At 46.1% G+C, this 288,358-nt stretch overlaps 1 protein-coding gene across 2 annotated transcripts; it reads left to right on the top strand.

Annotated features, from left to right (window-relative positions):
- The first annotated feature begins 77,112 nt into the window (after nt 1–77,112).
- PDGFRB (platelet derived growth factor receptor beta) lies at nt 77,113–273,430 on the top strand. Of its 2 annotated transcripts, XR_012250914.1 has the most exons (24): nt 77,113–77,683; nt 182,601–182,661; nt 183,155–183,442; nt 184,267–184,533; nt 187,283–187,413; nt 190,309–190,474; nt 192,406–192,595; nt 195,819–195,934; nt 198,077–198,200; nt 199,262–199,482; nt 203,182–203,276; nt 210,354–210,486; nt 230,968–231,072; nt 231,155–231,265; nt 234,548–234,701; nt 236,323–236,486; nt 237,271–237,389; nt 237,630–237,752; nt 244,947–245,058; nt 254,397–254,496; nt 258,495–258,600; nt 258,747–258,976; nt 266,975–271,162; nt 271,249–273,430. XR_012250914.1 is itself a non-coding variant. In XM_073649784.1 (23 exons), the coding sequence occupies exons 2-23, from the start codon at nt 182,640–182,642 to the stop codon at nt 267,069–267,071; spliced, it is 3,174 nt and encodes a 1,057-aa protein (XP_073505885.1). In that variant the 5' UTR covers nt 77,113–77,683; nt 182,601–182,639; the 3' UTR covers nt 267,072–273,430. The 2 variants fall into 2 exon arrangements, 1 of the variants encoding a protein (XP_073505885.1); XM_073649784.1 differs by having other exon boundaries at nt 266,975–273,430.
- Nucleotides 273,431–288,358: the final 14,928 nt, after the last annotated feature.

Below are 288,358 nucleotides of genomic sequence, written 5' to 3'. Positions count from 1 at the left end.
TGAGTATAGATGGCGCTGTGCGGCCTCCTGCTGTCTCTGGGGGGGGCGCCGTGCGGCCTCCTGCTGTGTATAGATGGCTACGTGCGGTCTCCCGCTGAGTATAGATGGCGCTGTGCGGCCTCCTGCTGTCTCTGGGGGGAGCGCCGTGCGGCATCTATACTCAGCAGGAGGCCGCACGTAGCCATCTATACACGTATACTCAGCAGGAGGCCGCACGTAGCCATCTATACACAGCGGGAGGCCGCACGGCGCCATCTATACACAGCGGGAGGCCGCACGGCGCCATCTATACACAGCGGGAGGCCGCACGGCGCCATCTATGCACAGCGGGAGGCCGCACGGCGCCATCTATACACAGCGGGAGGCCGCACAGCGCCATCTATACACAGCGGGAGTCTCAGTGCTTTGCAAGAGCAGTCAATAAATTCTGCTTGAATAATTCTGAGCACCATAAAGTCTGGTTCGCTTCTAACCTGCTGTCTTCATTTTCAGCTTGCTGAATTCTAACTCATTTACTGTCATTCGAGACGATGCCTTTGCTGGTCTCTTTCACCTTGAATACCTGTAAGTGCTCCACTTAATGTCATATCTTTGATTCTGTTCTTCTTCATCTACTGGCATGTGCAATTGTATGAGCAAGTATTCATATGAATTTATGACCTACTTACACCTTCGAGGACCTTAAATTTTATTCAATCAAATTTTTTTCCAGTTTAAAACTATGGGACATATATGTGCCTTGGTCCTCAAAGGGTTTTTAAAGGGGCTGCAAACATAAATACGAAAAAAATAATTCAATTAGTGCTTTTTGTGTTCATTTAATTTTTATTTGAAGTCCATTTTTTTTATATACTTTGAAATTAAGCCCTACCCCATGGAATGAAGCCCTACCTACATGACATCTGAGAGCTACATGGATCCCGCTTGTGAGGTGCCTGTCCGTCACTACTATTCAGTTTTAGGGTCCACTCACTAAGCCATATATTCTCTCATGCAAGAGAATAGGGCCAATTATGCTAATGACACTCGGCTCAAACTCAGAGCTTCAACTGAGTGTGATCCGATTCTCTCGCAGCACAGATATGGAGAAGATGGAGAACTTACTTTCTCCATCTTCTCCTTAGTCTCTGTGAGTGTTCATCGGACTGCACTTGGATGACATCCGAGTGCAGTCTAATGTTTTACGTGCACCCATAGACTTGTATGGGTGCACATGGTCCGAATATCGAATGAGATTATTTTCTCATGCCAATAATCGCACTGTCCCATAGTATAACATAGGGCCGAGTCCTATCCGATAAAACATCACATAGCATTCGGCCGTGTTATACGACAGTGTGAGCGAGCCCTTAGAGTCAAGGAATATTTACATGCAGATGATGATATTACTCTCCAAGTGTATATTTTTTTAGGCGAGTTCATAGTAAATGCTTTGCATTTTTGACATGTGATCAACTAAAGAACAAGAAAGATTTAGGACCTCCCCTAAAGAGAAACGGAAAATAGTTTGGAGGACTTGCATGTCCTTTTTTATTTATTATGAGAAAATCATAAAAGATCCCGTTTTTTCACCATGCTGTGACTTTCTGCTGAGGGAGAGGGAGAGAGCTGCCCTATTCAGAGTCTGTAATAAGACCTGCTGACAAAAGTGTTCAAGATACAGTCTAATGTGAATTAACAATGAAAAAAAGTTAATTTCACAAATGGCTTGTATTTTTTTTAATACAAACCTTTTTGTGTTTACAGCTCCTTTAAAGGGAATCTGTCATCAGGTTTTTGCCACCTAATCTGAGAGCAGCATAATGTAGGGTTAGAGGCACTGATTCCAGTAATGTGTAACTTACTGGGCTGCTTAGTGTTGTTTTGATAAAATCATTGATTTGTCAGAAGGTAATTATCACTAGATGACTAGTAAGTTCTGTAGGACCCCACCCCCATCACTGATCAGTAGATTTCTGTGTACACTGAGCATGGGCAGAAAGCTGCCAATCAGTGGTGTGGGCGGGGCTATACAGAGCGCAGCATTCAGAGAGCTGCTAGATCTGCAGCAGATAAAACGGTGATTTTCTCAAAATGACAACAAGCAGCTGAAAAAGTGACACATCGCTGGAATCAGGGTATCTGCCCCAATATTGTGCTGCTCTCAGATGGGGCAGCACAATTAATATTGTGCCAAATTAATTTCCCGTGAACTATCACATGATCTATCACAGGGGATCATGTGACATGTCACGTGATAAATCAGGTGTGGGGGGGCGGCCGCGCCTTCTAAACTGCCCGGCGCCCTTGCTACTCTTAATCCACCCCTGGTTACGAGCTCTTGCTCTCATCACTAGTGGTAACATTTCAGGAGAAAAAACAATTCAGACTTTTTTTATGCCAGTCATCAAAAGAAATTTGATAAACTTATTCTGAAGGTTATATGAGTTTAAAAAGGATAATAAATATTTGTATATTGTAATTTGTTGTGCATTTTCTATATACAGTATAAGAGATTTTCTGGCAAGGTATCTATCAGCTTTGCTTATATTTCTAATGCTAATACAGACAGCAGCTTTAACCCAAAAATTATCCCTATGTACGTAGAGTTTAGAATGTAACTGCTGAAACGTCTCTTCTTTTGCTTTTTTATTTGCTTTGTTACTTTCCTTATTACTTGTTTGCAAAGCGCAGTGGACAGGGTCTAACTAGAGTCCTATAGTCTTCAGGGCAAGTTTTGGACCTGGGCCTCCCCTTGCCAGCTGTGATGCTACTAGAGTTTATATATGTTCAACCTCTCGAAAAAAATAATGAAAACACAAATATTTATATTTATTTATTTGTCTCAATATATTATTAATGCCCCCTCTATGTATCTATGTATTAATAATTGCTGCTTTGTGTCTCAGTATATGAATAATACCCCCTTTCTGTGCCTCCAAAATATTAATAATGCCCCCTCTGTGACTCCGCATAGCAATAATGCCCATCTGTGGCTCCATATTTTAATAATAATGACCGCTTCGTGCCTCCATATATTAATCCCTCTACGACCTTAGACGTATAGGTACGTCCAAGGTCGTCTGCCCCTCTTTGCTGCATCTTTCCCACATGTCTCCTTAGGAGACTATTGAAGCAAGTAAAAAGTAAAAAAAAAATGTTTAAAACATATAAAAAAAAGAAAAAAATATATAAAAGTTCAAATCACCCCCTTTCAAATTAAAACAATAAAAAAAGTACACGTTTGGTATTACCACGTTTACAGATGTCCGATTTATCAAAATATAAAGTAAATTAATCCGATCGGTAAACGGCGTAACGAGAAAAAAATCGAAAAGCTAGAATTACGTTTTTTGGTCACTGCAGCGCTGCAATAAAATGCAATAACGAGCGATCAAAACACTGTATCTATCCCGAAATGATATCAATAAAATCATCAGCTCAGCGCCAAAAATAAGCCCTCACCTGGCCCCAGATCCCAAAAAATAGAGGGTCTTGGAAAATGGCGCCATATTTTCTTTCCCTATAAACTTTGGATTTTTTTTATCACATAAATAAAAAAGAACCTATACATGTTTGGTGTCTGCGAACTCGTAATGACCTGTAGAATCATAATGGTAGGTCTGTCTTAACATATAGTGAACATTGTAAAAAAAAACAGTGGAATTACATTTTTTTTGCAATTTCACTGTACTTGAAATTTTTTTCCTGTTTTCCAGTACAAAATATGGTAAAATCAATGATGTCATTCAAAAGTAATACTCGTCCCACAAAAACAAGCCCTCAAACAGCCATATTTAGGCCAAAAATAAAAAAGTTATGGCTCTGGGAAGAAGAGGAGTAAAGAACGCAAACGCCAAAACGGAAAATCCCAAGGTCGTGAAGGGGTTAATTACCCCCTTTGTGCCACCATGTATTGATAAATGTCTCCCCTGTGCCTCCATATATCAATAACGCCCCTTCTATTTCATCATATATTAATAATGCCCTCTTTTTGACCTCCATTAATAAATACTCTTATCATATATTAATAATTTTCCCCTTCTGTGCCACCTTATATTAATTCAACTCTAATAAGAGTGTGATTAGCATAATCTGCCCGATTCTCTTGGATTCACCTAGCCTAATAGTAATGTCCCTCTTTGAATGGTTTCATACCTGTTTGTGTCAGACTGGGTTGGCAGAGGCCCACCAGTAACATTGATTCTTGGGGCCCACTGTTCAGCTAAATGCAAAGATAACCTCACCCTAGTGCCCAAATGTACTTTTGCTTCTATGTAATATTAACATGGCTAGCTTGTATAATGATTGATCACATTATATCTTTTTCTGCAAATTGTGAATCAAGTGTAATACAACTACTGATTAGCACTCTCACAGGGGCCTACCAGAGGATTCTCCTGTTCTCCTGTGGGCCAGTCCAAAGCCTACCTCTACCTAAGACCTCTTTCACATGTGCATGTTTAAACTCATACGTGAATAAATGGTACCGGTATTATCAGTGTTTTCCATCAGTGCGTGTATTTCTACCATCAATGTGTAATCAGAGTGTCCATTTCTACCATCAGTGTGTCATCGGTGTCCATTTCTACCATCAGTGTGTCCATTTCTACCATCAGTGTGTAATCAGTGTGTCCATTTCTACCATCAGTGTGACATCAGTGTGTCCATTTCTACCATCAGTGTGTCCATTTCTACCATTAGTGTGTAATCAGAGTGTCCATTTCTACCATGAGTGTGTCATCGGTGTCCATTTCTACCATCAGTGTGTCCATTTCTACCATCAGTGTGTAATCAGTGTGTCCATTTCTACCATCAGTGTGTAATCAGTGTGTCCATTTCTACCATCAGTGTGTCCATTTCTACCATTAGTGTGTAATCAGAGTGTCCATTTCTACCATCAGTGTGTCATCGGTGTCCATTTCTACCATCAGTGTGTCCATTTCTACCATCAGTGTGTAATCAGCGTGTCCATTTCTACCATTAGTGTGTAATCAGCGTGTTCATTTCTACCATCAGTGTGTCCATTTCTACCATTAGTGTGTAATCAGCGTGTTCATTTCTACCATCAGTGTGTTCATTTCTACCATTAGTGTGTAATCAGTGTGTCCATTTCTACCATCAGTGTGTCCATTTCTACCATTAGTGTGTAATCAGCGTGTCCATTTCGCCCATTAGTGTGTAATCAGCGTGTCCATTTCTACCATCAATGTGTAATCAGTGTGTCCATTTCTACCATCAGTGTGTCATCGATGTCCATTTCTACAATCAGTGTGTCCATTTCTACCATCAATGTGTAATCAGAGTGTCCATTTCTACCATCAATGAGTAATCAGAGTGTCCATTTCTACCATCAGTGTCTCCATTTCTACCATCAGTGTGTCATGGGAGTCCATTTCTACCATCAGTGTGTTCATTTCTACCATCAATGTGTCATCAGTGTGTCATCAGTGTTTTTCACGGACTGATAAATAAATGGATAAGCTTCTACTATACTTTTAATGTTAAACACAGACAATACAATGATGCCATCCACGTGCTTCACGTGTTTTCGCAGACCCATTGTCACATACTGGCCCCTTTCATTAGGGATATTAGAAAAAAACGGACATGTGAACAGCTCCATAGATTAAAATGGGTACATGTTATATCCATGAAAAAAACGTATACAATATGTACATGTGAATGAGGCCTAAAGCATCTTGTGACTTACTAGAGCAAGTGGTGGGGCAGGGAGCCAATGGTCCTGAGTTGAGAATAATGTCTGCATGTGTTCCAGATGAACCCCTTCTCCTATAGCCTGCGTGCTACACTACTGATTGTGGAATATGTTGGCACTATATAAATTGAGATCATTATTACTGTATATTATTTTTTGTACTGGTGATCTTTGTGGTTGTGGCTCTCCCAGAATTAAATATAACTAATGGGTTAATATAATTTAAGGGTTTTTTGTAGCTTGCCAGTAGGGATAAAAGAATCGATCTACGGAGAGTCGAGTTCAAGTCGAATTCCCTGAAATTTGTGATTTCACTGGAATTCGAATATTTTGAAATTCGATTTGCGGTTCACAAAAAAAAAAGAAAGAAAACTTGTCCAACACTATTTTTCCACACTGCTGAGAGAGGGTTCTCTTTTCTTCATGTAGAGTTTAAGCTCTTATGGTCATCGACGTCCTCTCTCTCCTGTAGAGAGTAATCTCTTATGGTCTGTGGGGTCCACTCTCTCTCTCCTGTATAGTGTAATCTCTTATGGTCTGTGGGGTCTACTCTCTCTCTCCTGTATAGTGTAAGCTCTTATGGTCTGTGGGGTCCACTCTCTCTCTCCTGTAGAGTGTAACCTCTTATCATCAGCGGGGTCCTCTGTCTCCTGTATAGTGTAAGCTCTTATGGTCAGTGGGGTCCTCTGTCTCCTGTATAGTGTAAGCTCTTATGGTCAGTGGGGTCCTCTCTCTCCTGTAGCTCGGAAGTTCTTATGATCAGTGGGGTCATCTCTCTCTCTTCTGTAGAGTGTAAGCTCTTATGTTCAGCAGGGTCTTCTCTCTCTCCTGTAGAGTGTAAGCTCTTATGGTCAGTAGGGTCATCTCTTTCTCCTGTGGAGTGTAAGCTCTTATGGTCAGCAGGGTTCTCTCTCTCCTGTAGAGTGCAAGCTCTTATGTTAAGCAGGGTGCTCTCTCTCTCCTGTAGAGTGTAACCTCTTATGGTCAGTGACGCGCCCCCTGGGCCTGTGTTGTGCAGGGGATACCCGGAGCCGGATCGCTGGGGGTTGTAGTCTCAGTGTGGCGGTGACCCGGTCCGTGCCCAGGGCGGTCAAACCAGTGGCAGTCTATTGTTTTTGTAATTGTCTGACTACGCCACCCGTGGATTGCGGTCAGTGGGGACTGCCGCTGCACTGCAGACCGCTGAGGCTGATGTTATATGCGCAGCCAAGAATGGGATGACTCCCCACGGGAGAAGTATTGCCTCAGGGCAGCTAATGTGGATGATGGGAGTGATGGTGTGAGCGTCCCAGTAGTAATGGTGTTGGTGCGGCAAGGAATCACAGAGACGTGTGGTGCAGTTCAGGGTCTTTACTGATGGTATAAAGCAGACCCTCCCGAGAGTACTGGTTAGCAGTAGGGGCCTGGTCAGTCTGTGAGCAAGCAGGATCTCCCCTGGCCAGGTGGAGTTGTAGGCCTCTCCGACTATCTGCACTCTTTCCTGGCTACCTTGCTCTATGCGGGTAGAAGTAGCCCACGTCCCTGAGTATACCGTGTGGTGCTCACCCGTATGGCCGGTGACTTGGGGCCTTCCGTCAGCCTTCGCTTCACGGTGGTGGTGCTGGTCCCTTGCTTGTGACCGTGCCTTCGAGTTTCTAAGGCCAGAGGACATGGAATCCCCTGCCGGTTGGATTCTGCTGCTGGACCTGGATGTCCCCACAGCCTCGGACTCCGTGTCCGGGTTAGTGTCTTCAGCCAAGGCGAGCTTTCTAGCTTCCAGCCTCTGGCACTCGCTCCTGCTCCTACAGAGCTCCTAGTTCTTCCTTTCCCTGTGTCTGGAACTGAACTCCAGGCTCTGACTAACTTAATCCCGCCCCAGACCCAGTTTATAAGGGCAGATTCCTCCCCTCCCAGGTCTGGGCGGGCAGTGTTGCATGCTTAGGGCTCCTGACCAGAGAAACCTCCCACTTGCTCTCAGACATAATGTTATGCACACGCCCGGGCTAAGCGGCGTGTGCGTGGGATTGGTAGTGATTCCACTGGACCGTGCCGGAGAGTGAATGCCTGGAGGGGCGTGACTAAGTATTCACCCGATCCGACCAGGGTCGCACGACGGCATACGACGCCAGTGCACCAAGGAGGAACCGAGCAGAGGGACCAGGTGCTACTCCAGGACAGACCCCGGACACGGCTGTTGACCCACACAGGGGAATACAGGAACAGGCTGGTAGGCTGGCACACAGACTGGAGGGTATAGGCAGGCACGACTGGTATGCAGGCAGGCGGGTATGCAGGCAGGGGGGTAAAGGCAAGCACAGCTAGAGTGCAGACAGGGAGGCACTAGCAGGTAGGAACACAGGCGGGATAGGACCCAGTACACACCGGGACTCAGGAACAATACAGGCAGAGGGTTACAGGCAAGCACAGCTAGAGTGCAGACAAGGCTGAGCAGGGAGGACAGGGCTCTGTTCACACGGAACAGACAGGAAGGGAAAGACAGAGCCAGATACTCACACAGTACTTGCAGAGACAACAAGCAGGAGTTAGGTACGGGTTCAGACTCTGCAGAAAAAGGAAGGGAACGGACATAGAGGCAAAACAGGTAAAGGACAGGAGAGAGTTCAGACTGGAACTGAGTGTACGGAGGAGACCGACACTGCAGAGGGATACAGGAGCGGGTCTGGGAATACGGCCCCCAGAGAGGCGGAACGAACAGGCAAGGAGCGTGTTCAGACAGGACAGACCAGACGCAGGAGCGGGTCTAGGAAATCGGCCACTAGAAGGCGGAACGAACAGGCAAGGAGCGTGTTCAGACAGGACAGACCAGACACAGGAGCGGGTCTAGGAAATCGGCCACTAGAAGGCGAGAGGAACAGGCTAGGAGCGTGTTCAGACAGGACAGACAAGAGAACACAGAAAGGAGTCAGTTCAGACACGGGAGCTGATACCGCAAAGCAGGAGACATACAGGACTCAGTTCAGACACGGGAGCTGATACCGCAAAGCAGGAGACATACAGGACACAGTTCAGACACGGGAGCTGATACCGCAAAGCAGGAGACATACAGGACTCAGTTCAGACACGGGAGCTGATACCGCAAAGCAGGAGACATACAGGACACAGTTCAGACACGGGAGCTGATACCGCAAAGCAGGAGACATACAGGACTCAGTTCAGACACGGGAACTGATACAAAAAGCAGGAGACAAGAGACGGGACCTGGCACCTTCAGAGTGCAAGCACACACTGAAGGAAACACTATGCTCAGGCAGGGATAGAAGGGAGCTGCCGAGCTATATACCAAGTGACAGACAGCAATAGGCTGAGGACGCACAAGGGGTGTGACCCACAGCAGGTACAAAAGGCAGGAAGTGATCGGGCGCCGCCCTTAAGCAGCAGAAACAGACACAAACAGACAGCATGGAGGGAAGCCAGAGAGACATTCTGGACAGGAGATCAAGTGCGCCCTCTTGCACAGTGGGAGATGGACCACCATGCAAGGACGCCGCCAGGTATGTTACAGTACCTCCCCCCTTACGCCCCCTCTTCTTCAGGCCTGCCAGAATCTTCCGCAGGGAATTCGAGGACCAGTCGTTCACTGGGTTGGAGGGGGACAGAGACTTAAGGGTAATCTCTGCTTCGAGGTACATCTTGTCAAGCTCACAGGAAGAAATAGACGGGTTATCAGGTACATAATGAGGAAAAGTCACTGTCTCTTTGTTATCTGGTGGTATCCCGGAGGATTCAGGAAACAACTGGAGGTCCTCCGCCGGGTCAGAAGAATGCAGAGGCTCAGAGAAAACAACTGCTTCAGAGTACACTAGGTCGGACTCACTGGAGGAAGCAGGCGAGGTATCGGGTACCGAGTATAGGAAAGTCTCTGTCCATTCACCACCAGGTGGCACCCCGAAGGGTTCTGGAGACAGCTGGCGGTCCTCCGCCTGGTCAGAGGGGTGTAGAGACTCACGGGTAACCTCTGCTTCAGAGTACACTAGGTCGGACTCACTGGACGAAGCAAGCGAGGTATCAGATCCAGGATATAGGAAAGTCTCTGTCCATTCACCACCAGGTGGCACCCCGAAGGATTCTGAACACAACTGGAGGTCCTCTGCCTGGTCGGAGGGGTGTAGAGACTCAGGAGTAACCTCTGCTTCAGAGTACACTAGGTCGGACTCACTGGAGGAAGCAGGCGAGGTATCGGGTACCGAGTATAGGAAAGTCTCTGTCCATTCACCACCAGGTGGCACCCCGAAGGGTTCTGGAGACAGCTGGCGGTCCTCCGCCTGGTCAGAGGGGTGTAGAGACTCACGGGTAACCTCTGCTTCAGAGTACACTAGGTCGGACTCACTGGACGAAGCAAGCGAGGTATCAGATCCAGGATATAGGAAAGTCTCTGTCCATTCACCACCAGGTGGCACCCCGAAGGATTCTGAACACAACTGGAGGTCCTCCGCCTGGTCGGAGGGGTGTAGAGACTCAGGAGTAACCTCTGCTTCGGAGTACACTAAGTTGGACTCACTGGACGAAGCGAGCGAGGTATCAGGTACAGAGTATAGGAAAGTCTCTGTCCTTTCGCTACCAGGTAGCACCCCGAAGGGTTCAGGAGACAACTGGAGATCCTCCGCCTGGTCGGAGGGGTGTAGAGACTCGGAGGTAACTACCACTTTGGGGTACCCATTGTCAGGCTCACAGGACGAAGCGGACAAAGTATTGAGTACCGGGTGTAGAGAAGTCTCTCTCCATTTGTCATCGAGTGGTATCCCGGAGGGTTCAGGAGGCAACAGGGGATCCTCCGCCAGGTAGTAGAGGTGCACAGACTCTGAGGTAACCACAGCTTTGGAGCATCCTTGGACATGCACACCGGTTAAAGAGAAAGAAGCATCTGATGCCGGGTGCAGGAAGTTCTCCTGTGTGGAGTCTGGATGGGCAGAAGTCTCTTCGGCCAGGAGAACTGGTGCACTACCCACGCACATTACCCATTGGGGTTTCTCCGGGATACAGGGAGATGAAGCTTCAGTAGGGACTTCAAGGTTGGGGTCAGGAGGTCTCAGGGAGGACAGACCCTGGCGTGACGGCTTGCCTCTAAGTCTAGCACGTCTGGGCTGCCTCTTGAGGTTGAGAGAAGTATTCCGGAAAGCGTAGTCACCCTGTGAGGATTCTGGGTGGGCAGTAGTCTCATTGGGCTGGAGGACTATTGCGCTACCCACACACATTACCCGTCGGGGCTGCTCCGGGATATTGGGAAGTGAAGCTTCAGCAGGGGCTTCAGAGTTAGGGTCCTCGAAGACCATACGAAAGGCCACCAGGAAGGCCTGCAGGTCAAGGATGACAGGATCCCATGCTTCCCATAGGGGGGTGACCCATTTCAAGGCATCACCCGCTAGGTAGTCAATCATAAAGGCCACTTTAGCCCAATCGGAAGGAAAATAGAGAGGGTAGGCCTTAAAGTGTAGCATGCATTGCTCCACAAATGCACGACACTGTCTTGGATCCCCATAGTAACGTGGCGGATCCGCAGGAACGAGGGCTGATAGATCCATCTGGACGGGTGCGTAACTCGCCTGGAACTCAGCTAAAGGGGGGAAAAAATTTATTTATTTTATTTTAATGCATGTATTCACTGGAAAAACTTCTCAAAGAGCGAAGGCCGTGGGGCTCAACGGGAACCATGGCCTGAGCATGCTGTTATGCACACGCCCGGGCTAAGCGGCGTGTGCGTGGGATTGGTAGTGATTCCACTGGACCGTGCCGGAGAGTGAATGCCTGGAGGGGCGTGACTAAGTATTCACCCGATCCGACCAGGGTCGCACGACGGCATACGACGCCAGTGCACCAAGGAGGAACCGAGCAGAGGGACCAGGTGCTACTCCAGGACAGACCCCGGACACGGCTGTTGACCCACACAGGGGAATACAGGAACAGGCTGGTAGGCTGGCACACAGACTGGAGGGTATAGGCAGGCACGACTGGTATGCAGGCAGGCGGGTATGCAGGCAGGGGGGTAAAGGCAAGCACAGCTAGAGTGCAGACAGGGAGGCACTAGCAGGTAGGAACACAGGCGGGATAGGACCCAGTACACACCGGGACTCAGGAACAATACAGGCAGAGGGTTACAGGCAAGCACAGCTAGAGTGCAGACAAGGCTGAGCAGGGAGGACAGGGCTCTGTTCACACGGAACAGACAGGAAGGGAAAGACAGAGCCAGATACTCACACAGTACTTGCAGAGACAACAAGCAGGAGTTAGGTACGGGTTCAGACTCTGCAGAAAAAGGAAGGGAACGGACATAGAGGCAAAACAGGTAAAGGACAGGAGAGAGTTCAGACTGGAACTGAGTGTACGGAGGAGACCGACACTGCAGAGGGATACAGGAGCGGGTCTGGGAATACGGCCCCCAGAGAGGCGGAACGAACAGGCAAGGAGCGTGTTCAGACAGGACAGACCAGACGCAGGAGCGGGTCTAGGAAATCGGCCACTAGAAGGCGGAACGAACAGGCAAGGAGCGTGTTCAGACAGGACAGACCAGACACAGGAGCGGGTCTAGGAAATCGGCCACTAGAAGGCGAGAGGAACAGGCTAGGAGCGTGTTCAGACAGGACAGACAAGAGAACACAGAAAGGAGTCAGTTCAGACACGGGAGCTGATACCGCAAAGCAGGAGACATACAGGACTCAGTTCAGACACGGGAGCTGATACCGCAAAGCAGGAGACATACAGGACACAGTTCAGACACGGGAGTTGATACCGCAAAGCAGGAGACATACAGGACTCAGTTCAGACACGGGAGCTGATACCGCAAAGCAGGAGACATACAGGACACAGTTCAGACACGGGAGCTGATACCGCAAAGCAGGAGACATACAGGACTCAGTTCAGACACGGGAACTGATACAAAAAGCAGGAGACAAGAGACGGGACCTGGCACCTTCAGAGTGCAAGCACACACTGAAGGAAACACTATGCTCAGGCAGGGATAGAAGGGAGCTGCCGAGCTATATACCAAGTGACAGACAGCAATAGGCTGAGGACGCACAAGGGGTGTGACCCACAGCAGGTACAAAAGGCAGGAAGTGATCGGGCGCCGCCCTTAAGCAGCAGAAACAGACACAAACAGACAGCATGGAGGGAAGCCAGAGAGACATTCTGGACAGGAGATCAAGTGCGCCCTCTTGCACAGTGGGAGATGGACCACCATGCAAGGACGCCGCCAGGTATGTTACACATAATATCTCTATTACTGTGGTAACCAGACCCCTGGGGTGCCACATTCCCCCCTAGTAAATTTTAGTACTCCGGGACTAAACACATTTTTTAAAGAAACATAAATGCAGGGTATAACAATAATACAATAACATATTTACAAGTAGCTTTAGTTCTTTAAAGGTCACGGTGTGTCCGCAACCGGATGTCCATATCACCCAAGGTGAAGCTTTAAGCGAAGTAGGGGACCTGTCCAAAGCAAACCCCTTGCGTTGGCCCTGGGCGTGGCTGCAAGGCTGGAGCTAGCTACTTTGGGCCGCAAGTAGGCCACGCCAGACAGGTTTTCTCTTCCGCGGCCGTCTTCGCAAGAGGCACCAAAGTGCAACTATCTACAAGATTGTTCCGGTTATCTAGTGTCCATAACCTGTTAGTCCAAATAAATCTGCAGGGTAACTGAGAAACATAATTAACAACAGGCAACAAACATAAACCATAAACATTTTCAAGAAACAGGTAAATTCACAGTGCATTAGTTATATTCTCCAGCGAGCGGGCATCTGACCTCTAGTGACTCTAGTGGACCTACGGAGCTCACTAACTGGTCCTGCACTACAGGGTGTAGGAGGTGTTATGGGTAAGCTGGGCAGCTGTCTGCGTACTCTTTGGCTCACTAGGGGCACGGCAGGCTCACTACTAGCAGAGGGTTGATTCTCCTGTGCTGCTGGTGTGGGTTCTTCTGCCTCCTGGGCCGGCTGCTCTTCCAGCTCTACCTGGTCTTCTGTAGGCACTTGAGGGGCTGGCTGGAGAAAGGTGAGGACGGGCACCACAATAGCATTGTTTACTTGCGTCCAGGACCGGGGAAAGTCTCCGAGTATGGTGCTGATCATTTCCTCCTTTTCCTCTACGGGTTGAGGGTCTTCCTGATCTTCATCCGTGCTTTGCAACTTCTTGGGGCACTTTTTCAGGTGGTCTCTGGAGACAGTGGCTGTGGTCTCTCCTCCATCCTTGCTGATGACGTACACCTTTGGATTATTGTGGCTTGAGGGCAGTACGGTGTACGGGTCCTTTTCCCACTGGTCGTCCAACTTATGGAGCCGCCGTTTTCTTTTTAAGACCTGCTCTCCAGGTACCAGGGGAACAGCGGGAGCACGTTGGTTATAAGTCCTCTCCTGCCTTTCTCTTGATTGACAGAGACTTCGCTCGACGCTCTCCTGTACTTTCCGGTACTGCTGCTGCCGTTCTGTATCCCAATCTGTCTCTGGCGAGGTGTCCTCGGGTATCAGGACTCCCATATCCAGGTCAACAGGCAGCTTACCAGGTCTTGCTCGCATTAGGTAAGCCGGAGTACAGTTGGTGTAACCTACCGGGATGTGGTTATACAGGTCCACCAGATCGGGCAATTTCTCAGGCCACAGACTGCGTTCTTCCAGGGGCAATGTTTTTAGCAGATCTATCACCACCTGGTTCATCTTCTCGCAGAGTCCATTGGTTTGGGGGTGATAGGGCGTTGTTCTTATCTTCTTGCAGCCATACAGGTTGCAGAACTCCTGGAAGACCTCCGCTTCCAAGGCTGGTCCTTGGTCTGTCAGCACTTTGTCCGGGTACCCGTGTGGGCGGCAGAAGTGCAGCTGGAAGGCTCTGGCTGCTGTCTGAGCCGTCAGGTCTTTGACAGGGACCACCACCAGGAACCGGGAGTAGTGATCCACGATGGTTAGGGCGTAGACATACCCGCTTCTGCTTGGAGCCAGTTTAACATGGTCCAGAGCGACCAGTTCCAGCGGCTGCCTGGTGATGATGGGCTGCAGGGGAGTCCTCTGGCTGGCACGGTCCCTTCTTCTTAGATTGCACGGGCCACAGTCTCTACACCACCTCTCAATGGCTCCTCTCATGCGTATCCAGTAGAACCGTACACGCAGCAGGAACTCCAGCTTCTTCCATCCGCAGTGCCCTGCCCCATTGTGGTAGGCCTCCAGCACCATAGCCACGTCCCGTCTCGGTACCACCACCTGCCAGATCAGCTCATGTGTCCGGGAATTGACCATTCTGCGGCACAACTTCTCCTTGTAGAGGAACAGTCTGCTCTTCTCCGTCCACAGTTGCTTGGTCTCTTCCGGAGCATCTGGGTCTAGGCGGGCGTCAGCCTGGGTCAGCATCTCCTTCACCAGACGGACTGCGGGGTCACTGTCTTGCGTCTCCGCCCAGTTGTAGTGGGGTAAGGGGTTGAACGTAGCGCATCGCTGGCCCCTTACACGGTGGGAATACTGGGTAATCCCATGACGGTGAAACGCAGGGAGTTCGATCTCTTCCAATTCTTCTGGATCCTCCCCTTCGTCCGGTAGGTTTGGCATTCTGGACAGGGCGTCCGCGTTGATATTGGAGCGTCCTGCCCTGTATTTGATCGTGAACTCAAAATTGGACAGGCGGGCCATTCATCTCTGCTCCAGGGCACCCAGTCTTGCAGTGTCCAGGTGTGTCAACGGGTTGTTGTCCGTGTACACGGTGAACCTGGAAGAGGCAAGGTAATGCTTGAAACGTTCGGTTACAGCCCACACCACTGCCAGGAACTCTAGCTTGAACGAGCTGTAATTCTCAGGGTTTCTTTCCGTGGGTCGCAGTTTTCGGCTGGCGTAAGCAATTACCCGTTCTCTCCCCTGCTGGATCTGGGACAGTACGGCTCCTAGCCCGATGTTGCTTGCGTCCGTGTAGAGGATAAAGGGCTGGCTGTAATCAGGGTACGCCAGGATTTCATCCCCCGTGAGGGCCATCTTCAGCTGGCGGAAGGACTCCTCTTCCAGCTTTTCCCATTTGAAGGGTGGCTTCTGGTTTTTGGCCTTCCTGGACTGGCCTATCAGGAGGTCCTGCATAGGAGCTGCCTTCTTGGTAAAACCGGGAATGAATCTTCGGTAGTAGCCTACCAACCCGAGGAACTGCCGCACTTCCTTTATGCTGGATGGTCTTGGCCAGTCCTTAATCACGGTGATCTTGTCAGGGTCGGGGGCTACTCCATCAGCACTCACCACGTGTCCCAGGTACTGTACCTTTGGCTTCAGTAGATGACACTTTGAGGGTTTTACCTTTAGGCCATAGTTTGCCAGGGCTTCAAACACTTCTGCCAGGTGTTCCAGATGGTCCTCATAGGTCTTGGAATAGACGATGACATCGTCCAGGTATAATAGGACCGTCTCGAAGTTCCGGTGTCCCAGACAGCATTCCATCAACCGTTGGAAGGTTCCTGGTGCGTTGCAGAGCCCGAACGGCATACAGTTAAATTCGCTGAGTCCCATCGGGGTGGTGAATGCGGTCTTCTCCCGGTCCGCTAGTGAGATCCAAAGTAGAGAAGAAGTTAGCAGATTTTAATGCAGCTAAGGACTCTTCTATCCTTGGTAACGGGTACGCATCCTTGTGTGTGATACGGTTGACCTTCCTGTAGTCTACACACATTCTCATGGTGTTGTCTTTCTTTTTCACTAAGACTAGTGGAGCTGCCCAGGGGCTACAGCTGTCCCTAATTACCCCAGCCTCCTTCATGTCTTTTAGCATCCCCTTGGCGTGTTGATAGTGTGCAGGGGGTACGGGTCAGTATCTCTCCTTTATGGGAGGATGGTCTCCCATGGGGATGTGATGTTCTACCCCCTTTACTCGCCCAAAGTCTAGCGGGTGTTTACTAAACACTCTCTCGTACTCTTGAACCACCCGATAGACTCCCTGTTTTTGGTGTGAGGGAGTGGAGTCAGTATCCAAATGCAGTTGCTGACACCAGTCCTCCATTGGTTTCTTAGAGCCGTTACCTTCCTCTGGTTGAGATGGAGGCAAGGGTTCCACGGCCTGTACAGAATTCTGGTTTATGGTGAACAATTTGGCTAGCGTGGCATACCGGGGCAGGTACACTTTTCTCTCCCCGATATTGATGATGCGGACGGGCACCCTCCCATGGCATACATCGACCACCCCCCGTGCTGTCAAAATGGTGGGCCTACTGTCTGAGTAGACGGGTTCTACCATTGCTTGGTAGTCTCTACCTCTTAGACCAATAGCTGCCCGGCACCAAATCATCATCTCACTTTTTGGGGGCATGGCAATAGGGAACGGGTCACACATTCTCACGCTACCTATCTCACCACCAGATAGTTCCACTTGTTGCCGCTTCATCAGTGCCCGGATCTCTTTTTGGAGCACACGCTGCTGGCTGGAACTGGCTTTCTTGGCAACCTGCTGCAAAATAAGAATCACCTCTGCAAGACAGTTTTCAATTACGTTAGTACCTAGGGTGATTTTTGGGTGACTCTTGCGACGGTCAATGTCCACAATGATAAGTCCTTGTGCCGGCAGTTCAACTTTACCGACCTTGATGGTCACTTCCTTAAATCCTATCTGCGGCACGGGCTGACCATTGCTGGCTATAATGCTCAGGTCGTCATCTGGGTAGCGGGTTATGTCCGAGTCATTCCAGTACCGCTTGAAGAGCACGTACGGGATGGTGGTGACCTGTGACCCGGTGTCTAGTAGGGCACTCATAGGAATGCCATCCAGTACCACAGGCAAGACCGGACGTCCCCCTACGTATTTGTCACGCCAGTTTGATGGGCCTGATGATCTTAAGCCTGGGGGTTGGCCCTCTACCCCAGGTTGTGCCGGTTTAAATGACAGTACCTTGCCATATGTCCAGGTTGATTGCAGCGGCGGCAGATGGGTCGTCCGTCCTCGTTGTATCTGTCGCTGGGTCTTCCTCTGGCCGGTGGGGTCCTCCTCAGTCGGCGCCACGGGACGTCCTCCGGTCCGGATGCCAGCTGGATCTTTTCTGGAGAAGAGACCTGTAAAGACTGCACAGTTCTGGTTAGCGCGGCAACACTCTTAGTCAGCTCTTGGACCTGATGGTGCAGGTTTGTTGCCGGGTTATTGTTCAAAGCCTGCGCATCAGCTCCCACAGGCCCTGCAGACAAGGCGCCGTCTCCTGGTGATAAGCGATAGCAGGGCGCCTGTGGTCACAGCGCCACCTGGTGCCGGTTCTCGGAGCACCCGGATGGCTCTGTCCTTGAACTGTGCAAAATCCAGGTCAGGGTCCTGTAAGGCCATTGCCCGCAACTGGGTTCAATGGGCATTGCACAGTAGACCCTCTATAAATTGTTCGGTCAACAGCTTGTCTTCGTTTCCCACGCTGTCAGGGTCTGCCTGCTTAATGGCTCTCAGGGCCTCTTGTAGGTTTAGAGCATAGTCTCTTATACTCTCATGTGCCCGTTGTTTGCACCCATAAAATCTTAGTTTTATCTCGGCTGAGGTGCGGGTGTCAAACGTGTCTTTCAGCCGGGCTAGTATCTCTCTGACAGTCCTCTTCTTCCCAGGTGACCAGGACTTTACCTCCCTTTGGGCTGCCCCGATTAACTGGGCCACCAGAATGCTCACTTTTTGCTCTTCTGTGAGGGGGTATACCTGGAAGAGGCTATCAAGTCTTTCCCTAAAGTCACTCAGGGTATGTGACTCTCCTGAGTACTGGGGTAGCCAGGTTGCCCCCGGGATATAGGGCATGGTGAATGGCATGACTGCTGCAGCGGTTGCGCTGGCGGTGGCTGTGGCAGTGGAGCTCCCCTCGGTGTCCGACATCCTCCTTCCCCCCTAGTGGACCGTGGCCTACCTTGTGATGCTCTTCTTCCGTAGGCCGCGGCTCCGCAGTCGATCGTCGGGGTTGAGGACCTGGCGTCGCGCTCCAATGACATCAGCGTCTCTCTTCCTTCCTTCCAGGACCTTACGCAGCGTCAGTGTGTGGGGCGGAGCTTCAGATCTCGCGCGCTTTCGGCGTCCACGCCCCTCTTCTTCCTGCGCGGCGTCCCGAAGATGGCGTCCGAAGGCGGGAAGCAGCTGCGGATGGCGGGAAGAAGGTAGAAGACGGCGGGAAACGGTCCAAGATAGTGTCTGATGGCGGGAATCGGCTCCGGATGGCGGGAAACGACTCCGGACGGCGGGAAACTTCACCACAGGTAAGTTCAAAAGTCTTTTTCAGGCACGCAGTACCCGGTGGTTGCGGGCACGAAATCCTGCCGACTACGCCAAAGTTGACGCGCCCCCTGGGCCTGTGTTGTGTAGGAGATACCCGGAGCCGGATCGCTGGGGGTTGTAGTCTCAGTGTGGCGGTGACCCGGTCCGTGCCCAGGGCGGTCAAACCAGTGGCAGTCTATTGTTATTGTAATTGTCCAACTACGCCACCCGTGGATTGCGGTCAGTGGGGACCGCCGCTGCGCTGCAGACCGCTGAGGCTGATGTTATATGCGCAGCCAAGAATGGGATGACTCCCCACGGGAGAAGTATTGCCTCAGGGCAGCTAATGTGGATGATGGGAGTGATGGTGTGAGCGTCCCAGTAGTAATGGTGCTGGTGCGGCAAGGAATCACAGAGACGTGTGGTGCAGTTCAGGGTCTTTACTGATGGTATAATGCAGACCCTCCCGGGAGTACTGGTTAGCAGTAGGGGCCTGGTCAGTCTGTGAGCAAGCAGGATCTCCCCTGGCCAGGTGGAGTTGTAGGCCTCTCCGACTATCTGCACTCTTTCCTGGCTACCTTGCTCTATGCGGGTAGAAGTAGCCCGCGTCCCTGAGTATACCGTGTGGTGCTCACCCGTATGGCCGGTGACTTGGGGCCTTCCGTCAGCCTTCGCTTCACGATGGCGGTGCTGGTCCCTTGCTTGTGACCGTGCCTTCGGGTTTCTAAGGCCAGAGGACATGGAATCCCCTGCTGGTTGGATTCTGCTGCTGGACCTGGATGTCCCCACAGCCTCGGACTCCGTGTCCGGGTTAGTGTCTTCAGCCAAGGCGAGCTTTCTAGCTTCCAGCCTCTGGCATTCACTCCTGCTCCTACAGAGCTCCTAGTTCTTCCTTTCCCTGTGTCTGGAACTGAACTCCAGGCTCTGACTAACTTAATCCGGCCCCAGACCCAGTTTATAAGGGCAGATTCCTCCCCTCCCAGGTCTGGGCGGGCAGTGTTGCATGCTTAGGGCTCCTGACCAGAGAAACCTCCCACTTGCTCTCAGACATAATATCTCTATTACTGTGGTAACCAGACCCCTGGGGTGCCACAGTCAGCAGGGTCCTCTGTCTCCTGTATAGTGTAAGCTCTTATGGTCAGCGGGGTCTTCTCTCCTGTAGCACGGAAGTTCTTATGATCAGTGGGGTCGTCTCTCTCTCTCTCTCTTCTGTAGAGTGTAAGCTCTTATGTTCAGCAGGGTTTTCTCTCTCTCTCCTGTAGCGTGTAAGTTCTTATGATTAGTGGGGTCATCTCTCTCTCTTCTGTAGAGTGTAAGGACTTATGTTCAGCAGGGTCTTCTCTCTCTCCTGTAGAATGTAAGCTCTTGTGGTCAGCGGGGTCATCTCTCTCTCCTGTAGAGTGTAATCTCTTATGGTCAGCAGGGTTCTCTCTCTCTCTCTCCTGTAAAGCATAAGCTCTTATGTTAAGCAGGGTCTTCTCTCTCTCCTGTAGAGTGTAATCTCTTATGGTCAGCAAGGTTCATTCTTTCCTGTAGAGTGTAAGCTCTTATGATCAGCAGGGTCCTCTCTCTCATGTAGAGTGTAAACTCTTATGGTCAGCTGTGTCTTCTTTCTCTTGTGTAGAGTGTAAGCTCTTATGATTTGATGGGTCCTCTCTCTCTCCTGTAGAGTGTAAGCCCTTATGATCAGTGGGATCTTTTCTCTTTCACCTGCAAATTGGAAGCTGCTATGGTCATCGGGGTCCTCTCCCTCTCTCTCTCTCTCTCTCCCACATGTGTATTTTCTGAGCAATTACAAGCTTTTCGGTATTGAAATCCATATGAATTTATTCACTGCTTACCAAATTTTGAGGGAAAATTTAGTGAAGTTGGTGATTTTGAATTTCAAAAGATCCGCTCATCTCTTTTTGCTAGGAATTGTGGACGTAGTATTTTACATTATTAATTAATTATTATTACTATTATTTTAAATGTGTGAATGTAAATATAGAAGTTTGTGAACCCAAAACCTCATCCTATGAATCTACGGACCTCTCTGCCTTAGGTCTTCAGCCTTTTTCCACATCTGTCCTGTTCTGTGTCACTGTCCTCTTTCACCTTCTTTATAGGCTCAAGGTTATGTCTGGGATCCTTCTCTCTAATCTCGCTTTAGAGGAATCTTGTTCTCCGGCTTTCTGCATTCCATATGTGCTTCTTATCTCTCCCACACTTCTTGTCTCCTAAAATGAAAAAATGCATGGCCTCAAAGGATGCTGCTGCCACTCTCCTGCCAAGGGTTAACTGGTTTCCCCATTAAATGAATCCAGATGTGCCATGAGTAGTGGTGAGAGCGGATGTCACTGTTGTTCTTATTCAGTGTGAAGTTTGCTGCAGAATTAAAAAAAAGACGTGGTTCTCATAGAAGTTTCTCATGGAAAAAGGTCAGAATTGTAGCACTTATAGGTTCCATGTCCACTGCTTTGGGAATCTGCGTTATGGGAAAATACATTATTTGTAATGTATCCTCACACTTAACCCATAATTTTAACCTGATTTTACCAAAGTTGAAACTCGTGGTTTAATTGTTTCCAGAACTCTGTCGTTGGCCACAAATAGGATATCCAAAGGGGATATTTCATGAAGTCCCTGTGCCCGATGCAACATCTGTAGAGGAGCACCCACCTTCCAAGTGCCATGCAACTAACTGGTATGTTCTCATACAGCAGAAAGGTACTTGAGTCCTAAATACCAGGTGACAATGGTACCTTCTATAGCTGTCACCTGGCTTTCATCTAGGTCTCTGAGATCAATGAATGTAGAAATGAGAGAATAAATTCACAGGACCCTAGTTTAGCTGACGAGTCTATATTCCGTACCCCTACGAAACCCCTTCTACCTGCCAGTATCTGTGGCTCCTCTCTTTTGATTAGCCGACCTCTTTTGATTAGCCGGCCTGGTGTATGTAGGCTTGCTATGTAACAGTCTGGACGGCTGTGATCAAGGGTCGCATCTGCACCACCATGCTACAGACAGTGGGGATCCTGGCTGGGTGTGTGTGCTGTTACACCATACACCATTGCAAACTACATGCTGCCACTTGCCATGGCAGGCCAAGACACAATGAAGTAGAGATGAATGAGGGAGACCAGAGTCCAAAAATAAACTTTTCTTTACTGAAAAAAGTGATGAGAAGTATATACATCAGATAGCAGGCATGACACTTATAGAATACATTTTCTGCACAATCCACAGGCAGGAATTTCACGGTTACACGTGGTGCATTACTTCTGTTGCATGTTACTTTAGACCAGAAAACCATTATGGGATTCTCCATCTTCCCTTTGTGTGAGGACCTCACTGGCTGAGGTGCATCACTACGACTCCTCACTACTATTTTCAAAGTCCATTTGATGTGAGCTACGTGCTCTTTGCCAAGCCATTGCATCTTCAGTTCCTCATAGGAGAACTCATGTCTCAGTCTGGCCATCTTCTCCTCTATGACCCTCAGATTTGGCTACACTTACACTTCTTATGTGGTATAGATAATGTTTGCTGTAGGGCCCACTTGCCTGAGATAAGTAATCATTCTACCCTTCAATCCTTATTTCCTTCAGAACAGGCTATCCGATTATGGTCTCCCTTCTTTGCATACAACACCTATAAAACAATGCAGGTCTGCGAACTAGGACCATAGGTTTTTTCCTTCTCAATACTTTTCCCTATCTACTTTACAACAGGAAACTGCATCCATGCCCACTCCTCCCATCCTGTGTTGACTTCAATAGTTAACCCCATCTACAGCTAACTAAGTGCAGTATACCACACAAAAAAGATAAAACAACATTTAAAACATGGCAATGCATTATATCACTTTAAAACTTTCAATGGGGTGTTAACAGCTTCTTCACTCCTTTACAGCTAATCAAAAGTGGAGCTGGAGATGGTAGTTGGCGGTTCATAGGACTCTCATCCAGTGGCCACGGAATACTAACCTGGGACAATGACCAGGGTCTGACTCCTGAGAATCAATTTGCTGACCTGTGCATGAATGGCAAATTGTACATATTTATGTTGCTTATATAGCGCCAACATATACAGACGTTGTCATTACTGTCCCCAGTGGGAATCATAATTTTCAGTATGTCTCTTTAGTATGTTTAGACCCGTTACCTTCCAGTGTTGTAAGCTCGTGGTCTCATGGCTAGGCGTCATTTCTAGGACCCGTCTCCAGAAGGCCACTCTGTCTCTCTGTCACTTATGCTCAGGATCTCGCTATCCCTTTCGTTCGGTCTCCTCTCATTTAGGGTCACCCAAAAATGCGGCACTGTTCACCCTGGACCTTCAGGTCTGCTCACTAAGCACTCCAGGCCCTATCTGTCTTCCTAGCAGGAAGCAGTCACTTTCCCTTACGCTATTCCCTCTCACTGTGGGCTAGTCCCAAACATTTAACTCTAATCGTTACTACAGTCAAACTACAAATATCTAACGCACATCACAATTCTCATTACATATCATTAACACTTATAACATTTTCCACAACATTTCACATTACACCACATAACACATTTCAAAGCACTGAAACTTGTCTCTTCAAGGGGCAGCATGTCCATATCCTTACAATCCTAGAAAAAAATATCAAAACGTGCAGCTTTTTTCCCCCAGTAAAACGACGAACACGATGACGGACATTTGACATCATGTGACTGATCCGTCACTGCGGTCAATTTTGTTTTTCTATTCCTGTTACAGGACACTGGAGATGCAAACAGATGTGACATTAGCTTTGCCTTAGAATACAATAATGGCCAATCACAATTTCTGTGTTACTTTTTGTCCACCCACCGTTTGAGGACTTGTTACAGGTTGTCAATAGATTTGAGACATGGGAAGTTTTCTCACCATGGCCCCAAAATTTCAATATTTTATTCACTGAGCCAGTTAGTTATTACTTTTGACTTGTGGCAATTAATAATGGATAGTTGGGAGAAATTGATCTTGGAGGATGTTTAGATGTCATTAGTTTTTAATGGCAGTGTTCTTAGGCAAAATTGTGAGTGAGCCCCCTCCATGGATGAAAAGCCCCCACACATGAATGGTCTCAGGATGCTTTATTGCTGACACGACACAGGACTCATGGTAGTGCTCATCTTTTCTTCTCCGGACAATCATTCTTCCAGATGCCCCAAACAGTCTGAAGGGTGCTTTATTAGACAAAATAGTTTTGCAGGGAGTACAGAGATTGAACAGCAGAGGACTAAGGTAAAGTTATTTTCTCTGATCAAAACCCCTTTAGACTGTTTGAAACATCTAGAAGAATGATTGTCCAGTTATTAAAAGTTGAGCGCTTCCATGAGTCCTGTGTCATGTCAACAGTAAAGTCTCCTGAGACCATTCATGTGTGGGGTTATTTTTCATCCATGAAGTGAGCTCACTCACAATTTTGCCTAAGAGCTCTGCCATGGATAAAGAATATCACCTAAACATCTTTTAAGAGCAAGTTCTTCTCCCAACAATCCAGAAGCAATTTGGTGATGAACAATGCTTTTTCGAGCTTGATGGAGACCATGTCACAAGGGCAAAAGTGAAAACTGAGTGGCTCGGTGAACAAAACAATGAAATTTTGGGTCCTTGGCCAGGAAACTTCTCTGATCTCAATTCGATTAGATTCGGAACCTGTGATCAATCCTCAAAAAGCGTGAGGACAAACAAAAACACAGAAATTGTGATAAACTCCAAGCACTGATCAGAGAAGAATGGACTGTCATCAGTCAGAATTTGGATCAAAAGCTGATAAACAACTGTACAATTTTTTTTTTTCATATACCACCAACTAGAAAGAACTGATCAATTTGCACAACCCCCTATCCAGGTCATAAGTCTCTGGCTGGGGACAGGAGATGCGCAAATTTCCTTACCCTAGGGGATCCCAGGTTCGCCATATGATTAGCCAGGCTGGCAAGAAATTACCTGTGCATCACACGGATGATGTCTTGCAAGGAGGCGAATCAAACGAGTCAGGGAACCTGGAAGCTCAGGAAATTTGTGTATCTCCTATCAATGGCCACAGACTACTGTCCTGGACCTTGGACAAGGATTATGCGAAGCAATTGAATTAAACAGTTCAACTAAGAGAAGAAAGGACCCTGCTCACAAGAGCTTGCAATCTATTAGAAAATAAGGGGAATACAAAAAATAAAAATGTGCTTGTATTGTATGGCCCAGCCATCATTTATAATGAATAAAGATATTAATTCAAAGCTTACTTACAGAGTGGGGTCTAACAAATAAATAAAAAAAGAAAGAAAATTTTGAAAAAATAAAAAATAAATAATATATATATATATATATATATATATATATATAATATACAATATATATATATTATATATAAATATAAAAATTTGAATCACCCCCTTTTCCCAAGTTATCAATAAAGAAATGTAAAAAATATACATGTTTGGTATCTATATACACTGCTCAAAAAAATAAAGGGAACACTTAAATAACAGAATATAACTCCAAGTAAATCAAACTTCTGTGAAATCAAACTGTCCACTTAGGAAGCAACACTGATTGACAATCAATTTCACATGCTGTTGTGCAAATGGAATAGACAATAGTTGGAAATTATTGCCAGTTATCAAGACACCCTCAATAAAGGAGTGGTTCTGCAGGTGGGGACCACAGACCACATCTCAGTACCAATGCTTTCTGGCTGATGTTTTGGTCACTTTTGAATGTCGGTTGTGCTTTCACACTCGTGGTAGCATGAGACGGACTCTACAACCCACAGAAGTTGCTCAGGTAGTGCAGCTCATCCAGGATGGCACATCAATGCGAGCTGTGGCAAGAAGGTTTGCTGTGTCTGTCAACGTAGTGTCCAGAGGCTGGAGGCACTACCAGGTGACAGGCCAGCACACCAGGAGACGTGGAGGGGGCCGTAGGAGGGCAACAACCCAGCAGCAGGACCGCTACCTCCACCTTTGTGCAAGGAGGAACAGGAGGAGCACTGCCAGAGCCCTGCAAAATGGCCTCCAGAAGGCCACAAATGTGCATGTGTCTGCACAAACGGTTAGAAACTGACTCCATGAGGGAGTTATGAGGGCCCGACATCCACAGATGGGGGTTGTGCTCACAGCCCAACACCGTGCAGGACGCTTGGCATTTGCCACAGAACACCAGGATTGGCAAAGTCGCAACTGGCGCCCTGTGCTCTTCACAGATGAAAGCAGGTTCACACTGAGCACATGTGACAGACGTGACAGAGTCTGGAGACGCCATGGAGAGTGATCTGCTGCCTGCAACTGTGGCGCCCCTGAGGGTTCGACCGCCACAGGAATGCTGCACTTCTTCAATGGAGAGTGGTGTTCCTCCTCTGAGGTAAGGCCAGTGTTATGGTAGTGATCTAGCCTTTTGCATCCAACACTACATTTCCACCAGAGGGAGCTAGTATGCACTAGGTTCTGCTCCCCTTGTTACAGGGAGACTGGGGAACACAAAGTGGTAGGAACCAGTTAGTGGGTGTGGGTGGAGGAACAGTTAGTTAGTTACACTTCTAATTTCATATTTAATAGAATGCCATCTTTGATCTTGGTCCAGGTTGTTCGTTGGACCTTTGGTTATTCTGTGGTCCATCAGTCTAGCCTTTGCTAGTCTGTCGGCTGTCACTGTGCTGTCAAAATACTGTGTGTAATGTGACTTCCCTCCGGGAGCGCAGATCCTGTGTGGGCCTGCACCGGCATGGGACACAGCCCTCGTACCCTGATCTTGGGACGAGAGGGAGGTTGCAGGTGTAGGAATGTCTCAACCCGGCCGAGGACCAGGATCAAGAAGGCCCGGGAGCTTTAGTGTGTGGCTCCCTAGCAAATAGGTCCCGGGGAGGATGCAGACGGAGCGGAGCACTCCACCTGTCCTCGCCTACCTGATCTATTCAGAGGGATTCCGGCTGCAAGAGGGGTACTGGCCCCCGACACCCGACCTTGTACTCTACGTCCAGGACAGGATCCCACCGGGCGTCGGATGAGAGGAATTGCCACCCGAGCCCTACACCTGAGAGGAGCTCAGAGGGAGACCCGGCCTATCCACACACGCACAGACGGGAAAGGGTGAAGTCTGTAGTGCAGGAACACTCTGGTGTAGGGTCGCTACCGAACACTGGACTTCCTCGGAGGTAGTCGGACCCCCGTTCCTGGTGGCCGCAGGACTCCGCGAGGAGCAGGGAGTCGCCTTCCCGCTAATATCTCTGAGTGAGTAAAGGCTTGAAAGTTCACCCCTATGGCCTCTGGACTGTTCATTACGCGCCATACCACGCGACGCGGTGCCCGTACTCCCCGCGCTATTACTACCCCCCTTTCATCCTGTCCTGCCTGCCCTGGGGCCTTGCTCCGCCTGTGGGGAGCAGTGAGAACTTTAGCCGCCATGACACCAGGCCTCAGCGGACTGTAGCGGCGCTGGTGGCCCTTCACCAGACACCACAGGTGGCGTAGTCGTTAATCAGCCACTCAACCCGGAAGAGCCCACACCATCTCTTTCTAATGTGACGGCCCTGAGCACGGGTCGGGCCCGGGCCACGGCTGCATCCCATCTCTTCAACGCAGGGCCCGACACCGAGTCCCCCAACACCCAGGGTAAAACACGGGCTTTCTGAGTAGAGGCGTCACACAACATCCTTCAACATGACCAGTTTGGCAGTGGGTCAGTAATGGTGTGGGGTGGCATTTCTATGGAGGGACGCACAGCCCTCCATGTGCTCGCCAGAGGTAGCCTAACTGCCATTAGGTACCGAGATGAGATCCTCAGACCCCTTGTGAGACTATATGCTGGCCCTGGGTTCCTCCTAATGCAGGACAATGCCAGCCCTCATGTGGCTGGAGTGTGTCAGCAGTTCCTGCAAGATGAAGGCATTGAAGCTATGGACTGGGCCGCCCATTCCCCAGACCTGAATCCGATTGAGCACATCTGGGGCATCATGTCTCGCTCCATCCACCAACGCCACGTTGCACCACAGACTGTCCAGGAGTTGGCGGATGCTTTAGTCCAGGTCTGGGAGGAGATCCCACAGGAGACCATCCGTAACCTCATCAGGAGCATTCCCAGGCGTTGTAGGGAGGTCATACAGGCACGTGGAGGCCACACACAATACTGAGCCTAATTTGACTTGTTTTAAGGACATTACATCAAAGTTGGATCAGCCTGTAGTGTGTTTTTCCACTTTAATTTTGGGGGTGACTCCAAATCCAGGCCTCCATTGGTTAATAAATTTGATTTCCATTGATGATTTTTGTGTGATTTTGTTGTCAGCGCATTCAACTTTGTACAGAACAAAGTATTCAATGAGAATATTTCATTCATTCAGATCTAGGATGTGTTATTTGAGTGTTCCCTTTATTTTTTTGAGCAGTGTATTTAAAAAAAGTCTCATCTATGAAAATATCAAATTCATTTTTGGCTGCTGTCACTCCACAAAAAAATGCAATAAGAAGCGATATAAGTGTCATGCATACCCCAAAAAAGAATAAAAACGTTACCAAGCATAAAATGAGCCCTCACACAGATCCATTGTCCGAAAAATAAAAATGTTACATATATGGGTCTTGGAAATTAACAAGTTCACTTTTTTTATTGTGGAATGAGCGTCGAAAAAAACAAAAGCCCAATAATAATTGAGGAGTTGTGTTGTTTTTTTTCTTGCAAATTCACTTCATTTGGAATTTTTTTTCCCATTTTCCTGTAAACCGCATGATAAAATAGATAGTGTTATTCAAAAGTACAACTAGTCCCACAAAAAAACAAAACCTCAACTGGCTTTGCCAGCGAGAAAATAGAAAAGTTAAACCTCTTATAAGAAGGAGAGGGAAAAATGAAAGAGCAAAAATGAAAAATTGTTAGGTCCTTGAGGAGTTAATGCAAAATCTCAGCTTAAAAATAAGATAATTTAATGAATTCTTATTAATACACAATGCACTATTTTGGTAATATAAAAGCTGTGAGGGAAAACTTCCTAAAGTATGAGAATCCAAACATACTGGAGATTTTTTTTTTCCCTGGCAGGACACATATGTGAGCAATGCACATTAACAGCTAACCAGATGATGGACATGAGCCGTTGAGGTGATTGATTGTAGAGTCATTTGAAGCCTAACATTTCCAAGTTGTCAGTGAATTATTTCCAATAGTGTTTGTGTAAAATGAACTGAGGTCAGGACTGTACAGGTCACTGCTCCCATATCTCACCACTCAACTAGTATTCACACTACCATTTTTCTTGGAATTACTCTGGTTTTATTTTTTCAGAAATGGGTCTAAGAGGTAATGTTTCTCTGTGTGGAGATTGACAAGCCAAGCCTGGCATGTCAGAGTGAGGAGACTTATAAGCCACAATGCTCCTCTGGGAAATTAGATATGAAAATTGTCTCTTCAGAGAGGAAGAGGACTAGAACTCTAACATCACCTATTCTTCCAATAAGTGGCTCTAGAGTTCTAGTCCTCTTCCTCCCTGAAGGGATAATTTGCATTTTTGCAGAAAAAAACATTTTGGATACATTCCTACTGGATCTAAAAGCAGTGTTTTGCTTGACTGCATTATTTTCACAAAAATTTCCGCAGCAGTATTTACCGCAGGACACGGATCTGCGGATTATGTCCCCTAACCACTGAAATCAGTAGAGAAAAGATTGAATTCAAGGCATTTATAGTGGTTGAGCACCTCCGGGGTGTTGCCTAAAGTAAAAAAAAAAATGTTATACTTGCCCAGTGGGCCCGCTCCGTTGCTCTGCTCTGAGTCCTGTGTCTTCTGCCGGTCTGAGAGGTAAGAATAGTGTTTTTTCTAGTGTTTCCTTACAGTGTTTGACCCCAGGATATATATATATATATGTATATACTGTATATATATAAATATATATATATATATACATATATTTTTTTTTTATTATATCCTCGCAGAGGTCTAAGATAATAATCACAGCTGTTACTTACCTCCCGCAGGTCTTTCGTTGCCTCTCCAGCACTAATCTGGTTTTTGTTTACTGGCTGCAGCAGTGACGTCAAAACTACATCATCACTGCAGCCAATCACTGGACATCATGGCGTGTACATCGCCAGAGCTGCTAAGCCCTTTGAATGGCTGCAGCAGTCACGTGTGCTTGTTATTTTAGACCTCTGCCTGTAATGAAAAAAAAAATATTCTTTTATTAATGTTCCTAATAAAATCATGACATTATAGCTTGTAAAAAGGTAATTTTGTCAGTGGAGGAACATGGGGAAAGGCAGTTTAGGTGGCTGGAATTAGTAGCAAGAGGGAGGAAATATTAAGGATCCAGTTATTTTTGGCCCCGAGTACACAACAATATTCTTTTTCAGTATGTTAGCACTGTATTTAAGGAGGAATAGCAATTAATTTATTTTAAACCAAACTAGCCATACGAAGCCATGTTTTTTGTGGGACAAGTTGTATTTTCTAAAGGTACCATATACTATGTTAAAAAAGATAGGGTCTGATTCATCAAGACCAGCGTTGTTCTTTCCGGTCTTCATGAGGGGGCGTGCTGGAGTGAGACGCTTGTTACGTGGTGCGGGGCAGTAGCTGTGAGCGAGGTACTCGTCTCTTACACCTCAGTATGTTACATGAAGGTGTAGGTCCTGGCTGGGTGTGCATTACACCCTTGCAGGCCACATGTAACCGATGTTGGTTGGTCAGGAGGACCAGATGTTTGACAGTTCAATGAGGAAGACCACCACTTCAAAATAAACCTTTTACTGAACATTAACTTGGGAAGGGCTATATACAGTAGATAGCGGGGACATATCTTCTCAAATGTTTCCTTCTGCATGCGTAATATTTTCCTCACACTAATTCAACCCTTTCTCTTCTCTCTCTTTACTTGTTCTCTGTCTTCACCATTCCTCACTACTTCCCCATAGCCTAGTTCGACACTAAAGTTCAGCTAACAAGAGTTACTCAAGCCACAGTTCCGCATCTTCTCTCCCCTCTGGTGGATTATGGTGCCAGTATGGCTGGTACTTATCTTCCCCTCTACTGATGTTCTAAGACTCCCGCCTGGGGCACTCTCTTTGTCTCGAGTACTCTGTCCTGTCTAGGCCTGTTACCTTTAGGAGTTATAAACTCTGGGCCATACTGCTAGGCGTCCTCTCCCAGGACCCATCTCCTGTAATTCCCACTGTCTCTCTGTCACTCTTACTTGTTTCTGCTCCAGATCACGCTATCTCTTTCTTTTGGTCTCCTCTCACTACTAAGGACACCCATGAAATGCTCCACTGCTCACGCTTGACCTTAGGTCTGTTCTCTATGCACTCTGGGCCCTTTTTGATGTCCCAACAGAAGACTATCTCTTTCCCTTCACTTTAGCTCCTCCCACTCTGTGCTAGTCCCAAACATTAACTCTTGCTTTTCCTTTATTCAAGCAGCACACCTTATCAACATTACTAATGTAAGTCACAATTCACATTATACATCACAATAACGACGGGGGAACGTCGGCAGTATGTCCATCTCCTTACACGCTCCTGAATCATTAATAGGTGCATGCCTCTTCATTAATATGGAGCATCAGGTTAGTGGTATGCGCCTCCATGCACCACGTCAGAAATCTCACTCCTGTCAGGTACTGGAATGAGATTTCTGGTGTATGAAATGCCACAGCTTGTCATGAATTAGACAAGCTGTGGCATTCCACTTCTACTGCACTCCCGCTCTGCCTATTTTGACAGGAGAAACTGGCGTGAAAACACCAAAAGTCGCAACATTTTGGCACAATTCCAAGTTGCGCCTAAATTTTGCATTTTTTTTTTTTAAAGCTTTTACGTCAGAAATCTGTTGTAAAAGCTTTGATGAATCGGACCCATTATTTTTTGGGAGAAGTATGTGAAAAAAAACATGAATTCTGTTTTGCATTTACTGTGCAGTATGAGTGATGTGTTAAATTTTATTATACCTTCAGTAAATGGATATGTATGATTATTATGGCAATGCCAAATTTAAGTTATTATTTTGGTTTCACCTACTTTTGCACATAAAGGACATATTAAAAAAGAAAATATTTTGTTTTTGTGTTTCCATATTCTGAGAGCCATATTTTTTTTTACTTTTCCATAAAAGGAGCTGTATTTGGATTTTTTTTTTATTGGCAAAATGAATCTGTCATGTAAAATAATGTAAAATTAACCTGCAGATATGGGGTTAATCTGCAGTTTAATAACATTTTGACACCATGCAGTGCCGGCACTGAGATCCCCGCTGCCAGGAGGAAACAAATTTTATCCCGCTTCCCCCGGCAATGTTTGGCTACCAGTAATTGGGAAGGCACTGACTGACAGTTCGCTCATCATTAGAGTCGACTGTCAGTCAGCGCCGGAGGCATTTTTACAACTGCTGCTCTCTATACACAGAGCAGTTACTGAACTGGTGCCACACCTATGACTGGAAGCCAAAAGCTGCCAGGGGAATAAAGTTAGTTTCCTCCTGGCAGCGGGGCTCTCAGACGCATAGTGTCAGAACACTATTAAGTTGCAGATTAAACCAATATCTGCAAGGTTAATAGCATTATTTTATATGACAGGTTCCCTTCAAGCTGAGGTTTTCATTGGTACCATTTTAGGGTACATTAGATTTTTTTTATCACTTATTATTACACTTTTTGGGAGGCAGGTGAATGAAAAACAGCAATTTGGGACTTTTTTTTTCACTGCACTGTGTAAGATATCTTTATAAGTGGTGTAGTTGCATATATAGAAATATCAATTATGAGTGAATTAAGAATTATTTTTATTAATTCATTTTTTTAAAAAACGTTGAAATGGCCATTATATAGATTTTTTCATTTAGTTACCAATTTGTTAATGTTTTTATTACTACTACTTTATAGCATTTGACCTAACATTGTTGCCTCAATAACAAATGGAAGCCACAGTGAACATGTGGTAACCTCTACGTATTCTATCTTGCTAGGGCTTGTTCCATGACTGGTGACTAAACCATTCTGAATGTGTTTTTCACCCCCTTATACTGTGTATATATATATTTTATAGATACTCTACAAAGTGAGTAATAATGTAGGAAAAACCACATCCCCCAAATTCCCCGGTGACGAGATCGCTGGATGTGATCACATTGTACAGGTCAACGGTAGAACAACTATTCCGTACACTCGCCCCCAGACAACTTGCTACTAGCAGATACGTTAAGATTTCTTAAAAATTTTCTACTATTTTCTCTACAGAAATGTTTACCAAGATGAAGATATAGATTCTGAAGTTAATGATTCACTCACAGCTGGCATGATACTACTTAGTACCCGGGAAATTATTTAAAGGGGTTTTCAGGGACTTTTACATTGATGACCTATCCTTGTGATACTTCATCAATATCTAATGGCACTCCCACCACTCAGCTGTTTCCAATGCTGGCCGAATGAGCTCAGTTGCCAAGCTGCACTGCACAGCTTTGTCAAGGATATAATGGCCGCGGTCGGGTACTGCACATCCGCCCCCTATTGATTCAAATAGGTGGTGGATGTGGAGTACATGGCCACTGTGACAAAACAGCTTCTTATCTTAATCAGCCAGACATCTAGATTTGTTAAGCCAAGAGAAAATACACTATTGTGCTTGTGTTGACTTGTTAATGTATGTGTTTCTTTGGCTGATCAAGAAGGACAGTGGCTCAGTGTTTGGCAAAAATGATGTTTGTTACTATGCTAATTGCATATTGTACAAAACCAGCTAGTTTATTTACAAGAGCAGGGGGATTAGCTCAAACAATGACACCTGAACCCTGCACCTGCCCCCGACCTGTGACTGATGACCTTAGCAACATATGTAAATATAAAAAGGGTTTTCTATCATGCTGCAAAGAAAATCAAAGAGAATCAAAGATCAGACAGACTCTTCAGGACATCAGCTTGGTAGCATGTCTTGATCCAGAGAGGCACAGATTTGTATTCCACAGGATTCTAGCTTAAGAGTACAAAGCCCTGACTGGAAGGGCACGGATCTGCTCCATTGACCATCAGAAAACCCATGGATATATTTGGGGAGACCAGTTTGGGACGATGAAGTCACCTGGCCCCATGGACATGTTGTTTGAGGTTGCCTGTGGGACCCTCCGGTCGCCTGGAACCCATGAAGACATTCGGAGAAGCCAGATTGGGACCAGCCAGTCATCTGGCCCCATGGAAACTCTCGGAAAGGCCAGGGTGGGGCCCTCAGGTCTCCTGGCCTTGTACCTCGATGGACTCTCAACTTCCTAAGTTTTCTGCTACCTCCTCTCTCTGGGGGCCCGCCAGAAGTGGGGGGCCATTGATTGAGGTAGTTGGCCATGGAAGTCCCAAAGTGGCAGTTGTTCTATCCCCGGTGGGCCATCGGAAGGGTGAGATTGTGTATTGTTGAACCATCTTGGGTATTTGCTGGGACTGTTCTGATTTTATTGTCTGTTTGGTGGTTCAATAACATATTGCCTCACTGTTGTACCCTCACCTTGTGTTGTCTGAGTAGTATTACGCCTTCAGAAAACCCCAGGTCTTCACAGCCACTATATTGTTGACAGAGCTGTGCTGTGCAGCTCTGCAACTGAGCACTTTCATCTGGCTCCTGGAACAGCTGATCGCTGAGGGTGCTGTTTGTCACACCCCAAATGATCAGATAGGATAAAAAGAAAAAGATTTGTAGCCAGCTTTCCCAATGCGGTTCAAATATGCTAGGAGCACGGAAATCCGTTCTGACAAACGTGAAGTATCCAAGAGAAGAAAAAGGGTTGTTTCCAGCTCCAGATCAGATTACAAATTAGACTTGTAATAAAAAAATAGTTAAAACCAAAATTCCATGACACAGAATAAACTCATAATGATCACACTTACATTATAAGATACAGCAGCTATGCATTTCAGACGCTAACAAGCGTCCTTTGTCTGAGCTGATCCGACAGGATAGGCCATCAATGTAAAAGTCCCAGTCAATCCTCGTTTGTGTATATTGTCAGACACCATTGATGGCCAATCAGTAGAGATGAGTGAATTGAATTTGCTATGAATTTCCTCCCAAAATTTGGATTTGCCAGAATTCCATTTTTTGAGACCCAATTCGTGAACATTAAAGAAAAATGATTGCCAGCTGATTTTTCCATTTTGCTGGGTCATGAGAGCTGGAAAGGGGTTAAAAAATGCATAATCTCCTCTCCTTGACCCTCATCATACTTCTCCGATTGGCTCCTCTGTCTTCTCTCTTCTGTCTTGTCAATGATATCCATTGCGCCGAACTTAATACCAAAGAGCCTAGCGAATAATGTTAGTAGCAGAAGCCCGAAAACAGAAAATATAATAGAGAGAACAGAGGAGCCGATTGGAGAATAGGCGATATCTAAGGACGGGTGATTTTTTTATTTGTTTGATTTCTCCTAGCTTACTTTATTCTCACCAAATTTATTCAAGGTGAATCTTCCAGCTGAATTCGAGTGAATATGATGACTTTGAATTTTATGAGATTTATTTATCACTACTAATCCGTAAAGTGTGTCTTGACAAGCAATTAAGCAAAGTCTTTTTCTAAGGGGTTATCTGACAGGTCATTTTTTTTTACTAATGGCTCAAAAAAAAAACCCAAAAGAACCACTACTCACCTCACCAATCCATTTCAGCACCTATTCTGATGTCTTCTTCCAGTCTCTACCTCTTGGTTCCATCTTGATGAACAGGAAGTGTTTGGAAATTCTGATCAGCCAATCATTTCCTGAGATGTGTCTCTGCTACCATCAATCATTGGCTGAGCAGCATTTCCTAAGAGTTCCTGTATGTCAAGAGAGGACCAGGAAGAAGAGACCATCTGAGGACATCATCCACTTCAGTAAGGGAGCTGGGGAAATAGGGATGGCAATTATCACTTCTTTTATATTTTTTTTTACCTATTCTGAGCCATAGGTTAAAAATGCTTATTGGATATAGAGTCTCTCTCATCCCATCCCACACACAGTGAAGATTTCATGGTATTTTCACTAGTTCGGTGAATCTGTTTTTGGACAACAAAGCTTTATTTTACAGATACCCATAAAAGTTTTATTTTACATTGAAATAGGACATCTGACACCACTATATACAGTGCCAGCCTGGAGGTTAACTATTAGCAACTTAAGGTACCAGGTATATAATCTTACAACATATGCTGATGTACAATCTAAACATCACATCCGCACATGTTTCAGTAACCATAGAAATATATGACTAAAATATCTAAAAACATTAAAGCAGAAAACTTGTTGAAACACAAAATTTGGGTCAGTCTCAAAACTTTTGTCCATAACTGTTCATTTGTCCATTTAGTTACATTAGACCCCTTTCTAATTGGTGTATTGTAACTTTCGTGGTTGTATATTTCGATAAATTGCACAATAGGTATGCAATGATGTTTCTGCTTAAGCTTGGTGATTCAAATAGAATAAAATAAACTCTAAAGAAGTTTGCTTTCCGTACAGTCCAGAGAGTATGTGGAAAGTCGTGGCAGTTCTTGCTGCCACTCACACTCACTATAAGGTTGGTGAAGAGATATACCTCTAAACTCTCATACTGAGAAGCACATTCAGAAGCTAAGATTTAGGGTTTGTGGCTCCTTCTTCATCACATGCTTGATAATTAGCTATATATCTTCATATCGTCCCATTCCCATAAGCTAAGAAGGAGACATAAATAATTACAGGGGATACAAGGATGAAGGATTTACTTTGGGAATAGGAGCTATTAGTTAATAGATGTCCTATGAGTGATGAGCAGTCCATGGAGTAATGTTTCCCAACTTCCCAGGCAGAAAGATTCACTTTACAATTAGTGCATGTCATCAAGTTCAGCAATTCTTGGCGTGGAATGGATAAAATCACATTGGGGACATAGTAACTAAAATTACACTATACTTGATGATTTTTAGAGAATGACATTCAATAAGTCTATGACTTATTGAATGCCATTGAACCACAAAGGAGGGACTATTAGGTGCATGGAATTCTGTGTGCCTCTTTCCGGTGTGGCAGGTGTAACTGATCCATGTTAGCAGTGGTTCCTCAAGACGCACCCGTGGTAAAATGGTTGTCATGTCCTAGAAGGAAGACAGGGAGTAAGGGTTAAAAAAAATAGTGCTCATAGTCACCAATTAGAAAAAGTGGCATGCCAAGTGGTTGTAGCATTAGGGTCATCTATATTGGTTATTTCTGCACTTAGAGTGTTTGGGTCCCTTGTGGCACCCTGTTGTTCACAGGTACCACAGGACCCAAAAGGGTGCATGGACGGACTTCTCCACAAGAGGCCCTCATTACAAACAAACACCTCCACCCTTCCACCTCTTACCACCAGAGGGAGCCCGTTAGGGATATATATATATATGGAGGGTGGAGTTAGGCAGTCAGTCAGTCAGAGTGAGAGAGTTCAGAGAGTGTGCTGCCACTGAGAGCAGTGAAGACGCAGCACGTCTGCTGCTGTATTGAGGGCCCCGAGTGTAGCCGAAGGAAAAGAGGAGAGGAGAGAGGAGTTGAGGGGGCAGAGGAGCATCATAGGCTCACCCCCGAGTACACAAACCGACCACCGGGTCCGCGCCTACAGGGTCCTTTATACCCAGTAGGGATCACTGGCATACCAGGAGGACTACAAGTCCCTGGCCGACCTGAAGCTAAACCCATTACAGGACCAGGAACCACGAAGGCCCTGGCGCCCAGGGATAGTGGTTGCCAGCGGAAGGTCCTACTACCAAGCGACAGGTGAAGAGAGCAACACGACACAGAAGCTAGGCCCAGTTGCAGACTGGCCAGGAGCTTAGAGAGAGGGAGACACGGACAAGGAGGCCTTATACCCGCTCACTGGGGAGAAGTCCTGAAGTGCACCCTTCCTACCAAGTACTCTGGACCGTACCTGATATCCGCATCAGTAAAGGTATTGAAGCGAAACCCCTGTCTCTGTCAGTTACTCCTGCTGCGCCATCCCGACTGCACTACAAGCCCCAGCATCACCACCCACCATCAAACTCTACACTGCCCTGAGGCCCGTTCCACCTGTGGGGAGCTGTTCCATCCTAGCTGCCTATCAACTGCCTCAGAGGTCTGCAGCAGCGCTGGTACAAATTACCAGAAACCACAGGTGGCGTCACGATCAAACTACAAATCCCATGTAAACTATCCCCTTTTTGTTGACTGCCCAGGGCCAGGGACCGGGCCAGCCACTGTGACATATTCCCCCCAGCATCCATAGGCCCGGACACCGAGTACCCCACTGCCCTGGGGGCGCGTCATCTCTGGCGTCACGAACAGGATTTTGTGCCCGTTGCCACCAGGTACTGTGTGCCGTATTGAACTGTGTTTTAACTGTGGTGAACATCGCCGCCATTACCGCGCCGCCGCGCGGGAAGAAGAGGGGTGTAACCGCGGGAACCGTGACTGTTGGAAGCGCGCGAAACTCAAGCCCCGCCTCGTGCTCTAACACAGCACCAGGAAGCGTCAGGTCCTGGAAGGAGACCATCGTCTGCGGAGCTGCGACCTACCCGAAAAAGAAACAGGAGGTAGCTTACGGTTCACTAGGGGGGCGCAACCATGGCCGACGACCAGCAAAACGCCGGAGCACCGGTTAACGCTCCTGATGCTCAACTCACGCCCGGCGCTGCTCAAGTCAGAGCGGCCGCCCCACCAGCAGGGGTCGTGACTCCGTTAATACCCATGGCCCTGCCGTATATCACTGGAGCAAAATGGCTTCCCCAGTATGATGGCAAACCAGACACCCTATCTGGATTCAAGAGAAAGATATGCGGTGTATTGGACATGTATTCAATGACTGGTAAGCAGAGAGCCGCTGTTGTGCTGGGACAATTGACTGGTGCCGCAGAGCGGGAAGTTGAAACCTGGCCAGCCGCAGACCAGAAATCAGTATCCATTATCTTTAAGAGACTGCAAACTGTTTTTGAAAACCGCACTGAGACAGATCTCCGGATGAGGTTCTACCACTGTACCCAGAAACCTGAGGACAGTATCCGGGACTATGCCTGGCGCTTACAGGAAGCCCTGCGGGCCCTGAAACAGGTTAGTCCAGCCAGCATACAAGATGAGAATAAAATGCTGACAGAACAATTCAGCCGGGGGTTGAGGTCCCAGGAGGAGAGCAGAACCGTATGGTGGTGGGCCTTAGATCATCCAAATGCCACCTTTGACACCCTGAAGGACATAGCTATTAAGGGCCTTCAGCCCCTGGAAACATCAGGGACAACTATCCAGCATTACCAGGGTGGGGCCACCCCAGTGCCCGCAGCACCCACTGCTCCTTCATTAACGGCTGAAACAAAGATGCAAACAGTGCCCCCTAGCGAGCTGGACAGCCTGCGCTCTGAAGTGCGTCAGCTAAGTAAAACCCTGGCCACTGTCCTGAGCACCCTGCAGCTACAGACGGAACCCGAGCCGGAAGGAAGGATCCTACTCGCCGACAGTCCTGAGGATTTCCCCTGGATGAGGAGAAGAAGGAGGACAACGCCACCCCGTAGGAGGACAATGCCACCCACAGGGAGGACCAACGACCAACGTCGCCCTCCAGGAGATTTCATCTGCTACCGTTGCCACAAGGCAGGCCACACCGCGCGGAACTGTCCTTTAAACGGGCAAACCCTGGGGCCGAGGGCCGACACCCAGGAGTAACTCAACCAGGCCCATCAAGCTGGTACGACCGGTTCATAGGAGGAAGGCCTTTCCTGTCCATCATGCTGGACGGCATAGCAACACCTGCGTTACTGGACACCGGCTCACAGGTAACCATCATACCTGATGTCCTCTACAAAAGGTACTGGTCCATAGATGAACTCCACCCGCCAGCCCCGAACCTCTCTGTGTATGCCTCTAACGGCCTTCCTCTTAACCTAGTAGGGGTTAAGGACGTGACAGTGAAGGTGGGGAGAGTGGAACTAACGGACCAAGGACTAATCGTTATAGAATCTAACCCTGGTGATACCAATCCGTATATGATACTTGGTACAAATATTGTTGGTAACTGTTTGGAAGAAGTGTTGTTTTTACTCCAACAGATTGCTGACACTGCCAAACCAGGGCAGAGAAAGGTGCTCCAGAGAGAGATTCAAGCCCTCCTGTACCAGCAACAGGTAAAGCTAACAGGTGGTGAGATTGGTAATGTACGGGTGACAGACCCAATACCCATTGTGATTCCCCCAATGAGTGAGATGCTGATTTGGTGTAGGGCAGCAATATGTCTCAAGGGACAGAACTACCAGGCGGTAGTGGAGCCCATTAGCTCAGAGCACAGACCTACACTCTTAACTGCTAGAGGGGTAGTTGATGTACACAATGGGAGGGTACCCATACGTCTCCTAAATTGTGGGGAGGAGGAAGTTAAATTGCCAAGATACGCCACTGTTGCCAGATTGTATACTGTGGATAATGATGCCATACACACAGTGGAATCCTTGACCCCACCAGATACAGTGGAGGACAATGACTCCGAAGCTCAGCTGGAGGATTGGTGTCAACAGCTCCATGTTGGAACTGACGCCACTCCTATCCATCAAAAACACGGTGTCTACAGAGTGGTTCAGGAATATGAACAAGTGTTTAGTAAACACTCACTTGATTTTGGAAGGGTTAAAGGGGTACAACACCACATACCCACCGGTAACCATCCACCCATTAAAGAGCGTTCCAGACCCGTACCACCAGCACATTACCGAAAAGCCAAGGAAATGTTGCATGACATGAAAAAGGCAGGGGTAATAAGGGATAGCTGTAGCCCCTGGGCAGCTCCCCTGGTCCTGGTCAGGAAAAAGGACGGTAGCATGAGGATGTGTGTAGATTATAGACAAATTAATTGAATAACACATAAAGATGCATACACTTTGCCCCATATAGAGGAATCCCTGGCTGCACTAAAATCTGCCAATTACTTCTCTACATTGGATCTCACTAGCGGGTACTGGCAAGTCTCTGTTGCTGAGGAAGACCGAGAGAAGACAGTGTGGCGCCCCTGAGGGTTCAGTCGCCACAGAGGTACTGCACCTCACCCAGAGGTGTGGTGTCTCCCTTCTCTCAGGTAGGATGGGAGTGCTGCACGGAACCCCAAAACACCTGCATCCAACACTACACTGCTCCAGGCCTGCTGGAGGGGCAAGACGCAATGTATGTTTCTGCTGAGCCCTGACCCTGGCTGGAGTGGGGGGAACCCAAAGGTAGGGGGAACCAGTAGTGGGTGTGGGAGGAGGAAGTAGTCAGAGGGAACACTTTAGTAGGAGTATAAATAGGGAAGCCATCTTAGGGTGGCAGGTCAGTTCTAGGGAGCAGTTCAGAAGAACAGCTCAGGACAGTTCAGAAGAACAGTCCGGGAGCAGAGTCTCATTAGGAGATCTGCTCCACAAGTAGGGCCAGGTCAGAAGGCCCCTGAGGGGAGCAGGGAGTAGGCTCCGTTTTACAGAAAGGATCCCAGGGGGTACGGCGCGTGCAGGACGGCATCCGTACGCCCCGCATCTGTCAGAAGACAGAGGGATCGCTGCGGCATTCTAATCCCCAGGAGAGTCAAGTAGGTCCCGGATCCGACGTACAGGAAGGACTTCAGAGCACCCGAGCGGGATTGAGAGTGGGCAGCGCAGAGCAGGAGGGAGAAGGACCAGAGTAAAGACGGTCAAGATAGGAACACGAGAAAGTGGGGTTCTGCCAGGTATTCCCACGGTGCCTGAGGAAGGATTGAACCCCTGCCTGGTGAACGCAGCGCGACGCGGGAGGCCTTTACCTGTATAATGCACCTGTGAAGTGTCTAAAGAACTGTGAGTAAAATCTTGGATGACTGCACTGCACTGCCTCCGTCCATTCCTTCATCGGCGCCATTGTTCCCCCTGCACTACAACGCCCAGCGCAACCCACTTTCTACTACTTCACTTCCCTGAGGCCTGCTCCATCTGTGGGGAGCGTCCCATCACGAGCTGCCCTAACATCTGCCTCAGAGGACTGTTGCAGCGCTGGTGATCCTCACCAGACACCACAGGTGGGGTCACGAACTTTCCCAAATTCCCCCATATATTCATATTCCCCTTTTGAGTGACCGCCCTGGGCCACAGACTGGGCCAGCCACCGTGATATCCCCCGGCTGTCGGAGGCCCGGCTGCCGAGTACCCCACGGCCCTGGGGGCGCGTCATCTTCTAGCGTCACGAACAGGATGCGTGACCAGCCTGTACCGGCGGGTGAAGTGTGCCTGAAGAGTTGGGTTATGTTACTGAATGTGGCGCCCGCCCCAGAAGAACGGGCGCCATTGTGTACGTGATCAAAGACAACAGTATGGAACCTCCCATCGTGGGCCGGGTCCCAGAATAGCGCCAAAAGCATACCCTGCCCCTTGCAACAGTGACTGTCCGCATAGATGTGTCTGTCAAGGCAGGAAGGCCGTCACAGGGAGTGACCGACAGCAAATCGCCATGGGACCGCCCCCAAAAGAAGAGAGGAGGAGGAGAAAAGGAATGGAGACAGGGTGCGGTCTCAACCTGTCTAGCCAGACCGCACCCGGCAGTCCAGCCTTCGCCTCTGGCCTGCCACAGCATCCAGTCACCCCCCTCAGCATAGAGGGAGAAGTGGAAAAGTTGTCCCCGGAGGACGTGGAGTTCCTCCAGAGCGAGGTTCTCGAGCTGGGCCAGCAGGTAGAGCAAGTCCAGCAGGCAGCGGTCGCAAGATGGAAAAGCGAGCTGCTGGAAAAGTTAGCGGCACGGCGGAAAGTAACACCGGACGCCAGCAGCCGCACACCAGCCTCGGCGGAGCCTGCGGAGAACCAGGAGGCCGTGTGGAGTACAGGAGCAGGTAGGGGAGAATCCCCAGTCCCGGGCGCTGCCAGCGCCGACCTGCCCCTGGGCCTCTTCCCCCAGCCCATACCGTATGCTGCCGTACCCTGGCTGGAACAGCCGTACAGCCCAGAACCTCCACCCCCGGGCACTGAAACAGAGGGTCCCCCATATAGTGCCCCCCCGGAACCTCTAATTCCGGGCGCTGAAGCTGCGGGCCTGCTGATGGAAGCCCTCCCGCCACCTCCGCCTCCGGCACCAGAGTGGATCTAGGGCGCGCCGGCCTTTGACCCGCGATAGCGCCGCTCACAGGCAGTAACTGCAACGCAAGGTAATTACAAAAACCCTTATGGGCCCCGGGGAGATACATTGGGGGGATAATAAAAAGTAATGGACATCTTCTTTAAGATTCCTCATACTTCCCCTCAGAGAAAATAACCACACAAACACTGAGTGAATTGCATGAAATGGCCACTGCAGCTTCTTTATTAAATTACATTTTAACAACACAAGTAACATAAAATCTCATTAAATAACAATGTACATCATTGTACACAATAACTGCCATAACCATGGGAAGGTATCTTTGGAAGTAAGCTAGATAGTACTCACCTTTCTCCTATTCAGCAGTTTATGCTGTCAACATGAGCCAAACCATTGAGCTCAGTGATTGGCTGCAGCGGTGGGGTGTGCTGCAGCCAAAAAACAGAGAGAGGAGCAGCGGTGGGGAGCCAGGGAGGGTGAGTACAATCTGGTTTTGTTATTGTCCACTTTTCCAAAAATGTAAAAACCCTTTAAACTTAGGAGGCACCTGTCTGGGCCTTGTTCTCCTGTCCTTGGGCCTCACTGTAGGAAAGTGAGAAATGTCTTCGGCACAGAATAGTCATATAAAGAACATTTAAAAAAAATTTGTAAGATGATGAAAGTTACAGCCATTATTTTAGAGTCAAGTCTACAAGTCCGTATTTTACTGAACTTGGATATCGCTATAAAAAATGTCCATAAAATATAATAGAATAAAGTTAATGCTCTTCTGGAGTGATTTTTCATATCTTTGTCTTTCTGGCTCTGTAGCCGGTGTCTGCATTCTTTCCTAACTGATCATCTGACATAAAGTCCAAAAATGAAGTAAAATCGCAGGAGTATAGGGATGAATTTCCTCCAGATCTGTTCTAACGATCTAAAACTTCTGGAAAAACCCATGTTTCAAAATGTTCTTTTATGATAGAAAAAAAAAACTCTGTCTTTAAAGTAAATCTACAGAGAAATGTTCTTTTATGTAATAGCTCTGGCTGGTTTATGCTGACATACATGTATGTATCAGGATTCCAATCTTTTTCATCATTCCAAGAAGTTACATGGGCAGCTCACAATAAATATCCACATAGACCATTCCAGATAAAACTCATGGGATTTTCCCCTTAGGAGCTGCTAAATTAACATGGATTCCAACAGATTTTTTACCTTCTTTTTAGGGTATGTGCACAGCACGTCTTTTAAACTTGGGCGTACTGGTCTAGTTTTGCAAAGCAGTAGATGCTTCAGGAAAACTCCGGGGGCATTTTTTCCACCTTTTGGGTCATTTTTTATTTGTGATGGCTTGACCGCCTGCATTTTTCTTTTTACTAGTATGTATTAAATAGTAAGCAGTTTTCAAGGTAAAGCCTCCCGAAGAATGGTCGGATCACGTCTTTTAACTCGCTTGGTGTCTTTGGAAAGCGGAAGCGCTTAAAAGAAGCTCAATAGACTAAATATATAAACAGTAAGTCGTCTTTACACTACAATTCACTACAACGTTTATTCTTTTCAACGTTCATTTAGCGCTTTATCAGTTGGGTTACGGAGCCGACCCACCTGAAAAAGACATTGTGAGCTACTTTTCCCAAATACAGCAGTCAAATCACAGTTTCCATACAAGGCAACCAGCACATTTAAGGGCGTAGACTTATTACAGATATTTATGGTATATCCAGAATGAGAGTGTGGCGCCCCTGAGGGTTTGACCACCACAGGGATGCTGCACCTCTGTAATGGGGTGTAGTGTTCCTCCTTTGAGGTAAGAACAGTGCGATGGTCAGGACCCTCCCTCCACATCCAACACCACACTTCTCCCACCAGAGGGGACTAGTAGGCACCAGGTGCTGCCCCTACTGGAAGTTGGGAGACTGGGGAACCAAGAGATAGGGGAACCAATTAGTGGGTGAGGGTGGAGGATTCACATTTTAGTGACACTTTACATTTCATATTTAATACACAGCCATCTTGGTTCTGGGTTCTTTGATCGTGATCTCCCTCCCTGAGCGTGGATCCTGTGTGGACCTGCAGAGGATGGAGACACGGCCCTCGTATCCGGGCCTTGAGTCGAGGGGCAGGTTGCAGATAATGTATGTCTCAGCCCTGTCAAGGACCATGACCAAGAAGGCCCGGAGCTTAGGAGTGTAGCTCCACCGCAAATGGATCCCAGGGAGGATGCAGACGGAGCGGTGTACGCCACCTGTCCTCACCAACCTGATCTATTCAGAGGGATTCCGGCTGCAAGAGGGGTACCGGCCCCCAACACCTGACCTTGCTACTCTATGTCCTGGTCAGGGAAGCCCGGTAGGCCCTGAGGATCCCACCGGGTAACGGAAGGAGCGGAGCTGCTACCCGTACCCTGTTTCTGAGTGAAGTTCAGAGGGCGACCCGGCCTATCTACACACACACAGACAGGAAAGTACCCGGTCTGAAGTCTAGGAACACTCTGGTGCGGGGTCCTGATCGAACACTGGACTTACTCGGAGGTTGTCGGACCCCCCCCCTCCGTCTCTAGTGACCGCAGAACTCCGCGAGGAGCAGGGAGAAGCCTTTCAACTGCAATCTCCACCGTGAGTAAAAACCCTGGAAGTTAACCCCTATGGCCTCCGGACTCTTTATTCTGCATTACACCGCACTACGCAGCACCAGACCTCCTATACTACAACCCCCTCCATCCTGTCTCTCTGCCCTGAGGCCCTTCTCCGCCTGTGGGGAGTAGTACCAACGACGGCTGCCATAACATCCTGCCTCAGCGGACTGCAGTAGCGCTGGTGGCCTTCACCAGGTGCCACAGGTGGCGTAGTCGAGATCAGCCACTCAACCCGGATAAGCCCGTACCATCCTTTTTAATGTGACAGCCCTGGGCACGGAGCGGGTCCAGGCCACGGCTGCACCCCATCGACAACATAGGACCCGTAGGATCCATCCCATAGGATGGACCCATAGGATCCATCTCCCAGGGTAGGGCTTACAGCGTCACACAAGAGCCCCTTGGACCCTGTTCCAATTGGCGCCATAGCTACTGTAACAGGAGGGATGGCCACAGAATCACTCTCTCTACTTCTATGAAAGGTCCAAAAGCATCCAAGGCCACCTCTCCAGTCATAGCAGTTTCCAAAAGAGGATGAAAAAAAAGAAAGGAAAAAAAAATCAAGTTTCTCTTTCTGGATCTGGGCAATTTTTGTTTTTGAGCGGTTGTGCCATAACTTTTTATTTAGGCATCAACATAGTTGCATTACGACTTGTTACGGTAATTGTGGAATGAGTTGTAGATTTGAATGAACGAGTACATTTTACCAAATAATTAGAGTTGGTGAGAATCGATTTACAAGCCCTATAAATAGTCGGTGACCCTGAGAACTGCCTCCGACTTACTGGCATAAGCGGCTCTCTTGATTAGCCGGACTGGGCAAAAATCACCAATGTGGCGTGACGCACATGTGATGTCGTGTCAGACTGGCAAAATAAAAGAAGTCAGGTAAGAGGTGGTTTTCAAGACTCCTATCCATGGACCACAAATTACTGATGGGGCCAATGGACAGGGTCAAACGAAATTATTCGAACCAACTCTGCATATAATGTTCTTAAAAAAGGGAGAAAAATTCCGAGTTGAGTGAAATGGTGAAAATATAAATCATAATTTCGCCATGTTTTGTTTGTATTGTTTTTACAACATTCTTTATTTGGTAAAAAATTACCCGGCAACATGATTCTTCAGGTCAATATAAAAACCTCAAAACCAAACTTGTATAGTTTTTTTCTTCTATATAATAGTGGTTCAAAAAAATTCTGAGCTTTATAGAAAACGAAAAAAAAAACTGTTCTCATTATTTTGAGACCCATAACTTTTTTTTAACTCTTCCGTCAATGGACCTTTTGTGAGGAATTTTTTTTGTGTGGCGAGTTGACATTTTTATACATGCCATTTTGGGATACATACAACATTTGAATTATTTTTTCGTGTAGTGCATTTTTTGTGTGAGCTGCTGTGAACGAAAAATAGCAATTTTGGCTTTTCGATTTTTTTCTCTTTACTTCATTTGCTGTATGCATTAACCTCTTAACGACCAATGACGTGTATACACATCATAGACCGCCTCCCCCTCTTTAGTGCGGGCTCCGGCAATGAGCCCGCACCTTTTCCAGCACATGACAGCTTATCTGATCAGCTGTCATGTGCCCCTAACAGCCATTAGTGGAATTGTGATCCACCCGCGGCTGTTAACTAGTTAAATGCCGCTGTCAATCTCTGACAGCAGCATTTAACTCGCGCAAACTGGATGCATGCCTTAGCTCCACCCATTCCCATCACATGATCGCGGGGCGCTGATGGGTTGGCATAACAACCCGAAGTCTGTAGGAGACCCCTGTGGTTGTCATTGCCGAACTGCTATGAACGCCACCCAGTGGGTGGCGCTCATAGCAGATGAGCATTTTTGTTAAACATAGCAGGACTGCAGCCTTATTATGTGTAACAGAAGCGATCAGAAGATCGCAGCCTCTATTCTCCCATGGAGACTATTGAAGGAAATAAAAAGTAAAAAAAATTTTTAAAAAAAATTAAAAAAATATAAAAGTTCAAATCATCCCCCTTTTGCCCCATTCAAAATAAAACAATTAAAAAAAAATCAAAAATACACATATTTGGTATAGCCGCGCTCAGAATCACCCGATCTATCAAAATATAAAAAGAATTAATCCCATCGGTAAACGGCATAAAGGGGAAAAAAATCAAAACGGCAGAATTATGTTTTTTAGATCACCTCAACATTGCAATAAAATGCAATAACGGGTGATCAAAACATCGGATCTACCCCAAAATAGTATCAATAAAAATGTCAGCTCAGCGTGCAAAAAGTAAGTCCTCACCCGGCCCCAGATCACGAAAAATGGAAACGCTACGGGTCTAGGAAAATGGGGCCATTTTTTTTTTTACAAACTTTGGATTTTTTTTCACCACTTAACCACTTTGCGCCAGAGCCTGTTTTTGCCTTCGTGACCAGGCCAATTTTTTCAATTCTGACCACTGTCACTTTATGAGGTAATTACTCTGGAACGCTTCAACAGATTCCCGTGATTCTGAGACTGTTTTTTCGTAACATATTTTACTTCATGATAGTGGTAAAATTTCTTCGATATCACTTGCGTTTATTTGTGAAAAAATCAGAAATTTGGCGAAAATTTTGACAATTTTGCAATTTTCAAGCTTTGAATTTCCATGCCCTTAAATCAGAGAGATATGTCACACAAAATAGTTAATAAATAACATTGCCCACATGTCTACTTTACATCAGCTCAATTTTAGAACCAAAATTTTTTTTTGTTAGGAAGCTATAAGGGTTAAAAGTTGACCAGCGATTTCTCATTTTTCCAACAAAATTTACAAAAACATTTTTTTAGGGACCACATCTTATTTGAAGTGACTTTGAGGGGCCTTTATGACAGAAAATACCCAAAAGTGACACCATTCTAAAAACTTCACCCCTCAAGGTGCTCAAAACCACATTCAAGAAGTTTATTAACCCTTCAGGTGTTTCACGGGAATTTTTGGAATGTGGAAGAAAACAATGACCATTTAACTTTTTTTCACAAAAATGTTACTTTAGACCCAATTTTACTATTTTCACAAGGGTAACAGGCAAAATGGACTACACAATTTGTAGTGCAATTTCTCATGAGTGCGCTGATACCCCATATGTGAGGGAAAACCACTGTTTGGACGCACTGCAGGGTTCGGAAGGGAAGGAGCGCCATTAGACTTTTTGAATGTAAAATTTGTTTGAATAATTAGTGGACACCATGTTGCGCTTGGAGAGCTCCTGATGTGCCTAAACAGTGGAACCCCCCCACAAGTGACACCATTTTGGAAACTAGACCCCTTAGGGAACTTATCTAGATGTGTGGTGAGCACCTTGCACCCCCAGGTGCTTCACAGAAGTTTATAATATTGAGCTGTAAAAATAAAATTTTCACATTTTTCCCACAAAAAATGTTTTTCATCCCCTAATTTTGCATTATCATAAGGGTAATAGGATAAATTGCACCATGAAATTTGTTGTGCAATTTCTCCTGAGTACGCCGATACCCCATATGTGGGGGAAAACCACTGCTTTGGTGTATGGCAGGGTTCGGAAGAGAAAGGAGCGCTATGTTGGCTGGGATAGGTTGCAGACACCATGTCACAATTGAAGAGTCGCTGACATGCCGAAACAGCAGAAACCCCCACAAGTGACCCCATTTTGTAAACTACACCTCTCAAGGAATTCATCTAGGGAAGTAGTGAGCATTTTTAAATTTTTAAATTTATACCATTGGGCAGTGAAGAAAACATAATTATATTTTTTACCACAAAAAAATGTTTTACCCTCAGATTTTACATTTTCACACAGGGCAATGGGTAAAAATGGTGCCGAAATGTGTCACACAATTTCTTCTAATAGTGGCAATACCCCATATGTGGCTGTATCATACCGCTTAGCCATACAGCGAGATTTGGGAGGGACGGAGCGCTATTTGACAATTGGAGAACAAATTATTGTAGAATAGGCATTTGGATTTGGGAGCACAACATTTTCTTAATTTCTTTTGGGGGGCAAGGGCCATTTCACTTTTCCAGAGCCTTTCTGCTACCAGTAACTTGGAAGTCCCTTATATTTTTAACAGATAACAGACCTGAGTGGGGACTAGCTTTTTTTGAGGACTGAGTTGAAGCTTTTATTGTGAACATTTTACGTAACATTTATCCGGCGCTCTATGCTGAGCACTTACATCGGGGTTTCCATCTAAATTTCCAAGTGATGTAAAAAAAAAAAAAGTGTGGAATTGCACTTTTTTTGCAATTTCACCTCACTTGGATTTTTTTTTTAACATTTTGCAGTACACGATATAGTAAAACCAATGGTGTTGTTCAAAAGTACAACTTGTCCTGCAAAAAACAAGCCCTCACATGGCCATATTGATTGAAAAGTTAAAAAAAGTTATGGCTCTGGGAAGAAGGGGGGCATAAAAGCAGAAACGCAAAAACAGAAAAGCCCCTGGTCCTTAAGGGGTTAATTAACTTTAGATTTTCATAGATTGGATTTTCACGGACGTGGTGACCCTAAATATGTTCATTTTTACATTTTATTTATGACATTATTTTTGAATTGGTAAAAGGGAGTCAAACTTAATTTTTTTTTCTGGTTTTAAAAATTTTTTCTTGATAATTTTTTACTTTACTTTTAATTCCCCTTTAGAGAATGATGAGCACTGGAACGGTAATATCACATGTTTTCTTAAGTTAAATGTCGCTGATTGACAGCAATTTTTAAAGGGAGTCTGTAATCCCCAAAACTCAAATAACACCATTTATATAGGTTTATACATTCATATAGAGTAGGTAATCATACATGTAGTGTAGAATTAAGTATTACATTTTAAATGTAAAAAAAAACAAAACATTTTACTAAATATGCAAAAAGGCGGGGCTTCGGTGCACCCTTGGCAGTTCCAAAAGCTCAGTGCACCGTTCCGCCATTTCAGTTCCAATCCTCCGCACTTCCCGTTATGTCGATTGACAGCGCTAGCTTTGGAAAGCTGCTTGAATTGAATCCCCAGCCCTCTATGTATTGACAAAGCAGGGGCCAAGAGGATGCAAGGTGGGAGTGGCAACTGGCCGCTGCAGACAGGAGAGGGATGAGGATGTGGCGCCCCTGAGGGTTCGACCGCCACAGGGATGCTGCACTTCTCTAATGGAGTGTAGTGTTTCTCCTCTGAGGTAAGAACAGTGCGATGGTCAGGACCCCACCTCCACATCCAACACCACACTTCTTCCACCAGAGGGGGCTATTATGCACGAGCTGCTGCCCCTACTGGAGTTGGGAGAGAGGGGAACCAAGAGATAGGGGAACCAATTAGTGGGTGAGGGTGGAGGATTCACATTTTAGTGATACTTAATAATTCATATATAATACACAGCCATCTTAGGCTCGCGTTCTTTGACTGTTCTTCGATCGTGATCTCCCACCCTGAACGTGGATCGTGTGTGGATCTGCAGTGGATGGAGTCACAGCCCTCGTACCCTGGCCTTGGGTCGAGGGGCAGGTTGCAGATAATGTATGTCTCAACCCGGTCAAGGACCATGACCAAGAAGGCCCGGAGCTTAGGAGTGTAGCTCCACCGCAAATGGATCCCAGGGAGGATGCAGACGGAGCGGTGTACGCCACCTGTCCTCACCAACCTGATCTATTCAGAGGGATTCTGGCTGCAAGAGGGGTACCGGCCCCCGATACCTGACCTTGCTACTCCATGTCCTGCTCAGGGAAGCCCGGTAGGCCCAGAGGATCCCACCGGGTAACGGAAAGAGCGGAGCTGCCACCCGTACCCTTTTTCTGAGTGAAGTTCAGAGGGAGACCCGGCCTATCTACGCACACACAGACAGGAAAGGACCCGGTCTGAAGTCTAAGAACACTCTGTTGTGGGGTCCTGATTTAACACTGGACTTACTCGGAGGTTGTCGGACCCCCGTCTTTAGTGACTGCAGAACTCCGCGAGGAGCAGGGAGACGCCTTCCTACTGCCATCTTTATCGTCAGTAAAAACCCTGGAAGTTAACCCCTATGGCCTCCGGACTCTTATTCTGCACTACACCGCACTACGCAGCACCAGACCTCCTAGACTACTACCCCCTCCATCCTGTCCCTCTGCGCTGAGGCCCTGCTCCGCCTGTGGGGAGTAGTAACAACGACGGCTGCGATAACACCATGCCTCAGCGGACTGCAGCAGCGCTGGTGGCCTTCACCAGGTGCCACAGGTGGCGTAGTCGAGATCAGCCACTCAACCCGGATAAGCCCGTACCATCTTTTTTTTTATTGTGACGGCCCTGGGCACGGAGCGGGTCTGGGCCGCGGCTGTGTAGCGCCCCGAGGGTTCGGCCGCTACAGAGGTATTGCATCTCAACCAGATGTGTGATATCTCAGTTCCAGGTAAGGATGGAGTGTGGATCAGGACCCCGACACCTGCATGCATTACACCACATTTCCGGGGGGCAGGGCGACCGATATGCTCCAAGTAGAGCACGACAGTCCCTGTCCCTGGCTGGAGTGGGGGGAGGGAACACCGAGGAAGGGGGGACCCTGTACTGCATAGGAGGGAGAGGGCAGTTCCTGGGTGCACTTAGAGATAGGTATAAAAGGTGGGCACCATCTTAGTTCTGGGAGAAGGTAGTCAGTTCAGTAGTTGGGAGAGAAGGAGGCTGGGGTCAGGGAAATGGCGCCAAGGTTTACCAGAGAAGGCCCGAGGCAGCCGGACAGAAGTGAGGTCACTGGCGGGGTATGACAGGCTAGAGAAAGGACACACAAAGGGGGTCCTGTGAAGCGCTCCAAAGTTATCTGGGAGTAGGCCGAGCCCCTCACCTGGTGAACGCAGTGCGACGTGGGACGTTATGACCATCTGTAGTAACGTGGATAAAGAACTGTGAGTAAATACCCTGGACTGCATTACAGGACTCTGTGTCGTTATGTAACGGGTCTGGGAGGCGGAACCTCTGAGCTACTATACAAGGGGGCGGTCCTTGTAAGGGAGCGGGTGGCGACCAGGCAGGCAGTCACAGCAGGTGACCGGGACAGTCTCTAGAAGAACGGGCAGGAGGTCACGGCAAGTGACCGGGGCAGTCTCTGGATGAACGGGCAGATGGTCACGGCAAGTGACCGGGGCAGTCTCTGGGTGAACGGGCAGATGGTCACGGCAAGTGACCGGGGCAGTCTCTGGGTGAACGGGCAGATGGTCACGGCAAGTGACCGGGGCAGTCTCTGGGTAAAGGGTTGGTACGACCTGTGGCGGCTGATGGTAGACGTGAGCTCCCAGGTGAGCAGGCGAGAGTCTCTGGATAAACGGGTGGTCACAGCATGTGACGGCGGAGCCTCCAGGAAGACCAACAGACAGGCGGCAGATGAGCGCTCCCAGGTGAGCGGGCAGAAGTCTCTGGACAGGCGGGTGGTCACAGCACGTGACGGCAGAGCCTCCAGGTAGGCTAGCAGACAGGCAGCAGATGAGCGCTCCCAGGTGAGCGGGCAGGAGTCACTGGACAGGCAGGTGGTCACAGCACGTGACGGCAGAGCCTCCAGGTAGGCTAGCAGGCAGGTAGCAGATGTGCGCTCCCAGGTGAGCGGGCAAGCTGGTCCATAGACAGACTGACAAGAGTTGGAAGGCAGACCGTCGGACCTCAGGCAAGCAGGCAGGTAGTTGATGTGCGCTCCCAGGTGAGCGGACAAGCTGGTCCTTAGACAGACTGACAGGAGTAGTAAGGCAGACCGTTGGACCTCAGGCTAGCAGGCAGGTAGCAGAATATCAGGCAGGAATAAGACAGCAAGCTGGCAGGAATCTGGCAGGTATCTGGCAGGTAACTGGCAACGGGACCTGAGGGCTGAAGCAGAGTAGTGAACAGTGCAACAACATTGCTCGGGCACCTCCATTTTGGAGGAGGTGCCTTATATATGGTGAAGTCCTCCGGCCATTGGCCGGGGACTCCTTAGGACGGCGCGCGCGGCCCCTTTAAGAGGGAGGGAGAGCGCGCGCGCGCGCCCTAAGCACAGTGGCCGGGAAGGAGCGCGCGCTGCCAGCAGAGCGGGAGGAGGACGCCGGGCACGGAGCAGAGAGGTGAGGGGAACGGCGTCCCTGCCTAGCAGAGGGCAGGGACGCCGGCGCTACAGTACCCCCCCTTTAGGCCCCCCCTTTTTTAGGCCAGACAGAAATTTAGCAAGGATGAGCGGGGCATGGATGTTCTCCCGGGGCTCCCACGTTCTCTCCTCAGGACCAAACCCCTTCCAATCTACTAGAAAAAAGGTCTTTCCTCTTACCCTTTTGGTGGCAAGAATGTTCTCTACCTCAAACTCGTCCTCAGCAGAAACCGGAGCAGGAGGCGTACCTGTAGACTTGGAAAAAGAGTTAAGTACCACAGGTTTGAGGAGAGATACATGGAAGGAGTTAGGGATCCGTAAGTTGGCCGGGAGTTTCAATTTATAGGCCACCGGGTTGATCTGACTGATGACCTCCAGAGGACCGATGAACCGAGGCCCTAACTTGTAAGAAGGTATCTTGAGTCGGACATATTTAGATGAGAGCCAGACTTTATCTCCAGGACGAAATTGTGGAGGATCCAGGCGTTTTTTGTCAGCGTGTCTTTTTATCCGTTCGGACGACTGAAGGAGTGCGGATCGGGTACTCTCCCAAATGGAGGAAAATTTGCTAACGAGAGATTCCGCAGCCGGGTTGTCCACAGAGGTGGAGACAGGAAACGGAATCCGAGGATGCTGACCGAAGACTACAAAAAACGGGGATTTGGAGGAGGATTCGCTCTCGTGATTGTTATAAGAGAACTCGGCCCATGGTAGGAGATCCACCCAGTCTGAATGATGGGCATTAACGAAGTGCCGGAGGTAACTGGTCAGGTTCTGATTGATCCGCTCCACTTGACCATTGGACTGTGGGTGGTAAGCGGAAGAGAAGTCCAGGGTGACGTCTAGCAGTTTACAAGTGGCTCTCCAGAAGCGTGAGGTGAACTGTACCCCACGATCCGACACGATGTGGAGGGGCAGGCCATGAAGATGAAAGATGTGACGAATAAAGTCTTTAGCTAGCTCGGGTGCAGACGGGAGGCCTGGCAGGGGAACGAAATGAGCCATCTTGGAGAAGTGGTCAGCGACCACCCAAATGACCGTACAACCGGCAGAGACTGGGAGGTCAGTTATAAAGTCCATTGCTATATGCTGCCAGGGGGCAGCAGGTACAGAAAGCGGAAGGAGGCGACCGGCTGGCAGATGTCTCGGAACCTTGTTGCGGGCGCAGGACACACAGGCAGAAACAAAGTCTATTATGTCCTTGTGCAGGGTAGGCCACCAGTAGTGCCGTGTAATAAGCTGGAGGGTCTTTTTCTGACCGGCGTGGCCAGCTAGTTTAGACGAGTGACCCCAGTGAAGGATCTTCTCCCGATCAGGTACTGATACGAACGTCTTTCCGGGAGGGAGACGATTTAGACTCACGGGAGCCACCTGCATTACTCTGGCGGGATCGATGATGTGTTTCGGATCTTCCTCGAGATCAGACACCAGAAAGGATCGAGACAAGGCGTCCGCCTTGACGTTTTTGTCAGCCGGGCGAAAATGAAGAACAAAATCAAAGCGAGCAAAAAACAAGGACCACCGGGCTTGGCGCGGGTTAAGTCTCTGGGCATGCTGGAGGTAAGCCAAGTTCTTGTGGTCAGTGTAAATTATTACCGGGTGAAGAGCCCCCTCGAGCAGGTAACGCCACTCCTCCAATGCCAGTTTGATGGCCAATAACTCTCGGTCTCCTATGGAATAATTGCGCTCTGAGGAGGAGAAGAGTTTAGAGAAGAAGCCGCAAGTTACCATCCTCCCGGAAGATGATTTTTGAGTAAGTACCGCTCCGGCTCCAGAGGAGGAGGCGTCAACTTCCAGGAAGAACTGCTTGTTGCCGTCCGGGCGATGCAGCACCGGGGCGGAAGAGAAGGCCTGTTTTAAGGAAAGAAAGGCCTCCTCTGCTTCGGGCGGCCACTCTTTGGGATTAGTACCCTTACGGGTGAGCGCGGAAATTGGGGCAGTCCGGGAAGAGAAGTGCGGTATGAAGAGGCGGTAGTAGTTGGCGAAACCCAGGAACCGCTGAATGGCCTTCAACCCCTCCGGTCGAGGCCATTTCTCGATGGCAGACAGTTTCTCTGGATCCATTCGTAGGTCGGTCTGAGAAATAATGTAGCCCAAAAACGGAAGCGAGGTCTGCTCAAAGAGGCACTTCTCGTATTTAGCGAAGAGGTGATTCTGCCTGAGCCTGAGCAGGACCTGACGAACGTCCCTCCGGTGAGTCTGGAGATCCGGAGAGAAAACCAAGATGTCGTCCAGGTACACCACTACGCAGGAGTAGAGAAGGTCCCGGAAGATGTCATTGACCAACTCTTGAAAGACGGCAGGAGCGTTACAGAGACCAAAGGGCATTACCAGATATTCATAGTGGCCGTCCCGGGTGTTAAATGCCGTCTTCCATTCATCCCCCTGACGGATACGAACCAGGTTGTACGCCCCACGGAGGTCCAGTTTGGTGAAGATTCTAGCCCCCCTCAGACGATCAAATAACTCCGGAATGAGCGGAAGGGGGTACTTATTCTTCACCGTGATCTGGTTAAGGCCTCTATAGTCTATACAGGGACGGAGAGAGCCGTCCTTCTTTTTGACGAAAAAGAAGCCTGCTCCCGCCGGGGAGGTAGATTTCCGGATGAATCCCCTGGCCAGATTCTCCTCAATATATTCGGACATCGACCGGGTCTCAGCAGCGGATAATGGATAAATACGCCCACGGGGAGGAGTAGTACCAGGTAACAGGTCGATAGGGCAGTCGTATGGTCTATGAGGGGGTAGTGTCTCTGCCTCCTTTTTATTAAAGACATCAGCATAAGACCAATAAGGAATCGGAGGTCCAGGTAGATTAGCTGGGGTAGGAGAAGGACGGACGGGATGGACGGGAACCAGACAGGTCTTATGGCAGTCCTGTCCCCAGCGAAGGACTTCTCCGGTCTGCCAGTCAAGCACGGGTGCATGTCTCTGGAGCCAAGGTAGACCTAGCAAGAGGGCGTGAGAGAGTCCAGGCAGAACATGAAAGGAGATACTCTCAGAATGCAGCATTCCCACCTGCAGAGTAATGGATTCGGTGATGAGTTGGATGGGGCGTGGTAAGAGACCCCCATCCACGGCAGCAACAGACAAGGGCACAGCCAGAGGTTTGGTGGGGATGCGGTATTTCTCTACCAGGGACTGTGAAATAAGATTCCCGGCTGCTCCAGAGTCAAGTTGGGCTAGTTCGAAATAACGGTTCTCCCCGCAGACGATTGAGACTGACAGCAGCAGAGATGGAGAGGATTTATTCTTGTCTAGGTCGACCTCTCTGAGCGAACCTAGACACAGGCGTTTCCCGACCTCTCCGGGCAGGCACGGATCCGGTGCTCCTTACTGCCACAGTAGAAGCAGCTCCCCTCGGCACGGCGTAAGTCCTGACGGGTTTTGACCATCTTGGTCTGGTCGACCTGCATAGGCTCAGGAGAGTGTACCTGGGGAGAGACGGATTTCTGAAAAGTAGGAGCTAGACGTGGAAACCTCCTCTCACGGGTGACCTCTTTGGCACGCTCCTGGAACCGTAGGTCAATCCGGGTGGCAAGAGTTATTAGGTCACCAAGAGTGGTAGGAATGTCCCGACCGGCAAGTTCATCTTTAATACGGCCGGACAGACCCTCCCAGAAGACGGATACCAGAGCGTCGTTATCCCAGGCCAGCTCCGAGGCAAGGGTACGGAACCGTATGGCATATTGGCCCACGGTGAGACTTCCCTGACGGAGGCGTAGCAGTGATGATGCGGATGAGGTCTTCCGTCCGGGTTCGTCGAAGACTTTCCGGAAAGCCATGAGAAAGGCAGGCAAGTTGGACACCAGGGGGTCTCCTCTCTCCCATAGAGGATTTAGCCAGGCCAGGGCCTCCCCGGTGAGATGGGACATGATGAAGGCAATTTTGGCCCGGTCGGAGTTAAACTGGTGGGACAGGAGTTCAAAGTGCAGGGTGCACTGATTTATGAAGCCCCGAGCCTGGGCGGAGTCGCCTCCGAAGCGAGGAGGTGCAGAAAGCCGGGGTCCGGGGTAGGATACCATGGTATTAGTGGACAGCGGAGCTGCCGGATTGCGAGTCATGGCACTGGCGGAGGTTGCTGGCGGAGCAGTCAGAGTGTCCAGGCGAGAATTGACATTCCGCAGGTGACCCAGGATGGACTCCTGTTGGGACCTCTGACGGGACAGTTCATGACACAGGTCCGAGAGCGAGGGAGCTTGGGTGCCACCGGGTTCCATGGCCCGAGCAAACTGTAACGGGTCTGGGAGGCGGAACCTCTGAGCTACTATACAAGGGGGCGGTCCTTGTAAGGGAGCGGGTGGCGACCAGGCAGGCAGTCACAGCAGGTGACCGGGACAGTCTCTAGAAGAACGGGCAGGAGGTCACGGCAAGTGACCGGGGCAGTCTCTGGATGAACGGGCAGATGGTCACGGCAAGTGACCGGGGCAGTCTCTGGGTGAACGGGCAGATGGTCACGGCAAGTGACCGGGGCAGTCTCTGGGTAAAGGGTTGGTACGACAGGCGGCAGATGAGCGCTCCCAGGTGAGCGGGCAGAAGTCTCTGGACAGGCGGGTGGTCACAGCACGTGACGGCAGAGCCTCCAGGTAGGCTAGCAGACAGGCAGCAGATGAGCGCTCCCAGGTGAGCGGGCAGGAGTCACTGGACAGGCAGGTGGTCACAGCACGTGACGGCAGAGCCTCCAGGTAGGCTAGCAGGCAGGTAGCAGATGTGCGCTCCCAGGTGAGCGGGCAAGCTGGTCCATAGACAGACTGACAAGAGTTGGAAGGCAGACCGTCGGACCTCAGGCAAGCAGGCAGGTAGTTGATGTGCGCTCCCAGGTGAGCGGGCAAGCTGGTCCTTAGACAGACTGACAGGAGTAGTAAGGCAGACCGTCGGACCTCAGGCTAGCAGGCAGGTAGCAGAATATCAGGCAGGAATAAGACAGCAAGCTGGCAGGAATCTGGCAGGTATCTGGCAGGTAACTGGCAACGGGACCTGAGGGCTGAAGCAGAGTAGTGAACAGTGCAACAACATTGCTCGGGCACCTCCATTTTGGAGGAGGTGCCTTATATATGGTGAAGTCCTCCCTCTTAAAGGGGCCGCGCGCGCGCCCTAAGCACAGTGGCCGGGAAGGAGCGCGCGCTGCCAGCAGAGCGGGAGGAGGACGCCGGGCACGGAGCAGAGAGGTGAGGGGAACAGCGTCCCTGCCTAGCAGAGGGCAGGGACGCCGGCGCTACACGTTACTGCTGCTCCACCATCACCCCCAACTTCCACACTTGCTGCCCTGAGGCTATACTCCTCCCGTGGGGAGTTATACTATCCTCTGCTGCACTCACAACACCAGCCTCAGCGGTCTGCCCTGCAGCGGCGGTTCATTCTGACCGCAATCCACGGGTGGCGTAGTCGGACATTTAATCACAAAACCCTATAAATAGAACGCCATTTGGGTTGACCACCCTGAGCCATGGGACCGGGTCCCCGCCACGCAAGGACTACAACCCCCAGCATCCACAACGGGTCCGGTTCCGGGTATCCCCACACACACGCGGCCCAAGGGGGCGCGTCAACTTTTGGCGTAGTCGGCAGGATTTCGTGCCCGCAACCACCGGGTACTGCGTGCCTGAAAAAAAGACTGTTTTACTGTATTGAATGTGGTGCCCGCCCCAGCAGAACGGACGCCATTATGTGCGTGCCAAAAGACAACAAGAAGCCACCTCCCATCGTGGGCCAGGTCCCAGAATGGCGCCAACAAAGGAGCCCACCCCCAACAGCCTTGAGTGCGGCTGTAGAGATGTCCGTCAATGTGGGGGGGCTGCCCCTGAGAGTGATTGTCAGCAGGTTGCCCCGGGACCACCCCCAAAAGGGGCGGAAGGAGAAGAAAACCGGGGGGCAGGTTTGGATCAGACTCGGCAGACCACACCCGGAGATGGCGAGCGGCACCGACTCCAGCACCCTGACGGGTGGCTTGCTGCAGGCCATCGCGGTCCCGTACAGCCTCAAGGAGTTGATGGCTCAGCTCCCTGGAGAAGACCCAGAGTTCCTTCGAAATGCGCTGGAGGATCTGGACCGGAGGATGGTTCAGGCGCAGTGGGAAGCTGTAGCGGAATGGAGAGAGGAGATGGCCCGGCGGGTCGTGGCCCAGCAGCATGGGACGCCGCCAGCACCGGCCAGCGAGCCAGTCCCTGAGGACGAGGAGCGGAGGCCAGAAGCCGAGAGCAGCGCAGCCCTGGAAGCAGGTAAGGGGGACACCCCTGCCACCAGCCCTGATGCTGCCAACCTGCCTCTGGACCCCGTCGCGGAGCCAGACGTCCCGGGAGTCGCTGCGCCTCCCCCGCTCCCGCAGCCGGCACACAGGCCCCAAGCCGTGAGCACAGTCGCCGGATCAGGCCCCAGGCCGTGCCCCCTAATCCCGTGTGCGGTCGGAAGCGGCCCGCTCCAGGCCTGGTCGCAAGGCCTGACCTCCCCAGGCACCTCCCAACCTCGTGCGCACCCGGTCCCGAAGCCACCACCCTTAGGGGCCGACCTGTACAGCCAGCTCGCCGGGCCCGATGGAGAGCCGGTCCCCTTACCACATGGATGGGTTCACCCTCGTCATCAGAAGAACCTGTCCACAGAGGCTGAGGCCCCGCTTGCTCCGCTCCTGCCCGCTACACAACCAGTCGCCATCCCCCAGCTCCCGGAGGAAGAGGTCCGATAGAGTGGGACCAGACCGGGGAGGACCTTATGGGGTTTTCGCAGGAGACGCGGGCGGCCACAGCTCGCAGGCGGGAGTTCGGCCAGCGGGAAATAAGGCAGCTAGAGAAGGAGGAGCGGGCGCGGCGCCAGAAGAGGGAGCAGCTGCAGGCCCGGAGCGTGGAGGAGAAGACGCGGACCCGCCGAAACCCCCAAGCTGCACGTGGTCCTAAAATTACTGGGACCCTCGTAAAGTTCCATCAAGAGAAGGGGTGGGGGTTCATCGGGGATCCCACCACAGACACAGACCTCTACGTTGACAGGAGGGATGTGGAAGGTCATTTGCCAGCGGGACACCCGAAACGGGAGCTGTTCCCGGGAGATCGTGTAACATACACCCGACATCGAGGACTGCAAGGGTGGTACGCCCTCAATGTCCAGCGGGTAGAGGAAGAGCACTACCTTGAACCCTACTACCCAGAGGACCCGGACGGGTCTGAAGAGTACGGTGAGGAGGAGGAGAGTCAACAAGTAGGATATCGCTACTAATGAGCGACAGCCTAATTGTAAATAGTTACCCGCCAGGGTGAAGAGTTACAGGACACGCCGTTTCCCGGATTATAAGAAGTTTGCCCGGTTAAGGGTTGTTGTTCATTTGTTTGGTTAAAGTTACCCGGTGTTAGAACTCTCCTGTTAGGTTTTTTCTAGTTTGCTGGTCACATGACCATTTTTGCCTATTTAATCCGGCTCCGCCCTCCTGGCCTTGCTGGACTTCATTGTATTTACTACTCTTGAGCTAGCTTGGTGCTCTGTTACCGTTCTCTGTTAGTTGTGCTAGGTCTTCGGACCTCTATGTTCTTTGTTGTGTGTTTGTCTTTGACTGCTACAATTTCTGCTAGGAGGTGTCCAACTTTATCCCAGTCCCTAGTTCTTGTAGGGATCCCTCCCTTGCATCTATAGGTCTTCGTACAGACTAGCCGAGGACTTTAGCGGGTCTGATCGCAGGATCAGGTTCCCCGTTACATCGTAGGGATCCAGTTTAGTTCTATTGTAGGGACAGATCTCCTGTCTTTCCTTAGTGCTTGTAGCAGATCATAACAGTAAGTCCAGCCCAAAAAATTTCTCTAAGGAAAGACCTCCAGTTTTCATCATGGTCTCGGTTCAAGATTTGGCTTAACGCTTGCAGGGACTCTCTCTGGAGGGGGCCAAGCTCCAACAACACGTGAGTAGCTGTTCTGGAGCACATTTGGTAGAGCCAAAGGTACGTCTGCCTGATCTATTTTTTGGTGAACAACAAGATTTTTTTTCTTTTAAAAATGCTTGTTTATTGTATTTTCGTTTAAGACCCAGATCCTCTGGTGATGAATCACAGCGCATAGGGTTCATAATGTCACTTTTGCGCAAGGATCCTCAGGGATGGGCTTTTTCTCTCCAACCTAGTGATCCGTGCTTTAGATCAGTGGATAGTTTTTTTTCTGCTTTGGGTTTGTTGTACGATGATCCTGATCGTGTCTCATCTGCTGAGTCTGAATTGAGACGTTTGAGGCAGGGATCTGGTAATGTGGAAAAGTATTGTTCTCACTTCCGTCGGTGGTCTGCCCAGGTGGGGTGGAACGATTCAGCTTTGAAAAGTTTGTTTCTTGCGGGGCTAGGTGAAAGGGTTAAAGATTTGCTGATTGCTTATCCCACACCTGGAAACTGGCAGGAGGCTATGCAATTAGCTATACGGGTGGACAGGAGACTGCGTGCAAGGGTTAATGAGAGCAAATCCTCTGCTATGTCAGTTCCGAGTCTTGAGAGGGTCTGTGCTGACAAAGAAGAGCCGATGGAGATTGGGGCGATGACACCCCGCTCTCAGGAAAAAGACCACAGGCTTTCTGAAGGTTTGTGCTTCTATTGCGGAAATTCTGGTCATTTTATTAAGAACTGTGTGCTTCGTATGAACAAAGAAAAAAAAATGGTCAGTTATGCACGTATAGCCTGTTTAAATACAAAGGGAGTATTCCTATCTGCTACTACCGCTGCTCAGGAAGAATTAATTGAATTTCGGGTATTTGTGGATTGTGGTTCTACTCTGAATGTGATTGATGGGGGATTCTTGGAAAAACTTACATTAAAACCTAAACCTTTGTCATCCCCTATTGCTGTGGTTTCTGTTGATGGCTCTCCCTTGAAGAGTGTTACTCACAAGGTCTGTGAGTTTCCCCTCACTATTAATGGTGTTCATCAAGAGAATTTGGATTTGGTAGTATTGAATAATTTGCCTTCTCCAGTAATATTGGGGTTGCCCTGGTTAAAATTGCATAATCCTGTACTGGATTGGTCTACCAATGAAATTAAGTCCTGGAGCCCTAAATGTTATGACAACTGTTGTAACGGACGTATTGCTGCGGTGGAAAAAGGGGAATTACCTGTACCTATTCAGGATTTTTGGAGAGTTTTTTCTGAGGAGGAGTCACAAATTTTGCCTCCCCATAAAGACTATGATTGTACCATTAAATTTGTCCCTGGAGCGACTCTTCCTAAAAGTCGTTTATTTAATCTTACTATTCCTGAGAGAAAGGCTTTGGAGGAATACATACAGACAAGCTTGGCCGCCGATCACATTAGGCCTTCCAAGTCTCTTGTGGCTGTTGGATTTTTTTTTGTTAAAAAAAAAGATAGCGGTTTACGTCCTTGTCTGGACTTTCGTGAGATTAATAAAATTACTGTACGCAATCCTTACCCACTGCCATTGATTCCTGATTTGTTTAACCAGTTAGTGGGGGCCAAGTGGTTCTCTAAAACTGATCTCCGGGGGGCATACAATTTGTTGCGCATGAAGGAGGGTGATGAATGGAAGACTGCTTTTAACACTCCTGTGGGTCATTTTGAGAATCTGGTTATGCCTTTTGGTCTTACTAATGCTCCTGCATTTTTTCAGAATCTTATTAATGACATCCTTAGACCTTTGATCGGCAAAAATGTGGTTGTGTATTTGGATGACATTCTGATTTATTCGCCTGATCTGGAGTCTTATTGGCGGAGTGTACGTGAGGTTTTACAGTTATTAATGGACAATTCGCTTTTTGCTAAGCTAGAGAAATGTGAGTTCGCAGTACAGAGAATTAGTTTTTTGGGTTACATTATCAGTGAAGGTTTTGAGATGGACCCGGTTAAAGTTCAAGCTGTGCAGGAATGGCCTAGGCCTATTGGTTTGAAATCGATACAGAGGTTTTTGGGTTTCGCCAATTATTACAGAAAATTCATAAAAAAAAATTCTATTATTGTCAAACCGCTGACCGATCTCACTAGGAAAGGTGCTAATGCGGTTCAGTGGACTACTGAGGCCATTGAAGCTTTTGTGTTTCTAAAGGAGAGGTTCACCTCTGCTCCCATCCTTATGCAGCCTCATGTGACTAAGCCGTTTTTTGTTGAGGTTGATGCTTCTTCTGTGGGGGTTGGTGCGGTGTTGTCTCAGGAAAGCAAGGATGGAGTACATCCCTGTGCCTTTTTTTCAAAAAAATTTTCTGAGACGGAACTTAATTACGATATTGGTAATCGAGAATTGCTGGCTATTAAACTCGCATTCGAACACTGGCGTCATCTCTTGGAAGGTGCTGAATTTCCCATTCAGGTTTTCACTGATCATAAAAATCTGATCTATCTTGACGCTGCCAAGCGCTTGAATGCCCGTCAGGCTAGGTGGGCACTTTTTTTCTCTCGGTTTAATTTTTCCGTTACTTACATCCCGGGTACCAAGAATGTTAAAGCGGATGCTTTGTCTCGCAGCTTTTCTCCCATGGTCAGTGCTGAGGAGGAGGAGGAGAGCATTTTACAAGAAGGTGTTGTGATTGCTGCTTTGGACTCCGTTTTGGAGGATGAGATTCTTAAAGCTCAGGAGAATGCCCCATCTAACACTCCCCATGGGAGGTTGTTTGTGCCTAGGACCTTTAGGAGAGATTTGTTTGTTGAGTGTCATGAGTCTCGGTTGGCAGGTCATCCAGGAATTTCTGAGACCAAGAGACTTGTGGGTCGCAGTTTTTGGTGGCCTGGATGGCAGAAGGAAGTCATTAAGTGGGTGCATCAATGTACTGTGTGTGCTTGATCTAAGTCTTCGCATGCTCCTTCATGCGGGGTTGCTTTGCCCTCTGGAGGTTCCTAGTGCACCTTGGACACATCTGGCTATGGACTTTATTACTGACCTTCCCCCCTCTGAAGGTTTCACGGTCATCTGGGTGGTCGTGGACCGTTTTAGCAAGATGTGTCACTTGGTTCCCTTCATCAAACTGCCTTGCGCTAAGACACTCGCTAAGGCCTTTGTCAAGGAAATTGTCAGACTACATGGCGTTCCTACTGACATTGTTTCTGATAGGGGACCTCAGTTCGTGACTCGTTTTTGGCGTGCCTTTTGTGACAGGTTGGGAGTTCATTTGTCGTTTTCATCCGGATATCATCCTGAGTCTAATGGCCAGACAGAAAAAAAAAACTAGGATGTTGAGCAGTTCTTGCGTTGCTTTGTGGCAGACAATCAAGAGGGGTGGTCTGAGTTTCTGCCACTTGCTGAATTTGCTCTTAACAACCATACATCCTCTTCTGCTGGGTGTTCGCCTTTTTTTTGTTGTACTGGGAGACATCGTCTTTTGGGTCATTCTCCAAATTGGTATCGGCTGTGCCGGAGGAGGAGAGTTGTTTCCAGTGATTTGGAGAGAGTTTGGACGGATGTGCGTGATAATCTTCAGGAGGCTAACAAAAAATCTAAGAGGTACTTTGATAGGAAATGGCAAGAGGTTTTGTTTGCTATTGGTGACATGGTTTGGTTGTCCTCTAAGAATCTGCGATTGAGGATTCCTTCGAAAAAATTGGGTCCCAAGTTTGTAGGGCCCTTTAAGGTGCTTCAGATAGTTAACCAATCTGCTGTTAGGTTGGAGGTTCCTACCTCCTGGAAGATTAATCCGGTGTTTCATGTTTCTCCGTTGAAAAAAGCTGATGTGTCGGTTGGTGACGCCTCTGCCACTGTTCCTCCGGTGGTGGAGGACAGGGAATATGAAATTTCCCGCATCCTAAATTCTAGACGGTATAGAGGGAGTTTGCAGTATCTCGTTGCTTGGAAGGGTTTCAGACCCAAGGATAACTCATGGGTGAGGGCGGATGATGTTTCTGCTTCCAGACTTGTCAGAGCGTTTCACAGAAGGTTTCCTGATAAGCCCGGTCCTAGGGGATCCGGAGGATCCTCTTAGAAGAGGGGGTACTGTTAGAACTCTCCTGTTAGGTTTTTTCTAGTTTGCTGGTCACATGACCATTTTTGCCTATTTAATCCGGCTCCGCCCTCCTGGCCTTGCTGGACTTCATTGTATTTACTACTCTTGAGCTAGCTTGGTGCTCTGTTACCGTTCTCTGTTAGTTGTGCTAGGTCTTCGGACCTCTATGTTCTTTGTTGTGTGTTTGTCTTTGACTGCTACAATTTCTGCTAGGAGGTGTCCAACTTTATCCCAGTCCCTAGTTCTTGTAGGGATCCCTCCCTTGCATCTATAGGTCTTCGTACAGACTAGCCGAGGACTTTAGCGGGTCTGATCGCAGGATCAGGTTCCCCGTTACATCGTAGGGATCCAGTTTAGTTCTATTGTAGGGACAGATCTCCTGTCTTTCCTTAGTGCTTGTAGCAGATCATAACACCCAGAGACGGGTCAGTAATATCCGGCTGAGGACTGGGAGCAGCCAACTTTCTGTGAACTATCCGGCTGAGGAATGGGAGCAGCCAATCCATGTAAATAGTTGCACTTCCTAAAGTGCCCTCTATTGGTTTTATAAATATTGCAACAACAGACCTCAGAACAAAAACCCGTTTGGCGTGGCAGAAGACGTGGTCCAACGGCCGGATCACCTATGCCCTGCAGCCACGCCCAGGGCCTACGTTGAGGGTTTATGAATGGGTCCCTCATGTTCAAAAGTTTTGCCAAATTTGCACCTTAAGAAGAATGGAAACCTGGTCGCGGAGAGGACTGTGACCTGTTGAAAAGAGACTTCGCCGTTAATATGCTGCTGATGTTGTTTTATATGTTTGCTACTAAAAAGAATGTTTTATATATTGGTGAAAAGAGAAAATGTTTCCCATAAAGAGAAGTGATATGCAGTTGGCAGTTTAAAAAAAAAAAAAAAATTTTTTTGCATGTCCTAATTTGCATTGTCTTTTGCTCTGTTCCAGCCCGCGGACGTGCTGTGATTTACCAGGGGGGAATGTAGCGCCCCGAGGGTTCAGCCGCTACAGAGGTATTGCATCTCAACCAGATGTGCGATATCTCACGTCCAGGTAAGGATGGAGTGTGGATCAGGACCCCGACACCTGCATGCATTACACCACATTTCCGGGGGGCAGGGCGACCGATATGCTCCAAGTAGAGTACGACAGTCCCTGTCCCTGGCTGGAGTGGGGGGAGGGAACACCGAGGAAGGGGGGACCCTGTAGTGCATAGGAGGGAGAGGGCAGTTCCTGGGTGCACTTAGAGATAGGTATAAAAGGTGGGCACCATCTTAGTTCTGGGAGAAGTCAGTCAGTTCAGTAGTTGGGAGAGAAGGAGGCTGGGAGCAGAGGCTCTTCATGGGCTCTGCTCCGCAGGCAGGCCGGAGAGAGCGGCCGGGGCCTGGAGGAAGGAGAAGGAAGGAAGAGGAGTGGAGGAGGCTCCAGGAACAAGGAACGAAGGGATCCCAGGGGTGTGGACCGGCGAGTCGCCACTGCACGCCCGAATCTACCTGCGTAGGGGGGTCAGGTCAAAGGGGGAGACCGGTCCCCGAAACTAGTGGAGGCGGGGAACTACCCTCAGCTAGAAACCGGAGGCTGTGACATTTCATGTGGCGCAGCCCCTCGCTACACCCACTAGGAAGGCACCACATAGGGTCAGTGAAACGGCGCCAAGGTTTACCAGAGAAGGCCCGAGGCAGCCGGACAGAAGCGAGGTCACTGGCGGGGTATGACAGGCCAGAGAAAGGACACACAAAGGGGGTCCTGTGAAGCGCTCCAAAGTTATCTGGGAGTAGGCCGATCCCTTCACCTGGTGAACGCAGTGCGACGTGGGACGTTATGACCAGCTGTAGTAACGTGGATAAAGAACTGTGAGTAAATACCCTGGACTGCATTACATAACTCTGTGTCGTTACTGCTGCTCCCGCGCACCATCACTCCCAACTTCCACACTTGCTGCCCTGAGGCTATACTCCTCCCGTGGGTAGTTATACTATCCTCTGCTGCACTCACAACACCAGCCTCAGCGGTCTGCCCTGCAGTGGCGGTTCATTCTGACCGCAATCCACGGGTGGCGTAGTCGGATATTTAATCACAAAACCCTATAAATAGAACGCCATTTGGGTTGACCACCCCGAGCCACGGGACCGGGTCCCCGCCACGCAAGGATTACAACCCCCAGCATCCACAACGGGTCCGGTTCCGGGTATCCCCACACACAAGCGGCCCAGCGGGCACGTCAGCTGCACCCCATCTACATCACAGGACCCGGCTCCGAGTCCCCCATCTCCCAGGGTAGGGCTTACAGAAGGCGAGCGTCAGAGTCACACAAGGAAGCCCCTACATGCACACAACATGTTACTTTACTAAGGGGACTCTGTCACCATGTTTTGCCACCTAATCTGAGAGCAGCATAATGTAAAGGCAGAGACCCTGATTCCAGCAATGTGTCACTTACTGGGCTGCTTGCTGTAATTTTGATAAAATCACTGATTTATCAGCAGGAGCTTATCACTATAGCACTAGTAAACCTGCTGCCAGGTAAGTCCTTCATATTCATGAGCGGTGTATAACCCCGTGCCTATCACTGACTGACAGCTTTTTGTGTATACTGTGCATAGGCAGAAAGCTGCCAATCAGTGGTGTGGGCGGGATTACACAGAGCTCATGAATATAGATTACTACATGGCATCAAGTTTACTAGTCCTCTAGTGATAATCTCCTGCTGATAAGAAAGGGATTTTATCAAAGCAGCAAGCAGACCAGTAAGTGACCCATCCCTGGAATCAGGGTCTCTGTCTCTATATTATGCTTCTCACAGATTAGGTGGCAAAACTCTGGTGACAAATTCTCTTTAAAAGGGTTGTCCAGTCCAAATCAATAATCTGCATGAGTATAATTATATATGATAAGTATGAATCCCCCCAACGCACTCACTGATTCGCCGGGTTTCTTAGCCGGGACCGGAGGGTAAGTATGCATTATACATACTCCCGGCCAGAGCCCGTCCATTGGACGCGGCCTTGCTCTATACACTTGTATGGAGCGAGTCCATGCCCTCTAGCCGGTCACGTCCACTGGACGGCCGCGTCACTAGTCGGGGCACGCCTCGGTCAATACAAGTATATGGAGCGAGGCCGCGTCCACTGGACGGGCTCTGGCCGGGAGCATGTATAACACATACATACCCTCAGGTCCCGGTGTAACAGGCTAGATTAACCCCCCACCCAGAATATACCCGGGGTTAAAGTGGCCTAGGCCAGATTATACTCTTCCGGGCTAGAATATACCCCTGCTGCTGTAGATCAGATTTTTCACACTTATGAGAACCATTGAGTGATATACTCAAGAACGGGACCCCAGACGTTGCACAGGGGCCCCAGACGTTGCACAGGGGGCCCAGACGTCGCACAGGGGCCCCAGACATTGCACACGGGCCCCATACATCGCACAGGATTGAGTGATATACTCAAGAATTGGGCCCCAGACATCACACAGGGGGTCCCAGGTAGCGCACGGGGGGGGCAGAGACAGCGCACAGGGGGGCAGAGAAAGCTCACAGGGCCCCTGCGCGCTGTCTCTTCCCCCCCTTGCGTGCTGTCTCTTCCCCCCATGCGCGCTGTCTGGGGCCCCTGTGTGCTGCCTGGGGCCCCTGTGCACTGATTGGGGTCCCGTTATTAAGTATATCACTCAATGGTTCTCAAAACAGTGAAAAATCTGATCTACAGCAGCCTGGGTATATTCTGACCCGGAGGGGTATAATCTGGCCTAGGCCAATTTATACCCCGGGGTATAGTTTGGCCTAGGCCATAATATACCCGGTGTATATTCTGGCCCAGAGGGGTATAATCTGGCCTGTTACACCGGCTCAGAAACCGGTGAATCAGTGCGTGCGTTGTGCGGATTCATAAGTCTGCAGTCACACAGAGTGATTGCAGACTTATCGATTTGGACCGGACCACCCCTTTAACATAGTATATAAAGAAAATAAAGAATAAATAAATAAATATATATATATATGTATATAAAAGGAAAATGTAAAAAACAACACACAACAAAAGAATTGAACTGACAAAGCACCTCTCTTGTTCTATTGTAGAGGCGCGATGCTCACGCCTGGTCTTAGCTGTCATCTTTGCTTTGTTCTTTATTTAGCACATATCTAAATAACAATGTGACCAGGCACCAGTCACGGCACATGGCCGCTATTTCGAGGTTGGTTTGAGCCGTCATTAATCTGTGCCTCTTGTGAGAATACAATCGACTGCTGCTGATCCTATATTATATTACTCCGCTGACTCCATGGCACTTACTGTGGTCGTGAAAAGCTATTAGGGTGTCAGATACGAAGTTCCTGTAAAACCATAGGACAAATTACCCTCTGTGCCATCCCGCAGCCAGAACAATGTGCCACTGAGTCAGCAATGTCATTGTTGAACTCCACTGTACAGAACATATTTTCACTTCAACAAAGATCCTCTTGTTTGAAGCAGCTAACAAATAAAGCTATATAATTCCCGAACTTGTCATCTGCATACAGTAAAGCCATATTGTCCACTGATGACATGGCACTGAGCAGAAAGAAACTCATTCCTACCTCCCAAAATCTCAAGTAACTAAGAGGATGCATCATGATTCTATATCATATAGTGCTGGAACACCAACTGGATTTAAAGGGAAACTCCAGAGTTGATAACACATGTCTGCAAATATAGATGGTGGTTTGCTTTACATCTTAAGTCATGTTGTAGGCAGGCTTGGACTGGCCCACAGGAGAACAGGAGAAACCTTCGGTGGGCCGCTGTGCAAGAGTGCGCCACCACCCTCTTATATGAGCAGTACTTGGAATCCCAGTATGACACTGGTTGCAAGGTTCATTAAAGGGTCCATGTTGACTTTTAGAATTGCTACTTCCAGTAGGTGGCACTAGAGTTCAAGTCCTTTCCTTTCTGGAGAGGCTGTTTGCATATTTAATTTCCCAGAGGAGCATAGATATCGATGGGTTCAGATGACAGGGTAATGTGTATGGGGCAGAGCTAGCACTCCTTGTGGAGTTGGGCGAGATAGCTGCTGGCCGCATTGTTTGCCCAACAGCTATCTAGATTTTATTGGTTGCAATTACTGTCCTCTAAAACTATCTCTTCCCAACTCCCCCAATGTGTGTTTTAATGGGGAGCAGTTATATAAGAAAAAAATGGAAAAAAGGAATAAAGGATTGAAAATGCTGAAATCCGAAATGTCCAATCCTTTTTAACCCTGACAACTAAATTGTTAGTTAATTGACATCCCTTGAGAAAGTGAACGCGAAACGTGCGTTGGGACTCTTCCCCGGTTTTTGCAGGGGCACTTTAACATGGGTTTATGTCATTATTTGTTGTCAGCATTGTACTTTGTTTATTAATTGTTGCACCCTTATATATAAGCTTCCATGTGATGATACACTGAATGCTGGACAATTAGTAAGCTGGTTACTATATAATGTATACTCGTTTTTTACCCATGTCACTAGGGATGAGCAGACCGGTGGAAATCCGGGTTCTGGTACGGACCCGAACTTTATTCCAAAGTTCTGTTATGGTACCAGAACTGTACCTGAACTTGAAACAGAACCCAAACCCCATTGAAAAGAATGGAGACCCAGACTTAAAGACTGGAAAATATTCTCCCTCTTCCTTGCTCTCTCTCTCTCTCCCTCGACCTCTCCCTCGACCTCTCACACTCCCTCTTACTTGCTCTTACTCTCCCTCTACCTCCCCGTCTCTCTCTCTCTATCTCTCTTTCGCTCTATCTGTCCCTCTCTTTGTCTTTCTCACCCTCACTCTCTCTCCTCTCCCGGGACTCAGAACATTGCAACGGCCTTTCGGGAAAAGTCTATGTTCTGCATTTAGCACTGGACCGGTACGAACCCCGAACTTTTAAATTCATGTTCGCTCATCTTTACTTGTCACCACTCCAATATGTCCCAGCATCCAGTGTGTGATATGTTCTATATTCCAATACAATCATGCCGTTTTTGACTTATGCCTACTAATCAGTGGGATTCTTTTTCGATCTTCTTCTGTTCACCTCTTTTTATATTTTTTGCAATTTTTATTATACCTGTTATTTTTGTTTCATTAATAAAATGTGATACTTTGTTGTAACATTGTGACGGGTAATAATTCATTGGCAGTTTACTTCTTAGTTTGTCCAATACTATGCAAGGTGGACCATGTTGTTATTTTGACAACATGTTCCCAGCCAGGTTATTCCATATGTGTCCTGTGAATATTATAATTGTGGGCTGGTTGTACACCAAGCTAGTTGTACCCACAGAAGAATACATTTTGGGACTGATATTGTGCTATGAATATCTGTTACATTTGATATGGATGCATCACTATTGTTTCCAGCAAAACATCTAGGAACCGGTCTTATCTCATTATAAATTAATGGGGTCCATTGGGTGCTTCTGGCATTTGTTGTGTGATAGATCTGCCACAGCTGTAGTCCAATTTTCTGCTCCTATAGTGGAACAGAAAATGAAATTCACGACACAGATCTGAACTCAGCCCCAGGGCTCGTGCTCATAACCGTATCCGACAAATCATTAGATTACACTGAGACTAAAGTTATTCAATGGGTCCATACACATGTCCAATTGTTTATTTGGATCGAGTCAGTCTGGGGAAAAAATGATGCATGCCTGAGTTTGATCAAATTTATTTGGTTCGTACTCGGCCATGCAAGTAAATGAGTCCATGGAAACCATCGGACTGCACTCAGGTGACGATTTCCACAGGATGAAAGAATGGAGAAGGAGACATTTTTTTCTCCATTTTCTCCTAATCTGAGAGAATAATTCATTCTCTGATCACACTCTGATCACACTCTGATCACACTAAAATCACGCACTTATTACACTAAAATCACACTCTGATCACACTAAAATCACACTGATCACGCACTGATTACACTAAAATCACACTGATCACACACTGATTACACTAAAATCACACACTGATCACACTCTGATCACACTAAAATCACACACTTATTACACTAAAATCACACTCTGATCACACTCTGATCACACTCTGATCACACTCTGATCACACTCTGATCACACTCTGATCACACTATGATCACACTAAAATCGCACTCTGATCAAACTCTGATTACACTCTGATCACACCCTGATCACACCCTGATCACACTCTGACCACACTCTGATCACACTCTGATCACACCCTGATCACACTCTGATCACACTCTAATCACACTAAAATCACACTGATCACACTCTGATCACACACTGATTACACTAAAATCACACTCCGATCACACTCTGATTACACTCTGTTAACACTCTGATCACATTAAAATGACACTATGATACACTAAAATCACACTCTGATCAAACTCTGAATACACTCTGATCACACCCTGATCACACTCTGATCACACATACTCTGATCACACCCTGATCACACTCTGATCACACTCTGATTGCACTCTGATCACACCCTGATCACACGCTGATCACACCTGGATCACACGCTGATTACACCCTGATCACACCCGGATCACACCCTGATTACACCCTGATCACACCCTGATCACATTCTGATTACACCCTGATCACACCCTGATCACATTCTGTTCACACTCTGATTACACTCTGATCACACCCTGATCACACCCTGATTACACCCTGTTCACACTAAGATCACACTAAGGTCACACCCTAATTACACGCTGATCACACCTGGATCACACTCTGATCACACTCTGATCACACTCTGATCACACCAGGGGCGGACACAGACTGTAGTGGGCCCCTGTGCAAGAAATTTTTGGGGCCCCCCCCCCTGCGCTTCATAAGGCAACAAAGTTATGTAAACATAACCCCCCCATGTGCATCTCTCGCTCCCCCCATGTGCAGCTCTCATCCCCCCCATGTGCAGCTCACCCTCCCGATGCATCTCTCATCCCCCCGTGCATCTCTCACCCCCCCATGTGCATCTCTCACCCCCCCATGTGCATCTCTCATCCCCCCCCCATGTGCATCTCTCACCCCCCCATGTGCATCTCTCATCCCCCCCATGTGCATCTCTCATCCCCCCACCATGTGCATCTCTCATCCCCCCCATGTGCATCTCTCATCCCCCCCCCTGTGCATCTCTCATCCCCCCCCACATGTGCATCTCTCATCCCCCCCCATGTGCATCTCTCATCCCCCCCCCATATGCATCTCTCATCCCCCCCCATGTGCATCTCTCATCCCCCCCCATGTGCATCTCTCATCCCCCCATGTGCATCTCTCATCCCCCCCATGTGCATCTCTCATCCCCCCCCATGTGCATCTCTCATCCCCCCCATGTGCATCTCTCATCCCCCCCATGTGCATCTCTCATCCCCCCCATGTGCATCTCTCACCCCCCCCACTCCTAGTTAATTAATTGTATTTAAGAAAAATAAAACTTGTTATACTTACCTCCATGCGATCCCTGCAGAATCCTGGCGCTCGTCCACGTTGCTGCCACCAGGTTCTCCTGACGTTCGGCCATGTGACGGCGCCACATACATAGCCAGCAGCTTTTGTTTTGGCCAAAAGATTTTTAAAGCCGCCACCACGATAAGGTAGACTCTTCTGGCCGGGCCCTACTCTAACCTATTAAAATTTTCTTAAAATATCCAATACTCTTTTTAGATATATTTTTATTTAGTTTTCTTTAAGGGAATGTGTCATATACATTTTTTTTTAAAATGACCAATAATACCACATACAGGGAATACCGCCATGCCATCACCAGACCACATATTACCACAACATAGTGACCGAATAATACCACACAGAAGGGAGAAAAACTGCCACACCATGACCAGACCACATATTACCACCACATTACTAATATTACCACCACATTACTAATATTACCATAAGTGTCATTATACACGGGAGCTCTATGCATGGTATGTATAATGTAAGTGTCCAGGTAATCTAGTGATCACCACTGACATTATACACAGGAGCTCTGTATATAGTGTCAGTGTACAGGTAATACAGTGATCACCAGTGACATTATACACAGGAACTCTGTATATAGTGTACAGGTAATACAGTGATCACCAGTGACATTATACACAGGAGCTCTGTATATAGTGTACAGGTAATACAGTGATCACCAGTGACATTATACACAGGAGCTCTGTATATAGTGTACAGGTAATACAGTGATCACCAGTGACATTATACACAGGAGCTCTGTATATAGTGTACAGGTAATACAGTGATCACCAGTGACATTATACACAGGAGCTCTGTATATAGTGTACAGGTAATACAGTGATCACCAGTGACATTATACACAGGAGCCCGGTACATAGTATATAGTGTAAGTGTACATGTAATGCACTGACTCAATGGTGAAGTCTCTAGGTGAAGTCCTTCAGCTACGCTTTTCTCCTTCATCCAGCACAGACCGCCATCACGTCTTCCAGCCAGGACTCGTCTCTGCATAAAATAACACAGTTATGTAGAGCACATTCTCCAACTTCTACATTACGCAGCTGAATACAGACGTGCATCCACCATCAATATATGGTTAGTTATTATGCAACCTACCATTCCAAATATAAATTGTAATCCACCACGGTGCCCCCATTAACTGTAAATAGGCACTTAATATATAATTTAATTAGAACCTCTACTCTATATTTCCTGCTCCCTGCATTCATTATTTACATGCACCCCCTGCCCCAATTCATTATATCATGTCCGTGCTCTCCCCACCCCGTCATTTATCATTTACTCTCCCCCACCCCACATTCATTATGTGCAGCTCATTATCCCCCTACTCCTAATTCCCCCATGTGCAGCTCATTTTCTCCCAATTCCCCCATGTGCAGCTCTCACCCCCCCATGAGCAGCTCTCACCACCCCCCCATATGTGCCCCTCTCTCATCCCCCTCCCACACATGTGCCCCTCTCTCATCCCCCCCATGTGCACCTCTCACCCCCCTCACATGTGCACATCTCTCATCCCCCTCCCCCACATGTGCCCCTCTCTCATCCCCACCATGTGCATCTCTCATCCCCCCACATGTGCAGCTCTCACCACCCCCTCTATGTGCACCTCTCTCATCCCCCCCATGTGCATCTCTTATCTCCCCCCCATGTGCATCTCTTATCCCCCTTCCCCATGTGCATCTCTTATCTCCTCCCCATGTGCATCTCTTATCTCCTCCCCATGTGCATCTCTTATCTCCTCCCCATGTGCATCTCTTATCTCCCCCCCATGTGCATCTCTTATCTCCCCCCAATGTGCATCTCTTATCTCCCCCCCATGTGCATCTCTTATCCCCCCCACATGTGCATCTCTTATCCCCCCCACATGTGCATCTCTTATCCCCCCCACATGTGTATCTCTTATCCCCCCCACATGTGCACCTCTCACCCCCCTCCCCCCACATGTGCACCTCTCTCATCCCCCTCCCCCCACATATGCACCTCTCTCATCCCCCCCACCCCATGTGCACCTCTCTCATCCCCCCCACCCCATGTGCACCTCTCTCATCCCCCCCACCCCATGTGCATCTCTTATCATCTCCCCCCCATGTGCATCTCTTATCTCCCCCCCCCCACACACACACACATGTGCATCTCCCATTCCCCCCACTCCTAGTAAATTGTATTTTGAAAAAAACAAAACTTGTTATACTTACCCCCATGCGATCCCTGCAGAATCCTGGCGCTCGTCCAAATCGCTGACACCAGGTTCTCCTGACTTCCGGCCATGTGACGGCGCCGTCACATGACCGGAAATCAGGGGAATCATGAAGGTGCTGCCGCAGCAGCGCAACGCAGCGCTGAGATGTTCCGGACCCGGCGCTTAGCATGGGGCCGGGGGCCCCATGAGGAGAGAGACTCACAAGAGGGGGGCCCCCAGCGGGGCTCCAAGGGGGCCCCTACCGGCTGGGCCCCATACTGGAGTCAGGGCAGTCATGCCCTGATGGCGGCCCTGCTGGAGGCTGGAGGGGCCCCCTCTCCCTCGGGGCCCCCGTTCAATGAACCGGCTGCACGGGCGGTAGTTCCGCCCCTGGATCACACCCTGATCACACCCTGATCACACTCTGATTACATTCTGATCACACTTTGATCACACTAAGATCATACTCTGATCACACCTGGATCACACTCTGATCAGGGTGTGATTAACATAATTGGCCCCATTTTCTCAGATGAGACACTTATACGCTGATGTGACCCTACCTTTAGCCTACAGAGTGACTACAAAGATCATTTCCCTCTCTGGAGGACTTGATCTTTCCTGTATTACACGGGTGGTCCACTGATTTCAATCTGCAACTCCGTAAAATTAACCACTTGCTCCCAGGTTTTCCTGTATATTACAGTAGATAAAAGCAGTAGCGTACCCTGTAATAAGCACATTTTTGGGTGTACGCACTAAGAAAAAGGTATTGCCCGGAGTGGTTGATTTCATTGATCCAGTCGTATATAAGAATTACAAAGGTTTCCCTATGGAGGGCACTCATTTTAATTTGTAACGTCAGAAATAATACAAGTCGGACTTTAATGAAATCATGAGTCAGCAGCTGGCATCACTTGTGGATTTTCTAAACATCCCCTCATATCCTGAGACCAGAAAGAAAGACAGGGATAAATCAGGCAGAATTGAAAACAGACTTTCAGTCACCCTCACACTGAGGGGAGAGCAGGAGGGGGAGGCACTTCGCAAAAAAAAAATCAAGAAAAGAAAAGGGGAGTAGAAGAGTAAGACAGTCCAGCTGAGTGGAGACAGCTTCTGACTTCTCTGTTCTTTCTTTGAATTTCCTTCTTCCTTTGAAGCATCAAAACAGTCCGTAGAAAACGCTTCATTGACTCTCAAATTACTTTTTGTTGACTCTCTGAAAGAAATAAATTTGAAAAAAAAAAGTTTTGTAAAAGTTTCTGAACTTTAAGATGCTCCCGGACTCTCTCCCAACTCAATCCATTCTACAAAACATTTTGTGTTAACAACTTGGCAAAAGTTCTTTTTTTTTTTTTTTCTACTTTTTTTTTTTTTTCTTTCTTTCCCGGATCCTTTCGTTATTGAATCCAATGGAAAAATTTGCGAAACATTCCAGCATTTAACTTGAAGAAAAAAAAAAGTCAGACAAGACAGAAAAAAAGAAAAAGAAAACAGGAAAGGGTATCTGAATGTCTTCTGCAGTGATTTAAAGGAGCGCTGAAGATCACACTACTGGGTAAGTTGGAAAGTAGGGGCATGTGTAGCTTTAAAAAAAAAACTTTTTGGCAACTTCATTGTTTGGGAGAGTGAATGACTTGATCTTATCAGAATGAAAATGATATGGAAAGTGAGTTGTGTGAGAGGAAAATACAAGCGCACGGTTCCCAAAATGCTGATTATTTAATGGGTCGGATCAGATAGAGGAAAGATCAAGAAAATTAAAGGAGCACCAGAGTAACGATTTTTAGAGCAGTATGTTAAGTATGGTCCCAAAGTTTACTAATGCATATAGACAAATTAGTGACCCATATATATTAAAACCATAGTATATACATATATCATCTGTTCAGTAACCGACCCTAAGATCTACCCCAGCACTCCAGATTTCAACACAAACTGGCATCCGCCCATCTGACTATTATAGAACGATCTGTGTTAATAACCACTTTAAATCCTCAAGAAAAAAAATGTTGCATTTCTAAGGCTGTGAAGTAACGCGAGCAGCAATGGCCAAGCTCCAGGTCAATGTCGCAGATTACTTGAAAACTTCAATTTGTCCTTAAAGACACATTATTGCATTTCACAACTTTTTGGCAATGGTTACTGTGTTTGTAGAAAGAAAATGCCTGAATGTCTGAGGAAGCGAAGTGATATCCAGCTAGGGAAGAGAAGGCAGCGAGGAGGTTTTGACAGATTGAAAAAGGAAACTGATACCATAGTAGATGGATGGTGTGAAGTCAGATGTGGCTGTCTACTAACATGGTGTAACTGGCCATGTTGTGCCAAAGATGATATTTATTATTGACGGTCAAGGGAGTCTTTATTTTTTTTTAAAGTCCACCTCTCCGATGATGTCATTTTAGCGACTGGTCACTATTAAAGATGAGGGAACCCGAACTTAAAAGTTCAGGGTTCGTACAGGAGAGTTAGTGTCGAACAAGGACTTCTCCAGGAAGCCTGTGCCTCTGCGGTCTTTCCACTCTTTCCCTGCACAATTACTTGACCTTGTTCCACCTGCAAATATTCAGGGGCATTATGATTAGCTGCACGATCCGACAGGTGAAACATCTGTTTCCTTGCAAGATCAAGTGCTTGTGAAGGGAAAAAGTGGAAAGATCACAGAGGCCGAGAGCTACTGCAGGTTACAGCCACAACATGAATGTGTTCGCAGTCTTAGGGCTCGTGCAGACGACTGTATTTTCGGTCCGAGTGTGATCCAACAAACCATCGGACAGCTCTCGGACCAATGTTATCCCATGAGGCCGATTTTTTTTCCTCGGGTCAAATCTGTCCGAGGAAAAAATCGCAGCATGCGCAGTGTGCAATCCATGCAAGTCAGTGGGTCCGTCAAAAAAATCGGACCGCACTTAGATGGCTGCTATCTCCGCAAGTGAGCACTTCCGGCAGCCGCTGCCACTGGTAGCAGCTGATTGCAGAGCGTGCCGGCAGCTCAAACATTGATGACCTATCCTAAGGATATATCATAAATCAAAAAGTAGTGGACAACCTCTTTAATTTGTGGGCACACAAAAGGCTTACGTACTGTTCTTGCACAGGGGCCCTCTTCTGTCTCTGTCCACCCCTGCATTACTTATTAGTTATCACGTTAATTATAAATAAAATCACCATGGCTGTCAAGATCTCTGCTTGCTGTCATTTAATAAGGACCTTTAATATTTACTTCCTTGGAACGAAAATCCGTTCTGGTCATGTGGTGATGAAACAGGTGCTCAGATTGTCAAAATAGATTGCCAATATCTGTACTGTTGAGTTGAGCAAAAAGATTCTAGTCTAGCGCCTTGTGACAGTAGACCATGGCCGCCAGATCAGAGCACTGCGGATCCCCTACAACCTGTGGCATCCCCAACGCCTCTTCTAATTAGTAGACCCCTGTCATGTAATTATGCATGCATGATGTTGTGGAGTCCACTAAGCAGCAGAGGCGGCAGGGATGCCGAGAGTGGTAGGGGGTTTGCAGGACTCTGCACTGACGTGGCTGCTGGGCCAAGGTCCTGAATGTCAGATGTGCAGCTATATATAGAGGTGAAAAGATCCCACAGCAAAGAGGCCCCTAATGGTGCACGGCTGTGTAACTAGGTAGGTTTGCATTTTAGCACTTTCACAACTTGGGTGACTGACAATCCATTCAATTAAAGGGGTTGTCCATGATTTTTTTTAAAAATGGCCACAAAAGTCTTGGTACATCCCCTGGTGCTCCAGCCACACCAATCCATTGGTTTTACCAGTCTTCTGCCAGTAATAACAGCTGCAGCCAATCACTGTCCTCACCACCAATGATAGTAAGGTCTCCAGGGACGGAAATATCTTGGTGCAACCTGTGAAGCCGTACAGGACCCTAGAGGTAAAAGGGGCTCACTAGGACCTCCAAAGCAACAAGGAGCTTCTCTCATAGCAAAACTATGGGACTATAAAGGGTCCCTCAGTGGACCACTCAAACCACTGATTGGCTTCAGCAGTCATTGCAGGACAATTCACAAAGACTGTCAGGACCACATAAGAGGAAATGCTGGCTATGGGTGAATATAACAGAATTTACTATTTAATCACCCTCTCTCTACTTTTTAGCCATTTAATTAAGATCTTAGACAACCCCTTTAATGTTTCAGACTATGGCAGGAAACCAGGGGCCACAAACATGAAGCCAATATCAATTATATCCTGATAACAAGGCATGGGCCAAGTCCTTCAAGACAACTAGAGCTAGTCGAGACTTATGTGTCAGGCTGAAGTTTTGTACCAAAAGTTTCTATAAAGTTTCCGGTAATTACTATTGGTCTGTGTTAGCGCTGGGGTAAAAGTTAATATGGGAATTAATGGATCAGAAACTCATCTGTTTGGAACTAATGGTCAGTATATCATTCAGTTTGTAGAAGATGTTTCCACTACAGGTGACTACTTTTTGCATTTTCTAAAACTGAAGCAGTCATCACGCGGCCACTTTGGATAAACTTTTCAACTTTAGAAGTGACAGTGACAAATAACACCCATCACGGCCTGGGAAAGTGGCGTCAAACAGCGCTCAGACTGAACAAGTGTTGGTACACACCAGCCTACAGCCCGTTAATGGTAAATCAACATTTGTTTGTTCCATAACGTATCCCAGCAACTGATCACAAGACTTCTCAGAGTAACGCAACTCTTCATCCACAGCTTGTGTCCCAAGAGAAAAAGACACCTTGACGAGCAGCAAACAGCAGCCTAAAGGGCACGCTGTCAGTGACTGTCACAATTAAAGGTGGTTTCTATCTAAATATGTAAAATTGCCCATATTTTAGCAAATCAGAAATTAGAGAAGCTGGAAAAATTTGCATTAATTTGTTTCATTTACATTCAAAAATATTGTCATTTTTCGATTTAGTTGTTGGGGACATTTTTGAAGATAGTACAACCATATTGGTTGTCACTGTTACCAAACTAAAGATAAATCTGTCATTTTGTTAATGCTTGAAAAAGATGATGGAGTGGTATCTTTACTAAGAGTTTTTTGAGAGGATAATTTAAAAATGACAGCCAATATGGCTGCACTGCATGTTCTTATTTTTTGTAAAAATGGCCACTGCAGCAAAACAGAAAAAGGTCAAAACATCTGTAGGTATTGTAAGGTGGCTAATTGATGCATAGTTGTTGGGAGGTATGTATCACAGAGATGGCTGTCCTCTGTGATGTAACCCGGAGTGTTTTCTTCACGTAAGCACTAAGAGAACTGATTGGTGCACCTGAGACCGGGTTATGGGTAGCTTGGAGAGATGGGCGGGTCCAGTTACCCACATACATCACCTCTGGGTGTGGTTAACAGCCTATAAAATGGAGGCCGTTGTTTGGCACATGGTCTGTGTGTTTGGAGGGAGAAGGCCTATATGTGTTGTGGTCTCCAGACCGAGCCAGGATACTGGACGTTACCCTGCCTGTGTGCCCACAGGACTGGCTAAGCAGAGACTTGCTTAAAGAACACTTTACTTTTGTTTGCCGGAACTAAAGGCTGTTTGCTTTTTCTTGTTGCTTGATGGTTTATGAAGAATGAACTTTTTGTCATATCTTGAGTGACAGTGCGCTCTGCAGCCACATTCACATTTCTACAGTTCAGTATTGAGCGACAGCCACAGGCAGGAGTCAGCAATGACACTATGTGAGCATGGCTGCAGTATCCATGCTGGGGTGCAGAACCACTGATTGCCATTCACTGGGCTGAGCTCAGACAGCAGTTCTGCACATCTGTCTGCAGCTTGGTATTGTACTGCAGACAGGAACAGCTCATATAGGGTTCTGTCAATCAAGATATGAGAGTGCTTAGTATGCAAATTTAGGGGGCGTAATGATGCACTGAGCTTTTGGCCACACCAAGGGTGCACTAAGACCCCCTCATTTGGATACAAAATAAATATTTATTTTATGCCAAATAAATCACTAAAATGGCTACAGGTATGAGTTTTATCGAGATCAAGTCTATATAAGTGGTTTAGTTAGCATTTTAGGAGTGTAAGAATCCAATTAGGAAATTCTGAGTTAATAGTGGGAGGATCCATGTTCAGGCATCAGGATCATTGTTTATTAGCTTTATCATAGAGTCCTTATTTTATACTGTCAGTCCACTAGATTTTAATGGCAGCTGTGTAATACTGTATTTCACCTGTAGAGGCACTTCAGGAGAACTGAACACCTTCTGCCAGGTTCCCACACATATTTCAATGGTTAAATGGGGTCATAATTGCAAGACAATATGTGATCTGCCACTACAATGTTAGGATACCTACAAATGATAATGTTAATATTCAGGACGCCCCAATGCTTAGTCAATCCATACAGGAGTAGACACTGACAGCGATGGGCCTCTGTGCAAGGCGTGTGTCTATGCCCTTCCACCATGCCTCACTTGGATATACACATGCATATTCACATTAGGCATATATATATATATATATATATATATATATATATATATATATATATATATATATATATATATATATATATATATATATATATATATATATGTATGTACAGTGTGGAACCCCAGGGGTCTGGTTACCACAGTAATAGCAATATTACGTCTGTGAGCAGGTGGGAGGTCTCCTGGTCAGGAATCCTAAGCATGCAACATCTCCTGCCCAGTCCTGGGAGGGGAAGAACTTCCCCTATATAAACTGGGGCTGAGGCGGGGTTAGGGAGAAGAAGAGGAGTCCCAGACAGAGACACAGTCTGGTCTGGAGTGGAGCTGATACAGGGAGAGCAAGATCAGGAGCTCTGTGGGAGCAGTGATAAAAGGGGTCAGAGACTGGAAGCTGTAGAGCTCGTCCTGACTGAAGAGATCTCACCGGACACGGAGTCCGAGGCTGTGGGGACTGAGCCATACCCAGCAGCAGAAACCGACCGGCAGGGGATTTCAGGTCCTCTGGCCAAGAAACCCGAAGGCACGGTCACACGCAAGGGACCAGCACCGCTGTCGTGGAGCGGAGGCTACCAGAAGGCCCCGAGTCACCGGCCATACGGGTGAGCACCACACGGTACACTCAGGGACGTGGGCTACTTTTACCCGCTTCTAGCAAGGTAGCCAGGAAGAGTACAATTAGTGGGGAGGCCTACAACTCCGCCTGGCCAGGGGAGATCCTATCTGCTCACGGACTGACCAGGCCCCGATCGCTAGCCAGTACTCCCGGGAGGGTCTACCTTTGCCACCAGTAAAGACCCTGAACTACACCGCACCGTCTCTGAGTGGTTCCTGGTGCCTGCGAGCAATTCTACTATCCCCATCATCCACGTCCGCTGCCCTGAGGCCATACCCCTCCCGTTGGGGGTTATACTATCCACGCTGCACAACCGTACCACCGGCCTCAGCGGTCTGCCCTGCAGCGGCGGTTTCATAACCGCATTCAACGGGTGGCGTAGTCGAACACTATAACATCTTATACTAAACTCCGCCGCTTAGTTTGACACCCTGGGCATGGACCGGGTCACTGCCACGAGGACTACTATCCCCAGCAGATCCGGCTCCGGGTATCCCCCTACGCAGCAGAAGCAGCACAGGCCCAGGGGGCGCGTCAACTTTGGCGTAGTCGGCAGGATTTCGTGCCCGCAACCACCGGGTACTGCGTGCCTGAAAAAGACTGTTAAACTTACCTGTGGTGAAGATTCCCGCCATCCGACGCCATCTTTTGCCTTCTTCCCGCCATCCGTGGAGTTTTCCCGCCATCTGACGCCATCTTTTGCCTTCTTCCCGCCATCCGTGGAGTTTTCCCGCCGTTGGACGCCATCTCGAGGACGCCGCACGGGAAGAAGAGGGGCGTGGATTGCGAAAGCGCGCGAGAACTGAAGCCCCGCCTCACGTCCGGACGTTGCGTAAGGTCCTGGAAGGAACCCAGCAGACGCCGACGTCACAGGAGCGCGACGGAAGGTCCTCAACCCTGACGATCCACTGCGGAGCCGCGGCCTACGGAAGAGGATCATCGCAAGGTAGGCCACGGTCCACTAGGGTGGAGGAGGATGTCGGATACGGAGGAGAGCTTCACTGCCATAGCCACTGCCAGCACCACCGCTGCCGCGGTCATGCCTTTCACCATGCCCTACATCCCGGGGGCAGCCTGGCTACCCCAGTACTCAGGGGAGTCACATACCCTAAATGACTTCAGAGAAAGGCTGGATAGCCTCTTCCAGGTGTACCCCCTCACAGAAGAGCAAAAAGTGAGCATCCTGGTGGCTCAATTAACAGGGGCAGCCCAAAGGGAGGTAAAGTCCTGGCCACTTGGGAGGAGGAGGACTGTCGCAGAGATACTAGCCCGGCTGAAGGACACCTTTGATACCCGTACCTCAGCCGAGATCAAGCTTAGATTCTACGGGTGCAAGCAGCGAGCACATGAGAATATAAGGGACTATGCGCTAAACCTACAAGAGGCCCTGAGAGCCATTAAGCAGGCCGACCCTGACGGCGTGGGAAACGAAGACAAACTGTTGACTGAACAATTTATAGAGGGTCTACATTGTAATGCCCACCGAACCCAGTTGCGGGCCATGGCCTTTCAGGACCCTCATCTGGACTTTGCACAGTTCAAGGACAGAGCCATCCGGGTGCTCCGAGAACCGGCACCAGGTGGCGCTGTGACCCACAAACGCCCTGCTACCACTTACCACCAGGAGACGGCGCCCTTGTCGGCAGGGCCTGTGGGAGCTGATGCGCAGGCTTTAAACAATGACCCGGCTACAGACCTGCACCATCAGGTCCAAGAGCTAACTAAAAGCGTTGCCGCGCTAACCCGAACTGTGCAGTACTTACAGGTTTCTACTCCAGGGAAGATCCAGCTGGCATCCAGACCGGAGGATATCCCGTGGCGCCGACCAAGGAGGACCCCACCGGCCAGAGGAAGACCCAGCGACCGATACAACGAGGACGGACAACCCATCTGCCGCCGCTGCAATCAACCCGGACATATGGCAAGGTACTGTCCTTTAAATTGGCACAACCTGGGGTAGAGGGCCAACCCCTAGGAATAAGATCACCAGGCCCATCGAACTGGCGTGACAAATACGTGGGAGGACGTCCAGTCTTGCCTGTGGTACTGGATGGCATTCCTATGAGTGCCCTACTTGACACCGGGTCACAGGTCCCCACCATCCCGTACGTGCTCTTCAAGCAGTACTGGAATGACTCGGATATAACCCGCTACCCAGACGACGACTTGAGTATCATCGCCAGCAATGGCCAGCCCGTGCCACAGATCGGATTTAAAGAGATGACCATTAAAATCGGTAAAGTCGAACTGGCAGCACAGGGACTGATCATTGTAGACATTGACAAGCGCGAGAGTCACCCAAAGATAACTCTAGGAACTAATGTGATTGAAAATTGTCTTGCAGAGGTGATTCTCATTTTACAGCAGGTTGCCAAGAACGCCAGCTCCGGTCAGCAGCGGGTGCTCCAAAAAGAGAGCGACGGCAACAAGTGGAACTCTCCGGTGGTGAGATAGGTAGCGTGAGAATGTGTGACCCGTTCCCTATTGCCATGCCCCCAAAAAGTGAGATGATGATTTGGTGCCGGGCAGCTATTGGTCTCAGAGGTAGAGACTACCAAGCAATGGTAGAACCCGTCTACTCAGACAGTAGGCCCACCATTTTGACAGCACGGGGGGTGGTTGATGTACGCCATGGGAGGGTGCCCGTTCGCATAATAAATATCGGGAAGAGGGAAGTGTACCTGCCCCGGTATGCTACGCTAGCCAAATTGTATACCATCAACCAAAATTCTCTACAGTCCGTGGAACCCTTGCCTCCATCTCATCCAGAGGAAGGTAACGGCTCTAAGCAACAAATGGAGGACTGGGGTCAGCAACTGCATTTGGGTACTGACTCCACTCCCTCACACCAGAAACAGGGAGTCTATCGGGTGGTTCGAGAGTACGAGAGAGTGTTTAGTAAACACCCGCTAGACTTCGGGCGAGTAAAGGGGGTAGAACACCACATCCCCACGGGAGACCATCCTCCCATAAAGGAGAGATACCGACCCGTACCCCCTGCACACTACCAACACGCCAAGGGGATGCTTAGAGACATGAAGGAGGCTGGGGTAATCAGGGATAGCTGTAGCCCCTGGGCAGCTCCACTAGTCTTGGTTAAAAAGAAAGACAACACTATGAGAATGTGTGTAGATTACCGGAAAATCAACCGTATCACACACAAAGATGCGTACCCCTTACCAAGGATAGAGGAGTCTTTGGTTGCTTTAAAATCTGCTAACTTCTTCTCCACTTTGGATCTCACTAGCGGGTACTGGCAGGTTCCTGTAGCAGAGGCGGACCGGGAGAAGACCGCATTCACCACCCCGATGGGACTTAGCGAGTTTACCTGCATGCCGTTCGGACTTTGCAACGCACCAGGAACCTTCCAACGATTGATGGAATGCTGTCTGGGACACCGGAACTTTGAGACGGTCCTGCTGTACCTGGACGATGTTATAGTTTATTCCAAAACCTACGAGGACCACCTGAAACACCTGGAAGAGGTGTTTGAAGCCCTGGCAAACTACGGTCTGAAGGTGAAACCGTCGGAGTGTCACCTGCTAAAACCAAAAGTGCAGTACCTGGGACACGTGGTGAGTGCTGACGGAGTGGCCCCCGACCCTGATAAGATCACCGCGATTAAGGAATGGCCAAGACCCTCCAGCGTAAAGTAAGTGCGGCAGTTCCTCGGGTTGGTAGGCTACTACCGAAGATTCATTCCCGGTTTCACCAAAAAGTCAGCTCCTATGCAGGACCTCCTGATAGGCCAGTCCAGGAAGGCCAAGAACCAGAAGCCGCCCTTCAGATGGGAGAAGCTGGAAGAAGAGTCCTTCCGCCAGCTGAAGATGGCCCTCACGGGGGATGAAATCCTGGCGTACCCTGATTACAGCCAGCCCTTTATCCTCTACACCGACACAAGTAACATCGGGCTGGGAGCCGTACTGTCCCAGATCCAGCAGGGGAGAGAACGGGTAATTGCTTACGCCAGCCGAAAACTGCGACCCACCGAAAGAAACCCTGAGAATTACAGCTCATTCAAGCTAGAGTTCCTGGCAGTGGTGTGGGCAGTCACCGAACGCTTTAAGCACTACCTCGCCTCTTCCCGGTTCACCGTGTACACGGATAACAACCCGTTGACACACCTGGACACTGCAAGACTCGGTGCCCTGGAGCAGAGATGGATGGCCCGCCTGTCCAACTATGAGTTCACAATCAAATACCGGGCAGGACGCTCCAATACCAACGCGGATGCCTTGTCCAAAATGCCAAACCTACCGGACATAGGGGAAGATCCAGGGGAACTGGAAGAAGTTGAACTCCCCGCGTTTCACCGTCATGGGACTACCCAGTATTCCCACCGTGTAAGGGGTAAGCAATCCGCTACGTTCAACCCCTTACCTCATTACAACTGGGCAGAAACGCAAGACAGTGACCCCGCCGTCCGACTGGTGAAGGAGATGCTGACTCAGCCAGATGCCCGCCTTGACCCAGACGCTCCGGAGGAGACCAAGCAACTGTGGGCTGAGAAGAGTCGACTGTTCCTTTACAAGGGGAAGTTGTGCCGCAGAATGGTTAACTCCCGGACGCATGAACTGGTCTGGCAAGTAGTGGTGCCAAGAAGAGACGCGGCAATGGTACTGGAGGCATACCACGACGGAGCTGGGCACTTCGGATGGAAGAAGCTGGAGTTCCTGTTGCGTGGGCGGTTCCACTGGGTAGGCATGAGAGGAACCATCGAGAGGTGGTGCAGAGACTGTGGCCCATGCAACCTAAGAAGGAAGGACCGTGCCAGCCAGAAGACTCCCCTGCAGTCCATCGTCACCAGGCAGCCGTTGGAACTGGTAGCCTTGGACCATGTAAAACTGACCCCCAGCAGAAGTGGCTACGTCTATGTGTTAACCATCGTGGATCACTACTCCCGGTTCTTGGTTGTAGTCCCCGTCAAGGACTTAACGGCTCAAACAGCAGCTAGAGCCTTCCAGCAGCACTTCTGCCGTCCACACGGATACCCAGAGCAGTTGCTGACGGACCAAGGACCTGCCTTTGAAGCGGAAGTCTTCCAGGAGTTCTGCACTCTGTATGGCTGCCGGAAGATAAGAACAACACCCTATCATCCGCAAACCAATGGACTCTGCGAGAAGATGAACCAGGTGGTGATAGACCTTCTGAAAACATTGCCCCTGGAAGAACGCAGTCTGTGGCCTGAGAAACTGCCTGATCTGGTGGACCTATACAACCACATCCCTGTAGGTTCTACCAACTGTACCCCGGCTTACCTAATGAGAGCAAGACCTGGTAAGCTGCCTGTTGATATGGATATGGGAGTCCTGACACCCGAGGACACTTCACCAGAAGCAGACTGGGACACAGAGAGGCAGCAGCAGTACCGGAAAGTACAGGAGAGCGTTGAGCGAAGTCTCTGTCAAGCAAGAGAAAGACAGGAAAAGACTTACAACCAGCATGCTCCCGCTGTTCCCCTGGTACCTGGAGAGCAGGTCTTGAAGAGGAAAAGACGGCTCCACAAGTTGGACGACCAGTGGTAGAAGGACCCGTACACCGTACTGCCATCAAGCCATGAAAACCCAAAAATCTGCACAATCAGTAAGGATGGAGGAGAAACCACAGCCATTGTCTCCCGAGATCACCTGAAGAAGTGTCCCGAGCAACTACGAAACCCTGAAGAAGATCACGAAAACCCTCGACCCGCAGAGGAAAGGGAAGAGATGGTCAGTACTGTACTCGGAGACTTCCCTCGGTCTTGGACACAAGTAAATGGCGCTGTTGTGGTACCCGTCCTCACCTTCCTCCAGCCAGCATCCCAAGTGCCTACGGAAAAACAGGTAGAGCTGGAAGAGCAACCGGTCCAGGAGGCAGAAGACCCCACACAAGCAGACCAGGAGAATCGACCCTCTGCTTATAGTGAGCCTGCCGTGCCCCTAGTGAGCCAAAGATTCCGTAGACAGCTGCCCAGCTTACCTTTGACAGCTCCTACACCCTGTAGCTCAGGACCGGTCAGTAAGCTCCGTAGGTCTACTAGGGCCACTAGAGGCCAGTTGCCCATACGTTGGAGGATCTAAAGTGTTCAGACTGTTTTATTGGTATTTACCTGTTTACTGTTGCTTGTAAATAATTATGTTTTTTCTAGTTATTTTATAGGTGTCTTTTGTGGATTAACCGGAACTCTGTTGTATATATGTTTGGAGCGTAACCCAGGAACGGACTAAAGACTGTTAAAGACTCGGGGCAGAACAGACCCCTACCTGGTTACGGCTCCCTGTTCTTTGGTGAAATGCACACCCTTTTTGCTTCAAAAATTTCACCCGGTTGCGGACACGCCGTGACCACCCTAATGTGTTTTTTCCTTATTGTATTGCTCCTGTTTATACCCTGTTATGTTTTCAAAAATATGTTTAGTCCCGGAGTACTAAATTTTACTAGGGGGGAATGTGGAACCCCAGGGGTCTGGTTACCACAGTAATAGCAATATTACGTCTGTGAGCAGGTGGGAGGTCTCCTGGTCAGGAATCCTAAGCATGCAACATCTCCTGCCCAGTCCTGGGAGGGGAAGAACTTCCCCTATATAAACTGGGGCTGAGGCGGGGTTAGGGAGAAGAAGAGGAGTCCCAGACAGAGACACAGTCTGGTCTGTAGTGGAGCTGATACAGGGAGAGCAAGATCAGGAGCTCTGTGGGAGCAGTGATAAAAGGGGTCAGAGACTGGAAGCTGTAGAGCTCGTCCTGACTGAAGAGATCTCACCGGACACGGAGTCCGAGGCTGTGGGGACTGAGCCATACCCAGCAGCAGAAACCGACCGGCAGGGGATTTCAGGTCCTCTGGCCAAGAAACCCGAAGGCACGGTCACACGCAAGGGACCAGCACCGCTGTCGTGGAGCGGAGGCTACCAGAAGGCCCCGAGTCACCGGCCATACGGGTGAGCACCACACGGTACACTCAGGGACGTGGGCTACTTTTACCCGCTTCTAGCAAGGTAGCCAGGAAGAGTACAATTAGTGGGGAGGCCTACAACTCCGCCTGGCCAGGGGAGATCCTATCTGCTCACGGACTGACCAGGCCCCGATCGCTAGCCAGTACTCCCGGGAGGGTCTACCTTTGCCACCAGTAAAGACCCTGAACTACACCGCACCGTCTCTGAGTGGTTCCTGGTGCCTGCGAGCAATTCTACTATCCCCATCATCCACGTCTGCTGCCCTGAGGCCATACCCCTCCCGTTGGGGGTTATACTATCCACGCTGCACAACCGTACCACCGGCCTCAGCGGTCTGCCCTGCAGCGGCGGTTTCATAACCGCATTCAACGGGTGGCGTAGTCGAACACTATAACATCTTATACTAAACTCCGCCGCTTAGTTTGACACCCTGGGCACGGACCGGGTCACCGCCACGAGGACTACTATCCCCAGCAGATCCGGCTCCGGGTATCCCCCTGCGCAGCAGAAGCAGCACAGGTCCAGGGGGCGCGTCATACAGTATCTCTACACAGACAATATGCACATGCTAATACATTACACGCATATTTACACATTTTCACATACATATACATAATACACACATTCACACAAGCATATATAAAATCTGCACATACATATTCATAATGATATTTTTGTGATGCTCTAGACAGAAGAATTGTTTTTTGTTTTCGCCTCTCCACATTAATTTACGATTTTTTTGAGACAAGCTGACATTTTTTAGACACCATTTTGCAAAACATATGCTTGTATTAAATTTTATTATGGGTTAAGTGAGAAAAAAAATGGGCATTTTTTTAAATATTATTTAACAATCTGATGTTCTTGTGGCCTTACTGGGTTAATGCACCTGTCTTGTAAACAGGAGATCCTAAATTCAAATCCAAGGAGTGCCTATCATTTAACAGTCGCCATAAATAATTTGTTATAACTACAAGTATTGCAAATTTTCCATTTTATTTACTGGTTTGTGACTTATTTAAGAAAAAGTGTATTTGAAACATGCAATTATTCTATTTGTTTTTCTAAATTATTTTTTAGTAATTTTATAAAAAATTTAAAATTTTCAGCTTTTTTTTTTTTTACACCAAACTGATATCTCTATATACCTGTACATTATGCCTGTAAAGAAGAATAACATTTAGATATTTATGTAGATAACATTATCTTATATTGGGGCTCACTGTTAATGATTCTGACTGCAATGCTAGAGGTCCTGAGTTTGAATCCCTGGTAAGGCTAAGCAACAAAAAAAAGAAAAAATACCTATATATAAGCGCATCTGCTGGGCACAAAGATGCTAGGAGGGCATGTCCTAAGTCAGAGAAGATTCGAGAGGACAGAAAGCAGTGTCCTGATAAAAGAACACAGGACGTTGTACCATGTTGCAACAAAGGTGTTGCCACAGACTTTTCTCGCTGAGCTCCCCTTCTCCACTGACCCCTGTGCATCTGAACTTGCTTTACAAGTGGTACGTCTGAATCCATACTTGTTAGAAGTTCCCCTGACAATAAGCAGAACCCTAAGGGACCCCCAGCTATCCACTGTAATCTTTAGGGAAACATGTCAGTACGTGTTTAAAGGGGTTGTCCAGTGACAACTAATCATCACCTATCGACAGTGATCGGTGATCACTTGTTATTTGGTGGGGGTCAGACTGTTGGGATCCTCAACCATCAGCAGAACAGGGTACTTTTATCCCCAATGGAACTGAGCCGCAGTGCACTCAAACGCCACTCCAGTTGTGTGACTCACGCTCGCCTTCTGCAAGCCCTACCCTGGGAGATGGGGGACTCGGAGCCGGGTCCTGTGATGTAGATGGGGTGCAGCCATGGCCCGGACCCGCTCCGTGCCCAGGGTCGTCACACTAAAAAAAGAGATGGTACGGGCTTATCCAGGTTGAGAGGCTGATCTCGACTACGCCACCTGTGGCACCTGGTGATGGCCACCAGCGCTGCTGCGGTCCGCTGAGGCATGGTGTTATTGACGCGCCCCTGGACCTGTGCCGAGTAGCGTTGCGCACGCGGGGGCCTACCCGGAGCCGGATCTGATAGGGGTAGTAGTTTCGTGGCGGTGACCCGGTCCGTGCCCAGGGAGTCAAACTAAGTGGCAGTCTTTAGCAGTAGATGTTAGAGTGTTCGACTACGCCACCCGTTGAATGCGGTTATGAAACCGCCGCTGCAGGGCAGACCGCTGAGGCCGGTGGTACGGTTGTGCAGCGTGGATGGTATAACCCCCAACGGGAGGGGTATGGCCTCAGGGCAGCCGACGTGAATGATGGGGTTAGCAGAGTTGCACGCAGGCACCAGGAACCACTCAGAGACGGTGCGGTGTAGTTCAGGGTCTTTACTGGTGGCAAAGGTAGACCCTCCCGGAGTACTGGCTAGCGATCGGGGCCTGGTCAGTCTGTGAGCAGATAGGATCTCCCCTGGCCAGGCGGAGTTGTAGGCCTCCCCAACTAATTGTACTCTTCTGGCTACCTTGCTAGAGGCGGGTAAAAGTAGCCCACGTCCCTGAGTGTACCGTGTGGTGCTCACCCGTATGGCCGGTGACTCGGGGCCTTCTGGTAGCTTCCGCTCCACGACGGCGGTGCTGGTCCCTTGCGTGTGACCGTGCCTTCGGGTTTCTGGGCCAGAGGACCTGAAATCCCCTGCCGGTCGGTTTCTGCTGCTGGGTAAGGATTAGTTCCCACAGCCTCGGACTCCGGGTCCGGTGAGAACTCTTCAATCAGGGCGAGCTCTACAGCTTCCAGCCCCTGACTCCTTTTAGCACTGCTCCCACTGAGCTCCTGATCTTTCTTTCCTTGCTTTTGCTACACTCCAGACCAGACTGTGTCTCTGTCTGGGACTCCTCTTCTTCTCTCTAACCCTGCCTCAGCCCTAGTTTTATATAGGGGAAGTTCTTCCCCTCCCAGGACTGGGCAGGAGGTGTGGCATGCATAGGATTCCTGACCAGGAGACCTCCCACCTGCTCTCAGACGTAATATGGCTATTACTGTGGAAACCAGACCCCTGGGGTGCCATATTCCCCCCTAGTGAAATTTAGTACTCCGGGACTAAACATATTTTTGTAAACAAAACAAGTTATAAACAGAAACAGCATAACAAAGAAAATCACATTATGATGGTCACGGAGTGTCCATTTCACCAAGGAACAGGGAGCCGTAACAAGGTAGGGGTCTGTCCTACCCCGAGTCTTTAACAGTCTTAGTCCTTTCCTGGGTTACGCTCCAAACATATATACAAAGGATTCCGGATAATCCATTAAAGACACCTATGAAATAACTAGAGATACATAATTATTTACAAGCAACAATAAACAGGTAAATACAAATAAAACAGTCTAAACACTTTAGATCCTCCAACGTACGGGCAACTGGCCTCTAGTGGCCCTAGTAGACCTACGGAGCTTACTGACTGGTCCTGAGCTACAGGGTGTAGGAGCTGTCAAAGGTAAACTGGGCAGCTGTCTACGGGCTCTTTGGCTCACTAGGGGTATGGCAGGCTCACTATAAACAGAGGGTTGATTCTCCTGGTCTGCTTGTGTGGGGTCTTCTGCCTCCTGGACCGGCTGCTCTTCCAGCTCTACCTGTTTCTCCGTAGGCACTTGGGATGCTGGTTGGAGGAAGGTGAGGACGGGTACCACAACAGCGCCATTCACTTGTGTCCAAGACCGAGGGAAGTCTCCGAGTACAGTACGGACCATCTCTTCCCTTTCCTCTGCGGGTCGAGGGTCTTCTTGTTCTTCTTCAGGGTTTCGTAGCTGTTCGGGACACTTCTTCAGGTGATCTCGGGAGACAATGGCTGTGGTTTCTCCTCCGTCCTTACTGATTGTGCAGACCTTTGGGTTCTCATGGCTTGAGGGCAGTACGGTGTACGGGTCTTTCTCCCACTGGTCGCCCAACTTGTGGAGCCGTCTCTTCCTCTTCAAGACCTGCTCTCCAGGTACCAGGGGAACAGCGGGAGCATACTGGTTGTAAGCCTTCTCCTGTCTTTCTCTTGCTTGACAGAGACTTCGCTCAACGCTCTCCTGTACTTTCCGGTACTGCTGCTGCCTCTCTGTGTCCCAGTCTGCTTCTGGTGAAGTGTCCTCGGGTGTCAGGACTCCCATATCCAGATCAACAGGCAGCTTACCAGGTCTTGCTCTCATCAGGTAAGCCGGGGTACAGTTGGTAGAACCTACCGGGATGTGGTTGTATAGGTCCACCAGATCAGGCAGTTTCTCAGGCCACAGACTGCGTTCTTCCAGGGGCAATGTTTTCAGAAGGTCTATCACCACCTGGTTCATTTTCTCACAGAGTCCATTGGTTTGCGCATGATAGGGTGTTGTTCTTATCTTCCGGCAGCCATACAGAGTGCAGAACTCCTGGAAGACTTCCGCTTCAAAGGCAGGTCCTTGGTCCGTCAGCACCTGCTCTGGGTATCCGTGTGGACGGCAGAAGTGCTGCTGGAAGGCTCTAGCTGCTGTTTGAGCCGTTAAGTCCTTGACCGGGACCACCACCAGGAACCGGGAGTAATGATCTACGATTGTGAGGGCGTAGACATACCCAGATCTGCTTGGAGCCAGTTTCACATGGTCCAGGGCTACCAGTTCCAGTGGCTGTCGGGTGATGATGGGCTGCAAGGGAGTCTTCTGGCTGGCACGGTCCTTCCTTCTTAGGTGGCACGGTCCACAGTCTCTGCACCACCTCTCGATGGTTCCTCTCATGCCTACCCAGTGGAACCGCCCACGCAGCAGCAACTCCAGCTTCTTCCATCCGAAGTGCCCAGCTCCGTCGTGGTATGCCTCCAGTACCATAGCCGCGTCTCTTCTTGGCACCACTACTTGCCAGATCAGTTCATGCGTCCGGGAGTTAACCATTCTGCGGCACAACTTCCCCTTGTAAAGGAACAGTCGACTCTTCTCAGCCCACAGTTGCTTGGTCTCCTCCGGAGCGTCTGGGTCAAGGCGGGCATCTGGCCGAGTCAGCATCTCCTTCACCAGTCGGACGGCGGGGTCACTGTCTTGCGTTTCCGCCCAGTTGTAATGAGGTAAGGGGTTGAACGTAGCGGATTGCTTACCCCTTACACGGTGGGAATACTGGATAGTCCCATGATGGTGGAACGCGGGGAGTTCAACTTCTTCCAATTCCTCTGGATCTTCCCCTACGTCCGGTAGGTTTGGCATTCTGGACAGGGCATCCGCGTTGGTATTGGAGCGTCCTGCCCGGTATTTGATCGTGAACTCATAGTTGGACAGGCGGGCCATCCATCTTTGCTCCAGGGCACCGAGTCTTGCCGTATCCAGGTGTGTCAACGGGTTGTTATCCGTGTACACGGTGAACCGGGAAGAGGCGAGGTAGTGCTTAAAGCGTTCGGTGACTGCCCACACCACTGCCAGGAATTCTAGCTTGAATGAGCTGTAATTCTCAGGGTTTCTTTCGGTGGGTCGCAGTTTTCGGCTGGCGTAAGCAATTACCCGTTCTCTCCCCTGCTGGATCTGGGACAGTACGGCTCCTAGCCCGATGTTACTTGCGTCGGTGTAGAGGATAAAGGGCTGGCTGTAATCCGGGTACGCCAGGATTTCATCCCCCGTGAGGGCCATCTTCAGCTGGCGGAAGGACTCTTCTTCCAGCATCTCCCATCTGAAGGGCGGCTTCTGGTTCTTGGCCTTCCTGGACTGGCCTATCAGGAGGTCCTGCATAGGAGCTGCCTTTTTGGTGAAACCGGGAATGAATCTTCGGTAGTAGCCTACCAACCCGAGGAACTGCCGCACTTCCTTTACGCTGGAGGGTCTTGGCCATTCCTTAATCGCGGTGATCTTATCAGGGTCGGGGGCCACTCCACCAGCACTCACCACGTGTCCCAGGTACTGCACCCTTGGTTTCAGGAGGTGACACTTGGAGGGTTTCACCTTTAGGCCGTAGTTTGCCAGGGCTTCGAACACTTCTGCCAGGTGTTTCAGGTGGTCCTCGTAGGTCTTGGAGTAGACGATGACATCGTCCAGGTATAACAGGACCGTCTCGAAGTTTCGGTGTCCCAGACAGCATTCCATCAACCGTTGGAAGGTTCCTGGTGCGTTGCACAGTCCGAACGGCATGCAGGTAAACTCGCTAAGTCCCATCGGGGTGGTGAATGCGGTCTTCTCCCGGTCCGCCTCTGCTACAGGAACCTGCCAGTACCCGCTAGTGAGATCCAAAGTAGAGAAGAAGTTAGCAGATTTTAAAGCGGCCAAAGACTCCTCTATCCTTGGTAAGGGGTACGCATCTTTGTGTGTGATACGGTTGATTTTCCGGTAATCTACACACATTCTCATAGTGTTGTCTTTCTTTTTAACCAAGACTAGTGGAGCTGCCCAGGGGCTACAGCTATCCCTGATTACCCCAGCCTCCTTCATGTCTCTAAGCATCCCCTTGGCGTGTTGGTAGTGTGCAGGGGGTACGGGTCGGTATCTCTCCTTTATGGGAGGATGGTCTCCCGTGGGGATATGATGTTCTACCCCCTTTACTCGCCCGAAGTCTAACGGGTGTTTACTAAACACTCTCTCGTAATCTTGAACCACCCGATAGACTCCCTGTTTCTGGTGTGAGGGAGTGTAGTCAGTACCCAAATGTAGTTGCTGACACCAGTCCTCTATTGTTTTCTTAGAGCCGTTACCTTCCTCTGGATGAGATGGAGGCAAGGGTTCCACGGATTGTACAGAATTTTGGTTGATGGTATACAATTTGGCTAGCGTAGCATACCGGGGCAGGTACACTTCCCTTTTCCCGATGTTTATTATGCGAACGGGCACCCTCCCATGGCGTACATCAACCACCCCCCGTGCTGTCAAAATGGTGGGCCTACTGTCTGAGTAGACGGGTTCTACCCTTGCTTGGTAGTCTCTACCTCTTAGACCAATAGCTGCCCGGCACCAAATCATCATTTCACTTTTTGGGGGCATGGCAATAGGGAAAGGGTCACACATTCTCACGCTTCCAATCTCACCACCGGAGAGTTCCACCTGTTGCCGCCGCATCAGTGCCCGGATCTCTTTTTGGAGCACTCGCTGCTGGCCGGAGCTGGCGTTCTTGGCAACCTGCTGTAAAATGAAAATCACCTCTGCAAGACAATTTTCAATCACATTAGTTCCTAGAGTTATGTTTGGGTGACTCTCGCGCTTGTCAATGTCTACAATGATCAGTCCCTGTGCTGCCAGTTCGACTCTACCGACTTTAATGGTCATCTCTTTGAATCCGATCTGTGGCACGGGTTGACCATTGCTGGCGATGATACTCAAGTCGTCGTCAGGGTAGCGGGTAATATCCGAGTCATTCCAGTACTGCTTAAAGAGCACGTACGGGATGGTGGTGACCTGTGACCCGGTGTCCAGTAGGGCACTCATAGGAATGCCATCCAGTACTACAGGCAAGACTGGACGTCCTCCCACGTATTTGTCACGCCAGTTCGATGGGCCTGGTGATCTTATTCCTAGGGGTTGACCCTCTACCCCAGGTTGTGCCAGTTTAAAGGACAGTACCTTGCCATATGTCCGGGTTGATTGCAGCGGCGGCAGATGGGTTGTCCATCCTCGTTGTATCGGTCGCTGGGTCTTCCTCTGGCCGGTGGGGTCCTCCTTGGTCGACGCCACGGGATGTCCTCCGGTCCGGATGCCAGCTGGATCTTCCCTGGAGCAGCAACCTGTAAAGACTGCACAGTTCGGGTTAGCGCAGCTACGCTTTTAGCTAGCTCTTGGACCTGATGGTGCAGGTCTGGAGCCGGGTCATTGTTCAAAGCCTGCGCATCAGCTCCCACAGGCCCTGCCGACAAGGGCGCCGCCTCCTGGTGGTAAGCGGTAGTAGGGCGCCTGTGGGCCACAACGCCACCCGGTGCCGGTTCTCGGAGCACCCGAATGGCTCTGTCCTTGAACTGTGCAAAGTCCAGATGAGGATCCTGCAAGGCCATTGCCCGCAACTGGGTTCGGTGGGCATTGCAATATAGTCCCTCTATAAATTGTTCGGTCAACAGCCTGTCCTCGTTTCCCACGCCGTCAGGGTCGGCCTGCTTAATGGCTCTCAGGGCCTCTTGTAGGTTTAGTGCATAGTCCCTTATATTCTCATGTGCTCGCTGTTTGCACCCGTAGAATCTAAGCTTAATCTCAGCTGAGGTGCGGGTATCAAAGGTGTCCTTCAGCCGGGTTAATATCCCTGCTACAGTCCTCCTCCCAGGTGGCCAGGACTTTACCTCCCTTTGGGCTGCCCCGGTTAGTTGGGCCACCAGGATGCTCACTTTTTGCTCTTCTGTGAGGGGGTACACCTGGAAGAGGCTATCCAGCTTTTCTCTAAAGTCATTCAGGGTATGTGACTCCCCTGAGTACTGGGGTAGCCAGGCTGCCCCCGGGATATAGGGCATCGTGAAAGGCATGACCGCTGCAGCGGTGGCGCTGGCGGTGGCTGTGGCAGTGAAGCTCTCCTCCGTATCCGACATCCTCCTCCCCCCTAGTGGACCGTGGCCTACCTTGCGATGATCCTCTTCCGTAGGCCGCGGCTCCGCAGTGGATCGTCAGGGTCGAGGACCTTCCGTCGCACTCCTGTGACGTCGGCGTCTGCTGGGCTCCTTCCAGGACCTTACGCAACGTCCGGACGTGAGGCGGAGCTCCAGTTCTCGCGCGCTTTCGGAGTCCACGCCCCTCTTCTTCCCGCGCGGCGTCTTCAAGATGGCGTCCAACGGCGGGAAAACTCCACGGATGGCGGGAAGAAGGCAGAAGATGGCGTCCAACGGCGGGAAAACTCCACGGATGGCGGGAAGAAAGTAGAAGATGGCGTCGGATGGCGGGAATCTTCACCACGGGTAAGTTTAAAAGTCTCTTTTTCAGGCACGCAGTACCCGGTGGTTGCGGGCACGTAATCCTGCCGACTACGCCAAAAGTTGACGCGCCCCTGGACCTGTGCCGAGTAGCGTTGCGCACGCGGGGGCCTACCCGGAGCCGGATCTGATAGGGGTAGTAGTTTCGTGGCGGTGACCCGGTCCGTGCCCAGGGAGTCAAACTAAGTGGCAGTCTTTAGCAGTAGATGTTAGAGTTTTCGACTACGCCACCCGTTGAATGCAGTTCTGAAACCGCCACTGCAGGGCAGACCGCTGAGGCCGGTAGTACGGTTGTGCAGCGTGGATGGTATAACCCCTAACGGGAGGGGTATGGCCTCAGGGCAGCCGACGTGAATGATGGGGTTAGCAGAGTTGCACGCAGGCACCAGGAACCACTCAGAGACGGTGCGGTGTAGTTCAGGGTCTTTACTGGTGGCAAAGGTAGACCCTCCCGGAGTACTGGCTAGCGATCGGGGCCTGGTCAGTCTGTGAGCAGATAGGATCTCCCCTGGCCAGGCGGAGTTGTAGGCCTCCCCAACTAATTGTACTCTTCTGGCTACCTTGCTAGAGGCGGGTAAAAGTAGCCCACGTCCCTGAGTGTACCGTGTGGTGCTCACCCGTATGGCCGGTGACTCGGGACCTTCTGGTAGCTTCCGCTCCACGACGGCGGTGCTGGTCCCTTGCGTGTGACCGTGCCTTCGGGTTTCTGGGCCAGAGGACCTGAAATCCCCTGCCGGTCGGTTTCTGCTGCTGGGTAAGGATTAGTCCCCACAGCCTCGGACTCCGGGTCCGGTGAGAACTCTTCAATCAGGGCGAGCTCTACAGCTTCCAGCCCCTGACTCCTTTTAGCACTGCTCCCACTGAGCTCCTGATCTTTCTTTCCTTGCTTTTGCTACACTCCAGACCAGACTGTGTCTCTGTCTGGGACTCCTCTTCTTCTCTCTAACCCTGCCTCAGCCCTAGTTTTATATAGGGGAAGTTCTTCCCCTCCCAGGACTGGGCAGGAGGTGTGGCATGCATAGGATTCCTGACCAGGAGACCTCCCACCTGCTCTCAGACGTAATATGGCTATTACTGTGGAAACCAGACACCTGGGGTGCCACATTATCGCAGCCGTCGTTGTTACTACTCCCCACAGGCGGAGCAGGGCCTCAGGGCAGAGGACAGGATGGATGGGGTAGTAGTCTAGGAGGTCTGGTGCTGCGTAGTGCGGTGTAGTGCAGAATAAGAGTCCGGAGGCCATAGGGGTTAACTTCCAGGGTTTTTACTCACGATGGAGATGGCATTAGGAAGGCATCTCCCTGCTCCTCGCGGAGTTCTGCGGTCACCAGAGACGGGGGGGGGGGGGTCCGACAACCTCCGAGTAAGTCCAGTGTTCAATCAGGACCCCGCACCAGAGTGTTCCTAGACTTCAGACGGGGTCCTTTCCTGTCTGTGTGTGTGTAGATAGGCTGGGTCTCCCTCTGAACTTCACTCAGAAAAAGGGTACGGGTGGCAGCTCCACTCTTTCCGTTACCCGGTGGGATCCTCAGGGCCTATCGGGCTTCCCTGACCAGGACGTGGAGTAGCAAGGTCAGGTATTGGGGGCCGGTACCCCTCTTGCAGCCGGAATCCCTCTGAATAGATCAGGTTGGCGAGGACAGGTGGCGTATACCGCTCCGTCTTCATCCTCCCTGGGATCCATTTGCGGTGGAGCTACACTCCTAAGCTCCGGGCCTTCTTGGTCATGGTCCTTGACCGGGTTGAGACATACATTATCTACAACCTGCCCCTCGACCCAAGACCAGGGTACGAGGGCTGTGACTCCCTCCACGGCAGGTCCACACAGGATCCACGTTCAGGGTGGGAGGTCACGATCGAAGAACAGTCAAAGAACACAGAACCCAGATGGCTGTGTATTAAATATGAAATTTAAAGTGTCACTAAAATGTAAGTCCTCCACCCTCGCCCACTAATTTGGTTCCCCTATCTCTTGGTTCCCCAGTCTCCCAACTTCCAGCAGGGGCAGCACCTGGTGCTTTCTTGCCCCCTCTGGTGAGAGAAGTGTGGTGTTGGATGTGGAGGTGGGGTCCTGACCATCGCACTGTTCTTACCTCGAAGGAGAAACACTAAACTCCATTAGAGAAGTGCAGCATCCCTGTGGCGGTCGAACCCTCAGGGGCGCCACACCTTCATTCCCAATAGCACTGTGCTCAGCTTTTTCTGGCAGCCCCATAGAAAATGAATGGAGCAGTGGTTGAACATTCTGTAATTGGAATAAAGGTGCTCCTTCGGGAATAAAAATTTCCCTGTGCTGACGATCGGTGACAGTTCCAGCGGTTGGACCCCCACCGATCAGTAACTTATTACCTATCCACAGTTTTCACTGGAAAATTCTTTCAGTTTTACTCAGTGCCCCCACTGTGGACATGAAGAATTACAATGTGTAGAACCGGTCCTTTAGAGTGTGAGACCCTCTATTTTGAGGCTATACCCATTGGCTAAGAGATGAGGGCCCTGACCAGAATTTGACACCTAGAAAATTAGAATTCCTTATTAGCCTATGGGAGTTTTCCTTTAAATTGTATAGTAGGGGACTACCATGTGGGCTTACAATAGCAATACTGCATAAAGACCCTTTAAGGTTTGGACTCCAATTTGCAGCCTGTAACATACAGGGACTTGAATAAAGCTGAATGCACAATGTACAATGTGTGATTGCACAATGATGAGTAGACCTGAGTAAAAATCAGGCTCGAGCCACAAATATTAGAAAAGATATTAAGAAAGATATAAACACAGGATGTATGTAATTTCCAGTATGGAGTAAATAATATCCATGAGAAGGTAGTCTATGAATTGTTCCAAGATCTGGTGGTGACATCATCATGGTACAAGACACCGAGTGGTTCTTGTCCTGATGATGTCACCAGTCTAAATATTGTTACACCATATAAAAGATTAAAAAAGGTTACGATTAAAGAGATTTTTTTCCTCTAATAAAGTAATATAAATCATTTTGAAAATAAAAATTTTGGATTGTTTTTTATTTTAGTAGGAAACTTTCTTTATGAAATGTTAAAAAAAAATAGAAAAAAGGGGTGAAATGGTTAGAAAAGCAACACGTCTCACTTCCTGCTCGTCGCATCGTCGATGTATCTGATTTAGTTTAGTCTAAACCTTTTTCACATAATATGCCAAAATGACGTTCTGCCCAGAAAACTTATTTTCCTGGAACTTTGGAGTTCCCCTGTTTTTAACATCCTGTACATGAGCCAAAGCAATGATTATTTAAAGGTTTTGCCTTTGAAACAGAAACTTTCTAGAATTTCAAAGCTTGATGTAGAGCCATCATAAAATTACTCACAACTATGTTCACAAAGAGGTAGATTCCATATGATATATATTTTATATATATATATATTTATATTGATTTATATATTTTTTTATTAGTTTTTCATGCCCTTTGGACAACCAACACCCTTGTTGTCGCCATCAGTCAGTATCTTTGTATTAAGACTATGTAATTCAATTTTTATGGTATGAATATTGAAATACTTCATTTTCTATAATAGTAGAAACCTCTTTAAAGGGAATGTGTTAGGGTCATCATAATGCTAAAGGGACATATGTCATTGATGTTCATACAAATATTATTTGTTTTGCAAAAAACAACTTTAACAGTGCAGCTCATTTTATGCTAATTAGCTAGGACTAGTCCAGAGGGCCATCACTCCCCCAGACTAGCCCAACCTCAGTTCCTATAGTCATACTCTTCTGGGCGTGATTGCCATTTTGCCCTGCTGTACACTTCATTCCCGTACTCTGTTCAGATTATCCCTTCCTGTGCATGCTCATTGAAGCCAAGTGGACTCTCCCCAGCTTCATCTGTGCATGCCCAGGTAGCCGATGGCATCATTTCCCATGGTGCACCTCATTCCAGCACCGAGTCACTATGGCTTCCTGGGCATGCGCAGATAAAGCCATGGACAGTTCACCCAACTTGACTTTGCATGCTCAGTTAGAGATGCTCGGAGCAGATATCGTGTGCATGCGGAAACAATGTCAATCATTCCCAGGGGGGTGTGACTGTAGGAACTGTGGTTGGACTAGTCAAGGGGAAGTGAAGTTCTTGCAGACTAATCCTTGCTAAGGCATAGGCTACATGGCAAATTTAGCCGTGACACAACCAGAAATCACTCGTAATGCAGTGAATGGCGTCTCATTATGAATCCTAGGGTACCACAACTGCGAAGGGCAAGTCCTAAAAATTCGGAACCTGTTAGATTTTTTTGTGACTTTCTTGAAGGGGGTTGTGGTACTCAAGGGGTTAAATTGCAAACTCTATTCAACTGCATTATATTGCGATGTAGCAGTGGCATAGATATGTGCAGTGTCAGACTGGGTTGGCAAAGGCCCACCAGTAACATTGATTCTTGGTAACCATTGTTCAGCTACATGCAAAAATAACCTGACCCTAGTACCCAAATTTACTTCAGCTTCTATGTAATAATAACCTGGCTAGCTTGTTTAATGAGTGATTAGATTTTGCCTATTTCTGCAAATTATGTATCAGGTGTTATAGCACTACTTCACAGGGGCCTACCGGAGGATTCTCCTGTTCTCCTGTGGGCCATTCAAAGCCTGGATCTGTGTCGCTGCCAAAATTTCCCTGCAGTCCCAGCCTAAGTTATAATACAGAAACCTTTGTGTGGGACATCAGACTTTGGTGTAACATAGTAATAGGTTAATTTGCTCTTATGGTGGCCAATTTGGAGTCCTGATGGGTTTCTTTAGGGTGATTGTCTAGTCCTCTGATGACAGTCATTATTATGATACTCCATACGGTACAAATCGTGGGGGTAAAACATATATATGTATATTTTGTTGTCTTCTATTTTCCTTGGGGTTCCTCTTATCACCACTTCTCCAGGGGGATATTGGTGAGTGGCATTGCCATCTAGTTCGTTCACATCCATTACTGATATCAGCAGAGGCTTGCACTTATATCCCTTCTATATTGTCACTGGGAGGAAGCAGTAATCTGAAAGTCACAGTTTCATTTAACATACTGTATAGCTGGCCTTGACATTATGTCTAAAGTGCCTTCCGAGTTTCCAAGGGTCACACTAGTCCCAGCTGCGGGGACTCACTAGAAACAGGAAGAGAGTCATTTCTATGGGGTTAATTTGGATCACTTCTTGTAGCCGTCTGATTGGTACTTTGGAAGTCATATAATGGACATAATTGTGCCTATTACTTCAGCAGTGACAGGTCCGATTTAGGCTGGCCATAGGTCATACTACTTCTTCTACTAAATGGACCATCTGGACTACTTATTTGGGAATTTGCAGTTTGTGCATGGAGATCATTGTGCCTAATAATTATCTTCCTGATTTTGAGAAGTTTCTACTTATGAGAGGACAGTTGATACTTGCAGCTACATAGGGCAGATTGCCAGTGTAGCACCCCGAGGGCTCGGCTGCTACAGGAGTATTGCACCCCGAACCAGAGGTGTGGTATTCCACTCCCGGGTAAGAATGGAGTGTGGAACGTGGCTCAGTTAGCTGCATGCACCACACACACCCCATTTCCGGGGGACAGATCAACGGTACTCCCACCAGATAGATGTGCAGGTACGACAGCGTCTGTCCCTGGCTGGAGTGGGGGGGGGGGGACATCCCAGTGGTGTAGGAGCAGAGAGGGGAGGGACTCTGGGCATAGGTAGGAGCCCATTGGGTGCTGGTCACCTGGGCTCGGGTGTCAGAAGGGAGTATATAAGGTGGGCACCATCTTAGAGCAGGGTGCAGTCCGGTTAGTTCAGTTCAGAGAGAGTTCAGCCAGAGAGGACTGACAGGGAGCTGTGGCTCAGTCCGGGCCCAGCTCCAGAGGCAAGCCTGAAGTGGAGACCTGAGACAGAGAGAGAGAAGGAACAGAAACACAAGGAAAGGCCCAGAGACGCAAGCACAGAGGGAACCCTGAGATCCCACAAGATACCGGGTGAAGGGTTGGCAGAGCAGGGTACCGGATCCCAAACTGGTGGAGGCCAATTATCCTCAGCCAGGAACCGGAGGTCGTGGTCAAGTCTTGGCGCGACCCCTCACCATATCCACCAGGAAGGCACGCCATATAGGGTCAGGGAAACCGGAGAGAGGTTTGACCAACAAAAGGCCCGAGGAAGCTGGACCAAGGTGGGTCCCTGGTGGGGACGGCCAGTAGAGAGGAAGAGAAGGGAGCTCTGAACCACGCTCTGAAATTGCCTGGGAGTTGGCCGAGTCCCGCACCTGGTGGACGCAGCACGGCTCGGGTGGTCACTGCTGGCCGAAGTGACCGGAGCAACAACTGTGAGTAAAGCTTTGGAAACTGCACCACCCGTCTCTGTGGTTCCTTGCCGCACCAGCACCATCAGTACTGGGACACTCGCACCATCACTCCCATCAGAATCCACACTAGCTGCCCTGAGGCAATACTCCTCCCGTGGGGAGTCATCCCATACTAAGCTGTACAAACAACATCAGCCTCAGCGGTCTGCAGTGCAGCGGCGGTCCCCACTGACCGCAATCCAGGGGTGGCGTAGTCGAACAATATAATATCTGCCACTAAAAACATCGCCACTTAGTTTGACACCCTGGGCACGGACCGGATCGTCGCCACGAGGACTACTACCCCTGTCGGATCCGGCTCCGGGTATTCCCCGCGTGCGCAACGCCACACAACATGGCCCAGGGGGCGCGTCACCAGTAGGAGCGTAACTAGAATTCACAGATCTCCAAAGCAAAATGAGATGGATTCCCACCATTGGCTAATGAAAGAAAACAGCAGCATGCCTTGCAATTACAGATTTTCAGACCAGGTGTCCTGAGGTCACATAAGTAGTCTGTGGCTGCTGGACAGGAGCCCTTGGATCCGCCTCTTAACTGTCAGGATCCCCGGTGCTTGATCATGCGGGTTCAACCTTCTTGACCTCAATCAGCATAATGAAGGAACAATGTTAAGGGTTGTTCACAATATTTCATGATGTCTCCTTTCCACAGAATAGGTCATAACGTGATGATCGGTGGAGGTCTGACAGCTGAGATTCCAAATAATGGACAACCCTTTTAACCATGCAGATTGAAGGGGTTGTCCGCTACTAATTTGTCTTATAAAATGTATCCTAGGATGATGTAAAAACAAAGAAAATGGATATAGACTTATCAGTGACTGCCGCAGCAAATCAACAGTCACTCATTGGCTACAGCAGACACGTTCCTTCTGAGCTGGAAAAAAACATCCTTCTATCTCTTGCTTCCAGTTCAGATAGAACGTGACCACTGCAGCCAAATAGTGATCTTTGATTGGCAGTAGTGGTCACTTGATGCGCCCTGAAAGCCAAGAAGCCAGCAGAGTCATTGGCAGTAGTACATCACTCTGTGCCAAATTTTAATATAAAAGTAGTAGTAGACAACCCCTTTACGATATTACGGTGACCGCTATTAGGAAGACAACCAAATTGTGGATCAGCCAGAGGGCACATGCCATGACAGAATATGCAGTTTTCCATATAACTCTTTTTTGGCAAACAATCCAGCAGGAGTTGTGTGTGACCAGCTTTAATATCATGGAGTGAGTCGACCCTTAAAATCCTTGAGTTACTAGCATGGATGTGTCATCCACTGAGAAGAAGCAAAGATGAATAAGAGTTCGGAGTGACTAAGAAAAGCAGCCATGAAATTGACCTGGAAGCTTATCATAGCTTTATGATTGTGAATGGATAAGAATGCTATCTGTGCACAGACCTCAGTTATTCTAGATCTCCAGATAACAGATGTTGCGGTGGAAATAGGACAGTCAGCACCGCCGTCTATGCACAGTTGTCCGGGGCTTTGATAGCTCCTGGCTGCAGTTCAAAATTCAACGCTTGTTGCTTTCTTCCGATTACCTTCTGCCCGTACTGAGTCTGTGACGTGTGACTGGCTCCAGAAGTGAATGAATGAAATGCTGATCTTCTTCTCTTACAACATGACCACAGAACACGATTAAAATACAACTGTAATTACTCATGTCTGTGGTCCCATCAGGGTTGGATCAATGTTGGTATAGGGCCAAGGTTATGCTGGTGTGGGTGGCAATTTGTCTCTAACAAGAGGGGCTGAGCCCAGGCTGAGACTGTGGCATACTATTACATAATATTTTAGCAGCAATATAACTTACTAAACCATTTTGAAATAAGCAAGGTTGTAGTGTTACATCCATGTCTACTGTGCTGTTAGGTCGTGCCGCGCTTGCACTACCAATGGCATTGGGGGATGCAGGTGACGCGCCCCCAGGGCCGTGGGGTACTCTGCAGCCGAGCCTCTGGATGCCAGTTGGGGGACATCACGGTGGCTGGCCCGGTCCGTGGCCCAGGGCGGTCACTCAAAAGGGGTGTTATTTTTATATGGGTTTTTTGGGATTGTTCATGATGCCACCTGTGGATTGGGGTTAAAGGGAGCCGCCGCTGTGGAGCAGTCCTCTGGAGCTGGTGTTACAGCAGCAGGGATGGTGTGGCTCTCCACAGGTAGAGCTTGCTCCAGGGCTGTGTAGGTAGTGAAAGTTGCGCCGGGCGTTGTAGTGCAGGGGGAAAGATGCTGCGGACGAAATAATGGACAGAGGCGGTGCGGTGCAGTCATCCGAGTCTTTACTCACAGTTCTTCAGTTCCTCAGGGTGCACTGTCAGCTTACAGCCTCCCACGTCGCGCTGCGTTCACCAGGCAAGGGTTCAGCTCTTCCTCAGGCAGGTTAGGAGTACCTGACAGAACCCCACTTTCACGTGTTCCTAGCTAGACCAACTTCACGCTGGGTCTTTCTCCCTCCTGCCCTGCGCTGCCCACTCTCAATCCTGCTCGGGTGCTCTGAAGTCCCTCCTGTCCGTCGGAGTTCACAGACCAGCTTGACCGTCACGGGGATTAGAATGCGGCTTACGATCCCTCTGTCTTCTGACAGATTCGGGGCGTACGGGTGCCGTCCTGCACTCGCCGTACCCCCTAGGATCCCTTCTTAGAACGGAGCCTACTCCCTGCTCCCCTCCAGGGCCTCCAGACCAGGCCCTACTTGAGGCTCTGCTCCCAGACTGTTCTTCTGAACTGTCTTCTACTACTCCACTCCTCCCCAAGATGGCTTCCCTATTTATATCTCCTACCAAAGTGCTTCCCCTAACTACTTCCTCCACCCACACTACTGGTTCCCCCTACCTTTGGTTCCCCCCACTCCAGCCAGGGTCAGGGCTCAGCAGGAAGATACATTGTGTCTTGCCCTTCCAGCCGGCCTGGAGCAGTGTAGGGTTCCGGCAGCACTCCCTCCTTACCTGAGAGAAGGAGACACCACACCTCTGGGTGAGGTGCAGTACCTCTGTGGCGACTGAACCCTCAGGGGCACCACACAGGCATGGTCCTATTTTACATTAGTCTGACTGTGACTTGTTGTACCACCCAGACAGGGAGTCTATGTCTTACTACATGTTGCTGATAATCTGTTGTAATCAGCTCTCTGCTGTGAGCTGAGGTCACTCCCTTTTTACGTCCCCAACAGCTGCCAGTTATAATTTTTTACTACCATGGTTTGTTTCCTTGTGTAGCCATTGTATCCTGAATCACTTGATTCATTTTTCTGTTGTCCCAACTGCCTCACAATTCTATCCCTCACTTTGACCTCCTGGTAACTACCCTGCTTAATGATGTTTCTTTCTGCCTGCTTGCTCCACTGGCCAGAGACCTCTCCATGGACATAACCCAGGGTAATCTGCGTAAATCCAGATTCCTATATAGGTGTGAAAGGGTGAAAACAAGGGTTCCTGTGGGATCTGATAAGCGCTGTGGCTTATGCAAAGCCTGTCCATGGAAGCCCTATTAAGAGCTGCCCAGCTACCAAGAACAAATCTATATTATTGATAGAAGCCACATTTATCTAACCAACTTTCTGCTTGAAATGTCTACAATCTAAGGGCATTGGCTTCTTGCCACAATTTTTCCGAACCAGAGTCAAAACCGCAACCTCTTGCTTCCGTTTCGGAAAAATAACACAAATAAAAAAAAAATACACATTTAGTATCTCTGCATTCATAAAAGTCTGATCTATCAAAATACAAAGAAACAAAAAGAAAAATCAAAAGGCCAGAATTATATTCTTTTGGTCGTCGCAACATTGCAAAAAAAATGCAATAAAAGGTGATAAAAAAAATCATATCTACCCCAAAATGGTATCAGTACAAATGTCATCTAGGGGCGCAAACAAATAGCCATCATACAGCTCCGTATCCCAAAAAATGGAAACATTAAGGGTCTCGGACAATGGCGACAAAAGCAAATTTTTTTTTTTTTCACCGCTTAAATTTAAAAAAAAAACTACATATGTTTAGTATCTGCAAACTCGTACAGACCTGTAGAATCATATTGCCAGGTCAGTTTTACCATATAGTGAGCAATTGTGAAATTGCACTTTTTTTTGCAATTTCACTGCACTTGGAATTTTTCCCTCTTTCCAGTACATTATATGATAAAATGAATGATGTCATTATTCAAAATTAGAACCCATCTTGCAAAAAACATACCGCTATATGGATGGGAAAATAAAAAATATATGGCTCTTGGAAGAAGGTGAGGGAAAAAAGAAAACAAAAAAACTTGCCAGGGGGTGAAGGGGATAACAACTGAGCAACCTAAAGGTGTATGACCATTGGAATCCGCCAATCATGAGAACTGGGGTCCTAAGTTCCTTATGGATAGACGGGCCAAGATGCACAAAATTGAAGTGGAACAACAAATATTAGGTGCATCACTAAAAGGCTTATTTTTCCTCATGTGTCAAAAAACTTACAGGCAGGTAGGCTAACTACTATCTGACTGTTCTGCTTGGCATCGATCTTTGCTGGCTCAGAGTCGTCACATGCCGCTTCTGCTGCTTCATTTAACCTCACGTCAACAGAACAGCTCTTCCTCTTCGGGTCTGTTCTGTAGATGGGGCGTCACTCTGAAAGTCATGCTGATTGACAGCCAACTCCCCGCAGATAGGCAGCAGGGAGCCAGCTGTCAATTAGCATCATATTGAAAGTGACACCCCGTTGACAAAGCAGAGCGAAAGAGAAGCTGCTGTTGATGTGACATCACCAAAAACCGCAGAATTGCCGGCAGGAACGGTAAGTGACCACTCACAGCCGTCAGAGATCGGCGTCAGGCAGAACAGGCAGGTACTTAGCCTACCTGCCTGTAAGCTCTTATTCTTCTGGGCTGCTCTGTCGATGGGGCAGACGTCATGCTGATTTACAGCCAGCTCCCCGCAGTAAGGCAGCAGGTAGCCGGTTGTCAGTCATCATGACATCGGTAGTCATGCGCCATCAACATAGCCGAGTGGAAGAGAAGCCGCTGCTCTGTCGATGCTGTGATCAACAGCTGGAGGGGTCTGTGACTGCTCTGTGCTGGCAGAGATCGTCAGAGGACACAACAGACAGATAGTTACCAACTACCTTCCTGTTAATTCTTAGGCCCATAGCAGAAAAATTAAATAGTCCCGAATAACCCCAATCTCTAGGGGGGTAAGTGGCTCAAGGGATGTCTGGCAGCCACTTATTGCCCGCTTTTTGTTTTATAACCATAAATATGCCCACTCTGCCAGTCGTAAAGTTCATGTTTCTAAGAGAATCAGGGATATAACTCGAATATATATATTAAATCTATGCTATGAAGAGTTACCCTTTAAAAGTATTTAGCCTTACCGAGATATTCCGTCACCTCATTCTTCTTTCACAAGGTAACTACGTCTTTAAAACCACGTGGCTTAATACCGTGTCCTTAAAAACCAGGGCAAAACAAGTGCTTGTTCATATACATGGTTCAGAGACAAATAATAAACATATTCACAAATCCAGCAGAGTCGGTGCCAAGGAACACAAACACGGGCAAAGAGGACTCGCGTCTGAAGTAGAGCGTGCAGACAGCACGATCCAGTGTAATACCCCACAATCCTTCCTGGGCCAACTGACTGCTTGTTTTCATAATGCAAGACTGCCATAGTGGCTTCTGTCTATGATCCGGGATGTTTGGACCCGTCTTAATACAGTTTTGCTACCTCCCTTCTCCGTGCCTGCAATCTTCACATTGGTGAAGTTCCTTAACTGGCACCATTAAATCGTTACATTCATGTAGAAATTGTTTTAACTGGCGGGACACACTGTCTTATTTTTACTAAAAAATATGATTACTTGTGGGTTTTCAGGAATCGGGGCCAGGAAAAAGGCAGAACCACCATTGCTTTTTGCTATGGCAACTAAATTCGAGCTGAGTTTGCTAAACCGGAGTGATGCCATCAAGGGCTGGATGGATAAAGCTAAAAGTGGAGACGAAAACAGTAGAGAAAAACTATGTTAGGAGATGAACGGAATAAACTTTAATGAAAAAAAATGTGGTCACGTTATACGGTAAAACAGTATGGGCACCAAAATATATGTTCCTAGTGTATGTATGGACTTGTAAAACAATTGATGTTTGCATTATGCTCTTAAAGGGGTAGTTTTATGAAGTAAACTTTTTCTAGGCCTCCCCTTTTGTCACTATGACCGGCTGTGATGTCCCGTTTGGTGAGGGTCCGACTGCTGGGATCCCCTCTCCGATCCAGAGAATGGGACTCTGAAATGCTCCTGTCAGAATGGAGTGGCACTCATGCATGCGCTCCACTTTTCCACTCATCTTTTATGTACTGTACTGAACTGAACAGTCTCTTAGACAATGAATGGAGGAGCATTGCGCATGTATGTCCACTGCTTCTTCCAGCAAGTCATTTCAAAGCCCCCATTCTTAGGATTGGCTGGAATCTCAATTGCCAGACCTCCACTGATCATCACGTTGTCACCTATTCTGTGGATAAGAGATCTTGAAATGTTGGGAATAACCCTTTAATATTTCTCCTTCGTTATGCAGATTGAGGTCAAGAAGGTTGAACCCCCCCCATGATCAGACATTAATAGCAAATGCTAAAGGTAGACTATTAAGGGCCTAGAGTTCCCCATTATTAAAGGGATTGTCCACTACTCGAATAACCCCTTCTCTATGCATATGTTACCCCCATGTAAAGTAAAAACACCTATACTAACTTCTGGTGCTGGCACCTTTTCAGTGGTGTCGGCACTTGCTCTCCCGGGGATCGTGAGGCAGCCACAGTTGCCACTTCTTTTGGATGTCAATTGCATCCACAGGAGAGGAGAGTGAACCCAATGCTGATTGGCCACAGGGATTGCATGACATAAAAATGACACGCGATCCCCGGGAGAGCATGTGCCAACGGCACTGGTACTGGAGGTGAATATAGGTGTTAATATTTTACTGCAGGGAAACATATGGATTCAGAAGGGGTTATCCGAGTAGTGGACAATCCCTTTAAGATAGACATCAGATTTTAGGTCCCTGTGAAACATTAATGGTCTAATTCATCAAGGTATTTTCACCAGAGTTATTATATTATACTCCTTAAAATTTTGCAAAATGGTGGCATTTCTATGCCAGTCCTGGCCAGCTCCACCAAACTTGGCAGAGCTGGGATGAGAAGGTCATGATGAAGCCATAAATATATGACAGCCCCTGGCTGGAGTAGTATTTCTGTCGGAGTTGCACGACAGTTTTAAGATGTGCTTAATTCATTAAGAGGCTCATGCCTTTAGGGGATCATACTCCAGCACTTCTTTCATTAAATAAGTTATCTACTTCTTGGACAACTCCTTCTCATACCCCATTTGGTCCCGATAAAATAAAAAAGCTTATACTCACCCCCCGTGTTGGCGCCGTTCCAGCGGTGTTGGAATTTTTCTCTTCCGGGACTCCCATGCGATTGTTGTGATAAATGACCCAATTAGCGCTGGTGTCACTGCAACCGCCTTCGTATGAACATGAAGAGGAAGCCAGGGCTGCGGCTGCTCTCTCGCCTTCTTTTCATGTTCAATTTGTTCAAAGGCGGAGACAGTGACGCCAGCGCTGATTGGGCGCAGGGCTAATGTGACGCTCTAGCCCTCCCTGAGCTGTGGGGTTACTCGGAGCCGGGTCAGTGTAGGTGTCGCGGGGATGCAGTCGTGGCCTGGACCCGTTCCGTGCCCAGGGCTGTCACAGTAAAAATAATGGGCTTCTTTTAGGATGAGTGGTATTTCGACTACGCCACCTGCGGTTTCCGGTGATGGACACCAGCGCTGCAACAGTGCACTGAGGCTGGTGTTTTGGGCAGCTAAGATGGGACGGCTCCCCACAGGCAGAGCAGGCCTCAGGGCAGTGTGAGAAGGAATGGTGGGTGCAGTGCCGCCCAGGAAATAACAGGCTGAGGCGGTGTGTGAAGTCATCCGGGTCTTTACTCAATTTCAGATAAACCTTCAGCCGCAAAGCTTCTCTCTGCTACATACGGCGTACTGCGGCGACCGGGAAGGGGGTCCAGCACTTCCCAGGTAGATCAGGAGCACCTGTCGAGACCCCGCTGGTGTGTGTTCCTCTCCTTGGTAGGTTCCCCCACTAAGTCTTCTCCTGACTGTGTGTGGTACGAACGTGGTGTAAGGCCGGGTCCCACTGGATAAACGCAGTGTAAGAGATACAGGTGGCGTAGGCCGCTCCGTCCGTATCCCGGGCTTTTCTGACTGAGACGTGAAGTAGCAAAGTCAGATATCGGGGGCCGGTCACCCCTCTTGCAGCAGGAATCCCTCTGACTAGGCCAGAGTAAAGAATACAGGTGGCGACTCCGCACCGTTCGTATCCCCTGGGATCCTTTTGCCTGTGGAGCCTATCTCCTCCGCTCCCCTCCAAGGCCTTCTTAGGTCAGGACCTTGACCGGGTAGAGACAGTGGTTAACTCTGACCCGCTCCTCGTCTCAAGGCCAGAGTACGAGGACTGTGTATCTTCAGTCAGCTGCAGACTTTTGCTGGACCCTGGCAGAAGACCACAATCAAAGACCTTGAACTTAAGATGGCCGTAGATTAAATATGAATCAATAAGTGTTTCCTAAAAGTGTGTGACGCACCCCTGGGCCTGTGTCGCGCAGCGTTGCGCACGCGGGAGCTTACCCGGAGCCGGATCTGTTAAGGGTTGTAGTCTCGTGGCGGTGACCCGGTCCGTGCCCAGGGAGTCAGACTAAGTGGCGCTGTATTAGTGGTAGATGTTGTACGACTACGCCACCCGTTGAATGCAGCGAAGGAGCTGCCGCTGCAGGGCAGACCGCTGAGGCCGGTGGTAGGATTGTGCAGCGTGATAGTATAACCCCCAACGGGAGGGGTATGGCCTCAGGGCAGCCGACGTGGATGATGGGGGTAGCAGGGACCACTCGGAGACGGTACGGTGTAGTTCAGGGTCTTTACTGGTGACAAAGATAGACCCTCCCGGAGTACTGGCTAGCGATTGGGGCCTGGTCAGTCCTTGAGCAGATGGGATCTCCCCTGGCCAGGTGGAGTTGTAGGCCTCCCAAACTAACTGTACTCTTCTGGCTACCTTGCTAGAGGCGGGTATAAGTAGCCCACGTCCCTGAGTGTACCGTGTGGTGCTCACCCGTATGGCCGGTGACTCGGGGCCTTCTAGTAGCTTCCGCTCCACGACGGCGGTGCTGGTCCCATGCGTGTGACCGTGCCTTCGGGTTTCTTGGCCAGAGGACCTGAAATCCCCTGCCGGGCGGTTTCTGCTGCTGGGTAAAGATTAGTCCCCACAGCCTCGGACTCCGGGTCCGGTAAGAAATCTTCTCAGTCAGGGCGAGCTCTGCAGCTGCCAGCCCCTGACTCCTTGTAACACTGCTCCCACAGAGCTCCTGTTGTTTCTTCCCATAGCTGCTTCTCTTCTCTGTCTCTACTTCTGGCATGGCCCAGGAGCTGGGCCCAGCCGGAGCCACAGCTCCCTGTCAGCCCTCCTGGCTGCACTCTCCCTCTGAACTCTCTAACCCTGCCTCAGCCCCAGGTTTATACAGGGGAAGTTCTTCCCCTCCCAGGACTGGGCAGGAGGTGTGGCATGCATAGGATTCCTGACCAAGAGACCTCCCACCTGCTCTCAGACATAACATTGCATTACTGTGGAAACCAGACCCCTGGGGTGCCACATTCCCCCCTAGTGAAATTTAGTACTCCGGGACTAAACATATTTTTTTTTTAGAAAGACATAACAGGGTATAACAATAATAATACAATAAGAAAATCACATAAAGGTGGTCACGGCATGTCCGCAACCGGGTGCAGTCTTTGAAGGAAACAAAGGTGTCCATTTCACCAAAACAGGGAGACGTAACCAGGTAGGGGTCTGTCCTGCCCCGAGTCCTTAACAGTCTTTTAGTCCATCCTGGGTTACGCTCCACTAACTGTACAAAGGATTCCCGGTAAATCCACCAAGGACTCCTATAAATTACTAGAAACACATAATTATTTACAGGATATGGCCGCTCTCAGTCCTCGGCCATTGGGGATAAGGATTGGCTGCTCACAGTCCTCAGCCTGGTAAGGGATAGGGGATGGCTGCTCACAGTCCTCAGCCTGGTAAGGGATAGGGACACACGGGGAACAATTCACTAATCCCAACGGGGACCATATTTTAATTAGCAGCAGTCCTTGTACCCTAACGGGTAACTATGTACAGCTCTTTATTCACGCTACTTCCCTTCAGTAGCTATGTCCTCTTTGTGCTCCCTCCTGAGGGTAGTCCTCAGACCCGTCCGGGTCCTCTTGGCTTTCCTCGTATTGGTAGTACTGCAGCTTCTCCTCGGTTAGCTGGGTTAGTATCTCTGCGACAGTCCTCCTCCCAGGTGGCCAGGACTTTACCTCCCTTTGGGCTGCCCCGGTTAATTGGGCCACCAGGATGCTCACTTTTTGCTCTTCTGTGAGGGGGTACACCTGGAAGAGGCTATCCAGCTTTTCATTAAAGTCATGCAGGGTATGCGATTCCCCTGAGTACTGGGGTAGCCAGGCTGCCCCCGGGATATAGGGCATGGTGAAAGGCATGACCGCAACAGCGGTGGCGCTGGCGGGGGTTGAAGCGGTGAAGCTCTCCTCCGTATCAGACATCCTTCTCCCCCATAGTGGACCGTGGCCTACCTTGCGATGATCCTCTTCCGTAGGCCGCGGCTCCGCAGTGGATCGTCAGGGTTGAGGACCTTCCGTCGCGCTCCTGTGACGTCGGCGTCTGCTGGGCCCCTTCCAGGACCTTACGCAACGTCCGGACGTGAGGCGGGGCTTCAGTTCTCGCGCGCTTTCGGAGTCCACGCCCCTCTTCTTCCCGCACGGCGTCTTCAAGATGGCGTCCAACGGCGGGAAAACTCCACGGATGGCGGGAAGAAGGTAGAAGATGGCGCCGGATGGCGGGAAAACTTCGCGGATGGCGGGAAGAAGGTAGAAGATGGCGCCGGATGGCGGGAAAACTTCGCGGATGGCGGGAAGAAGGTAGAAGATGGCGCCGGATGGCGGGAGACTTCACCACTGGTAAGTTTGAACAGTCTTTTTCAGGCACGCAGTACCCGGTGGTTGCGGGCACGAAATCCTGCCGACTACGCCAAAAGTTGACGCACCCCTGGGCCTGTGTCGCGCAGCGTTGCGCACGCGGGAGCTTACCCGGAGCCGGATCTGTTAAGGGTTGTAGTCTCGTGGCGGTGACCCGGTCCATGCCCAGGGAGTCAGACTAAGTGGCGCTGTATTAGTGGTAGATGTTGTACGACTACGCCACCCGTTGAATGCAGCGAAGGAGCTGCCGCTGCAGGGCAGACCGCTGAGGCCAGTGGTAGGATTGTGCAGCGTGATAGTATAACCCCCAACGGGAGGGGTATGGCCTCAGGGCAGCCGACGTGGATGATGGGGGTAGCAGGGACCACTCGGAGACGGTACGGTGTAGTTCAGGGTCTTTACTGGTGACAAAGATAGACCCTCCCGGAGTACTGGCTAGCGATTGGGGCCTGGTCAGTCCTTGAGCAGATGGGATCTCCCCTGGCCAGGTGGAGTTGTAGGCCTCCCAAACTAACTGTACTCTTCTGGCTACCTTGCTAGAGGCGGGTATAAGTAGCCCACGTCCCTGAGTGTACCGTGTGGTGCTCACCCGTATGGCCGGTGACTCGGGGCCTTCTAGTAGCTTCCGCTCCACGACGGCGGTGCTGGTCCCATGCGTGTGACCGTGCCTTTGGGTTTCTTGGCCAGAGGACCTGAAATCCCCTGCCGGGCGGTTTCTGCTGCTGGGTAAAGATTAGTCCCCACAGCCTCGGACTCCGGGTCCGGTAAGAAATCTTCTCAGTCAGGGCGAGCTCTGCAGCTGCCAGCCCCTGACTCCTTGTAACACTGCTCCCACAGAGCTCCTGTTGTTTCTTCCCATAGCTGCTTCTCTTCTCTGTCTCTACTTCTGGCATGGCCCAGGAGCTGGGCCCAGCCGGAGCCACAGCTCCCTGTCAGCCCTCCTGGCTGCACTCTCCCTCTGAACTCTCTAACCCTGCCTCAGCCCCAGGTTTATACAGGGGAAGTTCTTCCCCTCCCAGGACTGGGCAGGAGGTGTGGCATGCATAGGATTCCTGACCAAGAGACCTCCCACCTGCTCTCAGACATAACATTGCATTACTGTGGAAACCAGACCCCTGGGGTGCCACATGTGTCCTCCACCCTCACCCACTACATGGTTCCCCAAATCTTTGGTTCCCCCCATCTCCTCTATCCCGGACCGGGGCAGCACCCTGGTGCATTTAGGCCCCCTACAGGACAGGAGTGGTGTATTGTTGAGTGGTGAAGTGGGGTCCTGTGTGATGCTCCATCCTTACCTGGAAGAGGAGATACCACACCTCGAACTGAGGTGCAGTACCCCTGTGGCGACTGAACCCTCAGGGGCGCCACATTAACGTGTCACAACAACCGCACGGGGACCTCAGGAGAGTGAGTGCCGACACCGCTGGCACAGGAGGTAAGTATGAGCTTTTTTATTTTACCAGGGCAAAACATTTAAATCAAGAAGGGGTTGTCCTAGTAGTGGACAACCCCTTTAAGATTGGCGTGCACAACATCAGTCTTTATGAATCAGACCCTTTCTCCTAACAAATGTGCATGGGTTGATCAAATTATAATTCAGTCATACTTTGACATAACGTCTACTCGATCACATTTTTACTTGTAAATACTTGTAAATTTATGCACATTGTGTTAGTATCAAATGTCTCCTGTCTGAAGTTCTTCTCGAGGTCAGAAGAAGTCTGAATCCAGTATTATACGGTTATTAATATTCCTGGCAGGAAAACACATTTTCACGATCCTTCAACAACACTATTTTTTTGCAAGTTTCAAGCATTATTTCTCCCATAAAGACAACACTTGCCCATTTGCTGTTAGGTAAAATAGGCACTAAAGACCTCCTTCCTGCTCAATCAACCAAACCATGCATTACATGCAACCATTCATTTGAATTACCGCCAAATAATGCTGTTTCCTCTGCAGCAGCCACCCGGCCATGTATTTGCCTGGCACCATGTCGCCACACTGTTGGTAGTTGGCATTGAACTACTTCATAGCCCACTGGCTACTTCATAGGCCACCTTTCATATGGGTGCTTCCTCCACCAGGCCTTAGATATGCTTAGGACAAATCAGTCTAAAGCATATGACCAGGCATTAGTAGTGGTCTTCAATCACTGTTGGCCCTCAGGGTCTCTGCTACTCAAGTTAGGGCAAAATATGAAGTATTTCTCCCAGGAAATTATTGCAGTTACACATGTTTTGTTATACACATGTTTATTACCTTTGTGTGTAATGGAACAATACAAAAAAAGGCAAATTGGACATAATTTCACACAAAACCCCAAAAATTGGCTGGACAAAAATATTGGCACCCTGAACTTAATATTTGGTTGCACACCCTTTGGAATAAATAACTGCAACCAATCACTTCCTATAACCATCAACAAGCTTCTTACACCTCTCAACTGGAATTTTGGACCACTCTTCGTTTGCAAACTGCTCCAGGTCTCTCATTTGAAGAGTGCCTTCTCCCAAAAGCAATTTTAAGATTTTTCCACAGGTGTTCAATGTGATTTAGATCCAGACTCATTGCTGGCCACTTCAGAACTCTCCAGCACTTTGTTTCCATCCATTTCTAGGTCCTTCATGAAGTATGTTTGGGGTCATTGTTGTGCTGGAAGACCGATGACCAAGGATGCAAACCCAGCTTTCTGACACTGGGCACTACATTGCGACCCAAAACACTCTGGTAATCTTCAGATTTCATGATGCCTTGTACATAGTCAAAGCACCCAGTGCCAGAGACAGCAAAACAACCCCAAAACATCTTTGAACCTCCACCATATTTGACTGTATGTACTGTGTTCTTTTCTATGTAGGCCTCATTCCGTTTTTGGTAAACAGTAGAATGATATGCTTTACTAATAAGTACTATTTTGGTCTCATCTGTCCACAAGACACTTTCCCACTTTCCCTCACATTCTTAACAATTCATACTATAAAAAAAGTGAAAACTATGTTATAATTGCTGTTTTTGTTAATCTCGACTAAAAAAAAATATATAAAATGATCCAAAAGTTGTATATGTACTAAAAATGGTAAGAATAAAAAGTACAGCTTGTTAGATAAAAAAAAAGCCCTTACAGTCTTGCAGACAGAAAAAAGAAAAAAAAGGGCTCTTACTATGTGACAACGAAAACAAAAAACATTTTTTTAAATGATTTTTCTTGTGAAACATAAAAAAATATATAAATTAGGTATCATCGTAATAGTATCGACATGCAGAAAGTTAACATGTCGATTAACTGCATGATGAATCCTGTAAAAAAATGTGAAAACACTTCCAGATTTAATAATTTTAGTTCATGCCTACAAGAAAAAAAATTAAGTGATCAAAAAGTTGTATGTACCCAAAAAGTTATATTATTAAAAAGTACAGCTTGTCCCACGAAAGGCAACCCCTATTATAGCACCATCTAGGGAAACATATTACAATTATGGTGTATCCGAAAATAGTAGCAAAATATATCTATATATATAATCGTCTTATCCCGTCTGTCTGTCTGTCTGTCGTTCTGTGTCTGTCCGTCTGTCCAGGAAATCCCGGGTCGCTCATTGGTCCGGCCGCTGTCTGTCCAGGAAATCCCGTGTCGCTCATTGGTCCGGCCACGGCCAATCAGCGACGTGGGATTTCAGAAAAAAGATGGCAGCCGTTAGCGGCTCATCTGCCGCACCGAGGTCAGCGGCGATGCAGCGGGGAGATGAGCGGCGCTAGCAGCAGAACTACCCCGACCGGCGCCGCAGACCTCCATGCGACTAACATCGGGAGATCAGCGGCTGGGGCGCTCATCTCCCAGCTGCTCGCAGCGGAAGTAGCCGCACAAGCAGCACCGCTCCCCGGTCCTCACTAATATGACGCTGATTGGTCGCGCTCGACGCCCGCGACCAATCAGCGATATGGGCGGAAAATTTAAACGCCGCTCTGCTGATTGGTCGCGGTCGCCGGCCGCGACCAATCAGCATTATTGGCGCCACATTTAAACCCCGCTCTGCTGATTGGTCGCGGTGGCTGGCCGCGACCAATCAGCGATATGGGCGGAAAATTTAAACGCCGCTCTGCTGATTGGTCGCGGTCGCCGGCCGCGACCAATCAGCAATATGGGCAGCAAATGTAAACGCCGCTCTGCTGATTGGTCGCGGTCGCCGGCCGCGACCAATCAGCATTATTGGCGCCAAATTTAAACCCCGCTCTGCTGATTGGTCGCGGTGGCAGGCCGCGAGCAATCAGCGATTTTGATGCCAAATTTAAACACCGCTCTGCTGATTGGTCGCGACCGCCGGCCGCGAGCAATCAGCGATTTTGGCGCCAAATTTAAACACCGCTCTGCTGATTGGTAGCGGCAGCCAGCCGCGACCAATCAGAGATTTTGGCGCCAAATTTAAACACCGCTCTGCTGATTGGTCGCGGCCGCCGTCCTGCCGCGACCAATCAGCGAGATTGGCGCCAAATTTAAACAACGCTCTGCTAATTGGTCGCGGCCGCCAGCCGGCCGCAACCAATCAGCGAGATTGGCGCAAAATTTCAACCCCGCTCTGCTGATTGGTCGCGACCGCCGGCCGGCCGCGACCAATCAATATTCCCTGCATATCTTCTGTCTCACTCAACTGTGCCCTTTGGAATGCGCGCTCAGCTTGTAATAAACTCTCTTACATCCATGACTTTTTACTCTCTAATTCCCTCAACCCTCTGGCTCTCACTGAAACCTGGATCCAGCAATCGAACACCACCGCCGCTGCAGCTCTCTCCTATGGTGGCCTACATTTCGCTCATACCCCGCCACCTGACAACAGATCAGGGGAAGATGTTGGTCTGCTTCTTTCAACAAAATGTACTTTTCAGGTTATCCCCCCTGTACCCTCCCTTATCTTCCCGTCTTTTGAGGCCCACACAGTCAGACTCTACCAGCCCTTCTCCCTGCGAGTGGCGGTTGTCTATCGCCCTCCAGGTCCCTCCCTTCAATTCCTGGATCACTTTGCTGCCTGGCTTCCAAATTTTCTATCCTGCGACATCCCAACGATAATCATGGGAGATTTTAACATCCCAATTGGCAATTCTCTTTCCCCATCTGCCACGCAGCTTTTATCACTAACCTCCTCCTTCGGCCTTTCACAGCTTGCTAATTCTCCTACACATGAAGACGGGAACACATTGGACCTGATCTTCTCCCGGCTTTGCTCAGTACATGACTTTACTAACTCTCCCCTTCCACTCTCTGACCATAATCTTCTTTCATTCTCTGTCCAGAACTGTGACTCTACTCAAGACACCCCCACTTTCCACACTTATAGAAATTTACGCGCCATTAACACCCAGAAATTTATAAAAAGGTTGCAATCATCATTGGCCCCAATCTCCTCCCTCTCATGTCCCAACTCTGCATTGAAGCATTATAACAAAATAATGCTATGCGCCCTGGATGAAGCCGCACCTCCTACACAAAGAAAAATTCTGCATAGTTGGCGACAACCCTGGCACACGCCTCAAACACGTCTTCTCCAGAGGTACTCCAGGTGCGTTGAATGGCTGTGGAGAAAATCAAATCTGCCCGAAGATTTCCTCCATTATAAATTTATGCTGAAAACATATAACTCTGCGCTTCACCTCTCCAAACAAACCTACTTTAACAACCTCATCATCTCACTTTCCAATAATCCTAAACGACTCTTTGACACTTTTCATTCTCTCCTCAATCAAACAACACAGGCCCCGACCACTGACCTCAGCTCTGACGATCTGGCCAATTATTTCAAAGAAAAAATTGGCCATATCCGACAGGAGATTTTCTCCCAATCCCCAAATGTTATGCCTGCTCTCCCCCGCCACATTGTATCTTGCTCACTTTCTGACTTTGAACCAGTCACGGAAGATGAAGTGATCAAGCTCCTTGCATCTTCTCGCCCTACCACCTGCACCAGTGACCCTATTCCCTCACATCTCCTTCAGTCCCTTGCTCCAGCTGTCACCACTCACCTAACTAAAATTTTCAACCTTTCCCTCTCATCTGGTATCTTTCCCTCTTCTTTTAAACATGCCAGCATACAACCATTACTTAAAAAACCATCCCTTGACCAGAACTGCACGGCCAACTACCTGTTTCCAATCTTCCATTTATCTCTAAACTCCTGGAACGCCTGGTCCACTCCCGTCTCATGCGCTATCTCTCAGACAACTCTCTTCTTGACCCTTTACAATCTGGTTTCCGCTCTTTACATTTTACTGAAACTGCCCTCACTAAAGTCTCTAATGATTTACTAACAGCTAAATCTAATGGTCACTACTCCCTGCTGATTCTCCTGGATCTCTCTGCAGCATTCGACACTGTGGATCACCAGCTCCTCCTCACTATGCTCCGCACTATTGGCCTCAAGGGCACTGTTCTCTCCTGGTTCTCCTCCTATCTCTCTGACCGCTCCTTCTCTGTTTCTTTTGCCGGCTCCTCCTCCTCCCTACTTCCCCTTCGCAGGTGCCAGCCGTGACCAATCAGCAAGATTAGCGCCAGATTTAAACAACGCTCTGCTGATTGGTCGCGGCCACCGGCCGGCCGCGACCAATCAGCGAGATTGGCGCCAAATTTAAACAACGCTGTGCTGATTGGTCGCGGCCGCCGGCCGACCACGACCATTCAGCGATTTTGGCGCCAAATTTAAAAACCGCTCTGCTGATTGCCGGCCGCGACAAATCAGCGATTTTGGCGCAAAGTTTAAACACCGCTTTGCTGATTGGTCGCGACCGCCGGCCGCGACCAATCTGCGATTTTGGCGCCAAATTTAAACACCGCTCTGCTGATTGTTTGCGATCGCCGGCCGCGACCAATCAGCGATTTTGGCGCCAAATTTAAACACCGCTCTACTGATTGGTCGCGGTCGCCGCTCGCGACCAATCAGCGATTTTGGCGCCAAATTTAAACCCCGCTCTGCATCGCTCTGCTGATTGGTCACGGTCGCCGGCCGCGACCAATCAGCAGTATTGGCGCCAAATTTAAACACCGCTCTGCTGATTGGTCGCGATCGCGACTAATCAGCGATCTTGGCGCCAAATTTAAACACGCTCTCCAGTCCTCACTAACACGGTTCGCTGATTGGTCGCGGCCGCCACCCGCGACCAATCACCGATATTGCCGCCAAATTTAAACACCGCTTTGCTGATTGGTCGCGGTTGCCGGCCGCGACCAATCAGCGATTTTGGCACCAAATTTAAACACCGCGCTGCTAATTGCGCCCGGTCGGCCGCATACATATTCTAGAATACCCGATGCGTTAGAATCGGGCCACCATCTAGTATACATATATTTTAATAGCAGTTCTTGTGAAAAAGTAAAACATATAAAAAAAATTAAAATTAAAAGTTTGGTTTTGCAATGATAGTATTATTGACCTGCAGAATAAATATAACAATTACATCTAAAGTGAAAGTTGTAAAAAAAAAAAAAAAAAGTAAACTAATTATGGAATTATAAAAGGTAATCAAAAATTCACATCTACCTCATAATGGCAGTAATGAGAACTACAGCTTGTCACGCAAATAATAAGCTCTCATACAGCTCCGCTGATTGACAAATATGAATCTTATGGCTCTCAGTATATAGCGACCCAAAAACAAATGATATTTTTTTTCAGTGTATTAATTATACAAAAATAATAAAAGAAATCATCTGAAATAAATCATTCTGACCCGCAGAATAAAGTTAAAATTTATAATGCAAAAAAAAAACAATGTCAGAATTGCTGTTTTGTTTATATTCCTTCCCATAAAGACTTAATAACAGTTTGGTAATAAGTCATATGTACCCCAAGATGATGCCGCTGGCAAACACAACTCATCACGAAAAAAAAACCAAGACATCACATGACTATGTTGCTGAAAAAATGAAAAAAAAAAGTTCTGGACTCTGAAACACCACAATAAGAAAGGGGAAAAAATAGTCAGTAATAAAGGCTAAAACTGGCTGTGATGCCATGGGGTTAAGGGGCAAAAATCGACCCATCCAATAGATGGCACTAGAGTTCTAGTCCTCTTCCTCTCTGAAGAGGCAAGTTGCATATTTAATTTCCCAGAGGATCATTCATGGCCTATAAGTCTCCACACTCTGACATGCCAAGCCTGGCTTGTCACTATCCACAAGAAGAAATGTTACCCCTTAGATCCCAGTTTTAAGCCTTTCACCTAGTCAAATCAGATCTCATACTTTGCCCTCACGAGGAGAAATACCCCAAAACACCGTGTCTGCAAATTGAGATTCTGGTTTGGCTTTTATCCTAAGTCATATGGCAAGGCTTGTTAAAGGGTAGATATTGACTTTTAGGATTGATGCTTCCAATAGGTGGTTCAAAATAGGCATTAAACTAAAAATAACTGGCATGACCAGTCACTTCATTGGACTAACACAGGTCAAGCATACCTTCCACTCATCTTGAAGACGTCTTAGGCAATACTTCTAGTGATGGCCACACACATCGTTACTGATAGTGATTCTACTATGTGCACATGATTCAATCAACAGAAACTTCAAACAAGCAATGCAAGCTGATTTTCCTTGGGATCAAAGCCCTCACTTCTGCATAGGGGTAAGAAAGCTTCGCCCATCTGGACAAAGCATTAAGAAAACTGGTGATTGGGCACACGCCAAGGCTTAACCCATCTACCTCTACATCAAAGTCCTGGGGGTTCTTGCTCTGTTTTTTTATGAAGAACACACAGTTCACGCTCTGATGTGGCTCATTACCTGCTGTTAAGCAAGTGACTCAGCAACTACCGTACTTTCCATCCTCGTTAATGCACATACAATACGCAATGTGTTGTGAAATCTCAGTAATGTGCAGGTAATGAGATCATTAACTTCATTAGGCTGAGAATTCTACCTATCCTGATAGACAGCTGACATGATGCAACAGATAACATATCTCTGTGTATAGCATTGAGAGGGTTGGCCCAGAAAAACAATTCCTATTATGATGAGCCAGGACAAAAAGTTGCTGGGTATCAGAATCTCCAGTTGTGCCATATCCGGTCTGTCCATATAATGTATTAATTTAAATGGCTTCTATATTATATTATGGCTGCGGTAGGTGAAATATTCTCTCATTCACATAGACAGCTTGCAATACCATTTATGGCCACTAAACAATGCATGGCGCTGTTCAATTTCCAGCATACTCTGTCACTTCAAAGAAATGATCGAGGAGGTGCCAAGAGTGTCATTCGCACAACAATCTGATATTGAGGGCTTTTTCTAAGGATATGTTATCATTAGTGATGAGCGAGCACTAAAATGCTCGGGTGCTTGAAGCTCGGGTCGAGCACATTGGAATACTCGGGTGCTCGACCCGAGCAACGAGTCCAATGTAAATCTATGGGAAACTCGAGCATTTTTCTGGCGGTCCCCCCCGGCGGTCTGCAGAAGGTCAAAAATTGCCCAAATCGATGGGAACAGTGCTCAATTAAACGTCAGGCAGGCAGAATATATAGGCCGACAGGCAGGCAGGGTATATAGGAATGTGCATGAAAAACATAGCAGGGCACTTGGAACACACTAGTGCCCTCCGATTTTCATGCACCCGTCTCTTTAAAAAAGCCGGCCGGCAATTCATCAGCGGCATTCACCGGTACCCGACAATTTAGAACAGAAAGAATAGAGCATCTCACATAGATTACATAGATAGAAACATGTCAGTCACATATATAAGAAATACAGTGACAGTGTTGGTTACTGTACTTGTCATTTAGTGTTAAAGGATTTATTTAAAAAAATTAATAGTGTTTTCATGCACCTGTTTCTTTAAAAAAGCCGGCCGGCAATTCATCATCGGTACCCGACAATTTAGAGCAGAAAGAATAGAGCATCACACATAGATTAGATAGATAGAAACATGTCAGTCACATATATAATAAGTGCAGTGATAGTGTTGGTTACTGTACTTGTCATTTAGTGTTAAAATAAAGGATTTATTTAAAAAAAAATTGGCGTGGGGTTCCTCGTAATTTTAGTCTCTAGCGGAGGTTAAGCAGACGGCTGGGGCAGATGTTTGAAGCCTGGGAAGGGGGTAATACCCATGGAGCTTCCCAGGCTACTAATATCAGCCCCCAGCTGAATACCTAGCCTTTACTAGCTATTAAAATAGGGGACCCCAAAAAAAAAAAATGACGTGGGGTCCCCCCTATTTTAATAGCTAGCAAAGGCTAGGCAGACAGCTGGGGGCTGATATTAATAGCCCAGGAAGGGTGCCATGAATATTGGCCCCCTCCCAGGCTAGAAACACCAGCCGTCAGCCGCCCCAGAAATGGCGCATCCATAGGATGCGCCAATTCTGGCACTTAGCCTCGCTATTAATATCAGCCCCCAGCTGTCTGCCTAGCCTTTGCTAGCTATTAAAATAGGGGGACCCCACTTCATTTTTTTGGGGGGTCCCCCATTTTAATAGCTAGTAAAGGCTAGGTATTCAGCTGGGGGCTGATATTAGTAGCCTGGGAAGCTCCGTGGGTATTACCCCCTTCCCAGGCTTCAAACATCTGCCCCGGCCGTCTGCTTAACCTCCGCTAGAGACTAAAATTACGGGGAACCCCACGCCAATTTTTTTTTAATAAATCCTTTATTTTAACACTAAATGACAAGTACAGTAACCAACACTATCACTGTACTTATTATATATGTGACTGACATGTTTCTATCTATCTAATCTATGTGTGATGCTCTATTCTTTCTGTTCTAAATTGTCAGGTACCGACGATGAATTGCCGGCCGGCTTTTTTAAAGAGACAGGTGCATGAGAACACTATTATTTTTTTTTAATAAATCCTTTAACAGTAAATGACAAGTACAGTAACCAACACTGTCACTGTATTTCTTATATATGTGACAGACATGTTTCTATCTATCTAATCTATGTGTGATGCTCTATTCTTTCTGTTATAAATTGTTGGGTACCGGTGTATGCCGCTGCTGAATTGCCGGCTTTTCATGTTTCACTGTGAGCACTGTTCCCATCGATTTGGGCAATCACTGTAATGCCACAACCACCATGGCTGTGGCATTACAGTGAGTTGCAAACAATCCGTGCATTATTGGTGCTCTAAATAGCACCAGACATGCAGGACGGGGACCCGAGCTCCCGCCCGAGCATCGCGCAAGTACTCGGCGAGCTCCGAGCATCTCGAGTACTGAGATGCTCAGGTGAGTACCGAGCAGTGGCGAGCATGCTCGCTCATCACTAGTTATCATTACTAGATTCCCCGAAAACCTTTTAAACAGAAATCAATTAGTGAATGAACATTATATCGACATTGAGCCTAAAATCGCCAAAGCCCTACTTATTTATAGGCTCTTTTGTATAGGTTATACATCTTCCCAACATACTTAGTGTCCGAGTACCTATAAATTAATTAGACACCAGACTTCACAGTCCAAAAATAATTTATACTTTGAGAGAATAAAACATTAGAAAATGACTTACTGTTTAAATCATATTTTTATATTAATTATGTTTATTTTATTTATTTTTTTCAGTTATATATTGAAAATAAAAAACAATAGTAGTCTTGCAATTCCCACAGTGGCCACTGGGGCTATTGTAGACTCACACTTCCTGTTTCAGTAAATTTACACGTAGATTAGAAGAATAGACTGGTTTAGGCACTATTTTTTGTATTGAAGCATCAAATGAGCGTGTGCAAAGGTGGAGGGAGTGAGCTGTGACAACGTCTATTGTGATTGGTGCGATCAGCTGTATATCAAGTCGTTACCTGTCATTGCAATCAGGTCTATGATGATAATGAGACTACTGAAAAGTCTTCTGTACAGAACAGGAAGTATGAGTCCATTTTAGCCCCAATGGAGTGAACATTTCAAGATTTTTTTTTTAAAATACAGATAGTTTTATATTGTAAAAAAAATACATCTGACAAAAAAAAACCTGATTTAAACAATAGGTAATTTTCTGATCTTACATTCTCATTCAGACATTCAGACTTCATAAAATTTATTTTGACCCCCCTGACTTTCTCCGGACATTTTCCAAATGGCGTTGATGGATGTGAAGCATGAACATTGGTTACTGAACCCCAGAGATCTTGACACACAGCCCACTTTGAGGCCCACTAGAGCAATAATCAATTCAGAATTTTAACCCCTTCTTAACATATGAAGTACTATTACATCATATGTTAGAATTTGAGCTTGAATCTTTGCCGGCAGATAATTGCTGTGTCAGTCCCTGTGACTCGGTTGTGTGGTGCCGATGGGCGGCCTTGACAGCTGGAGCTCTGCTGAAGACCCCTGTGCCAGTCATGATCAATGTCGGATTGGGGTGCCAAGGGCCCACCAGCAACATCAACTCCAGGGCCTCACTTTTCAGCTACTTGCAAATATGACTTTATCTTCATTTACAAGATTCCATAGCAATAAATTGGGTGGATTGTTAAATTAATAAGATGTTGCCTTTGTCTGTATATAGAGAATCAAGTGTATTGTGCCAAGTGCTGCTCATATAAGTGGGTGGTGGCCTGCAGAGGGGCCCACCAGAGGATTCTCCTGTTCTCCAGTGGGCCAGTCCGAGCCTGTTTCATGATGGTGCTGTGTTGAAACCTAGCCTGTGGCTAGTGTTCATAGGAAACCATGTTGTAGTGCAATACCCTAATATTGCAGAATATAAAACAAGTGATCGGATGATCACAGATTCAAGTCTCCTTAGGGGAGTACAAGATCAAGTAAAATAAATAAATGTCTAAAAATGTTTTTAAAAATCTAGAAAAAAAATATATAAAAATTGAAATGACTCCCCTTCTCCCCCTTTAAAAATAAAGAAATAAAAATAATAGGTGCTATCACTTCATCCATAAAAGTCAGATTTTTCAAAATATAAAATTAACTAACACGATCAATAAATACCGAAAGAGAAAAAAAAATCGAAAATGCATTAACACTGCAAAAATGCAATAAAAAGAGATCAAAATGTCCTATCTACCTCCATGCAAAAAACAAGCTCTTACAGAGCTCAATTAATAGAAAAATGAAAACGTTGCAAGTCTTGGAAATTGGCCACAGAAGCCATTTTTTTACGCATTTCCAAATTGTGTTTTTTTAACACTCAAATAAAGAAAACCCTCTAAAATGTAAACTGCTGTGGAATAGGTTGGCGCTATAGAAATAAAAAATTATTATTATTATTATTATTATTATAACACTATACAAATTGGGTTTCGGTGTAATTGTACTGACCTAGAGAATCATGTTGCCAGCTCCTATTTTACAGTACAATGAACGTCTGTAAAAACAAAACCCAAAAAAGCTATTGCAGAACTGCATTTTTGTTGTGCTATTTCACAGCACTCGAAAAAATGAAAGTGCAAAAAAAGAAAAAATTGCCTGCTCGGGAAGGGGTTAAACAATTGATCTATTGTGAAAATCACCCCGGTTTAATTGAATTGCTTCCCAAGAATTGACATCCTAGGGGGCGCCATTACGGCATTTCATAAAATGTGTCCCTTTGACCTATAATAGTTAGAAAAGTTTGCTTTGGCCTTTAGCATAGTTTAGAAGAACATTGAGGAGATAAGTGTTCCCTTTTCACAGAGGCATTTTCCATTTCTGAGAAAAATATTCCTCTAAATACTTTTGCTGCCATATTGTTATCTGATATGTCCGACTGTACCGCGCTCATTAGCAGTTGAAATGTTTGTTACCGAGCAACCCGAGAAAGCACCATAAAAATAATTGCGTAATTAGGGCTCCGCAAACAGCCAGGTATTCCTTTGTCTTCCATTATTGCGGAACTGAACTCACACATGTAAAAATGCTAATTCTGTAGATCTTTCCATCCCCCCGAATCCCTAGTGTCCTGTGGTTACCATGGCGAGGACAACATCCATTTTATTTTTCCATATGTAAACAGTGAGGTTTTTTGGAGACCTGACTCAGACTTTGGGTGACGCCAGGTCAAATATTTCACTGTGACGCTTTGTTTAGTTTTTGGTGTTGAATTTAGCAGAACATGTACATCAGCTTACACACTTTACCCTGAAAGTAAAAGGTTATTAAAAATGGAGGAGAATGCAAGAAATCCAGTCAGGGGCTTTCATACTGTACAGCACACAAGTAAAACTCTGGCCTTGCCCACGGGCCAAATCTGGTCCACAGGATGAGTATATTTGGCCAGCTCCATCCACCATCATTCTCCATCTGAGCCTGACATCTCAGCGCAGCGGGTGCAATGACATCATTACAACGCGCCTGCAGCGCTGAGCAGTGCAGAGGATCAGAAGATGCGCTGCACAGACTGGAGCAGCGGGGGAACGAGGAGAGGTGAGTATTTATCTTTTTATGTGGGGCCATACAGTATAAAAGTCTTTTTATACTGTATGGAGCACTGTGTTCGAGCCATTATACTATATGGAGCACTATGTTGGCGCCATTATACTGTGTGGCACACTATGTGGGGCCATTATACTGTATGGAGCACTATTTGGGCCATTATACTGTATGGAGCACTATGTGGGGCCATCATACTGTATGGAACACTATGTGGGGCCCATTATACTGTATGGAGGACTATGTGGGGCCATCATAATGTATGGAGCACTATGTGGGGCCATTATACTGTATGGAGCACTATGTGGGGCCCATTATGCTGTATGGAGGACTATGTGGGGCCCATTATACTGTTTGGAGCACTATGTGGGGCCCATTATACTATATGGAGCACTATGTCGGGGCCATAATACTGTGTGCCGCACTATGTGGGGCCATTATACTGTATGGAGCACCATGTGGGGCCCATTATACTGTATGGAGGACTATGTGGGGCCCATTATACTATGTGGAGCACTATGTGGGGCCCATTATACTATATTGAGCACTATGTCGGGGCCCTTATACTGTATGGAACACTATGTGAGGCCATTATACTGTATGGAGCACTATGTGAGGCCCATTATACTGTATGGAGCACTATGTCCGAGCCATTATACTATATGGAGCACTATGTCGGGGCCATTATACTGTGTGGCACACTATGTGGGGCCATTATACTGTATGGAGGACTATGTGGTGCCCATTATACTGTATGGAGCACTATGTGGGGCCCATTATTCTGTACAGAGGACTATGTGGGGCCATTATACTGTATGGAGCACTATGTGGTGCCCATTATACTGTATGGAGGCTATGTGAGGCCATTATACTGTATGGAGGACTATGTGGGGCCCATTATACTGTATGGAGGACTATGTGGAGCCATTATACTGTATGGCGCACTATGTGGGGCCCATTATACTGTGTGTAGCACTATGTTGGGCACATTATACTGTATGGAACACTATGTCGGGGCCATTATACTGTATGGAGCACTATATGCGGTCATTATACTGTATGGGGACTCTGTGGGGACATTATACTATATGCAGCACAATGTGGGGGTCATTATACTGTCTGGAGGGCTGTTTGGGAATTACAGTTGGAGAATCGTACTGTGATGGGGTCACCATACTTTGCCAGGGAGGTCCAGGGTGAAGGGTATAGTAAGGACTTCATACCGAGCATGTGGAGAGTTGTTCGTGGGACAACCCCTTTAAGTTTGTTTCCATATGAAAAGGCTAATCGTTATATTTGATGATAAAGAAAAACTTCCTCAATTGTAGACATTTTTTAAATAAATATCAAGGTTGGCACTCAACTTTGTCCATGCTTTTAATTAATTTTAATTAATTAATCTGTGTATTTGAGTTTGACATCTCTGCTGTAAAGGAAACTAGGAGAAAAGTAACACGTGGGTGCTGCTTCACAAGGGAGAAGAACCTGTAATACCTACAGTATATTAGTAAATTCCCCAAAATCTTGGCCCCAACACATCCATTAAAATAAAGATAAAGTGAACAACTCCTTTATAGGGGATGTCCACTACTTGGACAACCTCTTTTTAAATGAGATGGTGCCCCGTGTAAAATAAAAATAGCATATGCTCATTCCCAGACTGTCACCATAGCTGCGACGGTGCCTCTGCATTTGCAGGCACTCAAGTGACATTGTTATATGAGAAGAGCACTGCAGCCCATCAGCTGATGGGCTGCAGTGCTCACAATTGTTATGATCTGCAACATGAACTATGGAAAGATAGGGGAAAGCTGTCCCTACAGTAAGACTAAGCTGAATCCCTACAATGTAGCGGGCTGCCTGTCCTAGCGAACAGACCCGCCTTAGTCCTCGGCTAGTCTGAACGAAGACCTATAGTATTAAGGGAGTAGTCCCTAAAAGAACTAAGGACTGGGACAAAAATGGGACACCTCCTAAACAGAGAAGTTGTTACAGAACACAAAAAGACAAACTGACAAAAAGGTACTAGAGGTCCCAGAAGGACCAAATGAACTGACAGAGAAAAGCACAGAAGCACCTGGCTAGAGAAACAGTCAAACACTGAAGTCCAGCACAGCCAGAAGGGCGGAGCTGGAATATAAAGGCAGATGGTCATGTGACCGCAAAACACAAGATGGAAAAAACAAACAGGAGGGTTCTAACAACAATTCCCTCACCCAAAACTATTTCATCCAAGGCAAGTTTGAGTGCTGTACCCCATCATCAGCCACTCTATTGTAACAGAAAACCTACACAATCCAGTATACTGCTATAGTCGTAACTGGCGAATAAACCATTTAGAAACTCAATATTGAATATATAGAGCACCTTGCCAATAAAGATCACGCACACGGTGCAATAGAAGCACAATATTTGTAGAGGTGCAGAATTAAAAAAAAAAAAGTAAGTTCTCCTGAAATTTTGAGACCCGCAGAAATGGTGTTGAAAGCCCCAAGATGTGGAACTGTGCATATCCCCACGACTTTTGCTTTGGATCGGCGCTATGAACAGTTGGACCCTGTGGTTTCTTGCCCCACCACTCTCCCTCCTTTAGGCCACAGGTTGCTGTAGACCTAGGGCTTAAACTTCATTTTTTTGCAGTGGGTGGATCAAAGGAGGCATTATTATTTCTTAAGGGGGCACTAAAGGGGCATTAATGCTTCCTAAAGGGGGTACTCAAGGGACATTATTTGTTTTAAGCGTAAACCGCATGTATTATTTGTTTTAGGAGGGTTCTTGTGTCCCTGTTCCACACTGCCAGTTATTAAATTCAGCTTACCTGGTCAACATCCCTGCTCTTTGCTTCAGTAGTGCTATTATGATTATTCGCTTTTCTAACCTCAGCTCATTTTCTGACCACCCGCTTACTTTCCAATTCTGTTCCTGAGTTTGGCTTACCCATACGCGACGACCCTTCTTGCCGCGACTTGCTCAATAGGCCAACATTCTACTCTATTCCCAACCCAAAGGCCCCTGTGTAAATCCATATCTTTGTACAGGAGTTAAAGGATGAAGGTCAGGGCAACCCTTGGGAGTGGGTAGATGGGGTGGCTAGTGTCTATAAGCTGCCAGGCTACCACGGACCGTGCCCTTGTGACGGTCTTGTATTATACATAGATAATAATTGAAAGATATTAAACTGGACCATAATAACTAGAGATGAGCGTTGTTCTACTCGAACTGTTCGCCAATCTCAAATTCGAGCTGTTTTGGGCGGTGTTCGAGCCGTTCGGCGAACACGAACAATTTGAGAAAAATTCGGCTGTTCGAGGTTATGTTCGATAACTGTTCGTGCACCAAAATCATAACTGGATTTTTTCTCAGTAATGATGAAAATTAATGTTAATACGCAGTTTGAGTGTACAGCGGGGCGGGGGGAGGGGCAGGGGATGGATCTCTGCAGGAATAATGAAGATCTCCATTTTTTTTTTCTTTCCCGCATTTACAGTGGGGAGGTGCAATCTGTCAGCCTATCAGCAGCGCACACACGGAGCGAAGTGCTTTTTTTCACACAAGCAAGGGCATGTGTCATTGGCAGTGTATGTCACATGTCCTTGCCCTATAAGACCAAGCCATTTTCCCCGTCGCCACCATTTTCTCACTGCTGCAGCTGCGTGTTAGACGGCACCGCTGTTGCTGTGTGCGCTATACCTTGTTAATTTCAAGCCAATTTTCGCACAAATCTACAGATAGCTTGGGAGTAGGGAATAGTTGTGATTGCAGTCCTTTTAAGGACTAGGTTACAGCATTTCCTACGACTTTTATCAGGCAGGTCTGTGCTCTTAAATAGATAGATTGTGGGAGTAAAGACTAATTGTAATTGGAGTCCTTTTCAGGACTAGGTTACATCAGTTCCTATCAGTTTTTGCCAGGCAGGTCTGTGCCAGTGCTGTGCAAGTTTTTTTCACAGCATTTGGCTGAATCTAGCAAAGCTAATCCTTTTTGGCCTATTGCAGAGTGTGTTAGTCAGTGGAGTAGCCTATCTGTGTTGCAAGATATACCACCTGTGTATAGAATACCAATTTTTTTACTGCACCTAGTGAACTAAAATCTTTTGGGCATAGCATCATTCTATTAGTCCATCTATACTGACCTCCATCAGGTTGCAAATTGAATATAATTTTTTTCTGCATCTAGCTCTGAAAAAATATTGGGCTTCTAGCTGTGTGTGGGACTTGTTGTATTAGTCCATCTATACTGACCTTCATCAGGTTGCAAACTGCATATATTTTTTTCTTCATCTACCTCTGAAAAAATATTGGGCTTCTAGCTGTGTGTGGGACTTGTTCTATTAATCCATCTATACAGACCTCCATCAGGTTGCAAACTGAATATATTTTTTTCTGCATCTACCTCTGAAAAAATATTGGGCTTCTAGCTGTGTGTGGGACTTGTTGTATTAGTCCATCTATACTGACCTCCATCAGGTTGCAAACTGAATATATTTTTTTCTGCATCTACCTCTGAAAAAATATTGGGCTTCTAGCTGTGTGTGGGACTTGTTGTATTAGTCCATCTATACAGACCTCCATCAGGTTGCAAACTGAATATATTTTTTTCTGCATCTACCTCTGAAAAAATATTGGGCTTCTAGCTGTGTGGGACTTGTTGTATTAGTCCATCTATACTGACCTCCATCAGGTTGCAAACTGAATATATTTTTTTCTGCATCTACCTCTGAAAAAATATTGGGCTTCTAGCTGTGTGTGGGACTTGTTCTATTAATCCATCTATACAGACCTCCATCAGGTTGCAAACTGAATATATTTTTTTCTGCATCTACCTCTGAAAAAATATTGGGCTTCTAGCTGTGTGTGGGACTTGTTGTATTAGTCCATCTATACTGACCTCCATCAGGTTGCAAACTGAATATATTTTTTTCTGCATCTACCTCTGAAAAAATATTGGGCTTCTAGCTGTGTGTGGGACTTGTTCTATTAATCCATCTATACAGACCTCCATCAGGTTGCAAACTGAATATATTTTTTTCTGCATCTACCTCTGAAAAAATATTTGGCCTTCTAGCAGTGTGTGGGACTTTCTCTATTAGTCCATCTATACTGACCTCCATCAGGTTGCAAATTAAAAATAATTTTTATCTGCATCTAGCTCTGAAAAAATATTTGGCCTTCTAGCAGTGTGTGGGACTCTCTCTATTAGTCCATCTATACTGACCTCCATCAGGTTGCAAATTAAAAATAATTTTTATCTGCATCTAGCTCTGAAAAAATATTTGGCTTTCTAGCAGTGTGTGGGACTTTCTCTATTAGTCCATCTATACTGACCTCCATCAGGTTGCAAATTGAATATAATTTTTTTCTGCATCTAACCCAGCCAATAGTTTTGGCCTAATACCACAGTTTGGCCACTCAGCTCTGCTCGGTTCCCATCCATTGTTTTTTTGTGCAAACAACTCCAGAGTTGTTAATTAGTTAACCACCAAAATGAGTGGAAAAAGGCCTGCTGCTGGTGGAAAGGGGAATAGGCGTGTTGGGAAGGGGAAAAAAGGTTGTGTCCGTGGGGTAGGTGTTAAAGCAACAGTAACATCTGCAGAAGAAAGACCATCTTCCAGCCAAACTAAAATGTCTACTTCTTTTAGCGGACAATGTGATAAGATCCCTTTCTTACGGCCACGCCAATCGCTACAAATTCCAGATGAGGCACAAAAACAGCAGGTGCTTCAACGGATATCAAGTGCTCCTTTAAGTGGGCTCTCCTCCACATCAACTTCAACATCACAAATACTCCAGTCCTCAAAGGTGTCACCCCAATCGCACTTGCTTCCTCACAGCTCCCAAATATCCAGCTGCCCGTCTGAGTATGAGGTAGAACAGATGGTTGAGTCTGCAGAGCTGTTTACTCATACTATAGCCTGGGAATCAGAGGTCGACTCCAGCGCTTCTGTGAATCCAGACGAGGAAATGATCTGCACTGATGCCCAGAATCTTTATGAGTCGGATCCAGGACCAGACGCAGAAGGTTCTGACCATAATGTAGACCCTCATTCCCAAACTGTAACTCCTGTTGGTGGAGACAATGAGGAAGACGATGATAAGACTCAAATACCTGATTGGAGCGACAACTTTAGTTTTTTGTCAGGGCAGGAACAGGTTGGCTCTGAGGACGACGGGTGTGATAACGCACAGGGTGATGATGATGAGGTTGGAGATCCCACTTACTGTCAACCCACAGTCAGCCAAGAGATGAGGTCAGCAGAGGAGGTGGAGGAAGATGCTAGTGACGACGAGGTCAGGTTGTGCCTTCCTGGACAGAGACGTAGTACTGGAAGCACGTCAACAACTGCATCCTCAAACACAACTCTGCCTCTCACCACAAGTCGTGGTGGCTCTTCAGGTCGCATGGGTGCTAAGCCTTGCATAGCCTGGGCATTTTTTCAGATCGATAAAGATGACCCAACTCGTGTTATCTGTAACATTTGTCAGCAAAAGCTAAGTAGAGGCCAAAAAATACATAGTTTGAGTACTTCATGCATGAACCGGCACATGGACATGAAGCATAAGTTGCAGTGGGAAGCTCAGTGTGCTGCAATGCGGCCTAGCCGGCCGGGCCAACCACCGTCTGCCATATCTTGTGCATCCGCGGCCTCTTCATCCTCTGTGACTGGGGGGACAGCAGTCACACCTGTTTTGGGGCGCAGACCTGCCACCTCTTTACCCGCAACAGCCAGCGTGATTGGCAGGTCATCATTTTCTTTGGAGGTGGTAACACCAGCTGGTGTTGAGCGCTGTCCGACATCGATAGCACCACCTTTGGATCAAGGCAACCTAACATGTCCGCCTGCATCTTCCTCTCAGACCGGCAGTTTGCCGGGGACACCCTTATCAACCCCGTCTAAGCACAATAGCCAGCCCTCGGTCCCTCAGATGTGGACAAGTAAAAGACCATTTCCTCCTAGCCATGAGAAAGCTAAGAGGTTGAATTTCACCATCTGCAAGCTCTTGGCTACAGAAATGCTGCCTTTCCGCCTGATGGACACAGAGGATTTTCGAGACCTTATGTCCGTCGCAGTGCCCCAGTACCAGATGCCCAGTCGGCACTACTTCTCAAAGAAAGGTGTGCCTGCGCTCCACCAGCATGTCGCACACAACATCACCGCTTCTTTGAGAAACTCTGTGTGTGACAGGGTGCATTTCACCACAGACACTTGGACGAGTAGGCATGGACAGGGGCGTTACATGTCGCTGACTGGGCACTGGGTAACTATGGTGACAGCAGGACAAGGGGCTGCTGTCCAAGTCTTGCCGCCCCCACGAGTTGTGCGTCAATCCTCTTTATCTCAAAGTTCCTCCACTGCTTCTGCCTCCTCAACCTCCTCTCGGTCTTCCACCTGCACCCAAAGCCTGTCTGGTCATGCCACAAGCTTTCTAACTGCGCAGAAGGGATCCTGCACACCTCCTTACTATGCTGGCAGTAGGGCTCAACGTCATCAGGCGGTTTTTACATTGAAATGTCTGGGAAATGTGAGTCACACAGCTGAGGAGTTGTGGTCAGCTCTGGAGAACCAATTTCATGAATGGTTGTCTCCACTGGACCTGAAACCAGGGAAGGCCGTGTGCGACAATGCTGCAAACCTGGGTGTGGCCCTTCGCCGGGGCAATGTCACACACGTGCCTTGTATGGCTCACGTGTTGAATCTGGTTGTCCAGCAATTTTTAGCCCACTATCCCAGACTAGATGGCCTTCTGCAGAGGGCACGGTCGCTGTGTGCTCACTTCCGCCGTTCGCATCCCGCAGCTCAGCGACTTACATCTCTACAGAAGTCGTTGGGCCTGCCACTTCACCGGCTAAAATGCGATGTGCCTACCCGGTGGAATTCAACTCTGCACATGTTGCAGCGACTGTGGCAGCACCGACAAGCCCTGGTGCAATACGTTCTGACGTATAGCCTGGGCCAACGAGATCCAGAGGTGGGGCAAATCACGCTGGAGGAGTGGTCTCAGATCAGGGACCTATGCACCCTTCTGCACAGTTTTGAAATGGCGACGAAGATGTTTAGTGCTGACGATGCCATTATCAGCATGACTATTCCGGTGATTTACATGCTGGAGCACATGTTAAACAGAATTCGGAGTCAGGTGGTGGCACAAGAGGAGGTGGAGGAAGTAGAGGAGGAGGAGTTGTATGCGGAAGGGCTAACATCTGCAAGGTCCAGACGGTCGGCAGCACCAAGGCGGCAGGCATGTGAGGGTGGGGGAGATGGTTTTACCAGGGCGCATGGTAGCAGCCAAACTAGTGAGGAAGGTGCAGGAGCCCAGGAAGAAGTGGAGGACGAACTGATGGAAGACTCATCAGATGAGGGAGACCTTGATCACATTTCTGTTGTGCGAGGTTGGGGGGAGAGGACAGAGGAAGGAAGCATGATTGTTACCTCGCCACCAACACAACAGGGACTTGGTGCTCCTGGATGCGCAACACACATGAGTGCCTTCTTGCTGCACTACCTGCAACATGACCCTCGAATTGTGAGAATTAGAAATAATCCTGACTACTGGGTTGCCACACTGTTAGATCCCCGGTACAAAAGTAAATTTGCAGAAATTATTCCTGCCATAGAAAGGGATGCACGCATGCAGGAGTATCAGCAGAGACTGTTGCAGAATCTTACATGTGCTTTTCCACAAAATACCAGTGGTGCACGTAGTGAATCTCACAGTTCCAACTTGCCAACCGTGGGACCGTCAAGTGTTCAGCACTCAAACCGTAACAGAACCACAGCATCTGCTGGTAACATCAATTTTGCGGAATCATTTCACCACTTTTTTAGCCCATCCTTTGCAAGGCCACAGGAGACAAGAAGTCTGACACATAGTCAACGCCTAGAGACGATGGTACAGGAGTATCTCCAAGTAAACATTGAAGCCACGACTGTGTCACTGGACCCTTGCTCTTTTTGGGCTTCCAATCTGGATAAATGGCCGGAGCTAGCCACTTACGCCTTGGAGATCTTGTCATGCCCCGCAGCCAGCGTTCTGTCTGAACGTGTGTTCAGCGCTGCTGGTGGTGTGCTGACAGATAAGCGCACGCGGCTCTCCACTGATAATGTAGACAGACTCACGTTCATAAAGATGAACAAATCATGGATCCGAAACGACTTTTCTACCCCTGTGTCATCCTGGGGAGAGTAAAAGCTTGATGATTGGTTAAAATCACCCTACCAACCGTTTTAAGCTTTCAAATTACTAATCATGTTTATCTGTATCTTGGCTGGAAAATAATTTGGGCTTTGTAGCAGTGTGCAGCACTGATTCTATTAGGCCATCTATAATAAGCTCCACCAGATTTAAAATTACTAATCATGTTTATCTGTATCTTGGCTGGAAAATAATTTGGGCTTTGTAGCAGTGTGCAGCACTGATCCTATTAGGCCATCTATACTAAAGCTTCACCAGATTTAAAATTAATAATAATTTTTAGCTGCATCTAGCCCGGAAAATAATTTTGGGGCTCCGAGATGCGCAAGACACATAAGTGCCTTCTTGCTGCACTACCTGCAGCATGACCCTCATATTGTCAGAATTCGAAGTAATCATGACTGCTGGGTTGCCACACTCTTAGATCCCCCAAACTTTTCGATCCACCTTTTCATTTTAATAAAGACCAAAAAAATGGTCATTTTTGAAATTATAAGCATTAGCAGGTTGTTAGAAACTGAAATCAAACAGTTTTCAACTCAAAACTTTATTCTAGGTGATGTTACATTTTCACATAGGACCCCTTGTTCGAAAGGAGCTTCTGAACTCTCTCGTCCATTGAATTTGTCAGGTTTTGGATGGTTTCTGCTTCAATTGTTTTGCATGAGGACAGAATACCCTCCCAGAGCTGTTGCTTAGATGTGAACTGCCTCCCGCCATCATAGACACTCCTTTTAATGATGCTCCAAAGGTTCTGAATGGGGTAGAGGTCAGGGGAGCATGGGGGTCACACCATAAGTTTGTCCCCTTTTATGCCCATATCAGCCAGAGATGCAGATGTTTTATGTGTGCAGCATGAGATGGTGCATTATCATGCAGAAAAATGATCTTGCTGTGAAATACACGGTTCTTCTTCTTGAACCATGGCAGGAAGTGCTGTTTGAGAAAATCCACATACATTATGGAGTTCATCTTTAGCGCCTTCAGGGATCCTAAAGGGGCCGACAATCTCTCTCCCCATGATTCCAGCCCAAAACATTACTCCACCTCCTCCTTGTTGGCGCTGTAGCCGTGTTTGCGTGGGGTGTCCATCAACCAGCCATCCTCCACTCCATCCATCTGGACCATCGAGCGCTGCACGGCACTCATCCGTGAACAAAACAGTTTTGAAATCAGTCTTCATGTAATGTTTGGCCCACTGGAGCCGTTTCTGCTTGTGTGAAGTGGATAGAGGAGGTCGACAGGATGGCGTATGCACAGCTGCAAACCTCTGAAGGACCCTGCATCTTGTTGTTCGGGGGACGTTGGAGGCACAAGCAGCTTCAAAAACTTGTCTGCTGCTATGACAAGGCTTTTTTGCCGCTGCTCTTTCAACCTGACGTAATTGCCTGTAGGAAAGAGTCCTCAATTTGCCCTTATCAGCACGCACACGTGTGTACTGTGAATCAGCTACATACTTCTTGATTGCCAAGACACTTCATCCTGATCATCGCACAATGTTGATTGTAGTCATGCCTTGACCTAAACACTCCACAATTTGTTGCTTCTCAGCAGCCGACACATCCTTTTTCTTTCCCATTTTGGCAGAAAATGTAGGCTGCTTAATAATGTGAGACAGCCTTCTTAAGTAGTCTTGCCTTTCATTGGACACACCTGCCAAACTAATTAGCACAGGTGTCTGCAATTGCTTACAGTGATATAAAGAGCCCTGACACACATCACCATCAATGAGTTTAACTGACAAACAAACAAATTCTTCCCTTATCACTCCTAAACACTTTTTGCATAATAATTTGGAACACAGTGTACATGTGCTTTTCCACAAAACACCAGTGGTTCACGTAGTGAATCTTACAGTTCTAACTTGCCAACCGTGGTCTGTATGGAGTTGTTCAATAAAGGGCCCAAAATTAAGATAACATAGATGGGAGAGGTCTCTATGAATAGGAATTCCTAAGTATTTGATACCCTGTGAGGGCCAGGCAAAGGGAAAGTTGGACTGGATGGAATCCTATATGGATTTGGGGAGGGAGACATCAAGGGCCTCAGACTTCGCTGCATTGATTTTAAAATTTTACCATGTAACAAAGTGATCTATTTCAGCCATAACAGCATGGATGGATATATGTGATTGAGTGATATATACTAGGACATCATCAGCAAATAGAGAGCACTTGTACTCGGTGCCTCCCACCTCAATCCACCTAATATTGGGGTTATGGCGAATTGATGAGAGCAGGTGCTCCGTCACTAGGATGTATAAGAGAGGGGACAGAGAACATCCCTGCCTTGTCCCATTGGTGATTGTGAAAGATGATGAAAATGTTCTGACGCGCCCCCTGGGCCTTGGGACACCCAGAGCCGGACCCTTTTTGGTGGATGCTGGTGGTTGTAGTCTCCGTGGCGGCAACCCGGTTCCGTGGCTCAGGGCGGTCAAACCAGTGGCGGAACTATTTATGTGGTTTTGATGTTTAAATGTCCGACTACGCCACCCGTGGATTGCGGTCAGAGTGAACCGCCGCTCCAGGGCAGACCGCTGAGGCTGGTGTTGTGGGTGCAGCAGAGCGTAGCATAACTCCCCACGGGAGGAGTATAGCCTCAGGGCAGTGTATGCGGAGGATGGGGGTGATGGTGCAGGGCAGCAGCAGTAATGACACGGAGTCAGTGATGCAGTCCAGGGCCTTTACTCACAGTTCTTATTATCCAGACCACGTCTGCAGGTAACGGCTGCCCACGTCATACTGTGCTCACCAGGTGAGGGGCTCAGACAACTCCCAGATAACTTTGGAGTGCTTCACCCCCTTTGTGTGTCCTTTGTCTGGCCTTTCTTACCAACCCTTCTGTCCGGCTGCCTCGGGCCTCCTCTTGGTAAACTTGGCGCCAGTTTCCCTGACCCTATGTGGTGCCTTCCTAGCGGGTGTAGCGAGGGGCTGCGCCACATAAAATGTCACAGCCTCCTGTTTCTAGCTGAGGGTCGTTTCCTGCCTCCACTAGTTTCGGGGACCGGTCTCCCCCTTTGGCCTGACCCCTCCACGCAGGTGGATTCGGGCGTGCGGTGGCGACTCGCCCGTCCGCACCCCTGAGATCCCTTCGTTCCTCGTTCCTGGAGCCTTCTCCGCTCCTCTTCCTTCCTTCTACCTCTTCCAGGCCTGGGCCTCTGTTACTAGGCCCGCCTCCGGAGCAGAGCTCATGCAGAGCCCCTGCTCCCTGCCACTTCTGCTCAGACTTCTCTGCACTGAACTAAGATGGTGCCCACCTTTTATACTCCCTTCTCAATGCACCCAGGAACTGCTTCCTCCCTGCTCCTGCACTACAGGGTTCCCCTTCCTCAGTGTTCCCTCTCCCCACTCCAGCCAGGGACAGGGACTGTCGTGCCCATCTCAGGGGCATATTGGTCGCCCTGCCCCACGGCAATGTGGTGTAATGCATGTAGGTGTCGGGTCCTGATCCACACTACATCCTTACCTGAGAGTGAGATATCACACCTCTGGGTGAGGTGCAATACCTCTGTAGCAACCGAGCCCTCAGGGTGCTACAGTTCCATTTATCTTCAGCCTAGGTGACGTATTGCGATACAGGGCCGTGATTTTGGCTATAAAAGGGTCCCCTAGACCCCTACCCCAAGCTTTTTAAGAGAATCATATATGGCGTGCCAGGAGACTCTATGGAATGCTTTCTCAGCATCCAACGAGAGTATCTAATTACAAATTTTTAACTGCATCTAGCCCAGGAAATACTTTGTGCCTAGTAGCAGGGTCTGCTAGTCAGCGGATTATCCCGGCTGTTAAGCAAGCTACACCACCTGTAGTTTGGACACTTCATTTTTTCAAAGGAAATGCTTCGGGACCACGGGATACTCAGTGAAGAGCATCAGGAGGCACCCCAAGGCATAGGGGCTGGGACTGGCAGTAGGATGCCTTGCGGTGGACAGCCGAGCTCGATCCTTATAAAAGCTTTTTAACTGCAGCAGCTTTAGTGGACGCTACTGGAGCTGGAATTACGCGGCTGCTGGCATGAGACTTGCCCTCCAATAGATCCTTGTAAATGGATTTAAAGTGAATTTATTCAAATTAGAGAGACAATTTTAAATTAAAAAGCTTAGAGCTGCCTCCACCACAGGGGGGCTCGCTCGACCCACCAGCGGACAGGCACCAGTATTGGGAGAGGGGGGCTGGCCGTCAGGGTTCACCGCGGCTCTGGCACAAACCCGGCGACACGTAGGTGGCACGGGCAGGAGCGGACTGAACGTGTTGGCTTCTCACTTTTTGGATTTTAGAAGGGCATGACATGCCTATATCTGTGTCTCCCCCTCCTTTTACTCCTCCACCTCTTTTCTTTTCGCATGACTATATGTACTTGTCATTTTTCCATGTGTTAGTTGTGTCTTCTGAGCAGTTTGTCAGCTTTTGGACACCTTTGAAGGTGTTTTCTATGTGTTTCTATGTGTTTTTGTTTGCCTGCCATTGGTTTTAACGGTGTTCGAAGGTGTTCGACGAACAGTTCGGCGAACACACGGGTGTTCGACGAACCGAACCGAACTCGAACACTACGGGGGTGGCTCAACACTACTCAACACTAATAATAACCTGCATCAAATAACTAGTGCCCAGATTAAAGATGTAGTCATAAGCACCATGCAAAGGGAACATTGTGTAATATTTGCAATGAATGATCTAATTCACACCAAGAAAGATGATTTTTAGGACTATTTAAAAATGATTTCTCATTTTTGGGTTTCGCAGGAGTCAGACTCGTGACTAAAATCTGCACTTTTTTTGTCCCAACTCCACATGTTATTTTTCTGTGCTTCCTTTCAAGTTGCAGAAACCATGTAAACCCTACAGACTATTCCCTGATGGGCAGTGACCTATCTCTGAGTCTCATTTGTTAGTTATTATGTTCCCAGTTAATCATCCTTGTGGAATGAGTTAGACATAATCCAAAAGTCTGCAGGAGGAGAAGAGGGTCCCTCCCACGCTACAAGATGTTTTCTTTAATTGCTGCAGTAAAGATGATTTTTAATTATGGGACATGTCTATCTCTGCATCCTGTCACAAATTAGAGACTGCTCACTAAACTTAACATGTACCATATGATTACACGAAGAATAAAAATATCCGGTCCTGATAGACACCGGATTATCAGATTTTCTGCATGATCAAATGACCATTGAAGAATACAGCTGAAAACCATTTAATTCTGGATTACCAGGTTAAAGGTGTTTTCACTGTACTATACAATATGCTAAAGGGGTTGTCCAGAGCTTTAACATTGATGGCTTATCTTTAAGATGTCTGATCAGTAGGGGTGCGACACCTGGCACCCCCGACAATCAGCAGTTCTCGTTGTCGGCAGTGGCTCAGTTAAGGGGCTGCACAACTCTGTTGACTGTACAGTGGATGCTTTCGGGAACAGCTGATTGGCGGGGGAACCGGAGGTCGCACCCCCACCTACCAGACATTAATGACCTATCCTAAGGATATGCAATCAACGTTCAAGTCCCGTAAACCCCTTTAAACAGTAATTCGCAAAATTAAAAGTTATCACCTCACCAAAGGATCCCCCCAATCCTGAGATTGGGGCTCTGAAATTCTCAGCATTTAAAATTGCTTTACTTTCAAGCAATTTTTCAGAATTAAGTGTGTGTGCAGATGAGGCATAATACTATCCTTAATTTCCATCAATTTTCCCACCTGCAAGCTCTATCTCTTAACTTGCAATTGACACTAAGCTGGTGGGAGGAAAATAGCTGCTATGATGTCTCCCATACACTGCACAGCATACAGTGAGGGATACCTGCTCTTCAGTAATTTTTTAGCACACAGAGAAGCAGCAGTACTGAGCTGCGGGGATGTGAATCAGGCTCTGCAGTGAGGTAAAATGGCTCAGTAATTTCTGTGTCTTCCTCTGCCTGTTTCCTCACTCTGCTCCTCACTCCACTTCCTCTACCTCTCTCCATAGAGTATAATAGGCTGTATAACCTGACACCACAGTGAGCTGGCAGTCTATCTTGCTCATCGAGTTGAGCTGCTTATTCAGAGTGGATAACAGTTTTAGAAAGCACAGGAGAGGGGAAGAAGTGATTTATAAGGACGGACAAAAGCAGATTTATCTGTAAAGATTTATTACAAAGTTTCTAATATTCACTTGTACTATGGATATATGCAAAGTTTGTTGAAAGTACTGTTCCCATTTAAGACTGTAAGTAACTCAAACTCTCTCCCAGAAGAGAGAAACATGTCTACCTATCATGTCACCTACTGGACAAGGTGTCTTACCCTTTAAAGGGAACCTGTCACCAGCAACAATGCTGCAGATATGGGCTTAATCTCCAGATTAATAGGGTTACTAACCTGCCCGACACCCGCACATAGCCGAACGCTATGGAGAGAAAATTAACTTTATTCTCCCTGGCAGCATTTGGTTTCAGTCACGGGGGCAGCGCCTGTTCGGGTTCAGTCACCACTCTGATAATACAGAGCAGCAGCTGTAACTGCGCCCCCAGCTCTGACTGACAGCCGGCACCAATGCTGAGCGAGCTCTCAGTCAGGGCCAGGGGTGCGGTTACAGCCACCGTTGTGTATTCTCAGAGCGGTAACTGAACCAGCGCCGGTGCTGCCCGGTGACTGAAACTGAATGCTAAATGCCGGGGGAATAAAGTTAATTTTCTCCTCGCAGCCTTTACCCCGCTTAATTATAAAGTGCTGTGGAATATGTTGGCGCAATATAAATAAAAATTATTATTATTATTATTATTGGCTATATGAAGGTTCCAGGCAGGCTAAAAATGATATTATCCTGCACATTAACCCCATATCTGTAGGTTAATAGCATTTTTCGCTGGTGACACGTTCCCTTTAAAGAGCCGTGCAACATGACTATGGATATAAGTCAATTTTGAAAGGCTCGTTAAAGAGTCAGGCAATAACTTACAACATATCTTCTTCCAATGGGTGACACTAGAAAGATACCTTTTATACCTTTCTAACGACCTGTCAATCAAGCAGTGGAGAACTGTGCTAAGCATGGCATACTGCTTAAGGCCTCATTCAGACGTCTGTGTTGCACGTATGGGTTCTATCCGTTTTTTTTCCACAAATACAACACATACCCTTTATAGTCTGAGGCTGTTCACATGTCCATTGTCTTCCGGTATGACTGATGAAAAGCACCAATACAAGTCTATGGGTCTCTGAAAAATATGTACAACAAATGAATGGTATACGTGTGCCTTCTGTGTGCCATCTGTATTTAACATTGCAAAGTATAGGAGAAGCTTTGTCATTTCTTTATTTATCCATATATGAAAAACATTGATGACCGCACTGATGGAAAAAACGGACACACAGACCAAACACTGATGACACGCTGATCCAAAACACTGATGACACCGGCACCATTTTTTCATGTTCATGAAAAATAATGATTTCTGAATGAAGCCGAAGGCTGAGGAGCTTTTGGTGTATCATCACACCCCAGTGCACTTGCAGGCAGAACTTCAAAATGCAATTTTCCACTCCTGGAGCATCACTTTGAGGTCATAAAGAGATCAACTTACTAATCTTTAAAATGGCTATACAGATATATAAATGATTTCAGGGTGTAGACGCTTCAGACATGTTCCCTTTAAATAACTATAGGAAATGTTATTATAAATTCCTAAATACTTTTAATTAGCAAATGACATTTGTCTAAGGCAGTAATCACTGTAAAATTAATTGGCCACCTGTTACACGCATGCCTCCTAAGTTCAGATAGGGGCGAGACCGGTTACATGAATTCGTTGGAATACTGGGGAAACCGTTACTCAGGATGACCATATGCTGCAGCTTCTCTCAGGCACACGATAGATTCAGTTTGCCGACCAGACACATCTGACAAGAGTCTTCATAAAAGGTATAACAGTAACATTTAGTGAGGTATGGCCCGTGCAGTGTAAATGTCTCTTTGAGCAGCACACTCCAGTAATAACAGTACAGTCTCCTTAGCAGCACAGCAGTACACAGTCTACTGTATTATCCGGTAGCACAGTACAGCACAGTTTTAATGCATACACAACCACAGGCTTTTCCTTCACAAGGACTCAATAGTACTCAGCATTCTTTATCCTGGAGATGGAGGGGGGAAGGGTGTGATGAGGGAGATGATCTCTAAGACAGGCTTCCTTCCAGTCCATATCTTTCTGCCAGATAATACTCCACACTGTTAGCGCAGGGAGTTTATCTGACCTGTGTTTAGCATCCATCCTGACCTGAATTCTGTTCCCTTGACTTCTGTGAGATACAGATCATAAGCCACCTTTCTCTTCAGCTCTGGCCAGACAGTAAACAACTTCCCCACAATCCCCCGGGGCTCTGCTAAAACACTCCCCTTCTCCTGTGACTGTGTTAACCCCTTTAGTTGCTGGATGCTTCTGAAGCACAACACTTCCCGTCTCCTGTGCTTGTGTTACTTCCAATAGTTTCTGAATGCTTTTAAAGCAACAGCACTACTTCGGCATGTCACACTCTGCAACAGCACTACTTCTGCATGTCACACACCACCTTGCTGCTCTGACAGATACCTGTCTAAGTATGTCAGGATGTGCCCCTGTAAGCATGTACAGTAGGAATCTCTGCTGCTGTGACCTAGATATACCTATATTACACTACTTATTATTATTCAGAAAGACAAGGTGGACAGCAGCGTGAGCAGCCTTTTCTTACCTCAGCACCCCTGCACCCCTGGTATCTCCAGTATTAGATTTGATTGTCAAGGTGTACAGCAGTGTGAGCAGCTTCTTCTTACCTCAGCACCCATGATATGTCCAGATAGACAGAGTGGACAACAGTGTAAGCAGCCTCTTCTTACCTCAGCACCCCTGGTGTCTCCAGTATTAGATCAGATTGACGGGGTGAACAACAGTGTAAGCAGCCTCTTCTTATCTCAGCACCACTGGTATCTCCAGTATTAGATCAGAAAGAAAGAGTGGACAGCAGTATGAGCAGCCTCTTCTTACCTCAGCTCCCCTGGTGTCTCCAGTATTAGATCATATAGACATGGTGGATAGCAGTGTGAGCAGCATCTTCTTACCTCATGACCCCTGGTATCTACACTATTACATAATATAGACATGGTGGACAGCAGTGTGATTTTTCTACTGCATAAGTTCACAAGCACCTACCTTAACATTATAGGACAGGTTTCTGACAGTGTAACAAGGCGATTGACATTTTAATTCTAGAGTGATTAACAACCTAATCAAAACCATAGTGATTTGATAATTAAAAGTAGTTAGTAATTTATTTAGAATGACATTTCCTTTACTTATTCCCTTTATTGTTCTATTCCTAAAGGGCCCCTTTAATTGGTTTCCTAAGATGTTGGCCCATGTGGGTCTGTTTGTGTTGTTGTTATCGGAAAATTACATTTAGAGCCCTAATAGGGACAGGGATTGATGTCAGTGATGATAAACTTCTGAACTACTCTGATTAATGTAATTTGATAGATATAAAAATTGTTAGAAATCCCAAAAATTGGAGCAGCACACCAAGGTCAAACGGTGGGAAAACACAGTTTAATCAATCCATGCAACGTTTCGGTCTAAAATGGCAAAGCCTTTTTTGGACACAGATAGGTAGTAGAGTTGGTATGAATCGAATCACACCACCCGCTCGATAAGCCATTTCAATCATCTGTGGTAGCCGGACAGTACCGGTTAGAACTACCTCTTACTAGATGGCAACCATTGCTGATTAGCTGGACTTACGCGAGATCATCATTGCAGCATGGAACGTTATGCCTCGGCAGGCTAATCAAAATGCCAGGAGGTGACAAGTGGTTCTCAGAGCTCCTGCCCAACGGCCCCAGATGTTTTACCAACTCAGATAGATAGATAGATCTTAGCTACAGTCAGGATGTAGGGGTTTTAGTCACACCCTGAACTTGAGCTATAGGGGGCTAAAAGGTCCCTTTGGCCCATTTGAGAGAGCTAGTAGTAGATGTTAAAGGGCTCACTTTGTGTGGTGGATCTTCTAAGCCCAGGTCCGGGTGGACACATGGATCCTGGGCGTTGATGCAGCAGGCAGGTACTAGAAGCAGAGGAGGACACAGACAGACAGGACACCGGAAAACTAAGGGTCTTAATATAAGAATACAGGTGTGTGTCTTGGTGAGCCTTATATAGGCCTAAGTAGATAATCACATGGGTTCATGCTGTTGCAAAACCCGGCGTAGGGCACAGCAGAGAGCCATAGGAGAAGGTGATGAAGCCCTGCTGAGCTGGGGCAGATGCGTAACAGTAGACCTGTGGTTGACGGAGCGGTTGGAGACTTTGCATTGGAGACCAGGGGGTTCACGTTATGCCACTGGCCGGTGCTTATATAGGGCTACCCCCACCCTTTAATTTGCCTAAGTGGCAGTGCCATAAATGCTGAGATAAATACCTCCATACAGAACCCATATAGTGATAATAAGGACCAAATAACAATTCCATACACTGATTAACCAAGTGGGTAAATGGGTAAACCACAAAAAGGACATGTCACACACCAGGTCATAAAGTGATGAGGGGCATTATGAAAACTAGTACAAAGCAGAACTAAGGGAGCTTAGTATTAGCCTAGAACCATAGAGTAACCAATCAGATTCCAGCTCTTATTTTCAAATAGGCCTTAGAAATATGAGAGCTTGAACGTGATTGGCTGCTGTACACTGTGTCTCCATTTTCCCTAATATTTTAGAAATCTCATTCTCAGAGAAAACATGCTCCTGTCAATGAAAAAAAAGAACTGCTTGATCAGCAGAAGCAAAATGCAAGCAGGCTGGCACGTCTATAGATTTTCACTACATTTTTTACACCTCATACTACACGGCTCACTGCACATAGACCGCTCTGCTATGTATGGCTGCTCAAATTTTCATAGAAACCATTTCCAGGAAAACTTTGTGCTGGAAATGATATAGATGTTAAAATCAGGCTTTATGTTTTTTTTTTCTATTTTTAGGAATCAGCCGTCAGACCATGAGGAATACTATTTTCCCACAGAAAAGTTTTAACACTTTTTATATTTAATGTAAATCACTATTTGTATCTCTTGAGCAGGATACCGACAGTTGTTAGGGCAAAAGATCAGCGACTCGCTGAAGAAAAGCTATTTTTACGGCTGGAGATTTGCCAAACAGATGTTTTATTTTACCACTGTTTAGAAAGGACATTGCCATTGGGCCCCATGTGCACTGTAGGGTGGGATGACGACTCATGGAGACCCTGTGAACTTCATATACTGCACGGCTGTATATCATTAGTTTAAGGAAATGGACATTGACTCAGTTCTTGGAATTGCAGGAGCTTATGTTGTCACCCTCATTCTACAAATGTCTATAAATGTAGCATTCCTTGAAATATAACCCTAAATACTTTCAGAAATAGTAAGTGACAAGTCACCAATCAAACGTGAGAATGTATGTATTGAAATCCAACCTAAAGTAGAACTCTAAGCCATCCATATAAGAGATTTGTCCAGGGAAAACAAGTTATCATCTATGTGCGGGATAAGTGATAACTTTCTGCTCCGTAGAGGGTCCTACTACTAGGACCTGCACCCACTGGGCAGAAAGGGGAATTTTTATCCCCAAAGGAGAATTTTTCATTACAAAATGGACCACTCGACTGTCGCTCCATTAAGTACCATAGGAAATGAATAAACTGGCGGTTGAGCATGCGCAGATCGGCAGAACGGGGAACTTTTATGCCCCTTAGAATGGAGCGGTAGTGTGCATGATTGAATGGCACTCCATTCACTCCCTATAGAGCTGCCAAGCGCTACCCTCAGGTTATTTTTGGCAGCCCTACCGGGCATCAATAAAGAGCAGGTCAAGCATGCACACTTCCGCTCCATTCTATGGGGGATAAAAGTTCTCCACTCTAACGATTAGGGTAGGTCCCATCGGTTGGACCCCCATGATCAACAAGTCAACTCATCACCCATCTTGTGAATAGGTGAAACTTGTTTTCACCAGACCAAAGACCTCTTGTTCCATGCACTAGTGAGTGGCAAGTCTTACACTGAGCCAAGGTTAAAGATTTATGGTTAAAGAGTAACTAAAGTTTGGTCCATTTTTTGTTATATCTTTTGGACTCCTAAATTCCTTCAAGATTGGTGGGACTCCGGGTCTTGAGACCCAAACCACCACCGATCGCTAAAAAGAACTGCTTGAGAGGTAGAAGCGCACATCTCCTGCCTAAGCATGTGCACCATGCCTACAACAGCTTCCATAGAAAGTCTACAGAGCACATTTCTGAAGTGATCAGTGGGGGTCTCAGGACAGGACACCTATGTATCTACAGGAAAAAATATTAAACGATATACCAAAGTTAAGCTCGTTAATGAGAGAAAATGAACTTGACTCCTCTCGGGAGTCATCGGCTTTCAGTCATACATGTGACGCGCCCCCTGGGGCCGTGGGGTACTCGGTAGCCGGGCCGGTCGGTGCTGGGGATGTCACGGTGGCAGTGACCCGGTCCGTGGCCCCGGGCGGTCAAATAATTAGGGAATAAGAAAAGGGGAAGAAACACTGATTACACAAGAACCACAAGATGGATTTCTTCACCTCAGGTATCATATTAATCAGTGCAGCAGCCCCAACATGACACTGCCGGTAGTTTACTTAGCAAAATCCTGCTTACAGGTTCGCTTTTTAATAATTTTTTTGTGGTAAATGTATTTTTTTACACAGTTTGACAATTTTTTCCCATATCACAATCTTTATTAAAAATACAAATTAGAAATCTTCAATTTTCACACTGGGCTTTTTTTAGACGCTAACTTTCTATTGTTTCAGAAAATTCACATGTACATCAACAACAATAATCTGAATTATACCCTATATTTCAAATTAAAGTCTCTAATGAGCATGTTCACAAATCATTGCGAAAGTAGGGGGAGCTGTGACATCATCTATTGTGATCCGTGGATCCTATGTTATCAGTTGTGTATGGAGGTGTTATCAGTCACTGTCACCCTGCCTCTGATGATAAGGAAACTGCTGTAACTGTTCCTTAAAGGACAGGAAGTATAAATCTAAAATCACCCCAGTGGCCAGAGTGAAAATTGCAAGATTACTAATTTAGCTTTTTAAAAATCGTGATATGAAAAAAAAAAACATTGTCAGCAATTTTTAAAAAAATATACTTAACACAAAAACCTAATTTTAAAAATATATCATTTTCTGATGACACTTTCCCTGCTTAAGCTCTGTTTGACCCAGATTCATTCTTTTTTCTCTTTTTTAATGATCATTAGCTCATTTTTAATTATAGGGATTTTTTTTTTTACATCATGCCATCCCCTGCAATCGTATATAATGGAAGTACATAATATAGGGTTCCCTTTACAAATTTTGATTTTACCTCCAATGAACACCAGGATGCTACCCAATTTCCCTGAGAAAGTCTCATAAAAAAAATAAATAATTTTTATAAATCACCGGACCAGGATGCTTGGGTGGGTCCTCCACCCAGGCTAAAGGCCACTATACACATTAGAATATTATCCTCCAAAAGAAATAAAAATGTCAAATCTGTCATGACTTGGCTGTTATAGAAAGTTGATCGGTCAAGGTGGATTGACGAGAGACAACTGGAAAGAGACAGGACAGAAAGGAAACTATCATAGAAGAAAAGTATGAAAGTAGCAAGAGATATTTTTCCCAGGGTTAGGATCTTCCATCTGTCCTGCCGGACTTGGCCATATGTATCCGACAGCAGTTTCTTTTTCTCTGTAAACAAGTTAAACCAAAATTATTTTCCTCTTTTTTTCCATTCTTGCCACTGAAAGTAATAAAATACAGAGCGTCTGACAAACAACATGTTCGTTTTCCAGGCGAAATATGACATATGGAATGCAGGAAATGGTCAGGGACTTGGTACATCTGCAAAACAAGCCACACGTTCATAGAGGCTGTAATATTACCCTTAACCACTTTCCCATGTCATCCCTCTCATCTATCCCAAGTAATTATTCCAGCATCTAACTCAATGCAAAGCAATGTCTGCCATAACGTGCTGGAGATAAACACATCAAAGACCCGAAGATCTGCCAATAATTTTCCTTCTCAGCTAGAAATGCAAACTGGAGCCCATGTTCAAAGCCAGCGAGATCTTCTTTATCAAATCTGCCCCTGTAAGACAAACATAAGAAACAGGCTCCGACAAACCCACTTTTCGTTGGAGAAATGTTTGCACTGGTCTGTTCGCCATGGTCTTTTCCCACACTGTTTAGGCTACATTCACACGGGTAAAGATCGGTCCTGTTTATATGTGTGATCCAGAGTAGCTCCCGAGTGAGGAGTGTCATCTGGGATGGAGCTCCTCAAGATGTTCTGCTACCAATTAGCTACACCAGACTGAAAATACCATGTACATGCCAGGCCTTTGAGTCAACGCTTTACTCACTGAATTTTAAAAGCCTGATAAAAACTTGTGGTTTACCCTTAATAAAGATGTTAAAAAAAAACAATAACAGCAGTAAGCAAAATGTGTAGTTAAAAAGATTGTCTTAGATAGGTCAAACTTCAGAAACCCCCTACCGATCACCTTATAACCCCAGGAGAAGCTGACATATTGTTAGCGTTAGACAACAGTCGTTAAGATCAATGGCTGTCCATGTATTACAAGGAAGAGCCAGGTCCACAGAGCCCCTCCTAGTTAGAGGCTTTCCCCTCAGGTACTGTATGTGGAAGGTCTCCTAGTGAAGGTCTCATTCTACAATATCTACATGATAAAGGGTTATCTCCAAACTAGGTTCTTGTATTTTTTTAATTCTGTAGGTGGGTGAATTTGATCCAGCAAGGGACTTTCTATGCAATATGGGACACTCAACACTGGAGGCAAAAGTACGGAATGGACTGAGAGTAACTTTATACACAATGGCATTGTACAGAATTAGACAAGCATGGCTTCTTTCACCCATAAACAGTGCCACAACTGCTTAATGGTTGGGTTTTGGAATTTCAGGTCAGCCCCACTAAAGTGAACCAATGTGATATTGTCTTAGGGACTAATCAGGCTTGTTTTTCAATTCCTGTTCCACCATGTCACGTGAGGGTCAAAATTATTCTTATTTATCTACAGATTAAGCAGTTGTGCCTTAATTCTTCCATTTATGGATGATGGATAGAACCATGCTCCATGAGATGTTCAGAGCTTGATCTATTTTTTTTATAACCTAACCCTGCTTTACTCTTCTCCACAACTTTATCCCTGACCTGTCTGGTGTGTCCCTTGGTTTTCATGATGCTGTTTTATCCCTAATATTCTCTAACAAATCTCTGAGGCCTTCACAGAACAGCTGTAGTTATACTGAGAATAAATTACACACAGGTGGACTCATTCACTATGTGACTGCTGGAGGCAATTGGTCACTAAGGATTTTATTTATGGGTATCGGACTACAGGGGGCTAAATACAAATGCATGTCACAATTTTACTGATTTATATTTTTTAAATATTTAAAAAAATATTCCAATTTATCATGGAATTCAAATAAAAAACATTTAAGTTTTTGGGTGTAACGTAAAGAAATGTGGAAAAGTTCACAGGGGTATGAATACTTTCTCAAGGCAGTGTAAATTCCAACTTTTGTGTCTAATGTTGAATGTCTTATATTGCATTTACCTTGCTAAGAAGGTTGGCTATTGCTATGTGGTTGGGTATTACTAAGAAGACAAAAATGTTTTCCAGGGACACAAATTCCAAAGACAAAGCTTTAATCTCTTACTGTCACCACCCATTAGGGACAGTTGGCGGCGGTGAAAGCGGTGTCCTCTTCTGTCTCTCGTAATGTAGTCCTCCCTTATATATAACATTCCCATCTATATATATTTGTAATCGGATTATTCATGGTATGCATTTGTTTATTTTAACTGTTTCTTACATATTCATCATACTGATGATTGTTTCAGACGTAAGTGATAGCACTAGGAAACATTGACATTTTTGGATTATCCATGATATTTTTTAAGATCATTTATAAGCTTGTATAGAAGCTTTTTGCTTTACTTACTGTTATAGATTGTCAAAAAAGTTCTGTCTTCCTTTGCTCTTCTCATTGTTAGGCCACGGCCCCACTATCAGTATTTGGTCAGTATTCGGTCAGTATTTTTTTCTCAGGAGTCAAAACCAGGTGAGGAACAATCAGAGAAAAGGTATAATAGAAACAAGTCACCAATTCTGCATTTATCATCCACTCCTGGTTTGGGCTCCCACTCCTGTGAAAAAATACTGACCAAATACTGACCAAATACTGATAGTGGGGCTGTGGCCTTATGCTACCATTATGAAAGACCTTGCTTGTATTCTTAACCCACTAATTATAGCCATTTACATCCATTACCTATCAGTGGAGGTACGACTGCTAGGACGATCACAAAACCTGGGAATCCCAACAATAGCATTATGGAGGGGTATTCAAAAATGTACACTGCTAATTTTGGGGTAACAGATGAATGAGTAGTTGGTTTACCCCTTTGCCATTTTCTTCTCCTTTTGCATTTTTTTTTATTTAGTCCCACTAAATTTAATAGGTGAATAAGAAACAGTTTTTTTGTTATTTTTTCCTATGATGTATTCCTATATTGGAGTATTCCAAATACATTTTTTGCCTAAAACTAACCAATATAGTTCCTATAATTTGCTAGGGCACAACTTATGTATGCACTAATAGAACCGGATGGAACAGAAGTCAATGCCTGAGCTGATGAAGAGCTCGCGCTGTTTGTTTACTCATAATGATATATAATAGGGTGTCAAATACTCTACCTATACATATTATATATACATACAGTACAGACCAAAAGTTTGGACACATCTTCTCATTAAAAGATTTTTCTGCATTTTCATGACTATGAAAATTGTACATTCACACTGAAGGCATCAAAACTATGAATTAACACATGTGGAATCATATACTTAACAAAAAAGTGTGAAACAACTGAAAATATGTCTTATATTCTAGGTTCTTCAAAGTAGCCACCTTTATCTTTGATGACTGCTTTGCACACTCTTGGCATTCTCTTGATGAGCTTCAAGAGGTAGTCACCGGAAACGGTCTTCCAACAATCTTGAAGGAGTTCTTAGAGATGCTTAGCACTTGTTGGCCCTTTTGCCTTCACTCTGCGGTCCAGCTCACTCCAAACCATCTCAATTAGGTTCAGGTCTGGTGACTGTGGAGTCCAGGTCATCTGGCGTAGCACCCCATCACTCTCCGTCTTGGTCAAATAGCCCTTACACAGCCTGGAGGTGTGTTTGAGGTAATTGTCCTGTTGAAAAATAAATGATGGTCTAACTAAACGCAAACCGGATGGAATAGCATGCCGCTGCAAGATGCTGTGGTAGCCATGCTGGTTCAGTATGCCTTCAATTTTGAATAAATCCCCAACAGTGTCAACAGCAAAGCACCCCCACATAATCACACCTCCTCCTCCATGCTTCATGGTGGGAACCAGGCATGTAGAGTCCATCTGTTCACCTTTTCTGCGTCGCACAAAGACACGGTGGTTGGAACCAAAGATCTCAAATTTGGACTCCTCAGACCAAAGCACAGATTTCCACTGGTCTAATGTCCATTCCTTGTGTTCTTTAGCCCAAACAAGTTTCTTCTGCTTGTTGCCTGTCCTTAGCAGTGGTTTCCTAGCAGCTATTTTACCACGAAGGAATGCTGCACAAAGTCTCCTCTTAACAGTTGTTGAAGAGATGTATCTGCTGCTAGAACTCTGTGTGGCATTGACCTGGTCTCTAATCTGAGCTGCTGTTAACCTGCGATTTCTGAGGCTGGTGACTCGGATAAACTTATCCTCAGAAGCAGAGGTGACTCTTAGTCTTCCTTTCCTGGGGCGGTCCTCATGTGAGCCAGTTTCTTTGTAGTGCTTGATGGTTTTTGCAACTGCACTTGGGGACACTTTCAAAGTTTTCCCAATTTTTCGGACTGACTGACTTTCATTTCTTAAAGTAATGATGGCTACTCGTTTTTCTTTACTTAGAATTTGTATTGCGGCAAAAAAAGCAGCTAACAGTCTATTCAGTAGGATTATCAGCTGTGTATCCACCTGACTTCTGCACAACACAACTGATGGTCCCAACCCCATTTATAAGGCAAGAAATCCCACTTATTAAACCTGACAGGGCACACCTGTGAAGTGAAAACCATTTCCGATGACTACCTCTTGAAGCTCATCAAGAGAATGCCAAGAGTGTGCAAAGCAGTCATCAAAGCAAAAGGTGGCTACTTTGAAGAACCTAGATTATAAGACATATTTTCAATTGTTTCACACTTTTTTGTTAAGTATATAATTCCACATGTGTTAATTCATAATTTTGATGCCTTCAGTGTGAATGTACAATTTTCATAGTCATAAAAATACAGAAAAATCTTTAAATGAGAAGGTGTGTCCAAACTTTTGGTCTGTACTGTATATATTGGTGTCTAATATATATAGTCCTCAACATTGAAATTGAAACTCAAAGAAGAAAGACTCATGGATCTATGGAAATCATAGGATAGATAGACATGTTAATAAGATGCAAATTATTAAAAACACTCCTTGGCTGTTATGAACAAGGTTATTAATTGTTGTCTGTGGAATGTTCAGCCACTCTGAATGCACTTGGGCAAATCATCAAGATTCACTGCTGGCAACTGCCTTTACAGTTGCCGACCAATGACATCCCAGATGTGCTCAATGGGAGTCCAGAAACACTGCAGGTCATAATAGCCCTATAGACCACGCAGATGATTTACAGTAGTATGAGCAACATGCAGCCTTTAGTTATTGTATTGAAAAATGGCTCCTGGGACACTTTGGAGAAATGGCCGAACCGCTGGTTCTACCACAAAATCAATGCAACAGTGAGCTGTCAATGTACCTGGAATGAAGAATAGAGGGGTCCCTACCATACACTATGCCACCTCACACCATAATCCTAAGTAAGAACGTTCCCTTATGTTGACCTTTTCAATGACCTCACCTCACTCCACCGCTTTCAAAGCCTATCATGGTCCAGAGTAAGATGGCAATGGAGGCTGTAATGGAGGTCTGTCCTCTTCAGTGATGAGTCCCACTTTTGTCTTGGATACAGTGATAACCTGAAATTGGTCTAGAGACCACATGGGCAACACCTTCACGAGGGAACGACACACCAGTCCGACTCCTAGGATTATGGCGCTGGGCGGCATAATTCACGGTAGCAAGAGTCCTTTAATCGTCAATCCAGGTACACTAGCAACTCAGCATTATATTTATTTGGTTGTGGAACCAGTGGAGCGACCATTTCTCAAAGTGTCCCAGGAGCCATTTTTTTAAAACAACAATGCCAGGCCTCATGTTGATCGTGATACTGTGAGCAGACTGCATGGCCTAAACATGCTACCATGGCCTGCAGCGTCTCCAGACGTGTCTTCTATCAAGCATATCTGGCATGTTAATGGTTGAGAATAGTACAGGGAGCTGCCAGCAGCAGATTTTGATGATTTTCTCAAGTGCCTTCAGCATCGTAGAACATTCCTTAGACAACTATTAATAACATCATTTATTGCATTCCAAGGCGTTTAAGTGTGGTGTTTGCTGCATTTGGTGCTCATAGATGATACTGAATAAATTGAGATGTGAAAATTTTGTTGCCATTTTTTCATCATTTGCATATCAATAACATGTCTATTGATCCTGTGATTTCAATAATTCCACAACTTTGTAATTTCAAAATTTCAATGTTGTAGAGAATATTGTATAAAGTGGGATGATGGTTATGTCACCAATGCTTATAAGAAGTCTAACAGCACAAAATGACTTTTCAAACCAAGGTGAAAACTTGTTGTGGCCAGACAATTCAGTGCACCTTCCCATCTACATGTTTTCCAAACTGAAAACAAGTCAGACATTATTTATCAGGTTAGATTTTTAATACTGTAGTAATTTATGTAGAATTGATAGTAAGGGGTTGTCCAGATTGGGCAACTTCTGTTCATTCGAATGATCCGCCATCCCACAGCTAGGTTTTTAATGCAGGCAGAAATGCAATAGATGGTGAGCGCTCATTGTACTGAAAAGCAAGTGGCACCATGATATTACAATGGACTACACGTAGCCCACTACTGTATTGTTTAAAAATAACCGAGGTGACCCTGTTCGAAATTATTAATGCACCTCTATTGATAAAGTCCTACCTTTTATCAAAGGAACACATTGCTATACTTAATTCTTCAATTTCTGGAACAACCATTATAATTCTAGAAATACACTTGGCGCTACCAATAATTGGTCGTAGAAGTGGCCACAAACCAGAGCCAATTACATAAACTACTTCAGGAGGATTATAGGATTATAACATAAAACAGAGAGATCTTCTCAAGTGCTAATTATCTTAACTTGTAGCAATAAGTTTGACTTTGCCATTCACTGGCCTGAGTCCAGGATAATTTCTCTTCATCTGAACTCATTAACAGATGTTCCTGACATCAATCTTCTTATCAGTCTGTTCATTTCCATCTTCCTAATTACTCCAAGGAACATACATACCCCTGTTGAGTCTCATTTTGTGGATGAGTTAGTGCCAGCTTCCTGGAGACCAGTCAATCCAGCAATGTCAAATCCACTGTACTTTGTATGCCTATCATGTTTTGAGATGGTTACACAAAGACCTTCTACAGAAAATATCACTGATCTTCCGATTTTCCTTAGCTGGTTGGAGGTAATGCATAGAGATACTGTAGGTGCCCCATTTGAGAACTCTAAGCTAAGAAATATCCACCTTAACATGATAGCTTCCTAGTTTCAGCAGATTGCAGTTGAGCTTCTAGTGAGTTGTCCAACTCCAAGGATGATCCAAACATGGACACAAGCGATGTGTGAGATGTTTACAGAGTTAAAATTGCTAACTTGATATCATTGGGCAGTAATCAAGGATCAAACATTGGTTCTCTGGCCAATATAATTCTCACCTTGGGGGTTCATTGTCACAATCCCCACCTGCTTGACTGAAGAACGGCTAATCAGAGTCATATGTAAGAGAAGATGCATGTGATTGACACTTTTGAGTGGACACTATAGCCGACACAATTATGGCAGCTCTATGGCTGGTACTGAAATTGGGCACTGTGGCTGACACTGATATGAGAGCTAAAGGCTGACACTGTTATGGGAACTCTATGATTGACATTGTTATAAGGATACTGTGGCTGGCACCTCTGTAGTGGTATTGTTGCTGGAATTAATACATTGGTTATTGTGTAGGACATTGTGTATCAGTGCCGGGTCTATAAGTGCACTTGCAGTCCTCGGCTCCTCTTCATTTTCCCCACCAGCACTGCCTTCTGTTTCTTCTTTGATAGTGGACAGCAGAGGTGATGTCCATGCAACACACAATCTGTCTCCATTGTCAATTGTCAAATGAAAAATGATGGTATTGAGAAGAGATGAAGAGGAGTGCGGACTGCAAGTGTACTGATACACTCACCAGTGCACTTGCAAAGCTAATTTGCATATGAATAAATTACAAATTTTAGAGCAAAGAAGCACCAGATGGTGGTGAGACAGTTATCCCTGGAAATGTTTTGCACTGTCCTATCCTGCAGTACTTCTGCTTCCCTATGACAAATGTTACTAACAGATTCCCTTTAAGTATTTCTGTTAAGTAGTTTTGCAGAATTACAAAAATCTCTGGAGCTCATGGAAACAAGGAGTCAAATGTAAGGGAAATCTATTAATGTAAGCCTATCAATGTAAGCCTATTAATGAGTAATGGGTTCCCCCTGCCCTTCAGATGCTGATTGGCAGCTTTCTTCCCTTAACTTTATATAGGTAAAAACTGCCAGTCAATAAATAGAGGGTGAAACAAAACCAACTGCTCATCAATGTGCCGGAATCCTGCCTTCACAACCTTGTGTTATGAACATGTATGCACTCACACATTGGAAAAGCCTACACTTAACTGGTTGCTGTACAGGCTAGAAAGGCCCTAGCTGCATAACTGAAAACATCACCTCACACCTAACTCCCTAAAATGCCGTCGAGGGCTTACTGGTACCTCCTGAAGAACCAGAGGGGAGACCACAACAAACTGTCAACAAGGGGAAAGTGTGAAGTAAGATACGAAAACCCAGCATGAGAAACTAAAGCACATTCATATAAGGTAGAGAGGGAAAGATAATGAGATCAAAAAATAAAAGGAACCAGTATAACCTCCCAGAAACTGAACAGTGGTAAAAGGAAAAGGTGCTGGGAGAGAAAGCAAACTGACTCACTGCAAGAAAACAACTGGAGTTTATCAAGCAAGGTAAACCCCTTAGCTGAAGGGATAAAACTCCTGAACACACATCCAGCAAGAGGTATAGCCAGCAAGGAAGTGCAGTGATAGGGTGAACATATAACTAACAAATAAAGTAGCACTCTTCAACGCTAAATATGCGAACATGAAATATATGAAATTTGAATAGCATTACTGCTCTAGAAAATAGAAATAATTGAGAAATGTTAGCGCATAAATTGGCCAATTCATGTTTACCTGACAGCCGCGGTAAGGCATTTCTCGTTACCAGGAACCTACCAATGTGAAACCTCTCTTAGACACTAAAGTCTGTATGTGTATGGGAAGGTAAGATCCTGCTGTAATTAAAACCGCTTGTGGCTTAGAGGCACAGTGCTCAGTCAGAAAGACTATACATATAAACAAAAAAGAATGACCGTCACTTGCAAAACAAGAAATAGGTGTGTGAAGGTGCTTACTAGGAGCAGCCATCTCCATATACAACTAACAAATAAAGTAGCACTCTGCAACGCTAATTATGCGAACATGAAATATACTAAATTTGAATAGCATTACTGCTCTAGAAAATAGAAATAACTGATAAATCTTAGCGCATAAATTAGCCAATTCATGTGTACCTGGTAGCCACAGTTCTCGTTACCAGGACCCTACCAATGTGTGAATCCTCTCTTAGAGACTAAAGTCTCTATATAATAAAATTGTAAGGTGGGATGAATCTTGTATATAGGATGATAATCCCACCGCATTGGTAGAGTAGGGCACTTTTCTCCACCGTTAGAATTCAGTGGCAGCGCATATGCTCGACCAATGCTCCATTCATTCCCCATGGGGCTGCAAAGTACTGTGCTCAGCTATTTCTGGCATTGCTGTAACTTTTTTATTTTTCGGCTGATGGAGCTGTTTGGCGGCTTGCTTTTTGCGGGACAAGATGACGTTTTCAGCGGTACCATTCTTATTTACATTTGTCTTTTTGATCGCGTTTTATTCGATTCTTTGTTTGGTGGTATGATGATAAAGCATAGTTTTTGGCTTCGTTTTTTTTTTTTTTTTCTTTTACCATGTTTTCTAAAGGGGTTAACTACTAGGACAGTTTTATAGGTCAGGTCATTCCGGACGCTACGATACGAAATATGTGTACTTTTATTTATTTTTTATCTTTTTTTTCAGAATACTATTTATTGATAGGTACATTATACTTTTATTTTTTGGGGATTATTTTTTTCATTTTTATTTTATATTTTTACAATTTATTTTTAAATTTTTTTTCACTTTCTGATTCTTTTTTAACTTTTACCCGTTGTCCCACTGTGGGACTTTCACTTTTTGCAGGCTGATCTCCTGTATAGCACAGGAATGCAGCACCATCCCTGTGCTAGCCAGGCTGTCAGCGCTGCACAGGCAGAAGATACTTTGATCGTGCACTGCGCATGATCAAAGTATCTTCCTGCTGTCTGATGACCCAGATGTCGTCATGACGACATCCGGGTCACCATGACAACCCCGGGACCCGGCCACAGACAGTGCGGGACGCCGGTGAGGAAGTATATACCGGCGCTTACCTTCTCTTGCCACCGGAATGCTGCGATCGACTTCGATCACAGCATTTCAGGGGTAAATGTGCTGGGAGCGGTGTGAGACTGCTCCTGGCACATAGCACCGGGTGTCAGTTGTGACAATCAGCTGACACCCAGCGGCGATTCCGCCAGCACAGCCTGTGCGCGGGTGGAATCGCCGATGCGTACTAATACGTACCTGGTCCATAAGGCCCAGGGCGCAGATACGTATTAGTACGTATCATGTCAGAAAGGGGTTAAAGAGTTTTAAAGCCCCCGTACACATTTGAAAAAAGTGAACCCACTAATTTAATAGGATTGACCCACCACCTGATCTTTCTGGGGGCCCTTCAGACTATCCCTTGACAGATGAGGTGAGGGGAGACAAGGATAGGGATGTTGACATTTCAAAACCTGATACTTTTAATTTCTACATGGAAAACACACAAATTCAGCTAAATGGATCACTCACGTGTATGGGGAAGTTGTCATCTGACCGAACATGTGGTCAACAGCTATCTAATGTGTCTGGCCAACTCTACAATGTAGACCTTACATAAGCTTGCCAAACCTTAAAGAAAAAGTACAATTTTCTTAACATTTTTTATATTTTGTTTTTCTTTAAATTGCAAGCAGGTCAGTGGAGAGCCAGGGAGTCTTGAGACCCCCACCGATCGCACAAAAACACCACAAACCCATCAGTTCGTCCCATAATTTGAGCAATAATTCTAAAATAGCAAATACATCTCACTATATAGATCTTTTTTTGAAACCACATGTGGTGGGATTATCATCCTATATACGGGATTCATCCCACCTTATCATGGAATCAAACCAGCTGAATGCTCCTTTTTCACCCTAGATGTCAGCTCACTGTATTCAAACATCAAACATGATTTGGGTGTAAAAGTGGTAGAACATTACTTGATCCTGGACAAGACTATGCCCAGTAACCAAGTGGGTTTCCTATTACGGAACATATAATTTGTTTTGGAACACAACGTGCTCTCATTTGAGGGTGTGTCCTATCGGCAGCTGAGAATGACCTTTTCACACGCTTATTTGTGGCACCCCAGGGGTCTGGTTTCCACAGTAACAGCAATGTTATGTCTGAGAGCAGGTGGGAGGTCTCTTGGTCAGGGATCCTGTGCATGCCACACCTCCTACCCAGTCCTGGGAGGGGAAGAACTTCCCCTATATAAACCTAGGGCTGAGGCAGGGTTAGAGTAGAGAAGAAGTAGAGACAGAGAAGAGAAGCAGATCTAGGAAAAGAACATCAGGAGCTCTGTGGGAGCAGTGCTATAAGGAGTCAGGGGCTGGCAGCTGCAGAGCTCGCCCTGACTGAGAAGCTATCACCGGTCCCGGAGTCCGAGGCTGTGGGGACTAATCTTTACCCAGCAGCAGAAACCGCCCGGCAGGGGATTTCAGGTCCTCTCGCCAAGAAACCCGAAGGCACGGTCGCACGCGTGGGACCAGCACCGCTGTCGTGGAGCGGACGCCACTAGAAGGCCCCGAGTCACCGGCCATACGGGTGAGCACCACACGGTACACTCAGGGACGTGGGCTACTTATACCCGCCTCTAGCAAGGTAGCCAGAAGAGTACAGTCAGTTTGGGAGGCCTACAACTCCGCCTGGCCAGGGGAGATCCCATCTGCTCAAGGACTGACCAGGCCCCGATCGCTAGCCAGTACTCCGGGAGGGTCTATCTTTATCACCAGTAAAGACCCTGAATTACACCGCATCGTCTCTGAGTGATTCCTGCTACCCCCATCATCCACGTCGGCTGCCCTGAGGCCATACCCCTCCCGTTGGGGGTGATACTATCACGCTGCACAATCCTACCACCGGCCTCAGCGGTCTGCCCTGCAGCGGCAGCTCCTTCGCTGCATTCAACGGGTGGTGTAGTCGTCCAACATCTACCGCTAATACAGCGCCACTTAGTCTGACTCCCTGGGCACGGACCGGGTCACCGCCACGAGACTACAACCCTCAACAGATCCGGCTCCGGGTAAGCTCCCGCGTGCGCAACGCTGCGCGACACAGGCCCAGGGGTGCGTCATATTAGATATTAGATAAATGAATACACAAGAGAGAGATGGAGTCTAAGCATTGTGGCTATGTACATGTGTTGTTTCCTGAAACAACAGGAAATTAAAGTCTATAAAAGCCCCAGTGGACAGTGTGAAAACTGCTAAATTTCTACTTTTTATATTTAACACATATTGTGATATGTAAAAAAATGGTAACAATTTTTAAAAGATATATTTAACACAAGAACCTGATTTAATTAATAGGTCATTTTTTGATGATAGTTTCACCCTAAGGCTATGTGCCCACGATGCAGAAATGAAGCAGAAAATTTCTGCAGCATTTCTGCATCTCCCTGGCAGAAAAAACTCATGCAGATTGTGCATGCGTTTTTCCTGCAGAATAGATGCGGAATACATGCGGATTCACATGCGTATCCACATGCGTTAACGCATGTGTTTCCGCATGCGGACTGACAAGCACTTTCCAGGCGATAGCATCACTTGTAAAGTGCTTGACAACTAGGTCACACTGTATAAATCCATGCAAGGATTTATATAGTGTGACCGTAAAAATAAAAAAATAAAGCTATACTTACCCCCGATCCCCCGCCGCATGTGCTGTCGCGCTTGTCCTGGCTTCTTCCGGGTTGCCAATGTAGCACCCTGAGGACTCGGCTGCTACAGGGGTATTGCACCTCACTCCAGAGGTGTGGTATTCCACTCCCGGGTAAGGATGGAGTGTGGGACTGAGCTCAGTAGGCTGCATGCACTACATACATCCCATTTCCGGGGGACAGAACTACGGTACTCCCACCAAGTATATGTGCAGGTACGACAGCGTCTGTCCCTGGCTGGAGTGGGAGGGGGGTGGAACATCCCAGTAGTGTAGGGGCAGATAGGGGGAGTACTCTGGGTAAAGCTAGGAGCTCATTGGGTGCTAGTCACCTGGGCTCACACATAGAGGGAGTATATATGGTGGGCACCATCTTAGGACAGGGTCTTTTGAGCAGGGGAGCTCAGCCAGGAGGGCTGACTGGGAGCTGTGGCTCCAGTTGGGCCCAGCTCCAGAGCCAAGCCTGCGGAGGAGAGAGGAGAAAGAAAGGCCCAGAGTGGAAGACCAGAGGGAACCCTAAGAACCCAGAATCAGACCAAAAAGGGTGAAGGGTTGGCGGACACGGGTACCGGAACCCGAACTGGTGGAGGCCACTTATCCTCAGCCAGGAACCGGAGGTCGTGGTCAAGATTTGCCACGACCCTCACCAAATCCACCAGAAAGGCACACCAAGCATAGGGTCAGGGAACCCAGAGGAGGTTTGACCACTAAGAGACCCGAGGGAGCCGGCCAAAGGTGGATCCCTGGTGGGAATGGACAGAGAGGGAGAAGGGAGCTCAGAACCACGCTCCAGAACTGCCTGGGGGTTAGCCGAGTCCAGGACCTGGTGGACGCAGCACGGCTCGGGTGGTCACTCAAGGCCAGAGTGACTGAGAGAACACTTGTGAGTAAAACCCCTGAAACTGCATCTCCTGACTCTGACTCTTCTTACTGCACCGTCACAACCCCCCTCATCTTCACCTGCTGCCCTGAGGCCATACCCCTCCCGTTGGGGGTTATACCACCACGCTGCACATCCTTATACACCTGGCCTCAGTGGACTGTTCTGCAGCGGCGGCTTCAAAGCCGCACTCAACGGGTGGCGTAGTCGATCAAGTTAACATCTACTGCCTTAGACTGCCACTTAGTTTGACACCCTGGGCACGGACCGGGTCACCGCCACAAGGACTACTACTCCTACCCAGATCCGGCTCCGGGTATCCCCTGAACATGGCCCAGGGGGTGCGTCAACTTTGGCGTAGTCGGCAGGATAACATGCCCGCAACCACCGGGTACTGCGTGCCTGAAGAAAAGTTTATCTGTACCGTAAAAAGAAGTCTCCCTCCAATTCCGGAGGGTCCCCGCCATCGGACGCCATCACGGGTCATTTCCCGCCAGTTGCCCGCCATCTGCAGCTTTTTCCCGCCATCCACAGAGTTTCCCGCCACTGGGAGACGATTCCCGCCATCTGGGAAGAATTCCCGCCCTGGCAGAGCGGACGCCATTATGGGCGTGCCAGAGGGTGGCAAGAGGCCACCTCCCATCGTGGGCCAGGACCAAGAATGGCGCCAAAAACGAAGACCGCCCCCACCAGCAGAGACTGCAATGATTGAGATGTCCATCAGCGTGGGGGGTCGGCCCCTGGAACTGACAATCACCAAGTTGCACCAGGACCGCCCTCAATGGGGGCGGATACAGAACAAAAGAGCAAAGATGGGTGCAGCCTGGAGGAGTCTGGAGGAGCCGTACCCGGAGATGGAGGGAGAGGCAGGCAGCACCGACCCTGTGGTCAGGAGCCTGATGCAAGCCACCACCCCACAAGACCTGGTGGAGATCCTGGCCCAGCTCCCCCGAGACCGGGAGCGTGCACAGACCGCGCTGGAGGGCCTCGCACGGAGGATGGCCCAGGTGCAGCGAGAAACGCTGACGGAATGGAGCAGGGAGATGGCCCAGCAGGCTGGAACCCGCCAGCGGAGCACACCACCCGCAACGAGGAGCACGCCTGCCCCTGAAGAGGATGCAGAAGGGACGGAGGCCGGAGACGACGCCGCAGAGGGAGCTGAAGAGACGGAAGCAAGTAAAGGGGACGTCACTACCCCAAGCCCAGCCACCGTAAGCCTACCCCCGCTCCCCGTCGCAGAGCCCGAAATCCCACCGATCGTGCCCGTTGCCGCACCGCTACCGCTCCAGACTAGGCCCCAAGCAGGAGCCGCGACCACGCCCCTTGTGACGTCACGCGCCTCAACCCTGAGCGCGGCCAAGCAGGAGACGCCACCGGCCTGGTCGCAGGGCCGAGTGCCCCCGGGCGCCGCAGTACCAACAGCGCCCTCTACTGAGCCACCGGCCTGGTCGCAAAGTCAAGGACCCACGGGCGCCGCCGTCTTCACGGTGCCCTTTACCTTCAGGGTACCCCAAGCCTGGTCGCAAGGCCTAGTGATCCCGGGTGCCGCTGCCACCACCACGCCCTCAACCTCCACAGTGCCGCACCTGGGTGAAGACTTGGTAACCCAGCATATTTGACCGGATGGGCAGCCTTTTGAGTGGCCACCGGAGTACTACCATCCCCGACTCCGGAAGGAAAGGCTCCTGGATGAGCCCCTGATCCCGGCTCCGGCGCCCGCCAAGATCACCCCACTCTCGCTGGAGGAAGCGCAGTTTGCGTGGGACCCCACTGGAGGAGACCTCATCGGGTTCACTCAAGAGACCCGGGCGGCTGCAGCGGAGCGTGCAGAGTGCTGCCGGCAGCAGTTAGAGGTTTTCGACCGGGAACGGCGAGAGAGGCGGGTCCGCGAGGAGCAGCTGCAAGTGAAGAGTGCAGAGCAGAAGAGCCGGACCCAACGGAACCCCCGTGCAGCTCACGGTCCCCGTGCCACCGGGACTGTAATCAAATTCCAACTGCAGCACGGTTGGGGCTTCATCCGGGATCACCACACGCCAGGCGACGTCTTCGTGACCCGCAGAGATGTCGAGTCCCACCTGCCGGAGGGACACAGAGGTCGTGACCTATACCTGGGTGACGAGGTCACCTTTACCCGGCACCAATGTGCCAAAGGACCCTATGCCCTTCATGTACACCGGTTGACAGAGGAAGAGCTGAGGTGTCAGGAGGAGCAAGAGGACCCGGACGGGTCTGAAGAATACAGGGAGGAAGCATCAGGAGGACGCCGTTATTAGAGTACGGTAAAAAAAAGAACTGTACATAGTTACCCGTAAGGGTATAAGAACTGCTGCTAATTTAAATATGTTCCCCGTTGGGACAAGTGTGAACTTAAACCCGTGAGTCCCCTATCCCTTAACAGGCTGAGGACTGTGAACAGCCATTCCTTTTCCCCACTGGCCGAGGACTGAGAGCGGCCACCTCCCCTTGTATATAGTTGCGCTTTCTAAGGCGCCCCCTACTGGTTTTATAGGAAACTGTTGTTCTTGAACTGACTGTTGCACTTTTACGTGGTCACAAGTGCCCAGTGGCCAGAAGCTCAAGAATATTTATATGAAGAAGTTTTATTGCTACAGATTGATAATGTTTAATGTTTGATATGTTCTTGTATGTTTTAAAAAAAAATTGTATGTTTTTGGATATTTTATTCTTTTACAGCCCGAGGACGTGCTGTGATTTACCAGGGGGGAATGTAGCACCCTGAGGACTCGGCTGCTACAGGGGTATTGCACCTCACTCCAGAGGTGTGGTATTCCACTCCCGGGTAAGGATGGAGTGTGGGACTGAGCTCAGTAGGCTGCATGCACTACATACATCCCATTTCCGGGGGACAGAACTACGGTACTCCCACCAAGTATATGTGCAGGTACGACAGCGTCTGTCCCTGGCTGGAGTGGGAGGGGGGTGGAACATCCCAGTAGTGTAGGGGCAGATAGGGGGAGTACTCTGGGTAAAGCTAGGAGCTCATTGGGTGCTAGTCACCTGGGCTCACACATAGAGGGAGTATATATGGTGGGCACCATCTTAGGACAGGGTCTTTTGAGCAGGGGAGCTCAGCCAGGAGGGCTGACTGGGAGCTGTGGCTCCAGTTGGGCCCAGCTCCAGAGCCAAGCCTGCGGAGGAGAGAGGAGAAAGAAAGGCCCAGAGTGGAAGACCAGAGGGAACCCTAAGAACCCAGAATCAGACCAAAAAGGGTGAAGGGTTGGCGGACACGGGTACCGGAACCCGAACTGGTGGAGGCCACTTATCCTCAGCCAGGAACCGGAGGTCGTGGTCAAGATTTGCCACGACCCTCACCAAATCCACCAGAAAGGCACACCAAGCATAGGGTCAGGGAACCCAGAGGAGGTTTGACCACTAAGAGACCCGAGGGAGCCGGCCAAAGGTGGATCCCTGGTGGGAATGGCCAGAGACAGAGAGGGAGAAGGGAGCTCAGGACCACGCTCCAGAACTGCCTGGGGGTTAGCCGAGTCCAGGACCTGGTGGACGCAGCACGGCTCGGGTGGTCACTCAAGGCCAGAGTGACTGAGAGAACACTTGTGAGTAAAACCCCTGAAACTGCATCTCCTGACTCTGACTCTTCTTACTGCACCGTCACAACCCCCCTCATCTTCACCTGCTGCCCTGAGGCCATACCCCTCCCGTTGGGGGTTATACCACCACGCTGCACATCCTTATACACCTGGCCTCAGTGGACTGTTCTGCAGCGGCGGCTTCAAAGCCGCACTCAACGGGTGGCGTAGTCGATCAAGTTAACATCTACTGCCTTAGACTGCCACTTAGTTTGACACCCTGGGCACGGACCGGGTCACCGCCACAAGGACTACTACCCCTACCCAGATCCGGCTCCGGGTATCCCCTGAACATGGCCCAGGGGGTGCGTCACCGGCATCTCGCGAGACAGCCTGCGGTCACATGACCGCGACGTCATCTCAGGTCCTGGAAGGTAAGCGCTGCAGGGGCCGCCGGACAGGTGAATATAAACTTTATTTTTTATTTTATTCTTTTTTTCCACAGGTACAATGGTACCCAGGTCTGGATGAGAGTCTCCTCTCCTCCAGAACTGGGTACCATCCGCACATAGAGACGCATAGAATCCGCTTGTACAAATGTACAGACACGGATTCTATGCGTCTCAATGCAAGTCAATGGCGGTGCTTCCGCTGCGCTTCCGCAAAATTAATGAACATGCTGCGGATTTATGAGCGCTGCTGAAACGCTGCAGAAAAATCCGCAGCATGTGCATTGACATTGCGGAATGCCATTGGGGACCATGGGGTGCGAATTACCATGCGTTTTTTATGCGTTTCCGCTGCGGAAATTCCGCAGCATAAACGCATGAAAAACGCATCGTGTGCACGCAGCCTAAGTGCTCGCTCACACTATTCTGGTCATTATTTCACCTCAGTATTTGTAAGCCAAAACTAGGAGTGGGTCAAAAATGCAGAAATGGTGACATGTTTCTATTATACTTTTCCACCGATTGTTCCTCACCTGGTTTTGGCTTATAAATACTGATGTGAAATATTGACCAAATACTGATAGTGTGAGCGAGCACTTCAGGACACGTTTCAGGCAATGAAAAACATCTCCAAAACTTCCTCAAATAAGAAGCGTTTCCTGGACTGGTTTCTGCTTGAAAAACTCTCCGCATTGATCCTCCTCAAAAACCTCAGTGCTTTAAGAGATTATCTTAGCTGGCTCAGTCATGTTATAAGAAGAACATTTTCTGAATCATATCTTTTGACAGTCCGGAAACAAGACTGATAACTAAATCCCCAGATCGTCATGAATATTTAGTCTACAGTTTCCTTAATTCAGTAAGATGTACAGTATTTACAAGGTCTTTCACTATTTGTCATCATTCACTGTTTTTTCTCCCATCAGTTTTGATCTCTCCCTACTGGGTTGTTGCCTCCCACCACAGCACCATGTGGTTTGAGACCCTTTTATCTACTTAAATCCAAACAGATTTTTTTGGCTGGATCATCCTGTAATTGCAACATCCCGTCCTTGAGGTCTCCAGTCTCTCATGACATGGAATTTATTTGTAGGGGCTGATTAGCATCATTTTTTTTCCAGTCTCCCACTCCATACAAGTAACGTAGTCCATGTACCACCAGGCTTTAAGGTCTCCAGAGACTGTAAACAGCTAATGAAAAAAAGCAGAGTCTTTCCATATGAATCCAAGAGGGAGCGTAATCCCGAGAGAGTCACACAAGTCAAACACAAGAAAAATGGAGTTGCTAAAATCTGACTCTTGGAGAAACATGTTTCTGTTGTTTTAACCGGGAGCCCAAAAATGATGATTATGCCATTAAATGAGCTGTAATAACAAAGGACATTAAGAACAGAAGCAGTTTGTGGTCAATTGTAGACGATAGCAGTGCCTCTTTATGTCATAATCACAAAGCAAATAAATGCAATGAAAGACATTTATTAACAAAAAAATGCAAAAAAAAACCAGTCCGGACTTGGTGGTCCGTGGCACAAATAGAGGACGGGCAGTCACATTGCAAAATCAAAACAATGCCCCCTACTTGGCATCATGGGTAGGGTGGATAAAAAGTAACGTAAACAAAGCAAAATAATGGGTTGTCCATAGAAAGCAAGTTATCTTCTATCCACAGAAAAAGTGATAATCGGTGGGTGTCTGACCAATGGGGCAAGCACCAATCGCTAGATCGAGAAACTTTTATCAATGACAGAGAACTTTTATTCCAGTGACAAAATGGAGCAGTAGGTCAGATATTCATCCGCCACTCCATATATTCTCTACTGCCAGAAATAGTTATATCAAAATTGGCTGGAATTTTTATGGCTCAATGTTATAAACTTCTATGAAGCACCTGGGGGTTCAAGGTGCTCACCACACATCTAGATAAGTTCCTTGAGGGGTCTAGTTTCCAAAATGGGGTCACTTGTGGGGGATTTCCACTGTTTAGGCACATCAGGGGCTCCCCAAACGCAACATGGCGTCCGTTAATTATTCCAGCAAATTTTACATTCAAAAAGTCAAATGGCGCTCCTTCCCTTCCGAACCCTACCGTGTGCCCAAACAGTGGTTTGCCCCCACATATGAAGTATTGACGTGCTCAGGAGAAATTGCACAACAAATTTTGGGGTCCATTTTTTCCTGTTACCCTTGCAAAAATAAAAAAAATTGGGGTCTAAAGTGACATTTTTGTGAAAAAAGTTAAATGTTCATTTTTTACTTCCACTTTCCAAAAATTCCTGTGAAGCACTTGAAGGGTTAATAAACTTCTTGAATGTGGTTTTAAGCACCTTGAGGGGTGCAGTTTTTAGAATCGTGTCACTTTTGGGTATTTTCTGTCATAAAGACCACCAAAGTCACTTCAAATGTGTTGTGGTCCCTAAAAAAATGGTTTTGTAAATGTTGCTATAAAAATGGGAATCGCTGGTCAACTTTTAACCCTTATAACTCCCTAACAAAAAAAAATTTAGGTTCCAAAATTGTGCTGATGTAATGTAGACATGTGGGAAATGTTATTTATTAACTATTTTGTATAACATATTTCTCTGATTTAAGGGCATGGAAATTCAAAGTTTGAAAATTGCGAAATTTTTAACATTTTTGCCAAATTTCCGTTTTTTTCACAAATAAATGCAAGTGATATCGAAGAAATTTTATCACTATCATGAAGTACAATATGTGATGAAAAAACAATCTCAGAATCAGGGGGATCTGTTCCAGCTTTATTACCTCATAAAGTGACAGTGGTCAGAATTGTAAAAATTGGCCTGGTCATTAACGTGCAAACCACCCTCGGGGTAAAGGGGTTAAATTAAAAATTGGATCTGCTATTCAACTCCAAGCAGTCATAAGTTTGAACTTCTAAGGCTTACCATCTTTTCAAAAGCTCATCAAAGCAGAGAATCCTGGTGCATTTGCAAATTAGGTTGCCCGTAAAAGTAAAAATGCAAAACCTACTGCAGTATTTTCTCTAATTACTTTGATTTTGTAACATATTTCCTATTTAAAATACTAAAAAAGTAACAGTAAAAAAAACTTCAAAAATGGCGGCTACAGAAAGAAACTTAATCTGGACAATTTTCAACAATAAAAAAATATTCTGATGCTCCATTTACAATTTCGGGTTTAGGGCCGTGAATTTTCAAAGTGACAAGACCAATTTTCTTTGCATATATATGCAGCCAAAAAGTGACCTTGTATAAAACAGGGTTAAGAACTGTGTATATAATCTCAGCAGCAGCCAAGACATAAAGTTCTGAAAAAAAATCACAGTCGCTTCCGAGTGAAAGCTAAAATAAAAAGTGACACTGCTGTCACAAGTAAGCTTGAACATTACAGAAATTCCATATTTGGTTGCTTTAGGAAAGTTAATTTATAGAAAAATCCTAATTTGGTGTAAGTCAGCAATATATAGACAAAGGCTCCGATTCTTCATTTGCGATTTCTTTAAGTCACTTTTATTTCTTTAAGTCAATTTTTTTGTCTTGTGGTTTGCGCTGATGTTTTTTGCACCGAATTCTTAAAAATGGTACACACGGTTCATAAATTTGGTGCAGAATCAAAAACGCTCTTTTATCTTTTTCCAATTTTTGAAACTTTATAGAGCCAAATTTTGCTAATTCTTTAAAAAGTCACACATTTGTCTAAAAATGCAACAAACTAAAAACTGCCCCAGACAGTTTACTCCAGGTAGGAATTGGATTGAGATGCGCCTAAAAAATGTGACATTTGGTAAAAGTCGAATTTCATGAACTTGTCTAAAGTGTCTGGATATGCAAAGTTGTCGAGGGAAAAAAAAAAATTAAAAAATAAAGTTAAAAAGTGGCGTAAAACATAGAGAATAAGGAGCAAACACTAAAGTCAATAAACAGGAGCAAATTGCTCGAATAAATTGGAAAAAACAGCAATGATAAATCGGGGACACAAAGTTTTCTATGTAGAGGTACAACTTAAACCGCAGAGGTCCTAATTGCCAAAACAAAAATGGGTCACTGCCTCCTACTAAAATATTACAGGCTACCTAAAAATGGGCTATTCATATTTACTAAATTATTTCCAGCCTTTCTAAAAGAGATCAGTGCATTTATATTGTTACATTTTTTTAAATATTTCAATAGTATATATTAATATCAGATTTTTTAATATTACTTTTCAATATTATATTACATTTATCGATTTTGCACCATAAAATTCCATTCAAATGATTAGAATTGCACATTTTAATTAAGGGTTTGTTTGTGGCTAAAAATATATATACTAGCCGAGTTCTGCACTTATCAATCCCGTAGATAGTAAATGGAAGGGAGGCTGCAGTCTTCCATTCTCAGGATTCTCCGTATTGCTGAGGTTCTTACTGCTGGGATAGGAGATAACTTGTTTATTTGGGAATAGCCCTTTAATCATGAAGAACCCTAAAGAACCCTTGTTATAATGGCCTGGCTTTAATAAAAAGTCCACAACCTCATAATGACTTTTTTTTTATGTAAGGATAGGAGATATTTCTATGGTCCACATCACTTGAAGAGTCCATTTTGTGAGTTTCTGCCACATAAACCTTTGCTTCTTTGCCGTGGTTTCTAAATTTCCACTTCTCAACAGCAATACTTGACCAGCTCGGCACAAAGTTGGACTCACTTGGTGGAAAAGTGGAATTCTACTCAATCTATGATCTTTGCCCTATGACCAATCCTGTTGTCGGTGACTGCATTATTGGGTTCAGCTGGTCACAATGGGACTGAATTGGCCAAACTCACCCATTAGAGGTGGTGTCCATAAATATGTGTATATACAGTATACCATCAGTGGTTCAGCTTAGAATTCAGATTCCTTTACTGATCTGAACATAACTAGTTTCCAGTTTGCATTTTCACAATTGCTGGGAAGTATAACGTTCATGAATTGGTCAGTGTGTCAACACTCCTCTGCTCTCGGTCTTCCTCCGCAATCCTAAAGCTATTTATTCACTCCAACCCATGACAGTAAATGAAATTTAAAGAGAATGTATTAAAGAGAAGGAAACACTACAAGAACGCTAACATTTAAAGGGACTGTTTGTTCAGGAAACCAGCCCATTGATCATCTGATTGACATAGGTGTGGTTTTCTAATCCTGGCTGTTTTGGTCAAGGAAAGCAATATATGTTTAGACCTATGGAGAATTACATGGCAGCCATTCATATCTGAAAGGCCCACCATTGAGATGTACTGAGTCTGGTGGTGTAGCTCCCAAAAGGAAAGAGGAAGAAGACCACCACACTATATGATGTCCATATGTCCTAGTAAAAGTGGTTAATTCTGGTATGTTTGGGATCTCTGACCTCAACATTAAAGGGTTTTATCCATCTTTAAATGTTATAACCTTTATATATGATAAATTTGCCCATCAATCCCCTACCGATCTCAAGACCAGGACTTTTTGTTCCTGTTAATAGTTTCATAGTATTTTTAGGTTGAAGGTAGACATAAGTCCATCAAGTTCAACTTGTAGCCTAACATGTTGATCTAGAGGAAGGCAAAAATCCCATGAGGCAGATGTTAATAGCTCCATATTAGAGGAAACATTTCTTCCCGACTCTATGAGACTGCCAAGTAGAGCGTTCGTCTTCTTCCGACAGAATAAAATAATGAATGAAGTGGTGGTGTGCATGTCCGGCCACCGTTCCATTTAGAGCCCTGTTTTCAGGATCCCAGCAGTTAGAGCCCCACCGTTCATGATATCACCTATTCAATGAATAGGAAATAACTTCTAAAAATGGGAATAACCCTTTAAAGGGTTATTCAGGACTATTTTATTTTTTTTCTTTGGGCCGAAGAGCTAACAGGCAGATAGTTGCTAACTACCTGTCTCTTCTGCGCAGCGCCGATCTCTGCCGACTCATTGCAGTTACAGACCGCTTCTGCCGGCGATTCAGCAGTTTCTGGTGATGTCACGGATGGGACATGACTACCGATGTCATACTGATTGACAGCCAGCTCCCCAATGCCTACTTGCAGGGAGATGGCTGTCAATCAGTATGACCATATAGCGAAACCTCAATATAAATGTGGTAATAATGTTAAAAATGACAAGCCATGTTTCATAGCATGGGGAATATTGTGTAATAGAAATGGCGTCCCCTATCTCCATTGGTATCCTACAGGACTGTCATAAACAATGTTAGTACAGGTTGTAGCCACCAACTGTGGTGAGAAAATCAATGATTCCTTCCTGGTATAAAGGTATTCCGCTGTCTTTTGTAAATACCTCCTTGGGATCCTTGTTTTTCCCCTTCCTCTAACAACTTGTTCACTCTTTTATACTTTTGTTTCATTAAAGTCTCTCAAATATTTGCGCAGACAACGAAAGCGATCATTATGTAGAGAAAAAACAGTTCTGTGTGGGAAAAGACATTGAAATAGACCATTGTGTTACGAGAAACACAACAGGAATGTGTACTGCGCAAAGTCTTAAGGGGAAGAAATACGAAGCCACTAAATATATGGCGATATATAACTGGGGAAAAACATCTCCTTATAAGTCCTGGAGATGAAGTCACGGGAGGAACATAGCACCTATTAATGATGAAGCTTGTGTATATACAGTATATAGCTATTATCAGTGAGCTGTGTTACATCGTCTATGGCATAAATGTCTATCTATTAAATATCTATCCGGCTATAGAATCTGTCACCATGTATGTTGTAGTCATCTACAGTATCTAGCTATCTATTTATCATCAACTATCCATCTTTCTACCCATCTGTCTACAGTATCCATCTGTTTTCTGACTCTTCCTCTCTTTCCATTATCGTACTAGCTGGTTATTTTATCTTTTGATGCAGAGAATATCTATCTATCTATCTATCCATCTATCTATCTATCATCTATCTATCTATCTATCTATCTATCTATCTATCTATCTATCTATCTATCTATCTATCCCTCTATCTATCTATCCCTCTATCTATCTATCTATCTATCTATCTATCTATCTATCTATCTATCCCTCTATCTATCTATCTATCTATCTATCTATCTATCTATCTATCTATCTATCTATCTATACCTCTATCTATCTATCCATATATCTATCTATCTATCTATCCCTCTATCTATCTATCTATCTATCTATCTATCTATCTATCTATCTATCTATCTATACCTCTATCTATCTATCCATCTATCTATCTATCATCTATCTATCTATCTATTATCTATCTATCTATCTATCCATCTATCTATCTATCTATCTATCTATCTATCTATCTATACCTCTATCTATCTATCTATCCATATATCTATCTATCTATCTATCTATCTATCTATCTATCTATACCTCTATCTATCTATCTATCTATCTATCATCTATCTATCTATCTATCTCTCTATCTATCTATCTATCTATCTATCCCTCTATCTATCTATCTATCTATCTATCTATCTATCTATCTATCCATCTATCATCTATCTATCATCTATCTATCTATTTATCCCTCTATCTATCATCTATCTATCTATACCTCTATCTATCTATCTGCATATCTATCTATACCATATTTATCTATCTATGCTATATCAATTTATTGATCTTATATCTACAGTATCTATCATTTTCTTTTTCTAATATCTATCTATCATCTATGTATAATCTATCTATCAATCATGTATCTTTCTGTCTATCTATGACAGTGGCATAACTACAGTCCCACGGACCCCTATGTAAAATTTGGACCAGTGCCTCTACCTCCATGTTGGTTAGATGTATGAGCCTTTTGTAGCATTCTAGAGCCTATAAAGACATAAATGTTCACCCTCCAAGTAATGATGTCACCCATCATGGACCCCTTTCTGTAATAATATTGACGCGCCCCCTGGGCCGTGGGGTACTTGGTAGCCGGGCCGGTCGATGCTGGGGGATGTCACGGTGGCGGTCCGTGACCCAGGGCGATCAATTAAAGGGAAAGTAAAAGGGGAAATAAAGTTTTTAGAGATAATGTTCGTGACGCCACCTGTGGTATGCGGCTATATGGAGCCGCCGCTGCGGTGCAGGTCCTCTGGAGCTGATGGTGACGCAGCAGAGTTGGTTCAGCTCTCCACAGGCAGAGCTTAGCTCCAGGGCAGGATATAGTGATTTTATGAGGTATATGTTGTTGGTGCTGTGTAATGCAGGTGATGGCTCAGATAATGACCAGTCCACAGCTTAATGGGGGTTTCCTCTTATCTTTACTTGCGGCTTGTTAAGCAGACCAGGGCACGGATACTAGCTGGTAGTAGAGGTCCGGGCGGCCTGGGAGCAAGTTGAGGATCCACCTAGCCAGGTGAAGTTGGAGGCCTCTCCTCTGCGCTAATCTCTTTGGCCCTGCTGCTTGTAGCTATGCTGCGGCCCTCGTCCCTGAGTAAAACGTCTTTTTCCTCACCCGTATGGCAGGCAGCTCAGGCCTTCCTTATGTGTCGCTCCCACGTGGCGGTGCTGGGCCCTATGGTGCTGCTGTGTCGCCGGGCGTCTGGTGGGGCCAGGAGACCTGCAGTCTCCTGCCCTCTGGATTCTGCTGCTGGCCTTCAGTGCCCCACAACCACGGACTCCAGTGTCCGTTTCCTTTGTGCTTCTCTCCTCTGGGGTGAGCTTGTACACAGCTCCCTTCCCCAGGTCCTTCCTTGTCGGTCTCCTGTCTCCAACTCCTCTCAATTCACTCTTACTATCCCCGCCTCCAGATTCCAGTTTGAAGGGGAGGAACTCCCCTTTCTGGTCTGGAGCCAGGAAAGTGTTGGATGCTGATAAACCTTATTAGGGGACCCCTCCTTGCTCCCAGGCATGTCATCACCCCATGTGAGGAAGGCAATGCCACTGTAGCAACCGGACCCCTGGGGTGCCACAAAATTCTCCATAATGGGCCCCTTCCTGTAATAATGACCCCCCATCCTGGACCCCTTTCTGTAATAGTGTCCCCTGTCCTGGCCCCAATCCTGTAATAATGTCTCTCATTTTTAGACCCTTTCCTGTTTTAATGTCCCCTATTCTGGTATAACATCCCCCACCATTGGCTCCTTCCTGGTATAATGTCCCCCGTCTTGTGCTCCTTCCTGTTATAATGTACTCCATCCTGGCTCCTTTCCTGCTATAATGTCCACCATCATTGGCACCTTCCTGGCATAATGAACTCCATCCTTTAACAATGTCTCCCATCCTGGGCCCATTCCTGGTATAATGACCCCCATCCTGGGTTCCTTCTTGTTATAATGTCCATAATGAGCCCCTTCCTGGTATAATTGTCCCCCATCCTGAGCTCCTTCCAGTAATAATGTCCCCCATCCTGGGTCCTTTACTTGTATACTGTCCCCCATCATGGGTACCTTCCTGGTATAATGTACCCCATCCTTTAACAATGTCTCACATCCTGGGCCCCTTCGTGGTATAATGAACCCCATCCTGGTATAATGACCCCCATCCTGGGCCCCTTCCTTACATAATGTCCATTCTGCCGCTCTTCCAACACATTAAAAAAACTATTCTTATTACCTTCCTCCGCTTCCACAACGTGCGGCACCCTCTTCTGTAGCATGTAGCTGACTTCGGCGTGCCAGCCAGGGGCAGCGCATGATGTTACTTCTTTGCACTGCTCGCAATGGGCACGCTGACGTCAGCTGCCGGCCTTTGATTTTCCGCGGTCTGTATTGCAGTGAAGGGAGTCGGTGTGACCCTGTGCCGCAATACACTTCAGCTGAATGTGTGTCCTTGGAAAGACATTCACCTGAAATAGGCACTGGCATTGGCGTGTTTCCCCCTCCCACATGGGCCCGACCTATCTATTTGTAAGATAGTTTGATGGATGCTGATCATGTCCCACAAATGTGGTTTGTAAGCCGGTCCGACATCTCTTCTATCACATTGCTTTGAACATGAAGTTTTTTTTTATATAAAGATGCAAAATGTGCCATGTTATCACTTAGGGTTTAGCTATGGATGACATGTCATCAACATGGTGCAAAAGTTACAGCAAATATGCAGAGTGTGTCAAAGTGGGAGTAGTTGGTAGTTTTTAGGCCCAATGCAGTGGAACTAGATTCTTTACTGTAGAGCACCAAGGGAAGCACATGGAGAGCAACAGCCATGCCCCTCAGCTGAAGAATTCAGAGACCCCCTCCATATTGCCAAGAAGAAAGGGAACAGAATAGCAATGATGCGAATTATTGGAGTTGACAGATACAGGTATAACCCCCAAAAAGTGATTTTACCTGTTATAAAGCTATGTTTTGGCAGCTGAGTAATGCAAGTAGGCATCTGACTGATGGGAATCTGAGAGAATAACTGTAGGGCAGTACCTGAGGGGAGGAACCAGACTCAATAAAGGATGGGAGAGACCTATTGGGACTGTCTGAAGCTAGGAAGAAGTGGGTCTGACTTATAGCATGTGTTTACCACAAAAACAAAATTGAGAAAAGTAGACCTCACTGGGTACAGTACGTGGTGACTGACAAAGACGAAACCAGGTGGCGACACAAGTTGGTGCACTGCCTGTCACCAGGCATGAGCCGGGTCTGTCTGTAAACAAGAAAGTAGAAATGAGGAAATCAATTCGCAGTACCCTTGTTTAGCGCTCAGCCAATATTTTGTGGCCTCTGGACGGGAGCCCTCTGCATCGGCATTAATGGTTCCTCTTTTGATTAGTGGGTACAGTATGTGATGAATAACAGAGAAGAAAACGGGCGGTGACACAAGTTGGCGCATTGCACGTCACCAGGGCAGAGCCAGATCTGTCTGTAAATAAGAAAGTAGAAATCGATTCTCAAGATCCTGCTTCAGCGACCAGATCAATATTCCGTGGCCTCTAGACAGCAGCCCTCTGGACCTTCTCCTAGCTACTGGCATATACGGCTCCTCTTTTGATTAGTGGGTACAGTATGTGGTGAATAACAGAGAAGAAAACGGGCAGTGACACAAGTTGGCGCATTGCTCATCTCCTTAAGAAAGTGTTTGTTCCATCACAATGTTCTTAGAAGATCCTGTAAATAAACTTTCACTTGTTGTTAAGAAGTTCCCAGGTCAAGTCTTTTTTTTTCGGGAGCCCTTTACCCTCCGACCAATCCTCTGGCTTCACCGCCTACACCTTTACATATCTCTTTATTTATCTATACATCTATCTATGGTGTCCATTTATCATTTGGCCTTTCCTTTCCATCTAGATATCCATCTTCCTAAACCTCATCTTTACAGCTTACGAGTTACACATTTTAATTATTATGTATCCACATCTTATAGATTTTTTCTTTCCACTTCTGCACAGGATAATACAGCTGGAATCCATTTCTGAGAACCCTACACGATGAATCTACAACTAATTACAGGTATGATTAACAAATATGGTGAAGAGATGCATTGGAAATGGACTAAAGCGAACCCTACAGTTTCCAATATTGTGATAATGAATATTGTGCTAATATTTGGATGGTTATTGAGATCTAATGTATAATGTGTCAAATATTTCTGTATCTACTTAATGACCAAGTATGATGGATGGATGGATATGTGCAGTGTCGGACTGGGTTGGCAGAGGCCCACCAGTAACATTGATTCTTGGGGCTCACTGTTTAGCTACATGCAAAAATAACCTCACCCTAGTACCCAAATTTACTTTTGCTTCTATGTAATATTAATTTGGCTAGCTTATTTAATGAACGATTAGATTATACCTTTTTTGTGAATCAAGTGTAAAAGCACTACTCATTAGTACTCCTTTACAGTGGCGGCCTACCAGAGGATTCTCCTGTTCTCCTGTGGGCCAGTCCGAGCCTGTGTGATTGTAATAATAACTAATACCGTTTCTTTTTCTCTATGTAGGATTGCTAGTTCTCTCATGGACGGCTTTATCGCAGGACATCAACCAGAGTGAATCTGAAATTATCCTCAGTCTATTCAGCAATTTTTCAATAAACTGTTCTGCTTCCAAGATCATCGCTTGGAAACATGACGATCATTTCATTGACTCAATGCTGAAGTTCAATGACAACACGTTCACCAATACCCTCACCCTGCAGAACGTGACCGGGCCAAGCACGGGGCGGTACTCCTGTGTGCACAACGATTCACTTCAGTATGAGCTGCAATCTGTCTACATTTTTGTACCTGGTAAGAGGATTTCCATTGATGTGTATGTGAATACTGATACCCTAACATGGTAATAAAACAGGACCATTGCCAAACACTGAGGCCCCTAGCTGACGTGGTTACTGTCCTGTTTAGTTAATGCTAATTGAGTCTATTTAATACAGTGCTATCCCATAGAAGTGAATGGAGCACTGGTTACACAATTCCATTCAGTTCTATGAGTTCATGGAAGCGGCAGTGTGAATGTATGAATGAAGTGGTGGTTGAGCATCCACACTACTGCTACATTCACACAAGGGAATTTGGGAGTCCTTTTCTCCGGATCCCTGGGGGACTCAGAAATCATTCATTTATCACTTCTGTAGATATATTTATTTTGTGGTACAATACCATTCCAGTTGCTATCATACAGGATAGGGTATAACTTGTTGTTCGTTGCTGCTCTGATCACTGGAAACCCCAGCGATCCTGAGAATGTGGTTCTGGATCCCCAAAAAAGGGGCACTGCAACCCATCCTGAATGGAGCGGAGCTGCGCATGCTCGATTCATTGTCTGTGTGATTGTAGTGGTGCACTGTACTCTCCGGCAGTCCCATAGACAATCTGTTTCAAAGACCAGATCTTGGGATCGCTGGGGGTCCCAGCAGTCAGACCTCCAAATTATACCCTACCCTGTGATATGAGATAGATGGGGAATAACTTGTGATTTTGTGAATAACCCTTTAAGATGCCATTTCCTCTGCATATAGACGTTAGAGAAGTTTTCCTCTTTCTAAAATGGCGTACTGTAATTCCTTTTTCAGCAGTTTCTTGTATTATGTCTGTTTTATTTCTTTATCGCAAAGATCCGAATGTGGTGTTTTTGCCAATAAAAGAAAGCGATAAGTTCCTGTTTGTCCCCATGAAGAGCAGAACCACCATCCCCTGCCGTGTCTCCAACCCCAACATATCCGTGACGCTTCACGAGAAGGATAATGACATTGAGATTCCATATCCTTACGACTATAAGGAAGGTTTCAACGGCCATTTCGAAGATACAAATTATTATTGTAAAGCCTCACTGGATGGCATTGACGTTCACTCAGATCTATATCATATCTACAACATACAAGGTAAGAGCCTTGATTATTCCCCTAAAAATGCAGGATATATATGTTTTAATATATTTATTACAAGGATTTAAAAAATGTGTTAAGAGGCTGAGACAATGGTGTGGGGTAGTGCCGGTTGTGTAGCATAGGGGCTGGGAGGACAAAGAGGCAGTTGTCATAAATGCAAAATTCTTAGGGGTGCAACATTTCAAAGTATTACTTTCTTTTTGTTTTTAATTTTTGCACCCCTAAAAAGTGACGTTGTTAGCACCAATGGTCTGGGGTGGTGCACTTTCAGCTGGGTTCCTTCAATCACCCGGTGAGTGCCAATGTATAGGAGTCAAAAGGCATTGCAATGATGGCACTGCATTATGCCCCTTATGCCAGTCTGCTGTGTGTGCAGGGGAGAAGACTCACTCAGATTAGGTACTTTATTTTTTTTATTTTTTATTGTGACGGGTTTGGCACATAAATGGCCAATTATTACTGTTTAAGGTGAGACTAAGGAAGCATTATTTGTTTTAAGGGGACATTATTACTGAGTTAGGGTGTAAGATGCGCAGGGTGGTAGTCATGGGCGAGGGGCTGGGTTCCCACACCCTGGCACCCCACAAGTAAATAGTGTCCCGTTTCCCTTGTGCTTTTTGTGAAATGGATAACACTTACATTTTGGCCCCTGCTGTCTCCAAGATTCCAGTTCCTGTAACAGCCATGCAGTCAACTGAAGACATATTATCCTTTTCAAACAGTTTAACTTTACTGAGCAGTCCAAGTTCAGTTGTTGTTACCATACAATAAGTTGTGGTCGTTACGGTACTCTCAACCTGAGCTATCCCTCTCCTCGCTGGCATCTCTGGCCCCTGGGATACTCCATCCGGCTCCGCAGCTCTCATCAATCCCAACCCAACTTGCATCCATGGTTTCCTGTCCAGCCTCCCCTTGTGGGAAGAAAATAAGGCAGGCTCCTCCATGCCTAGTTTGGGCCGTAGGCCCCGGACATCCCAGGAAGGTCCACTAAAATTTGACGTGACCATTTTCATGATGCCCACAGTCCATATTCTCTTGTGCTCTCCAGCCCTCTGGTCTTGAACTTCTGCACTACACTTTTATCTAACCTCCTCATCTAATTCTAATCAGGAAGTGTTCCCCGTTTTATCTAATCCTGGCCCCCCCCATAATGGGGCTGTTCCTGGACATTTTAACTGTGTCCTATCCAGAACCTATCTACTTCCTGAATTTATTGTGCCCACCACTGCACTATTTCCAGTCCTATCTTATATCTCAAGCTAACCCTACTGTATATCTTATATCCTAATCTCATCTTCCCCTATACCTAATACAACAATACATTATACATTTATCAAAAATACATTAGGAGTTCCACATAACTAAGTATAATACATTACATAAATCATGACACCTTATATTACATTGTATTAACTACGCACATTAGTGCCTGTAATATTCTATGCACTTGAAATACATTTTCAACACACAAAACCACACCCATTTTATTAGAGAGGAAGAAGAGCATAATTTTCCCTGACACACTCATACAAGGGGGTGCAATACTTGCTTTTCCCATAGCACTGGCATCTCACACTATGCCACTAGGGGAGCCAAGCCAAACTTGAATACAGGGCCAATACAAAGTGCCAAAATGAACAGTCAGATAGTAGTGATAGCCTCCTTTCTACTTCTTTTGCATTTTTTTTAGCAAGAGTTCATGCACATTAGTTGGATGGATGGAATATTATGGAGGTGCCAGTAAAGGACATTAGGACTATGGAGCCCATTTTAATTCTTGATTGTCATCTTCCTTTTTTATGTCCATCACTGCAACTCTAACTGACTGACTTCTGCCGGTTTTCTAGGATGAATTGTGAAACTTAGTCATTAAAGGGAATCTGTCAGCAGGTTTTACTATATATTCACAGAGCAGCATGCTGTAAGGGGCAGAGACCCCGATTCTAGTAATGTGTCATTTACTGCGCTGTGTGTAGTTGTTTCAATACAATTAGTATTTTATCAAGATATTGTCATTTCAGGACTAGATGTCTTATGCTATGTAGCCCTACTGTTCTGTTTAACCACTGATTGGCAGCTTTCTGCCTATGCACAGTGTATACAGAAAGCTGCCAATCGTTTGCGTAGGCAGATTTATACAGTGTTTAGACTTCTGAGCACTGCTAGATCTGCAGCAGAGAAAACAGTGATTTTAGAAAAATGACAGCCTGCAGTCCAGCAAGTGACACATCGCTGGAATCAGGATCTCTGCCCCTACATCATGCTTTTCTCAGATAACATAGCAAAAACCTGCTGACAGATGCCCTTTAATAAAAATAATCTATATTTACATAGTAGTGAGTAGCAAACTAATTGACAATTTAAACAAGAGGTAAATTTTGCAGTAAAATTATATCGTCATGTAATTTTTTAATCTAAAATTCTGAGTTCATTCATTCCATAAAATAGCTTTGTAGCAGTTGGAGCTCCATGTTTCTGATACAGAACTCCAAATCTGCTGCACAAACAGATTTAAAATATAAAATATTGTGTTCCTCCGACCACCACTAGAGGGAGCTTGAGAGCTAAAGGCATGTTATTATTGAGTTCAGTGTATGACAGAGTGCAGGAAGCTCACATGCTCCATCTGGTGGTGAATGCATTACCATATACATTTTAGTGCTGAAATGTGTTATTTTGGTCCTATACATTTTGATTTTGTTTTACAGTGTCTATTATACAGTCTTTTTTTTTCTTTCTTTAGTGTCAGATGAACTCAACCTGACTGTGAAAGCCTCAAATAGTATAGTAAAGAAGGGAGAAAATATCACAGTTTTCTGCACAGTGTTTGAAAATGAAATTATAAACTTTACCTGGCACTTCCCAGGTATGCAGGTGTGTATAATCATATCAACGCTTCGGTCCATACAGAATAAAATAATTTGGAATATTCCTTACTATGTGATGCCCAGAGTTCTGTACTAATTAGTTTTTTACTTTGTCTTTTCCATTTTTTTGGTGCAGAGTATATATATCCCATCTGGGTAATATGTCCCTTTTCCTGGTATGGTGTCCCTTATCCAGGACCCCATCCTGGTATATGTCCCCTGTTCTGCCCCTGTTTTTTAATGCATAGAAAAAAAATTATTCTACTCACCTTCCCTCCGCTCCCCCACCGCACGGCGTCCTCTTCTGAAGGCGACAGCTGTCTTCACTGCCCGTCACATGCACGCCGACCTCAGCTGCTGGCCTCTGATTGGCTGGCAGCGTGTGTTGATGCACACAGAACCAACGGGTCTGTGCACCACAATACACTTCAACTGTATGTGCGTCCGAGCTACTAATCAGTGGTGGTGTTGTGGTTGGACCAGGAGGCACGAGACACCTAGTCCTGGAGTGATAATCTCCTGCTGATAAAACACTTATTGTATTGAAACAGCAACACACAGCCTAGTAAGTGACACATCACTGGAATCAGGCTCTCAGTCCCTACATCATGCTGCTCTCTGACTACATAGCAAAAATCTGCTGTCAGATGCCCTTTAATGTACAGTATGTATGGCATGCAATAGGCTCCTAGGCTTCATGCAAGCAACCTCTAATGTAACTTTTAAGGCTAAGATGGAAATTTATCACTGGCTATATGTCTGTTTTCCTGATCAAAAAAATAATACATCTTGGTGCCTGAAATATTTTTACTAAAATTAGCAATTTTTTTTCCAGTTTTTGCAATATATGGGCCAATGAGATAGATTGTACAATTATGAAAGATATTACACAGTAAAGAAAACTATGGAGAACAGTAAACCTAGAGGACCTTATACCAGGTCAAAAGTGGCCAATTTTATATTCCCGCTGTTCCACCGGGTATTATGTTGCTGTTTTTTAACCTGCCAAAAGTTTCCAGAGTTATGGGCATTTTCATTTAGTGCTAATTTGTATAGTTTTTCCAAATGGGTGTGGCTCACTATATTCTTTGGGGGCGTGTCTTTGGGGCTTATTTGCATAATTACTCAGAGCCACTCTCCTTGTAAAGTCTATAAAAATTAGGAGTAAATAATTTGACCTATTTCTTTGGAAAATTATGGCAGATTAAAAAAAATATATAAAAAAGGCAAATGAGGGGAGCAACAGGAATAAGATAAAAGCAAAAACTGGCCACTTATGACCTGGTGACAGTTCCTCTTTATCTTTAGTGCCCAGTGTCAGGCAGCTGCTGCCGAGGCAAGTAAAATCAAGGAATGCATTAAAAGAGTAATAGATTCTTATGATGCGAACATAGTTTTGCCTCTATCTCTATACATGTCCCTAATGCGGCCACACTTAGAATACTGTGGACGGTGTATAAGAAGGACATAGCTAAACTAGAGTGGGTGCAGAGATGAGCGATCAAAGTTATTAAAGAGAATCTGTCAGCAGTTTTTTTTCTCTGAGGACAGCATGAGGTAGGGGTTAAAACACTGAGTTCAACGATGTGTCACTCATCAGGCTGTGTGCTTGTGTTTACTTACAATGAGGATATTATCACTAGGAGATTATCGTTGCTGAGACTAGCTGCCTCCTGGTCCAACTCCGCCCCCTCCTGTGATTAGCAGCTTATTGTCAATAGACAATGTACATACAGAAAAACCTACCAAGAACACAACAGAGTATAGAGATAAAAATCTATCATTTTTATTAAATAAATATATTGTACAAATAACAACAAATCTATTGTACACCTCAATAATTACAGATCTATAAGCAAACTAACAAAAACAGAGAACACATGGCTAAAATCCTCCCAGCTCACCGGAATATGTTAATATTAACCACCCATTACAGTATCAAAGATAGACATATCTCAACAGGAAATAAGAGGGTAAGACCCAAAGATAAAAGTCTCAGTATAATATACAAGCTTTAATCAAATTTACATAGTCAGAGACTTAAACATAAGTACAACATACCCTAGTCCCACAAAGAAGGTATTCTAGCTGTCCCAGTATAAGGTGTAATGAAGAAAAATAATGTCATACAGACCCGACGCGCGTCAATGCGTTTCATTTGGCTATATCCCCCTTGCTCCCGGCTGCTGGCACTGCAAAGATGAGTACAGGTATATGATTAGCTCCTACTTCTCTGGCTGTAAAAACCTAGTGACAGATTCCCTTTACAGGAATGGATGGACTGCAATATCAACTTGTGTTTATTCAGTTTTGGACTATCTGATTAGAAATAAATAAATGGACAGCTCAGAAATCATTGCAGTGATCTATATACTAAATATGAGAAGGGAGAATTCTCTATGTCTAAGAGGGAAGAAGATTTTATCATCGTAGATGAGGATTCTTTACTGTAAGAGCGGTAAATCTATGAAACTCCCTGTTGGTTAGTTCACTGAACTAGTTTATACTTTTCTTGAAAAGTATATTATTATTGTTGTTTAGAAATACTTGATTTCTGAAGATGGGTCATTGACCCGTGGATTTATTCAAATTTCCAAAATTTGGAGTTGGGAACAAATTTTCTTTCTAAAATCGGGCAATTGTAGGGGGGGTGTTGCCTTCCTCCAGATCAATGCTGTTACCTTGATTGATTTAATGCACCTTAGTCATTTTTCCGACCACATCACCTCCTTTGTAATACCTTATAAAAGGGATTGGCAGCCGAGTATCAGAAAAATGAAAAACTCTGACCACTATAAATATATCCCAAATCTATTGTGCATTGATTATGTGATGGTTATTTCTCCCCATAAGCCATGATGACCTTGTCTTGAGGATTCTACATTTCCTTTTCCTATTACAGACCAAGAAGCCGCACACTATTGTAAATATCATAGGAGTCAATTCCGTCACTTCCCATCTGACTATACTAAAAGCCAATTTGGAGGACGCCGGTAACTACACCTGTATGGTGGACGAGACCATACAAGGAATGTCTGAAATACAAAGTGTTTCCGTAGAAGTTATAGGTATGAAATACTTTCTTGCACTTCATCTTTTTTTTTTTTGTAATAAATTTAAAGGGACTCTGCTTTATATATGAAAGTAATGGTATGGCTGTGTAGGAGCTTTTCCCCAAAAAAATAACATCTTTTTTTTTTTGTAGAGATCCTCTGTGTCAGTCATGAGAAATCTAAAAGTCATGGGAAAATTGGGCTGAAAGTGTCCGTGTATTTGAACTGCTTTTTCGAAGTGCATTGACACACCCAAAGTGCACTTCTAGGCTGATTTGCATATGGTTTTCAAGCTAGATTTCTAATAACTGGTACATCCAATCTCTACAAAAAGTTATTTTTATTGGACGCAAAGTGCCTATATCAACTACCGACATATGCTGACAGGTTCCCTTTAAAGGGGTTGTGCCACGAACAAAAATGTATTTTAATCTATAGATCTTGGAATAATAATAACTTCCACAATTGGATGTATTTAAATAAAATGTTCCTGTGCTGAGATAATCTTATAAATGTGTCCCTGCTGTGTACTGTGTAATGGCTGTGTCTGACTGTGCAGGAACATGGTCTGATCATACCACAGCTCCTGGGCAGGGGAGGAAGCAAAAGAGTATACAGACATTACAGCAGGGGACCAGGTGTCTGTGTCTGCTTGTAGCTCCTCCCATCACCATGGAATCTTATGAGCACCAGGTGTTTGCCTCTAGCTCGTCCATTCTCCATAGAATCTTATGAACACCAGGTGTCTGCCTCTAGCTCCTCCCTTCTCCATAGAATCTAAGAAGCACCAGTTGTCTGTCTGCCTCTAGCTCCTCTCTTCTCCATAGAATCTTTTGAGCACCAGGTGTCTGCATCAAGCTCCTACCTTCTCCATAGAATCTTATAAGGACCACGTGTCTGTGTCCGCTTCTAGCTCCTCTCCTCGCCATAGAATCTTATGAGCACCAGGTGTCTGCCTCTAGCTCCTCCATTCTTCATAGAATCTAAGAAGCACCAGTTGTCTGTCTGCCTCTAGCTCCTGTCTTCTCTATCGAATCTTTTGAGCAGCAGGTGTCTTTGTCTGCTTCTAGCTACTCCCTTCTCAATAGAATCTTATGAGCATTAGGTGTTTTTGTCTGCATCTAGCTCCTCCCCTCTCCATAGAATCTTATGAGCACCAGGTGTCTGTGGCTGCCTCTAGCTCTTCCCCCTCCATAGAATTTTATGAGCACCAGCTCTCATCTACTATCTCAGTACTGGAAATATCTATCTTCACTAAATACAGATTTTACTCCTCAATTGAGAGTGAAAGATCAATCCAGCAGGTGAAAGAAGCAGATTTCTCTTTAAGATATATTACAAAGTTGCTTATTGTCATGTGTACTATTGATTTCTGAAATCAAAATTAAAACGATGGTTACACTTTAAGCCCCTTCCTGAGAATGACCCCAAAACAGACATCTTGGGGTTATCTGCTCCTTTTTGGTCTTCTTTCTGCAATTGTCATGCCAAAATTGGAACAGCTGAGGAAAATTTGATCTTATGATCTTATAAGTGGTATTGCTACCATCATTGTTCTCATAAGAACATGATTACAACCAGTGTCGGACTGCAGTGCCAAGGGCCCACCAGTAACCAACTCCAGGGCCACACTTTTCACCTACATACAAATGTGACATTATCCTCAATCACAAATGTATATAACAATGAACTGGGTAGATTAATAAATGAATAAGATGCTGCCTTTGTCTGTACATAGCGATCAAAGTATATTGTGCTGCTCATAGAAGAGGGTGGTGGCCCGCCAGAGGATTCCCCTGCTCTCCTGTGAGCCAGTCCAAGCCAGGTTGCAACTGCCTGGATAAATATCATTAATATTATGGTGTTTAATTGGGTGGGTATTTCCATGTCGATAATACCACCTGGAACTAAACACTAAAATCTTTTGAATTTATTTCTTCGATTAGAAAAAGGTTTTGTGACACTTGTCACCAAAGAAACAGAGATAACAGCCAACTTGCACCAAAGTATGACACTTGAGGTACAAATCGAAGCTTATCCTCCACCTACCATCGAATGGCTGAAAAATGGTGCCTCGCTAACAGGAGATCCCAAGAGCCAAATTACAGTTGCAAATGAGAACACTTCTGAAAACAAGTAAGTGAATCCATATTCTTATTAAAGAGGATGTGAGGCTTAGAAAAAAAATGATTAGCTTTTTCCAGGAATGGTGCCATCTATGTATCCGGTAATGCAAGTCAGCCTCATGTACTTGACTCCGCTAGGAGGAGATTAGGAGGTTTCTGAATGTGGATTTAAAGGGGCTGTCCACTTTAAAAAATTAACATTTGTTTGTATCTGTTATATAAATATATCGAACTTACTAATATACTTGTATAATCAAAGGTGTCTCGATCTCTAGATATTAACGTCAGTGCCATTTCTGGCATGTGCTGGAATTGAACACATTAATACTGTATAAACATAAGACAGAAACAAAATGAGCATATGCCATGCTGTAAATACGTAAAAAAACAATCGTGCATATAAATAATATAGGGTACTTAGGAAACACTGTTTTTGATGAAAAGCCATCCCACCACGACAAGGTGAACCCAATCGGGACCGTCCTAACTTCTAGTATTAAAACCTCACTTAGTGTCAGCTGATCTCAATGTAGATGGGACCAGAGCAGGACCGAGGCAGACTGTATGGATACCTGGCCATAGGAAGCTATATAAATGATATACCCAGAAAAAGGGAGAAGACACCCTTATTTGTACTGAGTATAAGCGACTCAAGCAAATCCAAAGAAATGAGCCAGAGTATAAGTTGGTATACATGCATAGTATAAGAGCACGTTCGCACTGGTCATTTAATAGACAAAGCCTAAGATAGAAACAAAATGAGCGTATACCCTGCTGTAAGTACAAACCAATAGTGCATATAAATAACATAGGGTACTTTGTAAACACTGTTTTTGATCAAAAAAAGCGTAAAAACCATCCCACCAGCGTCAAGGTGACCAAATCGGGACGGTCTTATTCTCCAATATTGAAACCTCAACTACTGTCATCTGACCTCAATGTAGATGGGGTCAGAGCAGGATCGGGGCCAGACTGTAGGGACACTTATCTCAGAACAAGAGGGCCACGCCCTTGTTTGTAGTGAGTGATTCACTATTAAAATTTAAGAAGGGCACGGATGCCTTTCTTGATAAGTATAATATTACAGGTTGTATATACTAGATACCTTGATAGGGCGTTGATCCAGGGAACTAGTCTGATTGTCGTATGGAGTCGGGAAGGAATTTTTTTCCCCAATGTGGAGCTTAGTGTTTGCCACATGTTTTTTTTTGCCTTCCTCTGGATCAACATGTTAGGCTATGGGTTGAACTAGATGGACTTAGTCTTCCTTCAACCTTAAAAACTATGTTACTATGTTACAAGTGACTAAAGCAAATCCAAAAAATGAAGTGGAGTATAAGTTGGTATACATGCAAAGTGCAGGAGCATGTTCATAATGGCCATTAAACAGACAAAACCTAAGATAGAACAAAAATGAACATATACCCTGATGTAAGTGATTAAGGGTTCTGGCTGACTGCTCATTTCAATAGCTACTCCTGCCCCCATTTTTGACTTTGTATCGGTCTTGAGAGAGAAGGGGCTGGCTTAGCTATTGAAATGAGCCAGTCAGCCAGCCCCCTTCAAATACCGAGAAAAGAAACACTCTCCTCTGCTGATCAGAAACCAAAAGTACGGCCACCAGAACCAAGGATATATACAACATATGGAGGTCGGGATACCTTTACTAACACAAGTAAATTAGCCAATTTTATATCATAGTTACCAATGTTGATCTTGGCAAATATGGGATGTGTTTGCCCAATCTTGCCAGGGGCCACCTATTTGTGGGCGGAGTTTGTGTAAGTACAACCCCTTTTCAACTCTGAACAACTCTCAATTTGCTGAGCCTATGTTGGAAAAATTTTGACAGTCAGGCAAATTTGGGACTGTTGGTGAAAATGTTATATATTTGTATTTCAAACAAATCTAGACTTTTTTTTAAGTAGACAACCCCTTTAATTTGGGACCAGTACAGTGCTGTACACGATGAGCTCCCCCTGTTGGTAGTTCCAGGCACCTAGAATTTTATCAGTGAACTCTCTTGTTAAAATATATTATTGTATTCATTAGAAGGATTTGGGAACTATTTTCATCGAACAGTAGACATTCCTCTGTCTCCAGATTTCACAATACAAACTGCATACTTTATTAAGTAGATCTCTAAAACCTAAGTAGACTGGTGTACTTACTTTTAAAAATGCATGTCACAATGGCTGTATAACCCATTGTGAAAACTTCTCGGCCTAACATTATAAATCCTCATTTTAATTTGAGGACTATACATTCAACCATTCATGGATTTTGAAAGTAAGTGCACCAGTGTCATCTGGTCTAAGATATTAAATAATGCATGCATAATTTTATTATGCATGCAGTTTGCATTGTGATACCTGAAGACAGATCGGCTTTAGAGGGGGCCTGTCAGATTGAACGTGTTGTTCAATCCACGGGCAGCATGTAACAGAGCAGAGGAAGCTGACAAGATTGATATACAGGTTTGGGGAGGGGAAGGATTCAATATAATTTGTATTTTATTGATATAAATTCTTGCTAATTTTGAGCTTGGGAGTCCAGTGGCCCAAATATCAGGCAATAATCGACAGCCTTCCCTGTATGAGTTTACATACAAATATAGCTGTTAGTCAATTATTAGGACCGCCCACTGGACTCCTAAGGTCAGAAACGACAGAGATTTAAAGGGATTTGGCAGAAATGTATGCCAAATCTTTTTCACAAACCAATATATCCACCAGCAAATGTAGATCCTAAATCTATCGACTTACCTCTCTGTGTACCAAACTAGGCCTCAAATAAACTGGCAAAGAAGTCCCCTTTAAAGAGGACCTGTCACTAGGACAAGAGGGACCAGTTCTTCCTCTTATTTTTTTCCACTGCTCCCCTGAGTATGGTGGGGTATTTTTAAATCTGCTATATGGTACCAAATATATGGGCCTTTTTTTTGTGCTCACTTTTATGGCCTTAACAAGTGGGCGTGGCTTGCGGGATCCTCAGGGGCGTGTCTTTAGGCTGCTCTGCTTTATCACCCTATGAGCAACGCAGATAAAAGGTAGCACTGAATAAATAGGTCCATATCTCTGGAACCATGTGGCGGATTTAAAAAAAAAAAAAAAAGTTTAGTAAGGGGAGCAGCAGCAAAATCCGGTCATTTTCACCTTGTGTTTTTATTACAATATGTATATATCATGATATTTATTGGGGGTAGGACAAGGACTGACAGACTATATTTCCAGGTATGCCAGTTATTTGAACATTGTGAGAGTGAAAGAAAAAGATGGCGGCAACTACACAATCCGGGTACATAACGAAGACGATGTTCAATTGATTTCTTTTGACCTTCAAATTAATGGTGAGCTTTTTATTATTTATGTTTCTTACCTTTTTTTAATTGGTTATACATGTGGATTCATGTCAATGGTGATCATTTGCAAATAGTGTCGGGCACATATCGGTCAATCAAATATATGATACTATCTCCTCAATTATCAAGTTAAAGAGGTTGTCCGCTACTTTATCATTGATGACCTATCCTTGGGATAGGTCATCAATGTCTGATCGGTCGGGGTCTGTCTCCCGACACCCCCATCGATCAGCTATTCTTATTTGTGGAGCTGCTCCATCTTCTGATATTGGTCGCGGCTGGGTACTGCACATCCACCTCCCATTGATTTGAATAGGAGGTGGATGTGCAGTACCCATCCGCGGCCACTATCAGGAGATGGCGCAGCTCCATAGTTGAGCATTTCCAGGTCAACAGCGGTAGCCGCCAACACGGAGAACAGCTGATGCCGGGTGTCGGACCCTAACCGATCAGACATTGATGACCTATCCCAAGGATAGGCCATCAATGTAAAAGTAGTGGACAACCTCTTTAACTCCTTTAAGGTTCTGCTACATTTTGCCTTTCAAGACGCTGCTTTTTTTTCCATCATATTCGAGTGCTCTTATTTTCTTTATGTTTTCATTCACATTGCTGAGTTAGATTTTTTTCATGCCTTTTGGGTTGTATTTTTTATGGAATCACTTTTGTTGTATATAACCTGCTTAAAGGGGTTTTCCAGTTTTGGAAAACCTCTGTTCCTCGGATGAAGGTTTGTTGTTTTTTATCTCTCCCGAGTTCCAGGGCTCATTCACCCCCGCTACTCCCTGTATCTATTATTTTCTGCAGAATTTTCTGCAACTGAACTTCGACAACGCTGCAGCCAATCAATGAGCTCAGCAGTTCTGAGCGGCTCGTGCCGTCTGATCGGGCAGAGTCACTGAGCTCAGATATTGGCTGCAGCTTTGTCGACATGATATCAGCCCCGTGGACAATAACCGACAGTGGGAGCAGTGGCAGAGACTCTGAGTTGGACCTGGGAACGGTGAGTAAAGCACCGTTTATGTTTTTTTAAGACCAACTACATTTGGAACCTTGGGTTTTCCAAAACAAATAATAACACTATGTTAAATGTCAGGTTATATACAGCAAAAATAATACCGTACTAAAAAAATCCAAAAGGAATGAAAAAAACACTTAACACAGCAATGTGTATGAAAATGTAAAAAAATAAAGATACTCAAACATAGTGAGAAAAAAAATGGTGCATCCTGATGGCCAAAATTTGCAGAAACGTAAAGTGGTTAAAGGGTTTAACTTGATAATAGAGAAGCTGACATCATATATTTGATTAACCTATATGAATACCCCCTTAATTCCTTTTAGCAGAATGCAAATAAAAGTATTTTCTTTTTATTTATTTTTTTAATGATAATTTTATACTAAGGATTGTAGCAAAGTTATATCGCCAAAAGATTTATGACCTATCTAATGTGCTCGATGTTTCTATCAGTGCCATAGACAATGAATGCTGTGGCTTGGCACAGGGTTGACCACCTCAATCTCAAAAACAAATAGTTTGAGCCCCTTACCTTTATTGTTACAGCAATCCTGAACATTCCTTCAAGAGGCAGCTGTCCAATACAGCCAGGATCACAAGATAGGAAATGTGCTGTGTACAGAGAATTAAAGGGGTTGTTCAGCCTTGGACTACAAGTCTGCAGTCACTTTATGTGACTGTAGACCTGTGAATTCTCACAGCGTGCATGCTGTCAGGATTCCCCGGAACTGCCATTAAGAGAGGGCGGGCGCGTGACCGCAAATATGCAATTTGCATACACATGGCCACGTACCAACTAGACGTGCATGGCCTTGCTCAATGCAAGTGTCACGTCTAGTCGGAATGTGACCAGAAGTATGCAAATCGCTCCCTTTGCCGGCATAGGAGAATCCTCACAGAGCACAGTGTGCGCTCTGCGAGAATTCATAGGTCTGCAGTCACATCGAATTTTAGAAACACCAACTGTCATCTCCTATCTCAGTAATGGGGAAACTGTCTTAGTTTTAGTACAACTAGTTTATATGTTATGGATTTTACCCATGAATTGAGATTAAAAGATTAATCCACTGGGAAAAGAAGAATAAAACTATTTTTTTTCTCTACATTTTTAGTTCCAGTTGAAATTCAGGAAATAATTGACACTCATCCAGCAAATGGTGGACAATTAGTGACATGCGTGGGCAAAGGTATGCCAATGCCAAACATCACCTGGTTCTTCTGCAGTGAAATAAAAAGGTAAGTCATTAGTCTTGTTGATATTTCACCATACAAGCTGCATAACCGCAGTGCTGCATTACTGCAGAAGCCAAAACATTATGGGTTGTTAGTGGAGCCTGTGGTAGCTTTTGTTGTGGTAACTGGGGTGGGGTCAGATGGTCTCATCTCAGCACCATATAATGCTTCTGATAAGTGGGCACTTTGGAAGCCAAACATTATTAGTATATTCTGGAAGGTCTTGTTCATGGTTCCAAAAAAGAATGTGCCTTTTTTTCCCATAAACAGCGCCACCTGTGTCAATCAATAGGATGACTTTTGGTTGGAGAAGAGCTGCAATACCCAACATTGGTCATAATATTCATGGACACCCTCTTTATTAAATTGTATTTTTGATTAAAGAGGACCTATCATCAGATTAAAAGTACCCAGTCTTTCCTCTTATTTTATTCCCACTGCTCCCCCTGATTATTCTGTTTTTTTTGTTTTTTTCAAAATCCGTCATACGGTTCAAGAGATATGGGCCTTTATGGTCTTTTCCAAAGTGGCGTTGCTCACAATGTAATAATGCAAAGCAGCTTAAAGACACGGCCCCCGAGGATCCGATGAACCACACCCTATGTGGAGACCATTAGAATTAGCACTAAATTAAAAAGCCCATATCTCTGGAACCATGTAGTGGATTTAAAAAAAACTATGCTCAGGGGAGCAACAGGAAAAATAAGAGCAAGAATTGGCCACTTTTGACTTAGTGACAGAAACTTTTTAAACTCTCAATAAAAAGAAATGCCTCGAACATTTTCAATAGGGCCCAGGTAAAATTTTGACGATAGTTGGGAAAAAAAAAAAAACATTCCACTTTTGGTAAATAGTTTTAAAAAGTTCTACAATTTTCAGAAATATTTAAAAAGCATCTTGAATATTTTGATTTTAGAACTTTTTCAAACTACTTATTAAAAGTACAGGTGGCATTAAAATTAAATATTTAAAAAGTATTGGACATTGGAAAATATGTTTTAAAAAGTTGGGAAAAGACCAGTAAGTTGTCCTATTTATTTTTTTCATTCCTTATAAACTCTCAGGTGTAGCAGTAAAAGTTGGGAGCTGTGGAAACCCCTAGACCACATAACATCACAAATGGAGTTTGATTTGAACACCACTTATACTCAGCCAGAATATGGAACTTATGAAGTTAAGAGCGTCCTACATATTCGGAGTGTGGTAGATTCGCTCTCAGTGCGCTGCGCTGGAGAAAATGATCTCGGAGCTGAACATCACCGAGATGTAACACTTGTACCTCACTGTGAGTATGTCAGTATTTTCATGGGAACACATGAGGAGAAATAAAACTTGTACTTATTGTTAGGTTCAGAAATATTTGGACAGTGACAAGTTTTGGCATTTTAGCAGTTTTCCAACAGATATTCAAGATACAGTTATATAATTAATATGGGCTTAAAGTGCAAACTCTCAGCTTTAATTTGAGGGGATTCACATCCTAATTGGAGTAAGGTTTAGGAATTACAGCTCTTTAATATGTAGCTGCTTCTTTTTAAAGGGACCAAAAGTAATTGCACGGTTATCTCAAAAACTCTTTAATGGGCTGCATGGGCTATTCCCTCATTAATTAATCTACCATCAGTTAAGCAGGTAAAAGGTCTGGAGCTGATTCCAGGTTTGCCATTTGCATTTCGAAGCTGTTGCTGTGAACCCACAACATGCAGTTTAATGAATTCTCAATAGAAGAGAAATAGACCATCATTAGGCTGAAAAAAAAAAAGAAATCCATCTGAGAAATAGCAGAAATGTTAGGAGTGTCTAAATCAACAGTTTGGTACATTCTGCAAAAAAACGAGCGCACTGTTGAGCTTGGGAACTCATAATGGTCTAGACGTCCACGAAAGAAAACAGTGGTGGATGATCGCAGAATCCTTTCCGTGGTGAAGAAAAACCTCTTCACAAATCTCAACATCCACCCAAGTGAACAACGCTCTCCACAAAGTAGGTGTTTCAGTATCTCTAACTCTACCATAAAGAGATTTCATGGCAGGAAATACAGAGAGTTCACCACAAGGTGGAAACCATTAATCAGCCTTAAAAATAGAAAGCCCAGATTAGACTTTACCAAAAAACATCTTAAAGAGCCGCCCCATTTTGGAAGAGCAAAACTAAGATCAACCTGTACCAGAAAGATGGGAAGAAGAAAGTATGAAGACGACTTGGAACGATTCATGATCCAAAGCACAGCACATCCTCTGTAACACATGGTGGAGGCAGTGTGATGGCTTCTGATAGCACTGGGTCACTAGTCAGAAACCAGAAGCAGACAGATGAATCCTGAAGTGTACAGGGCGATACTTTCTGCTCAGACTCAACCAAATGCAGCAAGGATGATTGGACGGCGCTTCACAGGACAGATGGACAATGACTGAAAACATACTGCAAAAGCATAGAAGTGGACTATTGTGCAATGGCCGAGTCACCACCGGATCTCAGACCCATCGAGCAGCATTTCAGAGACTTAAGACAAAACTTAAGTCAGAAACACCCACAAACAAGCAACAACTGAGGTCAGCGGCAAAGCATCACACAGGAGGAAACCCAGCGTTTGGTGACGTCCATGGCTTCCAGACTTCAGGCATCATTGCCTAAAGGATTCTCCTACAAAGTATTAAAAATGAACATTTTATTTATGGTAAAGTTAATTTGTCTAATTACTTATGAGCCCCTGAAATGAGGAGGCTTTGTAGAAAAATGGTTGTAATTCCTAAACGTTTCGCAGGATATTTTTTTAAACGCCTTTAATTAATCCTGAAAATATACACTTCAATTGCATCCCAGTTGTTCCATTTTAAATAAAAAATAGTGGCCTGCAGAGCTGAAATCACGAAGATTCGGTCACTGTCCAAAGATTTCTGGAACTAACTGTATACTAAAGGGATCTTCCTGTGTTCCAGACAGAATATTCCATAAATGCCTAGCAGGAAAGGGTTCCACCTCTGGAATGATCATGTGTCACCCAGGGGGGATATAGGGGACTCGGTACCCGGGCCTTTTACCTTGTTTAGGAGGTCGCGGCAGTCGGCTCCCGGGCCCGTACTCTGGGTCTCTCTTTAAAAAGGGGGTTTTAGTATACAGTTTGTCTCGTGACGCCACCTGTGGTTTCCGGTAATGGTTACCGGCGCTGCTGCAGACCTCCGGGGGGGTGATGGGATGGCAGCTGGGATGTTTCTGCTCCCCACAGGCGGAGCGGGCCCCCGGGGCAGTGTAGGTGCAAATGGTGATGATGCTGGGGCTTGCAGTGCAGGAGAGATGGCGCAGCAGGAGTAACTGACAAAGATAGGGGTTTTGCTTCAATACCTTTACTGGTGCGGATGTCAGGTACAGTCCAGGGTACTCGGTAGGAAGGGTGCACTTCAGGACTTCTCCCCAGTGAGCGGGTATAAGGCCTCCTGGTCCGTGTCTCCCTCTCTCTAAGCTCCTGGCCAGCCTGCAACTGGGCCTAGCTTCTGTGTCATGCTGTTCCTTCACCTGTCGCTTGGTAGTAGGACCTTTTTCTGCCAACCACTATCCCTGGATGCCGGGGCCTTCGTGGTTCCTAGTCCTGTCAAGGGTTTAGCTTCAGGTCGACCAGGGACTTGTAGTCCTCCTAGTATTCCTGTGATCCCTACTTGGTATAAAGGACCCTGTACGCGCGGACCCGGTGTCCGGTTTGTGTCTTGGGGTGAGCCTCTGATGGTCCTCTGCCCCCTCGACTCCTCTCTCCTCTCCTCCTTGCCTCCGGCAACACTCGGGGCCCTCAATACAGCAGCAGACGTGCTGCGTCTTCACTGCTCTCAATGGCAGCACACTCTCCGACTAAACAACTAAATGACTGCCTGGCTCCACCCTCCATATATATATATCCCTCTGGTGGTCTGAGGTGGAAGGGTGGAGGTGTTTGTTTGTAATGAGGGCCTCTTGTGGAGAAGTCCGTCCATGCACCCTTTTGGGTCCTGTGGTACCTGTGAACAGCAGGGTGCCACAGTCACCTCCTGGAAGTATAGGGGTCTAATGACCCCCATTTTCCAATTTATGAGTATTACAGTTTTGTAAAGTGGAACACCCACAGCACAGCCAATTCTCAATTAAACTCTACAGAGAGTTTGCAAATCTGCTTTTTTCCCTGGAACTCAGCGTTGTGTCATTCATCTTCTATTCCTCTTGGAAATTTGTGAATAAAATCATAACTGGGTTCTACCAGTTTGGAGTGTGTTCCTGCACTGTTTGACATTGTCCAATCAGTGTTGACTGTGTAGTTGCCCACCCCTTTTGCAATAGGAATGGTAACACCCAGTTGTCAATTTATTGATACATTTCTAGGAGGTGTAACAGAGGAATGCACAAAGCAAAGTTACAAGAAACCATTCATCTTTCAGTAAAATCATGTATATGACAATCTGACATTGACCTCCTTCTCAGGAGTTTGTAACTCTTTTATCTGTCTTTTTCTGCACTCCTTTCTGCTGATTCATGACCACGGACCACATCAAAGTTGATGTGCACTTTCATCAGGTCATAAATCATCTGAAAGGAGCTCAGGAAAAGATTGCAAACAATTCATCAGAATGAGCTCACTGACAGATTCTCAGTTAACTCATTCTGAAGCCAGCAATGTACAGGGAAAGAAAGATCCTGTAAAAGTTTATTGAAACATAATTGCAAAAAAATGTATTAATTGATTTAAAAAAAATAACTATATCATGTAGAAGATAATACCGCTACTATAAGGATATTAGAAGTCACCTTGGAGTTCTGTGACCAGGATAAATCTACTTAGCTTGTGGTTTCCTGATTTTGTCAGGTCATGGATATCCCTGGTGACTTCTAATATTCCTATAATTTAAAGTAGGGGCGCATTATCTTATATTTAATTGCATTTGGATAAAAAACAACATTGCTGTAAACTGTGATTATTTTTTGTATGTTTCTTTTTATATCTATATTTTTATATTTGTTACAGATTTAACCTTCAAAGTCATGCTAATCTCTGCTGTTCTGGCTTTGGTCGTGCTTTTTTTAATTTTCCTTGTAATCCTTATTGTTCTCTGGCGAAAGGTATGTGTATTGTATTAGTTTTATATGTTGATGAAGGCTTTTTAATCAAGATATTATATGAGGTCATTTAACATTGTAATACTAGATCTCAAACCTTTCATTCACTAGCAGGGCAGGTTTTATTGAAAATGGGCCCCAGGGCGACAAATAATGGAGCATCTCTGACGCCACCCCTAAGATTGCCACAAAATCCAGTGTATATATCATAATTTATATTGTCTGTATGTTTTTTACCTACATATAGTATACACACAATACCGCCATTTGATTGCCCAATAATAATGCCATACAATGACAAATTATACTTCCATACCTTACCCACACAATACCATTATTCATTTCCCAAATACAACTGTCATGCAACAACAGATATCACTTCTAAACAATGTCCATGCTATACAGACATTCATTGCCAAAATACTGCCACATAATGACAAATAATACATCCATATAATGTCTACTACACAATACCACCACTTATTACGCAATTATTACTGTACATCCATAAAATGCATAGACAAAACCACCGTTCTGTAACTAGATACTACCATGCAATGACAAATAACACTCCCTCATAATTCCACTTTCATTGCTCAAATAATACTGTCATATAGTGTCAAATAACACTTCCATACAAAGCCCAATATAAATATTACTGTCATTCAATGATAAATAAAACTTCTAAAAATTGCCAACACGATACCACCATTCATTGCCAAGATACTGCCATATTATTACAGAAATATTTTACTAGAATGCCAAGCAACACGTCCATACGATGCCTAAATTATACATTCATTGTCCAAATAATACTGCTATACAAAGACAAATAATACTTTCATAAAATGCACACATAGTACTGCCATTCATGCAATGACAAATAAAACTTCTATACAATGACCACATAATATCACCATTCATTGCCCAAATAATACTGCCATAAAAAGATAAATAATACTTCCATACAATGTCTACATAGTACTGCCATTCATACAATGAGAAATAATACTTCTATACAATGTCCACACAATATCACCATTTATTGCCTAAATACTACTGCCATTCAAGACAAATAATACTTCCATATAATGCCCAAATAATACTGTCATGAAATGACAAATAATAGTTTTAGACAATGTCCACAAAATATGACCATTTATTGCCTAGATACTGTCATACAGTGAGAAATAACCCTTCCAAACAATGCCTAAATAATGATGAGTCTAGGACAGAAAATGGGTTAATGCTGAAGCCTCTTTTGAACTAGTCAGTCAAAGGATTAAAGAGAATTTGTCAATAAGATCAACTCTCCATCTATATATATACAGTACAGACCAAAAGTTTGGACACACCTTCTCATTTAAAGATTTTTCTGCATTTTCATGACTATGAAAATTGTACATTCACACTGAAGGCATCAAAACTATGAATTAACACATGTGGAATTATATACTTAACAAAAAAGTGTGAAACAACTGAAAATATGTCTTATATTCTAGGTTCTTCAAAGTAGCCACCTTTTGCTTTAATGACTGCTTTGCACACTCTTGGCATTCTCTTGATGAGCTTCAAGAGGTAGTCACCGGAAATGGTCTTCCAACAATCTTGAAGGAGTTCCCAGAGATGCTTAGCACTTGTTGGCCCTTTTGCCTTCACTCTGCGGTCCAGCTCACCCCAAACCATCTCGATTGGGTTCAGGTCTGGTGACTGGAGGCCAGGTCATCTGGCGTAGCACCCCATCACTCTCCTACTTGGTCAAATAGCCCTTACACAGCCTGGAGGTGTGTTTGGGGTCATTGTCCTGTTGAAAAGTAAATGATGGTCCAACTAAACGCAAACCGGATGGAACAGCATGCCGTTGCAAGATGCTGTGGTAGCCATGCTGGTTCAGTATGCCTTCAATTTTGAATAAATCCCCAACGGTGTCACCAGCAAAGCACCCCCACACCATCACACCTCCTCCTCCATGCTTCACGGTGGGAACCAGGCATGTAGAGTCCATCCGTTCACCTTTTCTGCGTGGTACAAAGACACGGTGGTTGGAACCAAAGATCTCAAATTTGAACTCATCAGACCAAAGCACAAATTTCCACTGGTCTAATGTCCATTCCTTGTGTTCTTTAGCCCAAACAAGTCTCTCCTGCTTGTTGCCTGTCCTTAGCAGTGGTTTCCTAGCAGCTATTTTACCATGAAGGCCTGCTGCACAAAGTCTCCTCTTAACAGTTGTTGAAGAGATGTGTCTGCTGCTAGAACTCTGTGTGGCATTTACCTTGTCTCTAATCTGAGCTGATGTTAACCTGCGATTTCTGAGGCTGGTGACTCAAATAAACTTATCCTCAGAAGCAGGGGTGATTCTTGGTCTTCCTTTCCTGGGGCGGTCCTCATGTGAGCCAGTTTCTTTGTAGCGCTTGATGGTTTTTGCAACTGCACTTGGGGACACTTTCAAATTTTGCCCAAATTTTCGGACTGACTGACCTTCATTACTTAAAGTAATGATGGCCACTCGTTTTTCTTTACTTAGCTGCTTTTTTCTTGCCATAATACAAATTCTAACAGTCTATTCAGTAGGACTATCAGCTGTGTATCCACCTGACTTCTGCACAACACAACTGATGGTCCCAACTCCATTTATAAGGCAAGAAATCCCACTTATTAAACCTGACAGGGCACACCTGTGAAGTGAAAACCATTTCCGGTGACTACCTCTTGAAACTCATCAAGAGAATGCCAAGAGTGTGCAAAGCAGTCATCAAAGCAAAAGGTGGCTACTTTGAAGAACCTAGAATATAAGACATATTTTCAGTTGTTTCACACTTTTTTGTTAAGTATATAATTCCACATGTGTTAATTCATAGTTTTGATGCCTTCAGTGTGAATGTACAATTTTCAAAGTCATGAAAATACAGAAAAATCTTTAAAAGAGAAGGTGTGTCCAAACTTTTGGTCTGTACTGTATATATATATATATATATATATATATATATATATATATATATATATATACACTGCTCAAAAAAATAAAGGGAACACTCAAATAACACATCCTAGATCTGAATGAATGAAATATTCTCATTGAATATTTTGATCTGTACAAAGTTGAATGTGCTGACAACAAAATCACACAAAAACCATCAATGGAAATCAAATTTATTAACCAATGGAGGCCTGGATTTGGAGTCACCCCCAAAATTAAAGTGGAAAAACACACTACAGGCTGATCCAACTTTGATGTAATGTCCTTAAAACAAGTCAAAATGAGGCTCAGTATTGTGTGTGGCCTCCACGTGCCTGTATGACCTCCCTACAATGCCTGGGCATGCTCCTGATGAGGTTGCGGATGGTCTCCTGTGGGATCTCCTCCCAGACCTGGACTAAAGCATCCGCCAACTCCTGGACAGTCTGTGGTGCAATGTGACGCTGTTGGATGGAGCAAGACGTGATGTCCCAGATGTGCTCAATCGGATTCAGGTCTGGGGAACGGGCGGCCAGTCCATAGCTTCAATGCCTTCATCTTGCAGGAACTGCTGACACACTCCAGCCACATGAGGTCTGGCATTGTCCAGCATTAGGAGGAACCCAGGGCCAACTGCACCAGCATATGGTCTCACAAGGGGTCTGAGGATCTCATCTCGGTACCTAATGGCAGTCAGGCTACCTCTGGCGAGCACATGGAGGTCTATGCAGCCCTCCAAAGAAATGCCACCCCACACCATTACTGACCCACTGCCAAACCGGTCATGCTGAAGGATGTTGCAGTCAGCAGATCGCTCTCCACGGCGTCTCCAGACTCTGTCACGTCTGTCACATGTGCTCAGTGTGAACCTGCTTTCAACTGTGAAGAGCACAGGGCGCCAGTGGCGACTTTGCCAATCCTGGTGTTCTGTGGCAAATGCCAAGCGTCCTGCACGGTGTTGGGCTGTGAGCACAACCCTCATCTGTGGACATCGGGCCCTTATACCACCCTCATGGAGTCGGTTTCTAACCGTTTGTGCAGACACATGCACATTTGTGGCCTGCTGGAGGTCATTTTGCAGGGCTTTGGCAGTGCTCCTGCTGTTCCTCCTTGCACAAAGGCGGAGGTAGTGAGCGCCCCCTGGGCCTGTGCTGTGCAGGGGATACCCGGAGCCGGATCGCTGGGGGTTGTAGTCCTCCGTGGCTGTGACCCGGTCCGTGCCCAGGGCAGTCAAACCAGTGGCAGTCTTAATAATGTGACAAATGTCCGACTACACCACCCGTGGATTGCGGTCAGTGGGGACCGCCGCTCCAGGGCAGACCTCTGAGGCTGGTATTATGTGTGCAGCTTAGAATGGGATGACTCCCCACGGGAGGAGTATAGCCTCAGGGCAGTTAGTGTAGAGATGATGGGAGTGATGGTGTGAGCGTCCCAGTACTGATGGTGCTGGTGCGACGATGAAACACAGAGACGTGGGGCTGCAGTTTCCAATGCTTTACTCACAGTTGTTATTCGTGTCAATCCTGCAGGCGATGACTGCCCAAGCCGTGCTGCGTCCACCAGGCAGGGGACTCGACCAACTCCCAGGCAATTCCAGAGCGTGGCACAGGGCTCCCTTCTCTTCCCTTCTCTGGCCGTCCTCACCAGTGACCCACCTTTGTCCAGCTCCCTCGGGCCTTCTCTTGGTGAAATCTATCTCCGGTTTCCCTGACCCTATGTGGTATGCTTTCCTGGTGGATGTAGTGAGGGGTCGCACCAAGATGTGGTCACAACCTCCGGTCTTTGGCTGAGGAATCTGTTGCCTCCACCAATTTGGGTTCCGGTACCCTGCTCTGCCAACCCTTCACCCGCAATCTCCTGGGCCTATGGGGTTCCTTCTGTCCTCGTGTCTCTGGGCCTTTCTCTGTGTTATTGTTCCCTTATCTCCTTTCTGTTCCAGTTCCAGTTCCTACTTCTCCTTCTCCTCTCAGGCTGCACTGAACTGGACTGAACACTGTTCTAAGATGGTGCCCACTTTATATACCTCCCTTATGTGTGAGCCCAGGTGACTAGCAACCACTGGGCTCCTACCTATGCTCAGAGACCCACCCCTATCTGCTCCTACACCACTGGGTTTTCCTTCCCCTCCCCACTCCAGACAGGGACAGATGCTGTCGTGCCTGCACTCCTGTCTCGTGGGAGCACCGTTGACCTGTCCCTCGGAAATGGGGTGTGTGTGGTGCATGCAGCCTAACGAGTCCTGGTCCACACTCCATCCTTACCCGGGAGTGGAATATTACACCTCTGGTTTGAGGTGCAATACCCCTGTAGCAGCCGAGCCCTCAGGGTGCTACAGTAGCGGTCCTGCTGCTGGGTTGTTGCCCTCCTACGGCCCCCTCCACATCTCCTGGTGTACTGGCCTGTCTCCTGGTAGTGCCTCCAGCCTCTGGACACTACGCTGACAGACACAGCTAACCTTCTTGCCACAGCTCGCATTAATGTGCCATCCTGGATGAGCTGCACTACCTGAGCAACTTTTGTGGGTTGTAGAGTCCGTCTCATGCTACCGTGAGTTTGAAAGCACAACCAACATTCAAAAGTGACCAAAACATCAGCCAGAAAGCATTGGTACTGAGATGTGGTCTTCAGAACCACTCCTTTATTGAGGGTGTCTTGATAATTGCCAATTATTTCCATCTATTGTCTATTCCATTTGCGCAACAGCATGTGAAATTGATTGTCAATCAGTGTTGCTTCCTAAGTGGACAGTTTGATTTCACAGAAGTTTGACCTACTTGGAGTTATATTCTGTTGTTTAAGTGTTCCCTTTATATTTTTGAGCAGTGTATATATATATATATATATATATATATATATATATATATATATATATATATGGATATATGGGCATGTAAGTCTTTGAAATGTAAATCCATTGACACCTTTATATCTTCTATCTGTGGCTGCATTCCCAAAAAATTTGCATTTTCATTAACATGCCAATGAAGCGCTAAGTACTCTGGATGTGGCAGAGCACTTCCTGTCCATTGCCTCCTCTCCCCATCATCATCTTGATTTGATAACTTACTGTCTAAATTCAATGCTAGATTTCACATAGTGAGCTACGAATCAAACTAAGGAGGCTGATGGTGATGATAGGGAAGGCAGAACAACCCTGAGAGGCAGAGGATCAGGAAGTGCTCTGTTATGCCCTGAGCAAGTAATGCCTCATCTACATATGAATTAAAACAATGATTTATTGGGAATGCAGCAACAGATAGAAGATATAAGGTGTCTATGGATTTAGCTTGCAAAGACCTGCATGCCCATATACAGTATGAGGTCTTGCTTGAAGGGTAGGTGGGTAATCTTACGGACAGATTCAATGACAGCCAATGAAAGGTTTGGATTCTCCTATTTTAGGGTTGCTCCTGAAGGTCCAGTTCTTGAGAAACCCTTAGGAAATTGTTGCACTAGTTATTTGCCCAGTTTGCCATCGCTTTAAAGGGCCATGTCCACAAGGTTTTAGTTTTTTTTCATGAATTTTTTTAGTCTTTTTTAGTTTGTTGTCTGTGGTCTATGCATACAAGAATAAAGCCGTGGTTACACACAGGCAGTTGTGACACATTGTTTGCCCACGTTTCTAGGTCTTCCATTCTAATCTTTTCAAAGTTGGACATCATTTTATTCTTGGAAAAAAGAAACTGAAGGAGGACAAATAAGCCAAGAACCATAAATTGCATTAATTGTTCTGCTGTACAAGGGGCAGTAGAGTAGTCTACCCAACAAATGCCAAAAATAATCTGACTGATGACAATGGCAAGAGGGGTCAGCATTGATCTGCACACGTTTTGAACCAATGGAACGTTTTTAAAAAAAGAGATAATTTGTTTGCTGGTGCAATGTAAATGAAAATGTAGCTAATCCCTTCTCCAGACCGAAAGAATTATGGGGCTATCTCTTAACCTTCTCAAATTCCACCTCCGATAGACTATCGAAAGCTTAGTATACAATATACAATATTATATAATCAATAAGTTGTGATGTCAATGATCATGACCAGCAAGTTGTGATGTCAATGATCACAATCATGACTTCCAAGTTGCACATGAAAGATTATTTATTTTTTATTATTAAATCTGCAGAAACCACGTTATGAAATTCGATGGAAGGTGATTGAGTCGATCAGCCCTGACGGACATGAGTACATCTACGTGGATCCTCTACAGCTTCCATATGACTCAAGCTGGGAAATTTCGAGAGACAAGCTAGTTCTAGGTAATTGCCTAAGCTTACAATGTATGCTGGGTGAAATGGGTCGTATCCTTCAGGGTCTTGGGCCAAACAACAACACATAAGGAACATCTTTGGTCTACTGGAGATGTTGTGTGGTTATTGCAGTCAATTTATGAATTTGAGCCATGCCAAAATGACATAAGGCTATTGGATGGGATAATTTATCTCTTAATTTGGCTTTTTATGGTCATGATATTGCTTAACATTTAGTTGAATACTGCAGACCTGGGGTACACATTCAAAACTCAGATGATCCTCATCCTGAAGAAGGTCATCTACTCATATGGTTTAACCCTTGTTAAATTTACTAATCAAGGGAATCCTCAAATAGCACTCTCCCAATGAAACAGGGAGCACATATTTCATTGACTACGTTAGTCAATGGGATTGACCAATCCCAATCAGTCTTTGAAGCATCATGACCTTCAACTTTTAATTCATGGCTTTCTGGATCTTCAAATTAATGAAACCAAAACACTATTAGCTCAGAGATCCAAATATCCTCAAGATTAAGGGTTGTTCCCATCTTCATAGATAGATATTTTTGGATAGTGCTTATAAATACAAGCAATTTTTCAATTTACTGCCTAATAAATTGTTTAGCCGTTCTTGAGATATTAGCTCTTTTGCTTTGTTTATAGTTTGTTTCATTGGAGACCGACCACCACTTCTAGACAGCAGAACATGCTCTTTTTCTTTTGAGTTTGTAAGGGCTGCTTTGAAGCAGGATCATTGGTGAGCATTGTTACCTCCTCATCCCAGCTGGCTTCAGAGCAGTGCTAACAAGCTAGATGGCAGCAGTGGTCGGTCTCTTAGGCGACAAGCTGTAAAAGTTAGAAAAGTGTTAATATCTCAAGAAAGCAAGAGAATTTTGGATGAGCTGTAATTGTTTTTACAAGCACTATCTGAAAATATCCATTGATGAAGATGGGAATCACCCTGTCATGGAAGGTGTGGGAAAGACTTAGTGCAACACAAAGGGAAGAGGGAAAGGGAGCCCAGACACTAGGGAAAGGAGAGAGTGGAGACCTCCTAGGCTGATCTAATATCACCCTGTCTCCACTAACGTCCCTATATTTGTTCTTCACCAATCTCCATGAACCTCGCCCTGTCTTTCCCTAGCGAAAGGCCCTTGCTAGGGTTGCTAGGGAAGGAAGGGGGATGCATGCTAGTCGTTCGCGACTGACAACTAAAGACAACAAGGGGGAACAAACAAGGGAAGGAAGCTTAGCTTTAGTCGACTTCAGAGAGATGAACACCTGTCCTCATAGCTCCAGAGAGGAAGAAGTAATGCACTTGCTCCAAGCCTTCACAAGGGGTAATGTGAGTATTGCCAGCACCTCCCTCTAGCAGACAGCAGGTATTTATACACCCAGGCTAGGGTGTCAATTAGCAAGAGGAAGTTAACCACTGGGTCCTAGAGAGGAAGCCTCTAAGAAAGTATCTGTAATGCCAAACAAAGAGATCTCCTGCAACCAACTGCAGGTGACTGTCTGTCACTTCTGACACACCCATGACACACCCTTTAAAAGCCAATGGAACAGAATTTAAGAGAGATCTAGTAGATCCTTTGTTCCAAGCATGTTCATGTCCTAGTAGAGGACCAAGCGGCTGCAATGTTGCCTCTCATCGATCACTGTGCTACGAGGTGGCAAAAAGTGGCCCAAAATGTCCTTCCAGAGAAATCATATCTTTACTATGCAGCCTCCTTTCTTCAGAATATGCTATTGCCCTATCGAAATAAGTGACATCTAAGTCAGGGGAGGACATATCATTGGTACAACCCTCAAGAAATAAGGGGGTCCATTTTCACCTCCAAAGCAGGGGGGATTGTGCTTTATGCTAAGCTATTGAGCTGGAAAGGGCCCAGATACTGTTCTCGCACAGGGGTCCTTGTCAGTCTGTGCCCGCCAGTGATCTAAGTACCCCAAGACTCTGATCATGTCATGGTTTCATATGACAACATGCATGACCAGAGATAAGACAAATACTGCTGCTTTCTAGTGGACCGTGAACGTACCAGTTCCTGTCTATGTATGCCAACAGGAAGAAACATCTGTGCTGTTATGTAATAAATATATGTGATTAAAAAACATATGGCTCTGGAATAATCTCCCACCTAGTTCACACAATAAATGTCAGTGTAGTTAAGCATATGCTTGTAATAACTGTAAGGTAAAAAATACAATTTTCTCATATCCTACACTACTTCATTACTATTTATACCACTGACTGCAATTATATCATGTTTAAATCAGTGGTCATCCCTTAAAATGAGACTGTAAGAACAAAATGACTGTTCAAACCAAGCACAGATGCTCAGTGCACTCTTCACATGGTCAACCAGCTCAGTGCACCTTTCTACCTACTCGTTTTCTATCAATCTCAACCATTTTCTAGCTCCTGTAAAGCCAAGGAAGAGGAGGGTGGGGATAGATGGAAAACAAGGAGAACTGAACTGTTTGACCATGTGAAGAGTACACCGAGCGCCTGTGCTTGGTTGGAACAGTCATTTTGTGCTAATGGATTCCCCTTCAGTTACAGTGTAAGGTCCCTCCATGATTATCCTATAATAATAATAATATGAACAGTTTTAGTTTGTGGTCATTCTATTTTAACATGATTTAACAGTTTAAAGGGGTTGTCCAGGATTAGAAAAGAGCATATGCATTTTCCTGCAGTAGTAGCGCCACTTTTGCCCAGAGCCAACAACTGTATGTAAATTTTTCTTCAATGCATTATTCCAAAATGTTTAAAACAGGTACAGCAAAGTCTTAAAATATCCATACCACCAACATGTTTCTGGCATCAAGTGCCCTTATCCAGAGGTTATATGCATGTACATCGTGAGTAAAGACACTTAATGCCAGAAATCTGTTGGTGGTATAGATTTTTTATGGCCTTGCTGTACCTGTTTTAAATATTTTGGAATAAAGTATGCAAGAAATTTTAATATACAGCGGGGAAAATAAGCATTTGATCCACTGATGATTTTGCAAGTTTTCCCACCTACAAAGAATTGAGAAGTCTGTTATTTTTATCGCAGGTACACTTCAACTGTGAGAGACAGAATCTAAAAAAAATCCAGAAAATCACATTTTATGATTTTTACACAATTAAATTGCATTTTATTGCATTAAATAAGTATTTGATCACCTACCAACCAGCAAGAATTCTGGCTCTCACAGACCTGTTCATTTTTCTTTCCGAAGCCCTCCTACTCTGCACTCATTACATGTATTAATTGCACCTGTTTGAACTCATTACCTGTATAAAAGACACCTGTCCACACTCAATCACACTCCAACCCCTCCACCATGGCCAAGACCAAAGAGCTGTCAAAGGACACCAAGGACAAAATTGTAGACCTGAATAAGGCTGTGATGGCGCAATTGTTAGAAAACTCAATATGACTTTCAATCTTTGTCGGTCTGGGGCTCCATGCAAGATTTCGCCTCATGAGGTAAGGATGTTTCTGAGAAAGGTCAGGAATCAGCCCAGAACTACATGGGAGGACTTGGTCAATGACCAAAAGAGAGCTTGGACCACAGTCTCAAACATTACCGTTAGTAACACACTAAGCCGTCATGGATTAAAATCCTGCAGGGCATGCAAGGTCCCCCTGCTCATGCCAGCACATGTCCAGGCCCATTTGAATTTCGCCAATGACCCTCTGGATGATCCTGAGGAGGCATGGCAGAAGGTCATGTGGTCAGGTGAGACCAAAATAGAACTTTTTGATATCAAGTCCACTCACGATGTTTGGAAGAAGAAGAAGGATGAGTACAATCTCAAGAACACTGTCCCAACCATAAAGCATGATGGGGGAAACATCATACTTTGGGGGTGCTTTTTTGCAAAGGGGACAGGATGACTACATTGTATTGAATGGAGGATGGATGGGGTCATTATTACAGGGTTTATAGCTGCAAGTCATTGCAGATTTAAAAATAAGCTGTATTGGCATACATGATTAATTCTATTTGAACAGAAAGCTGAGACCACATAATGATATTGGGAAAACTCTTTAAATATAGGAATGGGGCAATATACTGAATCTGTTACCCAGGTGAAGGATAACCTCTTTATGACTCTGAAATAACAGGTACTTCCACTTTATTACCATTCATGGATATTGTAGATGATATGATCCTTATCTCCTCTCGTTTTATAGACATGCTAACGCATTTCATGACTTTTTTATATCTGTGTCTGTCGCCTACTGCCAATATTACACTTATGTCGAATAAATGCAATCACCTTACTCTATTCAGTGCTGCCAGGTTTAACGGTACATTATATATTCATTTCTTATTATTGTCAAAAAATAAAGCTGTCACCACCTCTGTTCAGGAATCTCAGCTCTCTACAAGCCGTTACCTTCTCATTAGTGACTTTACTGCAGGCTGCCAATTAGACTTTACTGCCAATCGACACAGAGACGGCGTAGAAGTATAGACTGGGAATGCAAATGTCCTCCTTTGCTTTCAGCGAGATGGATGTTGCATTTATTATACTACCAGTTATCATTATCACCATGTGCTGGCATTTCCTAATAGAAGAGAATGAAAAGGCAAAGGATGCCCCCATGTGGTAACTATGGGTATTTACATGATAATGGAAAACATTTGTAAATGATTGCAGCCCATAAATATGTAATTTCAAAGTTATAATAGCACCTAATAAGTAAAACCAAACATAAAGCAGCCAAAAAAATACACAATAAAATCCTATTATATGGTAATGGTAGGTGGTGATGAGAGGTGTCATTTTACCAGACAGTCACAATTGATGGTAGAAAACCTTGAAAAATAAGGCCCCAAATAAATAACGCTGACATAAAGCATTTTCTTTGTAATCAGAGGGGCCACATAATTCTGTGCTCTTCATATAGGATAGAAACCAAATTTATGCTGGAACCAAATGCCAGACTGCAAGAATTGCAATTTTGGAAAAACCATATGCATTAAAAAGAATATATCTTTATGTTTTTGCCACCTAATCTGAGAGCAACATGATTTAGAGACACAGACTCTGACTCCAGTGATGTGTCACTTATTGGGCTGGCTGCTTTAAGTTTTTATAAAATCAGTGTTTTATTAGCAGGAGATTATCACTAAAGGACAAATAAACCTGCTGCTAGGTAGTCCAACCCCGCCCCCACCACTGATAGGCAGCTTCCTGCCTATGCACAGTGTACACAGAAAGCTGCCAATTAATGGTGTGGGCAGGGTTATACAGAGCTCAGCGTTCAGAGAATTGTAGATCTGCAGCAGGTGAAACAGTGATCTTATCAAAACTGTAGCAAGCAACCCAGTAAGGGATACATTGCTGGAATCAGGATATCTGCCCCTATATCTTGCTGCTCTCAGATTGGGTAGCAAAAACCTGATGACAGATTCCCTTTAACCTCTTGACTTGGGTATTGCACAGTTTGGTGTGTAATAATGACTCGCCCCCTGGGCCGCGTGGGGAACCCGGAACCGGGCCTCTGGTGGGATGCTGGGGGTGGTAGTCTCAGTGTGGCGGCGACCCAGTCCGTGGCTCAGGGTGGTCAAACCAGTGGCAGTCTTAGTGTAATAACAAATGTCCGACTACGCCACCCATGGATTGCAGTCAGTGGGGACCGTCGCTGCGCTGCAGACCGCTGAGGCTGATGTTGTTTGCGCAGCCGAGTATGGGATAACTCCCCACGGGAGAAGTATTGCCTCAGGGCAGCTAGTGTGGATGATGAGAGTGATGGTGTGAGCGTCCCAGTACTGATGGTGCTGGTGCGGCGATGAAACACAGAGACGTGTGGTTGCAGTTTCCAATGCTTTACTCACAGTTGTTATCCGAGTCACTTCTGCAGGCGATGACTGCCCAAGCCGTGCTGCGTCCACCAGGCAAGGGGCTCGACCAACTCCCAGGCAATTCCAGAGCGTGGCACAGGGCTCCCTTCTCTTCCCTTCTCTGGCCATCCCCACCAGTGACCCACCTTTGTCCAGCTCCCTCGGGCCTTCTCTTGGCGAAACCTATCTCCGGTTTCCCTGACCCTATGTGGTATGCTTTCCTGGTGGATGTAGTGAGGGGTCGCACCAAGATGTGGTCACAACCTCCGGTCTTTGGCTGAGGAATCTGTTGCCTCCACCAATTTGGGTTCCGGTACCCTGCTCTGCCAACCCTTCACCCGCAATCTCCTGGGCCTTTGGGGTTCCTTCTACCTTCGTGTCTCTGGGCCTTTCTCTGTGTTCCTGTTCCTTGTTTCCTTTCTTACTTCCTTTGCTGTTCCTTCTCCTCTCTCTCTCTTGCTCCGGCCTCCTGACAAGGCCTGCCCGTGGAGCAGAGCCCCTGGAGCAGCTCTGCTCCCTGTCACTCCTCCTCGGACTGCACTCCTCTCTGAGCTCACCCCTGTCCTAAGATGGTGCCCACCTTATATACCTCCTTCTAACACCCGAGCCCAGGTGACTAGCAAACAATGGGCTCCTACCTATGCCCAGAGACCCACCCCTATCTGCTCCTACACCACTGGGTTTTCCTCCCCCTCCCCACTCCAGCCAGGGACAGAAGCTGTCGTGCCTGCACTTCTGTGGGAGGTTGTGTGTGGTGCATGCAGCTAAACGAGTCCTAGTCCACACTCCATCCTTACCCGGGAGTGGAATATCACACCTCTGGCTTGAGGTGCAATACCCCTGTAGCAGCCGAGCCCTCAGGGTGCTACAATAACAAACCCCCACAATACCTTTCAACCACAGGGCCACCAACCCCTGAGCTTCCAAGCCTTCCTGCTTTCCACTCACCTTCAACATTCACATGTTATTGTGAACAGTTAAGCCAGTTGAAGATGAAATGATCTCTTAAAGACCTAAAGTTTAAGATGACACATTAACTTTGTATTTTAGGCAAAAAATATATATGTTTTTATAGTTTACATTTTAAAAATTACAGAAAGAAAAATGGGCCGATGCAAAAGTTTGTGCACCCTGCATGGTTAGTACTTAGTAGCTGTCACGCCAGGTGTGGGAAAGACTTAGTGCTACACAAAGGGAAGAGGGAAAGGGAGCCCAGATTCTAGGGAAAGGGGGAAGAAGAGACTTCCTAGTCTGGTCTAGTGTCACCCTGTCTCAGCTACCGCCCTATATTGTCTCTTCACCAATCGCCGCACGTGTGCCTCTCCCTGACTTTCCCTGGCATATGGCTAAGGCTAGGGAAGGGAGGAAATGAGCACTAGTCAATCTCCACTAAACTCTATAGACAACAAGGGTAGACAAACAGGGGGGATTGCTTAGCTTTAGACGACTCAAGACAACTGCCCACACGGCTTCAAGCTCCAGAGAGGATGAAGTACTGCTCTTGCTAAAGCCTCACAAGTAGTAATGAATATCGCTGGCACCTCCCTCTCAGACACACCAGGTATTTATACACCCAGGCCAGGGAGCTAATTAGCCAGAGGGATGTAGCCGCTGGGTCTTAGAGACAGCCAGCCTCTAAAAAGATGTCTGTAATGCCAAACATAGAGATCTCCTGCAGCCAACTTCAGGGGCGACTGTCTGTCACCGCTGACACACCCATGACAGTAGCTCCCCCTTTTGAAAGTATCACAGCTTGTAAACGCTTTTAGTTGCCAGACAAGACTTTCAGTTCTTGTTTGAGAGATTTTCTTCCATTCTTCCTTGGAGAATTCTTCCAGTTCTGTGAGATTCCTGGGTTATCTTGCATGTACCATTAGGTCTAGCCACAGATTTTCAATAATGTTCAGATCAGGGGACTGTGAGGGCCATTGTAAAACCTTCAGCTGGCGCCTTTTGAGATAGTCTATTGTGAATTTTGACATGTATTTAGCATCATTTGTAGAAGCCATTATGTATTTAGGATCATTTGTAGATGGTGTTATGTTTGCTTCAAGAATTTGTTAAAATTTAATTGAATCCATTCTTCCCTCTACCCATGAAACGTTCCACATGCCATTGGATGCAACACAACCCCAAAGCATGATTGATCCACCCCCATGCTTAATGGTTGGCTAGATGTTCTTTTCCTCAAATTGTGTGCCCTTTTTTACTCCACACATACCTTTGATCATTATGGCCAGAGAGTTCTATTTTAACCTCATCGATCCACAGGACTTGTTTCCAAAATTCATCAGACTTGTTTAGATGTTCTTTTGCATACTTCTGACACTGAATTTTATGGTGAGGACACAGGAAAGGTTTTCTTCTGATGATTCTTCCATGAAGTCTATATTTGTCCAAAGGGCAGGTGTCTCTGAACAGTAGAACAATGTACCACAATTCCAGAGTCTGCTATATCTTTCTGAAGGTCTTTTGTAGTCAAGTGGGGGTTCTGATTTGCCTCTCTAGCAATTCTTCAAGCAGCTCTCACTGAAATTTTGCTTGGTCTTCCAGACCTTATCTTGACTTCCACCGTTCCTATTAACTGCCATTTCTTAATTACATTTTGAACTGAGGAAAGAGCAACTTGAAAATGCTTATCTACCTTCTTATAGCCTTCTGCTTTGTGGGCCTCCACCATTTTCATTTTCAGAGTGCAAGGCAGCTGCTTAGAGGATCCCATGGCTACTGTTTTTTGGCACAAGATTAGAGAAGGCTGAGTTTTTATAAAACTGGGAAATTTGCATCACCTGGCCTTTCCTAACAATGTCAGTGAACAAGCCATAACCCTAACAAGCTAATTAAGGAATGAAACCTTGGTCAAAGTTATCTGAGCACACAAATCTCCAAGGGTGCCCAAATATTTGCAACTACCCATTTTCCTTTTTGTCATTTTTAAAATGAAAAAAAATGACAATATATTTTTTTTGCATAAAATACAAAGGAAATGTGTCATCTTTAGCTTTAGGCCTTTTAGGGATCATTTCATCTTCAGCTTGCTTAACTGTTCAAAATAACAGTAATTTTGACCAAACTTTTACATGCCACTGTAGATAAGATTCCAACAGAACAGGTCCAAATGGCTTCAGAAATTGCCACCCTCGCAAAACTGATGAGCCTAGATCCAGCATGAAGAGTTTTAAGAATGCTTTACTGCAGGATAGTGGATCTCTGTATAATCTGACGAGTTAATGGGAGAGATGTTTGCAAAATACCTGACCTTTTGCAACGTGGCGCGGGGCGGTAGCCATGGGCTAGGTACTCCTGCTTCATTCACCGGCATGCTACATGAAAATTGGGTTCCAGGCTAGGTGTGTGGACTTTAGCTGCAGGGGCGCTACGTCCTTGCAGATGTTGACTTCGGCTGGCCAGGACCAGATGTTGTAGAGTTCAATAAGAGAGACCACAACTCAAAAATAAACTGTCTTTTACTGAACTGAAGTGGGAAGTTTGTACAGTGGATAGCGGGTGTATAACTTCATGGACATTTCCCTTATAACAAAGAGCATCTTCATACACATTCCCGTTCCTTCCTGAGCTCACTCTGACTTTGTCCATTAGCCTCTTTCTCTAGCTTCACCACCATCCAGCACAGCACTTCGGGAGCTTCCCTAGTCCCCAACAACAGCACCACTAACTGGTAAGCGAGAGTCCTATTCTTCAACCCTCAGTCCCACATCCTTTTCCCCTTACGGGAGCTACTTATGCCACTATGGCCGTTACTTATATTCTCTGCTTGCTGATGCCTTGGAATTACTGCACAAGGCACTCTCTCTTCGTCCCGCTTTCTTTCTCAGTGTCGCTCCATCACTTGTCTGTCAGATAACTCTATACCATCCTGTTAGACTTCCTGCCCCAGGCCACATCTCCAGAGAATCACTCACTCCTTCTAACACTTTTCCTTTGTTTCTGCTCTGGATCACGCTATCCGTTGTTTCGTTCTCCGTTCACTTCGGGGACACCCACTTCATGCAGCTCTGTTTCTTAATTAGACCATAAGTCTGCTTCTGCTACAGGCTAGGCCCACTCTGATAATCTACCCAGAAACTCTCCATTGTGCCCACGCTAAGCCCCCCCCCCACTGGACTAGGCCCAACTATTAACTCTCACCATCCCAGTAAGCCAAAAGTGCTGACCAGAATACACTTTCAATGCTAACAGTACAAATAACTAAACATACTACACATCATATTACATTACATTGAAACACATGTCTTCAAGGGGAAACGTGAGCAACACTTCCACCTTCTTACAATTTAATCTCGCAGGACAGGGATTTTCCCCATGTTGTGCTGCTGTAAGGGATATATGGGAATATATTAAAGGGGTGGTCCAAAACTAATATTTATTTTCATCTTAAATATTTACTTTTTTTTTAATATTATTGCTTTTCTAATATGGTTTAATAAAAAAGTCCCTACTATTCCCTCTCTAATCCAACTGCTTTATTTATTTCTTTTTTTACCTATTTCTGTTTTGATGAGGTTTCATGTCAGAGTCCCCAGTTCATGCTGGGATATGCAAATGGGACATCATCAGGAGGCAAAAGCTGCAGACACTGCCACCGCCTTTGTCCCCACCCTGAAACGAAGGGTTATCAGTGATTTCCATTTTAGAACTGGGCTGGTCCCTGCTGTACTGAGCATGTATCGGTTGTCGATTCCAATGTTTGCTCCAAACGAGCTCACTTGTCACAGGGCAATATTCTTTTTAATGCACAGTGACATTGCGCTCCCTCGCTGGCTTTAGTTGGAAGTGATGAGTCGGCAACAGAGCGCACTGTAAGTGCTCAATTTAAGGCAATTACCTGGTGAGCAATAGGTAATCTCCTTACAATGCGCACTGACTGTGCACTCTGTTACCAGATTGTCACTTCTAATTAGAGTTGGCGAGAGAGTGCACTGTCATTGTACACTGAGAAGAATATTGAACAGTGAACAGTGAGCTCATACTGAGCCTATGTCGGAATTGACAACCGACGCATGCTCAGTACAGCAGGGACCAGCACAATCCCAAAAATGAATATCACTGATGAGGCTTCGCTTCAGGGTGGGGACAGAGGCTGCGGCAGTAATGACAACCTCTTCCCCCTGATGATGTCTCATTTGCGTATCACTGGGATTCTTAAGAAGGCGTCATCAAAACAGAAATGGGTTAAAAAAATAAAGCAGATGGATTAGAGAGGGAAGGGTAGGGACTTTTTAAATAAAGCATTTTAGAAAAAACTATTATATTATTAAAATAAATACAGAGATATTTAGGATGAAAATCAATATTAGTTTTGGAGCACCCCTTTGACTCTCACAGTTTTGCTGAATAACAGGGAGTGGGAAAAAAAGCTTGATCTGCACTTTGGAGAGGTCATTTTTGTAAAGAGGTCTAACTCAGTAACCTGTTCCATATACAGTATATATATATATATATTTATATGCACGTAAATATATATATATATATATATCTATATATAGAGGGATGGATTTGAATTTACAGGTTGATTCAGCACAGAATATACATATAACAGCCAATTCCTGTGCATATATTTCACTTCACACATTGGCCACGCTTGTCATGATTCAATATCACATCCAGACAAGACTCTAATTGAGATCTGCATACTACCATTTCTCAATTTGCAAAATCCCAAATCAGCGGTAGCCTTGAGTGTTACATTTCACAGGTAACACCCTATGTGTAAAGTATAAAGCAATGACATTAAAAAACTCATTTATATCCGATCAGTATGGTAATGTAGTCATTTAAAATGCACCAGATATGATAGATGATAGATAGATAGATAGATAGATAGATAGATAGATAGATACATAATCGATAGATAGATGGATGGATAGATAGATAGATAGATAGATAGATAGATAGATAGATAGATAGATAGATAGATAGAAAGATAGATAATGGAGGCAGCACACCAATTGAAAAAGTAGCAAAAATTCTGAATTTTAAAAGCCCATTGTGGCAACATTTCGGTTCATAGTGTGAGCCTTTCTCTTGCTATGAGCCTGCATAAACCACCATGGACAAGTGCAGCTGAACTGGCCGTACATGCATACGGTGGATAGCTAGATTATAATTAGGGAGAGACCTGTCAATCAAACTCATCTGCACATTGAGAAGCCAATGGTGAGCTGCCCCCTTGAATCTTGTGATTGGTTCATTTTAAAGTTTACCAAATCTATACATTTTAAGGAGGACCCCTATTTTGAACTACACACCTTTAGTTAGAAGCCTTAAAATAGTTGTCCACTACTAGGACAACCCCTGCTCATACCCCATGTTTGTACCCGATAAAATAAAAACACATTTACTCCCCTCCCCTTCCAGTGCCGTTCCAGCAGTGTTGGCACTCGTGTTCCTGGGGGTCACGTGCAGTTATTATGACACATGAGCCCGGCGCCCAGTCAGCACTGACATTGTAAAAGAGTGACCGGGGCGGTCTTGTGCTTTTCCCTTCATTCTAAAAATGGTTATAACCTGTGAATACGAAAAAGTATTTTATATTGCATAGAACCTTATAGGCACCAAAGTGCACGGTTAATGTATTGCTATAATATGTAGATGGCTTAATGTGTTCTGATAAATGTATTAGTTATAGGGAAAGGATGAGATTAGTATATAGGACATAGGTTTAGATTTAGCTATAAGATAGGATTGGGTATAGTGCAGTGGTGGGCACAATAAGTTCATGAAGTAGACAGGTTTAGGATAGAAACAGTTAATGTGTTCAGGAACAGCTCCAGTGTGGGAGAGGCAGGACCAGTTAACAAGAGGAACAATTCCTGGTTAGTGTGGTGAAATTAAGAGATTGGATGGAGAGAAGGCAATAGTTGGAAGTCTGAGGGCATGAGGAGCATGGGCTGTTCAGCAGCAAAAGAACGTCAGCCATAAACACGGAGCAGACATTCCTGGAACGTCCAGGCCTACGGTCCAACTGAGGCACTGAGAAGCATGCCTCAATATCTTCCTAGGAGAGGAAGTCAGATGGGGAATCGCATAAGGGAGTTGGGATGGGACTCATTGAAGCTGTAGAGTCGGACGGAGAATCCCAGGAGTCAGAGATGCCAGAGATTAAATGAATAGCTCAGGACGAGCGAACAGCGGACATCAGAGCGTGCTGTGCTATGGATTTTGAAAATGGAAAAGCTCGTGCCCAATACCGAGTGTTTCAATATGATGAAAATAGACAGTTAAGTAAAATTATTTTTTATAAAACAAATTGGATGTCCCCTGATGTGTGTGCGGCAGTTTGTGAAGTGAAAGAACCGGAGACAGCATAGACCTGTGACAAAAACGTGAGTATTGCACACCACATACACAGCACAGGAAAATCGGGACAATGTTTATTTGTTCAGAGTGTGACCAGAGTGTGACTAGAGTGTGAGAAGTGCATGACCAGAGTGTGACCAGTATGTGACCAGCATGACCAGAGTGTAACCAGAGCGTGACAAGTGTGTGACCAGAATGTGACTAGTGCTTGACCAGAGTGTGACCAGAGTATGACCAGACCAGAGTGTCACCAGAGTGTGACAAGAGCGTGACCAGAGCGTGATCAGAACATGACCAGAGCATGAGAAGAGCGTGACCAAAGCATGACCAGAGTGTGATCAGAACATGACCAGAGCGTGATTAGACTGTGATCAGAGCTTGACCTGTACATGATCAGAGCATGATCAGAACGTGACCAGAGTAGAGCGTGACCAGAGCCTGACCAGAGCGTGATCAGAGCTTGACCTCTGCGTGATCAGAGTGTGATCAGAACGTGACCAGAGCGTTACTAGAGAATGACTAGAGCGTTATCAGAGCGTGACCTGTGCGTGACCACAACATGATAAGAGCGTGATCAGCGCGTGATCAGACCGTGATTAGAATGTCTTGGATGAGGAAAAGATGTATAAAGAAATTCTCCATTTTCTCCATTCTGTGAGGCTGCAAAATCGAACTGCAGTCAGATATCATCCGAGTTCAGTTCAATGTTTCACACACACCCATAGTGTGGGTGCGTATGAGTTGAGTCTTGCTGCCAATCGCAACATGCTGCGATTGACCTCTCATGCTGAATTGGAATGAAAACATAATCGCTGGTTTGCACTGCCCAGGCCCGGCATCAGCACCCGGCGCACCAGGGCAAGTGCCGGGGCCCTGAGCAGGCGGAGGACCCACTCGCCGTCGGGCACTCCGCCGTGCTATGGGACCCGTGAGCGGTGCGGTGCCAGTGCCAGCGCCCTGCCCTCTCCTCCCGCTTCTTGCTCAGGGCCCCGGCAGCTGGCGGCACAATACTTACCTTTCCCCGTGCCTCCTCTGGTCTCTTCCGCATCCTCTGACTGTGACATCAGAGGTGATATCTTTCCACCGCGCTCTCTCCTGAGCAATCACAGCACAGAGCAGGAAGACACCGGGGACGCTGAGGAGTCCGGAGCAGCGGCAGCAGGTGAGAAGTGAGGTGAGTATTTGATTTTTTTTTATATGCATGGAGGCATGGGGCATTATAAGGGAGGGGGGGGGAACAAGTAACATCCTGCATGGGGCATTATATGGGGGGAGAGGTGACATCCTGCGTAGGACATTATATGGGGGGGAGAGGTGACATCCTGCATGGGGCACAGGCCTGGCGTCAACACCTGGCGCACCCGGGCAAGTGCCGGGGCCCTGAGCAGGCGTGGGGGCCCACTCACAGTCGGGCGCCCCACCATGCTATGGGACCCGTGAGCGGTGTGGTGTCGGTGCCAGCGCCCCCCCCCCCGCTTGCTCAGGGCCCCGGCAGCCGGCGGCACAATACGTACCTCTGTTACGCCGATGACGCTGAGGAGTCTGAAGCAGCGGCAGCAGGTGAGAAGTGAGGTGAGTATTTGATTTTTTTTTTATATATGTATGGAGGCATGGGGCATTATAAGGGAGGGGGGAGCAAGTGACATACTGCATGGGGCATTATATGGGGTAGAGGTGACATCCTGCATGGGGCATTATATGGGGGAGGGGTGGCATCCTGCCTGGGGCATTTTATGGGGCAGAGAGGTGACATCCTGCATGGGGCATTATATGGGGGGAGAGGTGACATCCTGCATGGGGCATTAGATGGGGAGGGGGGAGGTGACATCCTGCATGGGGCATTATATGGGGGGGAGAGGTGACATCCGGCATGGGGCATTATATGGGGGGAGAGGTGACATCCTGCATGGGGCATTATATGGGGGGAGAGGTGACATCCTGCATGGGGCATTATATGAGGGGAGAGGTGACATCCTGCATGGGGCATTATATGGGGGGAAGAGGTGACATCCTGCTTGGGGCATTATATGGGGGGAGAGGTGACATCCTGCATTGGGCATTATATGGGGGGGAAGTGACATCCTGCATTGGGCATTATATGGGGGGAAGAGGTAACATCCTGCATGGGGCATTATATTGGGGGAGAGGTGACATCCTGCATGGGGCATTATATGGGGAGAGAGGTGACATCCTGCATGGGGCATTATATGGGGGGGAAGTGACATCCTGCATGGGGCATTATATGGTAGGGTGACATCCTGCATCGGGCATTATATGGGGGGGAGAGGTGACTTCCTGCATGGGGCATTATATGGGGGGGAAGTGACATCCTGCATGGGGCATTATATGGGGGGGAGGTGACATCCTACATGGTGCATTATATGGGGGGAAATTACATCCTGCCTAGGGCATTATATGTGGGGGAAGTGACATCCTGCATGGGGCATTATATGGGGGGGTAGTGACATCCTGCATGGGGCATTATGTGGGGGCACAGCCTGCATGGGGCATTATGTGATGGCCAGTATTCTGTATGGAGCATTATATGGGGGCCAGTATCCTCTATGGAGGGTTATAACGGGGCCAGTATCCACTATGGAGCGTTATAAGGGGGCCAGTATCCTCTATGGAGTGTTATATGGGGACCAGTATCCTGTATGGAGCGTTATATGGGGTCCATTATTCTGTATGGAGCGTTATATGGGGTCCATTATTCTGTATGGAACAATATATGGGGCCCATAATACTATATGGAGGACTATGTAGTGCCCATAATACTGTATGGAGGACTATACTGTACGGTCTGCACTGTGCGCTGCGAGGATTCACCGGTTTCTGAGCTTTTGTAGAATTTACTATAGATATCGGTCATGTAATGTAAGAAGTGAAATCTTTTGCCTTGTACTATATATATATTTCTCTGCGGTATCTGTGCATCATGAATCGTGGTATGTGTTAAAGGGGCCCACTGAGACTCTTTCGCCCATGGCCCATAAAAACCTGGAGCCGGCCCTGGCACTGCCCCATAGTATAATATTGGGCTGATTGCTATCCGATAAAACATCAGATATCACTCGGCCGTGTTACACGCTCATGTGAGCGAGCTCTAAGACTCAATTAACTCCCTAATTAGGTATTTGAAACTATTTTTCATACCTGTCATTCCCTTTTATCCCCAACCTGTGCATATTTGATTTCCACCTGTAGATGTCACTGTTCACCTAGCATTGATGATCTCCCTCATTCTCCGTGCTGACCTGCAGTTCTGCCAGTTTGCAATATACAACGTTCGCTCATACGACATAACACCACAGATCTACCGCGTTGTCATCATTGTATGTCATTAAGTTAAATTATATCATTTACCATGGTGGGTTCTTTAAATATAATCTGATTTTAAACTTCAGTTTTGCAGTAAATACATTAACCCCTTTATGACATGGCGATTTTGCATTTTTCTCATTTTCGTTTTTTCCTCGCCTTCTTCCCAGAGCCATAACTTTTTTATTTTCCCGTCCACATAGCCGTATGAGGGCTTGTTTTTTCAGGACTAGTTTTAGTTTTGAACGACACCATTGATTTTATCATATAGTGCACTGGAAAACGGGAAAGAAATTCCAAGTGCGTTGAAATTGCAAAAAGAATAAGTGCAATTCCACAATTGTTTTTTGGAGTTTTTTTTACTTACCATGTTCACCATATGGTAAAACTGACCTAGCAATATGATTCCCCAGGTCAGTATGAGTACACAGATACCAAACACAGTTGTTGTTTTTTTATTTAAGTGGTAAAAAAAATCGGAAATTGGTAAAAAAAAAAAAAAAAAAATTCTTGCTTTTGCCACCATTTTTCAAAATCGGTAACGTTTCAATTTTTTGAGATCTGGGTGAGGACTTATTTTTTGTGTCCTAAACGGATGTTTTTCTGATATAATTTTGGGGTAGATACGATATTTTGATCACCTGTTATTGCACTTGATTGCAATGTTGCGGTGACCCAAAAAACTTAAATTCTGGCATTTTGTTTTTTTATTACGCCGTTTACCAATTAATTGACTTTATATTTTAATATATCGGACTTTTACAATGCAGTGATACCAAATATGTATATATTTTTTTAATTGTTTTATTTTTAATGGGGCCAAAGAGGAAGGTGATTTGAACTTTTTTGTTTTTTTTATTTTTTTATTTTTCTCATGTTTTTAAAAACTTTTTAATTTTTTTTTACTGAATTTAACAGTCCCCTTAAGGGGAGCTTGTACTATACATAGAGGTACTTCAGCACTGCTATGTATAGAGGAAATCACTATCTCCTATGAATGCCATGCACGGGCTGTCTTTCACAGGAGGATTGGAATTACAAGCATGGGGATCATCAGCTGTCATTACAACCCATCAGCACCATGTGATCATGTCACGGGCATGGCAATGGGCACGTGGAATGACGCGCCCCCCTGCGAGAGTGTGCTATATGCTGCTGTCAGAGATTGACAGCAGGATTTAACAGGTTAGTAGTCGTGGGCGAAGCTCTGATCCACTCACAGCTGTTAAAGGCACATGATGGCTGACTAAATCAGCCATCATCTGCCAGGAAACATGTGGGCTCGAAGTGTGAGCCTGCATCAAAGGCAGGAACACGACATATGATGTACATGTATGTCATATGTCGTGAAGGAGTTAACTAACTTGGCTTTTAACAAAGTCCAGTACCCATGGGCCCTTCCCTTAACTCTGGAGTTCCACTACCCGCCACTTGGGGGTTCCAGAACCTTTTGTGCTAACCCCCCACCGATCCGTCAATAACCACAGCCACCAACTTTGAGACCCTGCCTCCTTGCCACACTGCTATGACAGAAAGATTGAAAAATCACTAAATGACAATTCATATAATATTGCCCCCAGTTCCAGATCCAAATCCCAAATCGGAAAGTGTCCAATATCAAAAGGGAGGGTGGGAGATTTCTTCCCTTTGGGCTGTGCCTAAAATGGCTGCCCTCACTCTAACGGTCGTCAACTTATAAAATCCCTCCTCCCACTAAGTCCGGCCCACTTTGATGTCACCCCTTACCTCTTCCTTTGCTTAACCCTTCCTGTACGTAAGCCACTTATTGACTTTATTTCCCCAAACCCTGTCATGTCAGCCTCCTTTTTACAGCAGGCCCCCGTACGGCCTCACTTTATAAGCGTAGAAATCGTTTAATGAAGCACAGAAGACCTTTAAGTCCTCAAGAGGGTCAAGGGTGTGTGTGGTTTGCATAGTAAATAGGCATTTAGATGTAAATTATAATGTAGGGATGTAGCTGGGATGTAACTAGGGCATGAAGAACACCAAAAAAACACCTTGCCTTGGCCACAATATATAGATATAGAGGCAAGGTGGCAAATAGGACCGATTCGAGAAAGCCTAATCTATGCTCTGTATAACAACTACGTGGTAAGAACTTGTGTTGGTCTGTGCCTGGTGTTTATGGCCTACAAAGATCCATGTACCCATATTCCAAAATTCACAACACGGCATATTTTCTAAAACTTGACTACATTTGTATGAATCTTGCTTTGCATTTGTCAACACGCCATTGATTTCCCCGTGATAGCTCACCATTACCATGTCCAAGTCATTACCCCTTCATACCAATATATTGCGTTCAGCCTGAATGTTATCCTTTCCTATGCAATGGTGCGAGAAAACTGGCATATACAATGGCGTGTCATCCCTGTCGTTACGCATCCCAGTGATGTATTGTAATAATTATATTGGACTGCATGTTTTCTTCATATCCTCGGTTTGTAGGGTAATGGTCCATTGCGCTCAATCATTAATTGCATTTTATTCCTTTCAATAAATTTTTCTTATTATTTCTCGAAAAGGCAAACGCCCCGACACTCAGTGGACTGTGCAATGTCTCATTTCAGCACAATTTCCATAGAGAAGTGTATGAAACATGTAACTAGCTGAATACATGGAATAAATATAGGACAATTACTCTTAAAAGTAAATGTAGAGATATAAGTCCTTAATTCTTTTTTTGTATTTAATGTCTATTAATATTCTGTTCCTGTCTTCTGTGACAGGTCTCTAATTTTCAGAGATCCCAACTGATGTACAGGATCCCCTTATTTTCTCTCTTCTACTGTTCTGCCCATAAATATTAAACAGGTTATCCGATTAAAACAAGTTTTCACCTTTCCACAGGGGTCTAAGGGGTATAGTTTCTCCTTGTAGAAAATGACAAGCCAAGCCTGGCATGTCAGAGTGAGGAGACTTATAGGCCATGCATGCTTCTCTGGGAAATTATATATGCAAGTTGTCTCTTCAGAAAGGAAGAGGACTAGAACTCTATCGCCACCTATTGGAAGTAACAATCCTAAAAGTCAATATTGTCACTGCTTCCAATAGGTGGCACTACAGTTCTAGTTCTCTTCCTCTCTGAAGAAACAATTTGCACCTTTCCACAGGAGAGGTGAATGTCCCACCACCACCACTTTAAGCCCGACAGGGAATCTTAATCCTTTTCACAAGATGTCCCAATTCATTATCTTCGGGTCACAGCAACCAAATCCCCACTGTTCAACAAGTTGTTGCATATCCTATGCTGGGATGGACTGGCCCACAAGAGAACCGGAGAATCCTCCGTTGGGCCCTGGCCTTTCCTTCAGGAGAGTTCATAGTGCAAACCTTGCAGATGCTATGGGGCTCTTCAGTGAGGGAGAATGGTGGGCCCTCAGAATCAAATCCTCTGGTGGGCCCAATGATCTTCAGTCTGACACTAATCCTATGGATAAGTATTAACTTATTTTTATCACCACAACCCCTAGCTAATCTAATGTATGTAACAATGTTCTGACTCTCCCTTCCCCCATCTTAGATATTGGTAAAGGAAAGATTAGGCATGTTGAATTTCAACATGCCTAACCCTTTGGTCTTGCAGGAGATTGGCTGGCTCCCTCTAGTGGTGGCTGCATCCAGCTAGTACTACATAATTGATGAAGTCACAAAAACAGTTTTCTAGAGAAATCTTAAAAAAAATAATAATCAGAACAGAATTTTGGGCCTAAAATTGAATGGTTGATGTTAACTTTAGCACTACAACTATTTGCCAGTGAGAAGTGGGACCCATTCTGAGATTTCTGTAATTTTTGTGTACACCCCTGGCGAAGAATCCAGTGACTGCAGAGTTCTCATTTTGCTATAAATACTGATTAGTCTGAAACTGGTTAAGCCCAAAACACAAATATAGAGACATATTCAAGAAGTGTTGTCATAAAAGATTTAATTGCCGTAATAATTCAGTTTTTACTATTTTTATTTTCAGGCCGAACACTTGGCTCTGGAGCATTTGGCAGAGTGGTAGAAGCTACAGCTCACGGATTGGGACACGCTCAGTCAACCACAAAAGTAGCTGTAAAAATGCTGAAATGTGAGTGTTATAGAATATCATGGCCGGGATTATAGATTTTTTACTTTTTTTTTTTTTAATTGTATATTCCATTGTCTTGCAGCCACTGCTCGGAGCAGCGAGAAACAGGCATTAATGTCAGAACTGAAGATTATGAGCCATCTGGGTCCACACTTAAATATTGTCAATTTGTTGGCTGCTTGCACCAAAGCAGGTAAATCTTGGTTGGCATTGTTGAAATGTCACCTTTTGAAAGAAAATATCATTATAAATAAATTCCAAAAACACCTTTAGTTAGCAAAAAGCACTAGTAGTTTTTGTCTAGGGAGGTAATCACTATAGTACATTAAAATGGAAGCCATCATGTTACAGTGATAGAAACCTGTACGACAATGTTAGTAGAACAGGAGCCTGTGACCATGTATTGTAGGAAGCTCTGGCCCATTCTTCATGTGTAGGCAGATATGCTAACCAGTGGATATTCTGATCTAATACTTGAGATACCAGAGGTGCTGAGATAAGAGGCTGCTCACACTGCTGTCCATATATGATCTAAAACTGAAGAGAGGTGCTAGGTAAGAAGAGGCTGCTCACACTACTGTCCACCCTGTCTATGTGATCTAATACTGGAGATACCAGGGGTGCTGACATAACAAGAGGCTGCTCACACTGCTGTCCACCCTGTCTATGTGATCTAATACTGGAGATACCAGGGGTGCTGAGGTAAGTCTGAGGTAAGAAGAGGCTGCTCACACTGCTGTCCACCCTGTCTATGTGATCTAAAACTGGAAATACCAGGGGTGCTGACATAACAAGAGGCTGCTCACACTGCTGTCCACCGTGTCTATCTGATCTAATACTGAAGATACCATGATTTCTGAGGTAAGTCTGCGGTAAGAAGAGGCTGCTACCACTGCTGTCCACCCTGTCTCTCTGATCTAATACTGGAGATACCATGATTTCTGAGGTAAGAAGAGGCTGCTCACACTGCTGTGTTCCCTGTCTAGCTGATCTATTAGTGCAGATACCAGTGTTGCTGAGGTAAGAAGGGGCTGCTCACACTGCTGTCTTCCCTGTCTGTCTGATCTAATACTGGAGATACCAGAGGTTCTGAGGTAAGAAGAGGCTGCTCACACTGCTGTGTTCCCTGTCTAGCTGATCTAATAGTGCAGATACCAGTGTTGCTGAGGTAAGAAGGGGCAGCTCACACTGCTGTCTTCCCTGTCTGTCTGATCTAATACTGGAGATACCAGAGGTTCTGAGGTAAGAAGAGGCTGCTCATACCACTGTCCACCCTGTGTTTCCATGGCTACTGTGACCTGGAGATACTTTATGCCATTCACTGTCAAGCTATCTTCAGGTCACAACAGCTTCCTACTACACACATTCACAGGCTCCTGTCCTATTAACATTCTAGGACAGGTTTCAACCCATGTAACAAGATGGCAGCCATTTTGGAGTACTCTGTCTTTAGATAAAACTATTTTGATTTGTTAATTAAAAGTAATTAAAATATATTTGAATTCACATTTCTGTTATTTATCGTCTTTTCTTATTTTTCCATTCATGGATAACTCTTTTAACAATTGGCATACATAAGTAATAGGTGTCAGACAAACAATTTTTCAGCTGACAGCTACAGTGTGGGAAATAAGTATTTGAGCCCTTGCTGTTTTTGTAAGCTTGCCTACTAACAAAGACATGAACAGTCTATAAATTTAAGGGTAGGTTAGTTTTAACATTGAGAGATAGAATATCCAAAAAACAAAATAAAGAAAATCACATTGTATAAATTAGATACATTTTTTTGCATTTTGCAGTGAAAAATAAGTATTTGATCCCCTACAAACCATTATGAGTTCCGGCTCCTACAGACCAGTTAGACGCTCCTAATCAACTCGTTACCTGCATTAAAGACAGCTGTCTTACATAGTCACCTGTATAAAAGACTCTTGTCCACAGACTCAATTAATCAGTCAGACTCTAACCTCTACAACATGGGCAAGACCAAAGAGCTTTCTAAGGAAGTCAGGGACAAGATCATAGACCTGCACAAAGCTGGAATGGGCTACAAAACCATAAGTAAGACCCTGGGTGAGAAGGAGACAACTGATGGTGCAATAGTAAGAAAATGGAAGAAATACAAAATGACTGTCAATCGACATCGATCTGGGGCACCATGCAAAATCTCACCTCGTGGGGTATCCTTAATCATGAGGAAGGTGAGAGATCAGCCTAAAACTACACGGGGGAACTTGTTAATGATTTCCAGGCAGCTGTGACCACAGTCATCAAGAAAACCATTGTTAACACATTGCGCCTTAAAGGTTTAAAATCCTGCAGTGCCCGCAAGGTCGCCCTGCTCAAGAAGGCACATGTGCAGACCCGTCTGAAGTTTGCCAATGAACACCTGGATGATTCTGTGAGTTATTGGGAGAAGGTGCTGTGGTCAGATGAGACAAAAATTGAGCTCTTTGGCATTAACACAACTCGCCGTGTTTGGAGGAAGAAGAAGGATGAGTACAACCCTAAGAACATCGTTCCAACCGTGAAGCATGGTGGGGGAAACATTATACTTTGGGGGTGCTTTTCTGCAAAGGGGACATGACGACTGCACCGTACTGAAGGGAAGATGGATGGGGTCATGTATTGCGAGATTTTGGCCAACAACCTCCTTCCCTCAGCAAGAGCATTGAAGATGGGTTGTGGCTGGGTCTTCCAGCAAGACCATGACCCAAAACATACAGCCAAGGCAACAAAGGAGTGGCTCAAAAAGAAGCACAGTAAGGTCATGGAGTGTCCTAGCCATTCTCCAGACCTTAATCCCATAGAAAACTTATGGAGGGAGTTGAAGCTCCGAGTTGCCAAACGACAGCCTCAAAATCTTAATGATTTAGAGATGATCTGCAGAGAGGAGGGGACCAAAATTCCTCCTGACATGTGCGCAACCCTCATCATCAGCTACAAAAAACGTCTGACTGCTGTGCTTGCCAACAAGGGTTTTGACACCAAGTATTAAGTCTTGTTTGCCAAAGGGATCAAATACTTATTTCTCACTGAAAAATGCAAATACATTTATCTAATTTATACAATGTGATTTTGTTAATTTTTTTGGGATATTACATCTCTCAATGTTAAAATTAACCTACCCTTAAAATTATAGACTGTTCATATCTTTGTCAGTGGGCAACTTACAAAAACAGTAAGGGATCAAATACTTATTTCCCCCACTGTATGCCTAATAAGCCCCCTCATAGATATGAACGCTCAGTAAATCTTAATAACATATAGTGAGCTGGGGTGTTCTTTTCTATGCTGTGTTTTCGTCAGCCTGAACCAAAATGAGGACATACAATATAAAAAATGACTCATTTTGTGTCCAGACTGCATTTTTCCGGATAAAACGAGTTCATCGTCTAAAAATAAAAACACTGAAACTATGTCTTCCAGATTATAAGTTTTTCTTTTTTTTTCTTTTCTTTTTTTTTTTTATCAGGGCCTATATATATAGTTACAGAATATTGCCGATATGGAGATCTTGTGGATTATCTGCATAAAAACAAGCATACCTTTCTTCAATACTATGCTGAAAAGAGCCGGAAGGAAAGCGAAGTCTACAGTAATGCCTCCACGGGGGAAAGATTGTCAAGGTAGAACCTATATTCATAAGCTGTACAAATTGGCTTTGATCCTGGCAAACTTTGAATGTGTGAAATGAATGCAAAAATAGTGGACACATTTTGAATTTTCCGCTTGTAACATATCTCTTAGTTGCTAACTAAGCACTACTGGGCCAGAAAGGGTTAGTGTTAATGTATATCTTGTCCAAAAGTGGGTGTTCTGGGATGGTCCTGGGCGTTTTATGTGGTTGGGGGCAAGACTTAAAGAAGCACTCCCATTAAAGTTTTTCTCCTCTTAATATATTGCAGTCATCATATTATACAGCACTGTGTACTTGCAATTGCTCATTTTGCCTTTCTACCAAGCTAATTCTTATCTTTTCTCTGCTCTATGTGGAAACAGAAGGTCTCTTTTCCCTGCATAAATCATTCCCCTCTTCAACTTCTGACCCAGCTGCTCCTCCTCCCCCTGCCATTGACTTTTGCAGTTACTCATGACTCATACAGGGAAAATTGGCCTCCTGTTTCTACATAGAGCTTAGAAGGATTCAGCTAGTCAGTTTTTAATTACATGATGTCATAGACCTAATGGAAAAGAAGAAGAATTAACCAGGTAGAAAGGCAAAATGAGCAATTGTAAGTGCACAGTGCTGTATAATATGACGACTGCAATATATTAAGAGGATAAAAATTTTGATGGGAGGAGGAGGAGTGCTTCTTTAAACATCCCAGGAAATTTTGGCAACTATGATATTTTAAGCACCAATCAGGTTATAAATTATTTCGTTAAGTGAACCAGCCCAATGAAAATCATCTTCCATTGGGTTAGGTCCAGAATGAAAATGACCATATGGCCTAACCAGTTCAGAACAAAGTTTACATTTTGAGGGGTTATACAAAAAATCGTTTTAAAATGGTTACTAGATTATATGATATCAGGCTCTTAGAATATTAACTTTTTCTGGACCAAACTATTAATTCGAATACTAGGAAAAAATAGAATTCCTCATAGTCAATAAATTACACCATTAGAACATCCCCATTAAAAGCAGACAACTCCTAAGACCTGCCATAAATATGAGCCATTATTAACCATGACCGTCTACGATCAGGTTGTCTGAAAGTGTCTCGTACAGATGTGCCTGACCAAACTTTTCTGCAAATTTTGTGAGAGACTACAACTTCTCACATTGCAAGTACAATATATTAATCGAACATGTTGTTAAAAACCTCGAGAGGGTGCAATTCACATCACAGCCGGGAGGCTGGTACATATACCATAACCATCTCCAGAGTATCGCAAAATCATGGGGTTTTTTTCAAAGGTTGTTGCGTTGTTCCACTTATTTAAAAAATAATTGCCTTTCTGGATCCTTGTTTCCACCAATGGATGTCTAAATCTAAAGCTGGCCATACTCATTAGACTTATGTCGGTCGACCCGCCAATATCAACGGGTTCATCCGACAGTTTAATGTGTATGAGGATGTCAGCCGACTGATGTTCGGGAGAGATGTCAATGTCACATGACCAATTGCGAATTGCCGATCACATTGTTCTCCCTGAGATAAGCCGCCAACCAGCGTGTCAACCACGTCCAAGCTATCTTTCTTCCTAATCTCATTATTCTCATCTTTCATCTTCTCTTTTCAGTCACATCTCAGTTTCAGTAGAAAGTGATGGTGGTTACATGGACATGAGCAAAGACGACATTTACTATGTGCCAATGCTTGACCTTAAGGATGAAATCAAATATGCTGAGATAGAACCTTGCAACTACGGAACCACCTATGAACTAGAAAATTACTCCAATTCTGGTCAGTATCACATCAAGGACAACAATCAATTCAAATTTTTAGAATATATTAAAAAAAGTTTAAAGTCAATGCGCAAATATATAAAGGAGATCTGCAAGATTAGAAGAAAGCGTCTAGGACTAGCACCACTCCTGTTTATTAGCATTGTCTGCTATTCAGTGAGAAGAATGGGGCTCGGTGCTGTTATTGAAAAAAAAAAAGATTGTATTTTTCTAGATTAGGAGATGATAAAGTCTTAAACAAGTCTCGACAGGAGACTAAGCCACTGCCAGACCTCTGGTGGCAGCAGTTTAACCTGACAACCAAAAGTTAGAACATTAAAATTCAACTTGTCTGCCCTTCTTTGCCTCAACATTATCTGTCTGGAGAGGGCCTAGAAGGTCCCATGCACATAAGATGGTCCCACTGGTGGGTTCGGCCATCATTCATGAATGCGTATCTCCAGATTAAGTCTTTGGTTGTAGCTTTTCTCTCAAGTAATAATTATTTTAAGGGGCTGCTTCTGCTTGATAACTCATTGGTTCAACTTAAAAAAAAACAATCCCATTACCAGCAGGGTAAACTGTGGCCAAACATAAATTTCAAAGACTTGCCACTTATTTTACAGATATTGGACTTGGCCTTCTAGAAAACAAGGCTATTTTCTATTCCTCTGTAATTTGGCTAATAGAGGAGGATCCCAAGCAGACATACATATAGGGTATTTTGTAAAGAATATCCTTCAAGATATGTAATGACTTTTATAGACCAAGTAACATTTATTTCCTAATTTCTAATCCCAAAGCTCCAGAAAGAACAACTTATTCTACCGTAATCAATGAATCACCAGTCCTCAGCTTTACAGATTTAATTGGATTCAGCTACCAAGTTGCCAATGGAATGGACTTTCTTGCATCTAAAAATGTAAGTCAATAGAAAAAATATTTTACAATGTTGCAGTGAATTAGTACATTCCGATCTTGGACATTAATGACATATCCATAGGGTATGTCATAAAAGTCAGATAGATGCGGGTCCTACCTCTGGTACTTGCAATTATTTCAAAAGCGAAACCCCGACTTGCACCACATGGAATGGAGAGGTAGCCACACGTATTTGCTACGTCTGTTTGCTAATCAAGTTATAATACGTCTTAATCCACAGTGTGTTCACCGAGATTTGGCCGCAAGGAACGTATTGATCTGTGAGGGAAAACTAGTGAAAATTTGTGACTTTGGGTTAGCCAGAGACATCGTGAGGGACTCCAACTACATTTCCAAAGGCAATGTAAGTTTTTCAATTTTTATATGCCGATTTCTCATTTTTCATGGAAAATAGTTGTTCAATTATTCCTAGCTTCTTTATTAAGAAATATCATAACACAGCATTGACATTTAGCCTATCTCTTTTTCTCCTTGATATGTTCAAAAAGCCATCACTACTCCTTCTACTAAACATGTCCGAAAATGCTAACTCTCCACCAGACAGAGGAAATTTGGGGTTGTGACTTATCAGCCATGTCTTTAAACAGTGATTTGAAATTTATCTTCTTTACAAGAGTTTCCCTTTTAAGAGGATCTTTAACCAACCCTGATTTGTCTATTTTAATAAATAACCATATTCTTCATGCAATTACCATATTAAAATACGTTTTCTCATTTCTCAGCATTGTGACATTCCTCTGTTATTCTTCAGTGAAACTTGTGAATATTTTGCAAACTTTGTTGCTCCTCGGGGGCGTGTCTCTAAACAGACTGAAACTGTCCAATCGTTGCTGGAGGTGTAAGTAGTGAAACACCTCCTTAACAAGGAGAATGGGACCACCTAGTTGTCAATTTATTCCAAAATATTTCAAAGAATATTAGGGGAATGGTAAAGCACAGAGTTATGAAAAAAAGATGATTCAGAATTTTTCTTTCTTGGAAACGCAAGCATTTACTAAAAGTATTACTTGGCAGCCAATCAAAATTGTCTAGTTCTGCCAGATATTGTAGGGGGTTCCAAACTGCTGACCATCTCCATGATGTCCATTTGTAGAAGGGTTATCTTTATGAGACAACTTGTCTGCGATGTCTTCTTGCCTCATATTTATCCCATAATCAATGGCCATTGATCTTTGACCAAAAGATCAGAATAATCTGAAGTAGACAGTTTATCTTATTAAACAGACTACAATATTAATTAGATTAAAATAAATCCTTAAAAATAAATTGGAATGGAAATCTCCCTAATTAAATCTTAAACATACATTTTTGCCCAATATTTGGCACAAATGTTATTTTCTTAATTAATGTTGGCCCCTAAATATAAAATATATTTTATATAAATCATTCATAATGTTGAAATTCTAAACCAAAATCCTAAAATATATGGTCCAGGAAACAGGTGATTGCTTCTTCACAGCATAATAAAAGGATATTATTATCTTAATGAGATACATAATTTTCTTTGTACTTTGATGCTATAGATCTTGTCTTATATATTGCCTTCTAGTTTGCCTCCTACACTTATGAAACTTTCCCAAGCAGAAGTATATGGTATCAATTGTGCAATAAAGTTTAAAATAAAAGCTTCTGAGTTTCATTGCAACATATCATCTCGACAAATGTGTATTTCTTGGACATAGACGCATACAGTATATTATCAGACTAAGACCAGGATTACAACGTCAGAATTGACCACCTGAAAGTTGTGGTACTACCACAGCTTTACTGTGACTCACAATTAATCTCAGCTTTTCCAATAATTTAATAAGTTGTTTTTCTAAGATTTTTTACTATTTTGCTATGATTTTTAACTTGCAGGGGACCCAATATCACCATTGTCCCCTAGCCTAAAACACCATGGTATGGCACAAGCTAAATTGTGAAGTCTAGCCATGTTGCATTAGATTCTGGAGATCGTCGTCACATCAGTGGATATGTTGATCCTGTCTCTGAGTTGGGAAATAGGTACTAGGCACTTATTGATGAGATATCTTCCCTGTGAGGCCCTCTGATAATCACGATCCAAGTTAGTCCGGTCATCACAAGCCAATTTGCTGGTCTCCAGACCCAATTGACCATCCTTATGTTGAGTTTTGGGAAAGGAGACCTGCAGTCGATCCTGACATCACTGTCCGTACTTAGATTATGGATGTTGGACTTGTAACACCGGCCTTAGAATGAGAACTATTCATAGATTCTTATGCTTCATACCATACAGTTCCATAGATTTTAGGGGGTTAAGTGATTGTGACGCGCCCCCTGGGCCTGTGCTGTGCAGGGGATACCCGGAGCCGGATCGCTGGGGGTTGTAGTCCTCCGTGGCTGTGACCCAGTCCGTGCCCAGGGCGGTCAAACCAGTGGCAGTCTTAGTGTAATAACAAATGTCCGACTACGCCACCCGTGGATTGCGGTCAGTGGGGACCGCCGCTGCGCTGCAGGCCGCTGAGGCTGATGTTGTAAGCGCAGCCAAGTATGGGATAACTCCCCACGGGAGAAGTATTGCCTCAGGGCAGCTAGTGTGGATGATGGGAGTGATGGTGTGAGCGTCCCAGTACTAATGGTGCTGGTGCGGCGATGAAACACAGAGACGTGTGGTGCAGTTCAGGGTCTTTACTGATGGTATAAAGCAGATCCTCCCGGGAGTACTGGTTAGCAGTAGAGGCCTGGTCAGTCTGTGAGCAAGCAGGATCTCCCCCTGGCCAGGTGGAGTTGTAGGCCTCCCCGTCTATCTGCACTCTTTCCTGGCTACCTTGCTCTATGCAGGTAGAAGTGGCCCACATCCCTGAGTATACCGTGTGGTGCTCACCCTTATGGCCGGTGACTTGGGGCCCTCTGTTAGCCTCCGCTCCACGATGGCGGTGCTGGTCCCTTGCTTGTGACCGTGCCTCTGGGCTTCTAAGGCCAGAGGACCTGGAATCCCCTGCCGGTTGGATTCTGCTGCTGGACCTGGATGTCCCCACAGTTGCTTGGTCTCTTCCGGAGCGTCTGGGTCCAGGCGGGCGTCAGCCTGGGTCAGCATCTCCTTCACCAGACGGACTGCGGGGTCACTGTCTTGCGTCTCCGCCCAGTTGTAGTGGGGTAAGGGGTTGAACGTAGCGGATCGCTGGCCCCTCACACGGTGGGAATACTGGGTAATCCCATGACGGTGAAACGCAGGGAGTTCGATCTCTTCCAATTCTTCTGGATCCTCCCCTTCGTCCGGTAGGTTTGGCATCCTGGACAGGGCGTCCGCGTTGGTATTTGAGCGCCCTGCCCGGTATTTGATTGTGAACTCATAATTGGACAGGCGGGCCATCCATCTCTGCTCCAGGGCTCCCAGTCTTGCAGTGTCCAGGTGTGTCAACGGGTTGTTGTCCGTGTACACGATGAACCTGGAAGAGGCAAGGTAATGCTTGAAACGTTCGGTTACTGCCCACACCACTGCCAGGAACTCTAGCTTGAACGAGCTGTAATTCTCAGGGTTTCTTTCCGTGGGTCGCAGTTTTCGGCTGGCATAAGCAATTACCCGTTCTCTCCCCTGCTGGATCTGGGACAGTACGGCCCCTAGCCCGATGTTGCTTGCGTCCGTGTGGAGGATAAAGGGCTGGCTGTAATCAGGGTATGCCAGGATTTCATCCCCCGTGAGGGCCATCTTCAGCTGGCGGAAGGACTCCTCTTCCAGCTTTTCCCATCTGAAGGGTGGCTTCTGGTTTTTGGCCTTCCTGGACTGGCCTATCAGGAGATCCTGCATAGGAGCTGCCTTCTTGGTAAAACCGGGAATGAATCTTCGGTAGTAGCCTACCAACCCGAGGAACTGCCGCACTTCCTTTATGCTGGATGGTCTTGGCCAGTCCTTAATCACGGTGATCTTGTCAGGGTCGGGGGCCACTCCGTCAGCACTCACCACGTGTCCCAGGTACTGTACCTTTGGTTTCAGTAGATGACACTTTGAGGGTTTTACCTTTAGGCCATAGTTTGCCAGGGCTTCAAACACTTCTGCCAGGTGTTGCAGATGGTCCTCATAGGTCTTGGAATAGATGATGACATCGTCCAGGTATAGTAGGACTGTCTCGAAGTTCCGGTGTCCCAGACAGCATTCCATCAACCGTTGGAAGGTTCCTGGTGCGTTGCAGAGCCCAAACGGCATACAGTTAAATTCACTGAGTCCCATCGGGGTGGTGAATGCGGTCTTCTCCCGGTCCGCCTCTGCTACAGGAACCTGCCAGTACCCGCTAGTGAGATCCAAAGTAGAGAAGAAGTTAGCAGATTTTAATGCAGCTAAGGACTCTTCTATCCTTGGTAACGGGTACGCATCTTTGTGTGTGATACGGTTGACCTTCCTGTAGTCTACACACATTCTCATGGTGTTGTCTTTCTTTTTCACTAAGACTAGTGGAGCTGCCCAGGGGCTACAGCTGTCCCTGATTACCCCAGCCTCCTTCATGTCTTTTAACATCCCCTTGGCGTGCTGATAGTGTGCAGGGGGTACGGGTCGGTATCTCTCCTTTATGGGAGGATGGTCTCCCGTGGGGATGTGATGTTCTACCCCCTTTGCTCGCCCGAAGTCTAGCGGGTGTTTACTAAACACTCTCTCGTACTCTTGAACCACCCGATAGACTCCCTGTTTTGGTGTGAGGGAGTGGAGTCAGTACCCAAATGCAGTTGCTGACACCAGTCCTCCATTGGTTTATTAGAGCCGTTACCTTCCTCTGGTTGAGATGGAGGCAAGGGTTCCACAGCCTGTACAGAGTTCTGGTTGATGGTGAACAATTTGGCTAGCGTGGCATACCGGGGCAGGTATACTTCTCTCTCCCCGATATTGATGATGCGGACGGGCACCCTCCCATGGCGTACATCGACCACCCCCCGTGCTGTCAAAATGGTGGGCCTACTGTCTGAGTAGACGGGTTCTACCATTGCTTGGTAGTCTCTACCTCTTAGATCAATAGCTGCCCGGCACCAAATCATCATCTCACTTTTTGGGGGCATGGCAATAGGGAATGGGTCACACATTCTCACGCTACCTATCTCACCACCAGATAATTCCACTTGTTGCCGCTTCGTCAGTGCCCGGATCTCTTTTTGGAGCACACGCTACTGGCTGGAACTGGCGTTCTTGGCAACCTGCTGCAAAATAAGAATCACCTCTGCAAGACAGTTTTCAATTACGTTCGTACCTAGGGTTATTTTTGGGTGACTCTCGTGACCTGGAATCCCCTGCCGGCTGGATTCTGCTGCTGGACCTGGATGTCCCCACAGCCTCGGACTAGGTGTCCGGGTTTAGTTTCTTCAGCCAAGGCGAGCTATCTAGCTTCCAGCCTCTGGCACTCACTCCTGCTCCTACAGAGCTCCTGCTGTATCTTTCCCTCTCCAAGCTCTGACTTTCAGACTCTGTCTGCTCTGCTTGTTCTGCAGGCTCTGTCTCTGTCTGGGACTTCACTCACTAGGCTCTGACTGACTTAATCCCGCCCCAGACCCAGTTTATAAGGGCAGATTCCTCCCCTCCCAGGTCTGGGCGGGCGGTGTTGCATGCTTAGGGCTCCTGACCAGAGAAACCTCCCACTTGCTCTCAGACATAATATTTCTATTACTGTGGCAACCAGACCCCTGGGGTGCCACAATTGCAAAGATGTATAGGCCATAATGAATTTTAGTTACATAACAGTCAGTACCTTTGTGTACACACGTCTAAGTACACTTTATCAGGACTTTGGATGGTCATAATAATTACTATTTTTTTTCAATATACATGACATCATGTTGTATTTGAAGCTACACAACTTTTCTAGAAATCTGTTATCCAATATACACTGCTCAAAAAAATAAAGGGAACACTTAAACAACAGAATATAACTCCAAGTAAATCAAACTTCTGTGAAATCAAACTGTCCACTTAGGAAGCAACACTGATTGACAATCAATTTCACATGCTGTTGTGCAAATGGAATAGACAATAGATGGAAATTATTGGCAATTATCAAGACACCCTCAATAAAGGAATGGTTCTGCAGGTGGGGACCACAGACCACATCTCAGTACCAATGCTTTCTGGCTGATGTTTTGGTCACTTTTGAATGTTGGTTGTGCTTTCACACTCGTGGTAGCATGAGACGGACTCTACAACCCACAGAAGTTGCTCAGGTAGTGCAGCTCATCCAGGATGGCACATCAATGTGAGCTGTGGCAAGAAGGTTTGCTATGTCTGTCAGCGTAGTGTCCAGAGGCTGGAGGCACTACCAAGAGACAAACCAGTACACCAGGAGACGTGGAGGGGACGGTAGGAGGGCAACAACCCAGCAGCAGGACCGCTACCTCCGCCTTTGTGCAAGGAGGAACAGGAGGAGCACTGCCAGAGCTCTGCAAAATAACCTACAGCAGGCCACAAATGTGCATGTGTCTGCACAAACGGTTAGAAACCGACTCCATGAGGGTGGTATGAGGGCCCGACGTTCACAGATGAGGGTTGTGCTCACAGCCCAACACTGTGCAAGAAGCTTGGCATTTGCCACAGAACACCAGGATTGGCAAAGTTGCCACTGGCGCCCTGTGCTCTTCACAGATGAAAGCAGGTTCACACTGAGCACATGTGACAGACGTGACAGAGTCTGGAGACGCCGTGGAGAGCGATCTGCTGCCTGCAACATCCTTCAGCATGACCGGTTTGGCAGTGGGTCAGTAATGGTGTGGGGTGGCATTTCTTTGGAGGGCCGCACAGCCCTCCATGTGCTCGCCAGAATTAGCCTGAAAGCCATTAGGTACTGAGATGGGATCCTCAGACCCCTTGTGAGACCATATGCTGGTGCGGTTGGCCCTGGGTTCCTCCTAATACAGGACAATGCCAGACCTCATGTGGCTGGAGTGTGTCAGCAGTTCCTGCAAGATGAAGGCATTGAAGCTATGGACTAGCCCGCCTTTTCCCCTGACCTGAATCCGATTGAGCACATCTGGGACATCATGTCTCGCTCCATCCACCAACGTCACGTTGCACCACAGACTGTCCAGGAGTTGGCGGATGGTTTAGTCCAGGTCTGGGAGGAGATCCCACAGGAGACCATCCGCAACCTCATCAGGAGCATGCCCAGGCATTGTAGGGAGGTCATACAGGCACGTGGAGGCCAAACACAATACTGAACCTCATTTTGACTTGTTTTAAGGACATTACATCAAAGTTGGATCAGCCTGTAGTGTGTTTCTCCACTTTCATTTTGGGGGTGACTCCAAATCCAGGCCTCCATTGGTTAATACATTTGATTTCCATTGATGATTTTTTTGTGATTTTGTTGTCAGCACATTCAACTTTGTACAGAACAAAGTATTCAATGAGAATATTTCATTCATTCAGATCTAGGATGTGTTATTTCAGTGTTCCCTTTATTTTTTGAGCAGTGTATTTACTTTAGAACCAACGAGAAACCTTCCGTTTGACTGAACTTTTGTTATTATATAATCTATCATGTGTAAACTATGACCTGTAATTAGGTTTAATAATTATTCAAATCTGTTTCATTCATTGTAGACTTTCCTACCTCTGAAGTGGATGGCACCTGAAAGCATTTTTAACAATCTGTACACAACTCTCAGCGATGTCTGGTCTTTTGGAATTCTTCTTTGGGAAATATTCACATTGGGTATGAGAAATGTTATTGATCACAAATTAGGAGCGATTTCAAAATACCTGGGCTAGTGCACTAACGTGATTTAGTTATATGATAGTCACAGTAAAACTTTTACTCATAGAGCAAACAAAAGGAGCCCAAGCTGTAAAGGGGTATTCTCAAATTTGAAAATTATCAAAATCTTGGGATAAGGGATAACTTCATGCGCACCTCCACTCAATTCATTCTTTATAGGACTACTGGAGATGGTCAAATGCGGTACTTGGCTGGTCTTTGGCATTCCTATAAGAGTGAATGAAGCAGCAGTGAACATGATCAACCAATGCTCCATTCACCCAGGTCTCTTCAAAGCCTTGATTCTTGGGATTGGTGGGTGTTCAAGAGGTTGGACCCCCAACAATCAGGAAATTATTCCTATCCCATGAATAAGGGATAACTTCTAAACTCAAGAATATCCCATTAATTGCATACTTGCCTAACAAGTGTGTCAAGATTCCACCACTCACGGTGTCCTAAGAATGCTGTGAGTGACAGCTCAGCTGCATTATGGGATCAGGGGCTTGCTGGACTGTCAGTATTGTGAGTGACAGCTCAGCTGCCAAATCTGGTCGGGTCTGTAAGGCTCCTCCAGGTGTCACCTGTTCTGGATGATTACCTGGCTATTTAGTTGGTTGGCACCAGTCGTAGCCTTGCTCAGTAGTGTGTTTGTTCTTTATTCTGATATTCTGATCTTTGTTGCCAGACCTCGGATTTGACTTTTTGACTACCCGTTTGTATTACCCCATTTGCCTTTGACGTACTCTAACCTTAGTTGCCTGACCCAAGACTTTGCCTTTGACAATCCATTTGTCTTAACCCTTTTGTCTTTGACATACTCTCCTGGCATTTTACCTTGGACTACTTGACTTTCCCGCCTCGCAGCTTGTCCGTGAAAAGGTGACTCAGAGTCACATTACGATTAGGCGTGAGGCGGGGAAATCAAAGAATCCGAGGTCAAGTGCCAGGAGAGTATGATGCGTCCCCTGGGACCGTGGGGTACTCGGTAGCCGGGCCGGTCCTTTTTTGGGTAGTCACGGTGGCAGTGACCCGGTCCGTGGCCCAGGGCGGTCAATAAGGAAAGTCAATTGGGGAATAAAGATTTGTGATGCCACCCGTGGTATGCGGCTATAGGTGGCCGCCGCTGCTGTTCAGATCCACTGGAGCTGTTGGTGACGCAGCAGAGATGGTTTAGCTCTTCATGGGTAGAGCTAAGCTCCAGGGCAGTTAAATAGGGGATTTAGGATGTCGGTGTTGTGGTGCAAGGCAGGTGATGTAGCAATTAAGTAAAGGACACAGCGGGGTGCAGTCTTCAAGTTTTTACTCACAGTTCTTATGGTGTTCCAGGTTACAACTGCCAGATTATAACAGCCCACCGAGTCCTGTGTCCTCCGGGGAAGTGATCCAGCCAACTCTCAGATAACTTGGGTGCACTTGAACAGGACCCCCTTCCCAGGCCGTCTTAATCTGCGCTAGCTCTTGCCCTCCTGCCCTGCGCCTGCCTCACACACAGTGTCCCAAGCCAGTGGCCGCGGGCCTTGTTGGGTGGCGTCCTTTCTGTCCCCTTTGTCTTATATGGCCACCTTTTCAGCAAATGTGTGGTTGTTGGCTACGGCACTTGAAGATACCGCAACCTCTGGTTTGCTAGCTGAGTCTTGCAGTCCTCCACTAGTCTGGGGGCCGGTCCCCTACTGCGGCCTGATCCCTTCACGGTCAGTGTGAACTCGGGCGCATGGGTGGACTCCGCACTTGCCGTGCCCCTAGGATCCTCTCTCTCTCTGGAGCCCTTCTCACTGCTCTGGTCTTCTCTCCTCACTCTCCTACTAGGCCTCTTTGACTGGGCCCCTCTCCTCCACAGTACTCACTCAATGAACTCCTGCTCCAAAGACTGGAACCAGGAATCGCCCCTTCTAGATGTTTCTACCCTTCTTTTATACTCTTCCTTCAGTGCTCCCCTAAACTACTTCCTCCACCCACCTCCTCTACTTAGTTCCACCATCCAAACAGGGACCGGGTCTGTGCTCTCCCTTGGGAGCAATCTGGACCCTCCCTCAGGAGTGGTGTAGTGTTGGATGTGAGTGTGTTGGGTCCCGGGTAGTGCTCCCTCCTTACCTGAGAGTGGGGTACCACACCTCTGGCTGCGATGCAGTACCTCTGTGGCAACTGGACCTGCAGGGGCGCCACAAGTACATCAAAGACAAATGAATAGTCAAAGGCAAAGTCTGAGATCAGGCAACGAAGGTCAGAATAAATCAAAGGCAAAAGGGGTAATACAAACGAGTAGTCAAAAAGGCAAATCCATGATCTGGCAACAAGCAACAAAATATCAAAACACAGAGCACAGACCAAACACACCACCAAGCAAGACTGCGACTGGCAATGGTCTGACCATTGCCAGCCAGCTAAATAGCCAGGTAATCACCCTGAACAAGTGACACCTAAAGGAAATCCCGCAGGCCCAGCCAGATTGGGCAGCTGAGCTATCACTCACAATACTGACAGCCCAGCATGCCCCTGATCCTTTAGGGCAGCTGAGCTGTCACTTGTAGTGTCCATAGGAATCGTGACAATCGTGGTGGAATAGTGACAAATTGCACATTGAAACACTCACAAAAACCCTTTCTTAATACTACTGTTCTGGATTTCCATTTGTTTCAAACTAAGACCAGCAAGTCTAGATGGATGTCCTGGCTTAAAAGTGGTTATGTAAGCATACATTCTCACTAGATCTTATTTCAGCCAAGGAAAAGCTCAAATGCACGCTGGATGGGACAGTTCCTGACAGGGGCAGACACAGACTGTAGTGGGCCCCTGTGCAAGAATTTTTTGGGAGCCCCCCTTCTGCCCTTCATAGGGGGCATGAAAGGCCCCCCCCCTCGTGCATCTCTCATCCCCCCGTGCATCTCTGATTCCCCCCACTCCTAGTTAATTAATTGTATTTTAAAAAAAATAAAACTTGTTATACTTACCCCCAGGGCCGGCTCCAGGTTTTTGTGGGCCCTGGGCGACAGAGTTTCAGTGGCCCCTTTAACACATACCATGATTCATGATGCACAGATACGGCAGAGAAATATATATATATATAGTACAAGGCCAAGGATTTCACTTACTACATTACATGAGCGATATCTATAGTAAATTCTACAAAAGCTCAGAAACCGGTGAATCCTCGCAGCGCACAGTGCAGACCAGACAGTATAGTCCGCCATACAGTATTATGGGCACCATATAATGCTCCATACAGGATACTGACCCCCTTATAATGCTCCATACAGGATACTGGTCCCCATATAATGCTCCATACAGGATACTGGTCCCCATATAACTCTCCATACAGGATACAGGTCCCCATATAACACTGCATACAGAATACTGGCCCCCATATAACGCTCCATACAGTATACTGTTCCCCATATAACACTCCATACAGAATACTGACCCATATAACGCTCCATACAGAATATAAGCCCCCATATAACGCTCCATGCAGGCTGTTCCCCCTTATAATGCCCCATTACATGAGCGATATCTGTTGTAAATTCTACAATAGCTCAGAAACCGGCGAATCCTCAAAGCGCACAGTGCAGACCGGACAGTATAGTCCTCCATACAGTATTATGGGCACCATATAATGCTCCATACAGGATACTGACCCCCTTATAATGCTCCATACAGGATACTGGTCCCCATATAATGCTCCATACAGGATACTGGTCCCCATATAACGCTCCATACACGATACTGGTCCCCATAAAACACTGCATACAGAATACTGGCCCCCATATAACGCTCCATACAGAATACTGTCCCCCATATAACGCTCCATACAGAATACTGACCCATATAACGCTCCATACAGAATATTGGCCCCCATGTAACGCTCCATGCAGGCTGTTCCCCCCCTTATAATGCCCCATGCAGGATGACACCCCCCTTTTAATGCCCTATGCAGGATGTCACCTCTACCCCCCATAAAATGCCCCATACAGGATGTCACCTCTCCCCCCCATATAATGCCCCTTGCAGGATGTCACTTCCCCCCTTTTCAATGCCCCATGCAGTATGTCAGACCACCCCCTCCCTTATAATGCCCCATGCAGGAGGTCACCCCCCCCTCCTTATAATGTCCCATGCAGTATGTCACACACCCACCCTCCTTATAATGCCCCATGCAGGATGTCAATTCCCCCCTCCCCCTCTTATAATGCCCCATGCAGGATGTCACACCCCCTCCCTTATAATGCCCCATGCAGGATGGCACACCCCCTCCCTTATAATGCCCCATGCAGGATGTCAGACCCCCTCTCCGTTATAATGCCCAATGCAGGATGTCACTTCCCCCCTTCCCCTCTTATAATGCCCCATGCAGGATGTCACTTCCCCCCTTCCCTTCTTATAATGCCCCATGCAGGATGTCACACTCCCCCCCACGCCCATATAATGCCCCATGCAGGATGTAAATTCCCCCCTCCCCCTCTTATAATGCCCCATGCAGGATGTCACACCCCCCTCCCTTATAATGCCCCATGCAGGATGTCACTTCCCCCCTTCCCCTCTTATAATGCCCCATGCAGGATGTCACTTCCCCCCTTCCCCTCTTATAATGCCCTATGCAGGATGTCACTTCCCCCCTTCCCCTCTTATAATGCCCCATGCAGGATGTCACTTCCCCCCTTCCCCTCTTATAATGCCCCATGCAGGATGTCACACACACCCCTCCACCCCCATATAATGCCCCCATGCAGGATGTCAATTCCCCCCTCCCCCATATAATGCCATATGCAGGATGTCAATTCCCCCCTCCCCCTCTTATAATGCCCCATGCAGTATGTCACCCCCCCATATAATGCCCCATGCAGGATGTTACACCCCCCTCCCTTATAATGCCCCATGCAGTATGTCACACACCCCCCATATAATGCCCCATGCAGGATGTCACACCCCCCTCCCTTATAATGCCCCATGCAGGATGTCATATGTAAACATATCACCGCGCCCTCTGACCTGAGACGTCACAGTCAGAGGACGCGGAAGACGCTGCGGAGACAAGGGGAGGGGTAAGTATTGTGCCGGCGCCGTCACATGACCGGAGATGTCCCTGCGCTCAGCATGGGGCCAGGGGCCCATGCTGAGCGCAGGGACATCTCCGGTCATGTGACGGCGGGGGGGTTATGTGACGGCGGGGGGTCCAGCGGGGGGGGCCTTATGAGGAGACGCACAAGAGGGGGGTCCCAACGGGGCTCCGAGGGGGCCCCGACCGGCCGGGCCCCATGCTGGAGTCAGGGCAGTCATGCCCTGATGGCAGCCCTGATGGAGGCTGGAGGGGCCCTCTCCCTCGGGGGCCCCCGTTAAATGAACCGGCTGCACGGGCGGTAGGTCCGCCCCTGGTTCCTGAGTCAACCATCTGACACCAGTATTATGCAAGGATTACAATTTGACCTGCACATGATGCTTGTCTGAAGGTTGCCTCTTTAACTGACCCATCGAATTGGGCAAGAGAATGTATCTGAGCACCTTTAGTTCAGCTAGCTAGTATCTGTTTTCAGACACTTATAGCACAGCTTTTATGGCACTGTTATAGATGGTCAGGGAATCCATGACACTAATGTGCATAGACCATTAGCTCACCTATAAGTATGAAGCCTGAGGCATGGAAGGTGCATTTCTCTTCCCCTATTTGTATCTAAGTTAACAGAGTCTCCGGCTGTTTGGATCTCCAGCAATCAGCGGTGATCTATGGAAGAACTAGATAGTGTTTAATATCTCACAGTGCCCCATACAGGGAAAATTATGTATTACACAGTTGTAACTGACAGCAATGAGCTCATAATTAGACACACCACATAAGTAGACCATACAGATTCAGAGAACAGCCCTGGTGGGTTTCTCCCCTTTTCCAATTGGGTAATAAGAATCTGCAGGATTTTCCTTCATAGAGAAATTACACTTTTAGCAAAAGAAGTAATGAGACCTTGGACTTTCTCTTCTTTGGATGCCAGTCAATGGTCTATCTGAAATGAATGGATGTTCCAATAAGGTGTGGGAAAAGATTTTTTTTAGCCAAGTAACTCTTAACGAAGTTAAATGTGCATGGTGATTTCCTTCTATACAATCTCCTTACTCCATTTGGTTGTTAATATACCGTATATTCCGGCGTATAAGACGACTTTTGAAGACTGAAAAATCTTCTGTCTAGTCTGGGGTCGTCTTATACGCCGGTAATGCTTTTGAACTTTCAGAAATTGACATGCGGGGATACTCTGGGGGTGTTAATAAGCTGCCGTGGCCGTATCCCTGCCATGTCGGAGTTAATATAAGGTTGAGGGAGTTAAAATACGGCGGCGGTAGGTCCAGACAGTCAGCGCTTCTGTGCTGAAACTGACACATCGCTGCGTATTCCCAGCTCTGGACACAGCGCAGGACTTCTGTGCCGACAGCTTTCACTTGTCACAGAAGCGCTGCGCTGTGTCCGGAGCAGGGAAGTTCGCATCGCTTCTGTGACAATATATGAAAAGCCGGCAATTCAGCAGCGGCATAAGCCGGCACCCGACAATTTAGAATAGAAAGAATAGAGCTTCACACATAGATTAGATAGATAGAAACATGTCAGTCACATATATATGAAGTACAGTGACAGTGTTGATTACTGTCCTTGTCATTTAGTGTAAAGGATTTATTAAAACAAATATTAGTGTTTTCATGCACCGTCTCTTTAAGAAAGCCGGCCGGCAATTCAGCATCTGTACCCGACAATTTATAACAGAAAGATAGAGCATCCATCACACATAGATTAGATAGATAGAAACATGTCAGTCACATATATATGAAGTACAGTGACAGTGTTGGTTACTGTACTTGTCATCTAGTGTTAAAATAACGGATTTATTTAAAAAAAAATTGGCGTGGGGTTCCCCTTAATTTTAGTCTCTAGCGGAGGTTAAGCAGACAGCTGGGGCAGATGTTTGAAGCCTGGGAAGGGGGTAATACCCACGGAGCTTCCCAGGCTACTAATATCAGCCCCCAGCTGAATACATAGCCTTTACTAGCTATTAAAATGGGGACCCCCCAAAAAAAATGACGTGGGGTCCCCCCTAATTTAATAGCTAGCAAAGGCTAGGCAGACAGCTGGGGGCTGATATTAATAGCCCAGGAAGGGAGCCATGAATATTGGCCCCCTCCCAGGCTAGAAACACCAGCCGTCAGCCGCCCCAGAAATGGCGCATTCATAGGATGCGCCAATTCTGGCACTTAGCCTCGCTCTTCCACGCTGCCTTGGTGCGGTGGCAGGGGGTAATAGGGCTGGGGTTGATGTCAGCTTATAATGCCAGCTGACATCAAGCCCAGGTTAGTAATGGAGAGGCGTCTATAAGACACCCCCATTACTAACCCCATAGTAAAAGTTAAAAAAAACACAAACACCCAGAATAAAGTCCTTTAATTGAAATAAACACACAATTCTTTATTGTTCTAAATTAAACCATACTTACCATCACGCCCATTCCAGCTGAAGCCAACGATCTCCTGCAATAAAAGTAAAATAATAAAGCAACCTCATCCTTACCTTTCCATGGTTCCCACGACAGCTTCAGCTCTGCTACATCGAGATGACAGGCTGGACCGCAGCAGAACGCTGCCATCCAGCCTGTCATCCCGCAGACACTGAGAAGCGCAGGCATGCTTGCGCTCCTCAGTGTCTGGCTGTGACGGCATCCAGATGAGCCGACAATGAACTCAGCTCACCTCCTGGACGTCCGTCACTGACAGCGTGGGAAACTTCTACTGCGCATGCGGGGAGCAGGAGAATTTTCCCACGCTGTCAGTGACGTGCATGAGGTGAGCCGAGTTCATTGGACATGATCTCGGCTCATCTGGATGCCGTCACAGTCAGACACTGAGGAGCACAAGCATGCCTGCGCTTCTCAGTGTCTGCCGCATGGCAAGCTGAACGGCAGCGTTCTGCTGCGGTGCAGCCTGTCATGTGAATGTAGCAGAGCTGGACCGGTCCTGGGAACCATGGAGAGGTAAGGATGAGGTTGCTTTATTATTTTACTTTTATTGCAGGAGATCGTTGGCTTCAGCTGGAATGGGCGTGATGGTAAGTATGGTTTAATTTAGAACAATAAAGGATTGTGTCTTTATTTCAATTAAAGGACTTTTTTCTGGGTGTTTGTGTTTTTTTTAATTACTTTACTAGAAATTCATGGCGGTCATGTCTAATATTGGCGTGACCCCATGAATTTCGGGCTTAGGGCCAGCTGATAATGCCAAGCTGGCCTTAACCCCTTTATTACCCAGTGAGCCACCGCACCAGGGCCCTGGATGAGTTGGGTACAGCGCCAGAAGATGGCGCTTCTATGAACGCGCCATTTTCCGGGGTGGCTGCGGACTGCAATTTGCAGCGGGGGTGGCCCAGAAAGCTTGGGCCTCCCTGCGCTGCAGATTCCAGCCCCCAGCTGCCTTGTTGTACCTGGCTGGACACAAAAATAGGGCGAAGCCCCACGTATTCTTTTTTTTAAGTATTTCATGAAATAATTTTAAAAAAAAGGGCTTCCCTATATTGTTGTGTCCGGCCAGGTACAAATAGGCAGCTGGTGGTTGGGGGCAGCCCGTTCCTGCCTGCTGTACCTGGCTGGACACAAAAATATGGCGAAGCCCACGTCAACATTTTTGGGAAAAATTAATTACAAAATTAATAATAATTTAGGGACTGCATCTTTATTAACCCCTCAATTGTCATTTAGTCTTAAAATAAAGGATTTTTTAAAAAGAAAATTGGCGTGGGATCCACCATCATTATAGTCTCTAGTGGAGGTTAAGCAGACGGCTGGGGCAGATGTTTGAAGTCTGGGAAGGGGGTAATACCCACAGAGCTTCCCAGGCTACTAATATCAGCCCCCAGCTGAATACCTAGCCTTTACTAGCTATTAGAATGGGGGACCCCCCCAAAAAATGACGTGGGGTCCCCCCTATTTTAATATGTTTATGAGTGACAGTTTTCCTGCTATATACCTGCATGTCATAAGAATTTAAATTAAAAAAGGACCATGTTAAATTCAAATCTGTTTTTTTTTAATTTTTACCGGTGTTTGGTATGCGTTGGAAAAGGGGTAGTCTTATACGGTGAATATATCCTAAACTCTATATTTTAACAGGAAAGTAGGGGGGTCGTCTTATACACCAGGTCGTCTTATACGCCGGAATATACGGTACCTCCAGTTTACTATTTGCATTTAGAACATTATGTACTGTACATCTCTGATAAATTTATTTATAGCTGTACATACATATCATGAAAATGTTATCTGTCCTTATAGGTGGAACACCATACCCTGAATTAGCAATGAATGAACAGTTCTACAATGCCATAAAGCGAGGCTATAGGATGTCAAAACCATCGTACGCCTCAGAAGATGTGTAAGTTACAACAGATTTAGATGACAGTTATTTTAATTATTTTTCCAATAAAAAAACAAACAATAAAAACTGATTTGGAAAAGCAAGAAAATACAAATGTATCATACTTAGAAAACAATGACCAGCACTGGGGTCCTGAGATCCAACCAAGGGCAAAATCCAAATGGAGTCTGTTTGTTCTCATGAGCTTGTGTGGGATTCCTACATATAATATAGTTTCTTCTTCAATGCTAAAAACATACTGATAGATTCATTGGCTTCCTCTAAAATTATCCCTTAAAGTGACCCTCCAACCTGTCCTTCACCAGTGACTATACATTTTGCGTGCATCCCAGATGACCTCCGGTCTTCTCTCATTGCCTCTTCCTCTGCTCCTGACGTTGGCCGGCGCATATGGAACCCGAAAGATAAGTCTAAACCATACTTCCTGTGCTTCACATGTGCTAAGGGTTGGACACAAGCAGATGATGGGAGCTTAAGTCCATCCTTGATGTGCATTTGCAGTAGTGCTCTGTGTAGTGTCATCCACTTCAATGCTCAACCAAAACAAGAATTTAAGAATTTTCCAAAGACTAAAGTTGCAGGGCGGAAAAAACACATTAAGGATGGACACAGCACTGGTGTAATCAACGAAAGTCCAACCCCACCATTAATTTAGACTTATCTCTGCACTTGAAGAGGACCTGAAGACTGCAAGTAGAGGAGGTAACAGAAGAAGAACGAAGATCAGCAAAGAAATTGACTGTACATGCAAGGGGAATTGGATGTTTGGCCCCCAGCAGTTCACCCCCAGCAGTTCGCCCCCAGCAATTCGCCACCGCACATTTCGTCCCCAGCATTTGGCCCCCAGGATGTTTTGCCCCCGCACATTTCACCCCAGCACAAATCGCCCCCAGTTCGCCCTGGTCCGGGGGCGAAACGTGCGGGGGCGAAATGTGCGGGGGCGAATCTTCCTGGGGATGAAATGATAGGGGCGAAATGTGTGGGGGCGAAATGTACCTGGGGGCGAACTGCTGGGGGTAAATTGCTGGGGACAAACTGCTGGGGGCGAAACTTCCTATAACCACATGCAAGATGTATAGTCACTTTTTAGGGCAATGTTCCCCAATTCTAGTTCTCGTGAGGCACCAACAGATCATGTTTTCAGGATTTCCTTAATAGGGTGCAGGTGATAATTCTAATACTAAGGAAATCCTGAAAACATGATCTGTTGGTGGATTTGGAGGTCGGGAGTTGGCGAACACTGATCTAGGGATAAGGTGTAAAGTCGATATAAGTGTGTGTTTGGGATTAAATATTGGAGATTAGAAGTGATATTGTTGGGCCAATGAGAGGACATTATATTTATAAATCATTACGTCCAGCATTCGGTCTTTTTCCCTTCGGCTACAAGACTGTAGCTATCAGCAGTGGAATACAACACCAGGTCTTGCATGTGCTCTGCACTCCATTAGTGATGAGCGAGTATGTTCTGTTAACCCTTTCGGCGAGTATGCTCAGGTGCTCGGTGAGTATCTTCAGCGTGATCGGGTGTTATGTTTGCGTCACTCCGTGTGCATGATTTGTGACTGTTTGACAGTTATAATACATGTGCGGAATGCCTAAGAAATAGGCATTCCTCACATATATTAAAGCTGTCAAACAGTCGCAACTCATGCGCACAGAGTGACTCAGGCATAACACCCGAGCACGTTGAAGATACTGGGAAAACACCCGAGCATGCTCGTAAATCTTGAGTAACGAGCATGCTCGCTCATTACTACACACCATTCAAAGCCTGTGTCACTTGCAAAGATAGCCTAGCATTGTTCTCCATACATCTGCTCCTGCGCACGATCTTGTGCCTGGAGAGATGACTGTGTGGACCCACATCCATCTAAGAATCATTAGGTGATATATTATCTAAATTGGAATACTGATGCAATGGGATACTATTAAAGCAAGTCAACGGTACTAAACATTTGGTTTGCTTGCAATTTGTCCTAACCATTAATTTTGTGATTAAAATAATAAAATAAAAATTCAGGAAGTAAAAAAGAAATGAAAAACGAAATGTAAGAAACACATCCCACTAATTAAAAAGAAAGTGAAGGAGAAGAACCAGACATGAAGTAGAAGCTACATCAACAAGGGAGTGCTTAACATAAAGACAGACTATCGTTTTCTTGAGGAGCACATAGAGAACGATGGCCCAGTTCTGGTAGCCAACATCTTCTTAGCTACTGAGTGGCAAGAACTTGTGAAGAACTTCCCTCTGAACAGTAACCTGTAAGGAGATTAGCACACGTCCTTTCTTCATAAAATGTATTAAAATTCTGAATTTTATTTTGACTCGATTACCCCTTCAAGTGCAACTTACAAGAAAGTACAACCAGGGGAGTAGCTATAGAGTGTGTAGTCGTAGAAGTTGTACCTGGGTCCAAAAAGATTCTCTGCCACATGCTGTAAGAAAATATCAGTAATTTTATGGCTAGAATGGAGGCCCTGTTCCTAATTTTGCATTGGAGCATGAGAACATCTGGTTCCACCTCTGGTTAATACACTTTGAACAACATGGATACTTGAAATTATTTTAATTGATCTAGTAGTAATTTGATCAAAAATGGTTTCTTCTTACATACTATACATATACTGTATAGCACAATCTTATTCTATAAGCTATTTAAAGGGGACCAGTCACCAGGTTAAAAGTGTCCAGTTTTTGCTCTGATTTTATTCCTGCGGCTCTTCTGAGTATCCTGTTTTTTTTTTTAAATCTGACATATTATTCCAGAGTTATGGGCCTTTTCATTTTGTGCAAATTTTTATGGACTTTACTAAGTGGACGTGGCTCACAGGATTCTCAGGGGTGTGTCTTTAGTATCACTCTGTGAGACACACCCCCTGTAAAGAATAGCAATAAATAAAAAGGGGAAACCAAAAATAAAGAAAAACTTCGAAACAAACGTCCAATAGAAGTGTGTAACAATAGTTTATTACAATAAATTACAGGTGACAACATGGGTAACAGGCAGGGAAAAAAGAATATAAAAAACCAAATGACAAAAAAAAGACACCATCGCAGAGTCATATAGAGAAAATTCCTTAATATAACATGATCACATGTCCTGTAGTGGCCCATATAGAATGAATGAATGAATACATCATAAAGTGATTAATGCTTAGTATTTAATGTTAATAGATCATGCAAAATTAATTTAGGTTATGCACAAAATATATTTTAATAAAGTACCAAATGCCAGAATAATCAAATAAGGCCCACTTAAGGTACCCAATAATAAGTATATTTAAATACATGTCTTCATAAATTTTGATCATGTTTAGGAGAATGGATTATGTGCTGCTGTCAAGTGATATATTAGGTGATAATACGCCGATGGAAATCTAGATATAACATGAAGGCTGGACGCTGAAACGCGCGTCGGGGTGGACGCCATTGTGAGGCAGTAAAAATCACTAAGCTGTGAGTATATAAGATTACTTCATTCTATATTGGCCACTACAGGACATGTGATCATGTTATATTAAGGAATTTTCTCTATATGACTCTGCGATGGTGTCTTCTTTTTTGTCATTTGTTTTTCTATATTCTTTTTTCCCTGTCTGTTACCCATGTTGTCACCTGTAATTTATTGTAATAAACTATTGTTACACACTTCTATTGGACATTTGTTTCAAAGTTTTTCTCTTTTTTGGTTTCTCATAATTATCTTCGACTGTCCCTTCTTTTTATTTTTTATCCATACCGTGATTAATTGACCATACACACACGTGTATTTTGAAGCATGAATTTTATCCACGTATTTGTCTCCTGTAGTTTTTTCCTTTCTAATAAATAAAAAGGTCCTTATCTCTGGAACTGTATGGCAGATTTAAAAAAAAAAAGCGAAATCAGGAAACACAGGGGAGCTGTGGGAAGAAAATAACAGCAAAAACTGGTCACTTTTGATCTGGTGACAGTGTCCCTTTAAAGGGTAACCCAGACTTTTTCTTTACAGCTATGATATTATGCAGAAGTGCTGGGATGAAAAGTTTGAGAAGAGGCCAACTTTTTCCAACTTGGTGACTCTCACAGGAAACCTTTTAGTCGATGGCTACAAACAGGTATATTGTACATTTCAAAAGACCGTTCCCCACAGTGAACACAACTTTTGTCAAGGGTATAAAAGGATTAAAATATGCAAAACATAGCAAAAGCATGAATAAAAAATTGGGAATAAAATAATGTTTTTTTTTCCTTTATTATATAGCGATACAAACAAGTGAATGAAGAATTCTTAAGAAGTGATCACCCCGCTGTGGTTCGAGTGAGGCCCAGAGCAACGAAAATAAATAACCCTGTCTATGAGGGAGAAGGCATTTCCAATATTCTATACTCGACTGTGCAACCAAATGACAGCGATTACATTATCCCTCTGCCCGACCCCAAGCCCGAAGACTCCGATAATGCGATGAATGAGAACACAGAGAGTCGACCAAGGTAAAGTAATCTTTTAGGAATGGCACTGTGGGATTAAATCGTGAGTCAATCACTAGGAAAAAACAGGACCCTGGGTAACCTCATCTTATCTTTACCTTTAGGGCTGCACCATGCCAGTATCGTTAGTACAGGGTGTGTGTTGTGAATAGGAATTAGAGGATTTTCTCATTTCCACCACTGTTTTGATGCGTATTTTAAGGCCACATATTCAGTATTTGGTCAGTATTTTACATCAGTATTTGTAAACCAGAATCAAAAGTGGAGCAATCAGAGGAAAAGTATAATAGAAACACGTCACCACTTCTGCATTTATCACCCACTCCTGGTTTTGGCTTCCAAATACTGACCAAATACTGAACGTGTGAACGTGGCCTAAAGGAAACCTGTCCCCTGATTCATGCTGTCCAGTATAAATTGCAGCTTGGCTTCACGATTGCAATCAAGTATATCTTTAATATATATATATATATATATATATATATATATATATATACTGTAGAGTATATAAATATCCGGCCAGAGACGAGACTAGTCTAAGCTCCACCTGGAAAAACCATGCAGCCAGGCTCTTATTCAAGTTGCAGGATGAATCGGGTGACATATTCCCTTTAAGGGTATGTTCACACAGGTTTTTGATGTGGATTTTGAAGCGGGATCTGCTTTACATACTCTTTGAAGGTATTTTTGAAGTGGATCATCTTCAAAATCCACATAATAAACTCATGTGAACATACTTTAATGTGGGATGACAGAGGAAACAGAAGCAAAGCCTTATTTATCCATGTGCATAGTGTATATTGTTACTATCGTACCTTATTTAGGTGTCCATAATACAATAGAGCTGTCATCTATTATTAAATCCCTCTAATGAGGAGACACTGCTCATTCTGTCTCAGGCTACACAGCAAAGCTCATAAGTGAGCTATAGAAATCTGGAAATGTCAATCTACTACTGTGTAAAAACATATTTATAAATAATTGTATTGCTTTCTTTTGAGGGATTACCTTTGAACTATGCAATCGTCAATCATTATCGAACAACGCTACAGTGTCCATTTTAGGACATGATCAGATATCAAAATCAAACATCAGAATTATGTCAGTTTGAGGCTAAATACCCTGTCTGAGAACTGATTCTGACAAGTGATCCTGACAATTGATCCTGACAAGTGATCTTGACAAGTGATTCTGCCAAGTGATCCTGACAAGTGATTCTGACAAGTGACTTTGATAAGTGACTTTTACAACTGTAATAATAATTTTAAAAAAAATCACCATTTGCTGATGGGACTTGAACCCATAATTCTGTTTCCAGAAGCCAGTGCACTAACCACTGAGCTATACATTTAGTTGATGAAACCTAGCAGTTATAATTGGTTATATGATTTTCAGTGCAAACCTGTCTGAAACTGATTGGGACTTTCAGAAATACCTCCCCCAGCCAAATTCTAAATGATGTTTGATTTTGATGTGTGAGTCTGATGTGTGACTTTCTTCAAACATCAGAATCAGAATCACAATGACTTTTAGTCACCCTGAGTATTTTCATGGTGACTTCAAACCAAAACTATGTGTGACTGACTCGCCCCCTGGGCCGTGGGGCACCCGGAAACGGGCTTCAGTGCGATGATGGGGGTAGTAGTGGCAACCCGGTCCCGTGGCTCAGGGTGGTCAGACCAAATGCTGTGGCAGTGTATTTGTAGGTCTTGAATGTCCGACTACGCCACCCATGGATTGCAGTCAGGGAGGACCACCGCTGCAAGGCAGACTGCTGAGGCTGATGTAGATATGCAGCACAGGGATAGGATAACTCCCCCCAGGAAGAGTGTAGCCTCAGGACAGTGTAATAGGATGCTGGGGGTGATGGTGCAGGCGCAGCATAAATCACACAGAGTCAGTGATGCAGTCCAGGGTCTTTTACTCACAGTTGTTATCCGAGTCACTTCTGCAGGGAATGACTGCCCGAGCCGAGCTGCGTCCACCAGGTGAGGAGCTCGGTCAATCCCCAGGCAATTCAGGAGTATGGCACAGGACCCCTTTCTGTCCTTTCTCTGGCCTCTCATGCCCCACCAGTGACCACACTTCTGTCCAGCTGCCTCGGGCCTTCTCTTGGTGAAACCTGTCGCCGGTTTCCCTGACCCTATGTGGTGCCTTCCTAGTGGGTGTAGCAGGGGGTCGCACCAATAGATGATCACGACCTCCGGTCTTTGGCTGAGGGATGATTTACCTCCACCAACTTGGGAATCCGATACCCTTATTCTGCCCGACCCTTCACCCGTTATCTCGTGGGTTCTTAGGGTCCCTTCTGCCTTCTTGTTTCTGGAGCCTTTCTACTCCTCTTTCTCTCCACCTTTCTTCCTTCTCCTTCTCCTCTTCTCCCTTCTGGCTCCGGCCTTCACCCTAGGCCTGCCTCATGGAGCTGAGCTCAGGCTGAGCCACAGCTCCCTGTCAGCCCTCTCTGGCTGAACTCCTTCTCTCTCTCAACTCACTCCTCTCCTAAGATGCCCCCCACCTTTTATCTGCTTCACTGTGTCTGAGCTCAGGTGACCTGCAACCAATGAGCTCCTTCCTATGCTCCAGAAACCGTCCCCTTCTACTCCTACATCACTGGGGTCAGTGTGTGTATGCAGCTATTGAGCCCTGGTCCATACTCCATCCTTACCTGGGAGTGGAATATCACACCTCTGGTTGAGGTGCAATACCCCTGTAGCAACCGAACCCTCGGGGCGCTACATTCCCCCCTGGTAAACCACAGCACGTCCTCGGGCTGGAAAAGAGCAAAAACATTTGATTTACAAGACATGCAAAACTTTTTCAAAACTTTTTTACATTAGAAAACGGCCGGCATTATTCAACTTCCCTTTATGGGAAACATTTCTCTTACTAGACATTATACTGCATTTTTAATATTACCCGAACTCTTTTGTCATATATCATATAAAACATTTCCAATACTATGTAACTCTTTTAGCAGCATATAAAACTTTTCATATAAAACATTTTAGTAAATTCTCTTCTTCACTGGCCACTGTGCAACTTGCGACCAGGTGTCCATTTTTTCAATAAGTGCAAAACTTCAGCAAACTTTCAAACATGTGGGACACTTTGTCCAGAGGTAGACGTTGCAGTTCTTTTATGAAACCAGTAGGGGGCGCTTTAAGAAGCGCAACTATTTACAGGGGATTGGCCGCTCCCAGTCCTCGGCCGGTTGGAAAGGGGAATGGCTGCTCTCAGTCCTCAGCCAGGTAGGGAAGAGGGATGGCTGCTCTCAGTCCTCAGCCAGGTAACAGTTCAATCAGGATCAATTCTGTATCACCCAAACAGTTCCTTTTGCCCTGACGGGCAACTATGTACACAGGTACTCTGCCACTTACTAGTAGCGGTGTGTCCTCCAGACGCTCCTTCTTCCTCCTCATATTGATCTTCAGACCCGTCCGGGTCCTCTTGATACTCAGGTTCTGATTCAGGGTGCTGCTCCTCGTTTATCCGCTGGACATGAAGGGCATACCATCCCTTTAGGCCTCGGTGTCGGGTGTAGGACACCAAGTCTCCCGGGAACAGATCTCGTTCTGGGTGGCCTTCTGGCAGGTGACTCTCCATATCTCTACGGGTAACGAACACGTCCGTGTCCGTGGTCGGGTCCCGGATGAAACCCCATCCTTGCACCTGTTGGAATTTGACGACGGTCCCGATGATTCTGGGACCTCGCGCAGCCTGGGGGTCTCGCCGGACGCGCATCTTCTGCTCCGCGCTCCGGGCGTGTAGCCGCTCCTGCCTCTGTCGTCGCGCCCGCCTCTCCCGTTCAAACTGCGCCACCTGTCGGTCACAGAACTCTCGTCTGCAGGCTGCGGCCGCCCGCGTCTCCTGTGAGAACCCCATAAGGTCTTCTCCTGTCGGGTCCCACTCATACTGGACCTCCTTGACCGGGAGCTGGGGAACTTCAACAGGCTGTGGGTCAGGCGGGGGTGGAAGAAGAGGAGCTCCGGTCTCCGCGGACGGGTCTCCCCTTTGCCAAGGATTAACCCACCCGGGCGGCCAGGTAAAGGGCTGTCCATCCGGACCCGTATGTTGGGCGTACAGGTCCGCGCCCAGAGGTGGTGGTTTTGGGACCGGGGTCGCACGCGGTCGGGAGGCGCCTGGAGTGGTCAGGCCTTGCGACCGGGCCTGGAGCGGGCCGCTTCCTTCTGCGCTCGGGGTCAGAGGGCACGACGGGGGGCATGGTTCAGCGACGGTGCTCGTGGCCTAGGTGTTTGCGGCGGGAGCGTGGAAGCTGCAGCGGCTCCCTGGACTTCTGGCTCCGCGACGGGATCCAGCTGTACGGCTACGGTGGTGTCAGGACCCGGGGCAGGGGCGTCCGCCTTACTTGCCTCTTCTGCAGCGTCGTCCTCAGCCTCCGGTCTCCTTTCTCCGTCCTCGGGGGCAGGCACGCTGTCGGGTGCTGGCAGTGTCTCCTGCTGCCGGGCCGCGACCCGCCGGGCCATCTCCTCTTTCCACCCGGCGACGACGTCCCTCTGCGCTCGGACCATCCTCCAGTCCAGCTCCTCCAGCGCAGTCCGCAGGAACTCAGGGTCTTCTGCGGGGAGCTGAGCCATCAGCTCCGTGAGGCTGTACGGGGCCACCTCAGCCTGCAGTAGGCCTTTTGCCAGGGTGCTGGAGTTGACGCTCTTCTCCATCTCTGGGTGTGGTCTGGCGAAACTGATCCAAACCACACCCTGCCCCGCGGTTTACTTCTCTTTCCGCCCCTGTTGGGGGTGGTCCTGGGGCAATCTGCTGACAATCACTCTCAGGGGCAGCCCCCCACCTTAATGGAAATCTCTACAGCCGCACTCCTGGCTGTTGGGGGTGGGCTCCTTCTTTGGCGCCATTCTGGGACCTGGCCCACGATGGGAGGTGGCTTCCTGTTGTCTTTTGGCACGCACATTATGGCGTCTGTCTGTTCTTCTGGGGCGGGCGCCATTTTTAATACAGTGAAACAGTCTCTTTTCAGGCACGCAATACCCGTTTGTGGCGGATTGGTCACAATCCTGCCGACTACGCCAAAGATGACTCGCCCCCTGGGCCGTGGGGCACCCGGAACCGGGCTTCAGTGCGATGATGGGGGTAGTAGTGGCAACCCGGTCCCGTGGCTCAGGGTGGTCAGACCAAATGCTGTGGCAGTGTATTTGTAGGTCTTGAATGTCCGACTACGCCACCCATGGATTGCGGTCAGGGAGGACCACCGCTGCAAGGCAGACCGCTGAGGCTGATGTAGATATGCAGCACAGGGATAGGATAACTCTCCACGGGAAGAGTGTAGCCTCAGGGCAGTGTAATAGGATGCTGGGGGTGATGGTGCAGGCGCAGCATAAATCACACAGAGTCAGTGATGCAGTCCAGGGTCTTTTACTCACAGCTGTTATCCGAGTCACTTCTGCAGGGAATGACTGCCCGAGCCGAGCTGCGTCCACCAGGTGAGGAGCTCGGTCAACCCCCAGGCAATTCAGGAGTATGGCACAGGACCCCTTTCTGTCCTTTCTCTGGCCTCTCGTGCCCCACCAGTGACCACACTTCTGTCCAGCTGCCTCGGGCCTTCTCTTGGTGAAACCTGTCGCCGGTTTCCCTGACCCTATGTGGTGCCTTCCTAGTGGGTGTAGCAGGGGGTCGCACCAATAGATGATCACGACCTCCGGTCTTTGGCTGAGGGATGATTTACCTCCACCAACTTGGGAATCCGGTACCCTTATTCTGCCCGACCCTTCACCCGTTATCTCGTGGGTTCTTAGGGTCCCTACTGCCTTCTTGTTTCTGGAGCCTTTCTACTCCTCTTTCTCTCCACCTTTCTTTCTGCATATATATAAATGGGAGCACCGTTGAGCTGTCCCCCGGAAATGGGGTGAGTGTGTGTATGCAGCTATTGAGCCCTGGTCCATACTCCATCCTTACCTGGGAGTGGAATATCACACCTCTGGTTGAGGTGCAATACCCCTGTAGCAACCGAACCGTCGGGGCGCTACATGACACAGATGCATTACCATTAAACTGTAGATTCATTATTTGAATATTTAGGTAGTGATATATAATAACAATTACATAGCAAAAGTAAATTGGAAGTTTGCAGCCAGTTCTTGGGTGGATGGAAATTTTTTTTTACAATAAAGAAATGTTATCATTAGACCCCTTTAAGAAATTATTCAAATGTACAGTGAAATAGATATGTAGTAAATCATTGCCTCCTAATTTACTTTGGCTATGTAATTTACCATGCAAATAGGCAGCGTGTCTGAAACTCTTAATACGTTAAGATGACAATCAGAATGTCAGATATTAAAGGTAAAACACCCCTGTAGTTTGTGAGCTAAATAGGCATAATTAAAAAAAAAAAATAATAACAATAATATTCCGATTGGGATTTGAACTCTGACACTGTAGTTTCAGAGCCTGATGCCTTACGATTGAGCTATCCAGTCAAGTAACTTGCAGCTTTTCTTGTCTTATGAGATCAACCATGAAAATACTCAATCCATGGGTGGCGTAGTCAAACATTCAAAACCTACAAATACACTGCCACAGCATTTGGTCTGACCACCCTGAGCCACGGGACCAGGTTGTCACTACTACCCCCATCATCGCACTGAAGCCCGGCTCTGGGTGCCCCACGGCCCAGGGGGCGAGTCAGTCAAACATAGTTTTAGTTTGAAGTCACCATGAAAATACTCAGGGTGACTAAAAGTCATTGAGATTTTGATTCTGATGTTTGAAGAAAGTCAAACATCAGACTCACACATCAAAATCAAACATCATTTGAATTTGGCTTGGAGGAGGTATTTCTGAAAGTCCCAATCAGTTTCAGACAGGTTTGCACTGAAAATCATATAACCAAATAGAACTCCTAGGTTTTATCAACTGAGTTTATAGCTCAGTGGTTAGAGCAGTGGCTTCTGGACACAGAAACTTGGATTCAAGTCCCATCAGCTAACAGTGACTTTTTTTATTATTATTATTACTACAGTTGTAAAAGTCACTTATCAAAGTCACTTGTCAGAATCACTTGTCAGACAGGGTATTTAGCCTCAAACTGACATCATTCTGATGTTTGATTTTGATATCTGATCATGTCCTAAAATGGACATTGTACAAAGCACATCGAGCCATTATTGCCGATCCCTTCTTCTGCATAAACAATCCAAATTACTATTTTTTTTTCTAACACTGTTTGGCCTAGAAAAAAATAGTTTTAATGTGTTTTACTTTCGTATGGAAAGTCGCCCTGATGTTGACACATCATCACCTTTCCTAGGTCTTAGAGTGACTACAGTCACTGTAGCCTATGTGACTGCAGACTTGTGAATCCGCACATCGGAAGCACTGCGCGTTGTTGGAATTCTCTGGTTGCCGGTCATGTAACCGCAATTATGCAATTTCCATATTTCCAGCCATAGTCCTACTAGACTGTTTTCGGCCTCGCTTAATATACTTGGATTGAGTAAGACTGCACACGTCTAGTCTGCATGTGACCCCATGTATGCAAATCACATCCTTGCGGACACGCACCCGCCACTCCCAGCACTTGAGAATTCTCAAGCACACAGTGCGTGTGATGTGAGTATTCACAAGTCTGCAGTTACTCTTGTCAAGGTTACAAGTCTATGTCACATAGCATGACTGCAGACTTGTAGCCTAAGGCTGGACAACCCCTTTAAACACCATGAAAGATCTTTTTTTTTAGCCGTTTATAGGGGTAATGCAGCTCCACTTAGTTCTGCATCAGGAGTTAAGTCAGGCCGATGATGTCACCTGTACAGATACCTGCCCAGTTATGGGAGCAAGCAGCAGGTACCATGCACTTGTCCTATGCAATACCCGTAGCTCACACATGCAACAAGGAAGATAGCTGACGATGTGATGACGCAGAAGTGAGCGGACCCTTTTAATATTTATAACAAATACATTATAGAATGTAATAGGTCAAATATTTTGGAAATAGAGGTCTAATGTAAGTTGTATGTTTTTAATACTCAGCTCCACACTGCAAGAAGGCAACACATCTTCTACAATTTCCTGTGACAGTCCTCTGGAGCAGCCGAATCAAGAGCTGGAGAGTGAAAGCTTCCTGTAGAACATATCAACAGCAAGGACCTAATTATGGAACATGGCACCATAAATGGAATAGACATTCCAACTCTATGCAATAATATCAGACTTCAATGTGTCTGTGAAGGCCAAAAACATCATCAAGCGCTAAGATCTACTCAAGGCTTGATGAATCCTAAGCAAGCTTCCTATCAATATCGGAAACACGTCCTTAGAGCCATAACATAAGAGATAAGTGCAATATATTAAAGATGAATTTAAGATTTGTGTAGACACATCTAGAGAAGACCATAAGAAGAACAACGTTTCTAAGACTTTTCATGAGATGTCCAAACTCAATGGAGTCAGCCATTTTTGGGGGTGAAACCAAAGACTGGTCAATGTTCGCCAATATTACCAGGGTGGCATTGGTCCATTTAGCTTTTTATAAGCCCATCTAAGGTTGGACTAGTGTTTCCATTGTAGCAAAAGAATTGCACATTTGTAGCATTGTGACTACGTATATCTTGGTTGTTCAGAAGACTTTTGTAATCATGACTTTCTTCATCCCTGAATCCGAAATGGACTCGATCTTTAAAGCAGAGTGATAGCTACCAATTATAAATGTAGCTACAGCCAAGGGTGGAACAACCAACTGAGCTATTGACCCATGGCCAGAAGGGAACCGCAACCATTAGTAAAGGCTAATGCAGACGTCCATAGATTTTGGTCCAATCAAGGAACCTAATGCAACGGACTGGCCGTGGTTGCCCGACCAGGGCGTAGCAACTTCATACATTTCAATGAGGTTGTCATGCTCGGGTCGGGAGACCTGCAACCAGTCCTTGAATTGCGGTCCGTGATCCAACCGAGATCTACAGACATCTGCATGAGCCCTTAGATGGGTTGAAGTTTAGGTATACCATCTGTAACTTTTTAGCCTGCCTCATGAATGTATATGATGGTTGGTTAGAAGGGCCAGTTCCCTCTCAGGCAATCCTTGGCTACATCTACATGTATCAATGAAGTTTATTTTTTTTAGACAGTCAGCACTATATTTACAATCCAATTTAGGGAATATAATGGTATGGTGATGGCTGGACCGTCCACCAAAAGAAAAAGTATGAATGGAAGGTGATAACTAAGGGACAAGCCAAGCCTTTCGTCTGTCTGTGACTGACTTTGGGGGCTATGCTAATCTCTAGATTTTTTTTTACTTATATGTTTAATGCGTTCACATTGTAACTTTTACTACGTTTGCTTACATTTTATACTATACTTATACTGAAAAATATATTGAGGTCATAAAAATATGTAAGAAATATGTACATTGTATCTATATTGTAACTGTTATCTACCAGTTATATCTACGCTGGTGCCAACTAACCAAATACCTATAGATTCTGGATGGTACAAACCATATATCATATGGAAAACAAAGGGAGACGATCAATATGCTAAAAGATTATGAAATCGGTAGCCCTAATCTGTATTGTGGCCCCTGAACCCCGTCTTTCATAGGACTGCAACTTTTTCAGATCCTATAGCTTTCACTTGTGAAATACATGGTACTATACAATTATACAATGCATCCACATTAGGTTGACAAAATCCTCAGAGGTCTAAAATAACAAATGGATGTTACTCACCCTTTCCTGGTCTAGTGCTGCCTCTCTGATGCTGTTCCAGTCTTTGTTGATCAGCTGCAGAGGTGAAATAATGACTACAACACTGCAGTCAATCGCTTGGCTCAGCATCTTTGGAACCAATGTGCTCAATGACCAGCTGAAGTCATTCAACAAAGATCGGAACCGAAGCCAAAAGGACTATGGGAGGGTGAGTAAAATCTCTTTTTGTTTTATGGTACAATAATGTTTTTTAAAAGAAAAACCTCTTGAATAAAATGTCTTATAAATGAATTTAGGGTTTTATACTTTTTGTTGTACATTAATGCATAAAATATGAATCATTTTTTTTCTGGTAAAGATCTCTATGTCCCTTCAGTGAGTCACAATTTCTGCATACCCTGACTTCCTTTAAAAATCTAATGAAAACTGTGGAAAATAACCTGACAACTCTCAGAATAGTTTTCAAGTTGCATCGTCTATCAATGAGTACAATCAAGAGATTATATAGTATATGCATTTTTGCACAGAGAAGGAAATCACAGTTACCTATTTTACCCTATGTGCACATTGTAGATCTTTAATTACCAGGTTGTCGTCCTGTTTTTTTGTTTGTTTGCTTTTTTAACAGTTGGAAACAAAGAATTTGAGAATAGCTTCAAGTTGAATCGTCTATCAATGAGTACAATCAAGAGATTATACAGTATATGCCTTTTTGCACGCAGAAGGAAATTAGAGTTACCTATTTTACCCTATGTGCACATTGTAGATCTTCAATTGACAGGTTGTCGTCCTGGTTTTTTTTTTTTTTCTTTTTTAACAGTGTATACAAAATAAATTGAGGAGTTGGTTCATATTCACATGGAAGAACTTACAGTTTATGGACCACAATGCTAAATCTGTAAGGGAATGACCATCTACCAGGTGCTATTTATAATACCAGTGTCTTCTTATGTAGCAGGGGTCTTTTGGGTCCTCGGACACCAGGGCACAAGTTCAGCTGCTACCTGCCCCAGTAGCTACAAAGCCATGTGTAGATGCATGTATGGAGGTATACAGGAGTCCCATGCTGCTTGAGTCCTTGCATCATATTAGTAGTTATAATTCAGCATCCGATGAAACATACCTTAAAGGGGTTGTCTGGTCTGAAGCTTCAAGTCTGCAGTCATAGCGGCAGGCACATGATCACAAGTATGTTATTTTCATACATGTGGTCACAGGTCGACTAGAAGTGTGCAGCGTCGCTCAATGCAAGTGTATTGAGTGAGGCTAGATACAGTCTAGTACAAATGTGGCTGCTCACTGCCAGCAGCTGCACCGGAGAATCCTACGCGCGTTTGTGCTTGATATGAGGATCCACATGTCTGCAGTCACATAGAGTAACTGTAGACTTGTAGCTTAAAGGGAACCTGTCATCAGGTTTTCCCAATATAAAGTAGGGCCAGCCCCTATTAGCCCTCTGCTAGAGCATTCTAGAATTCTGTATATATCTCTCCAATCCATTCTGCAAGGCACAAAAAATAGCTTTTATTATACTCAAAGACAGTGCAGTCCAGTCCGATGGGCATCTCTGATTTTGATCCGGCGCCTCCTCTCTTCTTGAGATTGCCACGCTCCTTCCCTGCTTCATGTGGATGACGATCCTATTTTATTCACACAGAGTCCCCCATCGCGCTCTTGCGCAGGCGCACTTCTCTCTGTCCTGCCGAGGCCAGAGCAAAGCACTGTAATGCGCATGCACTGGCTTTACTTACGGGTCATCGGTGCTCTTTGGCCTTTCCCCTCGCATGCGCACTACAGTACTTTGCTCTGCCCTTGGAAGGGCAGAGAGAAGTGTTCCTGCGCAGGAGCGGGATGGGGGACACTGTGTGGATGATGTAGGATGCATCATCCACACAAATCTGAGAAGGAGGACGATGATTGAAGGAAGAGAGGAGGCATCGGATGAAAACCAGAGACGCCCATTGGACCAGCCCCCTCCGGTATGATAAAAGCAATTTTTTGTGCCTTACAGAGCGGATTAGGGACATATATATAGCATAGCAGAATGCGGTAACAGAAGACTGAAAGATGTTGGCCGTACTTTATATGGATAAAACCTGGTGACAGGTTCCCTTTAAGACTGAACAAGCTCTTTAATTCTTATATAATTGGAAAAAAAGCTCCATATGTAATGGAAGGCATAAGATGGTAAGGTTCCGCAGAAGTTTAGGGGTGCCATATGAAAGCTCCATACAACTGGGAGGTTGCATGGCGCAGAAAGAGACCTAGGGCCATGAGCAAAAAAAGATTGCAACCTACATTTTTCTAGCACAGTGATTTGATGGGTTACAACAGGCTGCTCCTCGACTTTTTCTTTGCATTACTTTTGATCTCTAGCTCCTTTTATAAAGACCCATGATAATGGTATCCAAGGGGTAATGTTTCTCCTTGTCGAGAGTGACATGTCAAGCCTGACATGCCAAGGTGAGGAGACTTTTAAGCCACAATGCTCCTGGGAAATATGTAAAATGTCTCTTCAGAGAAGAAGAGGACTAGAACTCTAGTGCCACCTACTTTAATGATTGCTACTTCCTATAGGTAGCACTAGAGCTCTAGTCCTCTTCCTCTCTGAAGAGACAATCTGCACATTGTTAATGGTACTATGACAAAATCAAAGTTTATATAATTTTGTTATTGCGACCTATATATGTTTAACTATTTTTTTTTTTTTTTTTATATTATGTGTTTTTTCTATAGCACTTTGTAAAACGATATCATCATTCACTATGTTTGCAAGAAATCATACTAAGAATGCAAAAATAATCCAAATGTATAGTTCACATTCTACACAATCTTTAGAGTAAAAAAGGGAAGAACGGATGTGGCAACATGTTTTACTTTAGAATAGAGTAACAATTGCTTAATTTGTCGTACAAGCAAAAATATTGTGCAATAAGCCACAATGTCTGGGGATTGGGGAATATTCTTATACTAGGTCTTCTTTATACGTACATTTTGCGTATATTATAGCAGCTCCTTGAAATCCTGACATCTATAATCTATATTAGCATTTTTTTTTTATTTTAGTATAATTTCATCTTTTGGTTGTTTTGATTCACAACTGTCCTGATTGCACATCTTGTAATCGAATGAGAAAAATCTATTTTCATTTAAAAAAAAATATTACTTGGATAATAAATAGTTGTCAGTGATTACAAAAGTCAGATAAAAGGATTAAAAAAATTGAATTAGATTTTTGGAAAAAATAACCTAATTCGATTTTTACTAACATACCACAATTCTACTTTTGACTTGGGATACAATAAAATGTTGTTCTGTCAATATAATCAAAAAGTGATATTGGGTAGGATTAAGTAGAATTTAGGACAATATTGTTGGATAAAATGATACCTTGATATCTGCGATTTATTCCAGAGATATTCACATTTTTCTTAAATGAGCTGTTAAGATCTATGGGCCGGACATAGATCTCTCTTAGAATCTGCCTCCAGATAAGGGGACATTACCAGTGTGAGACATGTAGATCAGGAGAGCAGACTGTCGGTCATTACATGTCTCACACTGGTAACAACCTCATTCAATTAAAATAAACTTTGGAGGCAGATTCTCAGGGAGATCTATGTCCGGCCCATAGATCTAAACAGTTCATTTACATATTAAGAAAAACGTGGATTTCTCTGAAATAAGACATCGGATCCCAGATATCAAGGTATCATTTTATTCAGCTTCCTAAGACCTACGTGCCCATATAGATGGTTTTGATCCTACCGATGGATTCCCTTTTATTGGAAATGTGACTTCTGAACATAATTTAAGCTCAATGAAATTCCAATTCTGGAGCATCTTTTCTTAGAACTCTTCATTGTGCTGTTCCTCTGTTCTTCTTTAAGGAAAAAAAATAATTAATTGACAACTGGAAGTCTCCTTGTTAAATAGGTGTGTCCTTACAAAGTCAGAATTAATTGGACAATGTGATACTGTGCTCACTGACCAGGGCAATGGCAACACCCAATTGTCAATTTAATAATACATTTCCGAGAGGAAGAATGGCACAACACAGAGTTCTATTAAAAAGATGCTGCAATCTTTTATTACTGGAAGTATTTACTAAAATACACGTTAGGATAAGGGATCAGCGGACCTGTGGATGTTTGGGCTCGTTGTGTTTGTCCGAATTTTAATCTAAAGTTCAATTCGGGAACCAGAACTGTACCCAAACCCCAGAAAAGTCAACGGGGATCGAAACTTTGGTCTCTCTCTCTCCCTACCCAACCTCCTTCCCCCCGGATCTCCAAACACTAAGACGGACTACCGGGAGAAGTCCATGTTCAGAGCAACGGACAGTTCGGGTTCGCTCATTCCTAGTTAAGATATTAGACAGGTGATTTTTTTATAGCATCTCTGCTATATATCCATGAAAAACAAGTAAGGAACACATACATGAAAAAATGTACGTCTGAATGAAGCCTTAAATGTATTTATTGTTTTCATTTCTATTATTAAGACAATTGGAAAATGAAACATATTTTTCTTTTTTTTATCAGCTGTAAAGTTCCAAATACTAAACCAAAATCCACGAGCCATAATAATATTGTACGCTACCAATATACCTTTGTATATTTTGTATATGAGCTTCATGTAACACCATATTGCAAAAAAATGATTTTGTGTCCTTCATTGTTGTCACTGTTGTATATTGTTTCATGTCTGCACCAAGATGCTTGTCACGTGTATAGAAAATATTCTGCAAAGTTTTATAATAAAGAACATAATGTACTATTAATGTGCAATGCGGTTCAGTTCTAGAAAGCAGCATGAAAAGTTAATGAATAAGTCACAAAATAGTATTTCTACCAACCCCTGTGGCATATCGACCTCTAAAGATCTAAAATAGCAAGAATATTACTGTGTGCTAAAAAGGACACCACTTATCATCAATTCATGCATCTACGTTTTTGAAAAAGCAGAGATTTATTGTTCCTTTGTAATGTGTGACCCCACTCCCTCCACTTCTATGGGAGTGTGGCACCCTGCTACTACAGGTACCACAGGACCCAAAAGGGTGCATGGACGGACTTCTCCACAAGAGGCCCTCACTACAAACAGACACCTCCACCCTTCCACCTCAAACCACCAGAGGGAGCCCTGTTAGGGATATATATATATATATATATGGAGGGTGGAGTTATGCAGTCAGAAAGTCTGAGGAGAGCATACTGGCGCTTAGACCAGTGAAGAAGCAGCACGTCTGCTGCTGTATTGAGGGCCCCGAGTGTGGCCGGAGGCAAAGAGGAGAGGAGAAAATGTGTCACCCAGGGGGAATATAGGAGACTCGGTACCCAGGCCTTTTACCTTGTTTAGGAGGTCACGGCAGTCGGCTCCTGGACCTGTACTCTGGGTCTCTCTTTAAAAAGGGGTTTTAGTGTACAGTTTGTCTCGTGACGCCACCTGTAGTTTCCGGTAACGGTTACCGGCGCTGCTGCAGACCTCCGGGGGTGATGGGATGACAGCTGGGATGTTTCCGCTCCTCACAGGCGCAGCGAGCCCCAGGGCAGTGTAGGTGCAGATGGTGGTGATGCTGGGACTTGTGGTGCAGGAGAGATGGCGCAGCGGAAATAACTGACAGAAGCAGTGCAGTGCAGTCATCCGAGTTTTACTCACAGTTCTTGTTCAAGGTTCTCAGTTACACTGTACGGGTGTCAGCCTCCCACGTCGCACTGCGTCTACCAGAAAAGGGGTCGAGCACTTTCTCAAATATATCAGGAGCGCTTGGCGGAACCCCACTTTCTTTATGTTCCTTACTAGACCGACTTCTCGCGCTGGGTCTTCTCCCTCCTGCCCTGCGCTTCCCACACACAGTCCCGATCGGGTGCTCTGAAGTCCCTCTGGGCAACCTGGAGTTCGCGGACCTACTTGATGCCCTTCACGGTGACTAGGGTGAGACTGTGGCGACTGCACCATGGAAGTGCAGAAGCCTCCGGTTTTTCCAGCCGAGACCTGGAGTAACACGGCTGGTCCAGGGACTGGTTCCCTTCCTGCTGTTATGATCGGCAACATAAACTAAGGAAAGATAGGGGAAAGCTGTCCCTACAGACTAAGCTGAATCCCTACGATGTAGCGGGCTGCCTGTTCCTAGTGAACAGACCAGCCTTAGTCCTCGGCTAGTCTGAACGAAGACCTATAGAATTAAGGGGAGGGGTCCCTAAAAGAACTAAGGACTGGGACAACAAAGGGACACCTCCTAAACAGAACACAAAAAGACAAACTGACAAAAAGTACTAGAGGTCCCAGAGGACCAAGCGAACTTGACAGAGAAAGGCACAGAAGCACCAGGCTAGAGAAACAGTAGAACACTGAAGTCCAGCACAGCCAGAAGGGCGGAGCTGGAATATAAAGGCAGATGGTGACATGACCACAAACCACAAGATAGAAAAAAAAAACAGGAGGGTTCTAACAGTACCCCCTCTTTTATGAGGATCCTCCGGATCCTCCAGGCCCAGGCCTATCCGGTAATCTCTTTTGGAAAGCTTTAACGAGCCTAGGAGCAGAGACATCATCCGTCCTTACCCAGGAGTTGTCTTCGGGACCGAAACCCTTCCAGGAGACAAGATACTGTAATCTCCCTCTATGCCATCTAGAATTCAAGATACGAGAAATTTCATATTTGCCGTCCTCCACCACAGGAGGAACTGTGACAGTGGCGTCCTTATCAGATACGTCAGCCTTTTTCAACAAGGAAACATGAAACAGGATTAATCTTCCAGGAAGTAGGGACATCCAACCTAACAGCAGATGGGTTAACAACCTGAAGCACTTTAAATGGACCCACAAACTTAGGACCCAGTTTTTTAGAGGGAATCCTCAACAGCAGGTTCTTCGAGGACAACCAAACCATGCCACCCACAATAAACAAAACCTCTTTACGTTTCCTGTCAAAATACTTCTTGTTAGCCTCTTGAAGGTTACAATGTACATTAGTCCAAACTCTCTCCAAATCACCGGAAAAATTCTCCTCCTCCAGCACCGCCGACCCCAATTTGGAGAACGAACCAAAAGACGGATGTCTCCCAGTACAACGAAAAAAAGGAGAACACCCAGCAGAGGAGGATGTATGATTGTTAAGAGTAAATTCTGCGAGAGGCAGAAACTCAGACCACACCTCTTGATTGTCCGCCACAAAACAACGCAAAAACTGTTCAACATCCTGGTTCTTTCTTTCAGTCTGTCCATTCGACTCAGGATGATAACCAGACGAAAATGACAAATGGACTCCCAACCTGTCACAAAAAGCACGCCAAAAGCGAGCCACAAACTGAGTTCCTCTATCAGAAACAATATCCGTGGGAACGCCATGAAGCTTGACAATCTCCTTAACAAACGCCTTAGCGAGTGTCTTGGTGCAGGGCAACTTAATGAATGGAACCAAATGACACATCTTACTAAAACTGTCCACGACCACCCTGATGTCATTAAAACCCTCGGACACAGGAAGATCAGTAATAAAATCCATTGTGAGATGCGTCCATGGCGCACTAGGAACCTCCAAAGGGCAAAGCAACCCCGCAGCAGGAGTATGTGAAGCCTTTGACCTAGCACACACAGTACACTGACGCACCCACTTGATAACTTCCTTCTGCCATCCAGGCCACCAAAAACTGCGACTGATAAGTCTCTTAATCTCCGAAACTCCTGGATGACCTGCCAACCGAGACTCATGACACTCCACAAACAAATCTCTCCTAAAGGCTCTAGGCTCGAACAGCCTCCCATGGGGAGTGTTAGATGGAGCATCATCTTGAGCATTCAGAATCCCATTCTCCAAAACGGAGTCCAAAGCCGCCACCACAACTTCTTTCTGTAAAATGCTCTCCTCCTCCTCGGCACCGACCGTAGGAGAGAAGCTACGAGATAAAGCATCAGCTTTAACATTCTTAGTATCAGGGATATAGGTAACAGAAAAATGAAACCGAGAAAAAAAAAGTGCCCACCTAGCTTGACGGGCATTGAAGCGCTTGGCAGCATCCAGATAGATCAAATTCTTATGATCTGTGAAAACCTGAATAGGAAATCTAGCGCCTTCCAAAAAATGACGCCAATATTCAAACGCAAGTTTAATAGCCAGCAACTCCCGATTTCCAACATCATAATTCAGTTCGGTTTCCGAATTTTTTTTCGAAAAGAAGACCCAAGGATGTACTCCACCCTTGTTCTCCTGAGACAAAACTGCTCCAACCCCCACCGATGAAGCATCGACCTCGACCAAAAAAGGCTTGGTCTCATCAGGCTGCAAAAGGATAGGGGCAGAACTGAACCTCTCTTTGAGATACTCAAACGCTTCAATGGTCTCAGTAGTCCACTGGGCCGTATTCGCACAATTACAGAAAAATTCTTAATGAATTTCCTGTAATAATTGGCAAAACCCAAAAATCTCTGTATAGATTTCAAACCAATAGGCCTAGGCCATTCCTGCATAGCCTGAACCTTCACAGGGTCCATCTCAAAGCCCTCGCTGGAGACAATGTAGCCCAAAAAATTAATTTTCTGCACAGCGAACTCACATTTCTCCAGCTTAGCAAAGAGTGAATTATCACTCAATAACTGCAAAACTTCACGTACACTCTGCCAATGGGACTCTAGACCTGGTGAATAAATCAAAATGTCATCCAAATACACAACCACATTCTTACCAATCAAAGGTCTCAGGATGTCATTAATAAGGTTCTGAAAAAATGCAGGTGCATTGGTAAGACCAAAAGGCATCACCAGATTCTCAAAATGACCTACCGGAGTGTTAAAAGCAATTTTCCATTCATCACCCTCCTTCACACGTAACAAATTGTATGCCCCCTGGAGATCAATTTTGGCGAACCACTAGGCTCCCACTAACTGGTTAAACAAGTCAGGAATTAACGGCAATGGGTAGGAATTGAATACGGTAATCTTATTAATTTCACGAAAATCCAGACATGGACGTAAACCGCCGTCCTTTTTTTTAACAAAGATGAATCCAACTGCCACAGGCGACTTAGAAGGTCTAATGTGACCAGCAGCCAGGCTAGTCTGTATGTACTCCTCCAAGGCCTTTCTTTCAGGGATAGTCAGATTAAACAAGCGACTTTTGGGAAGAGTAGCACCCGGAACAAACTCAATGGCGCAATCATAATCCCTATGAGGAGGTAAAACTTGCGACTCCTCCTCCGAAAAAACCCTCCAAAAATCTTGAATAGGTACCGGTAATTCCCCTTTTTCCACAGCCGCAATGTGACCATTACAACATTTATCATAGCACTTCGGACTCCAAGACTTAATCACATTCGTAGACCAGTCCAATAAAGGATTGTGCAGTCTTAACCAAGGCAATCCTAGAACAACTGGAGAGGGCAAATTATCCAAAACAACCAAGTCCAAAATTTCTTGGTGAACTCCATTGATAGTGAGGGGAAATGCCACAGTCTTGTGAGTAATACATTTCAAAGGAGTGTTATCAATTGCAACCACAGAAATAGGTGATGACAAAGGTTTGGATTTCAATTTAAGATTTTCCAAAAACCCTTTATCAATCACATTAAGTGTTGAACCACAATCCACAAATACCTGAAATTCAATCAAATCTCCCTGCAGAGTAGTACTCCCAGAAAGAAATACTCCTGCAGAGCATAAACAAACTATACGGGCGTAACTGACCTTTTTTTTTTCTTTACTTAAACGACGCTCACAATACTTAATCAAATGGTCAGCTTTACCACAATAAAGACACAATCCCTCAGCGAATCTCCGATCTCTTTCTTGGGAGCGGAGTGACATCCCCCCAACCTTCATCGGTTCCCCGCCGTCAGAGCAGATTTTCTGGGGACTAGGACCTGACATTACAGGAGTCTTTACCTCATTGAGCCTGCACCTCAGTCTCGTGTCTATACGAACAGCTAACTGCATAGCTTCCTGCAGAGTCTCAGGTGCAGGGAATGCAATTAGCAAATCCTTAACCCTTTCACTCAGACCAGCAAGAAATAAACATCTCAGCGCCAAATCATTCCACTTAACTTCTGAAGCCCATCTCCTGAAGTGTGTGCAATAATTTTCAACATCATCTGACCCCTGATTCAAATGTCTAAGTTCTGATTCAGCATATGAGATTCGATCAGGATCGTCATATAATAGCCCCATAGCAGAAAAAAATTCTTCAACAGACCTTAAACATGGATCATTAGGCTGGAGAGAAAAGGCCCACCCCTGTGGTTCATTGCGCAAAAGTGACATAATAAAGCCAATGCGCTGTGATTCATTCCCAGAGGACCTTGGTCTCAAACAAAAATATAACAAACAAGCATTTTTAAAAGAAAAAAAATCTTGCTGTTTACCATAAAAAACATCAGGCAGACCTACCTTGGGTTCGACAAAATGCTCTCCAGGACAGCTACTCACGTGTTGCTGAAGCTCGGCCACCTCCTGAGACAATCCCTGCAGGCGTTGAGCCAAATCCTGGACGGAAACCATACTGATCCCCGAATTTCTTTCCTTTTAGTTTTTTTGGGCTGGACTTACTGTTATGATCTGCAACATAAACTAAGGAAAGATAGGGGAAAGCTGTCCCTACAGTAAGACTAAGCTGAATCCCTACGATGTAGCGGGCTGCCTGTCCTAGTGAACAGACCCGCCTTAGTCCTCGGCTAGTCTGAACGAAGACCTATAGAATTAAGGGGAGGGGTCCCTAAAAGAACTAAGGACTGGGACAACAAAGGGACACCTCCTAAACAGAAGTTGTTGCAGAACACAAAAAGACAAACTGACAAAAAGTACTAGAGGTCCCAGAGGACCAAGCGAACTTGACAGAGAAAGGCACAGAAGCACCAGGCTAGAGAAACAGTAGAACACTGAAGTCCAGCACAGCCAGAAGGGCGGAGCTGGAATATAAAGGCAGATGGTCACATGACCGCAAACTACAAGATAGAAAAAACAAACAGGAGGGTTCTAACACCTGCGGCCTGATCCCTCTGACACCTGGCAGATTCGGGGCATACGGGTGCCGTCCTGCACTCACCGTACCCCCTGGGATCCCTTCTGTAAAATGGAGCCTTTCTCCTCTGCTCCCCTCCTGGGCCTCCATTACTAGGCCCCACACATGGAGCAGAGCTCCTGAAGAGACTCTGCTCCCCTCCTCTCCTTTCACTGACTTCTCTGTCTCACTGTCCTGTCCTGCCACCCTAAGATGGCTTCCCTTTATGTACCTCCTATAATGATGCTCCCCTACTCTACATCCTCCACCCACACCCACTACTGGTTCCCCCTCTCTTTGGTTCCCCCCACTCCAGCCAGGGACAGGGCTCAGCAGGAACACAATGCATCTTGCCCTTCTTGCCAGCCTGGAGTAGTGTAATGTTGAATGCGGGTGTTGGGGTTCCAGGCAGCACTCCCTCCTTACCTGAGAGAAGGAGACACCACACCTCTGGGTGAGGTGCAGTACCTCTGTAGCGACTGAACCCTCAGGGGCACCACAAAAGGAGTTAAGGGGGCAGAGGAGCATCACAGGCTCACCCCAAGACATAATCCGGACACCGGGTCCGCGCCTACACGGTCCTCTATACCCAGTAGAGACAACCGGCATACCAGGAGGCTTCCAGACCCCTGGTCATCCTGAAGCTACCAGCAATAACAGGACTAGGAACCACGAAGACCCCGGCTTCCAGGGATAGTGGTTGCCAAAGAAAGGTCCTACTACCAAGCGGTCAGGTGAGAGCGCACAGAAGCTAGGCCAAGTTCCAGGCTTGCTAGAAGCTTAGAGAGAGGGAGACAAGGATCAGGAGGCCTTATACCCGCTCACTGGGGAGAAGTCCTGAAGTGCACACTTCCTAGCAAGTACCCTGGACCATACCTGTCGTTACACCAGTAAAGGTACTGAAGCAAACCCCCTGTGTGCGTGTCCGTCATTCCCCTTGACCTGGCCATCTCTCACCTGCATCCCTTCCATCAACTCTGCCCCGGGGGTCCGCTCCGCCTGTGGGGAGCAGAAACATCCCAGCTGCCATTTCATCACCCCCGGAGGTTTGCAGCAGCGCCGGTAACCATTACCGGAAACCACAGGTGGCGTCACGAAACAAACCATACACTAAAAATCCCTTTTTCAAGAGAGACCCCAGACTACGGGCCCGGGAGCTGACTGCCGTGACATCCTAAGCAAGGTAAAAGGCCCGGGTACCGAGTCCCCTATATCCCCCTGAGTGACACAGGAGCAGTAGTGTAATGTGTGACACCGCTTCATTCACTTCTATGGGAGCAGTGGTGTAATGTATGACACAGCTCTGTCTACTTCTATGGGAGCAGTAGTGTAATGTGTGATCCCACTCCATCCACTTCTATGGGAGCAGTAGTGTAATGTGTGACCCCTCTCCATTCACTGCTAAGGGAGCAGTCGAGTTATGTGTGACCCCGCTCCGTCCACTTCTATGGGAGCTGTAGTGTAATGTGTGACCCCGCTACATTCACTTCTATGGGAGCAGTGGTGTAATGTGTGACACTGCTTCGTCCACTACTATGGGAGCAGTGGTGTAATGTGTGACCCCGCTCCGTCCACTTCTATGGGAGCAGTGGTGTAATGTGTGACACCGCTCCATCCACTTCTATGGGAGCCGTAGTGTAATGTGTGACACTGCTTCGTCCACTTCTATGGGAACAGTGGTGTAATGTGTGACCCTGGTCTGTCCACTTCTATGGGAGCAGTGGTGTAATGTGTGACCCCGCTTCGTCCTCTTCTATGGGAGCAGTAGTGTAATGTGTGACCTCACTCCCTCCACTTCTATAAGAGCAGTGTTGTAATGTGTAACCCCGCTCTGTCTACTTCTATGGGAGCAGTGGTGTAATGTGTGACCCAGCTCCTTCCACTTCTGTGGGAGCAGAAAGGAGAGGGTCTGCTATACAGTTATAGGGTACTAGATGGTGGCCCGATTCTAACGCATCGGGTATTCTAGAATAAATCGCTGATCTGTCGCGGCCGGCAACCGCGACTAATCAGCAAAACGGTGTTTAAATTTGGCGGCAATATCGGTGATTGGTCACGGGTGGCGGCCGCGACCAATCAGCGAACTGTGTTAGTGAGGACCAGAGAACTTGTTTAAATTTGGCGATAAAATCGACCAATCAGCAGAGCGTTGTTTAAATTTGGCAGCAATCTCGCTGATGGGTCTTGGCCGGCTGGCGGCCGGGACCAATGAGCAGAGCGGTGTTTAAATTTGGCGCCAAAATCGCTGATTGGTTGCGGTTGCTGGCGGCCGCGACCAATCAGCACAGCGGTGTTTACATTTGGCGCCAATCTCACTGATTGGTCGCGGTCGGCCGGCGGCCGCGACCAATCAGCAGAGCGGTGTTTAAATTTAGCGCCAATCTCGCTGATTGGTCGCAGTCGGCCACCGCGACCAATCAGCAGAGCGGCGTTTAAATTTGCAGCCTATATCGCTGATTGGTCGCGGCCGGCCACCGCGACCAATGAGCAGAGCGGCGTTTAAATTTGCCGGCCATCTCGCTGATTGGTCGCGGCCGGCCACCACGACCAATCAGCACAGCGGCGTCTAAATTTGCAGCCGATATCGCTGATTGGTCGCGGTGGCCGGCCGCGATTAATCAGCAGAGCGGCGTTTAAATTTGCCGGCCATCTCGCTGATTGGTCGCGGTGGCCGGCTGCGACCAATCAGCAGAGCGGCGTTTAATTTTGCCACCCATCTCGCTGATTGGTCGCGGACGGCCACCGCGACCAATCAGCAGAGCGGCGTTTAAATTTGCCGCCCATCTCGCTGATTGGTCGCGGCCGGCCACCGCGACCAATGAGCAGAGCGGCGTTTAAATTTGCCGCCCATTTCGCTGATTGGTCGCGGCCGGCCACCGCGACCAATCAGCAGAGCGGCGTTTAAATTTGCCGCCCATCTCGCTGATTGGTCGCGGACGGCCACCGCGACCAATCAGCAGAGCGGCGTTTAAATTTGCCGCCCATCTCGCTGATTGGTCGCGGTCGGCCGGCCACCGCGACCAATCAGCAGAGCGGCGTTTAAATTTGCCGCCCATCTCGCTGATTGGTCGCGGTGGCCAGCCGCTACCAATCAGCAGAGCGGCGTTTAAATTTGCCGCTCATCTCGCTGATTGGTCGCGGACGGCCACCACGACCAATCAGCAGAGCGGCGTTTAAATTTGCCGCCCATCTCGGTGATTGGTTGCGGTCGGTCGGCCACCGCGACCATTCAGCAGAGCGGTGTTTAAATTTGCCGCCCATCTCGCTGATTGGTCGCGGTGGCCGGCCGCTACCAATCAGCAGAGCGGCGTTTAAATTTGCCGCCCATCTCGCTGATTGGTCGCGGCCGGCCACCACGACCAATCAGCAGAGCGGCGTTTAAATTTGCTGCCCATCTCGCTGATTGGTCGCGGTCGGCCGGCCACCGCGACCAATCAGCAGAGCAGCGTTTAAATTTGCCGCCCATCTCGTTGATTGGTTGCGGTCGGCCGGTCACCGCAACCAATCAGCAGAGCGGCGTTTAAATTTGCCGCCCATCTCGCTCATTGGTAGCGGTGGCCGGCCGCGATTAATCAGCAGAGTGGCGTTTAAATTTGCCGCCCATCTCGCTGATTGGTCGCGGCCGGCCACCGCAACCAATCAGCGTCGTATTAGTGTGGGCCCGGGAGCGGCACTGCTTGTGCGGCTCCGTATTAGTGAGGACCGGAGAGCGGCGCTGCCTGTGCGGCTCCTTCTGCTGCGAGAAGCCGGGAGATGAGCGGCTGCTCGCAGCAGAAGCATCCCGACCGGCGGCGCAGCTCCCCGGTCCTCCGTTCACACTTGCTGTCGGGAGATCAGCGGGCCAAGCCGCTGATCTTCCGACGTTAGCCACATGGAGGTCAGCGGCGCCGGTCGGGGTAGTTGTGCTGCTAGCGCCGCTCATCTCCCAGCTGCATCGCCGCTGACCTCCGTCCGGCAGATGAGCCGCTAACGGCCGCCATCTTTTTTCAGAAATCCCGCGGCGCTGATTGGCCGCTGCCAGACCAATGAGCGACGCGGGATTTCCAGGACAGACAGACAGACAGATGGGATAAAACGATTATATATATAGATGCAGTGAGTCCAACGGCTGACCAATTTTAGGAAAAACCCCACTAAGAATTTAAAGACACATAGAGCAGGGCCACAGTAACAAGCTACGACATGGTCCCATTAGAAAGGAGAGAGTCTGCTATACAGTTATAGGGTATGCAGTTAGTCCAACGGCTGACCAATTTTAGGAAAAACCCCACTAAGAATTTAAAGACACATAGAGCAGGGCCACAGTAACAAGGTACGACATGTTCCCATTAGAAAGGAGAGGGTCAGCTATACAGTTATAGGGTATGCACTGAGTCCAACGGCTGACCAATTTTAGGAAAAACTCCACTAAGAATTTAAAGACACATAGAGCAGGGCCACAGTAACGACAAATTCCCATTAGAAAGGAGAGAGTCTCCCATAGTGTTGGCCTATGCAGTGAATGCAAGGGCTGGCAAAAATTTGGAGGCACTTCAATGCCCCTTGGAAGAGACGTGGAGGAGGGCCTCATAAAAAAATGTTCCCATTAGAAAGGAGCGGGCCTCCTATACTTGTAATGCCCATGCACTAAGTGTATGGGCTGACAAACATTTGCCCTTGGGGGTTATACATAAACATACTCTATAAAAAAAAATTTTACTGGTGTAGTGAGCTGGCAGGCTGTGGCTGTTCTGTGATAATTGAGATAGAGCCTGTGACAGAAATGATAACGCAGGATGGTGTTGCCACCTTGTGGCCAGAGGTTGCACCTGCGCAGGATGTGATGACAGAGGAAAAGACTGAGTCTCCTGTGTCCCTCCCTGGAGAGTCACGTGAGCAAAGTGAAAGTGGAAAAAAAGCGCGCGGAGAGTCTGAGGTAGTCTGTGAAAAGAACCAGGACGGTGTGCAGGTCCTCGTGTGTGCCGTAGAGGATACTCTCAACGTGGTTTCTGTTATCTGACACGTTATCCTCAGAGTTTTCCCCAGCTTCCGCACTGCTGAAGGATTCAGCTGTTACACTCCCCACTACTGGAATGTGAACCACATAAGGGAATCTACAAGAGCTACTACCCGGATCAGAGAGACTGTAAGCGGGACCTCTGGCGAGAGGCCGAAGTATTCCTTCCTTTCAGCGAAGTCTGCTGTTCCTAAGTTCTTCGGCTGGGACGCCTTCCTGCAAAGACAGACAGGCCTGCGACGGGGGACACATCCTTCTGGAGTAAAGGACTGGTAACGTGTGAGTAGGGACAGTGAGGGTCAGCTTATAAGTGCACGTTATTGCTGTGAACATTTACGGTTGTCATTTATTGTGTTCTGCTGTGTTAAAAATGTATACAAGTAAAGATACGGTTATCAAGGTAGAGTCTGTGTGTGGGGATCTTGCTGGTCCAGATCATGGATATCAATGCGCGGCCTTGCCCGCGGTCACTTCACTGGTATCATAAACACCCTTTAAAAAATGGGTGTTGTATCACGGACCATGGTCACCCTGGTGTTATGGTTATGGAGGATGAGGAGAAGAAGGAGGACAAGAGCAAATAGCCAAAATCAGGAAGCGTATATGACGCGCCCCCTGGGTCGCGCGTGTGTGGGGATATCCGGAACCGGACCCGTTGCGGATGCTGGGGGTTTTAGTCCTCGTGTGGCGAGGACCCGGTCCCGTGGCTCAGGGTGGTCAACTCAAAAGGCAGTCTATATTTGTGGTTTTTATGATATTAAATGTCCGACTACGTCACTCGTGGATTGCGGTCAGGATGCAGAGCAGACCACTGAGGCTGGTGTTGTGGGTGCAGCAGAGTGTAGTACAACTCCCCACGGGAGGAGTGTAGCCTCAGGGCAGTGTATGCGGAGGATGGGGGTGATGGTGCAGGAGTAGTAGTGACGACACAGAGTCAGTGATGCAGTCCAGGGTCTTTACTCACAGTTCTTATTATCCAGACCACTTCTGCAGGTAACGGCTGCCCACGTCGTACTGTGCTCACCAGGTGAGGGGCTCGGCCGACTCCCACGTATCTCCGGAGTGTTTCACAGGACTTCCTTTGTGTGTCCTTTCTCTGGCCTGTCATACCCCGCCAGTGACCTCGCTTCTGTCTGGCTGCCTCGGGCCTTCTCTTGGTAAACTTGGCGCCAGTTTCCCTGACCCTATATGGTGCCTTCCTAGCGGGTGTAGCGAGGGGCTGCGCCACATAAAATGTCACAGCCTCCGGTTTCTAGCAGAGGGTAGTTCCCCGCCTCCACTAGTTTCGGGGACCGGTCTCCCCCTTTGGCCTGACCCTTCTACGCAGGTAGATTCGGGCGTGCGGTGGTGACTCGCCGGTCCACACCCCTGGGGTCCCTTCTTTCCTTGTTCCTGGAGCCTCCTCCGCTCCTCTTCCTTCCTTCTCCTTCCTTCAGGCTCCGGCCTCTCCCTTAGGCCTGCCTGCGGAGCAGAGCCCATGCAGAGCCTCTGCTCCCACCTCCTGCTCCCTCTTCTTCTGCCTGACTGAACTCAACGCTGATCTAAGATGGTGCCCACCTTTTATACCTGCCTCTATGTGCACCCAGGAACTGCTTCCTCCCTGCTCCTGCACTACAGGGTTCCCCCTTCCTCGGTGTTCCCTCCCCACACTCCAGCCAGGGACAGGGACTGTCGTGCTCTACTTGCAGCATATTGGTCGCCCTGCCCCCCCCCCGGAAATGTGGTGTAATGCATGCAGGTGTCAGGGTCCTGATCCACACTCCATCCTTACCTGAGAGTGAGATATCGCACATCTGGCTGAGATGCAATACCTCTGTAGCAACCGAGCCCTCTGGGTGCTACATTCCCCCCTGGTAAATCACAGCACGTCCACGGGCTGGAACAGAGCAAAAGACAGGGTACATTAGGACATGCAAAATTTTATACAACTTCCCTTTATGGGAAGCATTTTCTCTTTTCAACATTATAAGTGCACTTTTAATATCACGGGAACTCTTTTATCGAACATCATGTAAAGCATCATACAAAGCATTTCGGTATATAAAACTTTTCATGTAAAACATTTTCAAGTGGACTCTCTTGTACTAGCCATGGTGCAACTTGCGACCAGGTGTCCATTTTTCAATAATGTGCAAACTTGGCAAAACTTTTGAACATGAGGGACCCGTTCGTAAACCCTCAACGAAGGCCCTGGGGTGGCTGCAGGGCAAAGTTGATCCTGATGCTGGACCTCGTCTTCAGCCACCTCTAACGGGTTTTTGTTCTGAGGTCAGTTGTTGTAGTTTATTATAAAACCAGTAGGGGGCACTTTAAGAAGTGCAATTATTTACAAAGTTGACCGCTCCCAGTCCTCGGCCGGATAGTTCACAAAAGGTTGGCTGCTCCCAGTCCTCAGCCGGTTCACTCACAGACCCTTTTCGGGTAACTTTTAACAGACACTCAAACTTTTGCAACAACCCTTAACCGGGTAAACTTTTCTGTAATTCGGAAAACTTCTCATACTCCCGAAGACGGCATGTCCTTGAACTTTTTACCCAGGCGGGTAACTATTTACAGTAGGTTGTCGCCCATTAGTAGCGATGTCCTTGTAGACTCTCCTCCTCCTCGCCATACTCTTCAGACCCGTCCGGGTCCTCTGGATAGCAGTGCTCACAGTAGTGCTCTTTCTCTACCCTCTGGACATTGAGGGCATACCACCCTCGCAGGCCTCGATGTCGGGAGTATGTTACCCGATCTCCCGGGATAAGCAGTTCTGGCAGGGGAACCAGGGACGGTGCAGCGCCAGCTGCGTCCGGGACAGGGATACCACTCCTACCTGCTCCCGCGACCGCTTCAGCTCTGCCTATCACCTTCCGATCCATGAGAAGCTTCGCCGGGGCTTGGGCGCCGCCGATCACTTGCAGCGCCGCCCCCGGTGTACACGGCATGGAGAACGGCATTACCGTGCCAATGGACGCGCCTGCGGCTGAAGTTCCCTCCATCTTGGGTGTCTTCCTCCCCCTTGGTGAACCGTGGCCTACCTTCTCTTCTTTCTCCTCCGTAGGCCGCAGCTCCGCAGGCGATGGTCTGCGTTGAGGACCTGGCGTCGCACGCTGCTGACGTCAGCGCTCGCTGGGCTCCTTTCAGGACCTTGCGCAGCGTCCGTGCGTAAGGCGGGGCTCCAGATCTCGCGCGCTTTCGGCGTCCACGCCCCTCTTCTCCCCGCGTGGCGTCCCGAAGATGGCGCCCAATGGCGGGAAAACAACTGCGGATGGCGGGAAAACTTTACCACGGTAAATATCTCAGTCTCTAAAGGCGTGCAGTACCCGGTGGTAGCGGGCACGAAATCCTGCCGACTACGCCAAACGCTGCCGCGCCCCCTGGGCCACGCGTGTGTGGGGATATCCAGAACCGGACCCGTTGCGGATGCTGGAGGTTGTAGTCCTCGTGTGGCGGGGTCCCGGTCCCGTGGCTCAGGGTGGTCAACTCAAATGGCAGTCTATTTGTGTGGTTTTTATGATATTAAATGTCCGACTATGCCACCCGTGAATTGGAGTCAGGATGAACCGCCGCTGCAGAGCAGACCACTGAGGCTGGTGTTGTGGGTGCAGCAGAGTGTAGTACAACTCCCCACGGGAGGAGTGTAGCCTCAGGGCAGTGTATGCGGAGGATGGGGGTGATGGTGCAGGAGTAGCAGTGACGATACAGAGTCAGTGATGCAGTCCAGGATCTTTACT

The sequence above is a fragment of the Phyllobates terribilis genome, unplaced genomic scaffold (genome assembly GCF_046119375.1).
Source record: "Phyllobates terribilis strain yellow unplaced genomic scaffold, ASM4611937v1 Scaffold_10__3_contigs__length_209671492, whole genome shotgun sequence".
NCBI classification, from domain to species: Eukaryota; Metazoa; Chordata; class Amphibia; order Anura; family Dendrobatidae; genus Phyllobates; species Phyllobates terribilis.
Note: the sequence above shows the minus strand (reverse complement) of the source record. Positions and strands in the feature narration are given on the sequence as shown.

Bases quoted from the DNA above. Each gene is read 5' to 3' on its own strand.
- PDGFRB (XM_073649784.1), top strand. From the start codon at position 182,640: ATGAATCTACAACTAATTACAG. The intron at 192,596-195,818 runs GTAAGTGAATCC...CTATATTTCCAG, and splicing joins GAGAACACTTCTGAAAACAA to GTATGCCAGTTATTTGAACA. The intron at 199,483-203,181 runs GTGAGTATGTCA...TATTTGTTACAG, and splicing joins TGTAACACTTGTACCTCACT to ATTTAACCTTCAAAGTCATG.